This window comes from Microcebus murinus, chromosome 8 (genome assembly GCF_040939455.1).
Source record: "Microcebus murinus isolate Inina chromosome 8, M.murinus_Inina_mat1.0, whole genome shotgun sequence".
NCBI lineage: Eukaryota > Metazoa > Chordata > Mammalia > Primates > Cheirogaleidae > Microcebus > Microcebus murinus.
The window spans coordinates 44195319-44474663 of NC_134111.1; the positions used below are offsets into that span (position 1 = coordinate 44195319).

At 36.8% G+C, this 279345-nt stretch overlaps 1 protein-coding gene across 4 annotated transcripts; it reads right to left on the reverse strand.

Annotated features, from left to right (window-relative positions):
* Positions 1-16331: 16331 nt before the first annotated feature.
* COBLL1 (cordon-bleu WH2 repeat protein like 1) lies at positions 16332-202553 on the reverse strand. 4 transcript variants are annotated; one of them, XM_012750024.3, is made up of 15 exons: positions 202248-202553; positions 106755-106943; positions 94096-94297; positions 92057-92285; positions 90777-90815; positions 86448-86545; positions 86102-86338; positions 72331-72484; positions 71805-71879; positions 70131-70241; positions 68280-68514; positions 67211-67305; positions 61879-63446; positions 59562-59738; positions 16332-16495 (listed from the first exon to the last, which is right to left on the reverse strand). In XM_012750024.3, the coding sequence occupies exons 1-15, from the start codon at positions 202313-202315 to the stop codon at positions 16442-16444; spliced, it is 3531 nt and encodes a 1176-aa protein (XP_012605478.2). In that variant the 5' UTR covers positions 202316-202553; the 3' UTR covers positions 16332-16441. The 4 variants fall into 4 exon arrangements, with proteins under 4 accessions (XP_012605478.2, XP_012605482.2, XP_012605480.2 ...); XM_012750028.2 differs by lacking the exon at positions 16332-16495 and adding an exon at positions 52776-54039 and having other exon boundaries at positions 202248-202552; XM_012750026.3 differs by lacking the exons at positions 16332-16495; positions 202248-202553 and adding exons at positions 52776-54039; positions 136035-136888.
* Positions 202554-279345: the final 76792 nt, after the last annotated feature.

Sequence of the window (279345 nt, forward strand, 5' to 3'; positions counted from 1 at the left end):
GCTGTCAATATTTTTATATCTCTATGCTTTTATAAATGACATATGATTAGAGCTTTTTGCTAAATTTGGTTTTTTTAATCCACTCAGACAATCATTGCTTTTAATGAACATTCACAAACATTTTGGGTTAAATCTGCTGTTCCATTAAGTATTATCTCTGTCTATCCAGTTGTGTCCCTTTACCCCTCCTTTCTTATCTTCTCTTGGATTATTTTGTTATTCCATTTTGTCACCTCTGCTCATCCATTTGTCCCATCAGAGATATCTACTTTCAGTCCTTCTCAACCCTGCCCTAAGCCCCAGGAAGATCTGCTTTACAGCTGATACCAAACTGTTTCCTCGCTCTCTGACTTCTATTTGGGTTTGTTCAATGGAAGGATCCAGAAAAAGACTGAACAGTGGGAAGAATATGAAGTTAGGATATTTATTCACTTTTCCTCCTCCCTGCATGGTTCCTTTCCTACAATGCAATCCACTACGTGTGCATGTGTTACTTGACCCTCTTCATGTAACCCCTATTGGAATTGAGGCCCAGAGAACTGCACCAATGCTGATATTCTGGCTACTACTATTGCTGTGAGCAATAAACTGTCCTTTGTCTCTGACCCAGGAGCCTGTGTCTTCTGCCACAAGAAACTAGCAGAATAATTATGAAACTAGCAGGACAATTGTCAGCTTGCAAGTTGAGTAAAATCTCAGACGCTTCATCATTCTTGACATATTTTTTGTTGTATTTTGTTTTGTTTAAACTTCCTCACATCTTTCTAAAGAGCTGCTTTATTAAACTCACCTCAAATTACTTAGCTTGAATCTATTGCCATCTATTTCTTGATTTATTAACTTGAAAGTAACATGCATTTTTACCATTCTTTTAGTTTATACCAGAGATTACAACCTATATTCTTGGCTTATCAACATTTGTTTATTAGTAATTTTACTGTCTTTCCAGATGATGCAAGGATCTTAAACACTTTATCTCTATTTACCCTCCTCTCAATTTCCATGCCACTGTTGTGTACATTAATCTCTGCCCGCATGCATGTGTATTATATCTTCATATGATATTATTAATATTGTTTCACACAATCAATACTCATTTGGTTTTACTCATATTTACCTTTGTGTTGGTCTTCATTCTTTCTGAAGTCATTAACTCTACAGTTATCTTTCTTCTATTGGTGAGTCTGCTGATGACTAATCATCTATTTTGTCTGAAAATGTCTATATTTCATCTTCATTTTTTCTATATTTTACAACTACATGGAAATATAGTTCATATACCATTCAATTCACCATTTAAAATGTGCAATTCGATGCTTGTGTAACCAACATCACAATCAATTTTAGAACATTTTCATCAAACCAAAATGAAACCCATTCCCATTAGCAATCACTCTCCATTTTACTCCAAACTATCCAGCCTTAGGTAACCACTAATCTATTTCCTATCTCTATAGATTTGCTTGTTCTGGACATTTAATATGGAACGAATCATATAATATGTGGGTTTTTTTATGACTGGCTTATTTAACTTTGCAAAAGTTTTTAAGTCTATACATGTAGCATGTATCAGGACTTTATTATATTTTTAGTGCAGAATAATGTTCTATTATTTGAACATACATTTTGCTTACACATTCATCACTTGATGGACATTTGGATTGTTTGCACTTTTTGACTATTGTGAATAGGGCCACAATGAACATTTGTATACAAGTTTTTGTGTGGACATATGTTTTCATTTCTCTTTGGAATTGCTGGGTCATGTGATATCTCTACATTTCATCAGTTGAGGAACTGCCAGAATGTTTTTCAAAGTGTCTGTACCACTTTAATTTTCCATTAGCAATATATGAGGGTTCCAATTTCTCCAAGTCCTGACTAACACTTGTTATTGTCTGTATTTCTGATTATAGCCATTTGTGTGGGTGCCAAGTGGTATATCGTTATGGTTTTGTTTGCATTTCCCAGATGGCTAATGATGTTGAGCATCTTTTCATGTGCCTGTTGGCCATTTTTATATCTTCTTTAGTGAAATGTCTATTCAGATCCTTTGCCCATTTTTAAATTGAGTTATTTGTCTTTTTATTATTGATTTTAATTGTTCTCTATGTATTTTAATATAAGTTCTTACCAGATTTATGGTTTGCAAATATTTTCTTTCATTTGGTGAGTTGTCTTTTCGCTTTCTTGATATTTTTAAATCACAAAACCTTTTAATTTTGATAAAGTACAATTTATATTTTTCTTTTGACACTTGGTATTTTGTTGTCATATCTATGGCTTTTCCTAAAACACTATCACAAAGATTTACTCTTATACTTTTTCTTCTAAGAGTTTCATAGTTTTAGCCCTTACATTTATATTATATTATGAAAAACTTTGAGTTAATATTTGTGTATAATGTGAGGAAGGAGTCCAAATTTTTTCTTTTAATGAGTATATCCAGTTGTCCCAGCATTATTTATTGAAAACACTATTTTTTTTCCATTGAATTGCCTTGGCACCTTTGTCAAAAATCAATTGACCATAAATATGAGGACTTATTTCTGGCTCTCAATTCTAGTTCATCAATCTGTCTATTCTTATGCCATACCATACAATTTTTATTATTGTAGCTTTGTAGTAAGTTTTAAAATTTTGAGATCAGGAATTGTGAGCCCTCCAACTTTGTTTTTCTATTTTAAGATTATTGAAGCTATTCTGAGTCCCTTGAATTTTGTCATGAATTTTCAGATTAGCTTGTCAGTTAATTCAAAGAGCAAGGATTTTGGTAGTAATTACATTGAATCTGCAGCTCAATTTAGGGAGTTTTGTCCTCTTAACAACAGTAAATCTTCCAATCCACAAGCATGGGATATCTTTTCATTCACTTATGTCTTCTTTAGTTTCTTTCAACAATGTTTTGTAATTTTCAGATTATAAATGTATTTCTTTTCTTAAATTTATTCCTAAGTATTTTGTTCTTTTTGATGTAAATGGAATTGTTTTCATTTCATATTCAGATTGTTCATTCTTAGTTTTTATAGAAATAAAATTGATTTTTAGAAATAAATTTTATTTGAGAAAGAAATCTTAGAAATTGTTTAGAAATAAAATTTACTATATAGAAATAAATTGATCTTGTGTCCTGTAACCTTGCCTAACTCATTTATTCATTTTAATAGTTCATTTTAGTTGTTGTTGCTTTATAGTGGATTCCTTAGATTTTCTATGCATAAGATTATGTTGTATGCAAACAGAGACAATTTTAGTTCTTCATTTCACTCCTGATGCTCTTTCTTTCTTTCTTCTTTCTTTTTCTAATTGCCCTGACTATAATCTCTGGTACAATGTTCAATGCGGTGTTGAATAGAATTGTCAAGAACTGATATTCTTGTCTTTTTTCTGATTTTATGGGGAAACTATTCAATCTTTCAGCATAAGTATTATATTCACTGTTTGGTTTGGCATAAACGCCCTTTGTCAAGTTGAAAAAGTTCACTTCTAATCCTAGTTTCTTGAGTGTTTTTATTATGAAGAAGTATTGGACTTTGTCAAAAATTTTTTTACTAACTTTTATATTTAAAGGAAGTTTTCATTGGGTATAGAATTACTGGTTGGCACTACTTTCTATCAACACTTTGAATACATTTCTTTCATTGCTCTGGCTCCATTGTTTGTATTGAGAAATCAAATGTCAGCCTAATTTGTTTTGAAAGTAATCTGCCTTCCCCATTACTCTTAAGGTTTCCTTTTTCTTGGTTTTCAGCAGCTTTACTGCTCCTTACCTAGGTAAGGATTTCTTTTTATTTATTCTTCTTGAAGTTTATAAGTGCTCTGGAATCTGTGACATATTTTTTTTTTCAATTTACAAATATTTTTACCCATTATCTCTTAAAATAGTGCTTCCTCCCCTTCCTCTCTCTTCTTTTTGGGATTCCAATTATACATATTTTAGACCTTATCACTGTGCTCCTCTTGTCCTCTATTTTTTCTCATGTAGCACTAACTTTTATATTTTGCATGCCTTATTCTAGGTACTTTTCCTGGCTTATCTTTCTTCAGGTGAGTCCAGGATGTTAATAAACCCATCCATTGGTACACAATTATTGGTTAATCTATTTTTCATTTCTGACTATCCACTGAAATTTTCAATTTTGTGTCTTATCTCCTTGAAAAACAATCAGGTGTTATTTAGGTGTTATGTGTCTCATAACTCCTATATTTGAAGCCCCTGTGGGTCATTTCCCACAGGTCTGCCATTTCTGCTAGACTTTTATCATGCCATATTATCTCTTTGGGCACCTGGTTATTAATGTTTATTGCTTGCCTGACAATGATTCACAAAATAATTTTTAGAAATAATTGGAGGCCTAGGATGATGCTAGCCTCCTATAAGGAAGGATTATATTTTCTTCCCTCTGCTTCCTAGAAGCACTAGCAGTCTAGAGTTACCTCATCTGGAGATAACTCAAAGCTAAGTTCTAGGTCCTCTAAAGACTTATCTCCTTCCTGTTCACTGTTAGTCCTAGAGTACAGCCTTTGGTGACCTAACCGAAATCAAGAGGTGTTAACCAGTACTCCTTCCTCCTACCCTCAGAGTCCCTACAAGTGTTTAAAAATGGTTGCTCAGCCTTCAGCCATCCCCTAAAATTAACAAATGCTCCAGAGAGAGCATTTTCATCAAATCTTATCCTATTCTCTATATTATTCCTTTAAAACAGGATTTCTTTTGCACCTTAGCTTATGGCTAGGTATCCTAGCAAAGCAATTTTTTTTTTTTTTTGAGACAGAGTCTCACTTTGTTGCCCAGGCTAGAGTGAGTGCCATGGCATCAGCTTAGCTCACAGCAACCTCAAACTCCTGGGCTCAAGCAATCCTCCTGCCTCAGCCTCCCGAGTAGCTGGGACTACAGGCATGCGCCACCATGCCCGGCTGATTTTTTCTATATATATTAGTTGGCCAATTAATTTCATTCTATTTATAGTAGAGACAGGGTCTCATTCTTGCTCAGGCTGGTTTCGAACTCCTGACCTCGAGCAATCCACCAGCCTCGGCCTCCCAGAGTGCTGGGATTACAGGCGTGAGCCACCACACCTGGCCGCAAAGCAATTTTTAATTGTAGAAAAGCCTTAAAAGCATATTCTGACTTACTTAGGGGCCATACATTTTTTTAGTGGCTTTCAGAAAATAAAGTCCACAAAGCATAGGGGAATAATGATAACAATTTTAGTTCCTCTAAGATAGGAGGGTAGTGTTGTGGCCAACTGGTAAAGGCCCTATTTTATAGGAGCACAATCTACTGGAGATCCCATTATCTTCTGATAAGTGGCCCTCTCCTATAAATGGCCATTTCAAATCTTTGAGCCTAATTAAAAATGAATCTTCTAGGAGAGATATGTTTTCATTAACAGGCAAAGCTACCTACACTTCTTATGAATTTATTCATTTACCTCCTACACAACCTCTAGATGCTCAACTTGATTCATGTAAAAATGTCAGCATCCTTATAAATTCTCATAATGTCCAATTAAGTCCCTTAATTCTTGCTAATACTAATTTTTCAACAAGTTTGTACTATTCCCGACTGTGCTGCTATTGCTTTGTTTGACAAAAAAGTTTGGGGCTCTAAAACTGTCAGTCTGACACTTTTCGGAGTACATTCAGTAGAATATCATTTATTTTAAAGAGGAAAAGTAAACCACAACAGTAGCCCAGGGAGTGTGCTTTATTCTCCAACCCTGGGAGCACAACTTTTAGTGAGTGCCTCTCAATGCACCTGCACATGCTTGCCTTTATTAGATCAAACTGTGCATGCTTTTAGATGTCTGAACTCTGGATGGCTCCTAGTGATCCTACCACCAACTTTTAATAGGAAAGTGTAAAGTATAGATAGCTCATATCTCAACTTTTATTACATTCAGTGGCTGGGTTTAATTCCCTTCTCATTGACTTTTTTTTGAAATATGAACAAATTAGGTATCTCTTATTTTAAACAGCAATGCCAGTAGATGCAAGGACTAGCCTTTGAATGAATGCCTTAAAGAAACACCAGGATTAGGTTTTAAAAAGATAAAATGAAGCAAAAGCAAAAAGATTGGGATGTTGGGATAGTGGCAAGATAAAATGAAAATGAAAATTCCCTAAGGAACATTCTACTGGAATTGAAAAATCTCAGGTAACAATTTTTAAACTAGCAATGCACCATAGTGTTAGACCTAAGGAAATAGAACAGTATACCTAAAAATGTTAATGTATTCCTCCTTCCCTACAGATTCTCTTTTGGCTTCATGTTCTAAGGAATTTGGATTTTCTGAGGAAATCAGAATATACCTGCAAAGATCAAATGCTTATATAAGAAAGCTCAGGCCGGGCGCTGTGGCTCACGCCTGTAATCCTAGCTCTTGGGAGGCCGAGGCGGGCGGATTGCTCAAGGTCAGGAGTTCAAAACCAGCCTGAGCAAGAGCGAGACCCCGTCTCTACTATAAATAGAAAGAAATTAATTGGCCAACTGATATATATATAAAAAATTAGCCGGGCATGGTGGCGCATGCCTGTAGTCCCAGCTACTCGGGAGGCTGAGGCAGAAGGATCACTCAAGCCCAGGAGTTTGAGGTTGCTGTGAGCGAGGCTGACGCCACGGCACTCACTCTAGCCTGGACAACAAAGTGAGACTCTGTCTCAAAAAAAAAAAAAAAAAAAAAAAAAAAAAAAAAAAAAAAATACTAAAAAAAAAAAAAAAAAAAAGAAAGCTCAGTGTCACTATTGTACCCCATTTACAGCAAATACACAGATCTCTAAATCCTGTGTTCTGTGGATGAATAATACCCTTGGCTTTAGTTTATTTTCCTTTCCTTATTCTCAGCATTGACCTTGACTTCCTTCTGTATATTTTTATTGTTTCTGTTATTTTTATTGTTATCTTGCTGTATGTGTGCAAGCCACCTCAAATCCTTTTTGGAATAAACCTAGTTAGTGATGGATATATGGACATATAATAATAAAAGTTAACAGCTTATAATTATTAGTAAATACTATACAGTTTTTGAGTGGCTAAATGGCCTGCAGAATGAAGGTGGACAAAACCAGAGAAAAACTATTTTTGTAAGGCTATTTTGACTCTATATTTTCCTTTCCACTCATGCCCAGCCAATAGGTCTTAGGGATTTCTCTTTTATTGGACACTTAAATATCAAAGGGATAGAAGGAAGATAGAAATAAAATTTCAACCTCCCTTCTGATGCCAACCTAGTACTACTTAAGCCTCGTGCTATCTAAGGCCTTCATTTCTCATGTCCTCTTCCAACCCCTAAACATCTCTCTCAAAAGGGAGATGGGTCATTCGTTTCTTTCTTATGTGCTAATTCAGAATATATTTTCTATACGGTATGGGGTTCTAATAGAAAACCTTGCCTCATACTATAAGAAATTTAGATTATATATTAACAAACACATAACTTTATAGGAGGATAATCCACAACTTAAAACAGATATGGAAATAATGGCACTTCTTTTGGCTTACCACTGAAATCTAGTGTTTGACTCTGAGCTGCTACTTTGCCTAATGGCAGATACTCAGTGGAGTTCATTCTCTCTTATCCAGTGATTTTTCTTTGCCGCACGAGGATTCATAAGTCCTGCTCAACATTTAGTTCAGAATTCTTTCTCTTCCTCTCAGCAATACTCTCAGCCTCACCATGAGATAACACTTTGTGCAGAGATCTGTAAGAAAAATTTCCATTCCATTCCTACCTTTAAGATCCACAGGAATATTTGGGAACCCCTTCTGCAAATTCTTCGGGAAATAGAGGAAAACAGGAGAGGGCCTCTCTTGGGCTTAATGTTCTAGATGTCATCTCTCTCTAAACATGTGTTAACAAAGAAAATCTATCTTTCTCTTTTGGAAATTGACCCATCTGGCTATCATAGCACAAATCCATCCAATATTTGAATCTTTTCCCTTTTTCATTCTGATTTCATATGGAAACTTGGTTAGATGAATGCTGAGGGGTCAATTTGTTTGACAGTTACATTTTCATTATAAATAAAAAAAATATGATTCTGGTTGCAAATATTAGTCTCAAGGGTTTTGTATGCAGGAGTCATACACATTAACTCAATCTCTTCTAGATCAAGTTTCTGGAGTGATCAAAGTAGAGGACGAGACTCTGGGCTGAGGTAACGAGGCTCTTAGCTTCAGGAAAGCAGGGACTGTGTTTGTCTTGCTCATTACTCTGTATGTTAAATTGTTTCATCCATAGTAGACATTTGATGTATTTGAATGAGTGAAAATTCTACTTTCTCAGACTCCTTGGGAGCCATCTTCCTGTTTCCCTCCTGGTGACATTAATCACACCACACAGGGTTTCTTTTGAACTACTTGGCAAGCTGTATTTACACCCATTTTGTAGATAAGAAAACCAAGATTTACAGTAGTTAACTAACTTTCCTATTATCACAAAGCTAACAGAACGACTTTGGAACCCAGCTGTATAGAATTCCAAAGTCTCTGCCCTTTCCATGACATCATGGTAGCCATTGGAATAAACATCATAGCTAGCTACAGCCATGAGATAAAACTTTTTGAAAAAAATATATAATTTATGTAGTATTTCGCCCTAGAGGCAGGATATACAATATCAGCAAAATGCGAAAAGGCAAGATATTGCATGCTATATTGGGGAAATACTATGTAATAAAGTTCTATTTTAACGTATATGCTGTAAGTTATAGGGTGATGGATGGGGAACCTGGAAAAGTTTGACAGATCTTTAAATTCTTGAATGCTAGATGAAGCAATCTAAACATCCTTCTATACATAATCAGAAGCAAATAAAGGTTTATAAGGAACATGTAAAACATGATCAAAGCCATGCTTTAGAATGATGACTTAAGTTGACATGTTCCTCAACTGGAAGTAAGAGATTAATTAAGAAGTTATTAAAAACAGTGTATGTGGCCGGGCGCGGTGGCTCACGCCTGTAATCCTAGCACTTTGGGAGGCCGAGGTGGGCGGATTGCTCAAGGTCAGGAGTTCGAAACCAGCCTGAGCGAGACCCCATCTCTACCAAAAATAGAAAGAAATTAATTGACCAACTAAAAAAAAATTATATATATATATATATATATATATATATATATATATACATATATACAAAAAATTAGCCGGGCATGGTGGAGCATGCCTGTAGTCCCAGCTACTCGGGAGGCTGAGGCAGAAGGATCGCTGAGCCCCGGAGATTGAGGTTGCTGTGAGCTAGGCTGACGCCACAGCACTCACTCTAGCCTGGGCAACAAAGTGAGACTCTGTCTCAAAAAAAAAAAAAAAAAAAAAAACAGTGTATGTGATATAGTGAGGGTGAGACGTCAGGGAAGGAGAGGGAGAATTCACAAAAGCTTCAAGACAAGGTAGGGGAATGGAGCATTAACAGAAATGGAGGGTTTAAACTGAGAATGTAGGAAGATCATGCTTTTGGTTTTGCATTGCTTATAATATATCTGAAAGGAGATGAGCAAAAGGAAGCTGGAATGTCAGCTTGTCAGTCTGAAAAGTCTCAGCTAGAGTCACCTATTAGGGATTCTTCTGCAGAAAGGCAGGAATTGAAATCATGGAGTAAAAGATTATCAGAGACAAGATTATGAAAAGTAAAGACTTGAACAAACCTCAGGCAGGAACATTCAGGGGGCAGAAGGAGGAAGAAGAAGCCTCAAAATAGACAGAGAAGGTGTGGTCGAAGAGGTAGGTAGTTATTACTTCCCTCAAGCGGTTATTTCTGCTAGCTTCAAGACTGAGAACTACTGTCTTAATTTAATGATAGAATATGATGAAAAAAGCTAGGAGGAACTAAGTTGGTAAATATGGTTTAGGCCAAGGCAAATTTGATGAGCTGAATAGAATTTTTTTTGTGACCATTGACTTTTAAAACCTTTCCTACAAAGGTTTGAAATATTTGTAAAATGCTACTTCAAACCTGGTTTATTTTTCCAGGCCTCCCCTGTACCCTTTTTGAGTAAAAGCAGGTTGGCAAGGCCTAGGCAATACTCATGGACAATGGATTTCTAGTAAATTATTACTATAAAACATTTAGGAATATACTTAAGCCAAATTTCAGAATTGAATTACTAGCAATTGGAGTTATAGTAGACTTTGAACTGAAAATAAAGTCAATTAATTGTTTGACCTTATCTCAACTATTAATATGCTCTTTTATCTTTCTAATACTTTGTCTCTGAAATACAAATCCCTCTTTTCCCTCTGGTTTCCAATTTTTAATATGTTAGATAATGTCATTTTACTTTTTAAAAATTCCAACTTAACATAAAGAGGCTTCTCCATCTTTTTATAAAGCTAAAGGCACAGAAATACTCTTCTATCTTTTGATATTTTTGGTTGATAAGCACACAGCATATTTCTTTTGTTTCAGTATGTGATACTTTTATTAAAAAATACAAAAAGTAAGTGAAAAAAATAACTTCATTCCTGAAAATCAAAACTTGCTTGCTTCATCTTAATGAGATTATATAATTTCATAGCTTTTGAATATTTTCTCCTAATCTAATTTGTTTATTCTGAATAATAATAGAAGCTTTGTAAACCTTCTTTTTAATTGCAGAAATATTTTTTTAACTAACTTCTATTATTAATTTCAATTGATATGAGAAACTCTCAAAATAATCTGCCTAAATGTATAGATGATTTAGAAGGTATCTATAATTTCTATGTTTATTTGGTCTTGTTATCATTTAACATTTTGTTAACATTTTGTTTGGCAAAAATAAGAAAAGGAATCAATGTCATAGTAGCTATTACACTAGGGGAAGACAACTAGAATAAAAAGTTAAAAAAAAAAAAAAGATGAGAAACACCCAATGGCAATTTAACAGAGTGGTCTCCAAAATGAAATAATTTCTTATAGCTCAAGATGAAAATATCATGCATCCTATTTGTAGTTATTTCTTGCCTAAAAAATAGAAAAGAAATTGAGCTTTACCAACCATTAATATATTAATAGATATCAACACTGACACCCCTCACTGTCTATGTATATTAGGAAACCCGTGTCACCCCAAGTGTTTACTGTATACTGAGGGCATATCATAAGAGCCAAGGCTCTTTGAGAATTATTCCATAAGTCTCGAGTATCCTTTTACTGTTTTGTCATGTATTTCAATTTCCCTGTCCCATTAAGTACATTTAAACATTTATCATTTTCATTATTGTAACCTTTAAATGCTCTGTAATGAGGAAGACAATGACTACGAAACAGTTTTATTCTACTGGTTATCTTGCCAAAGTACTTGAAGTGGTTGTAGAAATAAAAAAATGAGTTATACACTTATCTGTTTGGTTGTTTGGTAAAGAAAAAAGTAAAAGTAAATTTTAAAAAAAGATGAGTCATACATTTTTCTTTTGCTAATTAGATAAGTGCTCAAAAGTGCTGAAGGTGGCTGCAGTGACAGGTAGGTCTTCAGAGAATGCTACCTTATAGATACGTTGTTTTTTTTTAAAAGACATATTTTAATCCATACCATCAGGATAAAGCTGGTGTTTTATCAATGAATGATTCACTATTTTTTGAGAGAAACTCACAAAATTCATTTTGAAAATAAATCTTTAGAAACATTTCCATTGTTAAGTGATTTTGCTCCATTTTAGCAGCATATGTAAATATGTCACCTATAAACATTCTCTTTTTTTTTTTTTTCTTTTTTTTTTTTCCCCCTGTTTAAGAAGTTTGAGTAAACATTCTCATAACTGGTCCTTAATTTTAAAAAATGTAAAAGCTTAAGCCAGGTGCAGTGGCATACACCTGTAGTCCCAGCTACTCCTGGAGGCTAAGGCAAGAAGATCGCTTGAGCTCAGCATTTCGAGTTCAGCCTGGGCAACATTGTGAGACTCAGTCTCTAAAAACGAACAAATACAAAGCCAAAGCAACAACAAAAAACTTGGTTACATTTTTTATCTATGTAAAAATGTTTTGAATGAAAGATTTCCAGTGGATCTTGAGCTCCTTGCTAAAAATATAGCAACAATGCAACAGCTTCTCATTAGGTGTGAAAAACAAGTGATTGGTATCTAAGAAGATGCTAAATTGATGAATTTCCATAAAACATTTGCATAATTGTTAGATAGAACTGAAAAATTAGTGTCATGATTTACTAAGTACTACCCTTAATGTACCCTTTCCATTAGAATATACAGACTTTTGTAAAGTATTACTTTCAGCTATGATAGCCTTTAAATCAAGTTTAAGAAGCTGAACCTTTAAACTCTCAGATCACAAAATATTAAAGTAAGATTTTCATAAAAATTCAGCATATGCAATTAGATTGCTTTCACTAAATAAATTAGTAATTTTATTAAGCACAAAGAAGATTTCATATATCATTAATAACACTATTTAAACATATTTTTTGTTTTTAATCTAGTCTTTAAAATTTTCTATTTATATATTTATAACTATGTATATGTTATACTTCATACGATATAATTGCATAGTAGTTGAGGTATATATTTTATAAGTATATATATACCTATAAGATACACAGAAGTTTTTCTCTATTAGGAGTTTATTATTCAAAGAGTTTAGAGTCTACTAATTTAATAAACTGGAATGAACAAAATAAAATGTATTTCTATGATAGTAATAATTGTATTGAAGAGAAAATAGTACCTTAGTATCTGTCATCATATAAGCACCAACAAGGGTGGCATTCTGACTTCCCAGGCCCTAGGCACTTTTGCTTTGGTAGGGCCCCTTGCTCCATAAAAATATTTAAAATTATATTTATGACTGCATTAGTATAAAGATGAATATATTAATATTACTTGTTTTCTTCAACCTAAAAGCTCTTTTTTTTCTTATTTTAAAAGAAACTTTCTTATTTAAAAGAAATTAAAACATTTTTATGCACTGCTAAAAACATTTTGGGTGCTAGGAACCGGGCCTACTGGGCCACATGGATAAAATGGCCCAGGCACCAACATCACAAGATGTTCCATAAAGTTTGTAAAAGTCACATCACTTTACCCATCCCCATGTTTAGGTTTCAGTTTCATAACTAGTACACTATTTGTTGCAAGATAGTCACAAGTGAGAAGGACCAGGTATACTTTATAAGGAACAGCTAATGAGTCACAGAGCGTGTGTTTTCTCCAAATAATCCCTCAAAGACATTAAACCTTCCTGTTTAAAAGATGACAGATTCCTCAGGACAGCTGCCAGGACCAGAAAAGGAAGAAAACATGCATCTGAAGCTACCAAATAGGAACAGGTGAACAACAAAGGCAGAATGCGTGCAGGTACGACCAAAAACAATAAAACAGGAAGGGAGGGGTCCAATCTTTCATGAAATCAAAGCCCAAACTCCTTGCCACGGCCCTGCCCCATACCATTCTTGCCTGTGTCATCCCCTCCGCCATTACTTCTTTGTCATGCTGGTCTTCCTACCTTTCCTCAAACACAAATATGCTGAGCTCACTCCATTAAAAGCCAAAAAGCCTGTGCAGGGACACTTTTTCCCCACGTTGGGAAAAGCTGTCCCCTTTCTGTCACTTAAGCCTCTGCTCACATGTCACCTATCCAGAGAGCCTTTGCTCAACAACCCTTTCCTTGCCCCCCTGGTACCTCACCCTGTTTTATTTCCTTCATAGCATTTACATCTTCCTGAAGCTATCTTGATTATTTTTTCATTTGTTTCTTATCTGTAATATCTCCCCTAATGGAATATGTGCTCCATGGTCACAGAGAGCAAGTCTGCCTAGTTTTCCTCAGTGCCTAGAAGAGCTCCTGACAGTCAAGAAGTACTTATGCCAGGCGTGGTGGCTCACGCCTGTAATCCTAGCACTCTGGGAGGCTGAGGCGGGTGGATTGCTCAAGGTCAGGAGTTCAAAACCAGCCTGAGCAAGACCCTGTCTCTACTATAAAAATAAAAACAAATTAATTGGCCAACTAATATATATATATATATAAAAATTAGCCGGGCATAGTGGCACATGCCTGTAATCCCAGCTACTCGGGAGCCTGAGGCAGGAGGATTGCTTGAGCCCAGGAGTTTGAGGTTGCTGTGAGCTAGGCTGATGCTAGGGCACTCACTCTTGCCTGGGCAACAAAGCGAGACTCTTATCTCAAAAAAAAAAGAAGTACTTATTAAATGAATCACCTGAGCTCAATTGAATAGCTCCCTCCATACCTCTTTCTCCTCTACTTTTACCCAAGCAGCTCAGTTCATGACCCTGACTCTACCATGTGACCGTTCCTTTTTAGGAACATCAAATCTAATTCAACACTTATTTTAACATAATATATCTCAAAATAACAATCTCGATAGAATACAATATATTGTTGTACAGCTAAGCAGCTGAGAAAAACCCACCCAAACATCTTAAATCTTTTTACTCACTGGTACTAATGTACTTACGTGAGGATGTACCACAACACTAGTAACTAACTAAAACTTCATTGTTACATAAAAGCTTTTTGAGCTGCATCTATAACTTGGGTGACAGTTTGGGTGAAATGACATAAAACATACATTGTATCTGGGGATCATGTATCTGCTTCTCAAAAGTGGACCCAATAACAGAGAATGCAGTGCTTAACATTTAAATTATAAACAGTATCATTCATAAGGTCTTTTTCTTCAGCCACATGGAGCTATTTCCAAGCAGGAAAGTTTTTGAAGTGTCCCACTGCATACTTTCATTCTCTGTGGGATGGTTGTGGTAAGCCTAGTGTTAAATGGTCACTAATTGGTAAAACTCAAGCTTAAAAAAAAAAAAAACCCAAGGAAGATGATTTTTAAGCCCCCCACCCCAGAGACTGATTTGCTTCAGTTTTTAGCTAAACCCACTTCAATGTTCCACTCTCCCTGTTCACACTCCATTACCCATCCATCCCCACCTGCACTCACAAACCAATCAACCAAGAAGAATGTATTAATATTGACTGGTGGTGTGTTCAGTACTGTGCCAGAGTTTTGGGGATAAGGAGGTGAAGTGTAAAAAAAAATGATTCCTATTCTTGGAGACCATAAAAGAAACGACATGACTAGGCATAAAGAACATTTTTGAATCCTAGAGGACAAAATGCAACTACAGGAAGTAAGTAGATCCAGAGCTTGTTCTCCAAGTAATAGAGCAGGGTATTTCAGGCAAATGGATAAAAGCATAAAGAATGAATGAATATGGATTGTCTGTGGACTTTGAAGAGATAATTAAATGGAGTCTATGTTGGGAAAAAGTGGGAAATGCGGTTGGTTAGCAAATGAGAACATATCATCAAGACATTGAGTCCCAGGCAAAAGCATTTAGATTTGTTTTTAGCATAAAACTTGGAATTATATTTACTCTCATCTTCCTCCTCATTTGTGGAGAAAATCAAAGACTTCTTTTTGTTGAATGATTCCTTCCTAGAAGTCTTATATTTGTAGTAATGACAGTTAAAACACATTGAAGGTATGTTAAGAACAGTGGCTGAAACCTCAAGCTGAGATTTTTAGCATTTATATGGTGTGTTTTTTTCATAATGTCCTTCTGCTATTTTTAAACTTAAAAATTTGGTTTGGAGAAATGAGAGAAATCTCTAATGACAGGTAACATTTTTCTGACAATGGATTTTTTATTTCAGCTCATCTTAGTACACAATTACTCTCTCAGTGATCATAGCAGCTTTTGCTATGTCTCAGGATCTGGAATAAGAATATTGTAAGCAGCTGGATAATACACAGCCTATATTTTATTTTTTTAATCTAAAGCTGCGGTCCCCAACCCCGGAAAACAGGGCCGGGCATCACTGCCTGAGCTCCGCCTCCCCCCAACCACCGCCCATCCAAAGAAAAATTGTCTTCCATGAAACCAGTCCCTGATGCCAAAGAGGTCGGGTACCGCTGATATAAAGATTATTTGTAAAGGATTGTCTAAGGAAAGAAGAATATATTTGTAGAGAATATATTATGTATCAGTGCATTAGTTAAGATAGACTTAGATAGGCCGGGCGTGGTGGCTCACGCCTGTAATCCTAGCACTTTGGGAGGCCGAGGCGGGTGGATTGCTCAAGGTCAAGAGTTCGAAACCAGCCTGAGCGAGACCCCATCTCTACCAAAAATAGAAATAAATTAATTGACCAACTAAAAATATATATACAAAAAATTAGCCGGGCATGGTGTTGCATGCCTGTAGTCCCAGCTACTCGGGAGGCTGAGGCAGGAGGATTGATTGAGCCCAGGAGTTTGAGGTTGCTGTGAGCCAGGCTGACGCCATGGCACTCACTCTAGCCTGGGCAACAAAGTGAGACTCTGTCTCAAAAAAAAAAAAAAAAAAAAAAAAAAGATAGACTTAGATAAGTTACTGTAAAAAATTTAGTCTCAGATCCCAGTGGCTAAGCAAAACAAAGATTTACTTCCATCATGCATTGGCAGAGGTCCTATTCCACACAGTTGCTGGGGGATCCCAGCTGACTCAAGTATCATAGCCGGAAGCTCTACCGTCTAGAACATATGGTCTCCTTAGTTCCTGCAAGGGGACAAGAACATGAAAAATCACACACTGGCTCTTACGTACTTTGACAACATTGGCCAGAACTGGTAACATGCTCCACATAAGTGCAAGGGCAATGTGGTCTTCCATGAGTCCAGGACAGGGAGAACCAGATTCTGGTGGGCATGGAAGTAAGGTCTGTCATGACCAAACATCAAGACAATGTCTTTCAGGTGTTTTTTTTTAATCTCCACACTTTGCAGATGAATAAACCAAAGCACTGTGGTAAGGTAGGAAGAGGTTTGGGTTTTAATCTTAGTTTTGTTGTATACTAATTGTAAGACAAATCAGCTGACATTTCACTCTGTGATAATTTTGCAAATCTCTTGTTGGTGTTAGGTGCTCTTCCTCTGTCTTCTCAGAGCAATCAGTGTGACTCTTTGCCTCACTGCAGTTACTATATTAGAACTGCTGTTATAACAGTAAATTTCTTGAGGAAAAGAACTGCTCTTAATCATAATTGTGCCTAGGCTAATAACTGGCACCTGGTAATCATGTAATATTTATTGACGGAGTAAATTCCATTACTTAACTCCCTGGTCATCTCTTGGGTTAAGAGGTCAGAAGATGGTGGAGATGTTGATAATAATACTAAGTACCTTGCCATATTCCAGAAAAGCATAGCCAAAAATATGTACTTTTATACATTCTTGGGTTTTTAAAATCTGTAATAAGATTACATAATACTATACGATGGCAAACTACATATAAAACTCACAGGTATGCTTATTTACTATGGTATTATTTTCATAGGTCTGCCATAGCATAGCAAAGTACCACAAGTTAAAACAATAGAAATGTATTGTCTCATGTTCTGGGGGCCAGAAGTCTGAGATCAAGTTGTCAGTAAGGTTGGTTCCTTTGAGGAATTTGAGGGAGAATGTGTTCCATCCCACTTTTCTGGCTTCCAATGATGTTCACCACCCTTAGAGGTCCTTGGCTTATAGGTGCATTACTACAATCTCTGCCACAGTCTTCACACAGTGATCTCCCTATTTGTTTCTCCTTTTTCTTCTTCTTATAATAGTACCAGTCATATTGTATTAGGGCCGCCCTAACGACCTCATTTTAACTTGATTGTATCTGCAAAGACCCTATTTCAAAATAAGATCACAGTCACAGTTATTGGGGGTTATGTTTTCAACATATCGTTATAGCAGACACATATAATCCATAGTAACTTTGAATGGTATTCTTAAAATATTTGCACCAACTTAGGTAAGATCATATTTCAAATAAAAATCCATATTTCTGGCCGGGCGCTGTGGCTCACGCCTGTCATCCTAGCTCTTGGGAGGCCGAGGCGGGCGGATTGCTCAAGGTCAGGAGTTCAAAACCAGCCTGAGCAAGAGCGAGACCCCGTCTCTACTATAAATAGAAAGAAATCAATTGGCCAACTGATATATATATAAAAAATTAGCCGGGCATGGTGGCACATGCCTGTAGTCCCAGCTACCAGGGAGGCTGAGGCAGAAGGATCGCTCGAGCCCAGGAGTTTGAGGTTGCTGTGAGCTAGGCTGACGCCACGGCACTCACTCTAGCCTGGGCAACAAAGCGAGACTCTGTCTCAAAAAAAAAAAAAAAAAAAAAAAAATCCATATTTCTACCTCTCTTGAAAAATCAGAAGATCTTAAAGATATTGAAAGAAAGGATGTGCATTCCCACATAGCATCAAGCCCCCGAAACTAACAAAAACTACACCTTTACACGGGTCCTATGCTCTCCAGTTTGCCTCACCTCCTAGTGACCACCAGTGTCTTCCTGGCACCAAGGCCAAGCTTCAGTATTGAATGCTAATTATGAAAGCATCAAAATGCCAGAATTCTGTTAATGTGGTGTATTATATTTATTGGTTTTCTTATGTTCAACCATCTTTGCACTCCAGGAATAAATCCAACTTGATAATGATGTGTAATCCTTTTACTGTGCTCTGGATTCAGTTTGCTAGTATTTTGTTGAGGACTTTTGCATCAATGTTCATCAGGGATATTGATCTGAAGTTTTCTTTTCTTGTAGTGACTTTGTCTGATTTTGGTATTAGGGTAACATTAGCTTTGTATTAATACAATGAGTTTGAAAGCTGCAGGTTCCCCATCTTTGTGTGCCATTTGTTCATTGTTTTCTGTATGTCTTGTGGTTATTTTGTCTCTCTTTTTCTCTCTTGCTGCCTTCCTTTGTGTTTCATTGGTTTTTTGCAACGACATATTTTGACTCCTTTCTTATTTTCTTTTATGCATCCCCTATAGGTATTTTCTATGTAATTACCATGGGAATTACATAAAATATCTTATAGTTCTAATAATCTATTTTAAATTGATGACAACTTGACTTCAATCACATACAAAAATTCTACTCCTTCACATCCCCCCATTTTATGTTATTGATGTCACAAATTACGTCTTTTTATATCTTGTATCCATCAATATGATTTTCTAGTTAGTTATTTTTTTATCTTATATATTTTGTATCTGAATTAAAAAATGATTTATGTACAATCATTACAGTATTATAGGATTCTATATTTGGCTACATATTTACCTTTATCAGAGAGCTTTAAAGTTTCATATGCTTTTGTCTTGCTGTCTAGTGTCCTTTCATTTCAACTTGGACTTCCTTTAGCAATTCTTATAAGGAATGTTTAATGGTGATGAGCTCCCTCAGCTTTTGTTCACCCAAGAGGATTTTTATTTCTTACTCATTTTTCAAGGAGAGTTTTGCCAGGTATAGTATTCTTGATTGACTTTTGTGGTTTGTTTTTGTTTTTGTTTTTTTGGCCAGTTCTTTGAGTATATCATCATACTTCATTCATTCTGGCCTGTAATATTTTTGCTGAAAAAACAACTTATAATCTTATGGGAGCTCCTTTGTATGTGATAAGTTGCTTTGATCTTGCTGCTTTTAAGATTTTCTCTTTGCCTTTGATTTTTGACAGTTTATAAAGGGTCTCAGTGTGGGCTCTTTTGGATTCATGAATATTATAGTCCCTTGAGCTTCTTAAATTTAAATGTCCATGTCTTTCCTCAGATTTGGGAAGTTTTCAGCCATTATTTCTTCAGATAAGCTCTCTGTCCCATTCCTTCTCCTTTCTCCTTCTGGGACTTTCATAATGGATATATTCATCTGCTTTATGGTACCCATGAGTCCATTAGGCTTTCACTTTTCCTCAATCTTTTCTTGTTGTTGTCCCTCTTAATAATTTCAAATAATCTGTTTTTGAGTCCATTGGTTCATTCTCCTCCTTTATCAAATCTGCTGTTCATTCTTTCTAGTGAATTTTTCAATTCAGTTATTTTATTCTTCTTCTCCAGAATTTCTGTTTGGTTCCTTTTTATAGATTCTGTCTCTTTGATGATGTTCTCATTTTTTTCATCATCATTTTCCTAATTTTGTTTGGTTATCTGTCTTTTCTAGTAACATGTTGAGCTTCTTTAAGATGATTATTTTGAACTATTTGTCAGCTAATTCACAGATATCTGTTGCTTTAGGGTTGGTTTTTGGAAATTTCTTTTATTTCCTTAATTTAGCCATGTTTCCTTGATCCTTTGTGTGCCTTAATTTTTGTTTTGATTTTTGCATTTGAAACCATAGCCCCTCTTTTCAAGCTTTATGGACTGGTTTTGTACAGGGGAAGACCTATACCAATCAGCCTGGATAGAGATTTTGGTGGCCTGACAAACCTTTTATAGAGATATATCTTCTGTGGATTAGTGCAGGTAATATCCCAGTGAGAGTAGTTTGCCAGTTTCTTTTTCAAGAATCTGTCATCTCTTGCCCTCTCTGGTGTCTGTCTGGAGTACTGCAGGTTCTCTGGCACTGCCACAATCTTCTGGGCTCTCTTTTGTTCTCAGAGGTCCTCAGGAATCCAAAGTATGCTGGTTCCCTGTTAACGCTACAAGTTTGGAGAGAAAGAAATCAGGTCCTTGGGAAAATCCCCCAAAAGCTATAATGTTGGACATTCTCATCCTCTCTTCTTCCAAAAGGAGAAGCTGCACATTGGACTTTTCCTCCAGATCACTATACCAGCTTGGGGGAAGAGCAGCTTTTCTCTTTTTGTTCAATGAGGCTGTTCTTACCTTTATGGCGGCCTGTAGTTCTTCAACTTCCTAATTGATTTTTAGCATTTTCATAAAGATTTCTTTGGATGGTGTATTGTTTTTAAGTCAGTGTTTCTGTAGGAGAGCAAGATTAGGGCATTCCTTTCCATCACCTTGGTAACATTACTCCTAATATTAAAAGTCATAACAGTCAACTTTAAGGAATACACAAGGAGAATTTACAAATGAGAAAGGAAAATTCCTGAAGGGACTCATGAAATGATGCTAAAATGTTCATTCTTTCTCAACATTTTAAAAAATTTATTACTAAATGAAATTAGCAGTTCTATGCAGCATTCAAGGATACTAGTCTTACTAATAGATGATCAATTATTGTTTTAATTAAAACAATAGATCCTTAGACTTAGAATGGCCATAAAGATCTGTCCATTAGTCATTAAATTTTACATGTTTAAACTCATTTCATCTACATTTTTACCTCCCCAACCAAATCCAAAACTGTTTCTCCTGCTACATCCCTTATCTTGAATAAAAACAACACTGTTCTCCAGTCACTGAGCTATAAACATTATCCTCCTTTACCCTCAGACACATGCAATCAGGGATTTTGTCCTGTCATTTTTTTTACCTCAGAAATATATTGGGAGAAATATATATTTTCTTTTTTTTCATCCTCGCTGTCCCTTATTTCATTATGCCCTCTCCACTACATCTTTTACAAAACTCAACTATGAATAATCGTACGAACACAATTAAAGTAATGCAGGCCTTCATCATCTCCCAAGTGGACTCTTGTAATTCCTGGAAATTGGTGTCTCCCTGACACATGACTCACCCAGTGTGTGATCATTTTTCCACACCTATGCCATGACCATTCACACTTTTGTTTCCTATATAAAATGTTCCCTTTACTCAATTGCACTTAATATCTCCCTTTCACCTTCTTTAACCCCCTCTTACTTCATCTGTGGAGCCTGCCTGGTTGAGTTAGTTACTTTTCTTCCCATGCTCCGATAGCATCCCTCTGTTTATATCTTACTGCACTTGCCCCTTAAACTCTGGTCATTGATCAGCAGTATCTCAGCCTGGGAGCCTGGGAGAAATGCAGAATCCCCAGCTTCAGTCCAGGCCTACTGAATCACAATCTGCATTTTAAAAAAGTTCCCGAAGTGGTTTCTATGCACATAAAAATGTGGGAAGGGCTGCTATAGACCACATTATTGGAGATTTGGATTTCTGTCTTTTACACTAAACTCTGAATTCCTCTAGATAAGAACCACTTGTTTCATTTTTGAATCCCCTTACACAGTGCCAGTTAATGCCAAGCACTAAATGTATATTAAATGAAGAAAGAGAAAATGGAAACAGGTGGTTCAGTGGTCAACTATGTACGAGTGACAAAGACAGGACTCCAAGGACACCTGTGGGTTCGTAGCTTTTTCTACCACCATGCTGAGCCACTTATAAATGTCTTTCTTTTCCATTTCTTAATTTCAGAGATGTTGTGAGACACATTTGTAGTCATAAGGCTATCTTAAGTAGGAAAGAGGACTCTAGAACACTTGTTTTTCTCTTGACACTTAGTTGAAGATATTTTCATTGTGTCATTTGGCTTCTATCTGTCAGAAGAACAAATGGGAAATACATCGATTGAACTTCTGTCCTCACTATGCAAGTTTCAAAGAGCATCTGCCATGATGGATAAAAATATATTTGTATTTCACAGTGTGCCTCAATTCAGTAGGTACTGGATTATAGTTCAATAAACCAGGATTAGTGAACAGGTTTATTTCAAAGGTAAGGCAGAGACCCTAATTGCAAAACAAAAACAAATTATTTTTAATTTGGCAATTTACCAATTTGCTTTTTTCTGGTGCAATCTGGTGCAATAATTTGCTTGTAGCATTAAGTGTATTTTATAAGTGTAGCATTAAGTGTATTTTATAATACATTTGCTTAAATGTGTATATATACACACACATATATATATATAATGATTACAAATTTCCATTTTGAATAAGAGACATTTATACTTCAAATGCCTCATTTACTTATGTATTCCCAGTATGCTTGAGTATTTGAGGAGAAAACATATAGGATGTATAATTGCCACCACTATATCTTGCTTTGTTTTGTTTCAGTTTTGCAATAACAGTTCTATCATGCCATAAATGATCTATCTATTCATTATTCATTTATTTATTGCATGTGTGTTATGTGCCAGGCACTGTGATAATCTCTGCCATCAGGAAATTCTGCCTTGAAGAATCTTATGAACAGGCCGGGTGCAGTGGTTCACGCCTGTGATCCTAGCACTCTGGTAGACCGAGGCGGGTGTAATTGCTTGAGCTCAAGAGTTCTAGACCAGCCAGAGCAAGAGCAAGACCCCACCTCTACTAAAAATAGAAAAAAAATTAGCCAGGCAACTAAAAATAGAAACAAAATATTAGCTGGTCGTGGTGGCTCATGCCTATAGTCCCAGCTACTTGGGAGGCTGAAAGCAGAAGGATCGCTTGAGCCAGGCGTTTGAGGTTGCTATGAGCTAAGCTGATGCCACAGCACTCTAGCCCGAGTGACAAAGTGAGACTCTGTCTCAAAAAAAAAGAAAAAAGAATCTTATGGATAAATTGGGAGATAGCCAAAGAATCAAGCAGTTACAATGAACTTTACAAAGGCAGGGGTAAACACAGAGTCCTTACTATGGTCTGAATGTTTGTATACCACCAAAATTCATATGTTGAAATCCTAACCCTCAAGATGATAGTATTAGATCGTGGGGATTGGGGGAAGTGATTAGGTCACGAGGGCAAAGCTCCTATGAATTAGATTAGTGCCCTTATTATAGGTTATTAAGTATGAAATGCCCAATTTCCTTAAATACTAAATTTGACAGTTGACATTTCACTTTGACACTTCTTGTTTTATTTTTACTGTGAAGATACATCCTCAGTCTTTCAAATGCACATTTTGGCTTGTGATTATCTTTCAGATTTTTTTTAGAGCAATCTTTGTGAAACCATGGATCAGTGAAAATTTCATGTTATTTTTTAAATATGAGTTCCATCGTGGAACCAATGCAGCAAAGACAGCTCGAAGTATCAACAAAGTGTTAGGGGAGGATGTAGCTAATGAACGCACAGTACATGTGTACTATGTGCCAGGTACACAGTTTAAGAAGTTCTGTTCTGGTGATTTTAATCTTGAAAATGAAAAGCCATGTGGGCCACCTGAGACCAAGGTGGATAATGAAGAGCTGAAAGTTGTAGTGGAAGCAAATCCATCTTGACCTACACATGAATTAGCAACAAGGTTTGGCGTTACTTTTCCAACAATATTGGACCATATGAAACAAATGGGCAAGGTAAAGTAGCTGGATAGATGGGTTCTGCGTGAATTAAATGAGCGTCAGAAGAGAAATTGTCCTGAAGCTTGCCTTTCTTTTCTGTCAGGACATAAAGGTGAACCATTTCTATACTGTATTGTCACATGTGACGAAAAATGGATTCTTTTTGATAATCACAAGGGTTCGGCACAATGGTTGGATAAAGATGAAGTGCTGAAACCAAAACAGAATATTCATCAAAAAATGCTAATGGTGTCTGTTTGGTGGTCCAGCCCTGGTATTATCCACTCTAGCTTTGTGAAAACTAATCGATTATAGTGATATCTACTGCAACCAATTGGACACAATGATGAAGATATTTGTGATTAAGCAGCCAAGATTGGTCAATAGAGACAGGCCAGTCTTCTTGCAAGACAAAGTGTGACCACATGTCGCATAAACAATGCTGCTCAAACTACAGAGGCTGGACTTGGAAACTCTCTGTCATTCACCATATTCACCAGACCTTGTACCAACTGACTACCATGTCTTCCAGGCTTTGAACCACTTCTTGCAAGGAAAAATATTCATTTTACAACAACCAATGGAAACGCGGTTTTATTGCCACTGGCTCTCCTGGCTTCTTCACTGCTGGCATAAACAAGCTACTGTTGAGATGCAAAACTATGTTGATAGTTTGGGCGCATACTTTGATTAATTTGACTGCTTCTTGTTTCAGATATAATAAATTACATTTTTGATTTGAAATTGGACATTTCATATTTAATGACCTAACAAAAGAGGCCCTAGAGAGACCCTTATCCCCAGCCACAAGGCATTACCTATTAAGTAGAAAGTGGGCCTTCACCAGACAGTGAATCTACCGGCACCTTGATCTTAGACTTCCCAGCTTCAAGAACTGTGAGAAATAAATTTCTGTTGTTTGTTAGCCACCCAGTTTATGGTATTAATATTTTGTTATGGCAGCCTGAATGGATTGAAACTGTACTAAGGGGCCTCTAGCAAGAAAAGGGAGCTTGCCCAAGTTTGGAGACCAGAAATGCTTTGCAAAGAAGATGACTATGAATGAGTAGGATTTAATCTGTTTAACCTATTTAATCAAATAGCTGGGGTGGGATGCTCCTGATATAAGAAGGGAGCTGCATGTGCAAAGCCCTAAGCAAGAAGAAAGCATGGATGGTTCAAAACAACCACAAATACTTCAGTAAGGGTGGAGCAGAGCTTTGCTAGTGCCAGGGAGAGCATGGTATGTAGAGTGATGAGGGTGAACGCCAGACAGGAAAGCAGGAGCAAGATTATGAAGGGTGCTGAATGCTGTACAAAGGAATGTGCATGTCATTTGAAACAATGAGAGTAATATATAACGCATTTTCTAGTGCTTACTCTGAGCTCTGCACTGTTCTAAACTTATCTCCCTCAGCCTTCACAACCAGTATACTGTTAAAACTCTCAATTTTATAGATAATAAAACTGACTGTGAGAGCCATCACAAGTGAAATCTTCTCTGACGATCTGGGCTAGGTTTGGTTTTGGCTGCCAAAAGATAGATCCAGGGAGGTTCCCTATAAGCATTTCCCTTGGGGGACTTAATGACAGATACACTGTGAAGGGGAAAGCCAGCCAGTTCTGGAGTGCCATCCTCTTTTCCTCCAAGAGTACTTGTGAATTTTCTCAGAGGGAAGAGTAAAGATTCTGTGATGGCTTAAAAAGGCCAGATCATCCTCAGAGGTGACATCTAGGCCACTGAAGGAATGACTCAGATGAGGCAAATTAAGCAGAAGTTTCCCAAATTTCTTTATAGAGAAACTTGGCACCTACTCTTTCATGAAATGATTTCTGTATCAAGATTCCATACCTTCTTGGGAAGGGTGTCTCCCGACTTTCTAGTCTATAGGCTATCTCTAGACAATCAAGCTGTGTAGGGGTGCAGAAAGCAAAGTGAGACTATGTAAAAAAAATTTCCTAATTCTGCTTACACAATGGAACATTAGATGCCTAATCACTATAGTTAACCAATTTTTTTCAATAATCTTTAATTAGTCCTGTTTATATACACACATAAAACAATCCATTGGAACTTCAAAAAAGTTATCCAACTTGGTTCATTAGGAGTTTCATTAAACTAGTGTGGTGGGGACTGCCAAGCCCTAGGCATATGGCTCCACCATGTGGATGAGTCTCTGCAAATAACACTGACAATATTTTTTTTAAAAGTAGGAGGAAAAAAATTTTGAAAAAGTAGTAGGAAGAAGTTAAAGTTACAATGAATACCAGAGATCAGAGTTCAAGCCCTTATTTTATAAATGAGAAGAGAACTAAAGAGGTTACGTGATTTACCCAAAATCAAGCAACACCAAAGTTAGAACCTTGGGGATCATTTTATTAAAGTGGCTGCTTGAACTAACTAAATCTTACTTTTAATTCACTCATGCAACCATTTTAATTATTAAATCATCAGATTAAGCATGTTCAATGGGTATTTGCCTTACTTTTATCTACATATAATCTAAGCCCCATTTGTATTTGGGAGGAATTCCGTTGTGTAGATGTGGTTAGGCAAAGCCCCATTTCCCTCTAGGGAAACGAAGAGAATATTCATCCCCTTTCTCTCCCCAAGACTGAAGATGCAGGCATGTCACTCAGGTTTGGTCAACAGGATACTCTATGCAGGAATGTTGGATTTGTAGTAAGTGTCAGAATCAAGGGCATTTAGGTGTTGTTATGGAGGCAACAAAGCAGTTAAGTTGAGCAATAATGGTGGTGGTAGGTGTTCATGCCAGCAGCAGCAGCAGCAAGAATCCAATGGTGGCACTGCTAGTAGCAATGTCCCATCAGGCTGTTCCCGAGATAAAAGTTTAGATACATCTTCTCTTCCCAGTCTCTATTTTAGGCCCATATCCTGGGATTGGTTCTTTAGCCCTCCTATGAACTATCTGAGCCATCCTATTTCTTCCAATATAATTCTTTTCTGGTTGATAGAACCAGAATTGTTTTCTCCTGTGCAACCAAGACCCTAATGTAAACAGAAATTGTTACAAGTAGTGAGTTGCAGCACAGAACCTCAGTGAAATGCGCAGGATGTAGGGTTCTTATCTGACCTTGTTGAGGCAGAAGGAATTTAAAATCCTAATCATGTTAGTAGAATTTAGATCTGCCTGCTCCTAGCATGCAGAAATGAAACAACTAATTATGTTATTTCCTGTGGTTACCTGGAATGAAATCCTACTATCCTATGGTTGTCGTGCTGTGTGATTGCCAAGAGAGGCCACACGTAGGTGCTCCAGTCACCAGTCCTAGTCTTTGAGTCATCCCAGCCTAGGTACCAGATATGTGAATGGACAAGGTTTTAGATGGTTCCAGCCCACAATTACCGAGTCACCCCCAGGCTTCAGGACTTCCTACCTGAGATCACAGATATCATAGAGCAAAAAGCAAGCCATATCATACAGTAAAAAACAAGCCATACCCACTCCATACTACCTGAATTCCTTACCTGCAGAATATATAGTTATAATTAAATGGTTGTTTTTAAGGCACTAACTCTGGGTTAATTTTTTATGCAGCAGAGTTAATCAGAATGGAAACCTACACCAATTTGCTGCTGATGCACTGGTTAGATGGCCAGGTATTTGAAGAGGCCAATTGGAGGGCTGTGATAGAAGTTTTGTGGAAAGGGCATGTCAAAGGGGTGTGACCTCTTGTAATGAACCCAGAATGTGAATATATTTCTTGGAAGTTCTATGTTCTCCACAGGGCCTTATGTGAACAAGGTGACCCACTCAGTAGATACAGGTCAACTTTCTTCCTCAGCAATGCCAGTGGATTGTGAACCAAATGTTCCTCATGGAAGGAATGAAGATTTTTCATGTTTTCAATAACGTGGAGTTCTTATCAATGGCAATATGACTCCAACCTTGATGAACGCTCCATTTTCTGTATTAATAACCCATCATAAGCTTCCAATAAGCATTATACCTAGAAGGACCAAAGAACTATTTGGTGTCAGATTATTTAGACCAGGTAACTACCATCTTTGGGGATGGGAAGTGGGGAGCAGCAATTTTTTCTTGTTGCAATAGATATTGATTCTGGATTTTTTTCTTTTTCTTATCATTTTTCTCTAGTATTACATGACCTACAGATTAATTGGCTACCTTATGCAAGGCCATGGTATTTCACATAAAATTGTTTCAGTTTAAAGGAACTAGTTTTCTAGAGAAATAAGGCAATGGGCTAACGTTAAAAGGATTCATTGGTATTGTTACATGCTCCATTGCTCATAAGAAAGTAGTCATTGAAGACTCAGATGAGCTTTATCCAAAGGTCAACAACTTGAGAGTTTCAGGTACTGCCCTGCTGAATATGATTTCTGTTCTGAACAAATGACCACTTGGGGTTCTTTTCCCCCTCAGCTAGAATACACAGTACTGGAATTTTAGAATTGGAAATTGGGATGGAGGCTCTTGAGATTACACTGACTGACTCACTTGCCAATTGTTTGTTTTCTGTCCTTTTGATTTTGGACTCTGATAGAATAGCACCAAGAGAAGAGGAATTCACTCACCACGGTATATAACAATATTCCATTGAATTGGAAGCTAAGGCTACACCTGATGAATTCAGGTTCTTCATGCCTTATATAAGCAGGCAAAAAAAAAAAAAAAAGATTGTTCCTGTCGTTAATGTGTTATTGTTTGCTTTTTTCCCTTATGGGAAAGTAGAGTTACTGCTACACTTGAAGATAGGAAGAAAATGTCAATATAATTATATTGCAACCCACTTCAGGCAAGACCACGAGGAGCTCAGATCCCTTGCCCTACTAGATAAAGAATCCTGATCCACTGAGATTCAAACTGAAGGCAAAGGAAAGTGTAGTAGAGGCAGGAGTAATAAAATTCCATTTAGGCCTGAGATGAAGAACAAGCCCAGTAGTGCAATACATATATTTCCTTGTTGCTGCATTCTATTGGGTTGCCTTGTTGTTGTTGTTGCTTATTTGCTTGCAACCAAGAACTCACTGGTATAGTTTCCTGATTGGTTTTTGATTGACTCATTTTTCTGGAAAATGATACAAAAAAGCAAAAGCCCAATTTTAAATTTATATCTTACTGGAATTACATAAATTTGCATCTACTTTTACTAAATTATATTATTTAAAGCAATCATAGCTCTTGAAAAAAGTATTTTATTTCAAGTAAGTGGGCATATAAAAGATTTCAAAATAGTTTATTTGATTGAAACATTGCATCATGCAGTGATTTAAGTCTTAGAGAAATTCTCATTTCCTGGATTTTATGGTTGTAGAGACTGTATCTAGGAAGTTATTGATTTTTAGATAGTATTTTTATGATTAAAAATATTTATTTCTCAGCTTCCCACAAAATCTTTCCTGTGCCAACCTTAAGAATGACATTTCAACTAGTTTCTACCATGAAATTGAACTCTTTTTAAAAATATTTTTGATAATAAAGTAATCAAGTCTGGAACATTACTACTTTAGTACATTTAGAACATTTAGAACATTACTACTTTAGAATATTAAATTAAGTAGCTTATTATTGGGGAAAAGAGTGTCAAAGTTTAATTTAAGCATTTATCATTATTGGAGAGAATATAGCTAAACCTGATATCTAATACATTAACACATAAATATTTTGAGTTTTAAAAAAATGATAACCAGTTCTGAGATGGAAATAAGCACTCTATAAATGTTAGAATTATTTGCCACAGGACAGGAAAATAAATTCCTGAAAGATATAAGCTTTGGATCATACAAAGAAGAAAATATAATGATTTGGGTTTGGAGTCTTTCAAAATAAATTGGTAGTTATGTAAGAATATTACTTCAGTTTTTATAGAGGAATTTAGCACAGAAAAATGTTCAATTAAGAGTCTGAAATGATTTAGCACAGACATTTTAAGCATATCCAAACATTTCCACACAAATTAAACATGTTGTAATTGAATGTTACATTAAGCAATGAACCACTGTTGATTCATGTGGAAATCGCAGAAATTTCTCTGATTACTATTCTTTTACTGTGTATTAATGTAGATGTCATAGGTCTTTTCATGAGGGTCACACTGTAAATTAACTTCAACGTACCATTCTAAAGATTGAAACAGAGTTTTCAAAATGTCATCATCTATTTATGCATATTCAGACATTATTTGGAATTTAATTTAAAAATAAGTACTACAGTATTAGGATTTCTTCAAGTAAAACCATATATTTAACTCAAGTCCTATTTAGCTCTTTGTCAACACCCTGAGTTATTGTCTGTTAAGAAGTCGTGCTTTTTTGTGTTATTTGTTTTCTATTCTAGCATAAAAATAATTAAGGCAATAGGCTATTTCATAACTTTCATTTTTTGAGCTTTCTAATCATCACACAAACTATTTAGTCCTTATTTTAAAAAATGTATATACATACATGCACCAAAAGCAGCAATATAAGGCAGATTACTGAGGCTTTTCTCTTTTAAATATGGAAAGATTCAAATTTTTTTAAGAAATATTTTTAAATGAGGTAAAGGAAAAATAAGAATGGGAAAGTTAGATGGAGCCAGGAGTCGGGTTAACATCTAAAAAACATACACTTGCTAGTGATGAGCTGCAAATTTGGCTCCAAGCTCTCCGGCAGCCAGATATTCCTTAAATAGCTTAGGGCTGTCTTCTCACAGAAGCCAAAAGCTAGTCTGAATGACCTTGAGGCAACTCAGCCTTGCATAGCAAAGTATAAGAAGATTACAAGTAGACCATGCTTTACACAATAGATTCATTACTGAGAAACTGTGTGGAAATGGAAAATTCGCACATGGAATCATGTTATAAATGCACTAATGGAAGGATCATAAATTGGCTCCTTTTAAAGAAAACCTACAAGTGACTCCTTGTGTAACACAGAACTAATAAACATACTTCTCTTATGCATTTGGAATTTTTAATATTAGGTTTTTGAAGGAGTCAGCATAGAATTTATAGGACCATCCATTCATCTCAATATCATGGTAGGAGAAATATTAAAAGTATGCATCGAAGTTTTCAGGGCATGGTTTTAGTGTATGCTTAAAAACCTCTAACTTCTGTTTTGTTTTGGTTTATCATGTTTTATTGCCTTTGTTTAATTTTCTGAGGCCATAGGGCAACCTGCACATTTAAATTTCTTTGCTCAATGCACATATATTTGAAAACGTAAATACACATATCTATAGCTGTAATCAAACATATTCCTAACATTCACCAGTTATGGTCTACCGTGGTAAACTCTAAATGTTGAACCATAAATCACATAAAATATCTCTATTTTTAAAAAATTCTTTTTTGCTTTTACTAAAATGTATAATCTTTCATGATTCTTAAAATAAAACCAATCAGATTTATTGAAGATTTTATACCTAGAAGAGGCCTTGGAGATAAAGTAGTAGTTTCCCATTTTGGAGGGGAAGACTCTAGGATGCAGAGAGGGTAAGGTTTTTCTTCTTGTTGAATCCCATTGAGAATTGTTAAATGAAGGCCAAAATATTTGTATATTATTCTATGATGACACTGCTCAAGTGGTCATTTATGATGGCTAAATTAGGCCTTAGAAGTGCACTAACATGTTACCTATGAAAACAGAGGAATCCTCTCATGATATTACAGTTCCATTTGGAGAAGCATAAGTTTCTTTACTAATATATCTGGTGTTTTCAGATGTTAAAAGGCCAAAGTCAAAGAATAGAGTCAAAGTACAGTCCTTGCATATATTCAAGACTTCATGACAAAATGAAAAGTCCAATTTATTCTTATATTTATTAAGTTGAAAAGTGCTTTAGGGCAATGATCTACTTTTGAAAGAAAATATTTCCATATGATTACCTTAAAAAAAAAAGTGACCAGCAACACAAAATGAGAGTATATTCACTGCAGACAGAGTCAGTGGATACCTAGCTAGTTTACTTCACCATGACTGAAAAATATAAATACTATTCAACTATAAGACTAAAGTATATAAATTACATGTCAAAACATTAATAACAAGTGAAAAACAAGTTTCTCCAAAAGTCTTCTATTTATCCTGAATACATCTAAACAAATTTAAAACATTTCCTCTGTTCACAACAGAGAACTTGAATACAAGACAGGAATAATTATTATAGGAGATGTTCTTAGTGACGCAAAGCTATGGTCATTTAGATTTTCTGAGAAATAATTTAATCAAATAAAGTGCTATTTAGGAGCTGACACTGAATTAACCTTATATGTCCAGTACTAAAAATGAAAACATTGCTAATTAGCCAGGGTAACTTTAAAAGAGACACAAAACAAGATGAGAGTAAAAGGTCCAAGAGAATCAACTGTGAATAACAAATAGAACTGGAAGGTAGAATGGCCATATCAAGATGGCAGGCAAAGAACAAAAGATGAATAATTACTAACCACGGAGCCTGAAAGCCACGTTGATGACGAGAGAATATGACCAGGAACAGAAAAGAGGAATGAAGCAACCTCAGTGTCTACTGTAGTTAAAAAAATTTTAAAAAGACACAATTTAATCTAATATTTGAAGCAAAATCTTACTGTAAATTGAAGACCCTACTCCAGAAGTTTATGTTAAATCTCTTCTCACTAGCATGGTTAATTCATATGTAAGCCCTAAACATACCAGCTCTCCTTGAAGGCAAATAGCAAATCCTGTAGTTTTTGATGTGTTTAGTTAATTAGTTTTGGTCACTGAAGGTGGAATGAGGAAGATTTACTTGCTTTTCTAATGACCAAAAACCCTCTTCATCCATTTATTTATTTATCAACTCTTTTGCATTTCTCAAACAACACTGAAAGAAATTTAAGAAAAAAAATTACATAGTCTGTATTTTAACACTGTTGCTTCTGTCATACAATGCTACTTTCTGTAACTGGGAATAGTGCAATAAAGTGAGCCACATGAAAGTTTCGGTTTCCTAGAGCATATAAAATGTATGTTTATACTATACTGTAGTGTATTAAGTGTACAATAGCATTTGTCTAAAAAAATGTATATACCTTAATTAAAAAATACTGTATTGCTAAAAAATGCCAGTGATCATCTGAACCTTCATGGGGTCCTAATCTTTTTGCCGGTGGAGGGTCTTGCTTGCCCCTGTGTTTGGCTGCTGACTGATCAGGGTAGGGGTTGCTGAAGGTTGGGGTGGCTGTGGCAATTTCTTAAGGCAATAATGAAGTTTGCCACATTGATTGACTCTTTCTTTCACAAAAGATTTTTTCTATAGCACATGATGCTGTTTGATAGCATTTTACCCATTGTAGACCTTCTTTCAAAACAGTAGTCAGGCCGGGTGCAGTGGCTCACACCTGTAATCCTAGCACTCTGGGAGGCTGAGGCAGGAGGATCACTCAAGGTCAGGAGTTCGAAACCAGCCTGCACAAGAGCAAGACCCCATCTTTACTAAAAATAGAAAGAAATTAATTGGCCAACTAAAAATATATGGAAAAAATTAGCCGGGCATGGTGGCACATGCCTGTAGTCCCAGCTACTCGGGAGGCTGAGGCAGGAGGATCACTTGAGTCCAGGACTTTGAGCTTGGTATGAGCTAGGCTGACACCAGGGCACTCTAGCCCAGGCAACAGAGAGACTCTGTCTAAAAAAAAAAAAAAAACAAAAAACAAAAAACTGTAGTCAATCCTCTCAAACCCTGCTGCTGCTTTATCAACTAAGTCTGTATAATATTTTAAATCCTTTGTCATTTTAACAATGTTCATAACATCTTCACCAAAGACAGATTCCATCTTCAGAAACTTTCTTTGCTCATCCATCAGAAGCAACTCCTCATCCATTATCAAAGGTTGATCACGAGATTGCAGCAATTCAGTCACATCTTTAGTCTTCCCCTCTAAATTCTAGTTCTCTTGCTATTTCTACCACATCTGCAGTGACTTACTCCACTGAAGTCTTGAACCCCTCAGAGTCAGCCACAATGGTTGGATTCAACTTCTTCCAAACTCTTGTTTATGTTGACATTTTGATCTCTTCCTATGAACCATGAATGTTCTTAATGGTAGAATGATGAATCCTCTCCAGTAGGCTTTCCATTTACTTTGCCCAGATTTATCAGAGGAATCACAATCTATGGCAGCTACATACCTACAAAATGTATTTCTTAAATAATAAGACTTGTGAAAATTATTCCATGATCCATGGGATGCAGAATGGATGTTGTGTTAACAGGCGTGAAAACATTAATCTCCTTGTACATCTTGATCAGAGCTCTTTGGTGACTGGATACATTTTCCATGAGCCATAATATTTTAAAAAGAAATCTTTTTTTTTTTTTTTGAGCAGTTCCATAGAGCACAGACAGAGTAGATTTAACATAATTCTTAAGGACCTCAAAATTTTTGGAATAGTAAATGAGCATTGGCTACAACTTAACTTCATCAATGCATTAGTACCTAACAAGAGAGTTGGCCTGGCATTGAAGCAAGCATTGACTTCTCCTCTCTAGCTAGAAAGTCCTAGATGGCATCTTCTTCCAAGGAAGGCTGTTTTTCCTACCTTGAAAATCTGTTGCTTAGTGTAGCCACCTTCATAAGTTAGCTAGATCTTCTGGATAATTTGCTGCTTCTTCTACATTAGCACTTGCTATTTCACCTTGCACCTTTATGTTATGGAGACAGCTTCTTCCCTTAAACCCATGAAGCAACCTCTGCTAGTTTCAAACTTTTCTTCAATAGCTTACTCACCTTTCTCAGCTTTCACAGAATTGAAGAGAGCTAGGGCCTTGCTCTGGATTAGGCTTTGCCTTAAGGGAATGTTGTGGCTGGTTTGAGCTTCTATCCAGATGACCAAAACTTTCTCCCCATCAGCAATAAGGCTGCTCTGCTTTCTTATCATCCATGTGTTGGCTGGAGTAGCACTTTTAATTTCCTTTAAGACTATTCCTTTGCATTCTAACTTGGCTCCCTGGCACAAGAGTCCTAGCTTACGACCTATCTCAGCTTTCAACTTGTCTTCCTCACTAAGCTTTATTATTTCTAGATTTTGATTTAAAATGAGAGTTGTGTGACTCTTTCTTTCACTTAAAAACTTAGAGGCCATTGCAGGGTTATTTGGCCTAATTGTTGAGTCTCAGGGAATAGGGAGGCCTGAGTAGAGGGAGAGAGATAGTGGAATGGCTGATTGCTAAAGCAGGCAGAACACACACATTTCTCAGCTAAGTTTGTCATCTTATATGATTGTCTTTCATGGCGCCTCAAAACAATTGCAGTAGTAAGTAACATCAATGATCACTAATCACAAATTATCATAACAAATGTAATAATAATGAAAAAGTTTGAAATATTGTGAGAATACCAAAGTGTGAAAGAGACACAAAGTGAGCACAAGCTCTTGGAACAATGGTGCCAATCAATAGACTTATTCAATGCAGCCTTGTCACTAACCAATTTGTAAAAAATGCAGTATCTGTGAGGTGCAATGAAGCAAAGCACAATAAAATGTGGTATGCCTATACACAGATTATTTGGTTCTCTGTCTTTTAACTTTTTATTTTTTTATGTTATTATATAACTCATGTTTATAATTATGTGAGGGAGCAAAACACTCCATGGATGTCTATCTGTCTATTGTTGAATAATCAGTTTGTTCTTTTTTTTTTTTTTCTTTACAAAGGTATCACACAACTGCAGTCAGTTTGTTCTTTACATTTCATTCAATGTAAGTAATACTACATTTGAACTCTCTCTACATAGATATATGTTTGTTCTTTTTAATTATGGCCTTATGATAAATCCCCAGGAATGAGAGAACTGCATCAAATGGTATGAATGATTGCAGTACACTTTGTAAGGAGTGCCAATTTGTTTTCTAAAAGGAATGTACCAATTTATACTTTCCTCAGCAATATCTGAACATAGCAGTTTCCCCAAAAGTTGACAGCAATTATGCTTTATCATTTGTCCCCCCTTGTGTTTTTGGATGCTTTTGTTCTTTTTTTTTTTTTGCTATCCAAAAGAGAGGACTGGATGAACTCAGAGAGCATGAAACTTTTAACTTATTCAATTTGGAATGACTGAAGAATCCTGTTGTTTTCATTCAGTAGCCTTTGTTACAGTCACTCAATGAAATATTAAGCAGAAATAAATAAGGAGAAACATGAATGCTACATAGTGACATAAAAAACACATTCTGATCACTCCATGGCCTTTTGGCTAAGATCAACTGTAAAAACACATTCCAGAATTCAATTCAAAGGAAAAGGGAGACTTATAGGATTTGGCTTGCCCATTTATGTTTCCAAACCAATGCCATGTGAGAGACAACTGTGTATGCTCAGCCTTGTTTTATGCCAAAAACTTTCTTGCAACACAGTCTGCTTTCAAGAGTAATACAAATCTATTTTTCCAAGAACACTGCTTGCCACCCAACCACTTCTAGCTACCCACAAAGTTCAGAAGAAATGGACTGAATGTGAGGCCTTGTAACTTTGCTGGATGGGCATAAAGGGCCAACTGGGAACATTGCAAAACATTCTCTCTGAAAGTGTAGGCATCTATCTAATTCTCTTCTTGGTATTTATTGTGTCCTTTTCTAATTAATTGTAAATCATATGCTTTTTAGAATGTTTGACTTTTATTGTAATATGTACAAATATACCAACTAAATGTTAAACTCTTTTATCTATTTATAAAAATGAACTTCTGGACCTAGATGGATCGCATTCAAATACTAATTTTAACCTGCCTTTGACTCAGTTTACTCATCTGTAAAATGGGAATGATAATAATATAACAAGTGTCACATAGGTCTGTTTTAAAAATTAAATGAGTTATGATACTATAGTGTCTGGGATCACACAGTAAAACATTAAACAAATTGTCTATTTTTTTTTATTATTGTTATGTGAGAAATCTGACTTTCTGTACTGCACAGGCTCCAAAAGCCCAGGTTAAAATAGCTTTCTAGTGACCTTCATTTCCTCTCCTTGAATTACCATTTTTCCATTGGAAATATAATACAGATAATAAAGATCATTGTAACAGTGGCTGGCATTATTGAAAGCTTATTACGTACCACACACAGCTTTGAGTGTCTCATATGCATCACCTAATCAATTTTCACAATAGTTATATGAAATTGGTACCAGTTTTCAGATGCAGTGACAGATGCTTAGAGAAACTAGATGACTTGCCAAAGACCAACTAGTAATTGACAGAACTTGAACTTGAAAGTGGTCCTGTCAGAGTACGCGCATAAAGAGACACAATGTACCTGAATATCATCGGCGGTTGTCTCTGGATCATAAAATTAGAAATGATGTTTTTAAATATCTCTACATTTATCTCTTTTATGTATAAGAACATATTTCTCTGATAATAAGTTACTTAAACCTCTAATAGTGAAGATAAAATTAATATTTCTAGTTAACAATGAATAGTAGTTACTCTTATTGCTCGCTCCTGTGAACTGAAAAGTTGTCTGTCTTTGAATCAGTCTCTTTATCCTTTGCACAAAGAAGTTCTGTTATGGCTTTCTAAAAATGAATATGGTGTTTTTTTAGAACCTGAATTCCATCTACTTTTTCTTCTCAAGAATGTAACAAGTACGGATTTTTTTTTTTTAAATTCAAGTTAAAATGCAACATCGGTTTCGAGTTGGGATGAGGAGGGCTCCTCACTGTTGCCCCGCATGTCCCTAAGGGAAACCCCCTCGTGAGTTTGCATGGCTTTCGGCAGCAGGAAAGAGGGGCCAGCTGGAAGCAGAAACCCAGACTAGTGACAGTCTCAGAGGAGGCGGGTTGGTCCCTCACTCAATCACTCAGAACTTACAGGGAATGGAGAAGAGGAAAGAAAGGCAGTGGGTGACATGGTCAAATAAAAATCATGCCAGTGCCTGCTAGGTTCTCAATGTTTTCTTCAGTATTATTCCATTTCATCCTCCAAGACCAGTGTGGAATAAGTATTATTAGTCCCACCTTGCACGTAAGGGCAAGGAAACTCAGAGATCAAGGAATGTTCTGGAACCCATATGCACGATAAGCAGTAGGCAGGGGCTTGGTACTCTAGTCTTCAAATCTCCTCTTTTCTCCATATAATGCTGCCAACACCTTTATCATTCCCAATTCCAGGAGTAAAGGGCAGGCAGTAATCTATTATTAGAAGCATTATATCCATAAATTGGGATACCATAACAAAGAAAGAATTAGTAAATAAATATAGGTCTATTTGCACACCCGTTCTGTACGTCCTTTGCTTTTTTATGTAAGAATCTATTTTTTGATTGCATATTTCAGCTCGGGATAGTGTTTGCTAAACCTGTGGTCCTTGCTATGAAATGTAAGGCAAAATTTCATTTAGTGACTCGTGATAAATAGATCTTATTTGTAAAAATAGTTGGATTCATAATATTATTGTAACTAGAACCACAATCCACAACAGACTTGCTAATTACTCTCTCCTCTGAGGTCTCTGAAGAGGTGACGATAACCAGTTCTGTGACCTCTCAGGCTCTTGTCATCTTTGACATTTCTGTCAATTTATTATTTTATAAATCTGTCAACATGGAGATTAAACAGAGGAGAGTGTGGACTTATATTGCTTTCAGAACTTTATGAGGGTAAGGACATTTAGACAATGGAATAGGTTACTGAAGCACGTTATGAAGATTTTTTTTTTTTCCAAGAGGCTGAGCTGTCATTTGCCTGGAATGGTTCAGGACAGTTCTGCCTGGAGGCAGGACTATGGACTCATTAACCTCCTAGCCCTGCAACTCTGTCAATCTCAATTCTCACCATGGTTTCAATCAGATACAGCTGCCTCTAGTTTCATTCTGGTTGGTTTAGTGTGGCTGTGTGCTCGTGCAATTTTCGGAATTGCAGGGGGAAAAAGCATCTTCAATATGTGTGTCCATAGCGGTGCATGAGGAAGTGTGCATGGTGGATCTTTCCTTACTGAAAGGCTCAGCATAAATTGTATTGATGGACGAGTGCACCGGTATATAGAAAAGTGCCGTGTGCCAAATATAGATGATTCTTATTATTTCTCTTTGCATATAGATGAACACACAGCTGCGGCACTCTCAGGAGGCCCAGGAGTTGACTTAGTCCAAAGGAATGACTGTGCTATTTCTGCACTTTCCCTCACATTATTTCTCAAGGCTTGAGGGAATTTAAATGTGACTTACTTGGCAATGACAAGTTTCTGTCCCCTCAGTGCCTCCTGAATGAGATCATTTACACAAATCACTTCACCATAGCTCATTCAATTTCTTCATAGAGAAATGGTATCACCTAAATAGAATCTAGATTTCAAGAAAGAACAGGGTTCCCCCCCACATTAAAAATGGCTAGTTTAAAAAAATGTCACTATTAAAATTCACAGTAATGGTGTGATGATTCATTACGATATATGTTTTCTGGAGGAGATAAGGGAATCATAAAAGAATCTTAGTATTACAGATAAAGGGCTTAAGGCTCTGAGAAATGAAGTGACTTGGATGAGTTCTCCTGGTAAATTTACCAGTACTAAAACCCGGGTCTCTGGTGTCCGGGACCAGACTGTAACTCCTTCACTGTGTTACTGGAAGCTCTGTGCACTCCTGAATGAAACTAGTTCTAGCAAAAGCAAAAAAAAAAAAAGTCTCCTTAATTAAATGTTACTGAACTTTTATCATGAAATAGATTTTTGAAACAAACATATTTATAAGTACACATAATTAATATCTGTTATTCCTTATGATTCTTGTAAGAATTTTATTATTAATGAAATAGTGAAACTTGTCTGTTCCCTTATGGAAACCTATTAAAATGGAAACAAATAATAATCAAACCAAGCTTAAATATACACTGAATACAAATTCAGAGAATGTGGCCAGAGTCGTTCACCTCTATACAAAGAATAAAGGCCTGAGAGAGAAGGGGTTGGTTAGAAGCATAGAACTTTACACTGTGGGCACTCTGTTTTTAAAATCAATTAATGAACTCAATAGGAATTTCTAAATTTGTAAGCCACGTTTACAACTATCACAAAAGAATTTTGTGCTTTCTATTTATGGCAGAATGTGTTTCAATGGAAATCAAAACAACTTTGAGCAAATTAAATCTAACCAAAAAATTTTTTTTATATTTCTTCAGAACTTGAGGGAATGCTACAATAATAATATTAAGATTAAAGCTTGGCCATTGTCATATTATTATGTTATTTTTTTTTTTTTTTTGAGACAGAGTCTTGCTTTGTTGCCCAGGCTACAGTGCCGTGGCGTCAACCTAGCTCACAGCAACCTCAAATTCCTGGGCTCAAGCAATCCTACTGCCTCAACAATCCTACTGCCTATAGTCTCTCGAGTAGCTGGGACTATAGGCATGTTCCACCATGCCCTAATTTTTTTTCTCTATATATTAGTTGGCCAATTAATTTCTTTATATTTATAGTAGAGACGGGGTCTCACTCTTGCTCAGGCTGGTTTTGAACTCCTGACCTTGAGCAATCCGCCCACCTCGGCCTCCCAGAGTGCTAGGATTACAGGTGTGAGCCACTGTGCCTGGCCTATTATGTTATTATATAAATATGGACTACCACTATTTTCTTTTAAAATTTGTCAGGAGGTAGGATTGGAATTTCTAATGAGAGTATAGAAGAAAAATTCAAATAACCTATTTCTCATTTAGCCAAGATAAAAAAAAGTGGTTTACCATCTCACTTATGCATTCTTTCCACAAATATTCATTTCATGCCTAATATGACAGGCAATATAGAAAAATGAGGACTCTCATGTCAAAATGCCCAGGTTCATATTCTGGTTTTCTGTTTACTAGATACATGATCCTAGGTCATTTATTTCCCAGCTTCTTCATTTGTAAGATGGAGGTATTAATAATACCTATTATTATTATATATCCAATAATTAAATAATTAACATCTAAATGCTAAATAATTATCATTTAGAAGAGCATAGCATAAGGGCAAAATCTTCTGTTGTTATTATGATATGTTATGGTTGGAGGGTAGACAAGATAATATGGTCTCTACCCTCATGGAAAAAAGTAGATAAAAAGCTTTTCAACTACAATCATGTTAAGTGCAAAGCGAAAGTATAGTACGAATAATACAACACAGACATAACATCTCTCTAAATGTTCATGTGTAAATTTCTTCTGCTACTGCAACCAAGGGAAGTCACACTGTATATTGCTATTTCACGTCCTGGTGATTGAGTCTTGAAATCTTTGATATTTCTATGGTAAATCATCCCCTTTCAAGTGAATAACAAGTGAAATTTCATATCAGAAACCTTGTGATGGGTAGGCATCCTCAGAAAAACTTATTTTTCTGTTTTTCTTTGCATTTTTTTTTTTTTTTGAGACAGAGTCTCACTTTTGTTGCCCAGGCTAGAGTGAGTGCCATGGCGTCAGTTTAGCTCACAGCAACCTCAATCTCCTGGGCTCAAGAGATCCTTCTGCCTCAGCCTCCCAAGTAGCTGGGTCTACAGGCATGCACCACCATGCCCGGCTAATTTTTTTTTTTTGTATATATATATTTTAGTTGGTCAATTAATTTCTTTCTATTTTTAGTAGAGACGGGGTCTCGCTCAGGCTGGTTTCGAACTCCCGACCTCCAGCAATCCGCCCTCCTCGGCCTCCCGGAGTGTTAGGATTACAGGCTTGAGCCACCGTGCTGGCCTTTCTTTGCATTTCTTTATGACCACTTAAAGTTTCAAGAAAGCAATCCTAATTTCGTTTTCCTCCATCCTTTGAGGCACAAATCTCTGTGATGCTCCAGGGACCTTTGACCTGATAAAGACAAGTACTTCTGGGAAGAAATGAAAAGACCAACTGCCAGTGTTTGTTGAAGATGAGCTCAGTTGTTCCTCATATTACGCAACAGATGGCATTGACAGACTGATGGTTTAGGCAGGAGGAAACCTGCATCTCTACCACCCACCACCGTTGTCTCATTCCTCAACACCACATCGTAATTACACATTCATTTCCTTTCTTCTTCTGATCCCACTTCTCAGCCTTTTAGAAGTGAGCTGATTTGGACAATCTGCAAAAACATTAACCAGATATCACTAAACACACGTGGCATTTTCACCCCAACTCAGATATTGAAGGTATCTGAGGCACAGATTTCAAATTTACATTTGAATGAATGTAGGCTTGTTCGGCAGACAGCTCATCTAGACAAGGATTTAAAAAAGAAAAGAAAGCTGTCAAAGAATCTTCAAGAAATCAAGCACATTTCTCCGATTTTTTTTCCCTTAAAAAATAAAACAAAATGATTTTAGGATTCCCCAGATCTAGACAGGACAAAAAGGTGAGCCAAAAGTCCCAGTGTTACTAAAAATGATTTACTTTATCTTTGTATTAAATGTCTTCTCTTATTTTTAGACAAGACTTTTGAGGTCTCTTCTAAAATACAGGGGCAATCAAAATATTTTATTGCTCTTTTTTTTTACCCCTTGCAACAACATAGCTGTTCTTTATGATAGGTGAATGGAAAACTTGAGATTTACCCTTTAAGTTGGAAGACACAGATAACATAAGCACTGGCCGCCTCCAGGACTGCTGTGGTTATACAGTGAACTGTTAAAGCATTTCCATGGTGTGGTACTTGAGTGCACTAAAAATAGGCAGCCCTGAACTATACTGCAGTTGAAGGACAAGATAAAAATAGGAAATAAACTTGAAAAATATTTGTATAAATAGAGCAGTAGGATTACCAATGCAGCCCACAGGACTAAATTCACTAATAAGACTTATTATTTTGATTGAATGTAGGAAAAAGAATTCCATTTAAATATTTAAGATAAATGTTGGTTATAGGTGTGTTTTCTGAATTTAAGAATGGTTGATATTCAAGCAGTAACAATTTACACTATAATTTGAAATAGATGTTCGTTAGCCTTTCTTAGCTGGGATGTCCCTTTATATCTTTTAATGGTATTCCCTCCACTGTAAACACACACCCATACACAAAACAACTTGGATAATATCTATCAGCTATAACACACATAATTGAGTTTGCAGATGTAGCTAAAACCTGACCTTTATTTGTAGTGTCATAGCTTTGGTCTTATATTCAATTCCCAGGAATGGAGACATTCTGTACCATTTAGCATAGATTTAGCCACTATAGAGACAGTATCAAACAGTTTACCATTCATCATATGTCCTTAAAAGACAATATTTAAAATGCTAATTTCAATAATTCTGGGGTAGAAAAATCTGTCCCAGATTATTAACTTTTGGCTTTATATTCCAGTCCTTTCTAGATTTTGCCTTCTGTATTTCTACCTGAAACTCTATTAATTCCTAACTCTGCTTCTCTTTTCTTCTCTTTTTCTTCCAACACACTACCATGAGCCTAGGGCCAGAACCCCATCAGTTCACACTTGAATTTTGGCAATTTTGGCATCCTTAACTTCCAAATTTCTGCTTCTGTCCAGTTCTGGCAGATTAATATCAGTTTATCATTATGTCACCTTTCTGCTCAACACTTTGGAGTATTAATTAGAGAAATTTTAGACTCTCTAAACCTGCTTCTCATTTTTAACAGTAATAAATTATGCATTTATGTTTATTTAACCAATTTATTATATAATATATAATAAACATCCACTATGCAATTCATAACACAGACTAATAAAACATCACTAATAACTTGCCTATGTGCTCCTTGCCTATCCTAATCCCATCTCTTCTCCCTCTCAGATATAACAGAGATAACAACACTCCTAAATATGGTACTTATCATGCCTCACTTTTTAAAACTTGTAGCACATATATGTACACATAAATAATAATTTAATTTTATAAAAATATATTCTCTTTCTGCAGCTTGCTTCAAAATTTTTTCTTTGACATTTACTTACTAAGATTTCTCTATGTTGTTGCATGTGGCTATAGTTGATTTTTACTTTTATGTAAGGTTATGTTGAGCAAAAATACTACAATATCCAAATATCCATTTATTTGTCAGCTGCCATTTGGGTTGTTTCTTTTCCTTCCTTTTTTTTTTTTTTTTTTTTTGTTGTTGTTGTTGTTGTTGCTATTTCCAAAGTGTACTGCAAACATTTTTGAACATGTCTCTTGGAAAATTTACCTGCTTTTGTTTCTCTTGGGTATATGCCTAAGAGTGAAACCGTTGAGTTTTCGGTTGTATCAACAGTGGTACTGGCAGAAACAAGATCAAATTGTGTAATTGAAAAAGGCTTAATAAAAGAACTACTCCAGGACAATGAAACATGCTAGGACTAGCAAGGGTAGGGAGCCTTATCCATCCATAGCTCTGAAGAGGCAAGAAGAGGGAGTGATTACTGAATCTCCAGGGGGTAGCTGCAGCTGCGGGAGAGGATTACCCAACAGAGTTCTAGCTTTCAGTAGAACTCTGCTAACTAACAGCCTGGCAGAGAGGGAGCTGATCTCACTAAGAACCTTGACCTGACTCGCTCTCCTTCTCTCTAATGTCTTGCCACACTCTTTCATTGGCTGCACCTCATCAGAAGCTAAAATGCAAGGAAACCACTGATGATCAGCTTCCAGGAACACAGAGCAGGGTAGAGAAGACTGAGAACAAGACCCAGAAAGGTCAATGGATATATGCAAATGTTAAATATTACACAATTTTATCTTGTTTTCCAAAGTGTTTATAACAACTGATACTCCCACCAGTAGTGGATAAGAGATTATATTGATCCATATCCTTTTCAACTCTTACTATTGGATTTCCACATTTTTGTCAATAGATTCAAATCGTATCTCTTTGTGGTCTTGATTTGTATTCCCTCAATTAACTGATAATGCTGAGCTAGTCTTCATGTTTACTAGCCAGATACCTTACTGTAAAATTCCCAGTAATTCATAGTGAAGTTAACTTTATACTAAAATTTATATAGAAGTAAGTGCAAAGAGCCAAGAATAGCCAAGAAATTTCTGAAGGAGAAGAAAAAGGAGCAACTTTCTTTCAAGATATAAAGGCTTATTATAAAGCTACTGTAATTAAGACAGTAGTATAATATTGGTACAGGTGTACACATCTTGATCAATGGAACAGAAAAAAGAGCCCCAAACAGACAAATCCAGGGATCATCAAAAATGATAAAGATAATATGTTATGTTACTAAGGAAAGGCATGGTTATTTAACTAACAGAGCTAAAATAATTGACTTTTTAGGGAGCAAAAAGAAAAATGGATTGCTATCTCACGCCATGGAAAAATCAACTTCAGAAAAATTCAGACCTTTTATTTAGGAAACAAACATTAAAACTTTCAGGATAAAATACCAATGAATATTCCTTTCTGATCTCTGGAAAGGAAAAAATTTCTTAAACACGATACAAAAAGTCTTAACCATAGAGGAAAATATTGATGTATTCAATTACTTTAATAAGGATTTTTCCTTAAAAGACAATTTAGGCCGGGCGCAGTGGCTCACTCCTGTAATCCTAGCTCTCTGGGAGCTGAGGCGGGTGAATCGCTCAAGGTCAGGAGTTGGAAACCAGCCTGAGCTAGAGTGAGACCTCATCTCTACTAAAAATAGAAATAAATTATTTGGCCAACTAAAAATATCTAGAAAAAATTAGCCAGACATGGTGGTGCATGCCTGTAGTTCCAGCTACTTGGGAGGCTGAGGCAGAAGGATCACTTGAGTCCAGGACTTTGAGCTTGGTATGAGCTAGGCTGATGCCACCGCACTCTAGCCTGGGCAACAGAGTGAGACTCTGTCTCAAAAAAAAAAAAAAAAAAAAAAATTAAAATAGGAAACAACAAGCTACAAACATGAAGGAGATATTTGCAATTCATGTAACTAACAATGTGCTAGTAGCAAATATATATAAAAGATTCCACCCCCCATGAAAAAAAGGACAAATCACCCAGCAGTAAAAAAGGGTAACTTACATTTTTTTCAGCATACTTTTCTTTTATGACCATATTTCATGAATCATCACTAACCTATTAATTCTTGGAGGACTAGAATTGTGTCTTAGTTATGTTTCCTTATCACCCAGAACACTGCCTAGGGGAACGAAAGTGGTTGACACGTTTATCAAACAAACAAACTTGCCACTCCAGAATTATGTGCACTATGTTAACAATACTCACCATATGCATAGCACTCGCAAAGTCTTTGCTTACATTTTCAACTTAAACATCTTTCCTCTTATATTCACACTATTAATTCCTATCCATCCATTTTTGGAAGCCCAGATCACCAGTTCCTTTACATCATAAAATCTTCACGGCCTCTAACATTTACCAGATGTTTCTTTGGGACATCTCATGCACTAATTGAATTGTGTTACTCCATACTTCTATATCTGTGTCTCCCCTCTCTGACTTTGATTCTAAACTTCTTGAGGGAAGGACCATATTCTTCCAAAAAATGTAGGGACTAGCAAAATTCTAGGAGGTGCTCAATTAATATTAGGTCATTAAATATGAAATATCCAATTTCAAATCAAAAGTGGTTTATTACATCCCAAACAAGAAGCAGTACAATTAATCAAAGTATTCATCAAAGTAAACTATCAACACAGTTTTGCCATCTTTTTTTTTTGTTTTTTGAGACAAAGTCTCACTTTGTTGCCCAGGCTAGAGTGAGTGCCGTGGCATCAGCCTAGCTCACAGCAACTTCAAACTCCTGGGCTTCAGCAATCCTCCTGCCTCAGCCTCCCAAGTAGCTGGGACTACAGGCATGTGCCACCATGCCTGGCTAATTTTTTCTATATATATATTAGTTGGCCAATTAATTTCTATTTATAGTAGAGACAGGGTGTCACTCTTGCTCAGGCTGGTTTTGAACTCCTGATCTTGAGCAGTCCACCTGCCTCGGCCTCCCAGAGTGCTTGGATTATAGGTGTGAGCCACCTCGCCCGCCCAGTTTTGCCATCTTAATGGTAGCTTGTTTATGCAGCAGCAACGAAGCCTGGAAAGCCGGTGGAAATGAAATCGTGAAAGACGTTTTTCACAGCTTGTTGAGAATTGAATATTTTTTCTTGCAAGAAGTAGTCCAAAGCCTGGAAGAACTGGTAGTCAGTTGGTGCAAGGTCTGGTGAATAGGGTGGATGACAGAGAGTTTCCAAGTCCAGCTTCTGTAGTTTGAGCAGCATTGTTTGTGTGACATGTGGTCGAGTGTTGTTTTGAAAGGGGACTGGCCTGTCTGTATTGACCAATCTCGGCTGCTTAATCACAAGTATCCTCATCATTGTGTCCACTTGGTTGCACTATAATCGACTGACCAGGTTTCATGGACATGGAGTAGATAATACCAGCACTGGACCACCAAACAGATGCCATTAGTTTTTTTTGATGAATATTCATTTGGTTTTGGACTGTGTTTTGGCACTTCATCTTTATTCAACTATTGTGCTGAACACTTGAGATTGTCAAAAAGAATCCATTTTCATCACACGTTAATGTGGTGTAGAAATGGTTCACCTTTATGTTGTGACAGCAAAGCTTCGAGATGATTTCTCTTCTGACACACGTTTAATTTATGCGGAATCCATCTATCCAGCTACTTTACCTTGCCCATTTGTTTTAAATGGTCCAATATTGTTGGAATAGTAACATCAAACCTTTCAGCTAATTCATGCATAGGTTGAGATGGATTCGCTTCCACTATAGCTTTCAGCTCATCATTATCCACCTTGGTCGCATGTTGCCCACGTGGCTCATTTTCAAAATTAAAATTACCAGAAAGAAACTTCTCAAACCATCAACATACTGTGCACTCATTGCCTCATTACCCTCCCAAACACTTCATTCACGAGCTGTCTGCACTGCATTGGTTCCACGATGGAACTCATATTCAAAAATACCACGAATTTTTGAGTTATCCATGGTTTCACAAAAATTGCTCCAAAAGAAAGTTTGAAAGATAATCACAAGCCAAACCATGTGTTTGAAAGAATGAGGATATATCTTCCCAGTAAAAATAAAGCAAGAAGTGTCAAAGTCTAATGTCAGAGATATCAACTGTCAAACTTCGTACTTAAGGAAATTGGACATTTCATACTTAATAACCTAATCTTTATAATATTAGGGATATGGCACAATACCTTGTACAAATTACCAGCCATCTATCAAATCATGTTTCAAAATGGCAGAATAACAGGTCTCAGAGAAATATTGGTCAACTCATTTTGATTTTTTCCGAGGTTTAGGCAATTGAGATAAGGTTACAAAGGTTAGGAACGTGATCTGTAAGAGGTACTCATTGCAAAGGAAAAAAAAAAACTTTTGTAAGATTGTCATGTACACACTTGTGACTGGAATAAGGCAGCAGAGTATAGTGGGCACAAGTGGTGCTGTCTTCAACCCCAGCACCACCCTAGCAGTTACTTAGCTGCTCTGAACTTCATATGTAAAATGGGGTGATAAAACCTGTCCCAAAAGTCACCTAGCAAAGGGTGCATAGTTGCTACTTAACAAATTTTAGCTTTATTACTTCTACCTTATATATATATATAAATTAGCTGAGCATGGTGGCACATGCCTGTAGTCCTAGCTTCTTGGGAAGCTGAGGCAGGAGGGTCGCTTGAGCCCAGGAGTTTGAGGTTGCTGTGAGCTAGGCTGACACCACAGCACTCTAGCCTGGACAACAGAGTGAGACTCTTGTTTCAAAAAAATATGTATATTATTTTCTGATGGCTTGAAGTTATCTAAAATCCACCAACAGAAGTCATCCAAAGGATTTATTCACTATGAGCTCTTCAGTGAACCTTTCCCCATTCATAACATCAGGGTCTCTCTGATGATGAAATATCTCAAAGAGCATAAAAGGTAAGCTACTCATGAGGCCACCTCTTGGTTTCTTGACTTAGCTAGCCTGGGCCTTCTCTCCTTTCTCTTTTCCTCACATAACAGATGCTTCTTTTTACACCTTCCAGATTTTCAATGACATAGTAGTGTTGCCAGATTTAGCAAAGAAAAATACAGGATGCTCAAACTTGAATTTCAGATAAACAATTTTTAAAATAAAAGTATGCCCCAAATATTGCATGGGACATATTCTGAAAAAGTAATTCATCATTTTACCTGAAATTCAAATTTAACTGGAAATCCATATTTTATCTCACAACACTATGAAATAGACAAGTCCAAAGAGTTTCTGAGGGGACTGTAGATGCCTTTGATACTTGGGCTCTCATACTTCCAGGTCTAAAGACATGAGAAAGAGAAAAGGAGAGAAAATACTTCTGCACCACAAGAAAAGAATATTATTTAGAATTGCTTTTAACCAGTTGGGAACTAGACAGAGAGTCTGAGGTATATTTGTGTTGGATTTAGCAAATAGTATGTAGGACTCTGGGGGAAACAGGGTGTGTGAACTTGAACAGATTGAATGAATTTATGATTAGGGTTAGAGTCATGTGTGTATGTTTTGTTTCACAGAGTATATTGCACCTATAGCCACATTAATGCTCTATGACAACCAACCACAAAACCTTGGAGGTATACATTTACTGCTTACACCTCAGAATAAGCTGAGGGTCTAGCTATTGAATGATTTGGGCTGACCTCATTTGAGGGGTCTGCTGCCTGCATCTCTCATCCTTTTCTTAGGACTATTCAGCTAGCCCAGAGATGTCTTTCTCACAGTAACATTTTTTAAGTACCACAAAAGCAAGCAGAAACATGCAAATCTTCGACGCCTGGTCTCAGAACTGGCGAGACGTCATTTTTCACTTCATTCTATTACTCACAGAACCTGCTTCTACGGGTGGGGAACCGGGCTCTGCCTCTTTAGCAAGAGGAGCTGCAAAGTCACATGGCAGGAGGTGTGGATGCAGGAGAGGAAAAGAATTGGGGCCATCACTGTACTACAAAGGGTGGGGAGGACACTTCTGTACCAATTACCAGAATGTTCCACAATTCTTCTCAAAGTACCTGTCAAAAGAGTTCTTTTGAGTGAGCACTTGGTGGGATTTTTTCTTGTCATAAACAAAATATATCTATATGAGGTGCCTGAAGTATTAAGGATGAAAGTTTGAAGGAAAGCGGTAACATTTAAGAGAAAAGGGAGACCAAGTGAAGATCCAGAACAAGTAGGTTACTATTCTGGTGTCCCTTGAAATCTAGCACCATTTTCTCCACCATCATTTGCTAAGTTTAGTCATTGGAAGAGCAAACTAGAAATCAGATGTGGGATTGTGAGACTTGTCTGGTTGTGTGACCTTTGTAAAGTAGCAATCTCTTTGTGCATTTTGTTTCACATGCGGGTCAAGCAACAAAAATCCTGTTGTAAATGCTAAAGTAGCAAATACATATGAGCTATTTTTACATCAAAAGTCATCTCTGAGAAACCACTCTGACCCTGGAAATCTTCACTGTGACCCCCCCCTAGTCGCAAGTTCTCTTTTCTTTCAAGTCGTTTATCAAAATCAACAAATAGCAAAAAGAATGAGTTTGATTCTTAGCTCTTGTGTATTTTCTCTACTGTAGTGGTTAGAAAATAAACCGGCATTAGACAAATAATTGCATCAACTGAAACTCTTTCAGTTTCAAGGATGTCTAAGCAACTTTAGGTCTCAGGGAAAAGGTCTCATTTCAAGGACTTGGATTAAGGTGGCAGAGTGAGGACTGTGCTGCCAATGCCTGGCGGCCAAGGCCAGACCCGGCAGTATTTAAAGAGGTGAAACGGGAGGGAGGGTCCCTCCTCAGAAGAATGGGGAGTACATTAGATAAATAAAACCTGTTCACCAATAGTAGCATTAAAAATAGGTAACTCTTAAAAATGAATTTTGTGTGCCACTTAAAACTCATTTAATCCTTACAACCACCCCCATGAGGTATTACTAATTCATGTTTTATTCATATTAAATTTTTCACAGGAGAAAATGAGGAACAGAGAAAACAGTCATTTTCTCAAGATTCCGTGACTTATAGGAGTGGCAGACTTGTGATTTGAACCCAAGTGTCTGGACTTTAGCCAACACTGTGTCCCACAGCAAGAAACAAATAAAAGGAGACCAGCTAACTGAAATATGATAGACCTATATGTGCAAAGGCAAAGCTATTCCAGAACACTGCTGGTGTAAAAGGCAAGTTACTAAATAGCATTACAGTGTGACTCTTATGTTAAGGGAAAAACTCCCACAAAAATGCAAAAATATAAAACCCTAAAACAAACCTGTAGGTATGTATTGGATATAAATACATCTATACAGGGAATCTATCACAATACTAACAGTGGTTATCTCTGGAGAGGGGAGTAGAATGCTGGAGACAAAAAAGGTATTTCATAATCTATGTATCAAATCTGAATTTTAAAATGCTATAAAGAAATAATTTGAGCGGGGAAAAAAGCAAAATGCCTAAATGCCAAAAATTAAGTATGAAAATCAAAATTGGTTCTAGATCATTCCTGTATCTTACTTTTGCTTTTATTTGAGAATACGATGGGTGAAAACTACTTGCCACAAATTTCTTTTCCCAGCTGAGAGGGTAGGTTTTCCTAAAATGCTGTGGATAGGGTGACTCTTTATGTATTAATGGCACCTATACATGCCCCCCCCCAAGTCCTATGTCACCCTTAAATATAAACTATTTCAACTATTTCTAGAACCAAGTATAATGAGCTGTTTTCAAAAGGCAGCTTATAAAACACTATAAACAGAATTGATGTCTTCTGTAAATCTCAATCCACTCTTTCTTGGTTCCCACAGGTAACCACCAGAAAACATTTTTCTATATGTAATTAGCCATAATTTATATCATTTGCATACTTTATATAACTGGTATCATAAAAAACGCTTTGTTCCACAGCTTGCTTTTATCACTCGAGATGTACCCATGCTGACATACATAACCCTAACTTATTCCTGTTGACTGTTGTAAAGAAGTCTATCATATATGTATTACCAGTATCGAGCCGTGGTTAGGACCCCTTTCTGCTGTTATACACAAGGCTGCCATAACATTTTACAAGTGTCTCCTTATGCATGTGCTAAGCTCTTTCAGGTGACATGGTAAGGGATCTTTAATACTAGATATAGCAAAATTGATGGTTGCACCAGTATACTTTCCCACTGCTTGATGTTTTTAACAAAACTTGCTATTTTGAAACTTATATTTTTTTGCTAATTTGAGGTGGTACCTCCCTGTGTTTTTGACTCATACTTCCCTGGTTAGTGAAGAATATTTTTTCCAGGTTAGTTGGCCTTTTGGATTTCACACTTCCAGTGTGCTCCTATTTCTACTGAGTAGTCCTTTTATGAGTTATAGGAATTTTTATATTTTCATAAATTAAACCTTTCATATTTATTGAAAATATCTTCTGGCTTACTGTTTAGCTTTTATAGTACTTAATGTACATATGCTTTAAATTTTAATGTATGTAAATGTATCAAACATGACTGTGTCTTTGTGTCTTAACTTTTCATATGCTGAGGTCTGAAAATATTGACTATATTCTTCTAAGTTTTAAAATAGTACTTTTAAAAGATATTCTTTAATACAAATAAAATATATTTAAGGTTTGATATTTATTTTTTCCCAAGTGGATAATCAATTGTACAAACAAAACTTTTTAAAAATTCACTCCTTTTTCTACTGGCTTATAATGATATAATCTAAGTATCTATATATGAGGGTCTCTCCAACTCTGATTCAAGGAAAATGGCAGCAACATTTAGCATTTAAGATGCCCTTAACCAAGTATCAGGAACTATACAAAGCATTTCACATGCTTAGACCATGGATTTTGGAGTCAGAATGTCAGAGCTTAAATGTGCACTGGGAAGCCCTGATAAATGGCCTTACTATTGTTTGTAGTACTATTGTTTGTTCACTGGCTGATAGAAATGTGTGTATCAGGTGAGGTACAAAAATATCCTGGTTGACACAAAAACTACATTTTTAAAAAAAGCACCCCAAATATACAACTTGCTTTTATTTAACAGGAAAAAAAAAAAATCAACACATCTTCCAAAGAGGCAGATATATCCCAGTAGTTTTAATAGAAACAAATGTAGTATCAGCTTGTTTGAACAAAGCCTTTAGAATAAGTGAACAATTAAATTCTTATTGTAGGGACAGAACCCCAACAAACCCTAGATCCCAGAGTAGTTATTAGCCAACAAATTAGGCATTGTTTTGCTTAACAGTTTTAGCTTTAATGTAAATATATATTATTTAGAATATTAGCATATGAACTACATAATGACAATTTTATCATTTACTTGAATTAAAACCAGGATTTCTGACTTCCAAATAGTTTTTAAAGTTTTCCAATATGGACATAAACTAACCCCTATTCCTCTCTACATATCAAATGTGAAATAACTGTCACAATACATCAACATTTTCACAGATTTTTAAGGCTTCTGGCACATAAAATGTGTAATATCTGTGTGACAATGTCATAATTATATACAGAAAATATTTAAAATTATCCTTGTGCAATTTAAGGTCTAAAGATTAAAAAACCAAGTGTTCCATGTTAATAAAATATTAAAATACTATGAGCTTCTTATAAGTTTGACACTGACTTATAAGTACATAAAGAATACACAACTTTTTCACACTAAGTGATTCATTACGGAAAATAATTTTTGAACTGAATATACTTATTTGATGTCACTAGTTTTATGACTCCTTTCTGCACAAAACAGGCTTTAACTTATGTTTCCAATTAAACTGTAACATTGAGGCAGCAAATGTCAGATCTGTGTTTGCCTAGCTATTTATGTGTCATACAAATATACATCTATGCATCTTAATTTATACTTTTATCTAAGTCACTGCTGTAGAGAATGTGTCAGTAAGTGAAGTCAGTAAAAAGTGATTATTTCTCATTTGAAAAAAAATGAAAGTCATTTACACTTCGTTTTAAAGTTCTAAAGCAGCATATTTAGCTCTTAAGGCAAAAAAAAATTATTATAAATTATAAACTCTGGTAATTCTTCTGGCATTAAAAGCCATAGCACAAATTCTTATGCTTTAACAGAAAATATATTAGTGCACATCTGAATATACATTTGCCAGCATTTTCCGTTAGTATGAAGTTGGTCTGTGAAGTGGAAATGGTGAAGTGCGGTATGCCAGGGAAACATTCAATGGCCATCCTGGGCATCAGGGGATATGGACTGGCTGAGTCTTGACCTTCCATTCACAGATATTGTATTTGATGGAACGGTAACCTAAGAGAAAGAAATACACTTTGCACCCATCAATTTAAAATGGTACAGCTGTCTAATTTTCAGTTTTCAACAGTTACCACATATTAAATTCTGCTTAATAGTAAATGCTAACATTTAGTATTTATTACTCAATAAATTATAAATAATAAATGTCTACTATAAAATTAATAAAAAATAAGAGATGTTATTTTCACAACAAATGAGTTAAATAATCCATTAACACATTTTAGTCTTTAAAAAATTACCACAACAACACAAAGGACAAAAGCACAAACAGACTGCAGGCCAAGCTGTTAAAAAGCATTTTTAGCTAGATTAATTCTGGCTCCCCCAAAGTGCCTTAGAGAATGTAGAAAGAAAAAAAAAGTGAATTCCACAAAGTAATGAACTGTACCATTTTTATATTGATGGTATATAGTAACTTGAAGTTTCCCTCCCAAAGACCCCTTATTGACAAAACAAAACAAACAGCCTTTGGTTTTTAAAATGCTTTCATATGAAGCGCTTAAAAAAAAAAAAATAAAATCTATGACTGTTGTGCCAAAATAATTACAGAATGAAAAGGTTTTTCTTCCTTCAGTAACTCAACGCCTAAGTTCAAAATTCTATGGCAAGGTCTTCAATTTGCAAACTGTGGGTGAATAGAAACACTAAAACAAGGATTTCCTAAATATTGATAGTTTAAAAGTTCTAGTTTTAGAAAAAAAGAAAAATCATGTGTATTTTGAAATATTAAAGATAAAATATAATGAAGATATTTTAACTTTATCTCTAGATTATAATTTGACTAATTTAGATTCATAATTAAACACTATCATCTCGTAAGAAGAGAACTGAAATACAAATGGCCACAGATTCTGCCTATCAACCGAATACATTAGTAAAAAGGAAAATGAAATTGGCAAATGCAGCCTGGATTTAGTTTCCTTGTGCTTCATGTCTTGTTTTACTAAATGGTCATCTAAACTAATGAGTTTTCTTATCTATTTTATGAATCCAGGATGGAGTGAAGTGGCTGACACTACAACATGACATAAAATGGCTAAGAAGAGGAGTTGCCACCAGCAGAAGGGAAAACTTGTCTGCACCCTGTTCAGTATTCATGTGGGTTTTCTTTCCAAATATAGCCAACAAATGACAGGTGACGACTTTTCATTGTGTAATCATGGTCCCAAATTCTCTGTGTATAGAAGAATTACTATTGTAATTCTTGTCCAAATTGTAGTTCTCATAATTCTTTGTGCAGTGAAAGAGAAAATTTGTTTTAGGCACTTAAGAAACATACTGATGTTTAAATATTTAATCTATAATTAAAGGCACTCATTGTAGCACCATATATAGAATGTCCACCAATAAGGAGCAAATAAGCTATATTTATATAATCAAATACTATGTAGCCTTAAAACCATAGTATAGATATATATGTAATCAGATGAAAAGCCTCAAAGAGGATATGTTTATGAATGATGCACAACATTCCATTTTTGGAAATTAAATGTTTATAAATTACAAAAGTGGTCCAGAAGGTTACACAGCAATCCATCAAGAGCAGTTACTTTTGAAGAATGGCATTTCCTTTGATATTTAAAAATTTGTTTACTATACTTTTAAACATAAGATCACTAGAATACTATTCTGTAATTCTGAGGGCAAAATTCTTATCTATTTTAATGCCATTTTATACCCGCTTTACATCAATTTTTATTTTAGTGCCTGGCACATTGTAGTGCTCAATGAATATACCTTTAATAGGATATAACTTTTTACAAACATTTATAAAAGTATTGCTTGAATTTTTTGAACAAGGAACATATTACACTTATAACAGATACTTAAAAAAAATAACATTTAAGAACTTACTAATGTGAATATACTAGTTGATTGTCTGCCCTTGAAGTTTAAAGAATTTTCAGAAATTTCACATAGCTTTCTTATTTCCATAAGGAACATAACTATGACATGTTCTATCATTTATTTTTACTTTAAAAACATAGGGAAATAGCTGCCAACCTGAAACTCTTTGGTTGTTCAAATTCAAACCAAGGAAATATGAATAAGCAGCAGACCAATTAAATAAACAAAAAAAGCCAACAGGATTCTGGGTGGCACATCCAGTTGTTTCTTTCTCTCCAAGCTTCTATTGAGCCAAAGATAAATTTTAATTCTGAGAAAAACAAGTAATATATAGTGCTAAATATAATTCATTAGTCTTTTTCAGATCTTGTTTTTACAAACCTATATTTTATTTATAATAGTATAATAACTTGACTTTTAGTAATTTAGGCACCATGAAGTACTTAATGGATTAATCAGTCTTATTCTCTATAAATAATTTGCTATTTCATATATAAATCTTAACATCAATTTATAAAATACTGACTTAGATTTATTAATGCTTTATATGAAGACAAGACTAATTTTTGCGACTACATGGGGGTTGAGTGGAGGTAAGGTATGGAAAAACCCTTCAGAAACTTGAAAAAAAAATGGCATGTTCAGGACTACATTTACATTAGAGCAATCAGCTAGATAATTGTTCTAATGTGAACCAACCATTATAATGAAGGTTAATTGCTCGGGTATGAACCAGAGCCATAAGGCAAGTTGGTACCTGGAGTTAAATTGAACATTTGGGTGCCAAGATACAAGCAAACACAGTGCCAACTTTCTGATGAACAATCTAAACCTACTGTCAAAATCACTGGAAATTTTATTTGGCAGTGTAATTGTTGTTTTATAAAAAAAGAGTCAGAATTTAAAAGAAACTAGAAGAAATCTTCAGTAGAGTACAGAAACACGGGACTTAAGATCACAAGAAATTAAGAACCTGCTTGTGTTCGTTTTTGCCACTTTTTCAACTTTATGAAATAGGACACATGTGTGAAAAGTATATTGAACATAAATATTCAGCCCCATGAAAGTAAACAAACATGCATATAATCCACTACCCAGGTCAAGAGAAAGAATACCTTCAGCACCCTACTAATCTGGTCTTTATTTAGAATTTATACATTTTCTTCATCATAGAGTTCTGCATTAATTTGGATATTTTAAATGTATTATATTAAATAACATTTATCTTGATTAGTTTTTTGATTCCCCTTTAAATTGTGTGCCTGTTCTACCTCAATAGGCTCTCAACAACCCTGTTTTTTCCCCTCTGTAGGTAAGCACTACCATGATTTTTATAATTACTTCCTTGTTTTTAAAACTAACTGCCATTTATGTATCACTAAATAGTTTTGTATGCTGTCAGACTTTACACATATGCGTTTTTGTGTTTCTGTTCACATTACGTTTCTTTATGTTTTGTCCATTTTATTGTGATATGATAGTCCATTCTTTGCATACACTACTATTTATTCTAATTAGATATTAAGGGTATATTTACTTGGTGTTATTACAAATAATATCCCATGAAAATTCTTACATGCTTGAGTCCTGGTACACAAAAACACAATTTTTAGGATATATAACTGGATGTAAAAATCTTGGTCATGAAGTGTGGATACTGTAAACTTTATTAGAGCTTATGCCCATTTTTTAGCGAAATGGATTATGTGTGGAATTTTCATTAAACAATTTAGGAGGTGACACTATATAGACTTAGAACTATCTCAATAACCTCCTACGGAAAGAGATGAAATTTTAGACTCAACAGAACCTAAAGTAATGAGTTTTAAACAGGATACAATTATAGGATCATCATTTAGGGCCTGATTTCTCTGTTGATTCATATCCAGCTCATTCTGGAGGCAATGAACATTTTCAATGTGAAAGGACTGCCAAGTCAGGGCCCATAACACATCAAGTACACAGCCTGCTGGCCTGTACAATTCTGTTGGCCCAAAAGAAATTTTCAATTTAATGCACAGTTTTCTACAATTAGTTCATTGAAATTGATTAATATCTTCATTAAGTACAAAGGCATCGCAATCAGTTTCTGTACAGTTACTTGGTTCTCCCATGGTCCTGATACACCAATGTATCTCAGACCCAGTCTGTGAATACCTATATAGAAGGCACAGGCTTCATTTTATTCATTTTTGTATTCCCAGTATCCAGTATGATGTTTGGTATTTATGTGGTTAAAAAATGCTGGTCAGATTTACTGAACTGAGAAACCAGTGCTCAGTGAGTGGTTTGAAGCTCATCCTTAATTTATTAATACAAGATCAGAAATAGGAAAATTTTTATAAGTGAGAATGTGTAATTTATTAACATGAGAATATATCACCCCCCAAAAATATAAATTTGCCATGACCTGTGAAATACCAATTTCAATATTCAAAGCTAATCCAAATTTTTATGCAGCCCGGCTCTTAAATGCAGACTTTACAAATAATCTACAAAATTCAAACCTAATCCCCTGAATTATTCCTTCCTGGTTCCTCCACTTTGACAGCACCCATTATTTTGCCTTGTCTCTGTGTTTGCCCAGACGGGAGTGCCAAGTCCTCTGGGAGGGAATGGCTCCACACAAACACACTAAAGGAAACTGGCTCGAGCACTCAAGTCCAGCCAATGGGATGTGGTTTGAAAGGCCCGGAAAGCCTTTCGCCATTGTTTTCTATCTGTATAGCATCCCTGGTTCCTTTGCAGATTTAATGTCTGTTAATACAATGCTTTTTTGCTCAACAAGTCTCTTACTCTTCTCTAAACAGCTTCTAAAATGATCAGAGAAAGAATTCGCAAAATGAACTGTCTAGAGAGTCAGTGGTGTAAGAAGTACTTTTCTTGTCTTGGATGTTGGGTGCTTCCAACCAGGAGGACTAAGGGAAGAAGAGGTTTAGGGAGATGACTGCCTCTAGGGAGTCTAAGTGATGATGCCTTCCTTACTCAAAGCTTCAGCACATCCTCTGTCAGTGGGTGACAGGAACAGAGATTTTCCTATAAAGAATTCCCTGTGACACTTGTTCAGTGTTTGCCCTGCAAAGAGATATACCTCCTCTCCTGATGCTCTCCTACACGCCTTAGCAAGGAGGTGCTAGGCAACTTTGGAGGGACATTACTAAGACTTGAATTTCTGCATTAGCTCTCATCTAAATTCTCTAGATTTTCTTTTTTGTTTGTTTAACTTATAAGACTCTCCCTCAAACCCCATGCATGGTAGTAACTTTAATCACTGCAGGAGCTATGACTGAAAACTTGCAGGTTCCTATCGCTTAGTCCATACCTTATTCTAAAACAGGGAGGTATTTTCAAAAGACTCTTTCTTACTGTGTTAACATAATTTCTCAAAATAAGAGTCCAGGGTTCTTTCTCTACCTATTTATGTAAGAATGAACAGAACCCATTTTCTACACCTGGCCCACGTTGTGGAAAATAGACGCGACATATTTTTAACTATGTGTAAGACTCTGGACTCTTTCAGCTTATACTTCAAAAATGACCCCTGACATAAAAGAGTAAATTTTGGATCCCCATTTAGATTTCAATGCTAGACAAAAATTTTTCCCGAAGTCTTAGTTTGACAATGTTGAAAATAAACCCAATGTCACCATATGATAAAGAAAACTTACCCTTTTCAATTTGGCAGCAGCCTCTCCAGAACGGATCGCAGTCAGCAAACTCTGTCGGATCTGTTCTGGGTCAGAGCTTTGGAATGTTAAAGAACTTTGTCTCGTAAGGGTGAATGATGGGCAGTCAGTTGGAGTTGGTATTTGAGAATTCTGTTCATTATATGCAGAGTTATTGTCCTACAAAATTAAATGCAAAACTTTTATATGAATACCAAGAGAATAGGCCAATTTTGCCAAAAAAAAAAAAATCATCATCATCTTTAAGCATCACCATTTGCTATACTAGTGCTTTAAGCAGAAATCTGTTACTTCAACCACTGAATTATCTCTAACTTGGAAGATGAAGGCCTTATCTCCTCTTCTCTTGAACTCAGAGGCTAAGGAAGAAAAGTGGTCCCTCTCTTTGTTTCATAAGTACAGTGGTAATTTTACTGTGCTTGAGTCAAAAAATGCTGGTTTTGCCAATACATGAAGTTGGCTAGAAGAACCAAATAAAAAATTTTCACAAACAAAATAACCCATTTTATGGTTCCAACATACTAGGCTGTAAAATTATTATTTTTAAATGTACAAAACAGTCAAATACTGGCAATTTCTTATTGGTCAAATCTAATATATCTCATAAAAAGGAATACTAATTACTATGCTACACTTCAATAGCTTATGTTGTGTTTCTGGAAGTCACAGGGCTTAAGTGCTGACCACGTTTTATTTCTTCCATGAGACTAAAAATAAAAATTAGGAACTTCCAAATTGAAGAATTTAATTAAACTCTTAGGAAGGAATATTTAGTAAATGATAAAACTGGTATATGCTATCAAGTAATCTTTAAAAATGTCTTTTTCACACTGCCAAATAAATATCTTTACAAAAAAAAAGAGCTAAACAGGGCTCAGGCAATGACTTAAATAAACTGTATTATCTAAATCAGGCTCCTGTTGTTTAGGAACGGTATTCCATTCCAAGAAAAAACACAGGCTTTGTTTCCAAGAATTAATCTCTGTATCACACATCTTGTCCTGATGCTATATCAAAGTAATAGACATGAATGTAAAATATATGAAGAAATATTCTTCAAGATAAATATTGCTTTAGAATTATGGAAAAATCTTTACTTGGCAATATGGTTAATGTTCTCTTACTCTAGGAATGTTTGAAAAAGTAGTATTAAATACTTTTGGAACTGTCACATAAATATGAAGGTATTCTTTAAACACTATCAGAGTAAAAAGTACACAAAGTATTTCTTAAAAATTGCATGAGGATTATCATGATTCATGTTGTTAATTTCATCCTTTCCTTTGACTATATTATCTGAACCTAGCAAAATACAACATTCAGTTGACCAAACACTAAGTTACATAGTGGTTAAATGATATTTTGGTCAACATACATATTATAATTGGAAAAGTTGACACTGAATTGACAAAAAGGGGAATTAAAAAAATTACATTTTATTATTTATTTATTTATATATTTTTTTAGACAGCCTCGCTCTATTGCTGGGGCTAGAGTGCCATGGCATCAGCCTAGCTCACAGCAACCTCAAACTCCTGGGCTCAGGCAATCCTCCTGCCTCAGACTCCCAAGTAGCTGGGACTACAGGCATGTGCCACCACGTCTGGCTAATTTTTTTCTATTTTTCCTAGAGAGGGGGTCTCACTCTTGCTTAGGCTGGTCTCAAATTCCTGACCTCAACTCATCCTCCCACCTCAGCCTCCCACAGTGCTAGGATTACAGGTATGAGCCACTATGCCTGGCCAAGAAAATTACATTTTAAAACTTTCAATTTATTTATATATAAAAATGTTTGATACGTTGAGGTTGAATGTGTATGCATGATGGAAAACTGAGAGATACCCAATTATTTTATTTAGTCTCTGATACCATTTGTTTCTATATAATCAAAACTATTTATTTTGCTATTATATAGTATTGTAAAATTGGTGAAGAAAATAAACTAAGCCAGAGCATCCAGAAAAGGTGAAAACAAATTAAGATAAAACATAGGAAAACAGAGCCATAAACTAGTGCATCATACAAATATATGAGCAAAGTAATTTTAAAACATTTGCTAATTATATAAGATGAGCTTATAGTAATAATACCCAAACAAGTTACATGTATTATAATAATTGTTAGAGTAAATAATCAGATTCTATGTATTGTCTCTCTCTTTTCCCTGTAATAGCTTGATAATAAGATTAATATGGATTCTGAGTGGAGTAGCATACAAACATACCAACATGCTCCTTAACCCCCATTTTTACCATGTTGTTAAATCTGAATCCTTAATTTTTAAAAAGGCGGCATTTACCTTATCAATCCCACCGAATTGTGGAATGTCCACAAACTCATTTAGCGAATGAGTCTTCCCTTCCTCTGTGTTGGCTGCAGGTTGGGCAGATGCACCATCGCTGGGTGATTCGGTGCGTGTTTTGCTGAAAGACTGTGACCTTTTCACTACAGCGAGGGCAAACGGCGAAGGTGCAGAGCTTGAGTATGGTCGCGGGGCACCAAAAGTTTTCAAAGTCTTCAGATTTAGTGCTGCTACCTGACTAGAGGGAAGAGTCGCAGGTTTGGGAGCTATGGGAGGAGGAGAGCTTTCAGCAGGCTTCTGATTGACGATGTCATCATCAGTTTTTTTAACATGGGGTGGTGGACCAGAGTGAGTTGTTTTACTTAAGGGAGAAAGAGTCTGCTCCGAAGGAGGCAGCGTATCCCTTTCTGCCTCTTTATTCGTCAGTTCTTTTGGTGTAGGATTAGGGGCAGCATGGACACTTTTGGCAGCTGCAGATGTCACATAGTGACCTGATACTCTCTTCTGCATCTGCAGGAAAAAAGAACTTGGTTTGGCTTGGGGATTTGAAACCCGAGATTTAAATTTTGATTCCAAAATATTGTTTATATCTTCCAAATTTGGCGCAAAAGGAGCTGTTGCGGCGTGTCTTGTCACTTTGGGAGCAGGTTTCAGAGGATTAACTGTGGCATCCTCAGTTGGGCTCACAGCACTGCGTACCTGATGCTCGGTTCTCAAATTAGGTTTAGGTTTAAGGTCCGGCGGTGGTTCCTTTGGAACTTCAGAAATAGCAGGATCTTCTGTTTGGATGGCAGTTTCTTTCACATTCTCTTGAGTGTGCTTTCCTACAGTATGTATCTCCTGATCATTTTTATACCCTATGGTTTCTGATTCACAGTCCTTCAATATTTCCAAGGATTTGGGAGGCACTATTTTATAAGTAGTCATTCCAATTTTGGGTATATACTCTCTTGTAATTTCATTTGAAGGTTTTGGTTTGGGATTGTAGTCCTGTCTATAAAATGGATAATTCTTTAGGTAAGAAACAGTTGAATTTTTGTCAATCCCATCTGTAGGAGGCAAAAGATCTTCATTACCACGTGCACAAATGGGATCTTTTATGGTGGGTTGACCTCCTGATTGTATAATTAGGGTGCCCTGGCTCCTCAATTCCCTTGAGGTAGCCAAAGAATCTTGTGGACATAAGGACGAGTGTTGAGTTGATTTGTTATTATTTGAAATTTGTACACTTTCATCAACTTTGAGGTCAGACAAATTCTGATCTTGGTGATTCCTGTGAAAACTGTTATAGGAAGGAGTTGTCTGAATTGCTGCATCTTGCATTTTTGTCTTCTCTGCACTGGGTTGTTTCAGTTTTTGATCTGGTACTGATGAAGCTGCTACGTGGTTTTCCTTGTGATTTATAATGGTATCCGTTTCACATGCCTGGGAGTTTGACAGTCTGTCAACTTCCCTGTCCATGTTGTTACTTTTGGTAACACCTCTTACATTGATATCTGTCGTCCTCACTCCATTTTTCACATTATCTTCTGTATTCTTTGGAAGGACAATTATTTCATTTTGAACTATTGAGAGAAAAAATATCAGGTTAAGTGTAGGAAAAAAAAAAGTAGAAAACCTCAAATTTTCTTTTTTTTTTTTTTTTTTTTTTTTAGAGACGGGGTCTCGCTCAGGTTGGTTTCGAACTCCTGACCTTGAGCGATCCGCCCGCCTCGGCCTCCCAAAGTGCTAGGATTACAGGCGTGAGCCACCGCGCCCGGCCTTCAAATTTTCAATAACAACTTCCCCCAATCTGAAATAGGTTGAATTCTACAGATAATTTTCAACTAACTGTACAAAGGGAAGTAGTGGCATACGACATGCTAATTAACCCCTCTGAGCCTTAGCTTGCTCAGATATAAATAGGTGAAATATGTGTTTATATTATTTATACTTTATATTATTATATATATTTTATGTGCCATTTATATAGCATGCTCATTAGGATAGCGTACTGATCACAGCAATCACTCCACAGAAGCTATGTTTCTTCTTAGAAGCGAAAACATCATATTTTCAGTCATTGTTAATAATGGCAAAGGAAAAAAATTGAAAAAAAAAACCCACTATTTTTTTCCATTTTGACTCTTTTATAGCCCTAATATATTTATATTTCATTAAATATAACATTAAAAGGGGGAAAAAAAGCCCAGCAAAGGTTGTCAGGTTAAATTAAGTAAGGCATCTAAGAGAAAAAATTACCTTTAAGATTTGAAGTAAAAACAATCTAAGTTGATTGTTTTGTTAATTAAGTGCCCTTGCTAAAAACTTTAAGAGAACTCTATTTTTACTCATAACATGAGTGATTTCAACTACATAAAAACAGTCATGCTGGTTTAGATTTTTCTCTGTGGGAAAATGGTATCCTTGTTCTAGAGTCAGAATCAAAGTAGAGAAAGCAACCTCCCTCTCCCCTGCACTACTTTTCTTCTTGATTCTAATTCAAACCTCCTAAAAATGAAAATCCCTTTGCCAATATCTAGATTAACAAAGCAACAGCTTCCAGTCAACAACATGATGGCGAAGCACTGGCATGAGGCATATGGAAGAAAACACAGGCTTATGAGTCTAAACCATGTGCCTTGTACTGAACTAATCATTTGTGTGCTGTGCTCCTCTATTCAAATGCCCTGAAGAATCATGCCTCCTACGTGACCACTACACCCTTATCTTGAAAACCTTAGTGACCTTTTCAGATATGGCAGTAGTTTGTACAGTACAAGAGAAATGTGGATCTTGGGTGTCAAATCATGAAATGATGTCAAGTATTTCTCTGTAGTTTTATCATCAACCACTATTACCTATAAGAAGTTAAGATCAATGCACTGCCTAAAATGTAATGAACTATATAATATAGTTGCTCTGTTAAAGAGAGAGAGAAAAAAGATACATGCATGCCAAAAAAAATCATGTTGTCAGGGAAATTTGTATATGAATCATTTTTTAAAATACCTTTACACTTTTAAACTCTGGCTAATTGCACAGATTTGTGGTCATGGCAGTTAATATTCTACATTATGTTGTAAAATTCATTAAATATAAAATCTGAAAATGGAATTCATTTTTATTCTTTCCTGATTATCAGAATATGTGTCATCTACTTTGGTGACTTCTTTTGTCAATGACCAATAATTACTGACTTCTATGATTTACAAAATTAAGGACACTTCTGATTAGGAACCATAGAAGCAGCACACTCTGTCTCTTAATTTACTTGGTTCATAAGTACCTTTTAATTATTTATATGAAAAGCACTATTCTGAACCCTGTTATGAGCATAAAAGTATTTAATTAATGGTCCCTGGCAGAAGGAAATGAGCCTAAATGTATTTTCTTCTCTCTTGCTTATTTCTCATTTTTCACTGAACATAGGTATTTCCCAGTTCACACAATAGAAACATTTCCCAAAAGAAAGCATATCAATGTAAAAATATATTTTAAAATAAAATCCCTATAATAAAACCTAATTTATTGGTTTTAGAACTCTACATTTCTTTTTTTTCATATTTTTGGCGGGTTACACCTACTTTACCATTGTCTAATTCTGAATGTCTCATCAATATTTCACAATTATTCCCAATGATTGTCAGGATGGACACTTAGAATCCATCCTCATACATATTTGACAATGATACATATCTGACAAGTGTCTATGGACGGCTAGGCCACTTTCCAAGGATGACCAGTAGAGGGAGAAGGTAGCTTTTCTGTATTATCCCACCCCCTACTCAAAACTGACACTGACATCTGCCACCTTATGAAAGGATTTAGATTAAGTGTAGGTGATTTAGATTTAGCTTAGTGATTTAGATAAGGGTACGCAAAAAAGAAAACAGAATAAAACTAATTTAAGAATAATAGAAATTATTTTTAAAAACACCTACAGTGGACAAAGGTCATTGCAATTCCTGCACAAATTAAAATATTACATAAGTGTTCTTGTGACTGTAGCCCTAACCTGATGTCAAAATCGTAGATAAAAATGACTCAATTTCACTATTATTTTAATAAGCAGCAGCTTTTAAATCATGATTTCTCAATAGGAAATCAATAAATCATGATTTCTATGATTCTACTGCCATAATAGTATATGCTGTGAAAAACTGGATAAAGAGGAAAAGAATGGGGAAATTACTTTTAGACCTTCTTCAGTATGGTATCTCACAATGGTATTGAAGGTATGGGAAAATGAATCAGAGGCATACATAGTCAAGTTAACACACACATAGCAGACATTTAAAATTATATATATATATAACATTGGGATTATCCATGTCTTATCTAAATATGAATAGTATATTCCCATGTTTTCTAGGAATCTTAACCTAGTATTTTATATTAACATAGTAGATTGGACTATGAGAATTCATAAGCCATTTGCTTCTTATCCCCTTAAAATATCACTGAGTATTCCTTGAATTTTCTATTTGCATAGAATTATTTTCCTGAAATTCCATCCTTGGTATATATTTTAAGAGTGTCTCAGTATTCTACTAGATGCTATGAGGAATTTTTAAAAAGTATTAAAATTTCTCTGATCCCAAACTCTCCAATTCAGTTGAAGGAGTCAGGAATACAGAATTACATGGCTTCTAATAATCGAGTAAAATAATAAATAAATGAAATGTTAGGATTTGAATAGAAACTGAATAAGTAAAGCAGATAGAAAATCATTTTCCATGCAAAGACAGCATGAATATAGGTCTAATGGTACATGTGAACAAATTATATCATGAGAAAAAGAAGAAATTATCTTGATTTGGATATGAGAATTGGTAAATGGTGGTGAATAAGGTTATATAATTAGATAGTTTGGACCTTAAAAATCACACAGGTAAGTTTCATCCAAGGTGTTGCAACTTGAGTATGAAGTAAAACAGGCTTGAACTAGAGGGCTAGACAGAAAAAAGAGAAATAGACCACAAATAGATAAATAGAGGATAATCTTTAAGATCTAAAATCGTAATTAGATAATCTCTAAGACATAATTTTTAAAAAAGTACTACATAAGTTAGAGCACACTTTAGAGTAATACTGACTGAGTTTAAATCCTAGGTCCAACAGTTACTAGTTGTGGGACCTCAAGCTCAGTTACTTAATATTTCTTCAATGCAATCCTCTGTAAATTGGGACTAAAAATAATAGTATTCATAATACCCACAAATGAGATAGGTATTAAATGAGTTAACATATGAGATTATATAACTTAATACATATGAAGTACTAAGAATCATGCGTGTCATATAATAGTATTATGAAAGTGTTGGCTGTTCGTGTTTACATAACTCACCATTCTCTTGGTTTGGGCCCAAAGACTTTGAGCTTCTTACACTATCAACTACCAACTCTTCGTTGCTTGTATCATATATTGTGCTGTGTGGTCCTCTGAAAGATATGATATTGTATATTATATGTTGATACTATTCAAACACACACACACACAAAGAAATCAGGCAATAATTTCCAAAGACAGATGGACTAAAATAATCATCTTTTCCTGCCAAACACTGGAAAGTTAATAGCAAAGAAAAAAATACAACTGAGAGGAAATGCTGCTATGAAACATTGGCTTTCATGTGGCGGTCCGATTACAAAGAAAAATATAAGAAGCTTGGCAAAATGGACACCTTTCCAAAAGTGTCTTTATTTTGTTATTATCAGTTATTTGTCTTTTAAAGAAAAAGGAAATAAAATGAAACATTTTAGTTTTACATCTGGCAAGATCAACTGCATAAATCAGAATGTGGATTGCCCTCACTGATTTTGTGGTGATAGAATAGTTTAATTTGGAGACAATTCCATGCAAATTATAGTAAACCTCTGATGAAGATGTTTATTTTGCTTGGTTAATTTCATCTTTATTCTTGGTGTTACATTTCAAACATAATATATGTGGACTAGACTATAGCTTTCCATTCCTAGTATCAAATGGAAAATTGACCACATCATAAAGTTGACTGCAAAATAATACTGACGATTTAACATCACACTTTATATACAGAATTGTTTTCATATACCAGTCAGTGGAAATTCTTCAGGAGTATTTGGTGAAAACTGAAAATTAAATTTATGTTACATATGTAATAGGCAAAACACACAGACTTTAGTTTTTGAGTCATACAAATGAACTACATGTTATAGTTTATCTGACACAGGGATAGAACTGTCACATTTGATTTTCTTTGAACATAATTACATGAAATGAGATACTTTATTAACATTTTTATCATGATGGTAAAAAGGGATGGCGTATAAACCAAAGGGCCAACTATATTTGTGTTTAAAATATCAGATATTTCAGAAGACTAGCATTAATTAAACAAGCCACCACCAACACCTCTGGCAAATGGACTACTTACTGTCCATTTGTGCTTCTAGTTTTGTGTTTTTCTTCCTTGGAGTTTTGTGAGGACTTTCCACTCTCATTGCCAAGGGCTGAGTCAGGATCATTTTTCAATGCATTTATTTTATCAGTAGATACAAAAGGAATATCTTGTGACTTCAGAGAAATATTTTCAGCCTCATCTTTAGGCACTTCACTCAGTTCTTCCTTTTCATCTATCTCTTCAAGGCTATAATCAGAGTTTATTCCAGCTACAAAGAAAGGCAGATATAATCCTGAATATTAATTTGCCTCATTCATCATATGCAATCTTGGCGAGGAAGAAGAAATTTTTAAAATAATAATTAGCTGGACTCTTAAATAAACTTTCAAAAGACATTTTGTAAGCCAAAGACATTTTACTTGTTAAGTTATTAAAGCTTAAAGTTTCATTAGGATTTTCTGAATACCTGATTTTTCCTAAGGATCATCAAAATAGGAAAAATTGCCTAAAAACTACTAATCTTTGTTAAAAGAGAATAGCATTAAATTGAATCTATGAAATTTGTATTAAATTAAATCCATTCTAGTGCACTACTTTCTCTTCTTATTCATTCATTAAAAAAAAAATTTTTGTGTCAAACACTATTATAGTTGGTGCCAGGGTTGTGGGTTTTTTGTTTGTTTGTTTTTTTCATCTTTTAAAATGAGGTACAATTTATATTCAATAAAATTCAGCATTTTTGGAACATAGTTCTTTGAGTTTTGACAGACGTATGTAGTTTTGTAACCACCACCACAATCAAGATATAGAAGAATTCTGTCAACCCTCTAAATCCTTCCATGCTTCTTGGCAATCAACCCCTGCCACTAACTCTAGCCTCTGGCAACCATTATCCCTACAGTTTTGCCTTTGCAAGAATGTCCTATGAGTGAAATCATACACCCTTTAGCCATTTGAGTCTAACCTCTTCATTTAACATAACACATTCAAGATTTAAGTCATCCTGTTGCATGGATCAGTTATTCACTTCTTTTTATGGCTAGATTAATAGTATTTCAATACATGGAAAAACCGAAAAACCAGTTTGTTTACCCATTCCCTCAGTTTAGGGACATTTGTATTATTTCCAAATTTTGGCAATTATGAATAAAAATTCTATGATAACCCACTGGGCAGCTCTTTTTGTGTGTGCAAGAGTTTTTTGTTTCTTTTTCTTGAGAAAATACCTGGGGCTATTGGGTCATATAGAAAATGAATGTTTAAATTTTATTAAAAACACAAAAACTGCCAAACTGTTTTCCAAAGTGGCCATATAATTTTGCATTCCCACAAGCAATATGTGATAGTATACTAATTTTAAACAACTGTTTTGACCTGATCAATACTCTGAGTCAATGAAAAATTGGGTAAAATGTTGATCAAATTCAAGTATTACCTAAATATAAAGCTTTGTCATCTTATAACAAAATAGTTCCAACAATTTTAAAATAAAAATATTAAAAATACTACTATATAAAATAAGCCATGCATAGATAACAAAGGAGTTCAACAAAGAATATATAAATATTCTTTTATATATATTATATATAGTTATACGTCAAAAATAATAAAGATCGGTTTTCCCAAAAAAGCAGAAAGCCAAATAGAAGCTGAAATTCTTCAGAACCACTGATTTTATTAATCTCACACTTTGTCACAGTCATCTATATGGTTGGGGAAAATAGCAAACTCCAAACCTGAATAAAATTTCAAGTGAAAATGTTAAACTCTTATTTCTTTATGAGACATTTTACACAAGGGCTCAGATCAGTAACCAAAATCAATAGTTGATAACATCTTAATCTGCATTACACAAAGCACCAGCCAAGAAAGCGAACCACCTACATGGTGATGCTACTGCTGCCTCAGGTGTTCCAGGGCACTCAGGGGTTTCCTCCGTCAGGTTGGGGGCAGTGCACTCTTCATGACTGACGAGCCCAGGACCAAGGGAGGCTTCTGTCAAAGAAGTAGAATCTGTGGAAATGGCACTTAAACAACAGAGTTAAGGCCAGAAGAGAGCAAGAAGTACTTTGGAAGAAATCGGATTTGTCAGCTCACAATTACCCATGCATTAAATGAGAGGAGGTAACATGGAAAAAAAAGAAAGGAAACAGATATCAAGCAAAGTTTGAACAGCATGCACACCTTTTCCTAATACTTCAGAATCTTCTAATTTCACTACACAGTTGTGGTTGTTAACATTATTCAGTAAATTTCCTTTGTGGATCAAAACGGTATCATTGATATTATTCTGTATAAGAGCTGAGAAAAATCATTACTAGTTATCTAGTAGTAATATTTTAAGTCACAGAGAAGGGAAGAATTCTTATACATATATGTTAAAATTCCAAATCCCTAATTATCACTTGAAGATGAAAGAGTCAAAGAGCATCTAAGTGCTCCTAAATATTTCCTATATTTATGAATATTAATTATCAAAATTAGGTAGAGTTATATTAAGCAATTTTCATACTTATCAAGTTATCCCATGTGAAAGTACTAGCATAATCATATTCTATTTTGGTATGATATTAGTGTATCACATTCATTTATATCTCACATTAACTTTAAAGATTAAGAAATTTTATACTAATAATAGCTTCTAAATAGCTATTGAAAACATTGGCCATAGTATTAGCTTTGCATTATTTTATTTGTACTGACATTTCATTTGTTTGGGGAGAATCCACAATGAGAGCCAGATTCTGCAATAGAAAACATTTTCATGGTAACAAATTTTTATCATCAAGAGTAGGATAGTTCGTATGTTGAATTCATACCTGAAATAGTTGCATAAAGAAATTGTGCTTGCACTTTTATGAAAGTTTTCTTCTGCATACACCAAGATACATTCCTAACTATGATGTGTCATTACTCTTGGGAAGGAGGTTAATAAATGTTAAACTGACAATGCATAAGGAAAAACAGGAGACCAAATAGGGAAAGTACTCAAGGTATAATTCCAGAACTGAAGTTTTTTTTTTTTTTTTTTTGAGACAGAGTCTCGCTTTGTTGCCCAGGCTACAGTGAGTGCCGTGGCGTCAGCCTAGCTCACAGCAACCTCACACTCCTGGGCTCCAGTGATCCTCCTCCTGCCTCAGCCTCCCAAGTAGCTGGGACTACAGGCATGCGCCACCATGCCCGGCTAATTTTTTATATATATATCAGTTGGCCAATTAATTTCTTTCTATTTATAGTAGAGACGGGGTCTCGCTCTTGCTCAGGCTGGTTTTGAACTCCTGACCTTGAGCAATCCGCCCGCCTCGGCCTCCCAAGAGCTAGGATTACAGGCGTGAGCCACAGCGCCCGGCCAGAACTGAAGTTTTGATCTCTGCCCGTTTCATACTCTAATCCTGGTAGGGAGGGAGGAGAGAATTCACTTCATAGTATAAAATTTGGGAAACGAGGCCAAAATATCTTATCTCTTTCATATTCAGAGCATTACAACTAGATTCATTTCTCAATTGTCAGGAAGGCTCTTTTTCAGTAATTACATAATGTGGAGTAAAAGTGTCATACCTGGGCTGGATAGCCCCTCAGGAGAGCTTGCTTCTGAAACACTGTCTGGAGGAATTCCATCTACTGACTGCAAGACTAAAAAAAAGAAGCAACACAACTTATAAAGTCCCACTGACAAATGAAACAATTCCTTAACAGTTTAACTTATTTTTATATAGTTCAGAAGGAAATGAGCCCTAACCTTGCTAGAAGCCATTTTATATAATACTATCCAGCTGTGAAACACCTTAAATCCACATGGATTCCCTTTCCCACATATAGTCAATCCTGAAATGGCAGGATCTTTCTGAATAAATTCATGAATTATACCATGCTTATTTTAGGATAATGGAGCCGTACAGTTTTGGCATTTTGTTATGTTGCAGATTTTTAAAAGGCAGCTAAGTGAGACTAAGGAATTATTTTTAAAGCCTAGGTATTATTATCATCACAAAATTAAAGACAGAACTTGTAACCTATATCATTTCTACTGTCTGTATTAAACAAAAACACAACCCAAATTTATTAACAGGAAAATTAACATTACCAGTCCCCTGACTATCTTTATCACTTTGATGCAGGGGTAATTTGGAGGGTGGGGAAGGTGCTTTTCGCTTTGTCCTTCTCAAAGATGAGTTCCCTCCGGATGTGCTCCTGAGCTGCAGTGAGCCTGTTCTCACCATGCCTGCTCCACTGGGACTCTACGGAAAACAAAATGACCAAACACAATCGTATATTTAGAAATTAATAGCAAACTTGAGGAAGACACTGAACTTTTATGTCAAACACATCATATACCAACATGGAACATGACAGTCCTGCACATTTACGGTGCATCTGCCACATGCAGAAGCTGGGCTAGGGATGGATATTTAAAGAAAAATAATACAGCTCCTCTCAAGAAATAGGTTAGGATGGGAGACTGACATGCGAACAAGCAGCTGTAATGTATAGGACTCATAAGTAATACAGTTAAAAACTAACTTTTTAAGAAAAATCTGGAGAAATTATTGGATTTAAAGTACGGGATGAAAAAGAGAAGATTATTTGCACGTTAACAGCTGGCTTGATTAATCTATCTCTTTTCAGCACCAGTGGATCAGTGAAAACCATTGCAAAAATCTATATGTCTACCCGAGGCAAGGTCCTTTGAGGTCACCGACCACACACAGCCACTGCTCACACTCATAGCACGTGACTGTCAGCAGACTCTAAGACAATCCTGCCTCAGCAGGCTGGACGGTGCCTCCTGGCCAATTGTCACGTCATCTTTGCTCTTTCTCTTTACAACAAAACTAATTAAAACTGTTGTTCACAGTTTGTGTCTCCAATTTCTTTTTTTCCACTTGAACCTTTCCAATTAGATTTTTCTCAGCCCTTGATCCATTAAGTATTCCTATCCATATCACCAATGACTTTGACCATAAATAAATCAGTGGCCCCTTCTCAGAATTCATTTATTTGACCTGTTAGCAACATTAAACACAGTTGTCCACGCTGCTAAAATGCTTTTTCTTCCATGGTACCACATTCCCTACTCTCCACAGATCAGTCCTCTCCAGCTTCTGTGTCGGCTCCTTTTTGTCTCTTGATAAACATTGCCCTGGCTCTGTCCTTAGGCGTATTCTGTTATATTTACTATCTCTGCTCATCTCTTGGTGATCTCATCTATTCTGTTATTTTTAAGTATTATTTATATGCTGATGAATTCCAAACTTATATCTCTATCCTGGACCTCGGTTCTGATCTCCCCTTAATGTCTAAGGCCACTTACATTTAGCATGTCTAAAATTGAGTTCCTGACAATCCCTCTTTACCACTCCCTTCGAAATCCCATTCTTCTCACAGTCATCCCTGTCTCAGGAAAGAGCAGGTCACCTTTCCATGTGCCCCCATCTTCTCTCTCACACCCCACAATGCGTCCACCCTTTTGCATTCTCCCTTTTAAGAGACATCCAGTATCCAGCTTGACTGCTACTACATAGTTTGCATTGTCATCAAGAAGCTTCTAGGCCAGGCGCAGTGGCTCACGCCTGTACTCCTAGCACTGTGGGAGGCCGAGGCGGGAGGATTGCTCTAGGTCAGGAGTTCGAAACCAGCCTGAGAAAGAGCGAGACCCTGTGTCTACTATAAATAGAAAGAAATTGGCCAACTAATATATAGAGAAAAAATTAGCCAGGCATGGTGGCGTATGCCTGTAGTCCCAGCTACTTGAGAGGCTGAGGCAGCAGGATCGCTTGAGTCTAGGAGTTTGAGGTTGCTGTGAGCTAGGCTGATGCCACGGCACTCTCTCTAGCCCGGGCAACAAAGCGAGACTCTGTCTTAAAAAAAAAAGCAGTTTCTAATTGGACTTTGCTTCCACATTGCTTCCCTATGATTCCTTTTCAACATAGCAGCAAAAGGATCCTGTTAAAATGTAAGTCAAATTAGGTCACATTGGTTAAACCCCACTAATGATTTCCCTTATAAGGCCGTCGATTACCTGGCCACTAGAGCTCTCTGACCACCTTCTTTGAGTATGGAGTGGCTCACTCTGTACCAGCCACACTGGCCGTTTTGTTCTCCTCAAAACTAGGCCAGGCGCGGTGGCTCACCCCTGTAATCCTAGCACTCTAGGAGGCCGAGGTGGGAGGATTCCTCAAGGAGAGGAGTTCGAGACCAGCCTGAGCAAGAGCAAGACCCCATCTTTACTAAAAATAGAAAAAAAGTAACTGAACAACTAAAAACATATACAGAAAAAATTAGCCGGGCATGGTGGTGCATGCCTGTAGTCCCAGCTACTCGGGAGGCTGAGGCAGGAGGATCGCTTGAGCCCAGGAGTTTCAGGTTGCTCTGAGCTAGGCTGGATGACGCCACAGCACTCTAGCCAGAGCAACAGAGTGAGACTCTGTCTCAAAAAAAAAACAAAACAAAAAACAGTAGCAGGAAAGCTCCCACCTCAGGGCAGTCATCCTTGCTGTTCCCTGTGCCTAGAATGCTCCTTCTTTCGATAACTCAGTCTTACTCCCTGATTTTCTTCAGGTAATTTCTCAAATGCCACCTTTTTAATGAACTTGTCCCTGACTACCAACACTTCCTATGCGCCTTCCTAGATTTATTTTTTATGATCAGCATTTAACAGTTCTCTATATACTATTCTCTACATACTATACTCTATATACAACTACATACTATGTAGTTGACTTATTTGCCTTGTTTATTGTCCGCTTCCTCTAGGGTTGGCTATAAGGGCAGGGATGTTTGTCCCTTCCTATTTTGTTCACTGCTGTATCTCCAGACCAATGTCTGGCTCCCAGCAGTTTCTCAATACATATTCGTTGAGTGAATTAAAAAAAAAAAAAAAGGATGATATACTACCCTTACCCTTATATATACTGATAATAGTGGGGGTGGGAGTCCTATTAGAACCAGTCACAGTAATAATTAACCTTAAAACTCAACAGTGCCCAGTGTTCAGGAACCTGTGCTTAGTCCACTGCATAAACATTCATTATGTGTCTCAAAATCTCCACCTTTAAGTCAACCAAGGTTGCCTCATCATACCATAAAGGACCTTAATAAAAATTAAATATTTAACACTAGTTTGTCAGATCTTGGCAACGAGTACATGGATGTGTATTATGGTGTACAAATTTGAAATATTTCATAAGCAAATTTAATGTGAAGGATCAAAGTTAAAGAACTATTTATAACTGTCTTCAGCTTCTAACCAACAGGATATATTTCCTTTGGTCAAATTATGACATTTTTAAAAACAGGTTCATATTATTTTTAAATCTAAAAGGTTTAAATCCAAAATGAGACAAGAGAGAGGTTTCTACTTACTAGGGAAAACTGCTTTGGTTAATCATTAGAGAGAGTCAATTATTTACTTTAGAGTCGCTGATAAGTCTGCCCGCCATTAATGAAAACCAAAACCGCACCTCTAACAGGAATGTGCATCACCAAATTTTATGGTCTGTGAAAAGGGAAGTATTGTAAGGAGAAACAGAATACACTAATGAAAGTGGCAAGGTCAGGATAAAAGCTATGCCAGATAGTTAATCCCCTAGAATTCACACCCAGATCAGAATTTACTGATTCAAAATGAAATTAAATTTAGCTGAAGAAAATAGAATTAAATGGCATTCAATAGATTAACTGAGCACTAGCTCTGGAGCAGTTGTCACTTAATCATAGTTGAATTATAAGATATGGATCATTGAAATAAATGTATCCTAGATAAGAGTTAAATGAGAAAATACAAATAGAAAAACTTAAAAATTGAATTAAGGGACAGAAATAATATAGCCTAACTTCAATGATGTTAAATGTTTCTAATAGAAGGTTTGGGGTTATTCCTTTATTATTTACTTATTTAGACTCACTTAAAATATAGGTTTTGGGTTATTTCTAATATGATTTTCACATATGGGGAGTCTGGTGTTAGTGGAGAGAATGTAAGCAATCCCTTAAATTTGTATTAAAATCCTTTTTCTTCCCTGCATTTCCCCTATCGTGGAATCTTTTTTTTTTTTTTTCCTTTAGGGACAGACTCACATCATACTTCTCCAACCTGGACATTTCCAGTTAGTACTATGAAACAGTATAAAATATCTTAGAATTGACATTAGGTTTATCCTACCTAATTTATTATGAATTATGTCCCAATGACTGAACTTTCCATGTATCTGAGGATCAAATTTTAACTCTTAACTCTTGATGGAAGAGTTTTAAAATAATTTTACAGCTTAAACAAGTCAATTTTTTTTCAATGTCAATATTATTATACATATAATTATACTATAATGAATGTAATAGAGAAGTACGAGGTATTATACTGAATTTGCAAAATAGGCAAAGGTGCCAAGGTCAGTTTTTTATCACAATAAAATCAGTTTTATGGTTGATTTGATCAAAAAATTAGCACACCCTCATATGAAATACAAACAATACATACATTGATGAAGAAAAAAAGAAAAATCACTGTAAATCCCAACAAATATAGGTTACCTTGTAGAAGTTTTGGTGTCCACTCATAACACATGTATCTTTTATACCTGTACATACACATGCTTGTGTTCATGGCTGCAAGCACACACACACACTTTGGCTTATTTTGGATGAAAGCACACAAGTCAATTTGTTATGATGGTTTTTTGAAAAATAAAATGCTATCTTTTGGTGGAATGGGACAAGTTTACTTCCAATATCCTGAATCTCCTTCTATGGGTGGCACGTCCTCCCCACTCTTGAAAATCTAGGGCTTATATATTCTATTTCTTATTCTCTATATAAACTTGTTTTAAGATTCTTCATTGACAACATGGATAGCACTGATAGCAATCTGTACTTTCATCAATTCTGAAACACTGAGATAGCATATAACAGGCCCTATCAATGGTAACTCTTTGCTTATAACATTTTTTTAAAGCCCAAAGATGGGGGCCTAGCCCAGAAGTAATCCTGGATGAAAAAAGACAGGATGAACCAGGAGAAAACATAGCCCAAGATCAAGTTTAAAAGACAGGGTACAGTGGTAACCATGCTTCTCTGTGATCATAGTGTGGATATAGAGAGAGGTTTCTAGGGAGAAGGTAGGAGAATATAAAACATATACAGGTTGGCCGTGCGTAGTGGCTCACGCCTGTAATGGTAGCACTAGGGAAGCTGAGGCGGGCGGATTGCTCAAGGTCAGGAGTTTGAAACCAGACTGAGCAAGAGCAAGACCCCGTCTCTACTATAAATAGAAAGAAATTAATTGGCCAACTAATATATATAGAAAAAATTAGCCAGGCATGGTGGCGCATGCCTGTAATCCCAGTTACTCAGGAGGCTGAGGCAGTGGGATTGCTTGAGCCCAGGGGTTTGAGGTTGCTGTGAGCTAGGCTGACGCCACGGCACTCACTCTAGGCTAGGCGACAGAGTGAGACTCTGTCTCAAAAAAAAAAAATAAAAAAAATCTACAGGTTAACTGAGTTTAGGACCTCTACCAGAGGGAAGCTGCAATCAAGGGAACAAACTGGGGCTAATCTCAGTTTCTCTAGAAAAGGAGTCAAGGCTGTATGGCAGGCATTATCCAAGTGACCCCATAAGCTTATCACTGTAACTCCAGGAAAGTGACCTGCTTTCTCTCTTCCCTGGCTGCTGTTAACACAGAGAAAAGCAAGTGTCTCCATGAGGTCCCAAATATCACAGAGGTAGAGAGGCTAAGTAAAGCTCATACTGTGTGGACTGGTAAAGGAAGCCTCCTAACACTGACTACTATTTTCAATGTTATTTTATTAACTCAGTGTGCTATTTCAGAGAGGTACAATGTTTTGTATACTAATAGATAAGCAAGAGAAATCCATATTAAATCCACAAAAGACCTACTGTTCTTTGAATAATATTTTTCTTTAAAGTCTAACAACTTTATAATGAGCATAGCTTTTTACTTTTAGGTCAGAGGTAAAACTGGCAGAAACCTGAAATGTAATGGCTCAGAGGACTTTTATGAGGATTAAATGAATAATGTTCTTAGAACCTTGTCTGGGACACTAAATAAGCATTATATAAGCATTCACCATTGCTTTTGTTATTATGATCATGACTTCTTGAAAATCTGATGAAAACTATAATGACTAAGTATGTATTATATCTGGGAAATCCTTAAAAAGGAAAGCAGATTAAATATTATACTGTGCTAATATATTCCTCTACTGAATGAAACCAGTCATATTTTTGGAAGTACAGACAGCTGTATTCCATATATCAAACTGCAAATGCCATGGTAACCACTGTTCCTAAGCAATTGTAGAAATATGTGTGTGGTCCACCCTCTGTATAATAAATGTAAGAGGAAAGTGGAGGCGAAAATAAAATGCTATGTGACAACCTGGATAAAGTCTGAAAAGAGGTGTATTTCTTAAAGATTACAAATACATAATATATTACAACAGAGAAGCACAACCTTAATTTTAATCCTACATGCTTTACACAAAGTAATTAAGTAAAATAAGAATATGTACCTGTACATTTCATAAAATATATAGCTGTACATTTCATAAACATGTGGTAATATATCATCTTATCTGCTTATAAATCATGACACATGTTAAAAGATAAAATTGAGTAAAAGGTGAATAATGTAAAATATTTTTAAAAAATTAAGTCAGTTATTTAAAAAACTAATACTCTGGGTATTAAATTTCACTTGCATAATGCTAGATGGCAGAAAGTTTCAATTTCTCAACATCTGAGTGTTTGCAGAATGCAAAATGAGGCCAAAACAAATGTCCAACAAAGATCATTTCTCACTGTGTTTCCAGTCACAACCCAATATCCCAAAGAAAATGATGTACCATACTTGTAGCCAGGGGAAAAGCTGCTCATTTTATATATACATAATTCCAAGCAGTAAAGTCATACCAAATGTGCCAAATGAAAAATTCTCCAAAAGATTCTGTGAATTCTGTAGGTCAGAATTACCCACAACTTCTTTTCAACTCTTCTTCTACTTCTTCAAATGTAAAACAGGCTTAACCCTTTGCACTCGGATGTCAAGTGTGGATAATGTCCAGTGGATAATGTCCAGTGGATAATGAGAAAAAAGCAAGCAAGTACAAAGGGTTAAGAGACTAATTTGTCAATAACATCAAGACATCCTTTGGCCATTGGCTTTCTTAAATGTGTTCTTCCTAGATACACACTTGGATCAGCAAATGTGGTGTAGAAACTAGATTTCTGAACTCATTTTATCCCAGAATCCTAAGTAGCTTTCAATTAGGCCAATGTCATTGCATTTCTGACTTACTGTTTTACAAATGACAATATTATAAATAACTATGTACATTTTATACAGTCATACATGTAATATGGCTCATGTAACTAACAGCATGAGCTATTATGTATCTTGTTCTACAAGTGGCATTTCAAATCCTTAGGCAGAATCATATTCACGAAATGCTCAAAAAGTATCAAGAAAAACTGCCAGAAAATTTCAAACAGGAAAGTTTTCTCTTCCAATAGAACATTTTCATAGATGACAACATATTCACCATTATAGGGAAAATGGCATGAGCCTTAAAATCATGTGAAAGAGAGTAGCACAGAGAAATTTAGGGACACAAAAAGGGCATTGTAGTAGTGATAGTGAAACATGTATTCTTTGTAATTTGTTTTGTAAATTGAGAAAATAATTTTAGATGTAGAAATATTCCAAGAAAGGTTATGTTAAATTGTTTTACTAATTTGGATCTTTATTGAATCCTTTTTGGAAATTGTATAATCAGTGGTCAAAATTAGCTCAGAAAATCAACAGCTTTTTATGTGAATATTTTCAGTATAAGGTCCCAAATCACTATCCAAATACCTTAATTGACAGTATTGAGAAATGTCTTAGAGGAATGAGGCAAATAACTAAATGTAGATAGCCAAGAAGTATAAAATAGATTTGGTTGACCAAGTTCTTTCCAAGCTACAGATAGATTAACTTATCACTAAACTTTGACTAAAGCAAACATAGTATCAGTGGCTACTTAAAAGAGCACCAACATGAAATAAAATCTCAAAATGAATAAAAATCCTAATTATAAATCACTTTGCCCTGTATTATTATTTTCTGTTTCTTCACTCACATGCAATAAGCATTTTCTATTTCTAATATAATGTAACTATTTCTAGTATTTTCTATCTGGTTTATTAAAGGATGCTTTGGGGGAAGAAATGGAAAAATCAGAATGCTGTACTTCTGTTAAACAGCGCACCCTTGTGGTTTATTTTGCATTCCAAACAAAAATTATTACATAAAAGTACATCCAAAATTTCTTCATGAACTTAGAACTCATTTGGTCATATATTTTTCTCTTCCATTTATGTCTTTCCCAACATGATGGTACCTTCAATCACTAAAGGTAGTGACTTTTTAAAATTCAAAACTAAATTATTAAAATAGATGTGTTTATAGTTATATAATGGCTATCATTGATTTTAAATTTAAAATAAGTAAAATTCACCCATAAATTCACATATTTGGCTGAATTTCCTGAATATCTGCATCTGGCTTTATAAGCAATTTTAATTCATGGTTCAATTATATTTATATGCATTATGTATTTATATAAATATATATATATATAAAAATATGTAGTATGTTTTACTTGTTAATCCTTAAGTTTTCAATATAACCTTACCAAAATTCTGGCTTTTCTGTAAAAGCTTAAGAAAAATATATCTAAAATCATGTGGTTTGATAACTAAGAAAGTAAATATAAGCAATTTTTAAGTTATCCAAGTACTTCTGAAAATTAACTTGATATACAAATGAAATACAAAAATTTTGTGATAAAAGTATGACAGACATTCTCATTATATATACTGTATGTACCTGGCTATGTGAAAGCTAGGTAACTATTGGAAGAATTGATAATAGTTACTTATTAATTCTCTTGAACACCTACTATGTTACAGAATTTTGCTGGAAAACATAATTTCTGCCCTCTGAGTGAGATGATGAAAAACGTAAAATTTAATAATGCTACAAGCTTTAAACAACAATAATATGACCCTAACGTTTATCTTTAGCGGATGAGGCAAGTAAATCATGTTATATTCATCAATGCAATTTATGCAACCTTTAAAAAGAGGAAGCCTTTTACATACTGATAAGGATATCCAAATTAAGTCATTCACTACCAAAAAGTGAAGTATAACATAGTACATGAATACTGGCTAAAACATGCATACTTTATCTCTGGAAAAATACACAGGAAACTTAATAGTGGTTGCCTCTGGGCAGGGAAGAAGCATTTTTCACTACGTTCTTCTTTTTATCTTTAGAATTATATATCATGTAATATACTACCTATACATTTATATAAATTAAACCAAAAAGGCACAAGAGAGATTCAGAGAAAGTAAAGATTATTCTGTGCCGGCCAGGCGCGGTGGCTCACCCCTGTAATCCTAGCATTCTGGGAGGCCAAGGTGGGCAGATCACTCAAGGTCAGGAGTTCGAAACCACCCCGAGCAAGAGCGAGACCCCGTCTCTACTAAAAATAGAAAGAAATTAATTGGCCAACTGATATATATAGAAAAACTTAGCCGGGCATGGTGGTGCATGCCTGTAGTCCCAGCTACTCGGGAGGCTGAGGGAGAAGGATTGCTTGAGCCCAGGAATTTGAGGTTGCTGTGAGCTAGGCTGACGCCACGGCACTCACTCTTGCCTGGGCAACAAAGGGAGGCTCTGTCTCAAAAAATAAATAAATAATAAAATAAAAAATTTTAAAAAATATTATTCTGTGCTGGAATCTTTAGAGAATTCTCCATGAAGCAGGTAAAAGAAGGAGAATCATTTGAATGGGTAAGCAGGAATGGAGAAGATGGAGGTGGGCTCATTCCATTCTGAAAAGATAGGAAACAGGATATTGCATGAGCCTTGACGAGTCAAATCTTCTGGTTAGAGTTAGAAGCATCCTAAAAATGATGAGGAATTAAATTTCAAAAGTAAAATTGTGATTGGTTTGTAGAGTATCTTGAAGATCCAGAAAAATCACAGCCAGCTATCCAAAGTTTCTGAACTGGGAAGTGATAACTAAGAAATATATATGTGGCAGCTTGCCACATTAAGAGTATTTTGAAGACAAGTATACTGGTTCTCTGCTTACACTCTGCCCTGGATTTCTCTAGGCATAACTTTAGCATAAGGAGTGGAAGACATTACAAAGAGAGACTGAATGAAGGATTGGTCTCTAATTAGAAACGGAAAAGATAAAAAAGAAAAAAAAACATCAAAGATGATCTTTAGCTTTTTAGTCTGGGAGAGAAAAAAAGTTTGGTTTTAAATATGCTGATGTCTAGTAGTGATGAATCAATAAACAATCCAAACTACAACTGGAAGAATATAGAGATTGGAATTACAAAGTTGATATATTAGTGTCCTGGGGCTGCCCACAATGACTGCGTGGCTTAAAACAACAGAAATTTATTCTTCCACAATTTTGAAGGCCAGAAGTCTGAATCAAGGTGTTGGCAGGACCATGCTCCTTCTGAAAGCATTAGGGGCGGAAATCTTCCTTTATCTCTTCAAGCTTCTGGTGGCTCTTGTCATTCCTGGGCTGTGGCATAAGGTCAATCTCAGACTTCATCTTCACATGACCATCTTACCTCTATGTCTCTATGCCTATGTGTCTCCTCTTCTTATAAGGATACCAGTCACTGGATTTGGGCCCAACTTAGATTGAAGATGATATCATCTCATCTATAGATTCTTAACTTGATTACATCTGTAAAAACTCTAGTTCTAAATAAGGTCACAATCACAGGTCTTGTAGGGTTAGGACTAGGACATATCTTTCGGGGTAGGAGGATATTATTCAAACCACTACAGCTAAGAACCATCAGTCCACAAACTCAAAAAATGATAGATGTCTTCTCTGAAAAAGTGCAGTAAATGTAAGCTAAGACCAGCGATTCAGTACCTTCAAGTTTAGAAAAAAATTAGTGGCAAGAAAAAAAAAAATAGAAGGGAGTTGAGATACAAAAAGAGTAACAAGACCAAGGAGAGAAAAATCAAGATTAAGGGGTGATTAGTCACATCCAATATGGCCAAGAAGTTAAGGAAATAAGTGCTGAGATGCCTAGGAAGGTATGCATTCACAAATATGCACGCATGCACGCGAGCGGGAACAAACACACAGTTTAATCATTAAGAATTTTTGTAATGAATAAATTAAAAAATGCTTCTTCAGTTTCTCTAGGGAAAAACAAATAATTCTGGATCCTACTGAACAATACATCAAAGAACTAACCAGATGTCCAGATCAAAAGAAAAAATAATTAGAAAATTGTATAAAGATGTGTAGTTTGCCAAAGGCAACATACTCTTAAAAAAGGATTACTTAACACAGGGGCACCGACTGGTCATAGAGCAGAGGGTGAGAAATCAAAAGAAATAGCTTTGGTGAGGTCACTGGTAGCACAGACCAGAATTTTAAGAAACACTATTAGAAAGACAACATAGACCTCTTGGGGATCCAAGCACAGAGGAAGTTTACTGGAAAAGATTGGATGGGGACAGCTGGTCTAAAGAATTGTGAGCAGAGGCTAAGATTAATTTCTACATTAAAAAAAGAGACAGACTTTGGGAGCTACTTGAGAGCATAATAATTACATTCTTATGATGTATTTTTATGATAATTAAACATATGAAACAATCCTGAAAATGCCACTTTTGACTATGAAGATATGTAAAGAGGCTACAGGCACAAAATGAAGTCTTAGGGACTCTGACTTGGTCCCTGCTCACCTTACTTAGTTTCAATCTATTTCTTGCTCATGTCACATTCCAACAACTCTGAACAGGGTTCTTTTGCCTGACTAATGCTCTCCCCTACACAGTTTAAGACTGAACTTAATCACCTCTCCTGTGATGCTTCAGCCAACTACCAAGCAGTTACCCTGGAAAACTTTGTAAGTGATTTTGTCATGTAAAAAAATAACTATCCTCCTGACTGGTAAGATGAGATTTTATAGCACAAACATTTGACATGAAAATCTTTTTTTTTTTTTTGAGACAGAGACTCGCTTTGTTGCCCAGGCTAGAGTGAGTGCCGTGGCATCAGCCTAGCTCACAGCAACCTCAAACCCCTGGGCTCAAGTGATCCTTCTGCCTCAGCCTCCCAAGGAGCTGGGACTACAGGCATGTGCCACCATGCCCGGCTAATTTTTTTCTATGTATTTTTAGTTGTCCACCTAATTTCTTCCTATTTTTATTTTTTTTTTATTTTTTTTTTTCCTTTTAAAATTAAATGGGTCTGTGGAATCTTCCTATTTTTAGTAGAGATGGGATGTTGATCTTGCTCAGGCTGGTTTCAAACTCCTGACCTCGAGCGATCCACCTGCCTCGGCCTCCCAGAGTGCTAGGATTACAGGCATGACACCCGGCCACATGAAAATCTGAACAACAAGAAGACAGCTTAATAGATGATTTTCCAAATAACTACTGAGGTTAATAAAGTATTTTAAAAAGTCATTTCTATATAGCACTTGAGTTGCTATTTACTTTCTAAAGACACACAATTGTTTATAAATTATATTTAAAAATTATTATTAACTTTTTTTAAAGTTTAAGAAGCACGGAAATGCTTATTATGTATTTGAGAAGAGTAAATTTACTTAAGCATTGAATTCACTAAGTTTCCAAGGTGAGGGAAATCCTTCAACTAGATATAGAAACACTACCAGTTTCTCAAATATTTCAAAATAAAATTGGCTCTTAAAGTTAGAACATTCTGCCTGGTTACAAGAAACAAGATATATGGTCTCATGTTCAATCATATTTACCTAAAAATTCATTTATATTTCACATAAATAAAGCAGGGAATATACAGATTGTTTAATCTTGAGAAGTAGTTTGCAAATGGATCTCCACAAAATGGCATATTTAGGAAAAATTTGGGATTAAAGGTGAGTAATAAGAAATTCTGATGAAAAGGTACACCTAAGAACAGTGCTTTGAAGATAGGAGTATATAAAGTTAACTGTAACATATTCTATTAAAAAAAGGCTAATTTTATTTTCTCATTATAGAGTATATATGGACCAAGAAGAAACCAGGATTTCTCCTGGAGAATCTCAGAGTCAGGTCAAGAAGATACATATAGTTAGAAACCCATGAACACAACACAAAGATTGTTTTTTTTTGGTTTTTTTTTTAATTAGTCAAAAATAAGCACTGTATTTTCATTTCTACTATATGTATCAAGAAAGCGTTGGGTCTTAGTAAACCAAAACATTAGGTTTATGGATAATTTATTTAGTTGAATATGAAAACTATTTAAAATTGACATTTATTCTTTACTACATTATGGAACTGTACATATATAGAGGACCTATTCCCAGCACCAATCTTATTAGTAACTATTCGTCTTATTACATATTAGTAACTGTAAGAAATTACTCTCTCTTTGTTACTAGGACTACTTTTAGTATCCTATGTGGAAAAGACAAGTGAGAGGAAAAATAGATGGTTCCCTGCCTCATCCAGAAAATACAGTCAGAGAATGAAGAAGACTGAGCATCTGGGAGCACAATAGGGTGACTATAGTTAACAATTATTGTATCTTTTAAAAATAACTAAAAGAGTGGAATTGGAATGTTCCTAACACACAGGAGTGATACATGCTTGAGGTGATGGATATCCCAATTACCCTGACTTGATCATCACGCCTTGCATGCCTATATCGGAACATCACAGGCACCCCATAAATACATACAACTATTAGGCATGCATCCATAATAACTAAAAATGAAATAAAATTTAAATGACAAAACACAAAAAGAAACAAAACTATACGCACCTTATCTGTTTCTTCCACGCTCATGGATTTCACTACGCAAGAGGCTGGCCTTTCCTGGATGTGTGCCAGGTCCTGGGGTACGCTCTGGGACGCTGGCATTGGAGGCAACGGAGCCCGCCTCTTCTTGGGTGCATCCGACGGCAGGGTGTTTGAAACATACGGTTTAGAAACGGTATTGGACCTCACAAAAGTCGGGCGGTGCTTATTTATTAGAGGGGTTGCAGGGGCACTTGCAGTCTAATAAAGAATTAAAGGCAAAATCTATATGTAATTTCAAGATAAAAAGCACTTATAATTTAAACAGAAAAGATTAGAAGAATCTTATAAAAAAATGTTAAATGCTTACTTGCTCTCGCCTTTTCTTACTGCGTTGAAAAAAGCTGAAAAACCCTTTATTTTCTTTCTCCTTCATAATGTCTAGGTTTGGAGATATTTGGCAGGACTCTAAAACAGAAGAAAAACATCTTACTTTTATACCTGAATGTTAACTTCCAAGATTTACTCCTCTTACTTTCCCCCTTTAAAAACTTATCTAACGATAGAAGCTGCTAGTTATAGTCTATGAGCCAGGCACTCTGCTAAGGACCTTATATCCTATTACATTCTTAAAGCTGGTTCTTAAATATGGTTCCTATTTCACAGCAGAGGAAACTGAAGCTTAAAGAAACTAAGATCAGGGCCCCAATAATGAGGAAGTGACAGAGCTAGGACATATACTCAATTCTTTGAGTCAGAGTCCGTGTTCTGTACATAATAAACAACATTTCAGAAGTAAAAAGTACACTTCAAATTAAATGAGATATGATGTTGCTATCATACACTTTGTCCCTTTAATGATGATTCTGTCTGATAGCTAAAGTACCACGAAATATTTCATTCTCCAAAACACGTCATTATAATTACTTAGTACATTGTTAAATGTTTCATAGTTGTTACTTCTTTATTCTGGCGGGTCTTAGTTGGGGGCAAATTTTGCCCTCTAAAGGACATCTGATAATTTCTGGAGATAATGTTGGCTGTCACAACCGGGAATGGGCTTGGGAGAATGTGCTAACTGCATTTACTGGGTAGAGGGCAATGATGACATTAAACACAGTGCAATACACAAGGTAGCCGCCAACAATAAGGAATTATCTGATCTCAAATGTTAACAGAGGAAAATCTAAGAAACCCTACTTTAATTAGAAAGGTGAATGTCAAACCTCAGGGTTGCATACATAATATTCCTTTAAAATTTTTCCAAAAGGTATTTCTTGGCATCAATTAAAAGGGGCTACAAACAATGACAAATCTAGTACTACTGAGCCACCCTGGCCCACACTGTCTCTAAATTCCATTTCCCAATTAAAAGGAACCATGATTGTTTGACAATGGTTGATCGTTTGTTAATATCAAGAAATGTATAATTATGAGCTTAGAATATTTAGTCACAGAAAGCAAGCTATCAAAGTCTACCAGGATCATGTTAAAAGGACTCAGGAAGCTGAGATGGTTTCCATTGGCAAAAATCAGGACAATTTTGGCATCATAAGAGTAACTAATTGAAACATGTCACATTTGCTCAATTCTATGCATTCATAATGATACAACAAAAATGATTCATCCTTATTGTCAACCTTTGTGTAATGGTAGATAACTAGTCCATTATTTTAAAAACAGAGGAAGGAAAAGAATCAGATTTTTAGCCTACCTTTTCTGACTGAATTTTACCTTCACAAATGGCTGACATAGGAAAGTTTGCTGTTTTAGAAATATCTGAGCTAATAATTAAAGAAATGTTTGCAATAGACTATCACCATTTCTCAACTCCTAATTAAGATACAGGCAATGATCATCAGAGAAATAACTTGTCATCATGTGTTTGCTAATGGAAGTACAAAATACCACCTATGAAGTATTCTTGCCCAAAGTGTCTCACCAAAATCTTATCAAATTTCTAGATTTAACAATTTATAGGAAATGGGGACAAAGAAATGTCAAGTGACACAATAGGATATAATCAGCAAAATTTTCAATGTGGGAAACTCTGTAAGACAAATGACCTGGTTGCTTCAACTAAGGAATAGAAAATTTTAAAAATTAATTTATAATGACAAGGAATGGAAATATATAAAATTCAAACAAAATTTCTTATATAAGAAACATATGGATTTTATGTAAATCCATATAATTCGTAGAATTTCAATGACATGTAAAACAAAGTACTGTGTATTGAAATTTGTGAGATATAGCTAAACCAGAACTTAGGGGTAAATGTACAGTCTTAAATACTTTAAGCTAAATGTTTAAAATTAAAATGAAATAAATTATGACACAAAAGGGGCTACTCCAGGAAAACAAAGCCACTTAACATCAATAAACATATTAATGCAATATGCCTCAATAACATATTAAAGGCAAATTATGTTTTAATAATTAAAACTTTTATATCTGATGATTCAAATATTAAACAAGCAGCATGCATTCTGCACAATGAGCTTGACAATGCTAACAACTAATGTTAACAAACATGTGGATAATGCTTTATAGTTAAACATTGTTTCATGTGCCTAATTTATTTCTTAGAACAACCCTGTGAGAGTGGTATCATAAAGTTAACACTCTGAGCCTTTTTTTCTCATTGGAGGATGTTAGCATTGACCCTGCCAGAAGTAAGAAATGAAAGCAGTGGTATCACACCATCACACATCTGAGGAACTAAGTGACTAGAGAGTTTGAATAACGTGCATGAAGGCATTAAATGACAGAACTAAAACTAGTGTCCATTTAAAGATGATTTATGATATCTGTAATTTTTCTAGAAGTGTCACTTTTTCATTTTAAGATAGAATTCACCACGTATTGGCTGTAGATATACAATTAAATTTCATTACAACAGTAGATGGAAAATTCACATAGCCACACAATAAATATAACCAGAATGTTGCATATAGTTATTTTGGGTAAGGCGATTTCCAGGCACCTGCTCATCCTCCATACTAGCTATTGTGTAAGTCTTCACGTAAAGCTCTATGTCAGAGATCACGGCAAATCAGAGTTAAACACTAAGACAAGCAAAGGCTCGAGCTTACCGAGAAAAGCAACTCAAAGACTAGTTTCCTGTTTCTAGAAGAGGGGCTAAGAGTAGTTGCATCCAAAGTTCTAAGCCTTCTGATAATATCAGACAAAATAAGGAGGCAAGGGCATTTATGGCATTTGGATTGACCTTGTAGATCCTGACACTGTAAACGAGATTTCTTAATTTTATTCTTCCAATTTCTTATGGTTCTGCAACATTTAATATCCTAATAAACCACATAGTTATGTGATTATAAAGAATATTAAAAATCTATACATTTGATACCCTCAAAATGAAGCCTAAAAGATTATGAAATTTTCTTAGGGTTATATATGTAGAGAACTGCAAAGTCAGTATCAAGAGCCAAGTAAAGTAACAAAATGTTGATGCTGTAAAGAACTACAGATAACACTTTTTTTCCAATTGTTATTATTGTTATAGCAGTAGAAGGTTGAGATCCAGACAGATAAAGCTATTTCCTCTATCAGCTTGCTAAATTAGCTTGATAACTAACATAGTGTCAAAATTTCAAAATGTATTTTCTCATTCTGAGGCAGTATACATTTTAAGATCATAAGAATTTTCAGCACCTTTGATTAAGCTAGTCTTCATGATATGTACCAGCAAAAAATAATCACACTATTACTTATGTGGGCTCAATTCTTAGAATTGAGAGAATCAGTGTGCTTTGGGAAAACTGTGATAAAGACAGAAAATTCCAGTAACACATAATGTGTACAGTGTAAGGTTCTCTCTCTCTCTTTTTTTTTTTGGTATGGTGGTAATTATTGCAGTAATCAATTATTTGAGCCTATCTTTTTTTAATAGGAGAAAAAAGACTTCCAGAGTTTATTATTATGGGAAGATTTTAATAAAGTTTTTCTCTATGAAAATAATACATGCCTTACACATCTTAGAGTAATTCAATAAAAAAAAAAAAAAAAAAAAAAAAAAAAAAAAAAAAAAAAAAGAAAATAATACATGCCTATTCTAAAATTCTGTAATATAAAGAAAAGAAATATGAAAAAAGTAACCTACAATAACCCTACCACCCAAAGTTAACCACTATTAAAATTATGTATTTCCTTTCAGAAATTTCATGTAAAACTATATTTTACATATTGTATTAAACACATATCATTTAAAAGTTAATTTTAGTACAAGCATTTTCCATGTTATTACAAAATATTCACAATTTAATGGCTGCAAAATTTCATATGATGAACATATTTTTATTATTCAGAATTATGTTCAGTGGAAATAACCAAAGATCCTTCCATGGTAGCATCAAAAATCATTAGTATTTGTACCCAACAAAGATCCTAGCAAAATCATTTTTTCTTGTGTGAGAGTAAGGAATATGCTTTCTCACACCATTAGAATGGTATCATTTTTAAACATTTATTGAAATGAAATTATTGTAATTAAATTCAGAAATTAAGGGGGAGGGGGATCTATACTTATATTTTTTAGGAAATAAAAGCCAAAGATTTTCTAAGTTAAAATCTTTTTAGAATGTACATGTTAGTAATGTTAAGAAAACAGGTAAAATTAGAAGCTTATTTTCAATTTACCCAATTTCATGTTATAATCTGTTTCTATTGATTCATGTCTTACCTTGTAAAGTTGACTTATTGAAGGCAGTAACAGAAGTGGCTACAGAAGGAGGGGGTATAAAAGAGGGTAAATTGACTGTAAAAATGATGTTTATTTAAGTATAAAACATCACTGAGTTGAAAAAGTAATCTATAGATTACATGAAGCCACAACCTCAGGATAGAGTTTGAGGTTCTCTTTGCATATAGTATGTAAATAATTGCCTCCTTCATTAAACATTTATTTCTCCTAGATTTATGGTGAATAAAGTTGGCATGTGTCTATTAGACATCATACATATGGACAGATATATGATGTCCAAATTTTAATATATTACATAACTTCAATAGATTAAAACTGGAAGCTATTTCAAAAGTTTTTGGAATTAGATTGATTTGTTTTATAAGCCAGCTTATTTTGAATGCTAACCTTAGGAAAAAAATTGGCAAGAAATTTCCAGATTTGAATAATTAAGACTCACATAAAACCATAGTGAGTACACACTTTCTAGCAAGTCCTGCAGAGAGAAAATAAATAAATAAATAAAAATAAAGTGAAAATATTAAATTTAAAAAAATAAAACCATAGTGAGTCTACAGTAGTTCACACTTAATTAGAATAATGAATTTTCATGTAAATTTTTATTTTCTGTTTAAGTCTCAAATCCACAAAGAATTGAGTTAAATTCTTGCTAAACAAAATTCATAGGTAGATAGAAAAATATAAAATGTGGACGACAGCTGAAAAAGTTTTTCATTCCTATTTCAATAACGGAATATAAAGCAAGTTAAATATAAAATTTATTTACATTTAGTTTTCTCTTTTTTTTTGAGAGAGAGACTCACTCTGTTGCCCGGGCTAGAGTGCCATGGCGTCAGCCTAGCTCATAGCAGTCTGAAACTCCTGGGCTCAAGCAATCCTTCTGTCTCAGCCTCCCAAGTTGCTGGGACTACAAGCATGCGCCACCACGCATGGCTAATTTTTTCTCTATATATTTTCAGTTGGCCAATTAATTTCTTTCTATTTTTAGTAGAAATGGGGTCCCGCTCTTGTTTAGGCTGGTTTCGAACTCCTGACCTTGAGCAATCCGCCCGCCTCGGCCTCCCAGAGAGGTAGGATTACAGGCGTGAGCAGCCACGCCCGCCAGTTTTCTCTTCTTATTCCTGAAGATGTGAAATTAAACTTATAGGATCCATTAACTTCCCACTATGAACTTGAGAACACCTAAATACAAACATGATGCATACACATATACACATATATACATCTTGTTAAATGAATAAAACAAAAGCTTTATTTACCTCTGCTGACATCCATGGCATATAATTCTCTTAATCCCAGGTCATTAAGAGATTTTGTCAAGTCCAGGGGCTCCTGAGATTGATACTCTTTTAACAACAGTGTATGTAATGGATCAAACTCACATTTGCTACATATAATAGGAATAAGTTCTTCAAGTGATGCATGTGGACTAACTCTCACTATGGTCTTCTGTGTTTTCTTAAAATTGATCACTACTCTCACAGTTTTCTGAAACATAGAATAAAGCCATAGTTATATCATTATTTATTGAAACAAACTTTATACTATAGTGTCTAGAATGAGATAATCTATAGTTGCATATTCATACAATAAACAGTACTTTTCTATTTTGATGTAAAATTTTCCTTTTTGATTAACATTTTCTAAATCCAAAGCGAAATCTTAGAAATTATCATTAGCTTGTCTATTAAGTCTGGATTAAAGTCATAACCCCCGTATAGTAAAATATTAAATAGATTTATACCTAAAAAGAAAATAGCCTCATATCTAGTACTACTGATATTTTTATTTTGTTCCTTAATATACTTACATTAAAATTAGCTAATATACATAATACAAAATTATATACATTTTATCCTATCATTCGAGGAATATTTATCTTTTAAATGATTTGTCTTTTGTCTTAATGAAAAAGGGGTATTTTGGTTAAATCATGGACATTTTTCTCTGTTGGAAACATGATGAATGAGATAACCCATATAAAGAGCTTAGCACACTGTCTGGCACATAGTCAATTATCAATAAATAAACATTAGCTATTGTGATTAGCTTTTGTTGTTGTTACTATTACTACTTTGGCTAATTTTAATATTTTAGGAGATATTAAAATCTCCCTTGTTTAGATATCTAATGGTAATAATTCAAAATTACTGGAAAGATTTTAAGCATCTCATTATTTTGATGTAATTGAATTAAATTCCATATATAGAATTAAATGAGTTAAATTCTATATATAATGGACTTAGCAACATGTGACCATACTAAGTGAAATGTACAGTTTGCAGAACTTCAAAGACATTTATTCATAAAACTAAAACCCCATGAATAATCCTATCAATAGGCATAACTTCTTCCATCTAGATAAATATGGATAAACACAATTTTTCACTGCACGAAATATATCAATTTTTTGTATATTAAATTGATAGTTCATTTACATATGAATTGAATACATATAGGCTTGTATTTTCTTCATATTGTTATGAAGCTTTTTATAAAAAATTTGACAAATTTTTAGACAGAAAGCAGCCCAATATCCTATTTAATACTTCATATTCAATTGCATAGTATAGAAAGCAAATGTTTTAATATCATTAAAAAACTTGTCAACTGTTTTATAAAAAGCTTCATAACAATATGAAAATACAAGCCTATATGTATTCAATTCATATGTAAATGAACTATCATTTCATATACAAAAAATGATATATTTTGTGCAGTGAAAAATGGTTGATGCTCATGAGTATTTCTTGAAACCAATAAACATTTATCCCATTACTTATAGCAACAGAATTTTGTAGATAAGAACTAATGATATTAGAATCACTGTGGTTAAAAATTTTAGCTTAAAATTCATAAAGAAAACAATTATTGTATAGCAAAAATTAACAGCTTAGATATAAGTTACAACTGCTGCTTACCAAGTATAGAAAAGCCAAAAAATTATTTTAATAATTAGATGAATTTTCATTAAGATGCTAAAACCTTCCTTTAAATATAAAATACTTTTATAAAAAGTAGCCTAACATACAAATCATTCATAATTGTCAGATTCTTATACAATCATATTGGTCACTTTGAGTACTTAAAATCTAAAGTATTCCCCAAATTCTAGTTAATCCAAGGATCACTAACCAACAATCCTAAACAAAGTGGCCTAGGAAAATATGATAGCCATGTTCACATCAAATTTGAAAAGTCTATTTTTATTTCATTTATAATGAACTACCAATAATGACTGAAAAATCAGTTTAATGTTTTAGTTACAAGACATCAAAATCTATAATGGAATTCTTACCTCTGGTATTATAGGTGTAGGTTTTTTCTTATCCAAAATTTTTGGCTTTAAAATCACCTTTTCTACCTCCAACATTCCTATTGGTGTATTTGGCTTAAATTTAATGTGGTTCTTTTCGGCTGACAGCAGATCAATTGTGTAACTTGATGGATTTAAGTGATATTGTGCACAGAGGAATATCAATAAGTCCATCATAGGTTTACTGCAAAACAAGAGTAATGTTGATCATAAAGGTCCATGAAACAATACCATTAACTATTAAAGTCATTGTTTTGAGGATTCTTTTTAGAATGCTGTTACCTCCACAATTGAAAAAGCAAGGCTACAAATAGTATTTGTGAAAGCAGCTTAAAATTCTAACTACAGTACTATCTGGATGATGGGCACACTTATGACATTGACTCAAACTGTGCAAAAGCAATACATATAACCAAAACGTTTATACCCCCATAATATTCTGAAAAACAAAATAAAATATAAAGATAAATTAAAAAAAAAATCTAAAAAATATTTCAGCAGACAAAAAATGTAATCATTAAAAAGTCCTGGGTAGTATTCAAGAGAGCTTTGGATCCTACTGTTGGTCCAAAAATTACCTGTATGTTTTTATTTGCCACGTTGTTTTCACATTATAAATTTCAAGAGGAGGAATTCTTTCCTTACCTAAGAGCAGTCATTTAGTTTAGCAGATGCTCCTTTGCAATATTATTTAGACTACAGTACTGGTAGCCTTTAGCTTATGGATTGGTTATATTCCCACAAAATCCTAAAGCCCACAAAATTGTGAAGAGTGTAGTACAGATTTCTTAAATCAAAGATTATTTAATATTTTCTAGGTACCAGAGTCACAGTACAAGTATTATGGTGGTGTACCTGTTCTCTCAGATCCAAAACTCTGTTAGATAGAATAGATCAAGTGTCAGCAAATTACATCCTGCAGATCAAACTTGGCCCACAGACTGTTTTTGTAAATAAAGTTTTGTTGGAACATAGTCATGTCCATTTGTTTACACAGTATGTCTCAGGATGCTTTTGTGTTACAATGGCAAACTGAAGTAGTTGTGACTGAGATTGTATGCCTGTCCTTAAGATACATTCCATATGTCTTTATTAGATGCTTGCACAATAATATTTAGGAGTTTTACATCCTTCTCTTGAGCTACACATTATACCCATATGTAATTTGCCTATAATCATCCACATTTTGTCTTTGGACAGTACATTTTAAATTTCACCCAGACTGGCATAATGGTCTTACGGAAGTTTATTTTTTGGTAATATAGTACTCTATGAGAGCAATTTGATGCCACATACCAAATTTGAGATTTGGAAATGGTACTTACTTTTGATAGTAAATAAAGTTAAGGATTAGGTAATGTCTAGTTAAATAAAATATAATTATAAATGCAGTTAAGCTGGAAGAGGAGAGAACTTTCAATGCCAACCAAATGGATAGCTGTCTGCTGTTTTCTATGAGTAAATATGTGAAGATTATATTTCTATTTCTCTATAAACGTGTCAATAAATATGAAAACATTAACATTTATACTTCAAACATCTTTTATTTCTTAAATGTATAGATCTTTAGAATCTGCCAGAATCACACAATAAGACAAAAATATTTATTAAAGTTTTATTTTGTTTTTTAATTCCTATTTTTGTACCACTATTTTTTTTTTTATGTACAAACATTTAAGGAAAAACGTATTTTCCATTTTTAAAGGTAAGAACAATTTAATACTCCATGTAGCCTTTAGATATGCCTTTCTGGTATATCTGTGATATATTAATTTTCTAATTTAACAAATGGGATGAATAATTGGTTAAGAATATTAACATAATGGCCTATTGCCTCAGTCATTTTGGATATCTAAAAACCTTATAAATTATACCAGATTTTATACCAAAAAGATTACATGCTAACTAGAGTTAATGTCATGACTTTTTTTTTTTTTCCTGAGAGTCTCACTTTGTTGCCTGGGCTAGAGTGCTGTGGCGTCAGCCTAACTTACAGTAACCTCAAACTCCTGGGCTCAAGCAATCTTTCTGCCTCAGCCTCCCGAGTAGCTGGGACTACAGGCATGCGCCACCATACTTGGCTAATTTTTTCTATGTATTTTTAGTTGGCCAATTAATTTCTTTCTGTTTTTAGTAGAGACGGGGTCTCCCTCTTGCTCAGACTGCTTTTGAACTCCTGACCTTGAGTGATCCTCCCGCCTTGGCCTCCCAGAGAGCTAGGATTACAGGCCTGAGGCACAGCTCTCAGCCTACGTCATGACTTTTGAACTCAATGCAGCCTAAATGTTCTCTAATAAAAATGCCTCTTTGAAAGGCAACTGAAAACCAGGGAACTTCTTCATGACTTTAACCCTTAATTCTGTAACTTCAGGTTCAATTCTTTATTTGATAATTTCAAAAGCCAATTTGGTCTTAAAAAATATTCCTACTCCCAAACAGATAATTGCAACAGATCAGAGAATTCTGCAATAGACACAAATACATATGCAAATTTAATACTACATGATAGTGGTATTTCAAATTTCTGGAGAAAGAATTGAATTTTCAATAAATAGTACTGGAAAAACTAATGCAAAAGAAAAGTTATGTACCTAACCTGAGTCCTTACACTAAATTAGGTTCCAGGTGGACCAGATATATAAGGTTATAACTCTGAGTAGAAAAAGGAAAAAGCCACTAAAACAGAAATCCATTTTTATATGGTTTATGTTCTAGAGTAATACATCCAATAGAACTTTCTGCAATGATGGAAATGTTCTATCCCTGTGCTGTTCAATATAGTGGCCATTGAACTAATGAACTAAAGAACTGAATTTTTAATTTCATTTAACTTGAATTTAAGTTCAATTTAAATAGATAAATGTGGTGAGTGGCTACCATACTGGACAGAGTAATTCTAGCATGTCGGTTCTCAAAGAGTGATGCATGGACCAACAGTATCACCATCTGCTGGGAACTTGTCAACTGTCAAGCCCTGGACAATTGAATCAGAAATGCCGAGGGTGAGGAACAGCAATCTGTGCTTCAACAGGCACTCCAGCCCATTCTGATGAATGCTGTAGTTTGTGAAATCCTGATCTAGAGAGAAGGGAATACAGAAACAAGCAAAATATATAGAATATCAGATAGTGATAAATGCTATGATAAAAAATAAGGAAAGAGGCCAGGCATGGTGGCTCACGCCTGTAATCCTAGCACTCTGGGAGGCTGAGGCGGGCTGATCGCTCAAGGTCAGCAGTTTGAAACCAGCCTGAGCAAGAGCGAGACCCGTGTCTACTAAAAAAATAGAAAGAAATTAATTGGCCAACTAAAAATATATAGAAAAAATTAGCCGGGCATGGTGGCACATGCCTTTAGTCCTGGCTACTTGGGAGGCTGAGGCAGGAGGATCGTTTGAGCCCAGGAGTTTGAGGCTGCTATTGAGCTAGGCTGACACCACGGCACTTTAGCCCGGGCAACAGAGTGAGACTCTGTCTCAAAAATAAATAAATAAATAAATAAATAAATAAATAAATAAATAAGGAAAGGGTTAGGGAATGTCCTAAATGAAAATGACATTAGAATAAATAGGAGACCTGAAGGGAATGAGATATCTGGGGAAAGAGCATACCAGGCAGAGTACAAGTACAAAGGCCCTGAGGCGGGAGCATGTTCTACCTGTTTAAGAAAAAAACAAACTAGTCCACTACTATGAAAACAGTAGGCAAGAAAACAGAGTAATAGTTTTGTAGTACTTAAAAGACTTTCAAAAGAAAAAGAGGTGGCTCACACCTGTAATCCTAGCATTCTGGGAGGCCGAGGTAGGAGGATCATTTGAGCTCAGGAGTTTGAGACCAGCCTGAGCAAGAGCAAGATCCTGTCTATACTAAAAGTAGAAATTAACTGACAACCAAAAATACATAGAAAAATTAGCTGGGCATGGTGATGCATGCCTGTAGCCCCAGCTACTCAAGATGCTGAGGCAGAAGGATCGCTTGAGCCCAGGAGTTTGAGGTTGCTGTGAGCTAGGCTGATGCCATGGCACTCACTCTTGCCTGGGCAACAGAGTGAGACTCCGTCTCAAAAAAGAAAGAAAAAGATAAAGAGTTTTTACTGAGATATTAATAGAAAGCCACTCAAGAGTTCTAAGGAATGTTGTGATCTACTTTACATTTTAAAAGGATTATGTTCTGACTACTGTATTCAACATAGCCTGGGGGACCAGTTACAACAAGTCTGTTGCAAAATTTAGGTGGGAGATGGTGGTGGCTCGGATTAATCAGATTCCAGATACATTTTGTATAGAGCTGATAGGATTAAAGCCAATTCAGGAAAAAGACACAAGAGAGAGAAAGGGAGCTAGCCAATGAAAGGGGGCCAGGATTACATGGACACTAAACAGTGCCAGGGTTGCTGGGAGGACCCAACAGGAGGCTTAAAACGCAAATTTAAATGACTTCTTACATGATGTGTTTACCAACCTCTCTCTGGTAACTCACAAACCCTAAGGTCCTGGTAGCTTTGGGAGGAATCGAATCAAGAAAAGAAGGAAATTTCAAAAGGTAGAAACTGAAAAATAATAATCTAGAGCTCGTAAGCTATAGTCAGAGTCAGAACTAGCCCAAGAACATAAAACTCTTGGGAATTTACAACAATAAGATTACTAAGAGGATTGAACTTTCCACAGAAAGTAGAATAGGGGTTCTGGCCCCTGTTATCTAGATCTTTAGGAGTACACAGTGACCTCAAGATGTTATCTGGGTTCCACTTATACCTAGATGTGAACTTCTCTCTAACAGGAGCACGTTTTAGTAGTCTTAATTCCCAGGACCTCATACAATGTCATGCACATAGTGAAGTCAATGTTACTGAATGAGGAATTCTGCTTTAATGCCAATGAGCTCAAACACACAGCAGACAGCGTATGACAATATACAACTAAGATCTCTGCATGGCACCTGACACCTGAGAAAGCATAGCTGTTTAAAGGAGATTCATGTGCTTTAAGGAGAGAAAAAAAAAAACAACATTTTCTGAAAGCTGTGTTGGTTTTTTTTAATTAACAAACTTGTTATATCTAAAGGCATGCCATCTTTACCCAAAGGTGGGACATATGTACAGGGATAAGACTTCTTCCAAAAACAGCCTTAGACCAGTTTGAATAACTTTAAGTATTTAATTGAAGCCTCAGTATTAAAACACAGAAGAGATGACCCTGACCAGAAGATTTTGAGGGTGGAAATTACAGTCTAGCTCCACCACAGAGCAGCTATAATAATGCTATAAAAGTAAGATATTAAATTTTAAGCAGGTCTTGCATCCAAGGGGCTGTTGCTGGGATTGACTACACACACAGTACACCCATGGAAAGCAAAATCACCTGTTGCATGTAATCATAGCATTATCCACCTGGATGCCAAACTACTACTGCCAAAGACAACAGTTTTGGTTTGGGATAATCATCCCCGAGCTGATGCACCTGACAGCAGTTGGCTAACAGGTATGACCACAGGATCACCACAGAAAAGATACCTGTCTTCCTAGTTCCTAAGGCAGGACCACAGGTGAGCAATCCACCTGAAACCTGAGGCAAATTATTAATAGTGGAAAAGGACTGGGTGAACTTGATCACCACTTCCTCATTTAAATGAGAATTAGCCTCTTCTCTATATTACCACACCACTTTGAATTTTGGTTTGGTATATTACTTAACAGAGTCTGCTTTGCATTAATATTACTTACAGATTTTTTTTCTCTTGTAATATAAAATAATAATTTCCAGGAGGGCAGAATTCTTTAAGACTCTTTACAAACTCTTTTTTGAAATGTATTAATCCTGATGAGATTTCCCACTTCTTTTCAGAAATAATTCCTTGTATTAATTTCATATCTATTATCTAATTTAAGCCCACCATGACCACAAAAGCCTCTTTCTACTTTAGGGGAAAAAACCTAGGTTAGAGAGGTTACGTGGTCAGATTATATAGAGCACATACAGAATGTGGGGAGCAGTCAGGATCAAGAATCTGCTGACTCCCCAGTCTAGCATTCTTTCAGCTACATTTTAGCATCATGATACCTGACATACTGACAATCAGGATGGGGCACATGGTTTGGAACAGGCCATCTGCTGCAGGTTTACTTGATAGATTGATGACTTCATTAAACCCTCCCTAAATCCTCTGGTGGCCTTTTCTGCATTCATGACATAGTAGGTGTAATCCTGCCCTTGTTTTACTACCTGCTAAGAAAGATTACATTTCTTATGTTTTAAAGATTCAACTGGTATCAAAAATGATGATCACTAAAGAGCTTTCAGGTCAGCAAGGTGCCGAAAACTGCATTTTGGTGAACTTCCAAGCCATGCAACTGTTTAAACAAAGTCACTTACCAATAGGGTGGCTATGTAATTTATCATGCAATCTGGGACACCTGGGAGTGAAAGGGGCGTTATTAGTAATGAATCTGGGATAATAGGTGCCAACAGGGACTGTTCTAGGGAAATGGGGATACAAAGTGATAAGGGTTTATTATGAATAGATGTATTTCAAGCATCTGATAAGGGTGCTAAGATTCTTCTTCCTAAGATTCTTCTTTAGTATGATTCTTTAAATGTGCCATACTATCTAACAAAATATTTTACACATTTTCAATAAATTCTAAAAACTGAGTCGATTTGAATTGTTTCTCTCAGTACCTTATATAATAAATGCATACCAACAACCTAATTAAACTTACTAATCATTGTATAAAAACTTTATTACATTCTCTGCTGTTACTGATGTTTATCCCTCTTATATTAACCCATCTACCTCAGTAATGAGTTCAGGAATGAAGCAATGCTTTCCAACTATGTGTATGTTGAAGAAATGAAGTACATCAGGTACATGAAAGAAACCTAATCTCAAAGTTGAGAATGCTTATTGAATTATGCTACAAGAAACATTTTGAAGAAAGTAACACACAGAATTAAGACTTGAAAATAAGGCGGACTACGGCCCATGGGTCACATGCGGGTGTTTTTGCCTGTTTGTTTTTTTACTTCAAAATAAGATATGTGCAGTGTGCATAGGAATTTGTTCATAGTTTTTTTTAAACTATAGTCTGGCCTTCCAATGGTCTGAGGGACAGTGAATTGGCCTCCTGTTTAAAAGTTTGAAGACCCCTGGATTAGAAACTGATAAAAATTCTTTTTTTTTGAGACAGAGTCTTGCTCTGTTTCCTGGACTAGACTGTCATGGTATCAACCTAGCTCACAGCAACCTTCAACTCCTGGGCTCAAGCAATCCTTCTGCCTCAGCCTCCTGAGAAGCTGGGACTACAAGCATGCACCATACCATGCCTGGCTAATTTTTTCTATATATTTTTAGTTGTCCAGCTAGTTTCTATTTTTTAGTAGAGACGGGGGTCTTGCTCTTGCTCAGGCTGGTCTCAAACTCCTGACCTTGAATGATCCTCCTGCCTTGGCCTCCCAGAGTGCTAGGATTACAGTCGTGGGCCATCACGCCTGGCCTAAAAATTCTTATATACTAAAAACTATTCAAAGTAAAAAAAAATTTTTTTTTTTTAGAAAGTTGCCACTTTACACTGAGCTCTATCTGGTCACTTAACTTGGATGTTATATTCAAAGCTAATTGTCATAATTTCCTTCATAAAAACTGTGATTTAAGAATATAGCTACTAAAAAAAAAAAAGAATATAGCTACTAAACAAACATACAGATTCCTTATGAAAACAAAACTACAAATATATCTCACTATAATTGGGGCAATTTGAATATGGACAAAGGATTAAATTTTATTGACATGAAAGTTGGAAATAACTAAAAAAAAGCAGATTACAAAACAGCATGTACAATATAATGCCATATTGGTGTAAAAGAACAGCGTATATATAAAGGATATGTGTACATATATGTGCATGTATGTGAATAGAAGGTTAAATACCACAATCTTAAAAGTTATAATCTGCCTGCTTAATAATGACATCATGTTTAAATTTTTTGGCTTATCTGTATTTTTCAACTTGCTAATATGCCCAATTGTTGCATTCGTAATCAGAAAAAATTTAAAATTAAAAGGGTCATTGTTACAAAATGTAGCTGCCAGGAAAGCAAGGGAAGAGCATTCCTGAACTCCCAGGAACAACGTTTTCAAAGGTTCAAAGAACATTTGTGAGTTCTCTGTCACCCTTTTCTAAACCAGGAGAGCAGTTAGCCACCACAGGTTGTAGGGGACAGAGGGCAGTACCAGAACCTAGAGTACAGGATTTTCTAGTCCCACAATTAAACACTCAAGCAGTACTGTTACACTTAAATACTTTAACCGTTAAAATTCCAACTTTCGTTTGAAGCAGCTACAGCTGAATAGGATTTAAACCAAAATTTAAGTTTTGTAGAGTTTAAACATAATTTGTGTCATGCTATAGATTTTTAGCAGCGTTGCTTTTGGAAATTAAAGAGCCGATTATGCATGTACATACCACATTTGGCGTCACTTGACACCTTTCAATAAATGTAAATATGTGAACTTCAGAAATGCTTCGGAGATTTATACTATTGTGTTACTGTCTTATTTTGGGTTTTTTTGTTTGTTTTTATTTAACAAAAATGACGCCCTTTGATCCAGCTTTATCTGGTCATTTTTCATAGTCTACTTTTTCCAATAGGTGGTGCTGTACTCCATGTAAAATGTTTCCGAGTTTCATAGCTGACCCACCCCGCACCAATCAAAACCATGGGTTTACTCTCAACTCTGCTATAAACTGGTGCTACCAGAGAGCAAATCAGCCCACAAATCACATGCAACATGTCTTTGGGTCATTTTACAGGAAAAGCCCAGAGAGGTGAGATGACTTGCTTGAGATCACACAGCAAGTTTGGAACAAACTGTAACTTCTAATTGAGACTTCTAGCTTCAAGTCCTGTGCCTTTTTTGTGTTTTCATTCACAGCACCCTCAGATTTGCTCAAATCAGAACAAATTCCTATTTATAATAAGGATATAAAAGAGAAATATCCTCTTCTTCTTTTAGTGATTATTCCTTCCTCCCTCTTGTAGGAGAGAAAAATGTGGTAGTATAGCCATAAATCACTGTCCCTATTCACTAACAATTAATGTCAATCTTTTATCAAATTTCCCAAATTGAACATTGTGCTTTGAAAAAAAGTATATTCTAGAGAAAAGAGGAGAAAAGAACTAAAACTTTAGTACAAATAATTACCTACTAAACAGACACCTGACTGTAAGATAAGGACCTAGAATGTGGGTACACAAATGTACCCACATAGTTCCTTACTTTATGAGGTTGTGTATTACAGTTTAGGCTATAAGCTCATTTTTATTAAAAATTAACTTTTCCTAGCTGTGCACAGTGGCTCATGCCTGTAATCCTAGCACTCTGGGAGACCGAGGAGGGAGGATTGCTCAAGGTCAGGAGTTGGAAACCAGCCTGATCAAGAGTGAGACCCCAACTCTACTAAAAATAGAAAGAAATTAATTGGCCAACTAAAAATATATAGAAAAAATTAGCCAGGCATGGTGGTGCATGCCTGTAGTCCCAGCTACACGGGAGGCTGAGGCAGAAGGATCGCTTGAACCCAGAAGTTTGAGGTTGCTGTGAGCTAGGCTGATGCCACAGCACTCTAGCCCAGGCAACAGAGTGAGACTCTGTCTCAAAAAAAAAAAAAAGATAGATAAGAATGAGCCACATAAGCTAACTGAAGAAAATGAGGGTGATAAGTTATGAGGGGGTTGAGAGGAATGTTTATAAAGGTATGGCAGTCAGTGAAGGAAGTAGAATATCTGTAGAAGAAGTCATTCATGTAGTGAGGTAGGATATCTGTAGAAGTCGTCACACAGTGAAGCTTAAGATACATAAAAGAGAGTAGTGACAGAAATGCCTACTTAATTTCAGTTGAGAAGAAAATAGGTGTCCCAATCTCCAGGATTGGTAATTTGGACATCTTTAATTTGGTATTAAATTGCTGTCCCTGCAGTCTTTTCTCAAAGGTAGTGGAACAAATGGAGAAGTATTTTAGCCAGACTAATCTGAAGGAGTAAGGCAAATGGAGAGAGCCCAAGGTTAAGAAAAGCAGTTCCCAGTAAAAAATGGATGAAGTCAGTATGTGCCAGGCACTGATAGTATTTAATCCTAGCAATATATGATATCTTATTTAATCTCAATGATTCAGCTATAATACATTTTCATAGATAAGAAAATTGCAGCAATTCAGCAACAACTGGGGCCCAGAAACAAAAAGCTGATTGAAGGGAAATTACTCAGGTTTAGGGACCTGTCAAGTAAACATGCTGGAAGGTCAGGAGGGTAAGAAAAATCTAGGGTCCTTATAAATAAAATGTAGGAGAAATGTCTAATGTAGAATCCCTCATTTAGGTATAAAGAAAAATTAGAGGTGAAGAAAATTTAGACATGAAGAAAAATGCAGTAACCTAAATAGCAGTCATAAATTAGACTTAATAAGGAAGATGAAGAACAAATTCACTTAAGAAAGAAAAAGTGGGTAAGCTAGATGTATGTGTAAAAGGTTTTATTCAAAGAAGGAACCCTAAGATCTGAGAAATGGAACAATTTTGAATGATGAGATCTCACAATTCCCTGGTGGACAGAGGAAAGTGACTATGGATCTAGGTTTCCAGAGTTAAAAGAAACAGAAGAAAAGTTAACTCAGGGTGGCACATGGAAAAGTCGAAAATAATTATGATGGGTGACAGGATAGTGAAAAACCATGATTCTGATACTGAAGTCATTAGAGGTACAAAAATAAAATCTAAAGAACCCAGAGGCTGACTGATGGGAAATAGAGAAGACAGCAATAGGAAGAGATGACTGGTACATCTGAGAAGAAATTTTGAGGAGTATTTGTGATGAAATCAGTGTCAACCATGAAGAACTAAGAAAAATGCTGATTCTTGGTATTTTTTTTTAACTGACTTTAAATTCAGGGAAAATAAGAAGAATTGCCTTTACTACCCTCAGCCACATCCATTATCATTTTAAAACAAGAGTAATGATATTATTTTAAGAACTTATTTTGAACTTTAAGATATTATTTAAGATGATGCCACTGTCTCTAACTTTCAAAATATCTTCCCTTCCCCTTTAAAAATACAAGATGATGGAAGGGGGGAATAAAAACAACAACAAAAAAAACGCCTTCCTCACCCAGGAGAGGCAAAACACAGGTGCAGGTAGGAACCCACCATGGACAGCCACAGGGTTCTCAATCTCATAAACAGGGTTCAATGTGTGCTCTTCTAAACCACTTTCAGTAAAAAATAAATGGCAAAATGCAGCTTACTCAAATTTAATGAGGAGAATTTAATGCATAATATGTATTATTTGCAAGAGATGAACTATTTTCATCTTTCAATAATTTGTAAAGTTACATGATTTTGATGATAAATCTCAAAATTAAGGTTATCTTGAATAAGTTTTTCTAGACTAAAACGGATTATAAGAATGCGATACCCAATATATTGCTTACTTATTCCTTTGTTTTCCTTACACACACACACACACACACACACAAAACTGAGGTCAGAACAGCTTAAATTTCTAAAACAGGACTCCTGATAACAAATGGGCAGTTGAAGGTGAAAGGTGGAACAAAACCCAGTATACAGTTCATGTAACTTTCCACTTCAGAATGAATGGAAAATTACACTTGGCTTTGTTCCATTTTCCAATTTTAATGAATGTATTTAAAAATATCAGTGTCCTAAAGCATATCTTCCCTTCTTGCTGGATTAAAGTTTAATTTTATTCTCCCACCCTGGCTGGTAAAAATTAAAAAAAAAGAAGTTTGATTTTACATTTCTATTTAACTCATCTACAGTTTTCATCAACTAAATCTTTCAACAAAGTAAAATATTCTGTCAATTTTATAGAGTTAACTGTTTTGATAAATAAGAAAGTATTCTATTTTAAGAGTAGTTTATAAGTTCTGCAAAATCAAATTCAAAGCTGCAGCTTAAACTGGGAAAAACAATTTGGGGAGGAGGGGAAAGGATTTTCTTGTGGGTAACTGGCTTGCTTTGTAAACTTGGCTCACAAAATCAATACAACTGATGACCATTCCTCTGGGAAATTTATTTTTTTAAAACTGATTAAAGGCCAGGTGTGGTGGATCATGCCAGTAATCCTAGCACTCTGGGAGGCCAAGGCAGGAGGATCACTTGAGGCCTTGAGTTTGAGACCAGCCTGAGCAAGAGGGAGACCCCGGCTCTACAAAGAATAGAAAAATTAGCCGGGCGATGCACACCTATAGTCCCAGCTATTCAGGAGCCTGAGGCAGGAGAATGGTTTGTACCCAGGAGTTTGAGGTTGCAGTGAGCTATGATGATGCCACCGCACTCTAGCTTGGCAATAGAATGAGACGCTGTCTCAAAAAAAAAAACAACTAACAAGACATGAAATCATTGCAAATTTCAAGAGTCAATTAGGTTTGTGGAATTCACAGCGGTGATATTAATCCATTAGCAGAAAAATTTTAACACTTTAGCATTGTTTTAAAAACAGGTAACTGAACTGAGTGATGGATAAAGTATTTTATCAAAGAAAAATATCAAGAGATAAACCACAGAGGGTTTCAATGGTACAATAAGAAAGGGAAGTGCTGGTATTTCATTTCCTCCAGCGTACCTGCCATGAACAGTAGTAGATTTGATAACATCCCCAGGTAGAATCACTGAGAGTTCAATGTCTTTGTCTATCATGTTTTCTTTCTGTTCCATGATAAAAGCAGCAGAGTCTACAGAATCAGCAACTGAAGAGACATCAACATTTTTGCTCTCAGCCGGAGGAGGTGGTGCCTTGGCTTTTGGTTTTCTCCTAAAATAAAAACAAAACACAGAAAATAAGGCACATATATTTTTAAAGTAACTTTCTAATATGATCTAATTCATAAAATTCCAAATGTGTAGATAGCTGTTTTTTATATCTAGAAAACATGCACCAAAATATTAACTGTTAGTGTTGGATGGTAGAATTAAGGGAAGTTTTTTTGTTCCTTTTCCAATCAGCATTTTGTTTTAAGTATTCTACCTACTTGGTAATAAAAAGAAATATGATAATGAGATTTGATATTTTCCTTCATTAAATTTAATTAGTATGTCTTCACTGTACCAAATCAAGAAGATAATTTGTTTTCTTTGATAAATTGTAAAAATTCTTAATGTCTCAAGATGGAGATCAATACCTCACTCTCATACCTCATAATGGCACTTACCTTTGGGCCTTTCAATGCATGTTTCCAATTTAATATGTTCTGCCTCTGTACCAATCCTTCAAAGTCTAGCTAAATCTACACTCTCACCTCACATCCCCACCTCACCATACAGAATTTCTTCCTTCATTGAGTTGATACAGCACATTGAATGGATTCCAAAAATGCAACATTTTTTTTTGGTATTTTCCCTGAGTACCACTTTCATCTCTCTTCCTACTTTTATAACTCCCTGCAAAAAAAAAAAAAAAAAAAAAAGCATGCTATATAGATGTTTTTCCCACTTCACCTAGCAATGAACAATGCAGTGTGTATAGCAACCAAAGTGATCTTTTTAAAATACAAGTCAGATTACTACACCCCTTCTCACATCCTCCAGTGGTTTCTAATGTCACCCAGAATAAGAGCTAGATTCCTGTATAGATTCTCCTCTACTTACAATGGGGTTACATTCCAGTAAATCCATCCTAGATCAAAAATAATGTAAGTCAAAAATGCATTTAATGGCCTTTATCAAAAAGTCCCCAAACAATAAATGTTGGTGTGGATGCAGAGAGATAGGAACAGTCCTACATTGCTGGTGGCACTGCAAACTAGTTCAACCTCCGTGGAAAGCAATATGGAAATACCTTAAAGGGATACAAGTAGATCTACCATTTGATCCAGCAATTCCACTACTGGACATCTACCCAAAAGATCAAAAGTCACTTTATGAAAAAGACACCTGCACTTGAATGTTTATAGCAGCACAATTCACAATTGCAAAGTTGTGGAAACAACCCGAGTGCCCATCAATACATGAGTGGATTAATAAAATGTGGTATATGTATACCATGGAGTACTACTCAGCTGTAAGAAACAATGGTGATATAGCACTTCTTGTATTTACCTGGATAGAGCTGGAACCCATTCTACTAAGCAAAGTATCTCAAGAATGGAAAAACAAGCACCACATGTACTCCCCAGCAAATTGGTATTAATAGATCAACACCTAAGTGGACATACAGGAATAACATTTATCGGGTGTCAGGCAGATGGGAGGGGGAAGGAGGGGATGGGTATATACATACATAATGAGCAAGATGTGCAACGTTTGGGGGATGATCGCACTTGAAGCTCTGACTCGAGGGGGGAGGGGGGCATGGGCAATATACGTAACCTTAACATTTGTATCCCCATAACATGCTGAAACAAAAAAAATGCATTTAATATCCCAATAAACGTAGAGTAAAAAATATCCTAATCATAGAGTAAAAAATTGTAAATCAACCACTGTAAATCCAGATATTCCTCGATTTTACGATGGGGTTGCAATCCTGGTAAGCCCACAGTGAAGTTGGAAAATTGTAAATGAACCATCATAAATTGAGGAGTCTGTAATCTGTCCTCCCTTACCTATATATAGCTTGTCCACTCCCCTTCTCTTCCATTTTCTCCTTAGGCTCAACCGCTCCAGTCCTAGGACTCTTACCTTTTCTTTAAACACACCTAGAATACAAGACCCTGTACAGAGCGCTGCTGATGTTAAACACACACCTCTCTTTCTCTGCTTTATTTTTTGACATAGGGTTAATCAGCAACATAGTTATGTCTCCCCCTCCATTATAGGGTAAGTAATTCCACGAGAGTAGGGACTTGTCTCCACCACCATGCTCACATGTTTACAAATGCACAGCATCTCTGGAACAATGCCAGTACTCATACTTACTTAAAAAGTAAATTCAATGAATACTTTGCATAAAAGGTGAGCTGCCTAAGCATATAATTAGGAAGGAAAAAAGTTCTTACCACCAAAAAATGGGTTTTTATATAAAGATTATCTATGGATTTTGAAAATATTCATTACATTTTATTCTTAAAAAGTTGAATATTGGGCTGGGTGCGGTGGCTCACACCTGTAATCCTAGCACTCTGGGAGGCCGAGGTGGGCGGATTGCTCAAGGTCAGGAGTTCGAAACCAGCCTGAGCGAGACCCCCATCTCTACTATAAAAATAGAAATTAATTGGCCAACTAATATATATAGAGAAAAAAATTAGCCGGGCATGGTGGCGCATGCCTGTAGTCCCAGCTACTTGGGAGGCTGAGGCAGGAGGATTGCTTGAGCCCAGGAGTTTGAGGTTGCTGTGAGCGAGGCTGACGCCATGGCACTCACTCTAGCCTGGGCAACAAAGCAAGATTCTGTCTCAAAAAAATAAAAAGTTGAATATTGAAAAATACACACTGGATTTATTAGTAAGAGATAACTCAGAACTTTAGGGTCTTTAAAAGTGTTTCATCAGGAAAGCCAAAAGAGAAGCCAAACTGCCACTGGCAGGGCAGTAAAGCAGTAGAAGCAATTTGTCCACAGTGGACTTGGCTTTCAGGAAGAGAGCCTATGAAGAAAGGTATGGCTGGCACCGTCTGCCACGGTGATCTCCCCACTTGCCTCATTCTAGGTCCTTTGCATCTCCATGAGCTGCTCTCCCTGGTCTCCATTTGAAATGCCCTCCCCATCCTCTCCATCTTTATATACTGTATTATTTGTTATCCTCAAGGTCCAGGTGAGTTGCAATTCTGGGGAAGTCTTCCCTATCTACATCATACTGCAATGAAGAACTCCTGTGACTCATAGTTTTGATGTTTGTGTATGTGTGATTGCCTTCCTACAGTAGTTTGATTCTGTGATGAAAACCCACCTCTATTTAAAGCCTATTTAAAAAGAAAAAAAAAGGAAAGCAGGACAAAGCACTAGTTGAAAAATTATTTACATACAACTTTTTTTTTTTTTTTTTTTTTTTTGAGATAGAGTCTCGCTCTGTTGCCCAGGCTAGAGTGAGTGCTGTGGCGTCAGCTTAGCTCACAGCAACCTCAAACTCCTGGGCTCAAGCAATCCTGCTGCCTCAGCCTCCCGAGTAGCTGGGACTACAGGCATGCACCACCATGCTCGGCTAATTTTTTCTATATATAAAAGTTGGCCAATTAATTTCTTTCTATTTATAGTAGAGACGGGGTCTCGCTCTTGCTCAGGCTGGTTTTGAACTCCTGACCTCGAGCAATCCGCCCACCTCAGCCTCCCAGAGTGCTAGGATTATAGGCGTGAGCCACCCTGTCTGGCCTATTTACATATAACTTTAATGTTCCCAATTATTGCTTCAATTAATAAAGTATTTGTCACCTTTCTTCCTGAGAAATGGAGAGCACATGTGAATGAGAGCAAGATCCTTCCACAATGAAATAGCAATCCAAAAGGAAAGATGTAATGTGTAGTTAAATAACAAATACAAAGTAAAAAAGAATGGTCATAAAACAAATGGGTGACTTTGAAAAGTCAGGACAACGAGAGCCAGTTGAGACCAGCTGTGTGGAGCAGGGAAGCAGTGATCAAGGCATGCTCCAAATAGAAGAGACAAGGTTCTCACCGGACTCGGTTATTGAAAGAATAGAATTTAGATAGGCAGAGCCTATAGGATCACTCCTGTGTTGGTTCCCAGTTGTGATCCATTCATGTTAGATTTAAAAATGTATGTTTACTACACAGTCCAGTCTAGTGACAAGAATACCAGGAGGAGTCTTGGATTTGGCCTGAATCCTAAGTGGCTTGAAGACCTTTTTAACCTTTTTCAGCTTTCGTTCATCAGCAAAATTTTAAAAATATCTCTTATCTACACACGACTCTCTTAATGTTTGTAAGTTTTTGGTTAGATGCTTTGAAGCACTGACAAAATTAACTTAAATGTTACCCAGAGTCAAAGGTATAATCAAAGGTTATATCATAATCTAAATGTAGGAAATCCAGGTGATGCCAAAGGGGGGGGGGGTGGAAAAGAAATGAAAAAAACAAGTGACATCAACATCCAATAAAAAGTAAAATTTACTGCTTAAGAATACTAGTTTTCATTAACATTTTAAAATCACAGTCACTGCGACTGAAGTCTCCTAATCCCTTTTTAAACAGGAATCATGGTTTAAACAGATTTAACAGATTTTCACATAAGCTCTTCTTTGTCATCGGCCTAGTTTAACTATCAGTGTCCACTCCTTAGAGGCTGCTACTCTTAACAATAAACAATACCAAATTTCACACAAGGGTAAGGTGGAAGGGAAGTTATAATAAAAAGATATTTGAGACAGAAAACTTCCCCAGGTCAGGGCAAACATTCATTAATCAAGCCTTAAAAATAACAAGCTATAGTAAGTTATTACTTACATAAATTGATTTATTAAAATAATCTCAATATTAGACTCAATTTTCATAATGAGAATTAAAGTATAAATTAGTATTTAATAACCTTTTTGAAAATATCAGGACTTCATTTTAACACAGAATTCAATGGGCAACCTACTATTACTACTGATTGGTCTTTTTATCATTTTGATTGACAAGGCACTTCAATATTGTATGTCCATTGTAATCATTATTCCATTACTGTCAGTATTAAAATCCTTAAAATAGAAAGAGGGAATAAAAGAGAAACTCAGCAAAACAGCAGAATTCTAATCAAATATCACTTCTTGGTTTGAAAGAAAAAAGCTTTAAAATATTATATGAGATATACTCATAGCCTCGAACTTCTGGCCTCAAGCAATCCTCCCACCTTGGCCTCCCCAAGCACTAGGATTACAGGAGTGAGCCACTGCTGGGCCAAGATATACTTACATTCCTAATATGTTAGTCAAGTCCAGTGAGATCTTAAATCAGTTTGCTATATTTAACATATTTATATAGTATTCTTACAGATGCAGAGAAATACTATCCAAAAATTTAGCTTCAATATTAAAGATAAAAATATAAAAATAGAATTATAAGTTTTAAAATAGGCTATTCTAGTGGATATGGGGTTCATAAAACAAAACACAATAGGCTTTGAAAACATTACAGTCGAAGGACCAAAAAGAATTTACCAGCAAGCCGCTTTCAATATAAAGGGCTTTCAAACGTAAGATTCATCATGGTAAGTGATAATGAGGCAGTCCTTTTCAATAACTGGCGAAATTTGGATGGCCCCTAAACTATGCATCCAATCATAAAGTAGAGACCCATTTCTCAACACAATTTCTCAGTTTATCTGGGTTTACTAAAACAAAAGATTTTGTTAAATACAATTTGTTCAGAAGTAGGATTAACATTGTGCTATATTCTTGAGGGAATCCAATTAAGAACGACAATGGTGAGACTAATTCCAAATCAATGTGACTATGTCAAAGTGTCTTCAAAACATAAGCATAATGAAAATTCACCAAGGAGAAACCCAAGACTATGACTCTTGACTGAGTAGACAACCTTGAGGAGAGAAATGTGGAGTCCAAACTGAATGGACAATTATGTCTCATTTTGGTCTCGGTGACCATGTTTCACAGGTGCCCAAGGCCCCTGGATGGGATTCTCTGCCCTTGGCTTCTTTGACTACACAATCTATTGTTTCCTTCCTTCTTCACTACAACTTCTCAGTCTCCACACTACCTTCATTTCCCCTGCCTGATTTCTAAATGTTGGAGCACTCCAGGGCCACATTCTCTGCTCTTTTCTCTTGTCCTTCCACAACTGCCAAACCCAGGTGATTTCAGCAAACTCCATGGCTTTCAAGGCCATCTATGTGTTGATGGCTTTCAAATTCACATCTCCAACCTGGACCTGTTTATTGGGTTCTGATTTATATGCCCAATAATCTCCGGCTCATCTCCATTTGAGATACTTAAGTGTTCCATAAGTGTTTCAAACTTTATATAACCTAAATTTTTTTTTTTTTTTTTTGAGACAGCGTCTCACCCTGTTGCCCATGCTAGAGTGTTGTGGCGTCAGCCTAGCTCACAGCAACCTCAAACTCCTGGTCTCAAGCAATCCTCCTGCCTCAGCCTCCCCAGTAACTGGGACTACAGGCATTTGCCACCATGCCCGGCTAATTTTATATATATATACATATTTTTTTTAATTGGCCAATTAATTTCTTTCTATTTTTAGTAGAGATGGGCTCTCACTGGCTCTTGATCAGACTGGTCTCGAACTGCTGAGCTCAAATAATCTGCCCACCTCGGGCTCCCAGAGTGGTAGGATTATAGGCGTGAGCCTAACCTAAATTCTTGATTCTCTTCTCCACTCTCACTCCCCATTCTCACCCAAACCCCACCCCCCATTATGTCCCATGTCTACAAATGGCACCAGTGACCACCCAGTTTACTCAAGCAAAAAACCTAGGCATATCTTGGTTCCTCTCTTTCCTTTATCTCCTAGTTCCAAGCTATTCTAAGTCCCATCATCTCTTAACTCTAAAACACATCCTGAGCCTGGGTACTTTTCAACCAGCTCCTGTGCCACCACCCTGGTAATTAACCCAACATCTCTTGCCTGAACTGCTCCGAGCGCCTCCTCCCTGGTCTTTCCTGTTTCTCCTCTTGTCCCTTAAAATCCTTTCTTTTCTGTAGTAGAGTGATCTCTTAAACATGTAAAGCAAATCACATAACATCTCTGATCCTCCACTGGCCTTCCAGTGCATTGATAAAATCCAAAATTCTTTTCCTGGGCTTATAAGGCCCCAGATGAGCAAGGCTGATGGTTCTCCAAGAATGGTTTCACAGCAGTAGCAGCACCTGGGACATTCTCAGAAATGCTAATTCTAAGGCTTCAGGGATCTACATGATCACAAATGCTGGGGAAAGGGCCTTGCGATGCACATTTGACAACCCTCCAAGTGACTGTGATACATGCTGAACTCAGAACCACTGAGCTAGCCTCTGCCAATCTCTGAGCTCCCCTCTTATTCCTAGTTGCAATTCCATGTAGTAATTCACACTGGCATTCCTTCCTTTACTCAAATAGGCCCAGTCTCTTCAAATCTGAGGGCTTTACACAGATTTTTTTCCTCTGCCCCAAATGCTTTCCCCATGGAACCTCAAATTGCCTGCTCCTTGAGTTCATTTAGAATCCAGATAAAATATACAGAGCGCCTGTAATCCTAGCACTCTGGGAGGCTGAGGCGGGCAGATCACTCAAGGTCAGGAGTTCAAAACCAGCTTGAGCAAGAGCGAGACCCCGTCTCTACTAAAAATAGAAATAAATTGGCCAACTAAAAATATATATAGAAAAAATTAGCCGGGCATGGTGCCTGTAGTCCCAGCTACTTGGGAGGCTGAGGCAGTAGGATTGCTTGAGTCCAGGAGTTTGAGGTTGCTGTGAGCTAGGCTGATGCCACGGCACTCTAGCCCAGGCAACAAAGTGAGACTCTGTCTCAAAAAAAAAAAAATTCCTTCTTCAAAGAGGCATTATTCTCTAACCACTCAAAAGTGCCAATGTCCTTCACATAACCCTGTTTTGTCCTCATCATATCTATTACTATCAGAAATCATCCTGTTCATTTATTTACTTGTTTATTATTTGATCTTAGAATGAATATTCCTGGAGAGCTAGGACCTGGCCTGTCGCATTCTCTGGAAGCATCTAAAACATCTAAAACTGGCACACATAGGGTGCTCTAATTGAGGAAGGGCAGGCAGGCATGTTGCATTAATGTTCCATGTGTTCAAAGGAGAGGAAAAACTTAGTGGGTTGCTGAGAGTCAACCTATTCTATTAATATAACACACTGTGACCAGACAGAGGTGTCAGAAGTCATTCAAGGCCCAAACAGATCCACGTAGATAAAAGTACTTAATGCTCAGAAAGTTTCTAAATCCTTGGTCTATTTAAGGAAAAAGGGGAAGGGGGGAGGGTTGGGATTCAATTGGGACTGAAGAATTCTAGAGCGGAAAGAAACCTCCCTCATTTTGCCTAGAATAATGCCTGAGGCCACATTACCTATGCTGAGGCTATATAATCTATCTGTGGGTCAGAACTCAAACGTCCTGACTGTAGCTTCCCTTAATCAATAACGATCATGATTAACATCAGGAAAGAATAACTAATTTTGTGTTACCTTTTCAAGAATGGGACTCATCTTTCCATTACATTTAGCATAATGTATCAAATAAAGAGGCAGTGGGTATTCTTCACAACAAAGCAAGCACTTAACGCTAGCATCTTCAGGTCACAACAGTAAGTTTCAATAAGGACATAAAGAAAAATAATTTTTATCTAATATCATCAGTAAGAGCTAACCCTTGAGTGTTGACTATTGTGCTAGAAATTGTCCTGTTTTGACATGTACTAACTCAAATCTTCACATCATATAAGGTAAGTGCTGCCATCTCCACATTCCACATGAGGGTGATGTGCAGAGGTTAGGAACTTGCCTAAGGACACTTAGCTAGTGAGTGGTAGAGTGCAGATTTAAACCCAAGCTGTCAGATTCTAAAGCCAGCACTCTTTACTACTATACTATACACATTACCCCTTGGGAGCTGAAACATTCATACAAAATACACAAAGAGTGAATGCGCAAAAGCCAAATGGCAGAGAAAAAAAAAACTACTCTTAAGAGAATATCTAGGGCTAAACCCTGTGCAGGTGCTTTCCTGTCTACATTTAATCTCATGAGGCATTTGTCATTGCCACTTAAATGGGGTTTACAGAGGTTAAGAAATTTGCCCCAAAGCACACAGAAAACCGTGTGACCACAAATGAAAACCCACCAAATACCAATGACCTTAATAAGGGCCACCTAAATAAGCCTTTTATTCAAATAGGAATGCAAATACCAGATGTGCACATACACCAGCCACACCAGTAGAGGTTACTACTTCCTTGGACAAGATTGGGGAAACCATGTACTGGGAATCAAAAGGCCTGGAGTGTCCTAAATTGCCACTTGTGTTACGTTAAGTAAATCACTTAATTTCTCTAGTCTCCATTTCCTCATTTTCAAAATGTAGTATTGGACTAGCTGATCCCGGGTCCCCTCATCTCTAACACAGAAAGATTAGAGCATAATAGTTTTGCTCAGAGACTGCAAATGGAGAAAGTTAGAACTGGGGTGAGGGCACAGTGGCTGAGCTAATTTACAAGTAACATTTAGATGACAGTGTCACATGGCCAAGATGCCCATTCCCTTCCTGGGGAGCTCTTCCTATCCTGAGAACACCTCTGGTCGTGGGCAGGAAAGGGTCTCCTCTGAGACTCACAGGAAAGGAAAGCCTGGAAAACAGGTTCCATTTCCAAGTACTTTTCTCTCTCTTGGCATCTACACTAGGAAAAAATGATGAACAGAGTGAACCCAAAGGAAAATTTTGAAAATCTCTGGTTTCAGTCTCCCACACTCAATTCTTTTATGTTTCAGCACCTGAAATACCACAAGCCATTCATCACTTCAGGATTTTTGGCCCCTGTGGCACCTCCACGCAAGTCTGACCAACAAGTCAAAGACATTAATTATATCCTATGTTTCCAGCATCTTAAATCTCTTTCTTTCTCCCCAGGACACACCCCCACAAAAGCACAGATTTCTATTATCTTAATTTCTACTTCCCTCCTCCTCCCAAGTGCCATTTTATTTTCCTTTCTTTTGCAGCCAAATTTCTAGAACTCTGTCCAATATGGTAGCCATGTGGCTGTCGAACACTTGAAACATGACTAGGTGTGACTCAGGGACTACATTTTTAGTTTATTTAATTCTAATTTGTATTTATAAACTGACACTTAATTCCATTATTGGAGAATATTTAAGTACATTTGGAATAACAAGAGTATGGAAATCTATTTTTTAACTGTAAATTTTGTGACATCTAAATATAGATCAAATATTTTTAATAAAAATATAGCATCTCAATTGAGATGTATAAGTATAAAATACACACTATATCTTATAAGCTTAATACGAAATATTAAATTCTATTAGTGATGTTTGTATGTTGATTACATATTGAAATACTGTTTTTGATCTACTGAGTTAAATGAAGTATATTACTGTGGTAGGCAGCCTCTAAGATGGCCCTCCATGACCCTGCCTGTTCATGGAAACTCCTTTGAGCAGCGACTGGATTTAGTGACTCACTTCTAGTGAACAGAATGCAGCAAGAGTGATGGGATGTCGCTTCTGAGTTAGGTTGCCACAAAAGTTTGGGGCACTCTGCCTTGCTCTGAGAGAAGCCAGTGGTCCTCTGGAAAGGCCCACGTGGCAACTGATGTCTTTAGTCAACAGCCAGAAGAGTGAACTTGGAAGCAGATCCCATTCCGGTATAGACTTGAGCCCCAGCCTATATCTTGATTGCAGCCTCAGCACTCAATTAGCAAGCTGGAAAATGACAGTTCTACACCTCAGTTTCACATCTTAAGTGATATGAAATACTTGCCATGCTCTACGCACTGCTCCTGGCACGACCTGCATTTAGAGGACATCTTCTCTGCAATCTACCAGTGAAAATCCTCTCTCTCTCAACCCTTCAAGAACCTTTCTTTTTTTGAGACAGAGTCTCACTCTGCCGCCCGGGCTAGAGTGCTGTGGCGTCAGCCTAGCTCACAGCAACCTCAAACTCCTGGACTCAAGCAATCCTGCCTCAGCCTCCCAGGTAGCTGGGACTACAGGCATGCGCCACCATGCCCAGCTAAACTTTTCTATATATTTTTAGTTGGCCAATTAACTTCTTTCTCTTTTTAGTAGAGACGGGGTCTCGCTCTTGCTCAGCCTGGTCTTGAACTCCTGAGCTCAAACAATCTGCCCGCCTCGGCCTCCTAGAGTACTAGAATTACAGGTGTGAGTCACCGTGCCAGGCCAGACCTTTCTTGTTTTACACATAGAAGTTCTTCTACTTTAAATTTTTAGTATCTTGTTTATATTTATAGGACATGTGTAGATCCGTTTGTTCAATAGCTAGCTAGGATGATCTATCACACCCATCACACTGTGTAGATAAAGTAAACCAAATCCATAAACAAGGCACAGGTCTTCCATTCTAGCATTTATAGAGTGACAAAAAGATGAAAGGTAGCTGCCACATGACTAACACAATGCAGGAATAAAGTATTCACCACTACCTTGTGTCTTATAGCATAGTTTTTCCAAAGCATATCACCTTATCTGCCAGAGAAAAAAATTTTAAGGCAGAAAAATTAACATAATTTTTGGTATTTTTGATTAGTACATTACCTTTTGCAGAGTATGCTCAATTCTTAAAGAATGAATAAACTTAAATGCAGTTTCACTAGTTTGATTCATTTTTTGTTACATTAATCTCTCTCAAATCTTCCCTTTTTACTACTTTTAGGAACATAGCAATTATGTAAAATGGGGCACAGGAACACAAAAGAATGTCTTTGTACCAGTAGGCCTTTGAGGATAAGGTTAGCATGAGTAGATAAAGCTTTTGTTGTAATTTAGTTGTCATATACCCAGGAAGACAACCTGCTCTATATTCTAATTCATGTAATAAATGGGTCATGTAGATAATGACAGGATTCTTTAAACTTAATTTAGGTCCCAACTCAAAAGCTAGTATTGCTTAAATCAAATTAGATATTTCAGTTCCTTTTAAATGCCCTGTCTTTTTAAGTCTTGTAAACAAATAGACAGTATTTATTATTCTGCTGTACTTTTCATGTATACATAAAAAAAAAAATCACTATGCAGTACAAAGGTAGTTTCCAAATACACTTTAGAAGTTTTTCTGACTCATGCTTAATTACAATTTCATATTTCTATTGTACATATGACCACTTTTTGTTCACTTTACCCTAAATATATTCGATACATATACAAGCATGTGGGTATCTATACATATGTACATGCACATACACATAAATACACATACATATATACACAGAGAGAGTGAGCTAGTGAACACCATAATTAGCACTTATTTTTCTTTGGCTTTAGCCTAGACGTATATTCCAAATTAACTTGCCAAGAAACTTTTCATGAAGAAATTCTTAGTCTATTTTAAACAGATATGTATTCCAATAGAAAAAATATCTTAAAAATAATTCCCATGAGGAAAAGTTTAATATTCATTATGGTAGCCAGCTAATGAGATGCTAAATAAAATAATCCTCCCTCTCCACCCCCCTGCTACTCATCACAGATCATTTCTAGGGTAATTTCTTCAACATTTAGTGATATCCTAATAACATTCTCAATACCAAAACCTGGGTTTCTAGTTTTCATTTTGTTTACATATCAGAAATAGCTTAAAAACTGCACGATATATCACCTTTTATGAAAGTTGATAGGCTAATAGTTTATTCCTGAGCATTTGTCAATAAACTCTTATTCCAATACCTATGTCTATCTATATTTTTTAAATAACTACTTAATAAATGTATAATTTAGAGTTCACTTTTTTTTTTTAGTGGGAGCACATAAGTGGTATTGCAGGGGGAAAACAAAAATATCTAGCTCACTAAATATATACATCATATAATTTTCCAGTGATAACCTTAAGGCATTCAAGAAAGGCACAGGGTAAGAGAAAAAAGATATGCATTTACAATTAAAAAGAAAAAAATTTACACATTAATCACCAAAAGCTATTGATAGACCTCAAGATATCAAGTCAGGGATCTTGGTTTGTGCATTATCTGCACTAATTAGTTATCAGGTTATTTCATCTCACTAGAACTTCAATTGCAAAACTGGATAATATATCCTGCCTCACAGGATTGCTGATCAGGTTAAAAGGGTAATATAACCTGTCTAGCACAATGGTTCTAGTTCATTGTCTAGCATAATGGTTCTCAAACTTGGCTGCACAATGGACTTACCTGAGACATTTAAGAAAATGCTGAGACCTAGGTCCTACTCTCAGAAATAGTGATTTAATTGGCCTGTGGGGATTTTTTCAAATCTCCCCAAGTGATTCTAAAGTAAAGTTTGAGAACATTATGCTAGAACAAGGTCTAGCATAATGACTGACACATAGTAAACATTCAGTTAAAGTTAATGATACACCCTCATAGGAACTTGGTAAACCCTGATACACTGCCTGAAGGTCACTACTTAGGTCAAACAAGTTCATGTCAATGCAAGGAGGTCTCAGAATCAATGACTATAACAAATCTAAAAGCGGTCCAAAATTTTAGTAGTAATGCTTCTAAAATTAAATTCATATTTTTGCTCTCTTTTATTAAAGAAAGAAATCCCATATGAAAGAAAAATTTCCCTTTATACATTTTACTGAGATATAATTTATATATAGAAAATGCACAAATATAAGTGAATAGAATTTTACATATACACACACATACCTCTCTCTCAAGGAACCAACACACAGATCAACATATACAATAGGGAAATGTTATCTATAAATTAAAAATTAAATTTCTCATATCTGTCCCATAATTGTTGCCACAATTTCAGATTGTCTCTGAGTTTTCCTAAATATCTTCTATGGGATGTCTATTTTTTACAAAAGTAAAAGTCAAACATCAATGAGAAGAAAAATGAAGAAAACTTCCAGTAGAAATGACCATATCAAAGGAGTAGATATAAAATATAAATAACTGAGCAAGTTGAAAAAACATACTTGAAAAGATTATCTACAATGAGTCACAAGATAATCAACATTTACTGGGCACCCAATGTGTGTTCAGTGCTACATAAAGAAACAGAGTGTAAATTAAAGCAATGCCATATGAGGTCTTCAGATACCAATAACTTAAAAGTGAGTCTATTTAAAAATTGGCAAAGATATCCTAAGTGGACCCTACCAAAAAAGTCTACATTAACTGAATGCTTGTCTAGTTGTAGGAACTGCACCAAGTGTCCTACATATGTAATCCCCTAACAAATATTATGCTCTTTTGAATAGTACCCTAAAGTAATTCATAAACATTTATAGAAATTACCAAATAATTTTTCTCAATAACAAACTGAAACCCTGAAACCATGTTCCAGTGCTCACTGTGACTCCATGCATTCTGTGCACAGATTTCTGCCTGTAACTAACAAGTGTCAGTAGCAACTGGGCTCAACATTATCTACTAAAAACTTTCTTTTTGCATTTTGTGTTTATTGCCTTGTAGGCACTGTATATGGGAGAGTCACTGTGGTTTAAAAAAAACGAGTCTTAAAAAGATAATAAAAATGTGACTGACACTATAATTTAAAAACTTTTAAATGATTAACAAAAACATTGGGAGAGAGAACTATGCAAAATTTGGACCTTCCTTTGGCACATAAAATTAAGTATAAAAGCGCTTATAAATATATATTGCTACTTTTTCAAAAAAGGTTGAGCTGGCCAGGCATGGTGACTCGTGCCTGTGATCCTAGCATTCTTGGAGGCTCAGATGGGAGGCCCACTTAAACTCAGGAGCTCGAGATCAGTCTGAGCAAGAGCAAGACCCCATCTCTACCAAAAAGAGACAAATTAGCTGGGTGTCATGGCACTCGCCTGTAGTCCCCGCTACTTGGGAGGCTGAGGCAAGAGGATCACTTGAGCCTAGGAGTTTGAGGTTACAGTGAGCTATGACAACGCCACTGAACTTTAGCCTGGGTGATAGAATGAGACTCTGTCTCAAAAAACAAACATAAAAAAGGTTGAATTATTCATAAAAATTCAAAGAAACGTTTACTAATTAAAGACAAAAAATTAGCCATGGATTGTTTTATCTCATATTCTCTGAAACAATAACATAATGAATGTAAAGAAAGAAATTTTCACCCCCAAGTAACAAAATTTTTAGTTGAAATTTTTTTTTCAATTTTCAAAAGCATTCTAGGTAATGAACTGAAAAAACATTAAATATGGGAATTATTAAAATGTATGTACAGGCCGGGCGCGGTGGCTCACGCCTGTAATCCTAGCTCTCTGGGAGGCCAAGGCGAGCGGATTGCTCAAGGTCAGGAGTTCAAAACCAGCCTGAGCAAGAGCGAGACCCTGTCTCTACTATAAATAGAAAGAAGTTAATTGGCCAACTGATATGTATATAAAAAAAAATTAGTCGGGCATGGTGGCACATGCCTGTAGTCCCAGCTACTCGGGAGGCTGAGGCAGAAGGATCGCTCTAGCCCAGGAGTGTGAGGTTGCTGTGAGCTAGGCTGACGCCACGGCACTCACTCTAGCCTGGACAACAAAGCGAGACTCTGTCTCAAAAAAAAAAAAAAAAAAAAATGTATGTACATATGCATATCAAATAGCAGGAATGCACAGTGTCAAATAAGCACACTAGATTAGCCAACCAGAGAATGAAAGCAACAACTGCTGTCAAGTCACAATTTCAATCATCTACTCTCAAATATAAACTTTGGTAAATATTAAACATCACCGAGTCATTAGTCTCTGTTAAAGTTTTAAAACTGTGTTGGGAAATAGTATGTGTTGGAGTAAACCATACTCAAGCATAACATTCACTGTGTACTGAAAAAGAAAACTCCTTGAAATGAATTTTCCAAAATAATTTTCCTAGCTATAGGTTTTGAAGATAGATGTATATATTAAATCTTTTACAGATTGTGCCTTTGGTGTCATATCTAAGAAACTTTTGTCTAACCCTTGGTCGCAAAAATTTCTCGTGTTTTCATCTATATATTTTATAAGTTTATTTTACACTTAGACCAACTTTAAGTTGATATTTTTATAAGGTGCTACTTTAGATTTTGGTGTTTCTAAATTCTGTTGCAGACACTATGTTCAAGTCTAGCTAGAAGAACCATTTGAACATAGTGTTTAATATATATGTATCTCAAAAAATTGGACTTCATCAAAAATTAAAAAGTTTTATTCCATCAAAGACCCTGTTAAGACTTAAGATGAAAAGACAAGCCATAGACTAGGAGAAAATATTTGCAAGTCACATACACAACAAAAAGACTTATATCTAACATACACAGAGAACACGCTATACTCAATGTGCAGAAAAAAATAATCAAATTATAAAATGGAAAAAGGGTTTGAACACATTACCAAAAAGGATATACAAATGGCAAATAAGCACACAAAAATATGTTTAACATCATTATTCATTATGAAAATGCAAATTAAAGCTATGATGAGATAGTACCACACACCTAAATTTTGAAATATTGATTTCAACTGTAGATAAGAATGTGGAGAAACTAGCTCTTTCATATGTGGCTTGTATAAAGTGAATGCAAATTGGTGAGTGCCACTCTGGAAAATAGTTTGGCAGCGTCATATGAAGCTAAACATACACATACCATATAACTTAGCAATATACTCTTAGGTATTTACACAAGAGAAACAAAAACTTATATTCTCACAAAATCTGTACATCAATGTTAATGGCAGTTTTCTTCATACAGACCCAAAACTGGAAACAACCCAAATGTGCTCTAATGGGAGAATGAATAAAAAACTGTGATGCAACCATACAATAGAACAGTACTCAGCAATAAAAAGCAAAAGTCCCCACACACTCAGCTTGGAGGAATCTCAAGGGCATTATGCTGATTGAAAAACATTAGTCTCAAAGGATTACATACTGTATGGTTCTATTTATATAAGAGTCTCAAAGCGATAAACTTAAGGTCAGAGAAAACAGATCAATGGCTGCCAGAGCTGGAGGCAGGGTGAGATTATTAAGGGGTAACATGCGGGAGTTTCTCTCTGGTGGTAGAAAGGTTCTGTATTCAGATTATGGTGTGGTTACACAAACCTATGCATCTGGTAAAATTTCACAGGACTACAAAATAAAAAAAGACATACATACAAACATACAGTGATATTAAAGAATGCATGTAAAAGCTGGTGAAATCTGCATAAGGTCTGTACCTGAGTTAATAGTATTAGTACCAATGTCACCTCACTGGTTTTAACAATGTACTATGGTTATACATTATTACTGGGGAGAATACGCAAAGGGCACAAAGAAACTCTCTGCACTATATTTACAAACTTCTTCTGAAGCAAACTATTAAAAAGTAAAAAGTTACTGGAAAAATACATCTAAGGCAGTGATTCTCAAAATTTGATGGACCTTCATCTCCTATGGAACTTGTTTATAATACAAGTTTGCTTGGGTAGCCCTACTTCGTACATATTTAAATAGAATCTGCATATGGGGCCCAGGTGATGGTCCAGAACATTATAGTTTGAGAACCACAGGACTAAAATAAAGGCAAAGGTATTATAAAAGAAAAAACTAATGATCCCCATCAATAACTTCTGTTCTATTTAATGGCTAATTACTAAAGTACTACCCACACAGAACCTCATTCATAGACTATGTAACTGAGCCAAGAGGCTCTCATTTATAGATACAGCAGGAGACATGCAAATGACATTATTCATCTATTAAAAAATGCAAGTACTGTTATTCATAACACAAATCTGACATATCAATACAGAAGCAAAAATTTTGACATAAGAAAAAACCCCATGCTATTAAAACAGTGTATAGGAAAACATACCCTCAATAAGACATAAGGGTTACATATTTAAATGTCAATTAAAGGTCCTTATTTATGCTTTTATATGAAATTATTGTTGGCAAGTCACAGACACATATATAGGCATCGAGGTGTTCGATTTAAAAGCTTTTGTTAGCTATAACTCATTAAAAGATCAAACTAAACATTATCCTATATACAACATAGTAAGAGTTAAAACCCAGGAAGTCTCTGCCAAATCTTCATTCACTTATTCCTTCCTAAGAGAGGAATAATCCACAGGAATGGGTAAGGGTGATACATTTTCAAACTCCAGACCCATAGTTTTCACATTTACATTAGGGGTTTCTATGCCAAACACCTACTCGGCCCCTTTCCACCTTTTCTCGGGATGGAATAAATCATAGTTTTTCTACTATCTCCCAGTCATCTTATTATTAAAAGAAATCAAATCTTAGAACATCACTTCTGAAAGGCTATTAATCTCTAACTTAAGCAGTTGCTACAAGCTTTTAAATGCTAGCTCACTTGCTCTCAGCTCTGTGAAAAAATAAATCCATATTGATGAAAAATTATGGTCATTTTCTGATTGTGCTCAAGTAGTTCAGCTGATTAATACTGGCTTCAAGTGAATCCTTAATTATAGGCTTAATCCTTCCTTATAGGGCTATTTAACCTGACAACACTCCTTGGCCACAGGTGAAAATGCCAAATACTGAACCGACAAAAAGTGAACATTACTAAATGAAATAAAAGCCACTGAGCATGTGTATTTGAAAGAGGAAAAGTTTGTGACAACTCAAAAAGTACTTTCTATGTAAGGTTGGCTAGCAGTGGCAACTCCTACGCTGCAGATGAAACACAACAATCCAACATACAGTGTCCTGAACCGACCAGGAGGGCAGTGGGCAACCAGGAAAGAGTGTGGTATTTCAAGATAGTAGACTTCAGTTCTAGTATTGAGATAGGAAACTAGCAAGCCCTGTTTGATAAAGAGTCATAAGCCCCTAACCAAGGTCTCTGATGAAACAACAGACGGCATAGAAACCAGCCAAAACCAGTTAAAACCCAGATGGGCATGAAAAATAACCTCAGGTTACCTTCACTGTTCATTATACCCTGCTTATAATGTATTAGCATAATATTAAAAGAAACTCCTACTAGCCCCATGACAGTTTACAAATGCCATGGCAACTCCTGGAAATTACTCCACACTGCTTAAAAGACAAGGAACCCTCAATTCAAGGAGCTTCCCATCCCTTTCCCAGAAATCTTATGAATGCTCCCCTCCCTCTGCTTAACATAAAATTAAATAGAAGGTATAAGAGGAGACCCCAGAAACTCACAAGGGGCTAATCTCTGTAGCCGCTGCCCTGTCTAGGGAGCAGCATCTTTTTTTTTTTACTTTAATAAACTTGCTTTTGCTTTACTCTGTTCACTCTTGAGCACTTTCCTGCACAAAGCCAAGAACCCACTTGGCCTTCAAACGTTCCCCAGTTTGGAGGTGCACTTTCCTCTATCAGTATCAATCTAACACATACTGAGTCTCAGCTGTCTCATTAATATAGTAAATGTACAGTCTATTATACAAGAACACACTAGCCTGGTAAAAGTATCTGATTGTTTTTAACTACATTTTTAGAGATGACATACAGCAGGGGTCAGCTACTATGGCTTTCAGGCCAAATCCAATCTGTGATCTATTTTTTTAAATAAAGTTTTATTAGAACACATGCATGCTAGCTTGTTTGCATGTTGTCTATGGCTGCTCTCACACAACAGCAGAGTTGAGTGGTTGTGATGGAGACATTAGAGCCTGCAACATCTAAAATGTTTATCATCTAGTCTTTTAGAGGAAAAGCTTACTGATCCATGCTATAAAGGGTCACATTTCTGATAAAGTTACTATACAATTTAAAAATCCTCGATTTTATGCAAAGATATACTTTTCACATATTATATTTGAAAAAGATATCAAAAGTGTAATAGCATACACTGTTGGTGTGACTAGGAAAACAAGCACTCTCATATATTGCTGGTGGAATGGGGTGGGCAAGAACTGACACAGAATAAAAGATTTAAGTGACATAACCACCAAATATTAGATACAATGCCACAGAAAAGTATTCTTTTAAAAAAGTCCTTATGAGTTACATATATATATAAAAAAATATTTGAGTAAAATGGCTATGTGTAGCATTTTCTTAAGAAAAAAAGGGAAGAGTGAAGAGGGGATGGCTAGCAAAATCGACAAAGGGTTAGTGATTTTTGAAGCTGAGGTAGAAGTGAGCAATGACTACTCCCTCCTTTTGTGTTTAACAATTACTAATGTAAAACAAAAAAGTTTTAATCTATGGTACGGATGAACACCAATTTAAACATGTAGAAACAATGAAGTTACTAACCAAAAATACATTTAGAAGTACTGATCTCCTAAATGAAGGTCACTTCTGCCTTTTCATCTTGTAAAATGCGGGCTGTGCTGGAAGATCTTCGAAGCTCCTTCCACTCTCATATAAATGCGTTACATAAGCCAAGATCATCATTTTTTTTTCTTTCTAATATCTTTGCTCTAACATCTAACCCTAACAGTCCCCAGCTCCATGTAATCACAAATGTACTTTCTATCTCTATATATTTGCTTTTTTGGACATTTCACATAAATGGAATCATACGCTATGTATTATTTTGTGTCTGGCAACTTCCCCTGAGCGTAATGCTTTTGATGTTCATCCATGTTGTAGCACATATCCATGCTTTGTTACTTTATACTGCCTAACAGTGTACCATCATATGAATATACATTTTATTTATCCATTCACCAACTGATGGACATTTGGGTGGTTTCTGCTATTTGGCCATTCTGAATAATGCTGCTGTGAATATTTACATGTAAGTCTTTGCACATACCCTTCTCTGGTATGCCATTCTTTTTTTTTTTTTCTTATTTGTTAAAAAAATTTTTCTTATTTATATTTTTTTACTTTATTTCTTTTTTTCTCTTTTTTTTATCTTTTTAAGAACGTGTTCTGTAATGTTACTTTATTTCTTGACTGCCTTGACTAATGGTTTGACATTCTTAAAGACTTCACAGCATAGCTAAGGTATGTTCCTAGTATTCTGTAATTCCTCCCACTTTCCTCCATGCACATAGAAATAGTTTAAAGCCATGGTTCTCCAAACTTATTTGAAGTCACTGGCATTTGAAATTACAACATACTCGTGAAAGACTAACAGATATTCAAGAACTATAACCCACACCTATACAAAACACAGCCTCAGACACAAATTATTCAAGAAACATTTTGATTATAACAATTTAAAAACCATAATATTCTGCTTTCCTATTAAGCCATTGTTTATTCAAATACAGATCAATGGGTTAGTATAAATGGTAAATATATGATAATATAGTGAATAACCTAACATATCTATAAAGAAAAAGGTAGCTGGTACAATGAAGACACAGCACAACTATGTTTAACTTATGTACTGGTTTCACTACCTAAATTCAGAGAAGGATGGGTGGCAAAAATGTGCAGTTCAAATGTGTACTTTCAAACTCAAACACAAACAACATACTTTTTTTAGTATTTTTCTTACATATTTAAATAAGTTCAATTTTGGAAAATAATCACTAGGTTTGTAAAACATACAGAATAGATATCAGCATTCTTATCTTATGGAAAACAGTTTGGGAACAATGATTTAGAAATAGGATCAAAAAGGAAGGCAAATATTACAAAACCCTCTGATATGTCAAATATTACAAAACCGTCTGATATGTCTAATCAGTAGGTTATAAAAAGGTCAAGTGGGAAATCAAAAGTTCATGTAACCTCAAACATTTTAACTTAAAATGCACAGACGTAAATTCATTCACTGGTCTTTGATGTAGAGTAAAACTTTTTTTTTTGCAAATGATAGGATTTTCATGCTGTCCGTCTTGTATATGTAGCATGCAAAGGCTTGCCTTTGATGTCCCCCCAATATTGTTTTTTAAGTAGGCTAAAGACTTCAAGATACCTGTAAAGCAATGTGAGTGCAAATTTCTTAATTTTTATAATTTTATTTTATTCCTTCGCATTTAATTGAGCAGCACGTTATTTTTGGTGAGGGTAGGTGGCTCACCAAAGATTTCTTTCTCAAGTAGTTAACTTTGCTTTACAAAAACAACTCTCTTTTTTTTCCACATTGTATGTTTAGAATATCCAGAAAATTGCATTATTAAAATAATTACAAAAACAGACCTTACCAGCTTAAAAAAAGAGTCAAACAAAAATTCTGATAAAATTTAACAGGTATGAACAGGCAAACTAGAAAGTTGCCTACTGGCTGTGGGGTTGCCTACATTGTGCCAAGGATGGCCATTTAGCATGTATCCCCAAGGAACTGGAATTCTTATTTGACAAAGTTAGTTGATCATGTTAGTTGACTGAAGTTTAAGAGCTTCTACATGTTTTCTTTTTCTTTTTTTTTTTTTTTTTGAGACACAGTCTCACTTTGTTGCCCAGGCTAAAGTGAGTGCCATGGCGTCAGCCTAGCTCACAGCAACCTCAAACTCCTGGGCTCAAGCGATCCTTCTGCCTCAGCCTCCCAAGTAGCTGGGACTACAGGCATGCGCCACCATGCTCGGCTGATTTTTTTCTATACTAGTTTTTTCTATATTAGTTGTCCAATTAATTTCTTTCTATTTATAGTAGAGACAGGGTCTCACTCTTGCTCAGTCTGGTTTCGAACTCCTGACCTTGAGCAATCCGCCCACCTGGGGCTCCCAGAGTGAAGAGCTTCTACATATTACTAGACAAAGGATTGCTGGAGACTTTTGATCCATACACTGTTAAATCTTCAAGAAATTATGACCCAAAACTTGATTTTTTTTTTCAGTTTATTCAAACACTTGCAAGCCAAGCAAAAAATAAAAACAAAAACAAAAAACCCCCAACAGCTATCTCTTAAGTTATTACTCAATTTGTGAGAAAGGCAGCAGAAAATGAGAACATGACAGAAATAATACAAATTGTTCTCTCAATAGAATAATGTAAGTAGTCTTAAGATAAAAATACATAGGTATAGCTCTCCAGAAACCATCATTTTTATTCCTGTGCAGAAACAATCCCTTATATTTGAGGAGGAAATGATTATTATATCCCATTTCTATTAATTAGTCTCATAACTACATCCATCCCACAGTAAATAACTTAATAAAAAAAAAAAACCCTGAAAAATCTCAATGAAATTTAAAAAGGAATAATATGTATTGGCAAAGAGTATTATCTAAAGATCTCTGTGAAAATGTTGGCCTTCCTATTTCCTTATTTTTAGATATTTTATTTATTGCAAGCACGCAATGGCACACTACGCAAAGAAATCTGTTCACATACTATGTATTTTTCATATAAGCAACAATCAAATAGCTTATTGTAAATGTTGACAATTCTGAATAGTGATTAATTCAGATTAGTGAATTCACATTAGTGAATGGAAGCTCATTGAGCCCAGGTCATTTTAACTCTCTGGTTTAATGCTATGTCTTGCAGCATCTATAATATTTATTAACACAAACAAGATGCTAAATAAAATATTGTTGAATGAATTCTCTTTCTTTCAGGTACATAAAACTCTATGGATGGGGTGTTCAAATGTTTTCCTAACTCTGAAAAAAATAATTTCTTAAAAGCATGCTGGGGTAGGATTTTTGATGTATTTAGTGTGAAATAAGTTTTCCTTCATCATTTGACCCTGATTCTCAGAAAACAAGAAGAAACTACACAAAGAATAGATTATTCTCAGCCATATAACAATCTGATTGTCTTTCAGCAATGTATAAAAATAACCAACCAATCTTTAAAAGGATTCCTCATTGGCCGGGCACAGTGGCTCATGCCTGTAATCCTAGCACTCTGAGAGGCCGAGGCAGGCGGATTGCTGGAGGTCAGGAGTTTGAAACCAGCCTGAGCAAGATGGAGACCCTGTCTCTAGTATAAATAGAAAGAAATTAATTGGCCAACTAATGTATATATAGAGAAAAAATTAGCCGGGCATGGTGGCTCATGCCTGTAGTCCCAGCTACTTGGGAGGCTGAGGCAGTAGGATCGCTTGAGCCCAGGAGTTGGAGGTTGCTGTGAGCTAGGCTGATGCCACAGCACTCACTCTTGCCACAGCACTCACTCGGGCAACAAAGTGAGACTCTGTCTCAAAAAAAAAAAAAAAGAATTCCTCATATCTATATCCCATGGAAATAGTTTTCTCTTCTTCCTCACATCTATTGTAGAATCATTTACTACTTCTTTTTTTTTTTTTTTGAGACAGAGTCTCATTCTGTTGCCTGGGCTAGAGTGCCATGGTGTTAGCCAAGCTCACAGCAACCTCCAACTCCTGGGCTCAAGTGATCCTCCTGCCTCAGCCTCCCGAGTAGTTGGGACTACAGGCGTATACCACCACACCTGGCTGATTTTTTCTGTTTTTAGTAGAGATGGGGTCTCACTCCCGCCTCAGCCTCCCAGCGTGCTAGCGTTACAGGCATGAACCACCATGCCCAGCTGAATCATTTACTTCTTACTAATATTTTCACACTGCTGGTTTGACAACTCTCCCAAAGGAATTATTTTATATTTATTATGTTCTTCCCCCAGTCATCAGCAAATAAGATTTTATCTTACCCATTTGTGGAAAAGGTCAAATTCATTTAAGAGTAATTCTACAGAGTTAAGAGTAGTGATACATGGGAAAAAACTCTGAACCAGGAGGTAAAGAAACACAGGTTTTGCCACACACCACCCTCCAACACACACAACAAACGTTTATTAAGTACCTATTCTGGCTTTGGGTAGAGACATGAATACAACAGTTCCTGCATTCAAAGAACCAACAGCTTATTATTTTACAATAATCAACTACCCATAAAAAAAATCCCAAATGTTACCTTGTTCTCCCTTTCACTTTGGGTGTGTTTAGTTTAGTCAATGAGCACTGACAAAGCACCCATAACATAAATAATGGAATTTATTAAGCTGCAATGATCAGAAGACTATGTATGCATTAAGCTAATTATTACAACAACACTGAGTTGTGGTGTCTGTATGCTGTAGGATAAGGAACAAATTCCCAAGAAGGGAGTGAACTTGTCCAGTCACAGTGAGCTGCAGATCTAGATTTAAAACCCAGGGAAGTTCATTTCAAAGGCCCATTTCCTTTCTCCCATGCCATTCTGTTACTATATCCCCTGCTCTGTATGCCCAGCACTAGTGAAACACCAATCTGAGCTCTTAAAATTCTATATAGAATGACAGATTGACACAAAAAGCACATTTATATGAACCTATCCAGTAAATACAATTTATTATTTTCTCTGGAATGACATCTAAAAGAAACACTAACTCAGCAAAAGAAAACCATTAGATATGTGCATGTTAAATACTAATTCATTACAATCATCCTTTCATAATCTGTAAAGCTATGTTAAATCTTTTCAAATAAAGAAAAACACCCATACTCTGAAAAGTAAACTGTTTCATCTGCCTAGTTCAAACAACCTAAAATATTAACTGCTGGCGCTCCAAACCACCATGTCTTTCAGTTCCATAGAAAGGTAGCTAATTTCATGTATAAACACTGTAAAATCTATTGCAATTCTTCCTCCCTAGAAACAAGAAAAGGAAATGACAAAGAAATATACAGTAGACTCATTTATACAAACTTTCCCTGAGGAAATAGGTGGATCTAGAAACAAAGGCATATATAACAACATGCCAAATAGCAGTGGTGGTCAATATAGCTCAAACTTTTAGCAAAGATTTGTTCAAAAATAGCTCTTAGATATCAAAGCCATTTTAAAAAATTTTCTTTAGCACAAGAATTCTGGCATAATAGATGTGGCGCAGTTTTTATGAAATGCCAAGATATAAGAGCTAAAATCCACATTCACTTTTTGATCCCAAAATAAAAACAAATCAAGTATGTTCATTGTAATGATCTCACAAAAAGATCATTACATTCTACACATTTTATCCTCAAAAATTCATAAATACCATTCACCTTACTCTTACAGTATTTTCTTAATTTCTTCTACCACTTATGGGAAAAAATCTAGAATGAAAAATGATATCTCAAAAGCAAAACTAACATTTTATTCTATTTCTCTTTGATTTTGCTTCTTTTCATGAATTGGATGAGGCGCCTGTAATTTTTGTGAACTTCAAGAAATTATATCTAGAAGCAGACTGTGACAGAAAAAAAAAAAAAAAAGAAATTATAGATAACTTTGACTTACAACCTTTTTCCAACTCAGTATGAAAATCAGAAAAGCATTTTTAATAACTCTAAACAAAACAAAAACACACATGTAACAGGTAATCAATTTCATATTCCATCCACATTTTTGTTGTTTAAACAATAGGATTACAATGTTATCTAGAGCTTTCTGGAAAAAAATATGTACTTTGTTTCAACTCAGGCACAGCAGCAGTGGTGAGGAGAACATTTCTCGGAGACAAAACATTAAAATAAACTAGATATGTACATTTCAATAAAAAGTGAAAATCTTTAACAAACAAGTTACTTTAACAATCACAAGTTGACATATCCATATTACTTAGAACTTCTATGGCATAAATCACAATAGTCTGAAGATAAACAAAAATGGGTCAAGTACTGGGCACAGCATAGTGAGAAGGCTGAGACAGGTTTAGAAAGAATGAGTTTCTAACTGTACATCACCATATACATGGTTTATGGAGCAATCACAACATGTGTCTTTGTAGGAATTACTACCCACTTTCCTTTAACAATGTTAAATAGTGATAGGAGGGTATCTAAACACACCACTTAAAGTGATAGCAGTGAAATAAAATAAATTTTAAAAAGAAAAAGAACAGGATGGCGCGGTGGCCCACGCCTGTAATCCTAGTACTCTGGGAGTCCAAGGCAGGAGGATCGCTCTAGGTCAGGAGTTCAAGACCAGCCTGAGCAAGAGCCAGACCCTGTTCTCTACTAAAAATAGAAAGAAATTAATTGGCCAACTAAAAATATATAAAAAAATTAGCTGGGCATGGTGGCGCATGCCTGTAGTCCCAGCTACGTGGGAGGCTGAGGCGGAAGGATCACTTCAGCCCATGAGTTTGAGATTGCCGTGAGCTAGGCTGATGCCACGGCACTCTAGCTTGGGCAACAGAGTGAGACTCTGACTCAAAAAAAAAGTCACCCAAATTTAATTTCAAAGATTAATGCATAATTATTTCAAACATGGAAATGGAATATAATTATACTCTTAATATTAAATGTATAATTGAGTTTGTGTTAAACAATTCTATTACTCACCTTAGTTTTTTTCCTTATTCCATATGGTTTAGTAATTTGCTTTCTAAAGAACATATGCTTAGTGGGAGTAAACAAGACACCCCAGAGGTACATTCTCCTCTTCCTTATTAATGACATCATTAAGTTTGCCTATTTATAGTCTGGACCATCTAACCTCATGGCCTACATGAATTAAGTGGATTTGTTTAGTTGTTAATCCTCACAGTGTGTGCTTAGCAGCAATTAACCAGTGACAGATAGTAACTGGATCACTGTATTTAAAATAAAACATGTTGAGATTGCAGTTTGTGCTGTTTTGATTTATGTGAACCTTAAATATGATCAAATGATTGAGCAAAATTTGAAAAATATAAATCTGATGTATTTTGATGGGAAATTGGAATTGTACAAGTCATATTTCTACAAGGCATTTAGAAAAATGGCCCTTATTTAAAAAAATACAACCAAATAATTCTACTATTTTCAAGTTTTAGATATATTTTATAATGGCAAACATTTATAATTTGAACATTTGAAATCTCTCCTAGGTAGAAAGGATTATTATATTACTTCACCTTCATTCTATAAGGTTTTTTTTTTTTTTTTTTTTTTTTTGAGACAGAGTCTCACTTTGTTGCCCAGGCTAGAGTGAGTGCCGTGGCATTAGCCTAGCTCACAGCAACCTCAATCTCCTGGGCTCAAGCGATCCTACTGCCTCAGCCTCCCGAGTAGCTGGGACTATAGGCATGTGCCACCATGCCCGGCTAATTTTTTGTATATATATTTTTAGTTGGTCAATTAATTTTTTTCTATTTTTAGTAGAGACCGGGTCTCGCTCTTGCTCAGGCTGGTTTTGAACTCCTGACCTCGCACAATCCGCCTGTTTCAGCCTCCCAGAGTGCTAGGATTACAGGCGTGAGCCACCATGCCCGGCCCATTCTATAAGTTTTTTATAATCTTATCACTTCTCAGAGACTTGTTTAAATACCAATCAGCTATAAGAAATACTTTATACCACAAGACAATGTTACCTCGCTTTTTTAAGTTTCTAAACATTTACCACTAACCATTTGGAGTTTCAATTAAAGGGAGCATTTGGACTATTCACAAATATTCTACACAAAAATTGTAGCATACATAAAAGAATCATTTTCATATTTCATCTAATATTACATAATATCCTCCATCTATTTAAGGGATGGACCTAATGTGGTCCTTAAAAAGAGAACGAAGTTTTAACACACACATTGCACAAAAAGTACAGTGCTATAAGCAAGGAGATGAGTCAGGCTGTACTCTTCAGTTAGTTTAGCAAAGTCATATGTAATCCTATACTAGCTAAGTCAGAGTTTCTAGGAGCAACCTTCTTATTCAAGGGTCACACTGACAGTTAATATCAAACTCAAGGTTTGCTCTTAGAGTCATGTGCTAAGGGCTTGTTTGGTTTTTGACTTAATTCAGGTAAATTTGACTAAGTGCAACTTTTACTTACTGCCTGGAGGGTTGTTGATACAATGGCTCATGTCACGGCAGCATGGGGGAAAGAGGGCCAAGCTAGGGATCAAAATGCTTAATTCTAGTTTGAATTTCTCTGTCAAGTAACTTAACACCTCTAAATCTCGGTTTAGTTATTTATTGATGTTGAACGAAGAAATTATCCAAAGTCTGCTTTATAGCGTTTTTGCATTTAAAAAAAAAAAAACAGCGATTATTCCTTGTACAATTTAAAGCCCTACTAAAGTGCAATTTTTCATTGTTTACTGAAATGTCCACCATAATTTGAAAGGAACTTCACCAAGGCTTGAAAGTGTTTCAAATAAGAATACAATGAACAGCAGCAATTAATTTTACATCCACAAAGTTGACTGGATTAAGTGTTACATGTAAAATAATTTTTCTTCCCCAACAAATATAAATTACATAATTGCATATACATTTAATGTGTCAAGAAAAATAATTATGTCATTTACTCTCCAAAGCATCGATTCATAAAACGCATAAGTTCTTTAGCTTTTTCTACAAAAATGCTGAGAAAAAGAGTCTTCACTGAGACATTTGAATAAGCAGGAAAAAAAAGAGTCCTCAGACATATTAAAATGTTTAAGAGTAATCATAGTTCAAAGGAAAATATTAGACACTTTAGACACTTAAAATACTAGAAAATGTTAAATTATTTTACAAGTTTTACAAATCATATATATTTATACTTACAACTCTTCCAGAAAGCCTCCATGAAACAGCACCGTTCCTTCAGCTATTTACTTTTAGAGAATGCTAAACCAACTGTCCTGTTCTATTACTAACTCTACTGTTTATCATGTGTGTGTAAGCGCCAGGCACTTCTTACCTCTGGCAAATATGTAAAAGAAGGAATTCACTGGTCTTACAAAATCATTCCGGGAATCATCATGTAACATTTTCACAGGCCCTTTTTCTAGAATGTGTTTTATACAGTGATTTTACAAAGCAGTTCCTTATCAAATAATTTAAAAACTGGAGCATTCAATGTTTTTTTTCCTCCTTTAGAAAGTTATATATGCTTGAAAAATTCTCAACATACACAAAATATTTTTAATTTGAGATCATTTTAATTAATCATTTGATTTTAATGTTAAGAAGGACATCTGTGTAGTAGTAAAGAAAAACCTTAAAATTAATTGTAGCATGATAGTCTGATGAAAGGTGAGCATATGAAAATAAAATCCAGAGAAAAAAGTAGGCATTTAATTTTGTAAAAAGAAAAAGGAAGGCCGGGCGCAGTGGCTCACGCCTGTAATCCTGGCACTCTGGGAGGCCAAAGCGGGAGGATCGTTTGAGCTCAGGAGTTCGAGGCCAGCCTAAGCAAGAGCAAGACCCCATCTCTACTACAAATAGAAAGAAATTAATTGGCCAAATAAAAATATATAGAAAAATTTAGCCGGACATGGTGGCACATGCCTGTAGTCCCAGCTACTCAGGAGGCTGAGGCAGAAGGATGGCTTGAGCCCAGGAGTTTGAGGTTGCTGTGAGCTAGGCTGATGCCACAGCACTCTAGCTTGGGCAACAAAGTGAGACTCTGTCTCAAAAAAAAAAAAAAAAAAAGAAAAAGAAAAAAGAAACAGTTAGAATTCCTGGCAAATGCCCTAAGATTTCTCCTAATCAGTCCAGAGCAAACAACATTTTCTACCATAGTTACCTCAATGCAGCCGACAAAGCCAGTACTTGAGCTTTGTGGCTTCACCCCTATTGTACAGGCTCAAATGGGAATGGAATGGAATCTGAAAGGCTAGATTTTATCGTCAGTCCTTTTATAAATCAAAGTGCATCTTTGTAACAATTCAGATTTTTCCAGGATGTTCAAAATCAAATGCAAGCTATGCAAATAGGAGCAACAGAAACTTGAATGCAAAATTACATGTTCCATTACTTCCACATGTCCAACATTGACTGCCACAGCTATAGCCTAAAATAAAACAAGAATTTCTACTGGTACTTCCTTTCCAGCCTAATGAGACTTGATTGTCTTTTATGCAGCTGTACTCACTTATACCTACATCTCTCTCCACAACAAAACCTCTTTAAGATGTTCATAAGAATAAGTCTAGAACTCTAATATACAGCATGAAAACTATGGTTAATAAAATTGCACTGTATACTGGAAATTTGCTAAGAGAATAGATTTCAAGTATCCTTACCATTAAAAAAAAAAGTTAATTATGTGAGGAGGTATGTTAATTTGCTTGACTGTAATAGTCATTTCACTATTTCACCTATATAAAATAATTTTTTTAAAAAAAAGGTGATCATAGTTTCTATTTTTCTACTTTTCTCCTTTCTTACTTCATATCCTCCCATGAGCCCACCCCATCTGCTTGCCACCCCCATCCTCACAAAGGCTGTCTTATATCTTCATTATCACCAATAACCCTCATGTTGCTCTAGATATTGAACAGGAGTCTTCTCTGTTATTATCTCACTTGACTTCTTCACAGCACTCTAAACATTTGATATTGCCAATCCTAAAATCTTTCTCCAGAACCAGACTCCTACATTAGCACATTCTGGTATGCCTGAGACAGTCTCAATTAGCCTCTGTTGTCCCTTCGGTAGTTTAATATTTAGTGTCCCAATGCTCCCTCCCCTTTTACTGCCAAAGGTACCCCAGGTTGCCTACTCAATGATATCAGGTCACCCTACCTAGAGTGTTACTACCAATTTTTTATATCTCCTCTTGACTGCTTCATTAGGCATCTCAAACTTGGTAACACCAAAAGCAAACTCTTCCCCTGTCTTCCCTTAGTCTTCCCCATCTCAATAACAGCTCCAATAAAAGCCAAAAATCTAAGAATTTACCTTGATTCAGTCCTCTCTTTCCCTGATTTCCCACATTTAATCCAAAATTGTTGCCAAATCCATGCACTTCATCTCCACTACAACCACCACAGTCCAATTAAATACACCATCCCCTCCCATTGCACCACCCTACCAGTCTCCCAGCCTCTGCTCTCACACTTCAATCCATTCTCTTCCACAAAGCTTCCATGGTCACCACTTTAAAATGTAAACTGTCAGTTCATCCCCTGCTTTAACTCTTCCAAAGCTTCCCCATGGCTCTTAGAATAAATCCCAAACTCCTCATCCTGGTGAGTGAAGCCCAACAAGATTGAAGCACTATCTTGTCCTCACATCCCTTTTCTTGGCCCACTGTGCTCTAGCAAAACTGGCTTTTTTACTGGTCTCTTATCCATAAGCTCTCCCAGTCTTATAGGCTTTGCTTTTGCTGTTCTCTGGACCTGGAATGCTTTTCCTATCACTCAGATCTCAGCTGAAATGTTACCTTTTGAAAGACTCTCATGGATCTTGTCTAAGGTAGCACTCTAGTTGCTGTCTCATCACCCTATTTTAATTCTCTTCAAAGCATTTATCACTGTTCTTTTCCTTTTTAAAATTTATTTTGTTTGTATGGTTGTCCCTGCAAAACTCTGTCCTGATTGGAATCTAAATTCTGAGAAAAAAAACTTTGTCAGTCTTTTCCTGATGCCTGTAACAGGATTGGCACTTCACAAGCTATCAAGTCTTTGTCAAAATAAATGATTTGGTTATGAGAAATATATATTTTTTTGTTAATTGTACAACTTAAATACTTATACTACACTTAACTGTAGTTAAGTGTCTCTGGAAAAGCCTGATGATTAATTTATATATAAAAGGGGCAATACTATTAACCCTTGGAAAAAACACAGGAAATTAATAATTATATTACATGTTTAATTTTTAAGAACTTATTGTTCTGGAATAATTTACTACAGAAAAGTAGTAAAGTTAGTAAAGACAGCGCTTACATACACTTTACCCAGTTTTTCCTAATGTAAGCATCTTATATAACAAAGTACCTTTGTCAAAACTGAAATTAAAATTGGCATATTATTAACTAAACTTTAGACTATATTTGGATTTCATCAGTTTGTCCACTAACGCCCTTTATGTGCTCCATGATGCAATCCAAAATATCACATGACATTTAGTACCAATTTAATTTTGAACTGTAACTTGAATTTTTTATTTTGAAAATGTCTTTTTGTTTCTACTTCTGGCATATAAAAATTTTACTATTGGTCTTAACAACTTAATTAAAAAGAAGTCATCTGGCCCAGTATAAAAGAAATAATATGTCAGTAAAAAGAAAAAGTTACGAAATTGTTAATTATTCTACATACACATATGGGCACTATTAAAGAAAGACCACTATGGTATAACTCAAGATTGTTTTTAAAGTTTTCTTTGTATGGTTCCTAAGGAAGGTGCACCAGGCTCCTCCTGAAACATTTTGTACATGCACCTGGGGATTCTGGGTAGCCTCAAGGAGGAGGGATATAGGAATGCTGCCATATACCTGAATTTAGGTACCAGCAAGAGTGCTCACAAAGCACTCTTGGAAAAATAGGAACATACTCTTCCTCTTCTAAACCAAGATGGATATTATTCATGAATAATGAGCTTAATATAGGCTTGAGTTCCTAAAGAAACTTATAAAAAAAGAGTATAAAACAACTTCCTTAACATAAGGGTCAGTGAGGCACCACAACAGAAACGAAATGAGTCAAGCTTAAAAGACACAGTAAAGGGTACTTGTAGGTAAGTGGAGAGGAAGCCAGTGACATAGACGCTCTTCACACCTAGGTAACCCACACTCTGGGAAATAAGAATCAGTGTTACTAAATTTTTCAGTTTTTCCAAAAGAAATAAGAACTCTGGATCTTTATGTAAAATTTTTCTAAATTTTCAATGCTGCCAAATAACTCACCCTGCTAGACAAACACTGCATTGTGTGGCCCTGGGAGATCAGCACTGAAAACTTTAAGCCGATGACTGGATCCCACCCACCACTGTTGTTATCTGCTCCCATGCACAGTGGCCAAGAGTTGCCAATAACCACAGAAATACAATTCTGATGCTTCTGATAGGATGCCTGTCACAAGAATAGCCCCAGATACATGAGGAGAGCCCCTTCAGCTCCTGCAACAGAGGCCACAAAGCCGAGGGCCTTCCGTTAGAGAAAACTTATCCAACATTAATTGAGCCCCTACCACGTGGGAGATTGCTAGCCACTGAAGGAACAAAATGGCAGCTCCCAGGATGCGGAAAGCTATCTGCTTCCCTCTTGGGCGTGTCAGAGAAGGTTATACCTGGTAGGAATAGCAAATACAAGGAGACAAAAGAGGTCTTAAAATTCCAAAGATAAGAGCTTTCCAAGGAAGGCCACGTAGGCCATGCCGAGGAATTCAGGCAATTTGGACTCAGTAAAACAGGACAGTAATATGATATTTGCATATGGAAATATTATGATGAAAATGAAAGGGATTGTTAAAGCTGTAAGGGACCAGGGACAAGCAGACCAATTAAACTATCAATAATCCAGGTAAAAAAAAATGCCAAGACCTGGTAGCACTGGGAAGAGAGAGAGAAAGAAATGGGTTGAAGAGACATTGAAATGCCATCACAAGATTTAGAGACAAAATTTCGGGTTAGCAAAAGAGGAGAGGGGAAAACCAGGAGAAATCCCAGTGTATGACTATGATAATTCAGTAAATGATGAGACCGCTAACCAGGATAGAAATTATAGAAGGAGAAGATTTCATAGGAAATGAATTCATTCTGGACTTCTGAATGTTAAAGTCATACTGGAAACATGGTCTCAAAACTGCATACTCTTCAATTGAGATGAATTACCATTAGTTTTTTTCTATTCAAATTACTTTCCTATCCCTAAGTATGGTAGAGAAATTTGGTTTTCATTACAGTCTACATGGAAAAGCGATCTAAACATATAACTCCATTACCCCAGATCGGAGATTTTCTAACAAGACAGGATAAACAGAGCAAATCATGACCAAGTCACCATCTTTGCCTGGGACACTTTTCTTAAGAACTATCATTTCTGCTCATAACCTGAAGGACTCACAGTTATGCCAGCCTTCTCTTTTCCTGACAGGATAAGCCAAGCAGGTCCCTTGCTCCCTTCAGCCTTAACAGCAGTATTAAAGAGCAACTACCGACACTGATAAAGTCTTATCCCTCAGAGAATTCCATGCAGGCTAACAGGAGATAAAGGGTTCTGCAGCCTCCTTTTTAATGAACTGCCCCACCTTGGCCTACCCGTACCACTTCCCCAGCAGGGAACCCATTTCTGCCCAAGTTCTCAAGGGCACTCAGGCCCAGGCAGGGCAGTCTCTTGAGAGCAGGAGCATATCTGAGTCCCTCTGGCAAAAGGCCCCCTTCAGCCCCTCTAACAGAGAGCACACAAGCCTAGGGCCCTCCTTCGTCTTTCTTCACCAGCCTCTGTCCCAGTAATTCAGTCTGGAAGGAAAGAGAAGAGTTAAGGTGATAGAGCTCCACAAGTTTAGAAGCAAAATTAAAGGGAGCGTAAGGAATGTGCAAGCATGAAAGGTGGGTTGGGCCGCAATGTGTAGGAAAGTCCTCCTATTGCACTAATGGTTACGATGAGGCCTAATGAGAACAGGTTTGCCTCATTAATTTTAAATATTTTTAAAAAACGGTATGTGTGGCAGTCTAGCAAGATGGAACTGATTATCTGGGCTTGATTCCTGTTATGGCCTTTAGCTGACTATGTGACCTAGAGCAAGTTACTTAACCTCCCTCTATCTTAGATCCTCATCTGTAAAATGGGGTAGTAATAATACCTATTTAGGGGACTACTGAAAAATGTATTAAGTTCATATGAAGTCCTCAGCATAGTTCCCACAGCACAGAAATAGCTAACACTAATTGAATGTTCTAATACTCCAAAAGAGAACATAAGCAAGCCTTTATAGCAAACATTTTTAAAATGAAATTCCACACAATTCCTCTCTTTAAAAAAACAGTTTAAAAATTTGCAAAAGTTATTAGTCAACTCAAAGATATATGTTCATTTTTATTTTTGTTAAGGCTTCTGAGTCAGTCATGTGGAAAAGTTTTGAGATTTTTCATGAGGGCTTTTTTCAAGACCAATTTTTTAGTGTGGTTTCCTCTTGGAAAATAATGAATAATTAAACAAATTGATTAACTGACTTCATTATTGTTTTCCTTGGCTCTCAGGACATTGGGTCATGAGCTCTATAAAGACACAGCTACCATCATCACAAAGTACAAATAAGAGCTGCAGTACTCCTATTTATTCACAAACCACTCCACTTTGTATTTTCAGCTTTGTGCCTTATTTAGACACCAAATGATGTTTGCCCTGGGCGGTGCTGCCAGTGTATCTGCTGGGCTCAATGGAAATCTAAAAGGCAGGGAAAGCAACAGAGTGAAGATGCTGTGTTTTCATGGAGACATGCTGTCGCCTTGTGAGGTCTCTGGGCAAGGAGTAAATATAATTCTCAGTCAATAATTGCTCTTCCACTAAGTCAAACTTTAGAACAGACACCCTTTAAGAATACCTTGCCTGTGCTGTGCATATTTTCCCCTGGGCGTTTCCTTAATCACAGGAGAACTGTAAATACACACACACATCCCTCCAGAATTTTACTAGCAGTGAGTAATGTGTTTTCCTCTGTAATATCCTGAATTTCATAATCTCACATTTTAATTGTAAAAGTAATTTTTTTACTACTTTAAAATCAAAAGCACAAAAATAAGATTCAACACCTTTTACATAGAATGTAACAAATACCACATAAAAAGATTTATCTTTTGTACACTGAGTTATTAGACTTTTTCTTAATCAAAAAGGATTTTTCAGGTGCCTCGTACTCACATGCAAAACAGCACAATAACTGTCTGTGCCCAAGAAAAAAATTATGTGAATAGTTACAGATAGAGGTTAGAACAGTTTTGTGAAATGAAAAGTAAAATCGTTACTAACAAAATCATTACTAACAAGTTGTAGAGGCACTGGGCTAACATTTAATTTTCAGGTAAAGAATGCTCTGATGTCATTATTAACCAAGCAGCAGCTAACATTCATGTGCACTTACCACAGGCCAGGCAATTTATGAAGTGTTTCTCAGTCACTCTTCTGACAACAAGCCCACAAACAGGCACTCTGCTTATTTGCAGGATACTTAAGGATAAAAACTATCTAGACAATCAGTCAAAGCCCTACTATACCTGGGAGGCAGGATTTGAACCTAAGCAGTAAGCCTCTGGAAGCTACAATCTTACCCACTAACCTCAAATTTAATTCCAAATGTGCTGCAAATTAAAACATCCACCATGATTTTGTTTCAAAAGCCTTATCTATAAAATGCACAAAACAAAACAAGCATAACAACCATATTCACAAAGAAAAATCAATGAAGTAGATTTTCCACCTATCTCAAGAGAACAACAAAGTTCTCAAACCTCACCACTGCTTTTTAGAGAAATTATACTTCCCTAATAACATTATGAATATTTAATTTTTAAAACTGAACAAAGTTGTGCATTTTTATGATTTTTTTCTTTAGCCTCAGAGAAGACTATCCAGCAGAAAAAAATAAAACTTTTATCTTTGTAATTTAAGACATTTTTCATTTATATACTTTTCATTCCCTTATTACTTTGAGTTGCCTTTTACTTTTATGTTTTGCAATTTTAGATTTCCACAGATTACAAAAGTGTGAAAAATACTGATGGCTAACTTGCTTCTTGCAGTTAATTCTCAGTATTACAAAAGTTTTTTTGTTTTTTTTTTTAAAGCCTGACCTTTGTTCTATCACTTCTTTTTAATTTTGTGAGTTTCATTTGCTCCTTTAATAAAATTAACTAATGTTTTAATATTACATAAAAATGTCTAAAGTAGAACCATTCATTCCTAAAATAACCCTCTATGTTGGGGAACTATTTTAAAGAAATATTCACCTGCTAGAAAATTAATCTAACAAACAGAACACACAATAGACATATATTAAGCAATAAAGTTTAACTTTATAAACTGAACATGAAAGATCAAACCAGTTTATTTCCATTATTTTGTAAGCTATGACATCAAATTATTCACATTAAAAAAAAAAAAATAAACAGAAAGCAGACTAATAGTTGCCAGGGGCTGGGGAAGGAAGGAATGGGGAGGGATTGATTAATGGATAGGGTTTCCTCTTGGGATGAAGAAAATGTTCTGGGACTGAATAGTGGTGTTGGTTGCACAACACTGTACATGCACTAAAAGCTACTGTGTCGTACACATTAAAATGGTCAAAATGGTAAATTTTATGTTCTGTATTTTATGATTTTAACAAAAACAGCCAGCTATTTTAAGACCATGATTAATATAACAAGTAGATTTCTGGTCAAAGATTTATAATTTATAATGGCAATTAGAATATAAAATAACGTTATATTAATGTATCGCTTATTAAATAATGTTTGACAAAAGTTTAAGAAAATCCAGTGCAAGTACCATTTTATCTCCTAAAAAATTAGAACTTCTAAGATATTTAAAATGATTCTCTATAAAATATTATATTAATAATCTTCAGTAGGTTGCCTAACTTTCCAATACTTTTTTATAATTTTATTATGCAAAACGAAAATTATGCCTTCAGTATGTGATTATGATGACCACATATTTTTGGATTTCCTCAGCAATAATCCAAGAATAAATGCCCAAATCACATAGGCCTTTTAGAAAGGTAGGATGCATGCCTGTCAAATGTGGGCTGACGAAAGTGGCCCAGGGAGTCAGTGCTGTCTGGAGCACATGCCCAAACTAGGCTGGTAGAACCAAACATTAAAAAGTTCCTCTTCCATCTCAGACACTGAATCACATACAAGACTTAGCAGTAACAGCTTTAGAAAATTTTTTATACTGTAAGCAAGAGGCAAGAATGAAGTTAAAACCATCAAACACTCCTGATGAGAGTGAGTGTTGTCAGACTCTTTCTAGAAGTGCTGAACGAGGCTATGAGAAGGAGGTGGCAAGCCCTGAGTCCAGCAGAAGCAGCAGGTCCAAGTGGACCACCATCATCTTCTCAGTTTTCCTTTCTCTCTTCAACTCCTGGTAATTTCTCTCATTTCGCAGTGTTCACAGCACTTACCTCTAAGTTCATTCACATTAATTTTATAAACTGAATAAAATGCTAAGTTTTCATTTATGCATGTTTTATGTTCTCAAATAGACTAAGATTCTCTAAGAGAATAATGTTACCACAGTGTGCAGCACACAGAAGTCGCTTAATAAATATCTGCTTCATACATAATCTTATATCATCTTATTCTTCTATTTTTGTATCTGCATTTTGTATGTCTAAATTTTAAGTTTCTTTCTTTCAGGAATAAGTCATAGTTATTTCTTTAGTCCTTCAATTTCCTTATACACTGTGAAAACATATAGAAAGTGCTGGATCAACATACATAATTATTTTGCACGGCTGCTTCCATAAATCCCATAATGACATGAACATACCAACTCACTGTCCAGAGCACTATGTTCTTGCTGCAAGGGACAGTTCTAATGTTAATTCCTCTAAGAGGACATCCCTAATCTCTTCCCTTTTTTTCATTTGCATACTTTGTTTCCCCGGCCTCTGTTCACTAAGTACTTAGAGGAGGAGACCATTCATGGGTAATCAGAGTGCAAGAGCTCTATTTGATACTTACTTACCCATTTATCTATTGCCCCTCTTATATTGTTGATTCCCTTAGGGAAGAAAATTTATTTCTACTTTTGGATTCCATTAGTACTACAGTCAATACATGACTTTTTAAATGATGGCTATGCATATAAAATAAATGTGCTATGGTTTGAATGTGTACCCCCAAAATTTATATATTGGAAACAAACCCCAATGCAACAGTGTTGGAAGGTGAGGCCTAATGGGAGGTGAGTAGGTCATGAGGGCTCCACCCTCATAAATTAATGCCATTAAAAAAGAGCTTGAGGCTGCAAGTTTGCTCTCTTGCCCTCTCACCTTCTGCCACGTGAGGACACAGCAAGAAGGCTCTTGCCCGATAGCAACACCTTGATCTTGGACTTCTCAGCTCCCCAAACTGTGAGAAAGTAAATTTCAATTATTTATAAATTATCTAGTTTGTAAAATTCTCTTATAGCAGCATAAATAACTAAGAAAAAAGGGTACTCTGGACATTCACAACAAATGTCTAGATAACCCCATAAACAAACAGTAGTCACAATTTTTTTTTTTTTTTTGAGACAGAGTCTCACTCTGTTGCCCGATCTAGAGTGAGTGCCATGGCGTCAGCCTAGCTCACAGCAACCTCAAACTCTTGGGCTCAAGCGATCCTCCTGCCTCAGCCTCCCAAGTAGCTGGGACTACAGGCATGCACCACCATGCCCGGCTAATTTTTTTTTTGTATATATATTATTAGTTGGTCAATTAATTTCTTTCTATTTTTAGTAGAGACGGGGTCTCGCTCAGGCTAGTTTCGAACTCTCGACCTCGAGCAATCCACCCGCCTCGGCCTCCCAGAGTGCTAGGATTACAGGCGTGAGCCACCACGCCTGGCAAGTAGTCACAAATTTAAAGAGTTGCATTTTGTTTGTTTTTGGTTTTCTTACAAGAAAAACAATAGGCACAACCCTTCAGGATGAGCCTTGGGACAGTGGCATAACTTCCAACAGGGGTAAATTCAGAAAGTACATCAAACATTTTTATATGAGCTAGGAGTTCCAAAAATGAAAGACAATGTAACTATGTAGTTGCTATGGCAACATAAATAAACCTTGTGCAGATATTCCAGTCATCATCTAACTATTCTTTCTGCTTGCTGGGGGTTTTCAGTGGTGTTTGAGTCCAAAAAAGGAAAAAAAAAATAAAAGATGTCTGAGGCTTATTGTTAAGGAAGAAAATAGGAAGCTGATTCTGGGATATATAAGTGATGTCTCCTTTGACACACAAGGAATAGCTAGAGGAAATCCTCCCCACAAAAAGGGGATTTTTCTCCCTACCAGACAGGTACAAAACAGGCAGCCAAAGGCTATTAAGGAATTGAAATGAAGCAGTGACATTAAAAAAGGATAGTAAATCTAATTTTTCAGATGAATATAATGTCTTAGTTTATAGTTTTTCTAAGTATAAAAATAATTTTAGTTAACAAAGTTGACTTTACTACACAGAAAAATGAATTAAGAACATTATTATACATAGATTAACCAAAACTCCATAAATCTAGAGGGTTTTTCCTATACTGTGTTTGGAGTCCCTTTTGGTTGCTCATATTCCACAAGGTATTTTTATACACAGAAAGGACAAGGCACCTTACCAGATAGCACTACAAACTAAAATATGCAGTCTTGCCACAAATACGCACAGAACAAGAGTATATAACCAGGCAGAAAGATGGAGACACACAACCTGGAGGAGGTGAGGGCTGAGACAGTCTTATGGGAAGTGTACTTTAGATGCTGAGATGGACTGAGAGATATTTCTAGAAAACTAGGTGTATGAGCAGAAGCAAGTGAAAAAGGACACAGTTTGGAGAACAGCAATCTCAATTTCAAGGGTAGTCCAGGAGGAGGAACTCAAGCAACAGTCAGTGATAACACTAAAAAAATAAATGAATAAATAAAACAAAGTCTGGAATAACACCATAGAGAGTCTAAATGTAGTCTTCACTTGCAACTCTGTTCCCTCCAGGCCCCAGATCCATAATCACTGCCCAGAGTGGCTTACATATCACTTTCCCATTCTTTTGCACCAATCCCTACCCACAACCCTTTCTAACAATTTACATTGTACTTCTGGAACTGCTATATAATTCCCAAAAAGCACGGTACAACATTTTTAATGTTGTCTATAAAGACTCCCTCTATTTCCTTGCCTTAATATATCTTTCCTTTTCCTTGATCATGCCACCTCCATCATGCACATCTGAAATGGAATCTGTTCATTCTCCCCTTGCCTCTGCAGGTCAGGGAAAGAAGGGGAGCAGAGTCAGCATCTTCCTGAATGCCTCCTGCAACTTCTACACTAATGTATGACTCTAGTTCATTAACAACCACTCCTCCTCCTCCAAGGGTCTTGGCATCCAAGTATATTGCCACTTCATCCATGTTAAATCACTTAACTCTAAGTTGCCTTCTACAAATATTAAGGAATTTGACAGTTTGCTCATAGTATATATATCCTTCCTTGCTGCTGTACCTGCTGTCAACTTCAGTGCTTCAACTTCATTGACAGTCCATTCAATAACCCTACCTAGTTCACTGGCTTCTTCACCCCTGTACTCCATTAGCATGAGGACCTTGCCATTGCCTGAAACATCTCCACATCAAAAGTATCAAACTGATCAAATGTAATGATAATATAACTTATCAAATATAAGTTCTGGATATCTATTGGATGTCATGGTGACTGTAGTCAATACTGCAGGCAATACTTGAAATTCGCTAAGAGAGTAGATCTTAAATGTTCTCATCACACACACACACACACACACACAAATGGTAACTAGGTGAGATGATGGATATGGTAATTAACTTGATAGTGGTAATCATTTCACAATGTAAACATATATCAAAACATGTCATAGATCTTAAATATATACATTTTTGTCAATTATACCTCAATAAGGCTGAAGAAAAGAAAAATCAAACTTTAATATCCATCCTCTGAATACAACTTCTTATACCTTTTCCACTTCTGCATCTACTGCATGTGCCCTTGAGCCCTCATATAAATCTATTAGCTTCATTTACATGCCATCCACCACTGACTATTTGGTGAATCACCAGAGCTACTCTTTCACTTATATCCTCGATTACTTTTCATCCTTGATCTTCCAGCTTATATGGCTCATAAAACCCCAACATATAATTACTATAATAATACCTTTCCTAACCTCATAGAAGGCTTCTGAAGAAAGAGATTTCTGAAAAACTGTTTCATTATTGATTTCCTACTGTCTTCTGAGTTGGTTTTCTAAAATTCTACAAGCAAACCTGAAATAAACTATTAGAATTTAAGGCTAGGCAAGGTGGCTCATGCCTGTAATCTTAGCACTTTGAGAGGCCAAGATGGGAGGATCACTCTAGGTCAGGAATTTGACACTAGCATCAGCAGAGCAAGACCCTATCTCTGCAAAAAAAATACAAAGCGTTGCCAGGCATCGTGGTGGATACCTGTAGTCCCAGCTACCTGGGAAGCTGAAGCAGGAGGATTGTTTGAGCCCAGGACTTTGAGGTTGAAGTGAGCTATGATGAGGCTGCAGCACTCTAGCCAGGGTGACAGAGCAAGACTTTGTCTCAAAACAAAACAAAACAAAAAACCCTATTAGAACTTAAAAATGTGAGAAGCTTTTCATAGTAAGTAAAACTATCAGTCAGTGTAACAGACACTTGTCCATTGCTTCCCTGGCATCTATTTCATATTTCTTGTACAGTTTAGCAGTCCTGGTGACTAGATGGAATTCATCCCCATAACTACCCACATAGGTTAAACCTGGTAGCAAAATCTTACAACCTTACTATTATAACTTTCAATAACACAAGCCTAAACCAACTAGAGGCTGGCATTACTCTGGTCATAGAAATTGCTTTGGCTACTGGCTTAAAGCTGGTCCAGAGAGAGCCCAGAAATCTTGTTTGACAATCAGAGGAAGAGAGATTTTCTTCTCTAAGGAAGACTGATGTGCACATGTGATACCTAAAACTGCTATATCCATTGTGCTACCAAACATCAGAAGGCCTGTGTTCAAACCCAACTTTTCATCTTTTGTTAAATCTAGAAGGTGGTGATAAAAATAACTTCCACAGAGGTTAAAAATTACATGGCAAAGGCAGACTATCTCCCTCCAGAAATAACAATCAGCTGAAGGTGACCCTGGAATTTAGACAGAACACAGAAATGCATGAAAAGCCAGTTAACTAGAAAAAAAGAGTTCCACAGATGTACCAGGTTGAACAAAAGGTTTAGTAGGAAATTAAAAATTTGTAAACTGAGTGAAATTCCTGAATTTATTTCAGAGGCACAGTAATCCTAGTTAGAGATTACCATTATAGGATAATCCCAATAAGGAAGATGGTTTGCAGGATTAGAGGTTTAAAAAAAAAAAAAACCACCACATTAAGCTGGGCATGGTGAGGTGACACATGCCTATAGTACCAGTTACTCAAGAGGATCACTTGAGGCCAGGAGTTCGAGTATAGCTTGGGCAACATATCAAGATCCTATCTTAAAATAGCAAACAAATGAAACAAAACAAAATACATTAAGATACAGTATTAGGCATATACCCCTATAACAGGGATCATAATGACAGAGATTAGAAGGACTGAGATAAAGCTGGTAGAGGATGGGGGACTTAGGAGCAGGCTGGTACATGACAGCTAAGAGAGTGGTCAAGAGTGCTTGGCCAAATGGTATCAACCTCCAAGACAGTCAGAATTTTTGCTTGTACATATCCTGTCTCACAAGGCTAATAGAACATGAAGCAAAAACATGGCATGAGAAAAGCCAGTATTACCTCAGTGTTAAGGAGAATGAATGTCTTCTAAATGAAATACAATGTTCTCAAAGAACAAGAATAACATGGCGAAGTAGAGGGAATGTGCAGTTGAAGTTATGCTTGGCATAGAGTAGTGGATCAGAGGGTACAGTTGAATACTTAACTAATCCATTCATTCTCAAAAGTATATTTTTAGCATTGGTTTTATTCTATCAAATTTAGAATAGGTGAGAATATAAGATTTAATGACTACTTCTCTACCTAGAAACCTATAATCAGCAAGCTATTTCTCATATCAAAATCTTGATTATAATTGCAGATATTCTCCATGCAACTATCCCTTTTATAGGACATTTTCAAAATGAAGTAATAATCGAGTACAACTGGGTAATTCTCAGCTGAGGCTATGGCTACTTTTCTGCCCTTAAGTTGATGGATGTTTTACACATACTGGGCAGATTACATAACTGTGAACACATCCAAAACAGCCAGCTGGTTTTCCTAGCTACCATTTGTTTTTTTTCTCCCTACACTCAAATGCATTGAGAAGAAACAAAAGGAGAAAAAAATACAAATACAGTGAGTCCTCAAACAATGCTGTTTCATTCACTATGAGTTTGTTATACTGATGAGAGAAGAAATCAATTCCTGGCTGGGGCCACTGTCTGTGTGGAGTATGCATTCTCCCCACGTCTGCATGGGTTTTCTCTGGGGACTCTAGCTTCCTCCCACATCCCAAAGATGTTCATGTTTGGTTCACTGGTGTGTCTACATGGTTCCGGTCTGAGTGAGTGTGGGTGTGTGAGCGTGCCCTGCAATGGAATGGTGTCCTGTCTAGGACTGGTTCCTGTCTTGCACCTTGAGCTTCCAGGATAGCCTCCTGCTAGCTACCTGAGTCCCTGAACTGGAATAAGTGGGTAAATAACTATCTTACTTGTTTTTATTAATCTTTCCTAAATGTATGTATAGCTCACATGTATTTCAATGTTTAATATTAGAAGCATTTTGGTCTTTATTTAGAAGTTTGGCGATTTTTATTTGTGACCAGAAATATGCTATAGGAACTTAACTCTTGTTTATTTCAATTAGCCTATAGAAAACCTTGTTTTGTTAACATCATTTTGCTTGAAGTCACAGCTGCTATGAATCTATTGGTGAAGTTAAGCAAGGACTTACTGAGTCAAGAAAAAACCTGAAGGACAAATATTCTTTGAAATTAAATAGCAACAAAGAGCCTCCTTATTCAATTGTTTCCCTTAAGTTATCCACTGGTATCCAATACTTCCCCACTAAATAGAAAAGCTTTTAAGAAGATAAGAAAGAAAATGGAAAGACTATACGAGGGACTCCAGAAAAGAAAACATGGTTTACATAATACATCATTGATCACTGAAGGGAAAAATGCTCTGGAGAACTCTTCACCTCTCTCCAGAAACCAATTAAACTTTTGAGAGTTTTAGGCACCTGACCTAAAAACAATGCCAAAAGACACAACTCCGGCTTAGAAATAACTTCCTTCCTTTGCACACTTTTGCAAAACTTGAAATATCTTATAACATGCTCTCTAAAGGACAACGCCCAACAGAAAGCGCCAGTAAAACCTACATCCAAGTTACTTTCCACTCTGAAAAATTATATATGTATAAATATATACATATAACTGTGTATTCTATAAACAAACTTGATTCTCTGAAGCCTATCTTTGGAAAAGTACTCTGTGGAGTACTCTCCCCTAGACATAATAGAACACTCTCCTAGTGTTATATCTGCTAACTATTTTTTGCTGGTATTATGGGATTGACAGCTAGCTCACCCCCCCACCTTACTAAATAATATGCAATTTCTCAAGAAAAATTTTTTTTAATTTAACTGCATATATTAACCAAACGTTTATTGTAAAAGTATTTATTCACTGAGAAAGTCTCTAACAGCATGGTTTAAAAAAAATGTTATCACCTATATATCTATTTACACAGAACACACTAAAAAAGAAAAGCTGAAAATTGTCTACATGAAGCATGACTAGAAAGACCAAAGGTGACATTTTAATGAGGGCCAGGAGTAAGGGAGGTCAGGAAATGTGGCCATAGAAGCAAAAAGCAAGGTCTCATCCCATTGTTATGATTTTTTTTTTTTTTTTAGAATATTATGGGGTTACAAACATTTTCTTCATTTCTATTCAACATAGTGCTGGAAGTCTTTGCCAGACAAGAGAAGAGAATTAAGGTTGTCTAAATAGGGCAGAAGAGGTCAAACTCTCACTCTTTGCTGACAATATGATATCATATCTTGAAAATCCCAAGGATTCAACCACAAGACTTGTGGAAGTGATAAATGAATTCAGTAATGTCTCAGGATACAAAACTAATGCACACAAATCAATGGCATTCGTATACACCAGTAACACTAAAGCCGAAAAATCAAAGACACAACACCTTTCACGATAGCATCAAAAATAATTAAATATTCAGGAAGATACATACATATATATATATATATATATTTTTTTTTTTTTTTTTTTTTTTTTAAACAGCATGGTGGGTAACCTCCATACCAACTTCCATCCTGTGTGCCTGCCTGAATGACAGAGGCCAAAACCCTAAACACTTCTCTTCCCAGGCTGCCTTAAACATAAGGGTCTGCTAATTAGATATGCAAGCATGAGACTGAAGGAGAAAGTGGGTTAAGCAGAGTCATTGGGAATCCATTGTCTAGTCACTAATTTCATGGCTGTAAGAAAGCAAAGCATGGGATACTCTTTTTTTTTTTTTCTTTTGCTGAGATAAATCCAACATGCACAAGGTGGATTCTGAGCCACCACTTGTGGTGATGTCTCTGTGATTCCTGGATCACAGCTATGCTCTAGAGGCAGCTTCTTCACCTTCCTGATGGACGGTAGCAGAGGCAGCAGTGCTTCTGTCAGGCCAGATAAATGGTGTCACCAGACATGAAGTCCTAGACCCCGTCCTGCTGCTCCAATATGCCAACCTTCTTATAAGCATCAAATTCCCTGCATTATTTTCTATTTAAAACAGTTAGCTTCTTATATAGATGTCTCTCTCTCTATAGATAGATAGATGTAAAACAGCTGGCTTTTCTCTTGTTTTTAGAAACCAAAAACTTACTAATACATATTTAGTAAGTTGCTGTGAGCTAGGCTGAGTCACAGCACTCACTCTAGCCTGGGCAAGAGAGTGAGATTCTGTCTAAAAAAAAAAAAAAAAAAAATTTTTTTTTTTAAACCCACAGCCTCTTTTGATAAACACACAAAAGATGCTGCTTTAAGTAATGACTAGATATGCTTCCGAAACCAATCCGCATTGGCTTCTGAAAAAAAAACAAAAAAAAAACAAAGTTAGGGCTTTGGCCAGCTTTTCTAAATAAGATCATGATAAAGAAATAACCAAAGTTTGAGAGACTTAAGGCCAAATTTAGACTCCATTACTATGTAACCTTGAGCAAATTACTTAACCTCCCCCAAGCCTCAATTTCTTCAACTTTCAAATTGAGTAGTAGTACCAATGAAATAGTGTTTATATTAAATTACATATGTAAAGTATCTTAAGCATTATATGTCATGAGGGAAAAAAAAAATCACTATTCTTTCCTCTTCGAGTCACTTAAAAGTTTTTTGGCTCAATAAAACATCTAACATTATTTAAATATTTATAATATCAATTGTTACTTCTGCTTGGCATCTAGGGAGAGCATTTTTGAGAATATACCCTTCTCCCCACCACAGAGACATTGCCCCTCAAACATGCCTGTCCTAAAATCAATATGTAGGATGGTTAAGTGGCCTACCCTGCTCCACCCTAGCATTAATTCCATTCCTTGGCCCACTATATCCTGGAATCTCTCCGTAGAGTGAACATTCCGATGGAAGACACACCCTACAGTTCCCACCCATAAACATTCCTACCCCAAAACTCCATTCAACTTCCAATCTGGGATCATTACCCAGCCTGGGAAAGAAAGAACCACAAGCTTATCTTCTGCTTCTTAACTTTCAAAAAACAGTCCTGAGATAATCAGCCCCTAGAATTCTACTGAGAGGCAGAAACTCTTATATTTACCCTTATGGGCCAAACCTCCTCAATAGAATACGACGCAGACCTTCGAAATACCCAATTCATTCCTGGAAGTGGTGGAGGGGGAATGACTTCTATACTATTTAAATTGTAAAAATAAACGGGAACTTTTTTTTTTAGCTGGAACAAAACTCTGCTACATGACAGTAGGTTATAAGCATTAAAGGAAGGTTTTAGCCCTATTTTTTTAAAAGTCAGTCAAATTTAGCAGCGGGTGGTTGTATACAAGTTCTGATAACCCACTACCATGGAACCAGCCTGTTTATAAGAAAAGTTTTTTTAAAGAGGGGAATTCATATCATCTTAGATTTGCAGCACTGTCAAAACCAAATTTTTTATATATTTGATAAATTTAGTTCTTGAACAAAACTTAATTTCAAATATTTTTACATCATTTTGACATCTTATTTTGCTGAAAAATATTAGAGGAAAACAAATGAGAGATTATCATAATGTTTTGCTCTAACTTATCTAATGTTCTTACATTAGATCCTTATTGCTATCTTCAAAAAGCCAAATGATAAAAATCACCAGTGAACTGAAATCATGTTCTACTTTGAGAAACTTTTGTTATAGCTTCCACGTTAAGTTCTATGTGAAATTCCTTTTAACACATCTACATGGGACAAGGAATAAAATGAGAAAAAAACATAGTCTTTGTCTGTCATAGAATAAGAAAGACATTAGTATGAGGAACCATAAACAATTCAAAACCAAGCATAAGTGCCTAATTTACAGCAGGCTGATGAGACCATATTCGTTTGTAAAGTGTTAATAAGTATGGAAATCATGAGGGTCATTTACTAGAAAAACAACTTTTAATTACAGATTAGAGGTATGCGTTTTAAAATTCATATTATGGAAAGTTTTGCCAGATGGTTAAAATAGTTTTACATAAATTCTTTTTTTTTTTTTTTTTTTTTGAGACAGAGTCTCACTTTGTTGCCCAGGCTAGAGTGAGTGCCATGGCGTCAGCCTAGCTCACAGCAACCTCAAACTCCTGGGCTCAGGCGATCTTCCTGCTTCAGCCTCCCGAGTAGCTGGGACTACAGGCATGTGCCACCATGCCTGGCTAATTTTTTCTATATATATATTAGTTGACCAATTAATTTGTTTCTATTTATAGTAGAGATGGGGTCTCACTCTTACTCAGGGTGGTTTAGAACTCCCGACCTTGAGCAATCCGCCTGCCTCGGCCTCCCAGAGTGCTAGGATTACAGGCATGAGCCACCGCGCCTGGCCCATAACTTCTTTATTTAATCATAATTAGGACACTCCCAAATCATATAGTTTTCCACTTACAAGCAGAAGATCAGACATACTTAGAAAAGGCAGAATGAAGTTGACCACAGACCTCTCTTTGTTGAAAGAATTGTCCAGACCTCAAAACCGAAGGGGTGGGAGTTGAGCCGCAGCTCTCTCATGTGTATCCTGGTGATAGCCCCTACTCTCACAGTGTTATGGGAAGGCTGAAATTATGCATACCATAAATCACTCCATAGATGTAAAATAAAACCACATTTGTCTAAATGCTACATATACATTGTTAAAAGAATGTCCTGGAGTTTGAGAGCTATCTTATACCTGGGGAAGGTCCTCGTAAACATTTTCAGAAGCATACAAATAAAAGTTCATTTCCAGTTACAGCAGGGGGCGAGGTGGTAGAATGGAGCCAAGAGGGCAGTGAAAAAAAAAAAAAAAAAGCCAGGTAAGGAAAAAGGCAGACACACCCCTGAAGAATTATGCAATACCATAGAATTAGATTTCTGATATGTCGGTGACCCTTTACTAGGCACAGTGATGGCCCAGCAAATTCCACCACTTGGCGAATTCCACTGTTCAGTCAGGTGCACGCTCTAGATCAACACGGGACAGGGAAGGGAAAGAGAAAGGACAGGACTGATTGGGGCTCAGTACATAGGCAGCATGAGTACTTGAACTCCCTAGGAATCACAAGGCAATTTCATGCACCCCCACATAAAGGCTGATGGCTCACAGACATACACTCCCTCGCCTGGGATGTCTAGTGTTCTCCTATTAGCACCATTTATGCGTAAGAGCAAAAGACATTGTTAAATTCACAAATCCTCTCTCCTCCCAACAAGTACTAGTGTTTAAGACCTAGTATTGTTAAGAGAAGCAAAGAACGTGGATTTTTAAACCACCTACATCAATGCCAACAGCAGGAGCCAATAAAAACAAAAGTGAATTGTGAGAAACACTTATCACAAGGACCAGTCTTCAATAAGCCCACTTCCTTTGAGGGCTCTTCTCATCTTCGTCTCTAGGGAAAGTTGCTTCCACAGATCAAGTAATCAAATATGCTTATTTTGAAAGGGAAACTATCCTAAACGTCTCTTTTAAAGGGGATTCTAGGAGATCCTTTAGAATTATTCTTTTAAAAAAAAAATAAAGCGACAGTGTTTTGAAGCACCTCACAGAGCTAAAAGGATATAAACTAAAAATTCTTTGACAGAGAGAAATATTATACATATACATGAGGTGAGCAGGAGAAAGAAAAGATGTTACTTGGCAAAGTAGTATTTTTAGTTTTGATAAAACAAGCAGTTTCCTCAAATTTCAGTAAATTAAAATTGAATGTCAACTTAAAATATTTTTCATGGCATTACTACTAATCCTTTCCATTTATTCATTATATTTTATTAAACTTACCATTGCAAATATCTTCTAAACCTTTCTTACCCACTCCCAGGAGCTAGAATAACCAATTAATTAACTGCCCAGTTAAATTAATTCTCTCCAGCTACACCTTCATCATAGCCTCTTAGGGGCTTTAAGTTCTTGTCTTTTTTTAAAAAAAAAAAAATCATACAGAATATATATCTACAATATCTAAGATATTTTACTATTTTCTTAAGACCAAGGACCCTACATTAAGAAGCCTAAAATAATAGATGACTAGTCTTAAAGAAAGCCCTGATAAGGAGAGTGTACTGACAACCTTAAAATGTATTAATATATTTTCTTTAAAAATAGAGTTATTTCAAAGTTACACTTAAAAAACCAACTTTTAAAAGAAGTGTGTAAGTTTTCATCAGACCGAAAAACGATGATTCTTCAATACAGAACAATAAGAACATAGGAAACAAAAGTTTGTCAGACTTAGAAAGCAGCACAGACATTGTGGTCTGCAGAGTGTACCCCAAGAATGGTGGCCCCTTGGACACTGTGCCACCTAATGGAACATTCTGTGGCTCACATGATACCACCTACAACAGTAGTCCCCAACCTTTTGGCACGAGGGACTGGTTTCATGGACGACAAAATTTTTCTACAGACCAGGTTGGGGGTGGGAGATGGTTTCAGGATAATTCAAGCGCATTACATCTATTGTTCAGTCAAACCTCTTTGTTAATGATAATCTGTATTTGCAGCCACTCCGTAGCCTCAGCTCCACCTCAAATCATTGGGCATTAGATTCTCAAAAGGAGTATGCATGGTTTACAGTAGGGTGCGCACTCCTTGGAGAATCTAATGCTTCACTGATCTGACAGGAGACGGAGCTTATGCAGTGATGCCAGTGATGAGGAGCGGCTATAAATATAGAAGAAACTTCACTCACCTGCCGCTCGCCTCCTGCTGTGCAGCCTGGTTCCTAACAGGCCATGCACTGGTATCAGTCTGTGGCCCAGGGTTTGGGGACCACAGACCTATAATGTGTTCTAGTAGAAAACTATTTAACTTGAATCTATGTTGCCTAGATCCCATTTTTCCATATACAAAATTTAAGAACAAGCTAATACCTTCACAAAGAAGCAACCAGAAAAATCCAAAAGGTACAATATTTTGTAGGGCAACTGGCATGGTCTCTTCAAAAAGAGTCACGGTAGACATGACTTGAAGTTTCTAGGACATAACCAGATGCAAAACAAAGTCTCAGATTAGATCCTAATTAGGACAACATACCTGTAAATGTTTTGGGGGCAACTGAGTCAATTGAGGATGGAATTAAGAAAGGTGAAAATGAATCAACACGGAAAGGTGAAGAGCATTAACAGAAAAATTCAACTGATAAACCAGCATGACCAAAACAGCATTTTTGTTTTGATAAAAACAAATGCATGTAGAAATAAGCAGATCTAGAATCTTCTACATTGAGGTGTAAATGGGAATGATCTCTGGATAAGAGAATGAGGCTTTATCTTACTTATGCTTATTAATATCTTCTAACTTGCTACAATGGATGCTGTTTATAATAAAGTATTACTAATATAAATTTACTATAATTAATAGAAACTTTAAAAACCTATTCAGGCAAACAATCTATTATAAAATTTTATGGTACATAACAAATGGAGTTGCTGGCCTTCCAAAAAAAGGGAAAGGGGTTTAGTGTTAATAAAATTGTCTGATGGAAAAAAATTAATTAAAACCATTTCACATTTGGTATTGCCCATAAACTTTAAAAAGTCAATGCTTGGCCAGGCGTGGTGGCTCATGCCTATAATCCTAGCACTCTGGGAGGCTGAGATGGGAGGATTGCTCGAGGTCAGGAGTTCGAGACTAGCCTGAGCAAGAGCGAGACCCCGACTCTACTAAAAAATACAAAGAAATAAGCAGGATAACTAAAAATATATATAAAAAATTAGCCGGGCATGGTGGTGCGTGCTTGTAGTCCCAGCTACTTGGGAGGCTGAGGCAGCAGGGTTACTTAAACCCAGGAGTTTCAGGTTGCTGTGAGTTAGGCTGATACCACAGTACTCTAGCACAGGCAACAGAGTGAGATTCTGTCTCCAAAAAAAAAGTCAATGCTATTTGCACGGATAGAAAGAAAATGAGACATTACTCGTGGGAACTTTGTCAATGATGTCATCAGTTACGGGTAAAATGTCAATGTAACTGAAAGTTACATTGCAGGCATTAAACATGCAGGCATTACACCAAGCCAGGCAATGTTGGGCTGCCCTGCTGGCTCAAATCTGCCAGGTAAGGTGGGAGAGGGGGTAATAAGAGGTAAGGGAGAGGGAAAGAGAGCTGCAGGCTCCTTCCCTTATACAACCCAAAATACCACTTGAAAACCATCAAAAACTTAGAACCAGCTGCTTTAAACGTAAACAGCTTCTAGCAGATTTAAGGGATGGTATGGTCAAAGTTCAGAAAATCTTTTATCCATATGATTTAAATTCTCACAAGTTTTACAAAGCAGAAGTTGCATGCAATGCAAAATGAGCATCAAGTTCACACTTTATATAGTTTCCAAAATCAATATGCTAGCATAACCCCTAGCTTTTTTAAAAGAAGCCTGTGTTATCAATATATTGCCTCTTCGTTCCAAATGTACCCTTCAATGTATAACCTGTGATAAAATGAATTTCTTTGAGCATCTCTCCTTTAAATTGGCATGATATTAAGCTCTCTTATGGCCTCATCCCTAGAATACCATATAATGTTTCCTTAGATATAGCTACTCTTTAAGCACAGTTAATAATTCTTTATATTGAGCTTCCCATTTAACCTGTAATGATTTCTATCTCGTTATTGAACCCATACTCCTACAGATGCCAAATAACATGGTCCATTTTTTCAGGCACATGTAATGAGTAATCCACATAAACATCACTTGGCCTATTACTATTTATTCTGCCACTTCTCTTATAAGTCGAATACCTTCACAAGCTTACCCTATGAATTAGAACGTCCAAATAAACCCTTTATGGACCTCTAATGATACCACCATGTGATACAGATGAGCTGGAGCTTAAAACATTTGTGTCACTCTGACATGGTATTCATGTACATCAAAACAAATGTTAAAGGTAGATGAAAAAAGAGCCTGCTAAACCACAAGTGCAAGGCTACTGCCCTGCCAAAACCTTTGCCTAAACACATTACTTGGTGTCTCAGCTTTAAGGACATGTAAGCAAACCTGGGTACTTTGGCCAAAAACTATGTACCATATTAAATAATCATTTTCCTTGCTTCTCATCAAGGTTGAACATTAGCAAGTGATTTTGCAGAAAGCTCTGAGCCATTAAACTACCTACTCTTTTGCTCTAACTACTGTACAATGAAGGTATTATTTCTTAATTATGCAACTATATGCCAAGCAGTTTTGGGTCCCTTTACAAATATTCTTGTTGAATTCACCAAACAAGCCTATGAATTAAGTAGGTAAATCAACTGTACATAAGAAAAGACAGAAGAAACTTAGAGTCATTAAGCAACCTATCCATCATTTTTTAGATTCAGACTCAGATCTTTCTGACCTTAAAGTATGTGTTCTTTCATTTTATCATGGCCATATACCCATTCCTCCTGTCAGACACCCAGTCTTCACCAATATGAAGCATAACTGAAATATTCACCAGCTAGTTTTTTCACGAAGTTCTGATTATTTTTGGACTACTATATATTTTTCTTCCAAGAAAAGAGGAGATATAGGGGATAAACAGCACTTTTTACCCACTTTTGATAAAGCAAGTTGAATACCTACTTACTCTTTCACAAACACAAAACCTTATCTTTGCTTTCTCTTCCTCCCCCCCACAAGAATATGTAATAGCAGATACAAATATTACTAAATATTTCCAGTTTCAGGGAAAACCAGATTGAAACTGAACCTATCTCTACATTACTATGCTGGGGTAGAACATAATTAAAACTTACATTGAAATGATCAATTATTATGGGAGATTAGGTCAGAAATCCATGGTTGTACTGACTTGTGATTGACATACCTAAAAAACAAACCTGAAACACAAAAGTGGCCAACAAATTCAAAAGAAAAATACATTTGCCCCAAATTCAACACAAAAGCTTTCAGTTCTCTCACTGCAGAATCTGTGGCTAGATAAATCAGCAGTTTTTAAAGCAAGGCATTTAAAAAACAATCGGAGACTCTCACATAAATTAAGGGAGTTTATTCTTTCTTTAAAATATCTGCCTTTCCATCTCATTGTTTATTATATAAAATTTTAAAATTGTGCAACATCACATTTCTCACACACACAAAAATTTGTTTCTTAAATATCAATCCTCCACTCCTCTCTGCAGTGTGCCCAGGCTGTCAGCAGAAGCAGTCTTCAATAGCTCAAACCTAGTTATTCAGATACAACACCAGGACTTTTTTAAGAAAAAAAAACCAAGCCGGGCGCGGTGGCTCACGCCTGTAATCCTAGCACTCTGGGAGGCTGAGGCGGGCGGATTGCTCGAGGTCAGGAGTTCGAAACCAGCCTGAGCAAGAGTGAGACCCTGTCTCTACTATAAATAGAAAGAAATTAATTGGCCAACTAATATATATATTTAAAATTAGCTGGGCATGGTGGCGCATGCCTGTAGTCCCAGCTACTCGGGAGGCTGAGGCAGAAGGATTGCTTGAGCCCAGGAGATTGAGGTTGCTGTGAGCTAGGCTGACGCCACAGCACTTACTCTAGCCTGGTCAACAAGCGAGACTCTGTCTCAAAAAAAAAAAAAAAAAAAACCAAAAAACATTACTTTAATATCACATACTTAATTACAACTAATCAAGCCAAAAATGTTACATTTTTTCCCTAATAAATACTTTAAGACTATAAATAAGAGCTGGATATTCAGAGCTGGGAAAAGAATTATACCGTAATTTTCCTGACAGAACGGATAAGGGAAGAATGCTGCAAGATATCCATACATAGGTGGACTGCCTGCTAATAGCAAACCAAATTTTAAATGTTTTAAAAATTACTCAGTTTCAGTCACAGCAAAAGAGACTGGTCTCAGTTCCAGTTTCAGGTAAGAGGGGTAAGCACACTCTACTTTCTCTCCCCAACAGAATGTAGCTGTAAAACCCAGAAAGCATACATGAAGCAACAATTTGAGGAATCGGAAAAGTAAATTGCAGCACCTAAGTTGGAGTAGCTTACTTAACCAATTTTTCCCTCCAGTATACCCTAGCCTGAACTCATGGCAGCCCAAAACTCAGACATAGAATGAGAGAGAGATGAACCCTCAGTTCAGGGTCAAGAAAAGGAAAAGGATTTCCTAATACACAGAAAGATGATACCCTTTTTCTTAAGTAAAAATTAAAAGTATTTCCATATAAGAATGAACAATTTAAAAGTATAAAAAAACATGAAATACTTGATTACAACTCCATCAAAATGTATAGAGGATCTATACTCTGAAACCTATATAACATGGATGGAAGAAATGAAACACAACCTAAGTAAATGGAGAGGCATATCAAGCTCATGGATTGGAAGACCCAAGACAGTAAAAAATTCTTTTCAAATTGATCTATACATTTAACAAAATTCTAGTCAAAACCCCAGTAGGATTGTTGTAGAAATAGACAAGGTGATACTAAAACATGTAGCAAGACAAAGGAGCTACAATAAAAATTATGAAAATGACGAGCAAGCTGGAGAACTGATACCACTTGATTTCAAGACTCACTGTAAAGCTACAATAATCAAGACAGTGTGGTACTGATAAATGGATAGATCGATGGAACAAAATGGAGTGTACAAACGAAGCCACATAAGTATGACAACTAATTTTTGACAAAAGTTCAAAGGCAATTCATTAGATAATAGTATTTTCAACAAATAATATTAGAATTGGACATCTGTAGGCTAAAAATGAATCTAGACCTAAGCTTTATACCTATGGCAAAAATTATCTCAAAATTAATAATGCAGGCCAGGCGCAGTGGCTCACGCCTGTAATCCTAGCAGTCTGGGAGGCTAAGGCGGGCGGACTGTTCAAGGTCAGGAGTTTGAAACTAGCCTGAGCAAGAGCGAGACCCCGTCTCTACTATAAATAGAAAGAAATTGGCCAACTAACATATATAGAAAAAATTAGCCAGGCATGGTGGTACATGCCTATAGTCCCAGCTACTCGGGAGGCTGAGGTAGCAGGATTGCCTGAGCCCAGGAGTTTGAGGTTGCTGTGAGCTAGGCTGATGCCGCAGCATTTACTCTAGCCTGGGCAACAAAGCGGGACTCTGTCTTAAAAAAAAAAATAAATAAAAAATTAATAATGCATCTAAATACAAAATGAAAACCTGTAAAATGTTTTTAAAAATTGAAAAATTTCATGATTTGAGTTTAGGCAACATGTTCTTAAACAAGACACCAAAGCATAATACATTAAAAAATGTTGATAAATTGGATTTTATCAAAATTAAAACCTTTTGCTCTTTAAATACACAATTAAGAGAATAAAAAGACAAGCCAAAGTCTAGGAGAAAATATTTGCAAATCATGTATCAGACAAAAAATCTGTATCCAGAGTATATAAAGAATTCTGATATTCGACATCACGAAAACAATCCAATTTAAAAAATCAGCCAAGGACTTAAACAGTTCTATACAAATGGCTATACAAATGGCAAATAAGCACACTTTTCAACAAGTGCCATTAGGGGAATGTAGATTAAGAACAAAATGAGATACCATGACACATATTAGAATGGCTAACACAGGCTGGGTGCAGTGGCTCATGCTTATAATCCTAGCACTCTGGTAGGCCGAGGCGGGTGGATTGCTTGAGCTCAGGAGTTTGAAACCAGCCTGAGCAAGAGTGAGACCCCATCTCTACTATAAATAGAAAGAAATTAATTGGCCAACTAATATACATAGAAAAAATTAGCCGGGCATGGTGGTGCATGCCTGTAATCCCAGCTACTTGGGAGGCTGAGGCAGCAGGATTGCTTTGAGCCCAGGAGTTTGAGGTTTCTGTGAGCTAGGCTGATGCCACGGCACTCACTCTAGCCTGGGCAACAAAGCAGGACTCTGTCTCAAAAAAAAAATAAAAAGAATGGCTAACATAAATATCAACAATACAGTCTGGTGAGCATAGAGAGCAAATAAAACTCTTACGCACTGCTCGTGGAATGCGAGATGGTAAAAACACTCTAAAAAATGGTCTGAAAGTTTCTTACTAAATATATGCTTACCATGACTCAACAATCTTTCCTCTGGGTAGACACAAAACAAATGAAAACCCAGTGTTCACAGAAAAACCTGTACTTGAATGTTCTATTCATAATGACCCCAAACTAGAAGCCAATTAAATGGTATTAAATGAGTGAATGGAAAAACAAATTATAGTACATTCACGCCATAGAATACTAAACTACAAAAAATGGCTGATACACAAAATTTAGATAAATCTCAAAGGCATTATGCTGAGTGAAAGAAAACAGTCTCAAAAGGTTACATACTGTATTATTTCATTTTTAAGACATTCTTAAAAAGTCAAACTACAATAACAGAATAGATCAATGGTCACTAAGTGTTATTGATGGGGGAGGGTCTGATTATAAATTAACAACAGGAATTTTTCTGGAAGGATGAACTGCTCTGTGTCCTGATGATGGTGGAATTCTCATGGATCTGTGCATGGGTTAAAATTCCTAGAACTGTACGCCCAACAAAAATCAACATTATTGCATGTTAATTTAACTAAAAAATATTAATAGCATTTTTGGATAACCAGATTGCCACATAATTTTCTATTTGTTTCTGCTTTCATTCCATTTTAAAGTAAAAATATCCATGACAGGAGAAGGGAACTGCACAAGTAAATAATTTATATTATTTGTGAATATGTTATATATTTCTAGCAGAATTATAGTATCCAGAAGCTGAAAGAAGATTGGGCTGTAGCATAAATTCCTACAGACAAACCTAGTTTCACAGACTCTAGATCTGTGAAATATGATGTTGGTATTTTGATGGGGATTGCCTTAAATCTGTAAAACACTTTGGGAAGTATGAACATATTAAAATGTTGACTCTATCAATCCATGAGCATGATATTTTTCTCCATTTGTGTGATCTACAATTTCTTTTCTCAGTGTTTCGTAGTTCTCCTTGTACAGATGGTTCCCCTCCTTAGTTAAGTATATTCCTAGGTATTTCTTCATAGCTATTGTGAATATTATTGAGTCTTGTTTTTGTTTGTTTGTTTGTTTTGAGACAGAGTCTCATTCTGTTGCTCAGGCTAGAGTGCCATGATGACAGCCTAGCTCACAGCAACCTCAAACTCCTGGGCTCAGGCAATCCTCTTGCCTCAGCCTCCCAGGTAGCTGGGACTACAGGCATACACCACCATGCCCAGCTAATTTTTTCTATTTTTAGTTGTTTGGCTAATTTCCTTCTATTTTTAGTAAGACAGGGTCTCACTCTTGCTCAGGCTGGTCTCAAACTCCTGAGCTCAAGCAATCCTCCCATCTTGGTCTCCCAGAGTGCAAGGATTATAGGCATGAGCCACGGCACCCCACTCGTATTGAGTCTTTGACTCTAAGCTTGACTATTATTAGTAATATAGAAGTGCTACTGATTTGTGTACATTGACTTTGGAACTTGAGGCTGCTGAATTTATCAATTCTAGGAGACTTTTGGTGAAGTCTTTGAGATTCTCTAGATACAAGAGCATATTGCCAGTGAAAATGAATAGTTTGGCCTCTTTTTTCCTAATCTGGATTCCCTTTCTTTCCTTCTCTTGCCTGGGACTTCTCTTTCTAGAACTTCCAGTACTATGTTGAACAGAAGTGGTGACAAGTAGGCACCATTGTCCTGTTTCGGTTCTTAGGGGGAATGCTTTCAAGTTTTCCCATTCAGTTTGATATTGGTGTTTGTCATATATGGCTTTTAAAATTTTGAGATGTATTCCTTCTATGCCTAGTTTGTTGAGGGTTTTTAATCGAGAAATGGTACTAGATTTTGTCACATGCTTTTTATTCATCTATTGAGATGATATGATCTTTGTTTTCGCTTCTATGTAGTGAATCACGTTTACTGGTTTACATATGTTGAACCATCCTTGCAACGCTAGGATGAAGCCCACTTGGTTATGGTGAATTATCTTTTTGATGTGCTGTTAAATTCAGTTTGCTATAATAGTATTTTGTTGAGGATTTTTACATCAATATTCATAAAGAACACTGGTCTATAGTGTTCTTTTTTTGTTGTGTCCTTTCCTGGCTTTGGTATTGAGGTGATACTGGCTTCACAGAATGAGTAAGGGAGGATTCCCTCCTTCTCAATGTTACAGAATAATTTCTGTAGGACGGGTACCAGCTCTCCTCTTTGTAGGTCTGGTATAATTGGCTGTAAATCCATCTGATCCATGATTGTTTTTTTCCCTTGGGAGATTTTTTATTACTGCTTTGATCTTACTACTTGTTATTGGTCTGTTCAGGGGTTCTATTTCTTCTCAACTGAATCTTGGGAGGTTGTATGTTTCCAGGAATTTGCCCATTTCCTGTACATTTTTTTTTTTTAAGACAGAGTCTCACTTTGTTGCCCAGGCTAGAGTGAGTGCCATGGTGTCAGCCTAACTCACAACAATTTTAAACTCCTGGGCTCAAGTAATCCTTATGCCTCAGCCTCCCAAGTAGGTGGGACTACAAGCATGTGCCACCATACCCAGCTAAATTTTTCTATACATTTTTAGTTGGCCAATTAAATTCTTTCTATTTTTAGTAGAGAAGGGGGTTCTTGCTCAGGCTGGTTTCGAACTCCTGACCTCGAGCAATCCATCTGCCTCAGCCTCCCAGAGTGCTAGGATTACAGGCATGAGCCACCGCACCTGGCCCTCCTTTTTAATTTCTGATTGAGCTTATTTGGATCCTTTCTCTTCTACTCCTGGTTAATCTAACATGAGGTCTATCCATTTTGTTTATCTGTTCAAAGATCCAACTTTTTGTTCCTTTGTCTTTTGTATTGTTTTCTGGATCCTGTTTTGTTTAGTTCTGCTCTGAGCTTTATTTTTTTTCTTCTGCTGGATTTGGGTCTGGTTTGCTCTTTCTTTTCTAGTTCCTTGAGATGTGAACTTAGGCTGTTAATTTGTAATCTGTCTTTTTGATGCATTTAAGGCTATGAATTTTCCCCTTAGGAATGCTTTTGCTGAATCCCATAGATTTAGATAGTTTGTGTCCTCTCATTCAGTTCAAGGAATCTTTTGATTTCCATCTTAGTTTGTCATTGACCCAATAATCATTCAGCAGCATGTTAATTTCCAAGACTTTATGTAGACTTGAGTGTTTCTCTTGGAATTGATTTCTAGTTTTATTCTACTGTGGTCTGAGAAGATACACGGTATGGTTTCAATTTTTTTAATTTGTTAAGACATATTTTCTGGCCTAAGATATGATCAATCTTGGAAAATGTTCCATGTGCTGATTAGAAGAATGTACATCCAGTAGTTTTGGGTAGAATGTTCTGTAAATGTCTGTTCGTTCCATTTGTTCTAGAGTCCCATTTACATCTAGTGTTTATTTTCTGCTTTGATGATTTGTCCAGCTCTGTCAGTGGAGTGTTGAACTCCCCAACAATTAAGATGCTACTATTTATCTCTTTGCTTAGATCTAGTAGAATTTGTTTTATGAATCTGGGAGCTTCTGCATTAGGTACATATATATTCAGGACATTATGTCTTCTTGTTGACTTGCTCCCTTTACCATTATATAATGACTATCTTTGTCTTTCTTTATCATTGTTGATTTAAAGTCAATTTTATCTGATGTGAGAATTGGTATACCTCCTCTCTTTTGGTTTCTATTTGTGTGGAATTTTTTTTTCCATCCCTTCACCTTCAGTCTGTGAGAGTCCTTGTGGGTTAGATGTGTTTCCTGAAGATAGCAGATACTTGGGTAGTGTTTTTTCATCCATTCAGCCAGCCTATATCTTTTGAATAGAGCATTGAGTGATAGTATTGGTATGTGGGATGCTGCTGTTCATCATATTGGATAATACCTCATTGAGTAATAGTATTGGTATGTGGGATGCTGTTCTGTTCATCATTCCTTTGTTTTACTTACTGTGCTACTATTTCATACAAGCTGTGAGCAGTAGCTGTTTTAACAGGTATGTGCACATTAACTTTTATACCCAGGCATTGGTTTTAAGTGTTTTCCTTTGATTCTCTTCAGTATTTTTCAGTAACTTACAAAAAAAGAAGGAAAAGGAAAAAAGATAGTCCAAAGATAACCCTTTGTAATTTGTGTTGCTATTTCTTACCTTATAGAAGTAACCAGAACTTTCATCATGTTATATAGTAATGATGGTGGCAGGCATTTTTAACTTACACCTGATTTCAATGATAAAACTGCTAATATTTCATCATTCACTATAACGTTTCCTGGAACCAATATATTGTTTAATCATTTACTCAATATCCCTGTTTCTAGGTATCTAAATTTTTAATCTTCCATCATCTTTTGAGGAGAGGTATCAATCTTTTGAGAAAAGCTATTCAGTGGCCGAAAGACCACACTTTGCTTTGTCTCTCTAGAGGACAAAATTATATATATTAATAACTACATGTCTATAACTATAGACCAGAAGTTATGAGGACACATCAGTTTCATAAAGAATAGTGTTGTCACTGTCTGAACTGTCTTATTATACCATATGATCTTTCTCAATGTTTGTTTCAAGGTTTTTGCCATATTAATATATTTATATATTTTAATCAACTTCATTAAGCAGTCATATATCAAACCCATGAATTGATCAATATTATTGTCTTCTAACATAATAAAATTAAGATGGCCATTAAAAGGAAAGAATTATATCCTCTCCAGTGTAGTTTATTACAGTATTGAAAAGTACAGAAAGACAAAGAAATTTTCCAGGCAGGAGCCCCCTCTTTGGCCTTTGTTTCCTCAGATACTATCAGTGGCTGGTCTTGAGCAATTTGTCTAATTCATCTTGTGAACATTCACCAAACACTAGTTCAAGGACCTAAATTGCCTCAGAAGATTTTAAGCCCCTTGCCTTGAGGTCATTTCAGCATGAATGAGATAAGTACTTGATAAAACTGGAAGAAACAGCAGAGTAGGTGACCTCAGAAAAGCCTAGGGCAAGTCTTTGTCTTTGTGAGGGGAAGTAACAGTGACTTCCCAGGGATGCACTGTGACGTTTTGTAAACCACAAAACTGAGCTTGACACCTAACTGGTTCTGCCACTTACAAACTATGTAAACTTGTACATGATTTTCCCTTGACTAATTAATGATATATGAATGGTATTCTTGAATTCTTGCAATAATCCCACTTAGCCACAGAGTAATTTTATTTTAAATTTTTACCACTTATCAGAGACAATGCTTTTCATTTCATCCAATTTCATTGTAAAATGTTAGCAGAAATACGCTTACTATGTAAAATAAACTCAAAGCTCCTAGTTTCCTCTATGTTCTGCAAAGCTATAAAGAATGTGTAATGTATTCCTTAGGAGACTGAATAAGCTTGCCTCTATGACTGACCCCCAAACCTTCTGAGGGTAACACTTCGATAACTGTTATCACAATTTTTCCCTATAATTGATAGATTCAATAGTTCTAATTCTTGATTCAATTTTTTAAGTTATATGTTTTTCTAAAAAGTCATCCATTTCAACTGGAATTTCTAACCTATTACAAGTTATATCTAGTATTCTTATAGCTTAAAAACTCTTAGAATCTATTATTTTTGTTCTCCTTTCCATTAAATTTTTGAGGTCTGCTTGCTGTTCCCCCCAAAAGATGACATTTTTCAATTCTGTATTTGTTAATCATTAATTTCTACTTATACATGTATTTATTTCTTCTTCCTTTCCCTGTATTTTGTTTTAGCATGAGTTGAATTTCTTAGTTCATGTTCTCTCATTTTCTACTTTAATAATGAAAATATAGTATATATACTTATTAATTTGCTTCTGAGTATAGTCTATTTCATAATGTTAGCATTATTTTCTTTATAGTTTATAACTGTTATTTTGATTTCTTCTTTGCTACTCTGAGCACTTAGGAGAATTTAATTATTATTTCAAGTGGTTGAGTTTTTGTTTTAACTTTATTTTAAATAATGTCTTTGGGTCAAAGAACATCTCTGTACAGTTTATATTTGTGGAAATGAAAAAAGTTCTTCTTGCCTGGTCTGTAATTAGTATTAAAACCTTCTTAAATAGACAAAGCACATTTTCCCTTAGTTTGATGCTTTATAGTCTCTCTAAATTTGTTAAATATTATTTTTAATGCTATGTCCCTGCTGGATTCTACAACAGCTTAGGTACTTACTGATATGAACAGGCCTTCATGGTAGATTTATGGAGGTTTTCAGTCTAGTTCTAATAGATTTTTCTGTCTCCTCTCCTTCTTTCAACTATCACTGCTTGTTAATGCTTCACAGTTGTAGCAATCTATCTCCACTATTCAAAATCACTATTTCTAACATCTGCCTTTTGAAACCAAAAAACTACATATTAGGATTAAATGTTAAATAATATTGATAAGGCTTAAACAGAAAATCTGTTAGTGTCCTTTAAGAAAAAATGCTTGAACTTTGTAATGTCTCTTTTAGTTACTTTGACATTATTCATTTACTTCCTTGTTTCCAGTTCGGTTTTCCATCTTAAAGTACTTTAACTTGATTTTAAAAGTACTTAAGCACATTAAGCATTTTAAAAAAATAAAAATACCATAGTATTGTTTTAAATTTTTTTAAATTTTGTTTTAAATAAATAACACAAAAGCCCACAGTATTTTATAATCTTTTCTATATCTTGCATTTTAAAGAGACTGTCACTAAATAAAATGAAGTTGTTTCAACCAGAAATAGCTGGTTTGTTGCCCCACTCACATATTCTTAAAAAGAACAATGTTTCTTTTTATAGCTAAACAATGCAGTACTTTCTACAACATTCATTAAATAGTCTCAATGCACATTAGAGAGCAGCACTAGACCAATACTTGGAATTCGTTAATCAAACTGTCATCCTAAAAAAAAAAAATACCAATACATGAAGCAGCTGAAATATTCCCATTCTTGTCTACAACAGTATTTTATTGACTTAGAAGATAAATTCTATCATTTAAATTAGATATGAATAAAATTTATACTTGAATTTTTTGAAAAGAATTTACCTTCAACAACCTGTTCTCACATTTATATAGAAATCAGAGTTGAAAGGTTTATATATTATATATATTTTTTATATAAAAATATATATTTATATAATATTCTGGTAAGTATGTTTAATAATATTCATATAAGCCATTTTTAAAATATCCAACTACAAAGGAAATATTAAGTATCAAAACTGATGAATTTTTATTTCTACATTATGCAATAAAGTGTCCCAAGACAGCAAAATCCCTGTTTCTGAGGTCATTCTGGGGGTTGCTATTTCTCACCCATAATATCAAGAGATAATACAAAAAATATTTTGGGAGCCTAAAATTCTATAGGACTATTAGCTATTACCTAAGCTAAATGACAAATACCTCAAAATTACAGAATTGGCCTTTCAGGAACTAACAACCAAGTCTCAGAGTATTAAGACAATCCAAGACAACAATGACAAGAAGATATCTAACTTCTAAATAACTGACTTTATCACATAGTATATTTCAGATTTTTGGTTCCAAAGAATATAAACAGTAACAAAACAAACTTGTAATTCTTTCATCTAGAAGCCTGTCATTTATTATCAATTTAAGACAGAAACATACAGATATATCTGCAGAAAGGGACATAGCATATTCTTGAACTGTTATGTAATTGTACTTTGCTATATATACTTTTTTCTGACGTATAAATTGTCCAATTTAAGTGATTGTAATATTCATTTTCATTAACTATATCACAAAATTATTTCTTTTGAAACACTTTGAGTTGTCCTGATGACAATTTTCCAAATACACATACCTTACACACTTAAGCTCAAAATTTTATGCAATAAATATATTATGCTATTAATATCATATAATAGAACTAGAATTTTATATTTAAAAAGCCATACAATTCAAGTTAGTTATTCGCTTAAACTGTTTTGTAATTCTGACAAAAAAAAAAAAAAAGACTTCTTTAAGGAAATATCAAATAGCTCATTTTTTTTTTTTTTTTTGAGACAGGGTCTCCCTTTGTTGCCCAGGCTAGCGTGAGTGCCCTGGCGTCAGCCTAGTTCACAGCAACCTCAAACTCCTGGGCTCAAGCAATCCTCCTGACTCAGCCTCCCGAGTAGCTGGGACTACAGGCATGCACCACCATGCCCGGCTAATTTTTTCTATATATATTAGTTGCCCAATTAATTTCTTTCTATTTATAGTAGAGACGGGGCCTCGCTCTTGCTCAGGTTGGTTTCGTACTCCTGACCTCAAGCAATCCGCCTGCCTCAGCCTCCTAGAGTGCTAGGATTACAGGTGTGAGCCATCGCGCCTGGCCCAAATAGCTCATTAATAAAAATCATCTATCTTGTTTTACATTGGGATGTTCAGAAAATTTAACTTATCATAGAAAAAGGTAAAATTGATATCACTAGTTATATTTTCATATGTATGAGAAAAATATTTTGATGAAGAAAACAACAAACATTCACTTTTATAGAACTTGACCATAATGGGTATCATATTATAATCATAAGATTTTTCACTACCTATACTTCTAGTGAAAAGAAAGATATCTTTGGATTCTTGCCTATGAAGGGCTTTCCTTTCTGAAAATATATTCAAGATTACTTTTTCTAAAACATGGGATTTGAAAATTATATTTGGAGTATGGAATATGTTCTAAAAACATGTCTTATATACCATGTTTCAGAGTAAATGTTATTAGGAAACTTGTTTTAAAAAGTTTGATTTCTAAAACTCCAAGTTATAAAATAATCTATAATTATATAATTTAATCATGTGCCATATAAGAGCTAAATAATGGCACATCAATGCAATTGAATATAATGTAGTTATTAAAATTTTGATTATAGCAATATAGAAATATTTATCATAAAATAAAATTAGAGTATCCAAAATTTTTAAACAATTAAAAGAAATATCCTAAAATCAAAATAGTTGATTCTTTTGGGATAACACTGAAGTTAATTGTTTGATATTTATGTCATAAATATATTCTTAAAATTTATAATTCTCCAAATCACCAAATTCTTACTGTTGAATTTTATTCAAGTTTTCTAAAGGGAGTTTAGATGTCACAGATCTGGTTCACAGTCACAGCCTTAAAAAGAAAATCATATCCTAAATGAAAATTGTTAGAAAAGAAATATAAAGGAAAATAAAGAAATATATAAAAACCATGTATACCTTGCTTCAATCATCAATTTTTTAGAAAGTTCCTACTGACTTTGAACAGAAGCTGCTTACCTTGCAAGTGACATATTACTCAATTGGGGGTGGGGAACCCTCAAGTTCGTCAAATTAGAAAATGGTAGCCAAAATTTGCATAAAAGAGAACCCACTGGAAAGAAAATCCAGGGACAACAGAACACTTCTGATTAAAGAAATGTATCACCCATGCTCTTGATAGCATAAAGGACAAGACTGAAGAAAAACAGTAGTCGTTAACAACTGGGAATTCAAAAGAAGAGCTAGATTCTAAATATGAAGTAGTTTAAGAAATACCTTAAAACCATTTATTTTGTTTATATGTTCCTTTTACGACTGCAAAGGATGATATGATGAAAATGGGACAAATTTAAATCTTTCCATTTCATTAAATGTAATATAAAAACTAAGTGATAGTGTACTGTGCATGGATTGCTCTATATCTCAATTGTGATGGTGATACTGTGAGTGTATGTGTTCATCAAAACCTGCAGAACTATATTAGGTAAATTTTACTATATGTGAATTATCTATTAATAAAAAAATTTAAAAGCACTATCAGTTTAATTGGTAGTAATTTTCTTTTAATGGTATATAAAAGTGATGGCATCTTAGATTCAAAGAAATACAGTATATCTAAATATTGACTCTATTTAAGAGGGATAAAATTCCATCATCTGTGACCAGTGTTCTATATTGGGTCAGACTTTCCATATCCAAATGCAAACATGAGCACCAGTTTCTCTCTCAATGTTACTGGCTCTAAGACTACTGATTTTAAAATGGTATTCTGACTTCCAGAAAAATCAAACTTACATTTAAAAAAAAAACCAAAAAACCCTATCTGAAAGACATTAAGGATGACATCAAGAAGAGCTAAGTGGAAAAAAAATGGTATACCCAAAAGGTATATTCAGGTGTCTGTCATTAAATTAAGACTAGGACTAAATCAAGAACCTGAGAAACAGCCTGCAAAAGTACGTACACATACGCGCACACAGTTTTCATTTATATCCTTGAAGTTAAATTCTAGGAGCATCTAGGTAGAACTACCAATATAAATTCACAATCCTCTGTGATAGAATTTTTGCTGAGGTTCAGCAGTTCACATAGACTGAAATGTCAAGACATGTTTGGTTTCATTCTTGTACTAAAATATCTGTAGTATGTTCTTGATTTCTCATGACATCTGTCTTAATTAGATTCAAATTTGTAGTAACTGTGGACAACCCATTTCAAACTAAGGCTCTGAAAAAAAAATTTTTTTCTGACATCACAAGTAGCTAAAGGTATTTTGAGACTTAAAGTATTTTCACCAACACCTAAGCATCACAAAAGAGAATAAAACCATTTTAATTTCTGACACTCCTTGTATTATTAGGTAAGAAACTAGTTCAGTCAAGAACATTTGAATGCCTGTTTTACACATAAAATTGAAATCATAATGTATATAGAATTTTTTCAATACCATTATTCTGCAGAAACATTTTAATTGATTCAATTTACAAAATTAACTTGCCTACTGTATGCTACGTATTTGTGATCTATGTAGTGAAGTAGGTGGGACATACATTGCCCCTGTCTTTAAGATTTTTGTAATCTACTTTGTTAATGACTGTTATTGATCAATTTATATTCTGGAATAAAACATTAAGGATAAACTTCATTTACACAGTAAAAATCTCCATAAAAAGGTGAACCGTATTTTTGTGACACCACAGAGGCAATGCCAGACTAGTGATTAAGTGAAAACAAATGGTTTCAGACTGCTCCTTCCACCACCTTCCAAATCTGTAACTCTGGCAAGATCTCACCTTTCTCTGCCTAGATTTTTCCAGTTGTAAAACAAATATCTTAACACCCATCTAAGTTGTCATAAAAATAAAATACATGTTAAGCTCTTGGTATAATGCCTAGCATACAGTAAACACCTGATAACTGTTAGCTTATTCTTACATTAAAAATTAGTCCTGATTCACTTTGGTATAGAATGGACTCTGTTAAAAAAAGGGGGGGGGGTGGTCTACACCTGTAATCCTAGCACTCAGGGAGGCTGAGGAGGGAGGGCAGTTTGAGCTCAGGAGTTTGAGACCAGCCTAAGTAAGAGCGAGATTCTGTCTCTACTAAATATTAAAAAAAAAAAAAATTAGCCAGACATGATGGTGCATGCCTAGTCCCAGCTACTAGAGAGGCTGAGGCAGAAGAATTGCTTGACAGATCCCGGGAGTTTGAGGTTGCTGTGAGCTAGGCTGACAACACAGCACTTGCCCAGGGGGAACAGAGTGAGACTCTGTCACAAAAAAAAAAAAAAATGGCATTGTTTAAATAAGTATTATTATGTAGTTGTTGCACCCCACTGTATACTAAAATAGAAATAATTTCATCTTTTTTATATTTTCTCCATAGGTATGAGATAACCAAAGTTCATTTATGCAAACTCAAATAAGTTAGGGGTTGATTATTCACTTAAAAGATTTCACCATTGATTCTTTTAAATAACTTCTTTTAGCACATGTAAGACCAAAAATTAAATTTCAAAATTAAATTCAAACTTGTCCAGAATTAGATTTTATAAAGTAACATATACTTCTAATTATGATTCCTATCAAATGGATTGATATATATGGAAAACATAAATCTTCGTTGTATTTAATTGCTACTTTAAATATAGTTTTTTTTTAACTACAGATAATATATGAAAGAAAATTCACACTGTCATATGACATCTTTATGAAAGATTTCTGTCAGGTATTCACTTTATCCATTAGACAAAACCATGTACCCATCAAAAGACCTGGGGGGGGGACCAAATTGTACAAAGTTATAAAGTGGAACTGGCCACTCAAAAAGCTTATCAGTAAGGAAAGATTTTGTCTTGAATGATACTTGCTTAGTTTAGCTACAGAGATAGAAACAACATTATTCCTATTATTTAACTGACTACCATCATCCAAATGGAACTCAAAGGTGTTAGTTATTTCTCTTTGTCTGACTGCAGAGTTGGTAGCCCTTTCAAGCATCAACAAGTAGTAAAAAGTCATAAGTTACTTATTAAATGAAAGCACCTCTCTATCCCTCTTAAAATAAGAAATGAACAAACTAGCCCAGTAAACACAAGGCTTCCAATTTCAACTCCAATGTTTACTCTCCAACATCACAACTGAACTTATTTGGGCTGCTGGACTGCCTCGTGGAGTTTACAAGAAAACTGTGGTCCAGCTGACAAGTTCAGTAATAACCTTTTTATATGATCACATGATTGTTATGAGACATTTTATGAAAATGCAAAGGAGGAAAAGGAATGGGAAATAAAATTTTAGGGTCCTACCACCATGTGCTTTACACATATATGCAATACATGTTTCAATCCTCATTTCATGGGCAAGGGAACAGAGGCTCTGAAAATTTAAGTATTAATACCTTGCCTGAGGTAACCCAATAAGAAAATGTCACATTCTTGATATTGGGACCCATGTCTGTGTGACAAAGTCAGAACAGGCACAGGAATGCTACTTTTTATAAAGTTTTGGAAAATTAAACTCAGTCTTTCATGCGGTATATACTAAAATAATGTATAATTTGAATAGATGGATCCCAATACTAAGGTACCAAGAATGAATTACTTTGAAGAAGTTGTTTCGTCTCTTTTTCGTTCCATCTGATAAATAAGGAAAAAAGATAATATCTCTCACATAAAGTTGTTATAAGAACAAAATGCCATAACATTTAACATACATAAGACCTAGCAACTAATAAGGTCTAAATAAATGGTCAATTTTTATACTATTTTCTTGTTCTCATATGCAAAATTAACTTTACTCTCTGCTAGGTCATCAATTGAGAGCTCTCTGAATGCCTGAGGAAGGCAATGAGTCTGTCTTTTGTCCTAATGGAGTCTAGCACATAGTAAATGCTCAATAAATATCAACAGTCACTGAATTAAATCATCTAAGAATTTTTACATTCACACTTATCTCAATACATACATATTGATGGAAAGTAAAACAACAAGGTATCCCTTTTTTTAAAGTTCTCTGAGGACACAAGATCTCCATAGGAAATCCTACTCAGTTAAAGAAAAAGAGGGAAACAGAATTTCTATACATCATGTAAATAAAAACCAGGCCAACATATATATAAAAAAATACATCAATTCAGTTTTTTCTTCATTTTAAAATGAACTGTCCCCAACTCTAGGAAAACATATAAATCTTCATTTTCCTCTGAAATCTTCCACCACCCTCCAGTTAATTACCTATCTTCTTATGCAACAAAGGAGGAAGAGCTGAAATCAATTCTTTGTGGGTTGATTGACTATACTTGACATAAATGTCTCGGAGCCAATATTTACATTTTTAGACTCTCATTTATTTTTTTAATTTGATAGGTTAATTGACCTTGTGAATTGACCTTAATCGTCTACAAGCTAATAAGCTAGTTTGGAGATGGACACACACAGAAATCACTTTTTTTTTTTTTTTTTTTTTTACTGTGAGCTGATCTTAAAGCTGAAAAACTTGATTTGACTTCTGTAGCAGGAAGGTGGAGTCAGAAATGCATCCTTTCCAAATGCCTAAGCAAAGCAGGAGAACACAGTGATGAAGAACATAGGCTCTGAAATCAGATCTGACTTGAAAACCTGGTTCCATCTCTTACTTAATCTTAGTTAAGAAAACCGTGTGAGCCTCAGTTTCCTCCTGTATAAAAAGGGATAAAACATAAACCCCACAGGATTGTTGGGAGGATTAGATGAGCCAGTGCATGTGAAAGTGCTTTCCTAGTTACTTGATATTAAAAATTACAATAAAAAATAAGAATTATGATCTATTTTCAAATAATTTTCAAACAAAGCATTACACATACTCTAACTGATTAAAGATCCATGGAGATTTTTTCTCCTCAAACCATACCATTCCTTTTCACACAGCCTCAAGCACTCATCCAATTCCTCTGCCGGACATGTACAAGATAAAGAAAAGGAAACGAAGAGGCTAGAAGAAACAGGCAACTACTTGAAAGACAAACTCCTCCACTATACCCTTCTTTGCAAGAAGTAAAATTTCTGATTATGAACAAAGCAATTATTAAAAACCCATTATGGACAAAACAATGTAAGCAAGTGCTACTGTACATTTTTAAAAAATGAATAAATCTTACTCTCAGGAAATTTACAATTTTGTGAAAAAACAAGCTTGCAAACAAAACAAAAATAGAAAACAGAAGGTAATACAGGCTCTGAGAGAGTTAGAGGCAAAGTGCCATGAGAGAAAAAGGGAAGAGGAAATACATCTGGCTTGAGGATCTGTGAAAGCTTCAAGGAGAAGGTGGAATTTGGAACTGGGCCTTGAAAAATTGTGTGGATTCCTCTGGGCAGTGAGTTGGGCCAGTAGAATTCCACACTGAATTTGCAGAGGCAAAGAGGTGCGAAACTCCCCCAGCACTCAAGAGAAGCTACAGCTGGATCCTCAAGTGTGAAAAGAATAAAAGAATGTGCCTGGAAAGAGACTGTGGGAGACAAGGCCAGAAAGGAAAGTTAGGACCAGGCATCTACGCCTTCTTGATGCCTAAGGCTGGCCTTTATTGAACAGGCAGCAATGACTTTTTTGGGAAGGGGAGGGGGGCTTGATATGAATTAACTTGTGGTTTGGAAATATCCATATGTATTAAGTCTTTAAAAAAAAAAGATGACGACGATGACCTAGCACAATAGAGATAAAAATACTGTTTTTCTCAAAAGAAAAGGACAAATATTAAACAAAAAAAGTCAGTCAATCATAATCTCTGCAGAACTTGCACAATTGGGCCCAGTTTCACTTGTAACCACACCTGCCCTTGCCAAACCCAGATGTTTTACTCACACTGGACAACGACACATTCTCCAACATTAATGCCTCCATGTAGAGTGCCTCTCTTCCTTTTCTGTCTTGGCAAATGCCATTACATCCTTCACCTCCACTGAAGACCGCTAGTGCCCTCAAGCAGAACTAATCACTGAATGAGTTTCTGCAGCATTTTCTACATACCTCTCCTGGGGTAGGATCTACCTGTCTGTCAAGATCAATACAAGAGTTTCCTCCTACAGGAAGCCTCATGGCTTCCACAGCCATGCATGTGTGCCTTTATTAACTGGCCCTACCATAGGTTATCCCATCACTTGGCTATTTTTACCTATCAGTTATGAACTACTCACAAGCCTCATCTAAATCATATTAATCATTTTATGTCTACTACTTAGCTCGGTTTCTGGCATAAAGTAATCCAACAATATATTAACTAAATTAATCAACATTTTCCCAGTTTCCCAATAACTGATAAGGTTTTTATGTACTTGTTTTCTTTTTTATATTAATCTTTACCATATGAATTAAGATATCAATTCTTATTTCACTTGCATAGTCTAGTCATTTATGACACATTTTTTGAAACTGGAGAACTATGACAGAAGTGTTTTATTTCACTCAATATAACAGTGGAGCTCTAATAATTTAACCCTACACATACATATATCCTTAACATGGAATTCTTAATTTTCCATTATAGGAAGCTATTGAGTGCCTGCTCACTTAAAAGGTGCAAACTCTGAACAAGACTGAAAGTATTTATTATCACCATTCCCTACCAGGAGTTTTTATGCCCTTCTTGGCATCACCAATTATCTAGAACATATCAAAACCTGCAACACCCCTTACTTTCTAGACTTTTTTCTCCATTCCCCAGGCACCATCACTCTAACCCTCATTATACACTACTTCAGCTCTTATTAGAAAGTACTCTGATAATAATAAGCGCTACTGAGTATCTATACCCTTTGGTTATGATAGATTATTCTTTTAATGGCCCATATGACAGATAAGGATACTGAGACTTAAATATATAAAAATAACATTCAAAATTACACTGCTATAAAGGGGTAAAGTGGGATTTTAACTTACTCCAAAGCCTATGCTCTATCCACTACACCAGTTGTTCTTGACTTTTCCCTAGATTAGAATCACCTGGGGGGCTTATTAAGACAGACGGCTGAAATCCACCCTCAGACTTTCTGATGAAGTAGATCTGGAGTGGGTCTGAAAACCTGCATTTCTCACAGGTTCCTAGTTGACACTGACACTGCTTGATCAGGGACCACAGTTTAAGAACCACTCCACAATATCATAATGATAAACTTATTTAGTTGAAGACATCTGCTTAATTCAGTTGCCCCCAAAATGATTTTTTCTTAACAGAGGTCACCCATGAAGGAATACCTTCCTAATGAAAAAATTTGGTGTTCTGTGACAGAGAGGTGAAACATAGGGGGAAAAAATAGTGCTGTGGACATGTTCCTGACTGGGAAAATCCAATACGATAGAAATACCAACTCCCTAAAATTTATATGAAAATTGAAAGCAACTAAGCAATTTTCATTCCCAAATTCTAAATGCTACTTGAAAAAATAATGCCTGAGAACAGCCAAGAGAATGTTGCAAAAGAATGTTGACCATATAATCATTAAAACGTACTATAAACACACCTCAAGTAAAATATTTTGATAGAAATGCAGGGGAAAAAAGTCAATGGAGCTGAATGGAAAGCCTGGTAACAATCACATGAATAAAAATAAATTTAAAATATTATAAAGTTGCTATTTTGAATCAGTAGGAAAAGATCAATGTTCAATAGATAATGTTGAGGTAATTATTTTTAAATTCAGGAACTATCTCCTGTGAAAAAATATACTTCAGTTTGTTTCTGTCAAATATTTATCATAAATTTAAGGGAATATTTTAAAGACTTATAAAGTGTGGGCATTTCCCTCCCAAGATAAGGGAAAATAAGTGGACTTGTCTCTAATAATGAAACTAGAAGGCTAAAAATGCTTCCATAAACAAAGCTACATGATAAAACTGGGTAAATATTTAGAACATAGGACGGAAGGCATCAGTAAGTTTTACATATTAAGAGCTTTCACAGAATGAGAAATGAATAAACATAAAAGATAAAGCATATGAAGTAAAGTTACAAGAGAAAAACTATTTTTAAAATTTCTCAAAGATTATGAATATTTCAAGAGTTTCTCAAAAACCTAAGAAACACAAATTTAAAAATAATCAGAAACTCCCTGTTTCACATTGGAAACTATCAAGTTTTGACAATTTAGAATTTTTTCATTTTTCCGTTTGGTTAAAAACAAAAATTCAATGAAGGCTCAGTGATGCAGGGAATGTGTCAAACACAAAGAGAATTTGAAGTAGAGAAGGAAACAACTGTTGAGAAACTTGATATGTTTCTACTGTTTATAATCCTGAAGACAGGTTTTCACTGACTTTCATTTACAGTGTGTCCTTGACTTAAAAGCTGGAAGATTTCTTAAAGGATTTTTTTTCCCAAGAGGGGAAAGGAACAGCTAGTTTTGTCACTAGATTTTTTTTTTTAACTTCATAAACTCAAATTTTTTCCTCTTGAATTCAGAAAAGTTTATTGTAATGAGCAAAATGCTATCATTTTCATAAAATATACAAGTACTATCAGGAAACCCAATGACAGTAGACAAATCTTTAAAATTACCTAGTTCTCTAAAATCACAAAATAGTAATGTATGAAAAGCATTCATACTGTTCAAAATAACAGTGAGTTTCAGTAAGAATACCTGCATTTATTAGAAAACATACCAGTTCAAAATGTGAACGCACTCTAGTGGGCTACCCTCTTGCAGGATTGTATCTCTGCGACTTTGAGGCGCTCACCAACTTTCAATAGTTTATGAGCAGTGGTAACCTAGTTAGGATGACTTACATCAGAAAAAGTGCAGCTGTCTACTTTATGATTAAAATCATAATCTGCCTTGCTTCAGAAATATTGACAATTTTTAATTAGATGAGTGTCCATGTGGAAATGAATCTGACCTGACATTAAGATGGCACCACAAAGCTCAAGGAGAAAGAACACCTTCTTACGCATGTCATCCCACTCTCTATACCCAAGGGAATATGCTATCAAGAGAACCTCATCAAAAAATCAGAAAGGAAATGCATAACCTACTCAAACTTCAAACTGAATCATCATTTCAAGACTTATATTATCAGTAATCAGTAAGTAGTTCTCATCTGACATATTATTTGTAATATAAAGGGACTATCGCTCGTTTACAGATGTAAAATTATGAGACTGCTAGAAGACTATGTAGTGAGTAGTTCCCAGTCTGTGTACAAGGGATGGAACCAAGTCATGGATATGGGAGACACAAAATGAAATCTGTCTTTTTACACAAGGGAACCTGTCTTGTAGGCTCAGAGATAAGGTCTTTTCATTGGGAACCACTGCCAACAATCAAGTCCAAGGAAAGAACATGTTTGGTTAGTTATTTTCTTTCCTAGAGGAAAAGGGAATAAAGTTTCATAATATGCACATTGTGTGCTTACTATCTCTACATCTTACCAAGTAGAGCCTTTTCTAATGATTCTTAAGGCCTAGAAAACCTGCTTACAGAGAATTAAATTCCATGAGTTAATGAATTACAAAACCACCTAGTTTATATTTGGGAAACAATGATCCTAAATCAACTATCAACTACTAATTTACTAAACAGAAACTAACAGTGGGCAGCTTAAACCAATCTTGTGAACTTTTCATATGACTGATGTTCAAAAACTTTAGTAATTTAGCTCCATTTAATTGTTAAATGAAAATCATGGTCAATGAGTTTTATTACTTTGCCAGTATTTCATGGCTTTTTTTTTTTTTTTTTTTTTTTTGCGACAGAGTCTCACTTTGTTGTCCAGGCTAGAGTGAGTGCCGTGGCGTCAGCCTAGCTCACAGCAACCTCAAACTCCTGGGCTTGAGTGATCCTTCTGCCTCAGCCTCTCGAGTAGCTGGGACTACAGGCATGCGCCACCATGCCCGGCTAATTTTTTATATATATATCAGTTGGCCAATTAATTTCTTTCTATTTATAGTAGAGACGGGGTCTCGCTCTTGCTCAGGCTGGTTTTGAACTCCTGACCTTGAGCAATCCGCCCGCCTCGGCCTCCCAAGAGCTAGGATTACAGGCGTGAGCCACAGCGCCCGGCATATTTCATGGCTTTATATATAACTTCCCATTGATACCCATAAACCCATGGGATGGGTAGGTTATCCTCATTTTCAGCTGGAAGAAAAAAAAAAAAAAAACACAGATGCAAAGAGGTTAATTTGTCCAAAGTCTCATAACTGTTCAATGGCTGAGTCACAATTCAACAACAGGTCTCCCTAAAATGCCACACCTATGTCCCTTAGACTATTCATAGTGTCTCCTGATTGTCCTTTCACGTAAATAAGCCACAAGTTTAGGGCAACAAAGGTGACTACTGGAGTCTGGCCAAATGAAGAATAACCTCCACTGTTGCCTAATGTCAAACCAGCAGCCCTGCCCCTCTGCCTGCTGACCTAGGCACCTTGGGATCCTCAGGCAGGGAAGGAATAGGCCAAAGCCAACCATCTCTTAAAGCCGTAGCAATGATCCTCATGCCCTCTGGGTTGCTGGATATTCCCCTCTAGGACTTTTCCCTTTGGCATCTCACTGGCCCTTGCAATCTACTGCCCCTGATGAGGGTAGTATTCTCCAATCTTGCCATTAATTATCTCAGGCTGGGCAAGGCAGTTTTGATACATGGTTCTGACCAAGAGAAGTCAATGCTAACTTCCCAGAGTCCACTGAGAACTAATCTCAGGGAAAACTTGCATGGGGGCAGGAGGAAGGCATATGGACATTTACATGCTCTTTGTTCACATAAAGTTTCTGAAAAAGTTCATTATGCCATCTTAAGAACCAGACATGATTTATTTCATCCAAGGTGAAAAAGAAAAAAAAAAAAAAAAAAAGGTCCTTGAAACTGCATAGTAATTGGCATTTCAGAGATTTGGATTTCCCTTATTGTAAAACAATTGTTTACACTGTCTTGGAGATTGTTCAAAGATGTATTTTTAATACTACTGACACATGTTTTCTTTCCAGACAAAGTGATTTTATTCCATCAGTATAATTTCCACATATTGTATAGTAATATTTTCAATACAAATTGGCTGCTAATGCTCAGCCCAGTATATGACACAGTTGACTCTCAGTAAGTATTTGTTGATTAAAAAAAATATATCAATGAACTGTTGATTCAAACAGGAAGATTTCTTGTTCTGTTTGTTACAATGGGTTACCATTAAATACTAATTAGCTTCAAATCCGATCCTCTCCAACTAACCTAAGTTTAAGGGCCCCTCTCAAATATATTCCTACCCACAAGCCGTTTCTTCAACCTTGGAAGGAAACTGAGAACTCCCAAATCTCTTACCCTCCTTCACCAGACTCCTCGTGTATCCAGGCTTCTACAGCACAGCCCGGGGACCACACAGGCTGCACTTGAACAGATGCACACCTCTGAACCAAGTAGATAATTACACAGACAGACACCTCCCTTCCCAAGTCATTCTAACAGCTGACTACTCCTATTTCCCCCTAAGAACGTCCCTTCTTTGGCATGGCTCTTTCCTGACGACAACAAATCAGACAACAAATCACAGAGTCATCCCACACAGACTTTGGAAACTTGTGATGGCTTTTGCAGTCTCTAGCTGTGTAACAAACCACGGGGCTCATTTCCTCACTGCTGCAGGCTTTGCAGTCTTTCAGTTCTGGGATCACTTCACCCAAACCTCAAACTCATACCCTTTCACATTTAACAATTTCATTGGAAACAGCCCAAATCCTCAACAGGTGAAAGGCTAAAAATAATGCAAACACAACAAACACACAAACACACACACACACACACACACACACACACACACACACACACACACGGTTTGCTATGCAACTATTTCAAAAAAACCTTTTGAAAAGAGTTTAAAATAACTGAAACAACCCACAATATAATCCTGGAGAAAATGAATATAAAAATAATATATGTAGTTAAATATCTAAATGCTTATTAAAAAGTCTAGAAGGATGCAATCTATCCACAGCATTACTACATCTGAAAGAACACTTATTTCAAGATATAAATCAGTTTCTTTTGATAAATAAATTGGAAACAAGTTAGTCATTAAATTTCCATTTCGGAAGCCTTTTATGCATATTCACATATTAAAATCTCTGGGAAGACAGAAAAAAAAAAGTTTAACTTTATTTAACCTTCACTTTTCCAAAGTTATTTGACTATGGAAGTTGTTTTTACAGAAAACGTGTTAACTTGTATCTTAATCATAACACACCTTGGGAAATGCTAAAATGTACTTTGGTTGCATTATTTTCTATAGAAAATATTTCTATAGAAAATATTTCTATAGAAAATATTTCTATAGAAAATATTTCTATAGAAAATATTGGGCTTTTTTACATGTTCCTATTGATTTCAAATATTATGTGATAAACATGTTAATTTTGTAATCAGAAAAAACAAAATAAAAAAACAGCAAGAAAAAGTGTTTAATCCCATTTAAGATCACTCCTACTATTATTAATCACATCGACTTTGTCACTCCTGGCATTCTGCCTCTCGGAGGCAGAATGCAAAGTGGTCAAGCAAACATATTTCAAATGACATCTGGGTTCCAGACTCAGATCTGCCACTGCCTGGCCATATGACCCTGGACAAGTTATACTTCCAGCCTCAGTTTTCTCTTCTGTATGATCTGGATAACAACTACATCTACTGATGTAGGTTGCATGTGACCATTAAATGAAGCAGCACATCATGCATTTAGCATAGTACCACATGAATTATCATTTAATAAGTGCCTATTACTTGTATAACCAGAGCCATGCAAGACACAAGCCACAGTTCTTAAATTACTGTGACCCTGATCCTTTTAATTAGTGAAAATGTAAACAAATTTGCAAATATTCATCCAATCTCTGAAGCAATTAAGGCTCCATATTATTGTACATACTATCCTGTGAAACACATTTATTTAAAGGTAAATTTAAAGGAGCACCTTACTCCTTAAGAAATTTTCCCAGTGCAGAATTTATGCATGGGTATAATTCATTCTATCTGAAAATTTTCATTATTATTTACTTAGAAAATAGCTCTTAACCATGTTGAAGTTTTGATTGTGTCTTTATTCTTTGACCTCCAAACTTACCTGCAAGAAGTTGAAAAATATTCCTATATTACAACAAAAAGTGAATCCAGAAAAAATAAAAATCAATAAATAAACCTCCCTAAGGTATTTACTCTATTAAAGGCTTTTAGTCAAGGGTGTGTAAGTTTCATTTTCAGACTATACCATCATGCTGCCACCAAAGGTGAAAGAATTACAGCTTTAAACACCCTGAGATAAATGCTGCCCACTCTTATCCCTGTATTAAATGATGCAGTCAGTCATCCTAAAAGATAGAGAAGCCAGAACAGATTCCTCTGAAGTCAGCTTTTAGATCGACAGTTTTGCAACATTTGTGGTAAACTATAATGCCTCAATTTCTTATTTACAAAAGGTAGAAGATCTGATTTTAATCTATGTGTAAAAAAGTTCTCTTCAATATATGATGACCTATGATTAGAATGGTGTCTAAAGTTCCCATTCTCTCTTTTGAATAATGATGCTGTTGTGTATGACTTTATAATAGAAAATTTTCAGTCTCTGCATATCAGTAGTAACAAAATCAAAGAAAAGCAGTTAGAGTTACTTTCATCTTACATAGGAGAAAAGTGAAGTATTAAAAGGGAAGACAATTCCCACAATGATGAAGTGAGCAAACAATGAGAATTACAATCACCTTGGTAGCATATTCCTAATCGCAGAGAGGACATTTTTGTCCTCTAAAAGGGAATGTGATTTTCATTAAGATTAGTACACATTTTGTATTCAGCATGCCAAGAACAAGTTCCTTGAATCTGGCACAGGGACTTTCACAGTGGACTTATGAACCTTCTAGCCAAACCCATCCTCCACTTCCTGGGAGAGGCAAATGACAACAGGGCATGTCCTGTCCCTTTTTCATTTCAAATTAATGCAATAACGATTATATTATATTAGGATGTTTTCTGACAATGGAGATAGTATTTAAGATTTAGCAAACATAAGCCAAATTCCTGATAGATATTGGTGTTATTTCCACACTTTCATTCTGCATTATTATCCTCTTCCACCATGGAGGAAACTGTGGCTCAGGAAAGGAAACAAAGTGCCTAAACCAGCAAGTGGTAGAGCAGAGATTGAGATCCAGGTCTTCTGTCTCCAAACCCACTCTACAACAGCTGCTTGCCAAGTGCTATCTGACTTCTGGCTGGACCAGTTTTATTTGAAACCAAAACCAATGCTATTAAATGCCAGAGAGCCAAGTACACTAGTTCATTGCATCAGGCAGCTGTCAGGCAGCCTGCAGAGTTAAATGGAGAGCATTAGGCTTACTTAAAGGGCTTTATGGAATACTGGATCGTGTTAAATTATCATTTAAGATTTTTTAATGATAAATTCTGGCTTAGAATTTCACCTTATTTGGGGGCAAGGTAAAATGCCGATTTGTTGCTAAGAAACATTCATGGGGAAAAAAAGTAGACAAACTTGTTTTCCACTATAATATTTGCAGTTCTGTAAACATTTTGAAGTGTAACACCCAAAAACGCCAGGACAAAGTAACGTGCATACTGATTTTTCTTTCCTGTGCGCCTATTTGACAATTCAATTTCTTGCATTTATGATACCTCTAAATTTTCACCTCTTCTTTCAAGAGCTAGAAAAAAAACACCCATTGTTATTTGGTCGTATTCTTCAGCCCATTACTATTCACATTAAAAGGCTAATGTCCTCTACTAACATTTCGGGGTATAAACACAAATGAGTAAGGGTTTTTTGCACTAAACAATCACACAATTAATGATTAATCATTTCACTCTCAAAAACTATAACCTGTTCTATAAATCAAATGTAACTCTGCTATCATTATTCAAATAGGAATACTTAGGTTGTAAACAATAATATAGCCCTTACGTCCTGTTAAATAACCCTAGCTGTGACAGCCAAAGTTTTAGTTTTCTCTAGATATAAAATGGAAACATTACTTTTCTCTTAATGAAATGCACATTTTTTTCATAAATACCACAGCAAAGACTGTTAAAGAATCTCAAACTGATGATGGAATTTTATAATAGAGTCCTAAGAAATTCAAAAGAGTACATTTAATGATGTGGCATTTAATGGTGTCTTAGCAACAATTCATTGGTTAATGGCTATAAAAATGCGTATTAAATACTTAGTCCAATACTTTGCATAACTGAGCTTCTACCACTCCAACGGACCAGGCTTGTCTCCATCTCCAACACTGACCTCTTGCTTGAGTTCACACAAATTCAAATAATACCTATCTAATAACTGATCATTATGTGTCTAGGTATATTCAGGAAATTAAATTAAACCCTGCAATTTAGACAAAAGAAGTAATCAAGATTTTGGCCTCTCTCTTTTAGGATTTCAAAATAGATTATAAACTGCATAAAGGATGCTAAAATGATCAATTAATAGCAAAGGCTGGGAGGAGAGAAAAACCTAAGTGTCCATCAATAGGGGGCTAGTTATATAAATTATGGTTCATCACTACAAAGATATAATGCACTGCTAGAAAAAGAAATAAAGTCCTTTATGTAATGAAATGGAATAACTAATGGAGCTCCAGCAGCACAATCTATTAGTGCGTGGTACTTACATGAAATGGAGTAACTACTAAGATAAAGTTGTATAAGGTATAAAAGGTATAAAGCAGCAACAATGGTGTATAAAAGGGGAATTGTACATCTGCTTAGAAAAAAGAGAAAAAAGGAGGAGGAAACTATATACAAACACACATTCATTTACTCATGAGTATATAAAAAACTTACTACCCATATAGTGGCCACATGAGGCTCCTCAGCACTTGAGATGGTGCTAGTCTAAGAAATCAACATTTAAATTAACTTACATTTCAAATCTCACTTAGTGTAAAATAATTTTCTGTTAAAATCAACTTAATTGTTTTGGAAGAATTAGAATCATGTTAACCAGGGTGTTATGTAATTTATTATTTAAACTGTTTTTAATATGGCTCCTAAAAAATTTTAAATTTCATTTATGGCTCACATTATATTTCCACTGGACAATGCTATTATAGAGTACCCTACTAGGATTCCAAAGAACTGGTAACACTGATTGCCTCTGGGGAGAAAACTTAGATGACAAGAAACAATGCGCTGGAATGAGATGTCTCACTGTTTTGTCATTTTTCTCTTTCGATTTCTGAGCCATTTGAACATGCTGCCTATTAGAAAAATCATGAATGAAAAAATAATGTGACTCCATAAACACCACTGTAAAGAATTGTCTTTGGCATAGCTATCAATTTTGGATAACATCTTTCCTCTCAAAATCATAAATGGTACTTTTGAAGGAGTTATATATAGTCTTAGGCAGAAAACACTTCCTAATAACCTAAGATCATGGAAGTGTTCCACAAATAGAGCAAGAGTCACATACTGAACATAAGAGATCAAAGCACTCGAGCCTCAAGCTGCTTGCCAGTCTAGCATTAGCACAGCTGCCTTTTCTTCCACTACCAGAAACTGTTCCTGTTTTTCATTTTTCCATTTGCTGAATATATTTTGCTTATTTTCTGGTTCCATTCTTCATCTACATCTCCAAAAGAAAATTTAATTATCCTCACATTTCCATTTAGCAAAGCATGCTAACCAAAGGAGGGAAAAACCTGAGAAAATTCTCCTCTTGACAACCCTATGAAATTTAACTTTTTCCACGAAGCGGCAGTATAAGAATAAGAAGCAGATCACAAAGAGCTCAAGGATAGAGAGGAAATAAGTATTATATGCACAACTAAAATATACTCTATGGATTTAAATATAAAATGAAAATTCAGATTGTAATGAACAGGGTATTACCCAAAACCTCCCATTTTAGTTTGAAAATAAACACTTAAAAATTTTGTTTGAGATAGCCAATTTCAGAGCTTTAAATGTACATATTAATGAAAACTACTTCTCATTAACAGTGTTAAATTTAAGAAGCTGGTTGGTTCTCTAAGCTTAAGGAAGAAAAATGCCTCTCTTTCCAAACTCCTAAGTGCTCTCCTCCTCTCTCTCCTCCTCTCTCTCTCTCCTCCCCTCTCTCTCTCCTCCCCTCTCTCTCTCCTCCCCTCTCTCTCTCCTCCCCTCTCTCTCTCCTCCCCTCTCTCTCTCCTCCCCTCTCTCTCTCCTCCCCTCTCTCTCTCCTCCCCTCTCTCTCTCTCTCTCTCTCTCTCTCTCTCTCTCTCTCCTATTATAAGAACGTTTGACATAGGTCCATATTGGTGTGTATCATTCTGAGGAAAGAGTCCTAGATCCACAGAAATAACACGTGCAAAGCTATTCACAATGGCTCAGCACCCGAGTGGTAACTCAGTTGGGATGGGTTCCTCAGTCTATAAAAAGTAGTACAAGATGTTAATGATGGAATTAAATTGTTTTCACTGTACTGCTTACTTTCCTGCCTCCTAAACTGTGCAAGCTTTTAGTACAGCGTATCATTTTTTGGTGTCCTCATGCCTATTCCTTTTTTTTTGAGACAGAGTTTCACTTTGTTGCCCAGGCTAGAGTGAGTGCCATGGCGTCAGCCTAGCTCACAGCAACCTCAAACTCCTGGGCTCAAGCGATCCTTCTGCCTCAGCTTCCCAAGTAGCTGGGACTACAGGCATGCGCCACCATGCCCAGCTAATTTTTTCTGTATATATTAGTTGGCCAATTAATTTCTTTCTATTTATAGTAGAGACGGCATCTCGCTCTTGCTCAGGCTGGTTTTGAACTCCTGACCTTGAGTGAGCCTCCTGCCTAGGCCTCCCAGAGTGCTATGATTACGGGCTTGAGCCACCGCCCCTGCCCCCCACTGACTATTAACAGTACAATAAAGTTGTCATTGCTCACGCATGCGCATTGCAGTCCACTCACCTTGGCTGCCAGGTTACATTAATGTGACACAAACCATTCTGGTTATATCAACAATGACTGGATATTTTCCAGACATTATTAAATTTTATATATTAAATTAAATTTTGAATTGATTAGAAACTCTAAAACTTCCCTAAATAAATTCAAAGCTATACTACCTATAACTGCAGAACTGAAGTCATTTGGAAACATAATCCTAGATTTCACAAGGTTACTCGCACAAACTTCAGAACTGCATTTCCTTAGCACCATCTAAGAATAAATTTCACATATATTTCTACATACATACAGGATCACAAACACAAGGTATTACTCTTAAATACTGTTCCTTTCAAACCAGATTGTATTTCAGAAATGATGCCTGGTAAACTGGAGTAAACTAGAAGTTAGAATAGGTTCTAGATATAAAATTTGTCTCAATTAAAGTGTGGATGGCAAAATGAGTATATTTTCCCCTTTGGAACCCTGGTGTTAAATATTTTTCATTCAAATGAAGTCCCATCTCATTCTCCTAGAGAGGAAAAAAGTTCATAGGTAATAAACTAATCACAATAAAACTTGCCCTTTTTAGAGAAAGAAAACTAAAGATAAAAAACTAGTAGGCCAGGCACAGTGGCTCACACCTGTAATCCTAGCACTCTTGGAGCCCACGGCAGGCGGATCACTCAAGGTCAGTAATTTCAAACCAGCCTGAGCAAGCGGAAGACCCCATCACTACTAAAAATAGAAAGAAATTTTATTTAGCCCAACATGGTGGTGCATGCCTGTAGTCCCAGCTACTCTGGAGGCTGAGGCAGAAGGATTGCTTAAGCCCAGGAGTTGGAGGTTGCTGTGAGCTAGGCTGATGCCACAGCACTCACTCTAGCCTGGGCAACAGGGTGAGACTCTGTCTCAAAAAAAAAAAAAAAAAAGACGTAGTATAGGATCATAACACAGGACTTAAAAATTCACTTATTTTCACCTGTTGATGTTCTTCTCTGCCACTTTTAGCTTTCCTTTTCTGAGGCATAGCACAAATGATTGTTTGCTTTAAATTAATGTATCTCTAGCTACTCGCTGGAAATGGGGAACACCACACCTTATGTAGCAGCAAGAGGCAGGAAGAACCCCCTCCTACAGTCTGGTAGGACACTTTGCTCAGGAGTTTTGCCACCAAAAATAACTGAATCATGGATACCTGAGAATAATGGCAACTGCTATAGATCAAGAAATACAAATGCCATCCTACAAGACAATGACTCTCTCTCTCTGTCAATTCTATTATAAAGCAGTAATACAACAAGTGATATCAAGCATTAAAGGAAAAGAGAGAAACAAAGGGTTGCTTTTCTGACATTTCCACTTTGTATATAACTTACATCCACTTTAGCATACAGGCGAAAATAAATTCAATGACTCCTATAATTATCTTGACTACTGTTGACTCAATTGGCCTAGAAACCATGGCACATCCATCAGGCCTGGGAATGGTAGCATAGTAGTCATTTTCACATTTAGCAACTCAATTTCCTGTTTTTCCAGCACATGTGAACCAATACACAACCGTAGCAGCTGTTAAAACTTTGGCTTCTGCCACTACTACTCCCCTTGGGCCCATCTAATACTTCCTCACTTCCATTTTTCCAGAAGCAATAGCATGAGTGCATATGATAAAGGCAAATTAGAGAGACGAAAGTCCTCAAGGACTGGTGATCAATGTCTCACCTAGGTTTGAGCATTTTAACTCTATTTCCTTACAAATATATCTTGTGAGTATATAAGCTGTGATACTAGACTGTAAGACGAAATGGTATATTTAATTTTAACAAATTTACCAGCATGCCTACCAATTACTTGATCTTAACCCCTCAAATTAATCATACTGTAAAACAATGTACTTTTTCCAACAATTACTATCATTTTAACATATGATAGTAATTTAACATATGATAGTAATAGACATATTCTTTTTTTTTTTTTTTTTTTTTTTTGAGACAGAGTCTCACTTTGTTGCCCAGGGTAGAGTGAGTGCCGTGGCATCAGCCTAGCTCACAGCAACCTCAAACTCCTGGACGCAAGCGATCCTCCTGCCTCAGCCTCCCGAGTAGCTGGGACTACAGGTATGCACCACCATGCCTGGCTAACTTTTTCTATATATATTAGTTGGCCAATTAATTTATTTCTACTTATAGTAGAGACGGGGTCTCACTCTTGCTCAAGCTGGTTTCGAACTCCTGACCTTGAGCAATCCGCCCGCCTCGGCCTTCCAGAGTGCTAGGATTACAGGCATGAGCCACCACACCGGGCAAAAGACATATTCTGATGCTTTTGTCATTCAGTCCTATTTAAAGCCAATGTATACAATTATACAAAAAAATCAGAATCATTATTTTATAAATACAACCAAACATATTTTAAACCCAAACTATTATAACTCAGGTTCTTATTCAATCACATTTCAAAGGCTTGCATCTGAAATACATATTTCTTTGGCTTCATAAATATATACATACACTTCAGGCTAGGCGAGGTGGCTCACGACTGTAATCCTAGCACCCTGAGAGGCCGAGGAGGGCGGATTGCTCAAGGTCAGGAGTTCGAAACCATCCTGAGCAAGAGCGAGACCCTGTCTCTTCTAAAAATAGAAAGAAATTAATTGGTCAACTAAAAATATATAGAAAAAATTAGCCAGGCATGGTGGCGCATGCCTGTAGTCCCAGCTACTCGGGAGGCTGAGGCAGGAGGATCACTTCAGCCCAGGAGTTTGAGGTTGCTGTGAGCTAGGCTGACAACAAGGCACTCCAGACTGGGCAACAATGTGAGACTCTAAAAATAAATAAATAAATATACATACACCTCAGCTATTTTCAAAAATCAAATCTTCCCGAATATATCATTTTAAACCATTAAATATGTCCACAGGAATTTTCTACAAGTCTGAGATCATTATAAGTGAAAACGTCTGTCCTATTAACCCATAATTTCTTTAAAAAAAAATTGTTTATATTATTCCTAAAGTTCTGACTTCAACTAGGGAATCGGAACAGAGAAGAAGGGTAACTGGAGGAAATGACAGGGAGCGGATTCAGGAGGTAATCTTCCCTGCTCACCCAGCACCTCCGTGCTCATGTCCTCAGCCACAGGCTGGAAAACCTGAAGGCAACTACAGTTTTTTCTAGAGATTAAAAGGAACTTACCCAATTCTGTAGGGTCCCGGGCTATCCTCCCACCCCATTCCCGAGGGCCTGCCTCTGCGGTATGTCCCTGAGCATATATGAGCATGGAAAAGCAGGTATATAATCAGGATATTCCCAACATAGGGCACCGTAAGTATTAGGGACCCAAATATTAATAGCTTAATTTATTGCCTATGAAATTTAGCAATTTCAATCTTTGTAAAGCTTTAACATTGTTTTTTTCTTGAGACAGAGTCTCGGCTCCGTTGCCCCAGGTAGAGTGCACTGGCACCATCATAGCTCACAACAACCTCCAACTCCTGGGCTCATGTGATTCTCCTGCCTCAGCCTCCTATGCAGCTGGGATGACAGGCACGTGCCACAACACCGGCTAATTTTTCTATTTTGAGTAGAGACAGGGTCTTGCTCTTGCTCGGGCTGGTCTTAAACTCCTGAGCAATCCTTCTGCCTGGCCTACCAGAGTGCTAGGATTACAGGTGTGAGCCACCACACCCAGCCTAACTATTTAAATGTAATAAAACCTACAAATAGAACTAAAATTGCAACTTTTCTATGAGTTGTACTTAGCAGACTGTTTCTCCTACCTTTACATTCTTTGCTGCCTTAATACTGAGACTGCCATCCCAATTAAAGCACTTTGTCAAAATACTCCAAAATTCAATTCCACAGATTTCTTATGTTTAAAGTGAATAGTTTCAAAATATTTAACTTTGTAAAACAGCACTTTGAACTTAAACTGTATGAAAAAAAATAATTCAAGCTCACTCTAGCATTTTTCTAAAGACAAGCCAGTCTTTTCCAAGGAATTCATTCCTCTCATATGAAGTTTGTAAGCAAAACTGAAGACATTTGGCCCTTTATAAATAGTCATGGGAAAGTTCTTTCTCCCATACTTTTAGTTTGTTTTTACTGTAACAGATGAGAAAAAAATTTAGCAAAGCAAAGTCATTAAAAAAAAGTCTCATAACTATCATACTCATGTTAGAACACTAAAAGCTTGAGGATATGAAATATCTTTAACAACAACAATGAAAACACCTGCTGGAAATTAGAAAGACAGTTTGACTTGTAAAGTAGGTTTAGATTCAAATAACTAGATAGGAACTCCTTCCACTTTTGGTTCATTACCTCCTGGGCACATTTGTTTCTAAACATATTATCAGTCATTTTTCATGAAAGTTTCTCCAGCCCAGAAGTCTAGACTTCTCTTTAAAATAAATTCCAATCTCTTATGTTAAAATTCTGAAATATTTGCCAAGGGGACAAGCCTAGTCTTCACTTGAAAAAGAAATCACCAATCACCATTCTGCAAAATCCTTTATTACAAGATGTGTTTTACTTCATGCAAACAGAATATAAATCATTTTGTTCCAACTGACATTTAAGTTCAATACTCAGCAATCTCTCATACTAAATTTTCAATTAAATAATCACTAATTTACTGATTTCATAAGTTAGGCTAGGGGGGGAGGTCAATGAACTTTTTTTCTGTGTAGAGCCAGAGGGCAAATATTTTTAGCTTTATAGATCATATGGTTTTTATCTGGACTACTCAACTATAATGTGAAAGCAGCTATGGATAGCATGCAAATAAGTATGGTTACTTGCCAATAAAACTCTTTAGAAACACAGGTGTAGGATAAGAGATTAATATCCAAAATATAAAGAGAACTAAAACTCAACCAAAAAAAAAAAAAAAACCACACACACACAAACCAGATCCAAAAATGGGCAAGGACTTGAACAGACATTTCATCAAAGAAGATATACAAATAGCCAATGAAAAGATGCTCAAAATCACTAATTAGGGAAATACAAATCAAACCCTCAATGAGATATCGCATCACACCCATTAGGATGGCTACTACAGGTGAAAGGGGGTTACACTAGAAAATAACACTTAGTGAGAAAAATCGGAACCTTGTGTACTGTTTGTTGGTGGGAATGCAAAATGGTACAACCACTGTGGAAAACAGTATGGCATTTCCTCAGAATACTAAAAATAAAACTACTATGATTCTTCAATTCTACTTCTAATTATATACCCAAAAGAATTGAAAGCATAGTCTTCAGGAGGTATTTGTACACCCATGTTCATAGCCACACTACACACAGTAACTAAAATGTGAAAGCAACTGAAATAGCCATTGATGGATGAATGGATAAATAAAATGTGGTCAATATAAATAGAAAATTTTACCTTTCTAAGATTTGATTATAGTACATTTTTAATTTTTGCTACTTTTTGAGGAAGTATATTAACTTCATTTACAATGGAACTGAGGCTCAGCTACGAAAAGAAATGAAGTACTGATACACACATGCTTCAAGATGTTTGAACCTTCAGCATATCATGCTATGTGAAATTATGCCAGTCAAAAAAAGACAGACTGTATGATTTCACTTATAAGAGGTACCTCGAGGAGTCAAAATCGTAGAGACAAAGTAGAATGGTGGTTGCCAGAGGCTGAAGAAAGAGGGAGAAGGGGAAGTTATTGTTTAGTGGGTATAGAGTTTCACTTATGCCAGGTGAAAGAAGTAATAAATATATGGATGGTGTTGATGGCTCAAGGCAAATGTGCTTAATACCACTGAACTGTATACTTAAAAATGGTTCAAATGGTAAATTTTATTTTATGCATATTTTATCACCATAAAAAAAGAATTGGAAAAAAAGGGGGTGCATGGAAACAGGTAAAGGGCCATTTTGACCTTCAGGACATAGTTTGCTGACTCATGAGTTAGGCTATTGCATTTTAAGTTCTAAGCACCACCACAATTTCTTAAGCAAACATCAAAGTATCATTACTATACTAACATGTTCCTTTTTTTCCTGCACTTATAGGTAATTTAAGTAAAGCTCTTATGATTAAAAGCCAATTTTCCAGTGCCCTGATAAACATGTTTTATATAAAATAAGGGCTCATGAGTTTTTGACAAATGAAAGCAGTCGTCTTAACACAAAGCTTGCCATTTATTATATAAATACACCTGGCATTTTAGTAAAAATGTTAGGTCATAATACTGTTATTCAATATCCTCTAACTCATTTAGAAGAAATTAGACTTTGAAGGAGAAGTCTAGCATTTTTTTAATAAACGACTTTATTTTTCTTATTTGATAATTAAAAAGTCCTACTTTTGAAATTTTGCTATAATTGCTGCCCAATCGCTAAACTATGTAGACTTTGTCATATGACAAAAGAAGCCTGTCGGTTTACTAAGAGTTAAATTGTACCAAACACATAAAAATGTTAAATCTGACTTTGAAGACATAACCCAAATATTTAGCCTCCTCTTCAATGCTAGACATTGTTTTTTAATATACATCGGAATTTGTACTTTTCTAAAAATATAATATAAACATGATTTTTAAAAGAATCAAGACAATGCATCTATAATGCCACTTTCAATAAAAATCTTTAGCTATTCAGTATAATCCACTCTAATAAGCATACTGGGTGTCACAGGCCTAGTGATGAAAACCACAGGTTTGGTCTAAGAGCTTGTTTCTAATACTCTTCCATTCCTTACATCTGTGCATCCTTGACTGTGTTAATTACACTCCCTGAGCCTCAGTTCCATTAATTAATTAATATATTTCCTCAAAAAGTAGCAAAAATTTTAAAAATACTGTAAAGCACTTAAATAAAATCTTCAGAGAGGCAAAATAACACTGAAAATTTCAATCCTTAGTTCCCTACAATCAACAGCAGCATCCATTTCATTTCTGGCATTATCTCCATCTCAGCTGTTAATATATACTTAATGATTCTCAGATCTGGTTGCCCTTAGAATGCCCCTGAGCAGCATTTTAAAACTATCCATGCCCTAGTCCCAGTCGAAGCCAATTAAAATCAGAATGGGTATGGGTGTGAAAGCATGCCTATTAAAGAACCCCAGGTAACTCTAAGCCATTCACCTTCAAAGTATTCAGTGTTTCAAAGCATTCGGTGTTTGCTAACAAGAACTCAGTTCATACAATCACTAAAACTTTAGAACCAATAATGCACCCAAACAAAAGCTTAAGAAAGCAGCTGCTAAATCATAACTTAGTTTTTCCTACGTCTCCAATTAACTCTATAGTGCCAAAGTTGCAAATATAAAGTGAGCTTGCCTTTCCTGTCCATTCCTGAAATTGTTTTTAGATTTAAAACATTAAGATCCCTCAGAACAAGGACAATTAAGCTTTTGATATTTAAATTTCAAAATAAAAGAAAAAAGGCATATCTGCATATTAAGAAAGGGATCTAAAGCAGGGCAGGGTGGCATGGGTCTATAGTCCCAGCTACTAAGACAGGAGGATCACGTGAGACCAAGAGTTCAAGGCCAGCCTAGGCAACATAACAAGACCCCCACCTCTTAAAAAAAAGTGGGGGGTGGGGGGTTGGAGGGGTGATATACTCTAGAAATCTATAATGTTAAGGGATTAGGGCAATGCATTGGAGGCCAAGATGAAAGACTCAAGATGATCACTGGATCAGACCCCTTAAGGGCAGGGACTTTGCCAGCACAGGATCCTAAGGCAGCCACAATTGTATACCTTTGCCTCCACTGAAATGTAGAGAATGCCAACTATCCCAGGTAATTTATAATCTGTATCATGCTAAAATCGAGTTAAATGTGTGAAAGCACTGAAAAACTTTTAAACCGTTGCAATAATACAATTAGTATTTAGGGTACTTAGACAAGCAGCAGCTCAACAGCCATAAAACAATTACTTTTCCTAAAGGAATCAGTCATTCCCTGAATATGCTAATTTATCATAGAAATAATGTCCGTGGGGAGGAGGATATCAACCACATTTTACTTGAAATGTATAAAAAGAAAGGACTGAGTTAATGATTAAACACAAAATATTTGTTAAAATGTAGATTATTATACAGTAGTCAAGAAAAGATTAAAAGTAATTAACACAATGAACTAGGCAACTAAAGCCCTGGGTTCTCTTTCTGGTTTTGCTACTAATTTGCTGTGGGACTTCAACAAAGTCACTCAGTGTCTATAGGGTTCAGAGTCTCACTTGTACAATATGGAGAATGAGACTTGTTACAATGTTAAAATGACTTGTTACAACAATGTAAAACTAGGAAAATTACAGAGGAATTATTTCAAACAGTAATATCCAAAAATAAGGACTAAACTGGGCCTCATCAGCTATTACAGTAATGAGTAATGGTATCATTAGTCAGTTTTACAGTAAAAAATTTACTTCCAAAACCTAACAATTAATTTAAGATTGTTCCCTGACACCTCTCAAATACTCTTATCTCAGTTATTTTTTCCCACAATTTAAATCTTTTTAATGTTCTGGGTTTTTGAGAAAGAACAAAAGCAATACTTAATACCATTCAACAAATACTATATAACAGGCACTTGGGATAGGCCAAAGGACAAGATAGACAAGTGGAAGAAGAAAGATGAATTATAGAAGTAATTTTTTGTTTATATTTCTCAGGTAGTAATAACTTCTCTGAATAGAATAACATAAGGTAAAATGATACAGTGGTGGTGTTATTTCAGGTAAGATGTTGAAGCATCTTCCTAGAATAGTCCTCCTTAAATTTGGAGTGGGGAGGGCAAAGGTCCTTAAAAAATATTTGAGAAATTAGATAAAGCATGTTTGCACATTCTCTTACAGCAAAGAACTTACCAGTTAAACCTTTAAATACTCAAAAGTAAAATCTAAAGTCTCTTACTATAGTCATGCTTGTCACTAAAAATCTCTTTCCATTTTTTTTTTTTCCATCACAGAGCCATGTGCCCTCGCTTCATATCATTTGATTTCTGAACATCCATGGGTGTATTTTGGGTATGTGGGCATATTGGTTTTTTTCCCCAAATAATACATTAATCTATTTCCAAATCCAGTTTAATCCCATCTTTTTTGGTACCTGAATACATTTCAGTATTCTGAAAACCATCCCACCATCAAGGTCTCTGCATAGACCTTGATTTTCTACGCTACATATCTTTCTACAAATGTATTTTTTTACTCATACCACCTAATGTGAGAACATATGGAAGTATACATGAGAATATCTAAACAATTAAAAACCTGGGGAAAGAAGAACAGGGCAACAGCAATAAGGCTATTTGCAGGGGACAGAAAGCTAATTGGAGCAAAATGAAAGAATTCATACACTACATGTTTCCTCTACGTAAGCATTATACTAAATATCTTTTAGATTAGTCATGTTGCTTTGAGACTTTTCCATGTTTCCTCTAGACAACTGCCAATGTTCGCATGGTCTCTGATGAATAAACATGCTGTGACTTGCTTCTAAGGAAACGCCTGTCATGTTCCAGGGAAAAATGACTTCTCCACTCTCAAATCAGAAAAACTGTACAAGTCTCATTCATTACTTACAACGATTTTTCCTTAACATTTCTATTTCTGAAATATTCGTGTTCTTGTTAGGGCATTTCTGCATTCAGATTAACTAAGAAAAGAAACTTAGTTGGGGGAACACTTGTAAGAAGAAGTTATACCACATCAAACAACATCTGAAGAGCTTCCCACTTCCAAGTTATCCCTGCACTATTTATCAAGACCAACGTTATTTTCAGGTTCTCCTCATCTCTCGCAGAAATACCTGTTCTCATTACTGTTTACCCAAAAGCTTAGGAGGGTGGTTATTAGCATATCAGGCAGGAAGACACGCTTCATTTAATATTAACTCACCATGTGACAGCCCCTTCCCCTCCAATCTCTCCTCAAACACGTGAGGATAAAAAGAAAAGTACAGTTGTTTGCTATCTAACTTTGCGCTGGGTTTTGGCACCAGCAATTGGTCACAGGCACACACACCCCCAATCCGAGGCGCGCACCCCGCCCGCTCCCGGAACTGTCATGCGTGCTGACAGCTGGCACACCCTCCTGTCGCCCTCCACCCGCTTGCAGAAAGCCCCTTCCTTAGAGTCACCTTGACGTAGCTCACCTGCCTAGGCCTCGGCTCTTGGCCAAGGAAACTTTTTCCCTCCCTCGCCAGGAGCTCATTTGCAGGTACCGTCCACTGCTCCTCCGGAGCCCCAACAAGGGGCCCTTTGTTAGAATTTTTGCTCCCGGACTCCTCACCCAATTCCTGGCATTCGGCTGGCCTTTGGCAACCCAGGGCAGCCCCAGTGGGAAAGCAATCAAAAACTCCCCCAGTCCCCACCTCTGGCGGCCTCCGAGAAGGCCGGGAGGAAGCAGCCTCCCGGGCCGCGTGCAGGACGGCCAGGGAGTCAGGTCGTTGGCTGGGCAGCGAGTTGCCAGCCAGGTAGACCGGCTGAGGCCTCGCCGCCCTCGCCCTCCCCCGGGAGCGGCGGCGCGGCGCTCTGGGCTTACCCTGCGGGGGCGGCGAGCGGCGTGGGCGCCGCCGGGGCGTCCTGCGGGAGCGGGGCTCGGTCGTCCATCGCCCTGCGGGGCGCTGCGCGGGCTCCAGCTCTGAGGCGGCGCGTCACTGCTGGGGTGGGAGAGGCGGCGGGTCAGGGCGGGACGCGCGCCTTCCCGGGGCCGGAGCAGGGCTGGCCGCGCGTCAAGAGCCCGCCCGAGCCACCCAGCCCCGGCCGGCCCGCCTCCCGGGTGCGCTTCCACCTGCGGGCCCCGGCTCCCAGCCCGAGGGCGCCGCCGTCGCCGCAGGTCCTAGCGGACGCCCGCGGCCGCGGCGGCAGGAGGCGGCGCTGCAGCCCCCGCCCCGTGGGTGTACTGGGTAGCCATTTGGCGCCTCTCGGGGAGGGAGCGGAGCTGCCCGGGCTGGAAGAGGAGGAGGAGCGGGGCCAGGCGCACCGGCACCGCCGCCACGCCGGCAGCGCACTCCCCGGCTCCTCCGGCCGAGTTCGCACAAACAAAACGCCCCGGGAAAACTCTGCCCGAAGAAAAGTTGGGAAGGCTAATCTCCCTTTTCCCACCCAGGGCTCCCACTTTCTTTTCAAAAGGAGACAGTGGCTCGCCTGTTCTCTCGCGGCTTCCTGTCCTACTCCTCCCTCCCCCGGCCCGCGCGCCTGCAGCGGCTCTCCAGCCGGGCTCCAGCGGAGGAGCAGGCGGCAGCCGCGGCGGGGCGCAGCGCAGCGCCGGCCGGGCCTGCCCCGCGGGCGGGCGGGCGGGCGGGCGGGGTGCCGGGCGCTGCGGGGCCTCTCCTCAAGCCCGCTCGCACTCACCCTGCCCCATTTCCCTGCCCAGAGCCCGGGAGCTCGCCGCCACCTCCGCCACACGGCCGCCCGCGAGTGGGGACGAACGCGGCGGCATCGGAGCGAGCGAGGCAGCGAGCCGGAGCGAGGGACGGGGCGGGCCGGGAGCGAGCCGGAACGTCCTTCCCCTTGGGCTTCGGCCCTTTGGGGTCCGGCCGGGGAAGCCGAAGGGGAAGGAAGCTCCAGAGGCGAAGTGTTCCCCTTCCCACCGCTAGGGCGTCGTTTCGGGAAGGCGGGCGCGCCCGGGCCCGACAGGTGGGGAGAGACGGAGGGAGGTTACCTGCCCTGGGAGAACCCGAGGGAACGACCGGCGGCCGCCGCAGAAGTGAGGAGAGAAACTCGCGGAACGGGGCCTGCGGCGGGTCCTCCCTGCAATCTGACCTTCGACATCTCGGGTTGTTTTCTCAAATTTGTGTTTTTAACTTGACCTCCACGATTGCTGTTCTGTTAACAGCGCACCTGTGACACTGTGAGCTTTCTAATCGGTTGCAGGTTTAAGCTTGCCCTGTCTTCAGAGGCATAGTTCTTTCTTTTTAAGCTTATAACAGCTGTGACATGAGGACTGGGCAACATCGTGTCTGATGACAATCTAAGAATTGAATGATAGGTTTTATTCACCTCTTGAAAGTTTTACTGGAGTAAAGGAATCACGGAGACACAGCTGCGTGCTTGTTTGTACGTTTTAGTTCCCACCCCACGTGCATGCTGTTTAGATGATTCTTTACACCTGACAAACAAGTATATTTGCATATCTCATATATAGGTTCTCAAGCTCCATTTGTTTTAAGGTGCAAGTCATTTTGATGGCTCCAAAAGCGTGCATTCAGAAAATTATGTGAAATTAAGGAATTAACTTAAAACTACAATTTAAAAATAATATTTGGTGGCTGTGCGCGGTGGCTCAGGCCTTTAATTCTAGCACTCTGGGAGGCTGATGTGGTAGGATAGCTCGAGGCCAGGCATTGGAGACCAGCCTGACCAATAGTGAGACCTCTTCTCTACAAAAAATAGAAAAATTAGCCCTGGTGGTGGCACGCGCCTGTAGTCCCAGCTACTCTGAAGACTGGGGCAGGAGGACCACGTGAGCCCAGGAGTTTGAAGTTGCTATGAACTGTGATGACACCATGCTACTCTAGCCCAAGCAACAGAAAGAGACCCTATATCAAAAAAAAAAAAAAAAAAAAAAGAAAATGTTACATGGAGCAGCACCCTAAAGGGGACCTCTACTGTAGTACTAATGTCAACCAACAGATCTGTGTTAGCCACTTCACCCTGATAGAATAACACTTATGAGATATTAAAATTAAATTGATATTCATAAACAATGCTTGGCTGAATGCTCCTTTAGCTATTTATCCACTGTAGCAACCAAAAAGTTTGCTGAACTAAATGCCTAGTAATATGCCATTTGTCTGTTATGGTCAGGGATTAAGTATTCTTTTTGCAATGCATAATATCCTTTCAGTGCATCTTTACATATGAAAAAAAAGGCTTATTTGTATTACAATATTGGAACCATATCAGAAAGAGCTGCTTTAAGATGTTGTAACTAATATTAATCAAAGCAATTTATTTCAATGTCTCTGGATTTTAGTCTTCAAACAATAACTCAAGTTAAACAATTTCATGAATCATTTATGCCTCTAAATGACTAGTTTTTACAGTTGCTTGCACAGACAATGATGCAAATATTGAGTAACAGTGAAACTAAAAGTCTATAACTTTCAATCACAAGATCAAGATTAAAACCTTAATTAGTTTCAACCTTAATTTATGACATACTAGTAATATTATGGACCTCATTAGGCTAATCTTAAATATAAAAAATATTCAAAACATTTCATAACTGCTGAAGGCATTTTCAGTGCTCACCAATGTTTCCTGTCCTGGTCCTAGGCATAAGGAATTATATGCTCCACCTCACTGGAATTAGGTAAGACCATGTGACTTTGTTCAGTGAACTGTAAGCAGACATGAAATGTTTTATTTCCTGGTGGAATCACTTAAGCCAGTGTTTGTGTCTCAGTGCTCTTTTCCCTTGCTGCTGCAGTAATAAAAGCATGTATTAAAATGGAGGTGGCACAATATTGAAGGACTCAGGAATGCTAAAACCAGTACCCTGAGCACAGCTGCCCCGGGGAGTCCCAGGACTCACAACAGAATGTGCATTAGCAAGAAATAAGATTTTTTTTTTTTGAGACAGAGTCTAGCTTTGTTGCGCAGGCTAGAGTGAGTGTGTTGGCGTCAGCCTAGCTCACAGCAACCTCAAACTCCTGGGCTCAAGCAATCCTGCTGCCTCAGCCTCCCAAGTAGCTGGGACTACAGGCATGTGCCACCATGCCTGGCTAATTTTTATATATATATATATTAGTTGGCTAATTAATTTCTTTTTATTTATAGTAGAGACCAGGGTCTCGTTCTTGCTCTGGCTAGTTTCGAACTCCTGACCTTGAGCAATCCACCCGCCTTGGCCTCCCAGAGAGCTAGGATTACAGGCGTGAGCCACCGCACCTGGCCAAGAAATCAGATTATGTTGACCCATACCACTGAAATATTGGAGTGGTTTGTTGCCCAGCATTACTTAGCTTGCCTTAGGTATAGTCATGTTTGACAACTTTCAGAACCAAGACTAGACTTGACATTTTTCTCTTTTTATACTAACTATCCTCATTGTAGTCTGCTGGTTACAGAGTTCATTAGCAAAATAAGAATCACAGTTGTTATAAATCTTTTCACGTAATGGTAGAAAACTGCTTTCCAGTCTTTCCCTCTAGTTATGCAGAACTGTTTCACACTTGTCCAAGTGTCCAAGATTTTGCTCAATTTCCCTGTTTGGAAATCTCCCCTCTCCTCCTGCTGTCCAATTATTTTAATGCATATGCTCAGATATTATCCCCTCAGGAAGACTTGTGACTGAGTAGGTAGAAGTAGCTTTTCCCTTTCTTGAGCAACCCCTGTGTGGTGGAACAAGGCCCCATGACACTTTGTTTCAGTTATTCATTTATACAGTAGCAGAGTTAGAGGAATTTGTGCTTAAAAGACAATGTCTTATCCTTCCTCTCCTGAAAGCATAGCCCAGAACACAGAAGGCTCTCCTTTGTGGACTGAATAAAGTAATAAAGAAAACCCTAAGGACTTTATACTTCAGAAGAATCCTAAGAGGACCTTGAATCAGGGAAAGACTTTTCAACCCAAAGGGGCTGGTAGACCATTCTAAATGGAACAGATGGAAGATGAGTTTGTCCTACTAGGGAGAGAAGACTGATTCTCCACATGGTCACCTGATGGCGTTGGTGCCAAAATCAACAGGTAGAATGAAGGCCCATATAGCTATATATCTCTTTGAATGATAATCTAGGTTTCAGAGTCCTTTTGGAGAGTAATAAAAGGAAAAGAGGTTTACAAGCTTAATAAATAAGTATGTGTTCATATAAAAAGAAGCAGACAAACACTAAAGTGGACCATGCAAAAATTGTTGGAAAAATAGAATTGGGCTTTGTCTAAATACTTCTGTAAACTATTTGGAACAATGAAAAAAATATTAAATGTTTAAGTATGTATTTATTCAACTATAAGGGCCACTGAAAAGATTTATTTAAAACTGAGAAGTCAGACTTCGTTGGGAGTTAATATTTCTCTATCCATTCCACCTTTGCACATTACAACCTAAAGGAAGTGTTCATTTTATATCTTCCTAGATAGTGTGTGCATGTATAGCTTTATATAGCAAGATCAGAGTTGTTGCATTTTAGTTTTAATGAAAGTTTTCAGGCTTTGTGTCTCAAAGAAGCTACCTAATCACAAGCAAAACATTTTTTTTAAGGTCTTCATGTATAAGAGTTAATTGATGAAAACAGGGAGCTGAAAGTCAGGATTATGGCTTTATTCCCAACTAGTTTGCTATAATTTCATCTTTATATAGTGTTTTCATAATTCAGAGACTACTCCTACATGTGCTAAAACATAGAAAGTGGTGTTAGAATTCAGTGTTCCTGAAATAAATGTTCAATCAGAGAGATTTATCCCAAAATACAAAAAATCTTTTCCATTGGCAGGAATCCTGGGCCAGACTTTATACTTAATCACGACTATCTTTATCTTTATCATTGATATATCTGCTTTTCCCTGCCTTTTTATTCCTATTTATCATCTTATTTTAATGCCTTTTTTCATACTGCCCAACAATTGTTTAATAGGTGAGAATAAATTCAATAGCTATGTTTGTTGAAATATAGTTTCTTTAACACAAAAATAGCTACTAATGAAAAATTCTCTTTGATTTTGTTTCATTGGAAAACTTTCTTCCTCTTTGCATTCAAGACCAGAAATATGCAAAGAAAAATATGAAAAATCATTAACAGCTTTTAAATGATTGAATGTTTAAAATAATGTTCAATGATGAAATTATAATAAAAAATTAGTTTTGTCCATGGAAATTACTTCAAGAACAATTGTTAATTAAAAATTTTAAAGGCAAATATAATAACTAAAGGCTACATTGTGTATGTAGTTTTTGATAGCCATGGTAATCATAGCCATTTCTACTCTCATGAGATCTATTATATAATATGTGAAATAAATTACATACTCAAATCAAGCGCTGATATAGCTATTAACATTATCAAGTGTTTATTTAATGTGTGCTCTTCTTTAAGAATTGCTCATAAGTATTTTTTGAAGGGCAAATGAGCATGGAGGTTATGTTTTATACAGTTATTATTATATTATTTAACAGAAGAAAGTCATTTGACTAATACATTCCTAAAATATAAGTAAATCCCTATTTTTCCTCTATGAAATTTAACATCTACTTATATCAAAGTTTGAAGAGAATAAGAACAATACTATTTTTTTTTTTTTTTGATACAGAGTCTCACTTTCTTGCCCAGGCTAGAGTGAGTGCCGTGGCATCAGCATGACTCACAGCAACCTCAATCTCCTGGGCTCAAGCGATTCTACTGCCTCAGCCTCCCAAGTAGCTGGGACTACAGGCATGCACCACCATGCCCGGCTAATTATATATATATATGTATATATATATATATTTTAGTTGGTCAATTAATTTCTTTCTATTTTTGGTAGAGACGGGGTCTCGCTCAGGCTGGTTTCAAACTCCTGACCTCGAGCAATCCGCCTGCCTGGACCTCCCAGAGTGCTAGGATTACAGGCGTGAGCCACCACGCCCAGCCTTAGAACAATACTATTTTTAAAGGAAATTTTAAATATCACTTTTTATGGTCCTCTGGAATTAAAAATGTTTTATACCTTTTCTCTTTTGGGGGGTCATTTTCAACTAAGCATTTTAGAGATTAAAAGTATAAAATAGATGTGCTTTATTGTCAATTTCAATGAGTTTTTAACTAATCAGGTTTACCTTTTGAAACATGGAAAATCACTGTACATTTTCTTAAAATTTCCAAGATTATATATATTCATGAATTAAATTTTATTTCAATAAAAGGAGCATTTATTCAATACCTGCTATACCAAGCATTGGAGCAACAAAGATTGCAAAGATATTACCTCTGCCCTTAAGGGGCTCACAGATCACTGTGCTCATCAGTACTATTTTGTGGCTCTCAGTCAAGTTACAAGCTAAAGAAAATTGGCTAATAATAATTAGGGTAGAGTTCTGTATCTCTCTTTCAAAGGATAATCATTTTTGCAATCAGTGTCAAAAGAAGAAATGTGGCCAGGTGCAGTGGCTCACGCTTGTAATCCTAGTACTTTGGAAGGCCGAGGCGGGAAGATCGATCAAGGTCAGAAGTTTGAAACCAGCCTGAGCAAGAGCGAGACCTCATCTCTACTAAAAAATAGAAAGAAATTAATTGGCCAACTAAAAATATATAGAAAAAAATTAGCCGGGCATGGTGGCGCATGCCTATAGTCCCAGCTACTAGGGAGGCTGAGGCAGAAGAATTGCTTGAGCCCAGAAGTTGGAGGTTGCTGTGAGCTAGGCTGACGCCATGGCACTCTAGCCCGGAGCAACACAGTGAGACTCTCTCTCAAAAAAAAAAGGAAGAAAAAAAAGGAGAAATGCCTGCATTTAGCATGCTATGTCTCTTAAATATGGTGCTATACGTCAATATTATCATATGGAGTTTTAGGCAAAGATTCTTTTTTTTTTTTTTTTTTTTTTTGGAGACAGAGTCTCACTGTGTTGCCCAGCCTAGAGTGAGTGCCATGGCATCAGCCTAGCTCACAACAACCTCAAACTCCTGGGCTCAAGCGATCCTCCTGCCTCAGCCTCCCGAGTAGCTGGGACTACAAGCATGTGCCACCATGCCCGGCTCATTTTTTCTGTATATATTAGTTGGCCAATTAATTTCTTTCTATTTTTAGTAGAGACGGGGTCTCGCTCTTGCTCAGGCTGGTTTCGAACTCCTGACCTCGAGCAATCTACCCGCCTCGGCCTCCCAGAGAGCTAGGATTACAGGCGTGAGCCACCGCGCCCGGCTAGGCAAAGATTCTTTATCAACATGCACACATTCCAGAGTAGAGGTGAGGCTTGGAGAAACATGCATAGGCATGCAGACATGTAAAATATTTAGTAGTGTGGGTATGCAGAGGGCAGAGTTTTCAGTGCTCATTCACATTTCAAGCTCAGATTCTGATACATCAACACCAAAATCTACTTGCTTTCTCATTCCCTCTTTAGGATGTCCTTTTGTCAAAATGAATTTCTGTTTCTGGATTCTATAATTCTGTTGGCAAAAATTTTCTTACTCATTGGAAGTGAATAAACCCTTTTATCACATTAAGGTATCAGTTTTGTTAAAAAGTATCCTGGTGATTTAAAATTTAAACACCATTCAAATGTGGTTGTTTCTTCTCTTTTATAAAAAAAAACGGGCTGAGGACAAAAAAAATTAAATCAAATTTTATCTACTTAATATGACAAAATTAACCAAATCTTGATGGTTAGGATTTTGGCATTGCTTATTAAATTCCAACTATAATGGGTAACTATTTCTCCCTTTATAAGCTTAAAGAGGTTCTTAAAGTCTTAACTGCTTGTCAGCATCCATGTATCTCAAAATGTACAACTGAGCCAGGTGGCCACTGATTTGCCTTTCCATGCATAAAACCTAACAAGTCTCAGCATATTTCAACCTGGCAGGGTTCCCCACCTGCTCCCATGCCTTTTCTCCTGGGAAGCTGAGCATGTGTGTGGTTAACTAGGTACCACAGTGGTTAAGAGCTCAGGCTGTGGAGCCAGACAGATTTGGGTTCACATTCCCGGATTTGACTGTTACTATTTGGGTTCCATTAAGAACGTTACTGATCCTGGCAAAGAGCTAAGTGTTTAGTGGGGTAGAATAAGTGTCCAGTCAGGGTAATAGAGGCCCTTCTTATTAAACAAATGTTACAGAGGGCAGCCAGCTGTGTCTTGGTTAAGGCTTCATCTGTAGAGCAGAAATCTTCCTGCTCCAAATTGAGAGCTCTAGCTTCTTGCTCTTTGATGACCTTGGGCAAATCACTCAAGTGTGGGATCTTCAATTTCCTTCTCTCTATAATAAATCTGTAAACATTCTATCATCTCTGAGTTCTTTTTCTCACTATGTTGAATAATCGAGTGCATTGTGTTCGTTTTTATTGAATTCACATATATGGACTATTGGTAACATGATGTCATATGTACCCTTTACAAAGCACTTTTACTTAGTCCAGTTTGAGCTCTTTAAGAACTTGCAGGCTGGGCGTGGTGGCTCATGCCTGTAATCCTAGCACTCTGGGAGGCTGAAGCAGGCAGATTGCTCAAGGTCAGGAGTTCAAAACCAGCCTGAGCAAGAGCGAGACCCCGCCAACCAAAATTAATTGGCCAACCAAAATATATATATAGAAAAAAATTAGCCGGGCATGGTGGCACATGCCTGTAGTCCCAGCTACTTGCGAGGCTGAGGCAGCAGGATTGCTTGAGCCCAGGAGTTTGAGGTTGCTGTGAGCTAGGCTGATGCCATGGCACTCACTCTAGCCTGGGCAACAAAGCAAGACTCTGTCTCAAAAAAAAAAAAAAAAAGACAAAGAACTTGCAGAAGTAGACATTCACATCCTTATTTTATGGTTTTGGAAATTGATGCAAATGACTTGCCCAAAGCGTTAATACTAGTAAAGTAGCACAACTAGGATCAAAAGTTATTTCTTAGCCAGGCGCGGTGGCTCACACCTGTAATCCTAGCACTCTGGGAGGCTGAGGCGGGCGGATTGCTCGAGGTCAGGAGTTCGAAACCAGCCTGAGCAAGACCCCGTCTCTACTATAAATAGAAAAAAATTAATTGGCCAACTAATATATATATAAAATTAGCCAGGCATGGTGGCGCATGCCTGTAGTCCCAGCTACTCGGGAGGCTGAGGCAGCAGGATCGCTTGAGCCCAGGAGTTTGAGGTTGCTGTGAGCTAGGCTGACGCCACGGCACTCACTCTAGCCTGGTCAACAAGCGAGACTCTGTCTCAAAAAAAAAAAAAAAAAAAAAAAGTTATTTCTTCTGGTTTTTACTTTTTATTTTGCAGTAACATTACAGTTACCTTGCTATAATCATAACACATTAAAAAAAAGTTATCCCATGGCAAATAAATATTATTGTGTAAGCAGAATGCTAAATATCTTTTCCTATCTCTGAATTCTAGGTCAGCTTTAAATGTACTGTCTTCCTGAACCTGCCTTGCCCCAAATGACCCACTTCAGTCTGGGGAGACTTTAAGGTTGTAGATGTATCTAGTTTCATATAAGGCAGGGGTCCCCAACCTATGGTGAGTTGTATAATTATGTCATTATATATTACAATGTGAGAATAATAAAGTGCACAATAAATGTAATGCGCTTGAATCATCCAGAAACCATCCCCACACTCCCCGCCTCAGGTCCATGGAAAAATCGTCTTCCATTAAAATGGTCCCTTGTGCCAAAAAGGTTGGGGACCGCTAATTTAACCACTTCGGTACTGTGCTCACCAGCTGCGAAACCTTGCCCACAGCCGGCACTCAGTCCTCACGATAGTTTGTGCTGTGTGTGCTTTGATGACGAACCTGTTTTGCTCTCCTGTGATGAGGAAAGCTTTAAAGCACCGAAAGCTTGTTTTACTTTACAGGCAGCTTTACTTGTAATGTAAATCAGAATAGGGAACATATATACATATGTTTTCATTATGTGATTTTTAAATGTTCACAATTTTATTTTGATAAATGAAAAATTAGAAAAGTCATATCACGGCTGTTAGCTAAAGTCACTGTGCGCGTTCATCTGTGGCTGTCATGCTGGTACCCAAGTGGTTAAGGAATATGAAGATAGAGGAGGCAAAACAGAGGAGAAAAATGCAGGGATGATCAGAAAATCAGTTGCATTCTGAAGTGATCAGTTAGGTCCCCAGGAGCTACCCTTGACCATATTATGAACAAAGGATAGTTATAAAGTGTGAACTCTTGTTATTAACAACCATAATCTACTATGGGACCACAAAACCACCCAAGACACTCTGAAAACAGAGAATGGGTTAAGTTGAATCAGATCCCTCTGTACTCTTAACAAGGTCCACCCCATGAGTGGAATTAACTATGTTGCATATTTCTCTCTATTAACAAGAAAAGAAAATCTATCTAGGACTATCAAAAACAGCCAGACAAGAAAAATAACTCACAAAAATGTATATTTGAATTACTAATAACATGATGGAAAGAGCACACTGCCAAAAGTTTACCTAGTATGTTGAAACTACTGTTTCCAACATATATAAAATGATTTTGAAGTTTTTAAAAACTTCAAAATTAGTTAGCTATTTTGCCCTGATGACTGTGGTAGAAGTGGAAAGATGTGATAGAAAAGCAGAAAAGAATGGCATTATAAACTTACTGCATATATATGTAAGTGTGTGAATTTTGGGTCTTTTTGTTAAGCTCATCTAGTAAGTGGAAAAAATAGTACCTATTTTATAAGGTAGTTTAGAAAATTTAATAACATATTAACAAACTTAGCAGAATATCTAACACATAGAGGGCACTCAGGCAGCTCTGGCATGTGGGTCTAAGTCTGCAATTAACAAGGTACTAGAAAGACCTATGCCAATCACTGTTGACTGAAGTATTGATATTTTTCTCCTGGGCTTATAGTATTTATCACCTATCATAGGACAAGTAGATAGCAAGATAAGGTTACCTGAGTAAGGTGATATTCCTGTTTAATGTGTTTTTATATGATTGCATATTTATGGGAGCTACTGTGTATATTTCAGGGATAGTAATATGCATTTTTTAGATCTGTATAATTTTCTGTTGTAGTAAATGCATGATTTTGATCAGCAAAGAACAAATATTTTCATACAGAGATCTGGGAATGTACTAAGTAAATAAATGATTACTTTTTAAAATGAAAACATGAAAATGGGATTCAGATATTTTTTCCTGAGGATGTTAAAGGAAACCATGTCAGTTTTAACTTCTGAATTCCCTGACTATATAGGGACTATTCATGATAATCAGTGACCTTTAATTGGGAACAGTGCTAAAATATCGTTTTACTCTGGCAAATGTAAGGCTTCTTTCTTCTCTATATATTTTTACTTGGATTAAGTACTGCCTCATCACTTCAGGCATGATTCTTAGGCATATTATAAATTTTACAATCCGTCAATACCACAGAACAAGCTGAGCTATGGCTAACACTATTCCAACATCCAAGAGCTTTCTTCCAATTCTTTTTAAAATATCTCACTTTTTTTTTAAACAATGTTAGAGGAAGTTGGCAATGTAAGAAGATGATGGAACATGCTAATGGAGTATTTTGGAATACAGTCTTTCCATTTGTGAGTTCTGTGCTTCAATTGACAGATTATAGAAGTCTAGCAAAAACCAATAAATTAACCAAATTATTTCCACATTGACATGTCTTTTAAATTTCAAAATTAAGTCAATTCAGTGAAGGTAGGCATTCTGCAAGTATGGTTTTATTAGTGGGAATTCATAATTTCATATCTGAAAAAAATTTAGAAAATAATTTTTCAAATTTTAGTTTATTCATCATTAAGATAGTGATACAATAGTATGGTATTTTGTGTTGGAAAATTTTAATTAAGAATGTATAGCATGACCATCTCCCAGAAGGTGCATATCTCACTCATTATGTATGTATATCATCCCCTCCTCTGACTTGGGGGGGGGGAAGAAATACGCAATATACATAACCTTAACCTTTATACTCTCATAATGCGCTGAAATAAAAAAAAATTCATCTTTAAAAAAAAATGTATAGCAAATGATTATGCTTTATTAAAAATCTGACTATAACAGAGATCATACAATGTTAAATCTCAGAAAGAGTTTAGATATGTGCTCAAGCCATCCATTGTATATATTATAATAGAAAACTGAAGCTTATAAATAGGATAGCCAGATTTAGTAAATAAAAATACAGGATAGGCAGTTAAATTGGAATTTCAAATGAATAATGAATAATTTTGGCATATAAGTATATCCCCTGCAATATTTGCTTATCCTAAATAATTATTTGTTGTCTATATGAAATTTAAATGTAACTGGGTGGGCCGGGCGCTGTGGCTCACGCCTGTAATCCTAGCTCTTGGGAGGCCGAGGCGGGCGGATTGCTCGAGGTCGGGAGTTCGAAACCAGCCTGAGCAAGAGCGAGACCCCATCTCTACTATAAATAGAAAGAAATTAATTGGCCAACTGATATATATATAAAAAATTAGCCGGGCATGGTGGCGCATGCCTGTAGTCCCAGCTACCCGGGAGGCTGAGGCAGAAGGATCGCTCGAGCCCAGGAGTTTGAGGTTGCTGTGAGCTAGGCTGACGCCACGGCACTCACTCTAGCCTGGGCAACAAAGCGAGACTCTGTCTCAAAAAAAAAAAAAAAAAAAAAATGTAACTGGGTGCCTTATATCTGTCAACCCTACTTATAGAGGTATCATAATTCTTTTTGTTTCTTTGTTTTGCATCTTAATGTTATACATCAAATCTCTAGATTTATTCATCCCATATAACTATAACTTTGTACCTTTTCACCCATTCCCTACTCCCACTCTCCAACCCTGGTAACCATCATTCTACTCTCTGTTTCTATGTATTATATATATTTTTTAATGATTCAACATCTAAGTGAAATTATGCAGTAATTTTCATTCTGTGTCTGGCTTATTTCACTTCCTTTTGAAAGCTGAATAATATTCCATTATGTATATATGCCACATTTCCTTTATCTATGCATCTGTTGACAAACACTTTGGTTGCTTCTCTATCTTGGCTATTGTGAATAATGCTGCAATGACTGTGGGAGTGCAGATAGCCTTACGAGATGGTGATTTCATTTCCTTGGGGCCATACCCAGAAGAGGGATTGCTGGGTCATATAGTAGTACTATTTTTAATTTCTTTAGGAACTGCCATACTGTTTTCCACAGTGGCTGCAGCAATCTACATTCCCATCAACAGTGTACAAGAATTCCCTTTTCTACTCATCCTTGCCAATGCTTATAATTTCTTTTCTCTAACTATGAAAGCCCTACACGTGGCATCTTCTTCCAATAGAAGGCTGCTTTGCCTACATTGAAAATCCATTGTTCAGTGTTGGCTATCTTCATCAATGATAGTATGGCTATCTTCATAATGATCTTAGCTAGATCTTCTGGATAACTTGCTGCAGCTTCTACGTCAGCACTCGTTGCTTTACCTTGCACCTTTATGTTATAGAGATGGCTTATTTCCTTAAACCTCATAAACCAACTTCTGCTAGCTTCCAACTTTTTTTCTCAAGTTTCCTTACCTCTGTTAGCCTTCACAGAAGTGAAGAGAGTTAGGGCCTTGCTCTGAACTAGGCTTTGGCTGAAGGGAATGCTGTGGCTGGTTTGGTATTCTATCCAGACCACTAAAACTTTCTCCATTTCAACAACAAGGCTGCTTCATTTATTTTTTTCTTTTTAAAATCATTTGTATATTCACTAGAGTAGCACTTTTAATCCCCTTCAAGATCTTTTCCTTTGCATTCACAACTTGGCTAACTGGTGCAAGGGACCTAGCTTTTAGCCTGTCTTGGCTTTTTGGCATGCCTTTCTCAGTAAGCTTAATCATTTCTAGCCTTTGATTTAAAGGGAGAAGCATGAGACTCTCCCTTTCACTTGAACACTTGAGGCCATTGTAGGCTTATTAATTGGCCTAATTCTCATACTCTTGTGTCTCAGGGAATAAGGAGGCCTAACGAGAGGGAGAAAGATGGGGGAAGGCTGGCAGGTGGAAGAGTTAGAGCACACACAATATTGATTACTTAAGTTTGTTGTATATGAGGGTGGTTTATGATGCCTCAAAACAATTACAAATCAAAGATCACTGATCACAATGATCATAATAGATATAATAATAATGAAAAGTTTGAAATATTGTGATAATTAGCAAAATGTGACACAGAGACATAAAGTGAGCCCATGCTATTGGGAAAATGGTGCCAATGAATTTGCTCTATTCAGGGTTGTCACAAACCTTTAATTTGTAAAAAAAAAAAAAAAAGATGCAATATTTGTGAAGCACAATAAAATGAGGTATGCTTATACTTCTAGTCAATAATTAATTTTAAGTGTAAAAAAAAATCTTAGCTAAGAGAAATGAATTAGAATCATTTAGAATCAGGGCTCTTATTCTGATGTAACTTTGAAGTTTTAAATTAACACACATTTTATAATGTATTTTCATCTATTACCACAAATTAGTGGTATATTAACCAGTATATATTAGTGGTATATTAACCTTTATATATATTAGTGGTATATTAACCAGTATATATTAGTATATATATTAGTCGTATATTAACCAGTACATATAACTAGTATATTAACCAGCCTCAGTTACAGAGATGGAAATGGAGATGTCCCTGAGGGGGCTTTCCTTCCTGGAAACTGAGGTGGAGGCTTTTGGGTCTGCCTGACCTGGCGAGCTCACTATGGCCCAAAGCTCTTTAACGTCTCCATTTCTCCTTGAATAAATTTATCTTTTTTTAACCATTTTATGTTTCTAAAATTATTCACATAAGGTTGATAATAATATCCTCTTTTTTAGTTTCTGAAAAAGCTGTAATAACGGTGCATTTTTCATTCCAAATGCATGTATTTCTTTCTTTTTTATTCTTGTTAATCTTGCCAGAGATTTGTCAATTTAATACGGACCTTTTTAATAACTGACTTTTGGCTTTGTTTATCACCATTGCATGTTTACTTTTAAATTTTTAAAATGTAATGCATTGCTTTTTCAGTAGTCCCTGAGGAAAAGTAGGATTTAGAAGGCACTTTATCAGGCAGGTGATGAAGATGAGGGCTGCCCTGAGTGGGAAGTTGGACCAATAGATACTCCAAATCTAAAAATCTTTGTTTTGAGAGTTGTGTTATTTAGCAAGAGTAGGAGATGTAGTTAATTCCAATTTATAACTTTATCTTATAAAATTGTTCCTTAAAACTATGAAATAAGAATATACAATCAAATAAGATCAAATAAAAGATCTTAAAATTTTATAAAAGGGATTTTGTTAAGAATGCAAAGCATAACACATGGTACCTTCCAGTAAGCCATAAAGAGAAAGTCTCTCACCAATGTTATAGTAATAATACATGTGGTACTTGTTATATTTACTTGTAAGGTGCTAAAGAGCTCTATATATTTTAAGCATGTAATTAATTCTTGCTCCATGCTTATAAGATGAGGATGCGTATTATTCTTATTTTAAAGATGAACAAAATGCAGCTCAAATTTATTATATTATTGAACCAAGGACACACATATTAGTGGAAGAGTAGTGCTGAAGTCTCTGCATTTTTTTTTTTTTGAGACAGAGTCTCACTTTGTTGTCCAGGCTAGAGTGAGTGCCGTGGCATCAGCCTAGCTCACAGCAACCTCCAACTCTTGGGCTCAAGTGATCCTACTGCCTCAGCCTCCGGAGTAGCTGGGACTACAGGCATGCACCACCCATGCCCGGCTAATTTTTTCTATATATATTAGTTGGCCAATTAATTTCTTTTTATTTATAGTAGAGACGGGGTCTCGCTCTTGCTCATTTTGGTTTTGAACTCTTGACCTCGAGCAATCTACCCGCCTCGGCCTCCCAGAGAGCTAGGATTACAGGTGTGAGCCACCGCGCCCGGCCAAGTCTCCACATTTTTAATAAAGAACACAGTACACTAGGTAAACTTGATATCCAGAACTATTTTTAAATTACTAAAAGAATATAATATTTTCAAGTTTTTATAATACATTAATGTTATTCTAATTAATAATGATTAATGAATATATTAGAATCAATATAATGAGTAGAAATGGGTAGAAAGTTCTTCAAACTTTCCAATCATGAAATTTGATTAATCATGCCAAGATGACATTACCCTAAAGTGCTATTTTATAAGAAAAGTAAAATATACTGATAATGTAAAGACTAAGACTTGAAAATAAATTTTAAAATCAACTATATATTTTGAAACTTTTTAAGAAAGTTTGAGTAATCAGTTTTTAAAGAACATATCAAAATGCTGTTCAATTTTGTCATATTATTTGTCTTAATATGTAGGTGGCACATTTAGACAAACGATATTTATCTTAACTCAAGTTTACTAAAAGTATCTTTATTGTGAAAAGCTCACAGGAGACCATATTAAGTACCCAGGACTTTATGGAGATTTTGGTTACTAAATGTAGTAACCAAATTGAGAAGCTGTTGTTTTGGTGGAAGAACATAGGGTCTGGTAACTATTTTTAGGTTGTTAGAATATGTTATAACATGTAACATAGTATTAAGGCATTTAACACTTAACTATTTATTTACCTACATTTATTTACACTTACTATTTATTATAGTTACTATTTAGGTATTTAATTAAAATGTATACATATATAATTAATATTCAGACCTAAACAAAACATATTATTTGGTATTTGATAAGTGCCGGCAATGATGACTTATACCAATAAGTAATGTCAAGATTAAAATACAATCTTGACAAATATCTAGAAGGGTCACTATTCTAAACCCCGTTTTGAATCTCAGATAAATAATGTATCATACCCAAACTCCAGAATAAGGGGCAGAAACAATAATTAAATATAAATTCAAAATGTTTTGATTTACCATTGGCCATTAATTACATTAAGAGATTCTTGGTTAAAGCAATAGCTAAAAGAAGCATAAAGATGAGACCATAATTATGAAGTGTAATAATTCTATGAAATTTCTCATATTTGATCTTTATCAATGGCAGAGGATTTTATACCTGGCTAAGCAACAGAGTCATTTGGTGTACATGTTAAAAATATTAATTCCTAATCATCACATACTTCTAGCCCTGGCCCTCCGGCCCAAAATATGAGCTAAGCTTTATTTTTATTTTTTTTTTTTTATTTATTTATTTTTTTTTTGAGACAGTCTCGCTTTGTTGCCTAGGCTAGAGTGAGTGCCATGGCGTCAGCCTAGCTCACAGCAACCTCAAACTCCTGGGCTCAAGCGATCCTTCTGTCTCAGCCTCCCAAGTAGCTGGGACTACAGGCATGAGCCACCATGCCCGGCTAATTTTTTTTTTTATATATATTAGTTGGCCAATTAGTTTCTTTCTATTTATAGTAGAGACGGGGTCTCGCTCTTGCTCAGGCTGGTTTCGAACTCCCGACCTTGAGCAATCCACCCGCCTCAGCCTCCCAGAGAGCTAGGATTACAGGCGTGAGCCACCGCGCCCGGCATTGAGCTAAGCTTTAGTCAAAAAATTTTTGTATTGCTCTTCATTTGTCTCTATTGGAAACAGAAATTGGAGACTATACCAGATGATTTTGAGATTCCTGTCTGTGGCTAGAACTTCTTAAGGATGTCAATATCCCAAATGCCTAACACAGAGTTAAATATGCATCAGATCCATCATACATTTATTAAAATGACAATGTAAAAATAAGGATAAACCTTCAAGTAGATTGCTCCCTTTTATGAGGGTGGGGAGACATAGACATGATATGAGAGCAGGACAAAAATAGTAAGTACAACAGGTGTCTCAGAAAGCAAGTACTCAAGAAGTTCTGAGAAAAAAATCTGTGGAAGTCTTTGTTAAGGAGAGAGACCTGGATAAATGTAAATTTAGAAAGATAAAACACAGATTTAAAAAAACACTGCTTACTATGGAAACAGTATGAACTAATGCATAATAGTTGAAGGAGCTCTCAGTTGCAGAGATTACAAGGCACCCTGTCTCAAGGGGCATTTGTTGTTAGAAAATTGAATGAAATATTTTCAAAGCTCCAGGAATATCTTGATTTCAAGGGTGTGATATGTATTAAATATATCATGTAAAAAGTCAACTTCATGTCATAGGTGATAATTTTTTTTTTTTTTTTTTTTTTTTTTGAGACAGAGTCTCACTTTGTTGTCCTAGCTAGCTAGAGTGCCACGGCATCAGCCTAGCTCACAGGAACCTCAAAGCCCTGGACTCAAGCAATCCTGCTGCTTCAGCCTCCTGAGTAGCTGGGACTACAGGTGCACCACCATGCCTGGCTAATTTTTTCTCTATATATTAGTTGGCCAATTAATTTCTTTCTATTTATAGTAGAGACAGGGTCTCGCTCTTGCTCAGGCTGGTTTTGAACTCCTGACATTGAGCTATCCTCCCGCCTCGGCCTCTCAGAGTGCTAGGATTACAGGTGTGAGCCACTGCTCCCGGCCTAGTGATAATTTTTTAAATGTGTAACTGAGTGGGTATTCAAGATACAGCCTTGAGAGTTTCATATATACCCAAGAGAGGGAAAAGGGAAATTGCTATCTTCCCAAAGCAGGTTGTTGAGAGAAAGTGAAATGATGCTGTCCTTTTTGCTCATGTGCACTAATGTTTACCAATGGTTAAAGTTCAGAATCATGTAATTTCTAGTGAATTTTCATCGTTATCTATTTCTTGGTTGAAATGAAAATAAAGTACTCTTCAACATGCCTTAAAATAGAAATTGATTTGTTGTGTAATATTTTTGAATGTCACATTCTTTGGGTCTACAGTTTTATCTCAGCGCCTCTTCCAGTTATAACATTTCCTGTTTTACCTCTGTTTTCTGGACCTATGCAAACTACTCTGAAAATGAGTCTCAGAAGGCACAAATTCACATTTGCTTTACCGCAGGATATTAGAAACTAGCCATGTAAAGGCTGCAAAGAATTTTTTTCTAGAAATTGTAATGAGCTTGAGGCTAAGACAGGCAGTAGCATGCATATATTAGTTTCAGACTCAAGTTATTTATTCAGTTATGATTCCTGGGGGAAAATTAGGAGGGGGGAAGTGGGGGAAGCAAATCTATTTTCATAAAAGCCTTATTTCTTGGATATCACTGCCTTATCATATTTGAAAACCTGGCAAAATAATTAAAAATTTCCATTTAAGAATTTTCCACTTAGTTCAACTAATTTTGCAAGCTGTTATTCCTTTAAAGAACCCAGACTTATCCTCCTTGAGTGGCTCTCTGCTGGCAGATCGTGGGTGCACTCAGAGAACTCTGATCCAGGCGAAACTCTGGTTCGGCAATTGAAAGAGGAGCGTGTAGGGACAGAAAGCTCTGATGCAACCATGAATAGTACAAATGCATGATGAATTGTAATAGATGATGCCAGCCAGCCCTGGGGAGGGCAAGATTCAAAGGAGAATATTTAAATCTTCTAAGTTGCCTTCTTTGCAATTCACTTTTTAAGCAGTCTTTAAGATTTCTTCAAAAAATCTCAAGTCATCTCTGTCTTTGGTAAAGAAGCCAATAAAACAATCACAATAACTATCATATATTGAAGACTAACTAGGTTCTGGGCACTGTTTTAAGTACTTTATGGATATTGTCTCATGTCATAGTTACAACCACAGTATGTCTAACATTATTACCTTAATTTGACTGATGAAAAAATTTACAATCACCATTACAAAAAGCACTTCAGTCCTGTTTCTGAATACTCTCAAAAAAAAAGAAAAAAAAAAAAAAAAAAAAAAAAGCACTTCAGAATATTATAATACAATAAGGATGAGCCGCTGGTATCTTTTTCACAAGTGTGAGGTGGGGTAGCACAACACTATGATAGACTCTTATTAGAAAATGTTACTGATTTTCTATACAAATAGTAATAGTCAAATCAGAGCATTTCACATCCAAGAAAAGAAGGCCACAGCCCAGGATAGACAAATGAAGGACTGAGCTTTTACTACTTTTCATTTCTGTCTCAACCTCATTCCAAGTACATTTTAATAAAATATGCATGATTGCCTTTGTATAAGACATTTAAATAAAGGAAGCATTGGCCAGACAAAATGGAAAGGAATGACATTTATCCTTTTCCAACTTTTTATTAAGTTAACTATGTAATTAAACATTTATTGCATAATTCTGGGCTTAGTACCATCAGATGAGTTCTATAGTTGTTCATTTCTTTATTGGACAAACCTTCATTTTTACACTGGGGTAAATTTAAAGGTTGTCCAAAGAAAAATTTCAAAGTGATCTCTATTTGCATATATTTATTACCAAAATTATTAATCTTTATTGAACAGAGGCCTAGTCCTTTTCAATTATCCTTAAGGTTGGGGTTTGTTGGACTTTTGTTACCAAGATTTGTCTCAAATTCCATCTACTTCTCTCAATACTGGCCTCATACAATTATAGGAAATTATTTTATTTTATAGCTATACTTAAAAATTTCTTCCCAACACACACACAAAAATGTAGATATCTTTTTGCTCCTTTAATTATATTTTCATATTAAGAAAATGTCTAATATCAATCATTCTTCTCATTTAAAAAACATTCATTAAAACAATGAATGCACAACCATTTTATATACATATAATGGAGGCACTTCCTTCTCGGAGAGAGATGATGATAACTATTTAGTACTATAGCATATGAGTATTTATGTACTTGAGAGAGCAAAGTTGTGTCAATATTACTTTATTGTTTTACCCTTAATAAATAAGCAACATCAAGGATTCACGATATAATTAAAAATAAAGTCAAGTCAATGATAAATTCAGGTAGTTATTTCTGCCAACTTGAACATTTTCCTCCACCAAAAGATTTTTGCTGTATGCAAGGCACATGTGAAAATGAATCATAGTCACGCCACCACAGATCTGTACCTGCCAATTTATGATTACTGGTATTTAACATAATTATGAATAATCATGATTCAGAATGTGAAAATCACTCAGGAAGAGCAGGCCAGTTCTGATATGCATCATGTATAATCAAGACAACTAATCTTTTGTTTGCCTACTGGTTATGTAAATGTTTACTCCATAAATGACTCTAATGCAACCAAAGCCTAACCCTGCTCCAACTTTAGCTGTAGTTTGGAATAATAATCTCCCCCATAATAACTATTTATGTTGTTTAGTTATTAACTTCTTGCAGGAATGAAACTGGAATTGAATTCAGCCAAAACCAGGTGCCTATTCCATATATATTTATATATAGGCTATATATGGCATATATAGATGCTTTACCCTGGTTTAAACTCAATTATTTATTTTATCTTGTAACCACAGCAACATCAGCAAGATGAGGTGACTTGCGGTTTAGATAACTTCTCTTCTATCTCAGGACCAGTTGACCATGTAATTTTGCTGTGGTGTATAAAGATAAAATAATCAACAAATCAATGAAACAAAAACAGCCAGTGGCACTGAGAAATTGTCTCTCAGACCAGATGGCTTAAAGCTCCTCACATGTCTCAGCTTTTTTAAATGTTAATATTGCAATTTATATAAACATAGGTATAAAATAAGCCTAACAGCAGTACGAGTTAGTGACTTTCTCACAAACTTAAAGCTCCCTGAAGTCTCTGTTCCTTCTCTATGATCCCAGCCCAGTGTGGTAGAAGTAATCATATTCTAGAACACAGAACAAATAAATCAACTCCGTATCCTCAGAAGTCACTCCTTTCCACCTTCCCTCTCTTTTGTCTCCCTCCATTAGCCTCAAACCAATCTCCTCCTGCCATGGGGCAGGGAGGTGGAGATGGTGGAGGCCTGGAATTTATTCTCTTTTAGGCTATAAGGGAGTCAGCATATGCTCAGTGCAATTTATGAAATTTTTCAATGTAGATTTGATTTGCATATTTCCTCTTTTTATGACATTATGCAATGGTCTTTGATGAGTTTCTTTCCAGTCATTTTCCTCTCATTTTTATCTCCTTGCTTCAGGGCTTGCAATCATAGGTTAGATCTGAAAGATTTGTAGTTCTTGAGTGTACAAGATACAAATGATATGTTGGTCAAAGTTTAGAATCTTATTTAAAAAGTGAACTTTTGGCTGGGTGCGGTGGCTCACGCCTGTAATCCTAGTACTCTGGGAGGCTGAGGTGGGCAGATCGCTCAAGGTCAGGAGTTCAAAACCAGCCTGAGCAAGAGCGAGACCCCGTCTCTACTATAAATAGAAACAAATTAATTGGCCAACTTAAATATATATAGAAAAAAATTAGCCGGGCATGGTGGCGCGTAATCACTTGAGCCCAGGAGTTTGAGGTTGCTGTGAGCTAGGCTGATGCCATGGCACTCTAGCCCGGGCAACAGAGTGAGACTCTGTCTCAAAAAAAAAAAAAAAAGTAAACTTTTTACCTGATTATCACATATCCCCTTAAATAGCATGGTGTGATTTAGAACAGGTGACTTCTCTTTGTGCTTGTGCTCTTAGTTGCCTCATGTTTCAAAATTACAAAGAGCAGGTACAGTCACAAGAAAAATTTCTTATCTCTTTGGCTTCTAACATTTTTGTACACAAGAAGACTATAGGGTGAGTAGGCTGGAAAAAGCAGATTCCTTTCTAAACTTAGCAATGGCCATTGTCCAATGGCCATCATTTTTGGTGTTTGATGTTTTTCCTTTTCCTAAGCATGCCATTCTTCATTTGTATCCTGTCCTTAGTATTTATCATACCATACTTGTCTAGAATATACTTGTCCAGACACCATACTTGTATGAGGGCAGAGATTGCGTTTGAGTTCACTTTGTGCAATTTATATGAATTGCAAATAAAAAGGTACATTTCTTTAATTTTTATGAATCAAATAAAATCTTTCCCAACTTTCTGCAGCCAACATTGGGAGAAATCTACCCCCAGTCAATTGTTGACTTATCCTAGTGCATCTTGCAGCAGAACACATGGACTTAAGCAACCCAAGAAAATTAGAGAAGGGCTTGTCTTTTGCACGTTTTGGTCAAGGATGTGACTGTAGCTTCTTTCTACTCAGGCTCCTTTTGCTTTTGAGGACAGTGGTTCCTCGTTGCCAGCCAGGGGACAGACTCACAGGTTCTTTCTGCTGTCAACAAGCTGATGCAGTATCTGTTCCCAAAGGCCATGCATCCTCTGGCATCACATTCTTGAGTGACCCCCTACCCCTAGGCTCCTGCCACCTGAATAAATCTCACAATCTGAGCCCCTCTCTCAGTTTAGGGGCCAATGAGCCTGGGCCGCTCACCCACTTCAACTCAAATTGTCAGCATCCATCCCCTTCCCTTTGTTGAACAACACTATTTAATTATCCATGGGCATAACCTACCAGAGCAAAATAACAGTATCTCCTCCCTGCATACTTCAGGAAGATCATAACTGAGAGCCAAAGAGCCTAAAAATCTTCCTTATAAGAGAAAGAAGGTGAAAATAAATACATGTTCTTTTTGCTGATGAGCCCTTGTCAGATAAAAACATAAATTAATGCATTAATAATTTACCCTGCTATATTTTATATTTCACCTCTACCAGTGCTTGGCAGGCAAAGAATTACTTCTAAATGAATAGAAAGATCTTTGCTGACTTCATTTTTCCCATTTATGAGTTCAATCCTAATACTTCAGTATTTTTCAGTTTCATATACTTTAGATGCTTTTTGAGAAAGCTCATCCACTTTCATAGCTTCACTAACATCTGTTTTTAATAGCTTCAAAATCTATACCAATATTTTCACAAATTTTATATCTCCATCTACAATGAGACCTCTTTTGGATATTCAAATTGTGAAAGTTCACAAGTCGAAATCTGAGTTTGTTACGATTTTTCTACTTCTCCCATTACCAATAAATCATTGTCTTTTGAATAACTTAGACCTCCAGCTTTTGAAACCAATGTTTTCATTTCTCCTTCCAATCTCTTATCAATTTTTCTGACTCTTTCCTACCCTCAGGAATACTTCAAGGTTTCAGTCCTTAAATCTATTAATGTTTGGTTCACACTACCTTATATGTGATATTGAACAAATAGTTAAAATTAATATTTAGCAAGCATTTATTATTGCATTAATAATAGGTCATGCACCACCAATGTTTTATAAAAATTAATTTTAGCAAAAAAATATTGTCAGCCTCTTCACCTTGAGACAAGAAATGATTTTACAGTCATTGCAGTGGTCAGAAAAGACATTTTAGCAGCTTCATTTCCTGACTATAAAACAGATCGAAAAATAATTTTTGATCGCAACTTCACTAAAAGGATCACTATGTCTCCTAGAAGACAAATATAATAATATTACCTTGGAAAGCATCTCTACGTGGTTCCTATAGTAGCACAATGAAGTTCTAAAGATATCAAATTTTATACCTATATCCTTGTTTAGGGGACATCCCGCTGGCTCAAATGAAAGCTCCATAAAGGCAGAGGCTCTAAATGCTTTTTACATTTCTCTATCTCCAGCACTTTGAACAATGCCTGGAGGGAGCATAATAGGTGTTCAATAGGTGTCTGTTAAATGAATGAATGAATGTGAATGAGTGTGATTTTCTAACGTATATAATTTAACTATTTGAGACATGTTGCTACATATGTTCTCATTTTCATACAATCTATAACCTCATTCATGTTTTTAGAGAAAAAAAATCAAGTGCATAGTATCCCTCACAAATATTTTTGCCCTGCTTTAAAAAGAAAATGTGGGGAAAAGTGTGTTCCCAGGTGTTAGAAACTTCTAAACATCTGCAACAGCAGTACTATATTTGGCAGACACTAATACATTAATGTATCTTCATGCTTAGTCATCTCCAGATCCTGCTAATGCGGCAGCTTGCATTTTGAGCACATGCCTGAGATCCCCAGATCACAGAGTATCCTCCACTGAGCCGCCTACCCTTAAGGCTAAGCTAGCAGGCTAAGTGTTCCTTGAAGAAAGAGGCTGTGATTAAATACGTGGAAGTGTTTGCCAGAGAGGGAGAGGAAGAAGAACTAGAATGTTTTCTTTTCTTTTTTTTTCTGAGACAGAGTCTCACTCTGCCACCTGGGCTAGAGTGGCCCGTGGTGTCAGCCTAGCTCACAGCAACATCAAACTCCTGGGCTCAAGTGATCCTCCTGCCTCAGCCTCCCAAGTAGCTGGGACTACAGGTGTGCACCACCATGCCCGGTTAATTTTTTCTATTTTTGGTAGAGACAGGGTCTCACTCTTCTTGCTCAGGTTGGTCTCCAACTCCTAACATCAAGGGATCCTCCTGCCTCAGCCTCCCACAGTGCTAGGATTACAGGCGTGAGCTACCACGTCTGGACAGGAAATAGAATATTGATCTCCCCCAGCCTAGGGGAGTGGGTAAAGAAAACTAATAGAGGCAAAGGGAGAAGGTCATATACATGTGTGTCCTCTTCTCCCCTGTTCAAAGGTGGAAATTCCAGAAAGGGGGAACGTGTTAGAAACACTCAGAGAAGTATAAGCTAGCCTTAGAATGCTGAATCATGTGGCCTGAATCCTTAGGCCTCTAGTAGGAGGCAGCTTGGTGACATACAAATGTCAGACAGTGGCGTGGCCTTGGTGAGATAGTGAGCTCAGCACAGTATCCCTACCTTCATGCAGTCTTCTTGGTCAGAAGCTCCCAGAAGGTGCTGAGTGAGCCAGAAGGCTGATACAGGCTGCCCTGGGGTCAGGATTCAGAGGTCTGGTACATGACATACACTAAGCTGGTACCCAATCCTCTGATTCCATGCAACTGTCTCCATCCTCACTCTACTTTTTTCTGGGTTATCTTCCAGCTCATCTTGTCTCTGAACTTGACATGGTTTGGCTGGTTGTAAAATGGGATAGGTTTGGCTAAGATTGCAAGAGTAGCTTTCTTTGATGTCTTTGGTTGTTAACTTTTTTTTTAAGAAACACCCTAGCAGCTGCCTGTTTCTTACCAAAAAACCAAACCACAAAACCAGAATGCCATTTTTCAGTTGTATGAATCACTCCTTTTCTCTTTTTATTCTGAACTTGTAAAGCTAGTTATGGTTCTCTAACATTGCTTCTTCCCTCCTTTTTTTTTTCTTCTTAAACATGGCACTTATAAGTACTTGCCTAGTTCAAAAAGAGGGAGATGTATTACACTTAGTACTAATTAACCAGACAGAAAAAAATCACTAAAGAAATAGATAGGCCGGGCGCTGTGGCTCACGCCTGTAATCCTAGCTCTTGGGAGGCCGAGGCGGGCAGATTGCTCAAGGTCAGGAGTTCAAAACCAGCCTGAGCAAGAGCGAGACCCCGTCTCTACTATAAATAGAAAGAAATTAATTGGCCAACTGATATATATATAAAAAATTAGCCGGGCATGGTGGCGCATGCCTGTAGTCCCAGCTACCCGGGAGGCTGAGGCAGAAGGATCGCTCGAGCCCAGGAGTTTGAGGTTGCTGTGAGCTAGGCTGACGCCACGGCACTCACTCTAGCCTGGACAACAAAGTGAGACTCTGTCTCAAAAAAAAAAAAAAAAAAGAAATAGATGATGTGTGTAGCACTGTAAACCACTGTGACCTAATCGACATTTGTGGCACAGTATACCCAACAAACGCAGAATACACGTCTTCAAGTGCACAGTATAGACCACAGGCTGAGCTATGAAACAATCCTCAACATATTTAAAAGATTTGAAATCATAAAATATATTCCCTAACCATACTGGAATAAAACTAGAAATTAGTAATAAATAAGATATTTAGAGAAAGTCTTAAATATGTGGGAATTAAACAACACAGTTCTAAATAGTCCGTAGGTGAAAAAGAAATTACAAGGGAAATTAAAAAATATTTCAATCCTTACCTTAATAAAAATACATCATAAGAAAAATCTATGACTGTCATTAAAGCAGAACAGGAAATAAACATTGTTACCAACTGTTCCACAATGTAGGGTGATTGGTTTTAATCAGATTGTTAAAGGTTAGCTACTCTTTCTAATTTAGAGGAAAGTATTCGTGCAAATGTAGATAAATCTTGAGAATGCATGTAATATGCCTGCCAAGAGTGAACTGTTATGTAAATGCTAGGATTAAATGTGCTGTAGTAATATTTTTGGATAAATTTTCTTAACTGTTGAAATATCTCTCTTAGGTCAATGAAAAAAAAATGTGACACCATACCTAGATAGTTGGTTTTTGTGAGCATTTAATGTAATATGTAAACAAAGTCAAATATACAAAATAAAAATGAAAAATCTTATCTATTTACACAGCACCTATATTGTTATTGTTGTATATTGTTATTGTTTGGTATTAACATCCCCACAGAGCTACTACTATTTACATACTAAATCCATAGCACAAATTGAAACACTGTGCAAGTACAGTTGTCCCTCAGTATCCTCAGGGGATTGGTCCCAGGAACCTCATGGATACCAAAATCCAATCCCTTATATAAAATTGTATAGTATTTGCATATAACCTATGCATATCCTCCTGTGTATTTTAAATCATCTCTAGATTACTTCTACTACCTAATACAATGTGAATGATGTGTAAATAGTTGTTATATTGTATTTATTATTTGTATTGTTTTTTATTGTTGTATTGTTATGTGTGGTTGGTTGAATCCATGGTTGTGGAATTGTAGATAGCGGGGACGACAGTATTATGCAGACAGACACAAAATGGGAATTCATTGGTTTAGACACTGTTGAATACAGAAGGAAATGAATTTTTCTCTGTTTGACAATTAGTAAACATCTATAATTTTTGTGAATATACAGAGGCTTTTCAGGGCTTTGAGGGGGTCACCTAGAGTATTGCTCTTTGTACTTTCTGAAATTTGTTAGTGGATAAATATCACTTACTAAGAAGAGGAGAATTGAACATGTACAGAGTGCTTTTTATGCTGCTTTATTAGCCAAATTATAACTAGAATGTCCTTTTTAACCATTTATCATTGATATTGTACCTCCCCTATAAATCCATATCAACTCCTACCTACTTTTTTAGGCAGGCTTCCGTAAAATCCACACCCCATCCCCAAACAGATGAGCTCTTGCCTTCCTATTAGCTGTGTAGTCTCTCAGTCCATTCTGTCTTCTATTGTCTTTATTTGTACTTTTCTTATTCCTTTGCAACATATTCCTAGGTGTCAAGCACTTACAGTACATATTGATTGTAGTGATTTGTACATATTAAATGCCAATAATATTTGAGAATGAATGACAATGTAATAATAGCAATTACTAATGTGAAAAGAAAAACTTTAGACATGTTAAATTTAACAGAGTTTAATTTAGCAAAGAATCATTTGCAGTTACAAAACCAGTAGCCCTCACACAGCCACAGGAGGTTCAGAGAGCTCCACTCTGCAAGGTAGGCAGGCAGCATTTCTAGACAGAAAAGAGAAATGAGGTACAGAAACAGCTTGATTGGTTACAATGCAGTGTTTGCCTTATTTGGACAGGGTCTGATCAGTTGGCAGCCTGTGATTGGCTAAAGCTCAGCTGCTGTGATTGGCTGAGACTCAGCTGTTACAAAAGATATAGGTACTTCTAAATTGAATTTTCAATTTGTTTATGTACCATGTTAGGTTGCAGTTCCCTACATAGGGGCTTAAGATACAGAGACAGGCAAAATTTAGTTTAATTTAACATTAACATTTACTGACCTTTTCCTATAAGAAAAGCACCCAAGAATAGTATGATTGACTTACTACAGTTTACTCTTATTAACCCCAAGGAGAGGTTGAGGTTTGTGGCTGCAATGTCCCATGAGAACATCCTTTGTCCCTGTGGCTGCTAGGTGCTAGCTTGAGAAGCACTCTTAGAATGCTTAGAGTTTGCCTATTATATGGTATAGTGGAGGGCTCAACAAGCTAAGAATGATTTTTATATTAATGTTTTCAAAAGGCTAAAAAATATCAAAGAAAAAAATAATACTGTGTGATGTGTGGAAATTATATGAAATTAAAATTTTTTTTGTCCACACAGAAAGGTTTTTGGAACACATCCACACTCATTTGTTTGCATATTGCCTATGGCTGATTTCATGCTACAAGAGAATCAAGTAGTTGCTGTAATGAAAACTGGAGGGCTCTCAAGGCCTAAAATATTCACTAACTGGCCCTTTATAGAAAAAATTTGCTACTTCCTGGTAGAGTGAATTATCATGTCATTATGCCATATCAAATTTTCTCTCTTAAAATGTCTATTGTGTAAAACTGATAAAATTTCTGTAGCAAGGAATACTCTTCTAGACATTGGCCTAGGCAAAGAACTTATGAAAGACCCCAAAGGCAATCATAGCAGCAACAGAAATAAAAAATGGGACCTGATCAAATTAAAAAGCTTCTGCATAGCCAAAGAAACTGTCAAGAGAGCAAATAGACAACCCATAGAATGGGAGAAAATTTTCACAAACTACACATCCAATAAAGGGCTGATAACTAGAATTTATTTAGAATTCAGGAAAATAGGCAAGGAAAAATCAAACAACTCTATCAAAAAATGGGCAAAGGACATGAACAGAAATTTTTCAAAAGAAGACAGAATAATGCCCAACAAACATATGAAAAAATGTTCAACATCTCTAATCATCAGGGAAATGCAAATCAAAACTGCAATGAGATATCACTTATCTCCAGTGAGAATGGCCTTTATCAAAAAGTCCCCAAACAATAAATGTTGGCGTGGATACAGAGAGATAGGAGCACTCCTACACTGGCGGGTGGGACTGCAAACTAGTTCAACCTCTGTGGAAAGCAATATGGAGATACCTTAAAGTGATACAAGTAAATCTACCATTTGATCCAGCAATTACACTACTGGGCATCTACCCAAAAGATCAAAAGTCACTTTATGAAAAAGACACCTGCACTCGAATGTTTATAGCAGCACAATTCACAATTGCACAGTTGTGGAAACAACCCGAGTGCCCATCAATTCATGAGTGGATTAAAAAGAATGTGGTAGGCCGGGCGCGGTGGCTCATGCCTGTAATCCTAGCACTTTGGGAGGCCGAGGCGGGCGAATTGCTCAAGGTCAGGAGTTCGAAACCAGCCTGAGCGAGACCCCGTCTCTACCAAAAATAGAAAGAAATTAATTGACCAACTAAAAATATATATACAAAAAATTACCCGGGCATGGTGGCACATGCCTGTAGTCCCAGCTACTCTGGAGGCTGAGGCAGTAGGATCGCTGAGCCCAGGAGATTGAGGTTGCTGTGAGCCAGGCTGACGCCATGGCACTCACTCTAGCCTGGGCAACAAAGTGAGACTCTGTCTCAAAAATAAATAAATAAATAAATAAATAAATAAATAAATAAATAAAAAGAATGTGGTATATGTATACCATGGAGTACAATTCAGCTATAAGAAACAATAGTGATATAGCACCTCTTGTATTTTCCTGGATAGAGCTGGAACCCATTCTACTAAGTGAAGTATCTCAAGAATGGAAAAACAAGCACCACATGTACTCACCAGCAAATTGGTATTAACGGATCAACACCTAAGTGGACATATAGTAGTAACATTTATTGGGTGTCGGGCAGATGGGAGGGGGAGGAGGGAATGGGCATATACAAACATAATGAGTGAGATGTGCAATATTTAGAGGATGGTCACGCTTGAAGCTCTGACTTGAAGGGGGGGGCACGGGCAATATATGTAACCTTAACATTTGTACCCTCATAATATGCTGAAATAAAAAATTAAAATTAAAAATTAAAAAAAAAAAGGCCGGGCCGGTGGCTCACGCTTGTAATTCTAGCACTCTGGGAGGCCAAGGGGGACGGATTGCTCAAGGTCAGGAGTTCAAAACCAGCCTGAGCGAAACCCTGTCTCTACTATAAAAATAGAAAGAAATTAATTGGCCAACTAATATATATATATACACGTATATATATATATATATAAAATTGGCTGGGCATGGTGGCGCGTGCCTGTAGTCCCAGCTACTCAGGAGGCTGAGGCAGCAGGATTGCTTGAGCCCAGGAGTTTGAGATTGCTGTGAGCTAGGCTGACACCATGGCACTCCTAGCCTGGGCAAGAAAGCGAGACTCTGTCTCAAAAAAAAAAAAAAAAGTATATATATATATATATATATATACATATATATATATATATATATACATACATTTCTGGGGGAAAGGCAACACAAGGAACAAATCCCATGTCACATATTCTTTTACTAGGCTACAGATTCTTACATGCATCACTTTGTTCGCAATCTGTACCTTGACAGTGAATTCTTCGTTTGAACACCCACCAACCTGGCATGTGCAATATAATGGCAGTATATATAATAAAAATATAGGGTATAAAACTGTAAGTGTGTTTGTGTAATTCTGTCAGCACTGTTTAAGTAATAACGTATTGTTGAATGTACTACTCAGAGTTATTAATAGCATCATCTTCGTAAACAAAGATGACATCATTTTTCGTGATACCTTTTGGCTCTCAATAAACATCAGCATTTCAACTATTTTTAAATGTCCTTTAAAAATAATATAATAGTATATATTCTACTCTACTGTATGGTGTTTTTTGCTCTATGGATGATGTCGAGGGATAAATACAATTATGAATTAAACATGAGAGACACAGACAAGAAATGAAGAGAACAAAGAATAACAAAATAGGAGTTAAAGGTGGGCAACATCTCTTTCTTTTAATAAAAAAGCTATTCCAGAACACAAATTGTTATGACCTGGTTGGTTTTACAAAAGAAGACAATGATTTGGTGTAACTGTAATAGCAAGAACTCAAAGAAAAAATAAATAGAGTGTAGCTAAATCTTTAACTGGTTTGTTGCTCTTAAAAAACTTTTGTGGGGCCGGGTGCGGTGGCTCACACCTGTAATCCTAGTGCTCTGGGAGGCCGAGGCGAGAGGATTGCTTCAGCCCAGGAGTTCGATATGAGCCTGAGCAAGAGCGAGACCCTGTCTCTACTATAAATAGAAAGAAATTAATTGGCCAACTAAAAATATATAGAAAAAATTAGCCGGGCATGGTGGTGCATGCCTGTAGTCCCAACTACTCGGAAGGCTGACGCAGTAGGATCGCCTGAGCCCAGGAGTTTGAGGTTGCTGTGAGCTAGGCTGATGCCATGGCGCTCACTCTAGATCGGGCAACAGAGTGAGACTCTGTCTCAAAAAAAAACTTTTGTGGGAGTAGGAGAAGTGAGTCCGGATCAGGGAAGCTGTGAAATGGGAAAGAGGTTGATATTCAAACCCAACATCCTCTTTGTTGTTTGAGAGGCTTTAAAGACAATATGGAACATGTAAGAATCTCCCACACTAATGTTTTAATGACTCCAGCTGGACTGAAAATGTCATTTATGGATAAGGAGTCTTGAGTATGAAATTATGAAGTAGTAATTTATTTGTAACAGAGTATTTACATGCATAAATTGTACACGTACATGTGTGTTAGAGATTGAATTGGTTGCCAGAGGAAATGATAACACTAGGATATCTGTAAAACCAGACAACCCAGAGCACAGAGAACATTGTGGTGAGGCCCCAAGGACAAATGAGTAGAAGAGGACTCCCATCTTTTATGGCAAGCCCAATGCCTGACAACAGTAATATCCCAGGAATTAATTTTTAAAATAATAGGATTAAAAGTTTGAAGAATACTCCAAATTGGACCATCTTCACATCTTCACTGCTTTTATCCCAGATATTTTTGAGGAACATCTTTTCCATCCACTCACCTAACTGTGAACACAGAAAGAACAACAATAACACTCTAACCTATTTTATCATCTAGGTAACTCCAAATATGATTTCCTTTCTTGTTCTTATTCCCATTTTTTTTTAATGTTCTAGGCAGAGGTGAGAAAAGGAGATATAATAAATGCTTTCTGAAAGCTACCAACATTTGTTAACAGTTTTAAAAATATCCTCCAACACAAAACACAAAACCCCATCAATTTACCAATAAGACCTACTTCTCTTAGGTCACAAGTTAAAAGAGAAAGCTTAGATTTTCCAAAACACATACCAAAGTAAATATGCCTTTTCATTAAGTGTAAAATCTTAGAAATGGCCCATCCTGTTTTTTTTTCTCTCAATGACTCTTTCTTTCCCTAGATTCTCCATCCTTGGGTATAAATGGTCATATTATTGTTAAAAACTCATATTTTACTGCTTCATGTCTATTTTTGCTAATGCATTAGCTCTAGCCCCTCAAATTGTTGCTCATATTTTTCTTGGAGTTCTTGAGATTAGAGGTGTAACTGTTCAATCTGAGCTCCTGAATAGTCTTCTTATATTACTCAGTTCTAGTTTTCTTTCATAACTTCTTGTAGCCCTCAGAGTACTTGAGGGCAAGATCTCTCCACTATTACTGCTGCAGGGCTCCACCACAAGCACACACCTCCTTGGATCACAGAAGTTGATCACTGGTGCTGTCAACACAGTAAATTCTCAAGATGCTGGGGAGGTGCCCGTTCCTGGAGTCCTTAATGCCCTGAGGTCAAGCTATGTACTATACCAATAGGCTACAGTGCCTCTTTTAAGCCCTGTATTTCTCAAACTCCTTCAGCTTCTGTTCAGAATTCCTCCCACTCCAAGACTCACAGAGGTCAACTGTGGTCTGCCTAATTACTTCTCAGACATGTCTGGGTATCCCTGAGTTCCATCTTGGACTCAGATTGGTACCCTATATTACTGTTTGAAAAAAAAAATCTTTAAATCCTGATTTTTAAAATGCTCTTTCTGTCCTTTGAAACCCAATATTATTCATATCAGTTTGATCCCTCTCTAATCTTATGGTCGGATTTCTCATCTTGACCTCTAAGAGTCTAAGGAACTCCATGTGGGCATCATCTGACAACAGCTGAAGTTCAGCTAAAGTATGAAATTTTGCTAAAAAATTGTCAATTTTGTCTCAAAGAAACATCTAATTAAGTTTTAACATTTGGGTTATTTGAAGACACAAGAATTCTTAACATTATCAAAAAAAATTATTCAAACTTTGGAAATGAAGCAAAAAGGATTACATATCCTTTCACTATCTTACTGGAGCTTTGTTTAACAGGTCCTCTTAAAAGTAATTTAACTCTGTAGGAGAATGTCCCTTTGTTTGATATACTATTTACTATTGATTAGAACCAGGACTGCCATGTTACATGTTAACTTGTGGGTTTTTGTTGGGTAGCGATGCAAAGGATTTGTCTAGTAGAAGAGGGAGCTCTAAGATTATTGTTTGATTGCCTTATAGGACATTAACTCATTTTGTGTCTAACCTAGCAATCTTATTCTAACATTCTTTCTTTATTGTCTCCTCATGTGCTCTTGAAATCACATTAATCATCCTGCTAGTGTCATTAATGAGTTACCTAAAATTTTAATACAAGTTTATTCTACTTTTATATGAAACCCATGTTTGGTTGTATTTTGAAAACTATACTTTGACAATTTTGGAAGTTGTCACATTGAGTTGCCCAAAGGGCAACTGGTCAGGACCATTTATACAATATTGCACAGAAGTGAAGCTCCTAAACTGTTTAAGCCCAGGCATTTCTTTCCTTGGCTCTTGTGTAAATCCCAAGCAGCAATAGAACTTTACCTTTGCTACTTCTCTGGTTTTTTTGTTTGTTTATTTACTTTGTTTTCTAATTCTGTGCTTTTGCTTTTGTTTCTCATTCTTGGCAAATCTGTTGGTCTATCCATGACTTTTCTTTTCTTTTTTTTTTTTTTTTGAGACAGAGTCTCGCTTTGTTGCCCAGGCTAGAGTGAGTGCTGTGGCGTCAGCCTAGCTCACAGCAACCTCAATCTCCTGGGCTCAAGCAATCCTCCTGCCTCAGCCTCCCAAGTAGCTGGGACTACAGGCATGCGCCACCATGCCCGGCTAATTTTTTGTATATATTAGTTGGCCAATTAATTTCTTTCTATTTATAGTAGAGACGGGGTCTCGCTCTTGCTCAGGCTGGTTTCGAACTCCTGACCTTGAGCAATCCGCCCGCCTCGGCCTCCCAGAGAGCTAGGATTACAGGCGTGAGCCACCGCGCCCGGCCTCATGACTTTTCTTATTCATGGTTTGGGCCATTTACCTTTCCGAAGACAGATGCAGAAATGATTGGATATCAAATCATGAGGCTATTTTCAACTAGTTGAGAAAGCATCCTGTGTGTCTGTATATGGTTTGTGCACAGCCAGTAAGGTATTGCCCATTGGTGGCTGCAATACTTGAGAATCTCATTATGGTCTGATGATCTCTGTCAAGTGGATGATGGTGATGTGTTCTCTATCAGGTTAGAGATGATGAAAAATTCTTTTTAAGACTTTTTGTTTATGGTCAGCTTGTCTATTCGTAAGCTCAAATCAATCACAAAACTATTTCATTTCTTCTGGAAAAGAGAATAGTCCTTTGAGATCAGGGCTAATGAGATTCTTTGTGTGTTTATTTTGATCTGCAGCAGAAATTGCAGAACTGGAACTGCTAGCTTTCTGTGTGTGTATAGTAGTGAAAAGATTTTACCTCTCATTGACTGAGTGTAGAATATTTTCATAGCTCTGAAAGGTATTAAAATATTTGTTACAATGTCTCTTAAAATAGCAGGATTCTGTTTTTAATTATTAAAGATAAGCACTTAAATAAATCTAAAATTCCCAGAATTCCCAGGAAATAAAGAAACTAAAGTTCTAAAACTTTAAGGGAACTAAATTCTGAAGGAAAAAAGTACTTCTCATGGAAACTGGCGAATCAGAAATCTTTCTACATAAAAATCATATTTGCATAATCAAGGTGAATCTATGAACAAATTAGACTGACTTAAAATTTTTAGTTTTAAAAAACATTAATATATCTTTCCCCTGTGTGAAGTATAATATTAGCATACCATTTATTTGTTTGTTTATTTAAGATTTGGGTTTGTTTTCTTATGAAGAGACGAGTTCATGTAGATGTCCTACACATCTTGTACTGTTTATTAATTAGATAAGCTAACATATTTCTACATAATTTAAGAAAAAAGTTTAAGAAATTTCAATATAAGAAAAAAAAATCATGTATTCAACTAAACTGAATTATTATTCTGACAAACTTTTTAAAAAAGTAATTACTTTTTGTAATGTATTGGTTTAAACATGATTTCTAAGATCCTTCGTTAACTTTAAGATCTAGAATTAATATTAAATGGAATTAATTAGTGGATGTTAGATACTTGGATAATTTCTGAGTAACATAGAATACTGAAACATTGGCTAACAATTTTTGTTTTAAGAGAATTAATTAAAGAGAAACTATGCTTTTGGGTCATGCTGACAGCCTTGTTAATTTCTGTTACTTTAAGAAAATACAAAAGGAATGTGTGTAGGAAGTCAAATTTGATTGTGTTTTTGATGATCTGCTAAAATGCTTGGGTACAGAAATTTCTCAATTACCTATCTCTTAGGTACCTCTGTGTGATGGAAATTGGTTACTTTGGTTAAGGCTATAATTAACATTGGTGACTGAAACTGTACTAGGAGGGATTTTGTAGCCGAGAACTATGTACATCAAGATAATGGAGCATGCTTTAGTTGATAAAAGGAGAGGGAATGTAGTATTATCCTGAGGTAAAATGTCTGGTTGTTCCAAAGTATAAAAAGATAGTGAAAAATAAATGTGAATAGATCTAGACAATTGTAGAAGGTTTGTAGAAAGTGAATTTTAGTTGCTTTGGTTTATAATTATCTACAAACGGTAAGTCTGAAAAGATAATGTGTTAAATTTTCTCACTTTTTTTTTTTTTGAGACAGAGTCTCACTCTGTTGCCTAGGCTAGAGTGCCATGGCATCAGCCTAGCTCACAGCAACCTCAAACTCCTGGGCTCAAGCAATCCTTCTGCCTCAGCCTCCTGAGTAGCCAGGACTACAGGCATGCGCCACCATGCCCGGCTAATTTTTTCTATATATATTTTTAGTTGTCCAATTAATTTCTTTCTATTTTTAGTAGAGACAGGGTCTTGCTCTTGCTCAGGCTGGTTTCGAACTCCTGACCTTGAGCAATCCTCCCGCCTCTGCCTCCCAGAGTGCTAGGATTACAAACTTGAGCCAGCCACTGCACCTGGCCAAATTTGCTCAGTTTTGGTGGATTTATGCATAAGATACTTTTAAAAATAGGAGCTTGTGAATGAGTTGCTGCAAAATACTACATTTATGCAAAATTATAATAGAATTTGGTTTACTCCCTCTTAAAATTGCAAATAAGTCCCAGAAAATTCCATCTGCTCTTAACAAGGTTAATAAACAGTTAACCTTAAAATAGGAAGCATATCCAGGTGGGCCTAATCTAATCACAAGAGCTCTTTGAAAGCAGGAAAGTTTTCTCTAGCTAGTACCTGCAGGGAAAATCAGGGATAGTTGAAGCATGAGAAGGAGTTGGCTCACTGTTGTTGCTTTAAAGGAGGAGGGGAGGGGGCTAGTTTGAGGTTGCTGTGATGCTAGGGCACTCTAGTCCTGGTGACCCAAGACTCTGTCTCCAAAAAACCTGTAAATGTCATCACTACTTGGCAGGCCAGACACCTTGTTGTAGTCTAAGGACTTTGAGGAGAGAAGTTTATACCCAAATTTAAAGATACTACAGATGAACTTTGTTGAGATAATTTCTTGGGTCTGGTATCTTAGCCTCAGACTAAAACAGCCAACAAGAGCAATTTTTAAAAATCTGGAGTAATAAATGCTATTAAAAATGCAATTTGAGTTTTTTTGAGGCAGAGTCTCATTCTGTTGCCCAGGTTGGAGTGCGGCAGCATCAGCCTAGCTCACAGCAACCTCAAATTCCTGGGCTCTAGGGATCCTCCTGCCTCAGCCTTCCAAGTAGCTGGGACTACAAGTACGTGCTACCATGCCCGGCTAATTTTTTCTATTTTTTGTAGAGAGAGGGCCTCGTTCTTTCTCAGGCCGGTCTTGAACTCCTAACCTCAAGCGACCTCAAGCCTCGGCCTCCCAGAGTGCTAGGATTACAGGTGTGAGCCACCATGCCTAGCCAATTTGAGATTCTTTATGAAATTCGCACATAAGTTAATTTTCTGGGCTGAATAATTGTTCAACACTGTATGGCTCTATATGCGCTGACCTTGGCAAGGAGATTAATTAACACCTTGTGCTACACTCACATGTCAAGATAAAATGAGACCAGCCTTATCTTGTTTTTGAGAATAATCTTTGAGGATATGTTGCTGTTGTTAGTATTTTTGTGAGCTTAAAGTGAATTGGAAAATACTTTATGCCCACTGAAAAGAACAAGACTTTGATATCTAGAATGGCAGGTTTTGGTATTTCTGATCCTGGAACCAGGTTTAGCATCCTGTTTTCCTCATTCATGAGCTAAGTAAAGCTTTGACACATTTATTCTATGTATTAGTCATGTTTTCAGTTTTTTGAAAATGATACATTATGAAAAAATATGAAATTCAGTGTAGATTTCACATCTAACTTTTTATAATTTTATTTTGATTACTAATTTTTAACTTTGAGACTTTATTCCAACATTGTTTAACTTTCCTTTTTAAACCATTAATTTTTAAAATCTTAAAGGAAATGCTCTTATACTTTGTTTATTACCTTGCTCTTGGTCTTAAAAATTTCTGAAATGTTAAATGAGAGGAAAAGATATTTCTCTAAATCAACCAGTTAATTATTACTCTATCTGAACATAAAAATCACCAGATCTGTTTCTTGACCATTTATTATTTCCTTATTTGTCTTAAACTTGCAACAGTATTTTCCAATTAGTGAATAATTTGCCAACTCTGATATCTGCATTCACTTCTAGTCATTTTTACATTAAAGAAACTTTAGTGAGAATGCTTTTGGAGTGTGGTGTACTACTATTTAGGAACAACTGTAATTGGGCTAGTGACAACTGTAATTGGTCAGTGAGGAAAACGAGCAAGTATTAATGACTAAGTGTAGAATTTGGTCAGTAGGAGCAATAGGTAGGAAGTATTAGCGATAAGAAAATATTTATCTTAAAAATATTTTACATGTGGCAAATTAACCATTTTTAGTAAATTGCACATAAAAATGAAATGTGTATGTATTTCATTTTTCCTTTGTATTTCTTTTATTTTTTATTTTTATTTTTTTGAGACAGAGTCTCACTTTGTTGCCCAGGGTAGAGTGAGTGCCGTGGCATCAGCCTAGCTCACAGCAACCTCAAACTCCTGGGCTCAAGCAATCCTGCTGCCTCAGCCTCCCGAGTAGCTGGGACTACAGGAACGTGCCACCGTGCCCAGCTAATTTTTTCTATATATATTAGTTAGCCAATTAGTTTCTTTCTATTTATAGTAGAGACGGGATCTTGCTCTTGCTCAGGCTGGTTTTGAACTCCTGACCTCGAGCAATCTGCCCGCCTCGGCCTCCCAGAGTGCTAGGATTATAGGCGTGAGCCACCGCGCCCTGCCTGTATTTCTTTTAGAATATCTTGACTTTAGATATATATTAAAGCCAGTTACAGTATTTTAAATGACTTGAGTACCTAGACCAACTTATATTTTTCAAGTGATATTTCAATTATTCTTGCTTGTCTTATTGTGTAGAGGGCTTTTATAAGATGGATTGAATAGTTGGTCTTGGTTAGTCAATAGGTCTTCAGGACCATCAATTTTCCCTAGTGAGTCTTATACTCCAACCTATAATTTAAAAAATTGCTATGGCATTAGCCTAATCACTTAGCCAGGAAACTCCTTATTCAGTTACTGACAAACAAAAACAACAACAGGATGTGACTCCTTTTTATTTCAAAAATAGCAATTACTAGGAGTTCGAAACTAGCCTGAGCAAGAGAAAGACCCCGTCTCTACTAAATATAGAAAGAAATTAATTGGTCAACTAATATATGTAGAAAAAATTAGCTGGGCATGGTGGTGCATGCCTGTAGTCCCAGCTACTCGGGAGGCTGAGGCAGTAGGATTGTTTGAGCCCAGGAGTTTGAGGTTGCTGTGAGCTAGGCTGACGCCATGGCACTCACTCTAACCTGGGCAAAAAAGTGAGACTCTGTCTCAAAAAAAAAAAAAAAAAAAAAAAATAGCACCAAAGGACAGATTCAATTCCTTTATTACATGGTCAATGGGAAAACTGAGATCCTGTTACAGATTACATTGAACTAGTCTTTCCCAGATAAACATAGAGTTAAAGGAACAAACTACCACCAAATTAAAGCAAGATTTTTTTTTTCCGTTCAGTACTGTTATATTTATTAAGGGATATCTTGATTCATTCTTTTTACCTGAAGTCACCCGACAATATATTTGGTTGGTGTTTCATTTGGAAAAGCTTTAGGGTGTCAGTTCCTGCTTTGGATATTGGTTGACTGAATGATTAGTATGGAGAAAGTCTGGTCTGAATTTCCTTGGAACCATGGAAAAAGAAAGTAGACTATATATGTTTTTCTACATATATATTTTCATATTTAATATACTGCTGATTATGCTGAAAGCAAACACTTCCATCATTAGAAAAGCTTATTTTTCCTGTCTATATGTCTTTTCTGGATTAGTAGACTCTAAGATCCAGGATATGGTGAAAATTCTGTTCTGTTCCTATGGGATGGTAGGAATTCGCAACTGTTGACAACCTTTGTGGTCAGTCTGGTTTGGTCCTTGAGTGTTTTGCTGGTGTTTATGAATGAAATCTATGGCTAGGAAATTGTGGTCTGGTTTTCTTAAGTCAGAACCTAATTGTTTTTCCATAACCACATCCTGTCTTGATCCTAGTTGGCACTACAGATCCCACATTTGTCCTGGTTGTGTCTCCCACCTGCTTCCAGGTCTGGGAAATCCTTGGCTGTAGGAGGACTTTGACCTCCCCATTGTAACTACATTAGGTGAGCATCCAACTAATCTTTGAAATACTGGTAGTGCCTTCTTGAAATAGACAGGAATTTCTGGATCACTTTCACGCTGTGTGCAGGCTTTAGGGAGCAATGAATCCTGCCTAAGGAGTAACTGTTTAGCCACTTCCTCCACTGCCTCCCCACTGTTAAAATCCTCCTCTCCCATCTTTATCACTGCAAGGCTTGTCTCAAGGCAGCCTACTCCTTGGGTAACAAGTGGGAGATAGGCTAACAGTTTTCAGTTTGGGCTCTCCCCTCAACCTAAATGATATTCCACCCTCCCATATGTCCCGACCCGCGGGACCTTCTGTTACTCGCGGGGGCGAGGGGGACCGTGCCTGAAAGAGATGGGCGAGAGAAAGAAAGGAGACCAAGCGAATGATTGTCAAGGTCTACTTTACTTGGATTTTTAGTAGGTTTTATATACAGAAAACAAGGAAGTAGAAACAGAAAAATAGAATGGGGGAATAATGAGGCTTTCCTGTGGGCTAATCAGCCCCAATCAGCATCCCAATGGCACCGGAAGCTCTTTGTGATGGATCACTCAACCCCAACCTGGCAGGGGGTTGGGAACAATTGCAGGTGGCATGCCCTGGAGCAAGCATGGCATGGAATGCATTCTTCTTGGAACTATAGCTGGGGGGCTGGGTGCTATTTTCCTCTTAGGCTATTTTCCGGGGCGAGGCCCATGCGTAGGACAAGTCGTTGGAATGTGAAGGGTCTTAGTCTCCAACACCCATACTTTTAACCCTGAGGGGTGTAGGCAGAACCTAACATACATCTGGAAGGCTCTTTTCTTTTCCTCTTTTCCTTCCCACCATCACCTCTCGTGGAAGGGAAAGACTCTCTGCTCCTTATTTCTCTCTGAAAAAGCTTGCTGAGTCAGATCACAGGTTTCTTCTTCCCTGTGGTCTACAATAAAAGCCCTGACATCCAATTTGCTTGACATTTTTCTTAATTTATCAATGAGAGATAAAGAAATTTGGAAAAAGTTTTGTTTCAAAACAGATTTTGATATTGAAGGCTACTGACTACCCGTGTACTTAAAAATTACATTCGGTGGTTAAAAGCTGAATGTTTTTCTTTCTGTGGATTTCTGCTGTAATCATCTCAACTATCTTGGAGGCAAATGGATGCCTCTGAAACCATTTGTTTATTCTTTCATTCAGCAAAAATTTACTGAGCATGTTTTATGTGCTCAGCACAGTTTCAGAGGCTTGTGGGCTAGTGGCAGAGGCAAACAATAAACCAGAGAGATAAGGAGTGTATTTGAAAGTAATAAATGCCAAGGAGAAGAAAGAAGGAGGGAAGGGCAATTGGAAGTGTTGGGGTAGTTGTACTATTCTTAGGGGGAAGGCCTCACTTTCAAGAAAAATCTTAAGGACTTGAAGGAGTTAGTCATCCAATATCTGGGGGATGATCATTTCAGGCAGAGGAAAATAGCAAGTTCAAAGGCTTACATGCAGGAAGTATGTTTAGGGAAGTATGTGTTGAATTGAATTGAAAGTAATCTGGTTTTCTAATTCAAAGTTAAGGATTAGGATTTTTGAACTTCAACACCAAAGCACAGATATAAAAATGGTAATTGCCTCAGAGGTCATTGAACTAGACTATAGGGAGTTCAAAATATATGGCCAAAGAGAATAAGGGTTAAAGGAACTGTATTCAGGAGGCAGACTAGTTGCGTTGTGTGTCACTTGCTAGATGTGTAAATTTGAAAAGTTTCTTAAACACTCTGCACTACAATTTCCTCAGCTCTAAAATGGGAATAATAATAATCTGTAATTCAAAGAGTTGTTGTGAGGATTAAATGAGTTAATATATAGGGTATCTATAGCATGTAGTAAGTACAATATATCCACCATAGCATCAGGGAGACTCCACATCAAATTAAAATAAGTGGATATTGACAGATTTTAAAGAAATCTAATTAAAGTTTTCTCTCCATTTGCTTATAATTTAATTATTTTTAGTTACAACTTACTGGTAGTATTTACTCTATAATAAACAGTTAAACAATATATAACTACATAAAGTTCCGCAATCTATTCTGTTGCCACAGCCCAGCCAAAGTTCCATTTTATTTCAGTATAAGTTCACGTATTTGCTAATAATGTCAGCCTAATTTATAAATGAATTAACGAACCCCATGATAAAAATTAAAATTTCATCATATATCAGCTTATCCTTGGGCCTCAGTGCAAGATACTGACAACATTATTTTGCTACTGTTAAGCTAATGAACAAAACATAAAACTAAGTCTCAGAATCCTGAATTTTGATCATTTGTGAAGTTGGGATTGCCAAGCCTGCCCCATCATGTCTGGGGAACAATTCAATGTCATAATGTTCATGAAGGGACCTAGCACAGGCTCTGGCATGTAGCCAAAAATCAACAGCACTAAATGAAATCAGTGCTAATTGGAATCACACTAATTAGAATACCATCCATATCCCACAATTCTCTCCGAGTTTGGTGCTGTGACATTCTTCAGAAGAACTCAAACACAAAGTTTTAGCCTTACAAATGTCTCATTAGTACTTGGCAAATGGAACTCACTTTCATGAAAATAAATGTTCCAGAGATGGGTGTTAGACATTGAAAGCTTTTCATCAGCCATAACAACACTAGTTACAGAGTTATTTCAGCTGCATTTCAATTTGTAATTTAATTTAGTAGGTCATAATGAGAACTACTAAAAGCAACCTAATCCGAGTTCTTTGAATTCTTTTAACTTGGCATTAGGTTCTGAGCAAATGCCAGGTTTATTAAGCAAGCCGCTTGGAAGGCATGATATCTTGATTCAGATACTAACCTGTGTTTTACAAACTTTAAACTTATAATACATGCTGAGTGTGACTTTCTAAGTTAATAAAGATAAGGTAATGAATGGAACACTAGACTTAGTGTTAAAAAATTAATCTCTAACTGGATGACCTTGACTTAACCCATACTTTTTAAGTCTATAAAATATGTAGTTATGGAAATGTGGAAGAAGATCATAACAGATATATCCTATTTCCTTCATGGTATTTATGGCCACGAACTCTACAAGGAAGGTCCTATATACATTCAAGATATGGCTGGGCGCAGTGGCTCACGCCTGTAATCCTAGCACTCTAGGAGGCTGAGGCGGGAGGATTGCTCAAGGTCAGGAGTTCAAAACCAGCCTGAGTAAGAGTGAGACCCCCGTCTCTACTAATAGAAAGAAATTAATTGGCTGACTAGAACTATATAGAAAAAATTAGCCGGGCATGGTGACGTGTGCCTGTAGTCCCAGCTACTCGGAAGGCTGAGGCAGGAGGATCGTTTGAGCCCAGGAGTTTGAGGTTGCTGTGAGTTAGGTTGATGTCACAGCACTCTAGCCCGGGCAACAGAGCGAGACTCTGACTCAAAAAAAAAAAAAAAAAACAAAAATTATTATTTCAGCAGTTGGGAACTTCAGAGTGAGGATCAAAGACCAGAATACTTCATGAATTTGAACGAGGAAAGAAAATGTGTTAGTGTTCTTTTAGACAGCTACCAGCTTAAGGATGTACCATAAAGTCCTTTGCTATTATAAGGCTATATATGGATATCAGTATATACCCACCTTAGCACTTTTACTGCTTCTAAGTTGTGTCCTATGCTCATGGGATCTTGTAAACTCACAGGTTATAAAATTCAAAGAGATGAGAAAAACATGATTTCCATTCATTCAGCCCTCTAATATGAATTTATTTACAAATACTTTGACCCTGAAACTAGTCCTAATCACATATTACATGTGATATAATTCAGTATAATAAAATTGTTCTTTTTTTTCATCAGTGCTAATTAAGTGCCTTAGAGCAAGTACCAAATTCAATACTGTAGTAAATCCCTGTGACTTCACTTAGGGTAGAAAGGATTACCTGTAAGGAAAACCAAAATACTGGAAGAAAACATAACATTTTAAAATGGGGCTTCTGAGGCTTAAGATGAACTAACATTTAACTGAAATATTGTACTGCATAATTACTGAAAAGAATTGTACTGCATAATTACTGAAAAGAACTGTATCTGTATAAAAACCTTTCACTAAAAACATTCAAAAAATAATTCTTCAAAAATTCTAGAATCTAATTTTTCCTTTCTGCCACCTTGAAAACGCATTTAGATAATTTGAGCCTATATAAAATGCCAAAATCTGAATGACCAAAAATCCCAGAAATGGAGATGAAAGAACTCTATTAATTCTAGACTGTTTGGGATTATCATTTTTCAAAGGTGTTTCCTGCCCAGTTTTAAATGTCTGGTGCTGAAAATGATAAGCAAACAACCTTATCAATAGGCCGCTTATGTTCCTTACTCTGTTCTTCTCAAAGTGACAAAGGGCCTTGATCCCAGAAGTGATTCCCCAGTCTGCTTTAGTGTTGGGTTTCCATCGTGACCGTTAACTGCTGAAACTGAGCCGGGACTTGTTGGTCTCAAGATCTGAACGTTGCAAGAGACACCAAGAGGTAAATTAACTCATCCCTCTGTCTCTAGGGAGAGTAAACTGTGCCCAAATGTTTCGAGCTGACTAATTTTGCATCCAAATCAGAGCAGAAGCACTAAGGAGTGGGAATTTCCTTCAGAAATCCTTTTGCATATTTTTGAACTATTTCTATGCTAATGCAGTTGCAAAAGCAAAAAATGTCTTAAAGTGTACGTGGGTGGTGCCTCCCACACAGCCAGATTAGTACACGCCTAGGATTAGGCATCTAGGTGTTACAGATCTGTTAATTTCCCTGAGAAAATTCCCTTTATGGAATGAGCATTGCCATAAAATATAACCATTTTTGTACATTTTATTTCACATTAATAAACATATGTATTCTCAGTATTTTTCCATCTCTCCCCTTCTGTCAACTTCCCTCTCCATTCTTTCCTTTCCTTTTTTTTTTTTTTTTTTTTACAAGGTCTTTTGTCTCCTTGGCCTGTTCTCTATCCTCCACCCTAAGAAATATCACCACTAAATTTAAAGTTTAGCTCACTACCTTGGCACCCTCTTTTCCCTGACCTTTTATATTCTATTGGATGCCAAATTTTGTAATTAATGCTGAAAAAATGACTCCTGAGTCCGTCTCTCTTTTCAGTTCTGTTGTTACCATTGTGCTTCAGCCTTTTATTGTTTTACTTGGATATAAATTAGCCCCCTACTCCTCTCCTAGCTTGGGTTTCTGTCCAGCTCCCAAGTGTATCTCATGCACTCTGCCAGAGCGGCTGTGCAGTAAAGCACAGCTTGGACTTTGTCCTACATGGAAACCTTCCCTGCTTCCCCGCCGTCTGCTGAATGGCATCCCAACTCCTGGACATGGCTCTCTACCCCTCTGCCAATACACATCTTATCCCCCAGTTCCAACCTAACCTTCTAGCTTTACCATCTATTTGTTTTTTTCTCTTTCATGTCTTGTCAAACTATACAAAATTTCCTCACCACACAATAAAATGTTCTGATGTAGATTTTCCTAATTCCTTGTCTTTGCAATATTATTCCCTTCATCTAAAACTTTATTCTTTTGCTATTTACCTATTGAAATCCAACTCTTTCAATTCCTAATCAACCAAGCAACCAAATAATTAAAACAGCTATACTTTATTATGCATTCCTAACATGTTGGGGCCATATTGAACATTCTAAGTACATAATCTCTCATCCTCACCCAAGTGTACCTATTAGGAAGACATTATTATCACCATTCCACAGGTGAAGAAAGTGACATTTGGGAATGTTAGTGATTTTTTTACCTTAGGCTGAACACCTAATAAGTGGTACACCTAATATGTGGCACATCCTGGTAGTTATTATACCAACTCTTTTTTCATTTTTCTCTATCATATAACCCTGATTTGTTTTTCTTGGGGTGGGAAGTAAAAGTCGTGACCAGCTATAATAAAATATTATTAAAACAGAAATAAAAGAAAACAAACAAAAAAACTACATATCTAGCCTCCCTTATGGCAACGAGCCATTGTGACATAGTGGCCTTGTGACATAGTTTTAGCCAAAGAGACTTAAATGGCACTCTTCTGGGGATTCAGGCAATATTGTACTGTCCTGGCTATCAGTACTGCCCCGTTTGCTTTGTCTCTTCCTTCCTTCCATTCTTTAGGAAGCTGGGCTGAGATGCCTGGTGAAGCGGAAATCATCCAGAGACTATTAGGTTGAGAGGCAAACACTAAGGGAAGGTAGAGCAAAAAGATTAAGAGAGCCTGAGATGTCCATGCTGCTGGGAGCTGCAGCACTCTCATCATTCCAGAAATTCTTTTTGGGTGAAAAGGCTGTAAATATCAATTTGGTTTACCTAGTCCTACACCTGACCACAATTCCCACCTGGCCCATGGTGGAAATGGCTTGCACGCTTAGGCCTGTGTCTCCCGATGCTTCTTTGACTACAGCATTAATGCTTCTTCATGAAGCAAATTCAACCTTGCCTGAATCCCCACTTCAGAAACACATCTGTCTTTCAACTGCATGCCCATATAATTCTGGGCTACTTATTAAGGCTCTTATGATTTCTTATTTTCATTTGAAATTTTTAGTGTAGATTATAAATTCCTTAAGAATATAGTCTATAGCTTGTTTTCTTCCACATACATAAAAGACATTGAATGAATGCTCACTGTGTTGAACTGAAATCAATAAAATTCACTGTATAGTTTTTAATTATCTGAGTGTTCAGTGAATTATTTTTAATGGCCTTTAAATCTGATGTAGATATAATGTAACCTAAACCACAATGATTCGAGTCCTCATAGACTGTGCTAGAAGCCAGCTTCCTCGACTCTTTGGGAGAGTTTCTCAGTTTATTGCTGCAGGGGTACTTACATCAAAGCTCTTTGTGCTCTGTCTCATTTTTTTTTTTTCTCATTTTTCCCCCTGAGCTGTTATTGCTGATGCAGCTGAGACTGCCATTCTGCAGGTGTCTATTCCAAATGCCAGAGAGGACACGCTTCTCTCACTACCTCTTCATTCCATACTGAAGCACAGATATTTTTCTAATTATTCATTGCACAATGGAGACCAGATTATATCTTTACAGAAAACAATAAAAGAGTAGAAAATGATGCAATAGAAAGTAAACACACAGAACATTTACAACTATTACAGGCCCAGACCCACTGGCTTCCAGTTTTTTCTTTACTGGCTCTACGTGACCAGGACAGTTCACCTTCACCACAAGACTTTGGAGGTCTTGATAAACCAGTGAATCCAAACAGATTATGGGCTCCAGAAAAAGACCAGTTATTTTTTTTCCTCAACCCATTATAAAGCCTTCTTCTCTTAGGCTTCGTGTCCTCATTTCCCATGATTGACAGTGGAAATATGAATTTCTATTAGGGAAATCCCAAGCCTTACTTGCCCATAGTGAGCCTGTGTCCCTGACTGGTCTACCAAACATAACAGACTTTGTTACATGAATGCAAACCTGGTTACCGTCTGAATATAGTGGATAGATTACATTTTGAGTATTTGACCTTGGCTTCCAATGCTGATAAATTTTCTTTTTTTTTTTTTTTTTTTTTTTTTTTTTTGAGACAGAGTCTCACTTTGTTGTCCAGGCTAGAGTGAGTGCCGTGGCGTCAGCCTAGCTCACAGCAACCTCAAACTCCCGGGCTCGAGTGATCCTTCTGCCTCAGCCTCCCAGGTAGCTGGGACTACAGGCATGTGCCACCATGCCCGGCTAATTTTATATATATATATCAGTTGGCCAATTAATTTCTTTCTATTTATAGTAGAGACGGGGTCTCGCTCTTGTTCAGGCTGGTTTTGAACTCCTGACCTTGAGCAATCCGCCCGCCTCGGCCTCCCAAGAGCTAGGATTACAGGCGTGAGCCACAGCGCCCGGCCAATTTTCTTAACAGTATTATAACGTTGCTATTTTCAATTTTGTCAGTTGCAGGTGACAAAGGTATTGTCACTAGTTTTCACAAATAATTGAAATTTAAAAATGGTGATGAAGTCTAAATTTCATTTGGTTTAAAGAGCTAGGAAGTGGATGTAGACAAATTTTTAAGGTATTTTGTAGAGAAAGAAAGGAGTTGGTATCAGTACTGGAGCAGGAACTTGATGGAGTTTTAGGGATCAGGTTTAGGATAAATAAAGAAATGTGAAGACTGGGTGCAGTCGCTTGTGCCTGTAGTTCCATCTACTCGGGAGGCTGAGGCAGAAGAATTACTTGAGCCCAGGAGTGTGAGGTTGCAGTGAGCTATGATGATACCATTGCACTCTAGCCCAGGCAGAGAATGGGATGAAAGAGAGAAATGAGAAGAGGAGAAAGAGAAGGGGAGAAGACAGACATAAAAAGAGAAAAACCGACCGGGCACAGTGGCTCACGCCTGTAATCCTAGCACTCTGGGAGGCCAAGGCAGGCAGATTGCTCAAGGTCAGGAATTCAAAACCAGCCTGAGCAAGAGTGAGACCCCATCTTTACTATAAATAGAAAGAAATTAATTGGCCAACTAATATATATAGAAAAAATTAGCCGGGCATGGTGGTGCATGCCTGTAGTCCCAGCTACTCGGGAGGCTGAGGCAGAGGATTGCTTGAGCCCAGGAATCCAGGAGTTTGAGGTTACTGTGAGCTAGGCTGATGCCAGGGCACTCACTCTAGCCTGGGCAACAAAGTGAGACTCTGTCTCAAAAAAAAAAAAGAGAAAAACCTTTCTAGTAGAGATTATTATTTGATATACAGTTGACCCTTGAGGAATGGGGGGGGGGGTAAAAGGTGCTGACCTCCCATTCAGTTGAAAATTGGTGTTTAAATAACTTTTGACTCCCCAGAAGCTTAATTACTAATAGCCTACTGTTGACTGGAAGCCTTACCAATAATATGAACAGTCAATGAACACACATTTTGTATGTTATATGTTTATATATTATATTCTTACAATAAAGTAATCTAGAGTAAAGAAAACATTATTAAGAAAATGATAAGAAAGAGAAAATATACTTACTATTCATTAAGTAGAAGTAGATCATCATAAGAGTTTTCATCCTTGCCTTCTTCACGAGTAGGTCTAAGGAGGAGGAGAAAGAGGAGGGTCGGTCTTTCTGTCTCAGCAGTGGCAGAAGCAGAATAAAATTTGCATTTAAATGGACCTGTACAGTTCCAGCCCATGTTGTTCAAGGGTCAATTATAATTTATTTTTGACAGAATTTAAAGTCATGTGAATAACATCCCGATATTCTCATACACAGTGTACAAATTGATCTATGCTCATGGGTAGGAAGAGAACTCAAGAGATACATCTTTGAAGAGAAATTGTTTAAGAATTAAGGTGGAAAGCATTTAAAATCAAATATTTTTTCAGACATGTGGGAAATATTAATAAACCAGGTTCTTTCACACATTGTTAATATTCTATACTGTATGTCTGTGCATAGTCTCTCAACTTTCTGTCAGTTGGTTTGTGGATTTTGTGACACTTTTTGATGATTTATCATTATTATTACTTATATATTAATTTTGAGACAGAGTCTCATTCTGTCGCCCTGGATAGAGTGCAGTGGCGTCATCATAGCTCACTGCAACCTCAAACTCCTGGGCTCAGGCGATCCTCCCACCTCGGCCTCCCAGAGTGCTAGGATTACAGGCCTGAGTCGCCACACCCAGCCTTGATGCTTTGTTATTAATCTCAAACTGAGATGGCCTTTTATAAAATATTCTGATTTGAAACAACTTACAATGGAAATTTGTAAAATATACTGTTAATTTAAAGCTTTTTAAAAGCGGGACTCTCCAAATGTGCTCCACAGGAGTGAGGCTGATGCAATTGGAAGCTGCGGAACTATTTGGCCTTGGAATTTGGTCACAAAGAAGAAAGCAGCCAACTCTCCCTTAAGGACAGGGGAGTGAGTTTGCTTCACTTTTCTTCAGTACAAAAGGCGGGGCTGTCTGTAGTCTTTGTAAAACTTAGCACAGTTCTCTCCTTTGAGGACAAGACCATCATTTGATCCCTTCCTGGAATCCTGAGGTGATACTGACTAACAAGAAAGCAAGTAATAAAGAGAAATTGAGGAATACATTTTAATGATGATTTTTATAGATGAATTCATGATGATTGTTGGTTGACATAGAGACTGTTTTGGTTGGAAAAATGATAGATATGATAAATTCTTTGAATCCTTTCAAATTCTAGAATATTTTATATTTTTTTTGAGACAAGTTATTTCAAATTGGGTGATTCTTTAATTTTCAGTTTAAATATTTTGAGGTCTTTGGAATGCATCAACTACCAGGAAGAGTATAATTGTTTTTCTAAAATTTAGTTAGTCATATGAGCAACAATTTGGTTTTGTCACAGGCAGAGTATAAGCAGAGCTCTGTGCTCCTGAATAAGAAGAGATAACTCAAGAGATATGTCTTTGAAGAGAAATTATTTAGGAATTAAGGTGGAATGATAAAGTTGGATGCCTCCATGTATTTCAGAGAAATACATCAATTCTGCCTCTGGGAGAAACCATCTTCTCTCTCTCTCTTTCTCCCTCTGTCTTTTTTTGTTCCATGCTAGGAGAACGCCCCAAATTACAAACCCTACCTGTTCCTCTTTAGCAACTGTCTCTGTCTCTGTTAGTAGGAGAGGGGTATTAAATGACTCTTGATTAATAGATTTTCCTTTCCCTTTTCCACCTCTCTCAAGTGCTGCTATTATAGAATTAATGTTAAATTGGTGTTTATATGGCTTTCAATGGTTCAACTCTAACAATGTGAAATTTAGTTTACCTGTAAATACTGCGTCTTCCCCCCAATCCCAACACTACCGTGAAGTACACAAGTACATATAAAAAAGGTATATTAATAATAAATAGTAGAAAAATCTTATGTTTGACATTTGTCTTTTAAAAATAAGCAGCTATTACCTTTATAACAAAAGTTTAGTCTGGGCGTGGTGGCTCATGCCTGTAATCCTAGCACTCTGGGAGGCCAAGGTGGGCGGATTGCTCGGGAGGCTGAGGCAGGAGGATCGCTTGAGCCCAGGAGTTTGAGGTTGCTGTGAGCTAGGCTGACACCATGGCACTCTAGTCTGGGCAACAGAGTGAGACTCTGTCTCAAAAAAAAAGGAAAGAAAGAAAAAAGTGGCCGGGCGCGGTGGCTCACGCTGTAATCCTAGCTCTCTGGGAGGCCAAGGCAGGTGGATTGCTCAAGGTCAGGAGTTGGAAACTAGCCTGAACAAGAGCAAGACCCCGTCTGTCTCTACTATAAATAGAAAGAAATTAATTAGCCAACTAATATATATAGAAAAAATTAGCCTAGCATGGTGGCGCATGCCTGTAGTCCCAGCTACTTGGGAGGCTGAGGCAGAAGGATCGCTTGAGCCCAGTAGTTTGAGGTTGCTGTGAGCTAGGCTGATGCCACAGCACTCACTCTAGCCTAGGCAACAAAGCAAGACTCTGTCTCAAAAAAAGAAAAAAGAAAAGAAAAGAAAAGAAAAAGTTTAAGCATTATTTAATATTATTTTGAAATCTCATGGTAGATAAAGCACTCAAAACAGACTTCCTGCCTCCATGTGTTTCTATAATTCTATGGATGGCGGGCTCTGATCTTTGCCAGTGTGTCCCGCTCTGTGATCAAATATTATCAACAATACTAATATGACTCTACAAATGTCATTAACATCCAGCCAGGAAAATGGCAACCAACCTCCTCAATCTTTCAAAGAGCAGGAATTAAATATGGGAAACTGATCACTCAGGTGATGGAAAACAGAGAAGCTAAATAGGGGACCACCTAGACATTATATATCAGGACCCCAGAGATTCCACATGGATGAGGCAACCCAGAGATCATACATCAGGAAGCTGTGATTCTCCTTGGATTAGAACAATATCAGAAGAATGTGTGGTTACCAGAAACCAGAAACTAGACTCAGATGGGAAGTAGGACCATGATGGGGTGGCCTCATGATTGTTGGGGACAAGTGGTTGGGGTGGGAGCTTGCTACCTAGCAGGAGCTGGAGCCATGGAGGGAACATGGGCACCATCAGAGATCCCTCAGGACACAAGGAGAGAAGGGAAGAAACACCGTAACTTCTCCCTGTTAGGAAAAAAATTCCTGCTTCTGTGCTTTAAAGACTCTTTCTGTATTTTGACACTGTGGGCAGAAATCAACCATAAACTAAACTGAATTATGTTGAATAGAGACATTTATAGTGCTGTAAGACCAAAGTCAGTAAGTAGAAGGACTGGCTCATCATCATAATATTTACTGGAGAGATTAAACAAGGATGTCTTTTTATCCTTCTTTTTAAGTTATACCATAATGTTTTAATGTAAATCATCAGAGACTTTTTATTTGTGCCCTCCCATCTGTCACTCTGTAATGTAGAAAATAGAAAGTTAATACTAATACTCATATTTACTTATACATAGGTACAAAACTCTATTCTAAGAGCTTTATGTATATTAATGCTTTCAATTCTCAAAACAACCCTTTGTACTACCATTAGCCCATTTTATGGAAGAGAAAGTTGAGGAACAGAGAGGTTAGCTAAGAGACACACTGTTGTATACAGATGACATAGTTGTATTTTTGGTACTAGAAGTGGCCTTAGTAAACAGCTTTGTTCTGTAACTATTGTCACAAAGAAAGTCTTCAAATAAACTCTTCTAAAATGAAACATTGTTTCTTATAGACACAATCTACTGGCCAGCGCGCTAAACCAAGCCACCATCTTGTTTTCCCTATGCCAGCTGGACTCTCATTCATCTCCTCAATCCCATTGTTGTCTTCTTCAGTTTATATTCCTCAGAGCAGCCAGAATAACTTTTTTAAAACACAGTTCTTCTTCTCAAAGTCCTTCGATGATTTCCCATTTTGACTTAATAATGTATTATAATACTTAAAAATACTGAATAGCGGGTTTTTAGTGGGCAGGAATAGCCCAGTGTGTTTTGAGTGCTTTTGGTTTCCTGACATGGCTGGGCAGCCATTCACTTACCTCCCCATCTCTTCTTGGAGGGACATTGTCTTTACCTTTCTTATACTTGGGCCATGGGCAAGCTCTGTAAATAAGTCAGGTAAGTCAACCTGAAATTATCCTACACCTTCTGCTTATGAGAAAGCATTGATCCCCAGACAGCAGAGAGCTCCAGAAAGTCTGCAGGCTTGTAAGTTACACTCAACTCACCCCTGGAGACCTCCTGAGGGTTTTCGAGAGTCTACTGGAGCTCCTGGCAGAGGGACAGCCATTTTGTAACGTCTGTCAATGGTGCTGTTTCTTTTGGCCTTTCCTGGGTACGTTTGGTGGGTTAGCCAGGAGAACAAAAGGCATTCCCTCAAGCTAGAGCTGGAAGAGGCAGCCAGGGTGAATCTCTAAGTAGCTGAGAGGGGTATAGGACAAAGGAAACTGGCCAAGGACTCGTATGAGCTAAATTTCACAACTTGCTTATATTTGAACAAACAGCAAAAGCTAAAAGGCCTCAACATGCTGGGAGAAATGCTTGGTCCCTGGGGTGCACTACATTTCTTCCCTGTGGCAATGAGTCAGGCCGCCGGGATTTCAACCTAATGGCTGTATTTAACTAGGAAAAATATCTTAGGGGTTTCATATGTGTGATTAATAAATAGGAGTGTGAAAAGCCTGGCACTGTCTTTGGCTCATCTAGTTGCACTCATATTTCTGAGAAATAAAAGAAAAGGTTAATTGGTATAAAAATGTAAGGAGTATGTACCAGCTGTTAAATAAAGAGCATAATAAATAAAAACCATAATAAATAAAGAGCATAATATTTCTTCCTAGACTAGGTTTACCCTATCAAAATTACTAGAATAACTCAAGAATTTTTTGCTTCTTAATGGGTTCATGAAGTTGACAAAGGTGGGCTAAACATGAGGACCACAATATTGTAAATTTTCATGTTTTAATATAAATAATTTTCCATAATTCTTTCCAAGACTTCATCGAATACAAATTATATTTGAGTCCTATGGGTTCTGTAAAAGAACTTTGGGACCTCTTTCATTGCTTCAGACTTTATGCAGCCAAAACAATTACTGAAGACAGTTCAGCTTGCCTTTTTTTCAATTCAGAGGTCATTCACACTGATTCTTCTTGCTTTGTGAGCTATTTAAATGTTAACTTGCCATTCCAATAGCTCATTAATTTACGTGTGTATTTAACTATGTGTTTTCTATTTGAACCAATTAAAAATACCTCTTAGGTAAAGAAAAAACTCATTCATTTTATTGCACCTTGCATTGCAAGACATCACAATCTAGTACCTCATAAATATTTTTCCTTCTTAAATCATTGCCTGGAAAATAAGTATGTCTAACTTTTTCCATAAAGCTAACGTTACAGAGGTCAAATTTTGTAGATGATACAAAAACCTTTCCTCCATGAATAATCACAAGCTCATGCAATTGGAAAGATCTTCAAGCAATGACAAAGTTCAGCCTGAATCCAGATGAGTCCACCACATCCTGACAGTTATTCTATCGTTCAGACCCCCTGAGGCAGACTATTCATAGTATCTTGCCATGGTAGCCTGTCTCATATTAAATCATCCTTTTTTTTCTATAAAGCTTATCTGATGTCTTTTATGTTGCTGAAAGTTATGCCCATTCTTGGTATGGTTTTGCTCTTAGAAGACAGAGAACAGCTGGTCAAAAGAAATGCTATGACAGTGATTACCAAATGAGAAGTAAATGGGAGCTGAGACTTGGTGATATTTTGCTATTTTAGATGTTTTAATGTTTTTTAAGTGTTACTATGCAGATGTCACATATCTAATTTATTTGAAAAAATTTAAGGGTAGAATAATTGTGGTACACTCTTCTACAAATGACTGAAATTTTTATGTCAACACTAAGTTCATTTTTTATCTGGTGTTGTTCTGTGGACACAACTCTTTTCCCAGTAGAAGTCCTCTATTTGTTAAATTAGCTCCCTAAATCTCTGTATTCCTTCCAGTAGATTAAGACAAGTCTTCCTTTGAAGTATGAAGTGTCTGAAAATGAAGTCCAATGTACTAAAGAGTGTGTAAAGTACCTTCTAGACTAAAGGTTCTCCTTAGAACTGTGATATTGTAAGCGGTGACTAAATACATAAAATGTTAGCCAGATCATGACAATAAATGGAAATCTCAAACACAAATCACTGATGTATTGATGTTTACATTTAAGGATGGCAAATGTTAAATTCTTGTATCTTCTGTTTCATGTTAGTCTGCTTATATAAATAGATGTTCTTGTTTGCTTAGAGGTTTTTACATGTGACTAAGAATTTTGAATTTCTACATGTAATGTAAGAACCAGAAAACCTGCCTTATATTCTATTAATGTTTATTGTGAAATATCTTGCTTAATCAGTTAATGAACACAAAGCTAAATAAAAGCTTTTTAAAAACTTTTACAGTCTTTTAAACCATGAAATATAATTTGTTTAGCAAATACAAATTGTGCTTCAGTTTTAGACAATTACTAGGTAGAGGAAACATAGCTTGTGATTTTTCAATATAATCATCCAGAATCCAGAATATTTTCTTTATGAGCTAGTACAAGAGACATTAAAAAATCTATAAAAATTATATGAGCTTACATATTTTAGAATGTTTTACTTTTTAAACATTTCTATTAGCTCTGATTGTATCATCTATATTGTATTTAAAAGTTATTATAAAAAATAGCATATTTTCATAATAATCTTAAAAATACAGACAAGTAGAAAAAAAGAATAGCTCCACAAATATAATATTTTGGTGTATTTCCTTCTAGATTTTAATAGACAGTATAAAAAGTGTTTATAATTGTATTACATTTGTACTTGAGAAAAATTAGTAATAATAAAATTAAGGTGAATTTTCACATAAAAAATATGCCCTTTAATATGATTTTGATGTATCTGAAAATATGTGCTTATAACATTAAAAAAACTTTAAGGATATAATATGTGAATTCACAATATGAAATGTCATATTTCATATGATATTCACAATATGAAATGTCATATACGTAGTTATATTTAAATCTTATATAATAAACTTGGGAACTTGTTAGAGTTTGCTTTATAAACCAAAGCCAATTGTTTACAATAGCTTCTGGGACTGATCATATATCTGATCTATGTAGTATAAAAGAAAATAATCCAGAATATTTGGGAGCAAAAATAGAGGTCAATAGATTGTATTTACGCTACTATATGGATAAGTTAAATCCTTTCTTTTTCTTGAAATTTTTACTAAAAAATACATGCATGTAAACCTTGACTCTTTAAAAATGTGAAAATTGAACACAAGTTTTTAAAAAAGCTATCACCAAAGAAAATAATACAATATAAAAAATTACCAAAGGATAATTTTATCTCTAGATTTATTTGTTTGGAATGGAGGTACAAACGTCCTCCTCCACAATTTTGGCAAATCTAGAATGATCCGCTTTGCAGATTTCAGAGATTGACTGTAATTAAATGTTGGCATTTTGACAGCATGGACTCTCAGGCTGAGTTACCCGGAAGCTGACCCTGAGATAAGAATTCATGTGTTAATATCCTTGATTTATTCAGGAAGTGCTCTTAGGGAGTCAAGGAAGTGGGACTGAGAAGGCAGAAGAAGACAAGCAAGAGACATTTCAGGTAGATTCTCAGCCTCACACTGACACCACAGGGAATGTATGTTACATCTCAGTTTTGTCCCACTTTGAGGCAAAGGCTGGGCTATCAAACTCCCAAACGAGTCAGTACTTGGCTGTGGGCTTTCCCAGGAACATAGTGCCTCCCTGGCATTTTCTGGTCCTCTATACACGGGAGGCAGGCCGAAGGCGCTCTGGCAGATCGAGGTCAGTCTCTGAAGAGGGGACCCCAAGGGGATCAGGGTGGACAGCAGGAATGTCCCCACACATGGCGTTTGGAAATGTTATTCTCCATATTTTGCTGGGCCAAAGGGTCTATGGTAAGGGTTCAACTTTCAGACAGAGTTTACAAGCCTAAGAGTGCATTTAGAACTTGGGTATTTTCAAAGATTGGAGGCTGGTGGTGGGGAATCCTCAGGTGTGTTTGATCAGAAGCATAAACAAGAGGACACTGCAAGTTCAGTAAAATTCTGAAGCACGAGGAAGGAGAAGGAAAAAATGAAACAAGTAAGAAAAACCCCAAACATACTCATCATGGGAGGATGCCCTAACTCAGGTAAACTGCGTGCTACTCAGGCTCTAGAGGAAAGTTGGTCAGAAAACTCTCAGTTCACATTTGGAGCTACTAGAGTAGTTCTCATTTGAGTGAAGTGAACTTGACTTGGGGCCCTGGCTAGAAAGGACACCAGCTCTCAAAAGGCCTAGGAAATCTGTGCAAGTGAAACTGAGCGGAGGCCTGGGATTGTGGTAGGCCTAGCAAGAAAGGACAATGACCGTAGTGTCAAGGCCAAAGGAGGGGCCAGCTGCCTCCAAGGGTAATAAAAGTGAAGCTGTCCAAGAACAAGACGGTTTAGGACTTTAAACCTGTGCCAAGTTTATTGAAGAATTTGACTATGTGCTTGCAAATTACCTCAACACTATGAACTTTGTATCCCGAAAATTCTCTCACTGTAATAGAGATTCAGAGCCTTTTCAAATCTTTCAGTCTGTGAGTCTGAGATCCTAAATGAGTTGTGTATGTTAATGTATCTTGAAGATACTGTGTTGTGAACAGCACCAGGGTTGGGTACTTCTGGGAAGAAAAATGAAAACCAAACAACAAAAAAAACACTGATTCTCCCTGTGTGATCTTGAGGAAGAGCTTTCTAGCCACTGTGATTACACAGAAACTTGTCCAAAGTGTCGGAGGAAACCCATCAAGGAGAGACTTCTGTGAGTGCCTTGCAGTTGGGTGCCCCATTTGGACACTAAGTCTTTTACTTGAATTTGTATGTTGGCAAACTATATTTACCAAAAAAAAAAAAAAAAAAAAAAAAAATCCCAGTAGATAATAAGTTTTCAAAATGGCTAGATAAGTTTGCTTCATCTATATTCTAGAAAACTTCATTTTTAATACTAAAAAATAAATAATAGAAAGCTAACGAAGGAGAATATTTGATGATAGTATTTTCATTTTTGTTTCATTTTCTTAAGAGTATATTTAGATCAATTTTGGGGTTATAGCAAAATTAAGAGGACAGTGAAGAGATTTCCCATATATCCTCCTGACCCCACACATGCATAGCCTCCCCTGTTTTCAACATTCCCCGCCACAGTAGTATATTTGTTACAAGTGATGAACCAATACTGACATATCTCAATTACCCACAGACCATAGGAACATAGTTCACATTAGGGTTCACTCTATTTTTTTCTTTTTAAGACAGAGTCTCACTCTGTTGCCCAGGCTAGAGTGGTGTGGCGTCAGCCTAGCTCACAGCAACCTCAAACTCCTAGGCTCAAGCCATCCTCCTGCCTCAGCCTCCCAAGTAGCCGGGACTACAGGCACGGGTTACTATGCCTGGCTAATTTTTTTCTATATATTTTTAGTTGTCCAGCTAATTTCTTTCTATTTTTAGTAGAGACAGGATCTTGCTCTTGCTCAGGCTGGTCTTGAACTCCTGAGCTCAAGCTATCCTCCTGTCTAGGCCTTCCAGAGTGCTAGGATTACAGGCATGAGCCACCATGCCCGGCCCGTACTCTGTTTTTAAAATACATTTGTATTTCATTTTTGGACCCAAGAAAATAAGTATCATTTGAGTTCTAAGAACTGCAGCCATCCTTTTATACTACACTGTTTTACATTAAGTTGGGTGCAGATGTTGGTTCAAGGAGAACATTGCTTTCACAATGGCCAGAAGATTATCAGCTCACACATTTTTTTAATGCTTTAGAAAGGGTCTGACTATGTAATTTCTTTCCTGTAGGCCTGGAAGATTGTGATTAGATTCAATCTCTCTTCTCCCCTTCAAAAATGTTTTGTACTTTAAAATAAAAAATTATTCTGGAAAACTTTAAATACATACAAAAGGAAAGAGAATAGATTAATAATAAACCTCTGTGTCCCTGTCACCCAGTTCCAACAATTATTACCTTATGGAAAATCTTGTTTAGTTTATACCCTTATCTATTTCCCTATTTATTTATTTTTGAGGCAGAGTCTCACTCTGCTGTCTGGGCTAGAGTGCCGTGGCGTTAGCCTAGCTCACAGCAACCTCAAACTCCTGGGCTCAAGTGATTTTTCTGCCTCAGCCTCCCAAGTAGCTGGGACTACAGGCATGTGCCTCCATGCCCGGCTAATTTTTTCTATATATTTTTAGTTGGTCAATTAATTTCTTTCCATTTTTAGTAGCGACGGGATCTCGCTCTTGCTCAGGCTAGTTTCAAACTCCTGACCTTGAGCAATTCACGCCCCCCCTCAGCTTCCCACAGTGCTAGGATTATAGGCGTGACCCACCACACTGGCCCAAAATATTAATTTTTAAGGACAACATCATAATTACTCATTTGCTTTGAACTATATTCCCACATTGTAGCCTTGGAATAACGATGCCTACACCATTACAAGTACTATCAATAAGATTACAGAAAATGGTTTTTTTTTTTAAAAGGTTCTTTTGCCCTTAAAGTGTCTCTCTCTAGAGATACATAGTCAAAATGTTATGCTTTATGCCCATCTAGAACAGATCCTGTCTGATGGTTAATACTTTTAAATGGTAATATACAGAGTTAATACGTGGCAAAATGGACCTTCATGTATATTTGTGAAATTTTAAATTAGCTTTCAATTTTGCAGTAACATAAAAGCAAGAGCCTTAAACAATTCATATTCTTCAATTCCATAATTCCATTCTTAAAATTTTATCTTAAGAATATAGGCCGGGTGCGGTGGCTCATGCCTATAATCCTAGCACTCTGGGAGGCCAAGGCAGGCAGATCCTTTGAGCTCAGGAGTTCGAGACCAGTCTGAGCAAGAGCGAGACCCCATCTCTATTAAAAATACAAAGAAATTAATTGGCCAACTAAAAATATATAGACAGAAAATTAGCCAGGCATGGTGGCACATGTCTATAGTCCCAGCTACTTGGGAGGCTGAGACAGAAGGATCACTTGAGCCCACGTGTTAGAGGTTGCTGTGAGCTAGGCTGACGCCACAGCACTCTAGCCAGGGCAACCTGGTGAGACTCTGTCTCAAAAAAAAAAAAAAATGTATTTTAAGCTGTTCTTCGGTCTTATTGAAGAGTATGTCTTATTGAATATTTTATACTTAACTAACCACTTAATCTAGAAGAATCATAGAGTACTTTTTATGACTTTCATACATTGAACTATTAAGTTGTCCTTATAAATATGATGTCCAAGCTTTAAACTTAAATATTTATTGCAGTGACAGTATCCTCCACTGTCCATCCCTAATTTGCTTGTTGACAGATATGACCATAAATTCAAAGCACATTCCCAGGCTGAAAACTTTCTGACTTATTCATTAGGGCTTTTTATGTACAAACTAGAAATCAACAGGATATCTTTAAAAAGTTTTCTTCATTTGTAGCATTGTTTTTACCACAGTTAAAAAGAAATCGTTAATGTGACCTAAAGAAAAGATGTGGCCGGTGTGTTTCAATTTTAGATAATGATGGGGAAAAAAAAATGTTTTTGACGCATGATTATAGGTAGAACAGACAGAAATGGGCTTAAGTGTTATAACCGGGAATCAATGATTTACAAACCTTTTCCTCCCAAAGTCTCAGAAAAGTTATCACACATTGTCCTCAGTAACAGAAGCCCTAGTGCGGGCAAAATAGCCTCTCCAGGAGGTGACTGCTTATTTAACTGTTTCCTAGCTGACTTAGAATAAGCCTTCCTCCCAAGGGACAAGGCCCACTGTTTATCAGTGCTTCTCAAACTTGAACGTATAAGTAAGCAACCTGTGGCTCTTGTTACAAGGCGGATTCTGGTTCAGTAAGTTTGGAGTGGAGTCTGGGATTCTGCATTTTTCAAGAGCTGCAATGCTGCTGGTCCATGGACCATACTTTGCCAGTAAAGGAGCTCAGGAAATTTCACCCCAAAATATGACTCCGTGGTATAAAGAGTATTTTGAATGAAAGGCCCTTCAAGATAAAAAGGCACTTGAAGAGGCTTTCCCTTTATCTGCATAAACTGGACTGATCCATCAAAAAGAACAATTGACTTCCTTTCCCCTCTCCGTTACCTCAATATATTGGAGGAAAGAAAATCAAGAATGCAATCAGACCTGGCCCAAATCATTTTAAACATAATACCTGTCTCTCAGGTTAATTTACAAGTCAATCTATGTCCCCCAATTTATCCTCCCAAGTATCTATTCATCCTCCCTAGCAACCATTTATTGCCCTTAAACAGGATTAACCTATACTCATCTCCACCCACCTCCTCTAAAAGGTGTGTATAAACATATCTGGATTCCGGCCGGGCACGGGTGGCTCACGCCTGTAATCCTAGCACTCTGGGAGGCCGAGGCAGGCGGATTACTTGAGGTCAGGAGTTAGAAACCAGTCTGAGCAAGAGCAAGACCAGTCTCTACTATAAATAGAAAGAAATTAATTAGCCAACTAATATATATAGAAAAAATGAGCTGGGCATGGTGGCACATGCCTGTAGTCCCAGCCACTCGGGAGGCTGAGGCAGGAGGATTGCTTGAGCCCAGGAGTTTGAGGTTGCTGTGAGCTAGGCTGACGCCCCGGCACTCACTCTAGCCTGGGCAACAAAGCGAGACTCTGTCTTAAAAAATAATAATAAAAAAATAAATATATGGATTCCATTAAGATATTGAGTAATCACTCCTTGATTCTCCCCATCCACATGGTAAATAAACCTATTTCTCTTGTTACTCTGCCTCAATTGTGAGTTGATCTTTCAGCTAAGGGGGAGTGGGCCACCAGGGGAGGAGTGTGACAGGGGAAGGAGGTGGGGGAGGGGAAGTTTCCCCTAACCCCATACCCAGGCAAAATATTATAGTCACCTCCCAGTCCTTAATCACCAATAGATGCTGTACATTTGTGTACCCAATTATGGGTTTGATGCATTTGCTTTATTTTGTCTGTGGTTAGGTTCTCTTCTGCTTTTAGGTAATTTCCTCCAATCAAATGGGACAATTACAGAATTTGTGGATCTATTTGCCACGATTATTAAACAGTTGTTTATTATTTCCTGAAAATGATCTTCCCCTTAAGTAGAAAAGCAGAAATGATGACAAGAGGGAAGAGAATGAGAGCCGGTGTTGCATATTGGTCAGCAGTGGTAGTGATAATTCCTGTGCATGGGCCCAATGGTAGAATAAGAGTGAAGTTATTGAAGGGTCCCCCCCTGGTTCTGTGTGAACTCTCATCCTTTCTTGCATCCTAAACCCTGGAAATCTGGTGCTTCATGGTGCTGGTTTGTATCTGCTTTATTGTCTCTCCAAGTTTTCCTCCCTTCCATTTTTTTTTTTTTTTTTTTTTTGCAGGTGGGTAGTTTGGAGGCAGGGTCTTGCTCTGGGCTAGAGTACATGGCATCATCATAGCTCATTGCAACCTCAAACTCTTGGGATCCAGGGATCCTCCTACCTCAGCCTCCCCAGCAGCTGGGACTACAAGCATGCACCACCATGCCAAGCTAATCTTTCTTTTTTTTTTTGTAGAGACAGGGTATCGCTCTTGCTCAAGGTGGTCTCGAAATTCTGGCCTCAAGCAATCCTCCCTTGAGCAATCCTGCTGCTTTAGCCTCCCAAAGTGCTAGGATTACAGGTGTGAACCACTGTACCTGGGCACCTGGCCTTCCCTTTCTTAACCCCCTTTCAAAGTGATCTGTCCTAGTCTAATCCATACATTTTCTTGAACGCTTATTTTGCACAGGGTGGTCTAAATACTTGAAAGGAATGAATGGCCAATGTTTTTGAGCTATTTGTATCTATCTGTCAATCTATCTATTGAGAGAGAAACATGCAAAAGTACATAACAAAGGCATTCTTTAACAGCTGTATTTTACTTCAATGGAAAACACAAGGCAGTAACTAGAAGCTCAACATTTGGGGAGACCTTAAAGATCATCGAGTTCAATTCTTATCCAGAACATTGTGGGAAATTGTTTGTCAAACCTCTCTATTTAAGTTGTTCTGCACAGAGGGTTTACTAAGTCCACAGTAGCCCATGCTAACATTGGTCAATTCAAATGTTGGAAAGTTCTTATTCCTACTGGATTGTTTCTTCTATTAATTGTCAGATACATACTCATAGGTCACAGAAGAAGAAAAGTTATTGTCTGCAGAAGACTTCTGGAAGATCTCTAGGACTGTGACAGAGTAATCACTCCTCCTCTCATAGACATGGAAGGGAAATATTGACAGTGATGAATATGTAATAGAAGGAACTGCCTGGAAAAAAAGGCAAAAATATTTTGTCTCTTTAATGCATCTTCCACTCCTTTTTGGGAACTAAAACCTGCATCCCGGCCTCAGGACAGTGGTTGGGAGGAGCAGGGGAATGTCTTTTGTTCTTTGTGTTACTGGAGATGGCTCAGCCCCGCCCTGACCAGCAGGTGAAGCCCTACAAGTCCAGCTGGGCCTCCCAGGTGGGTGGAGGTCACAGGATTGTCTTAGGCGGAGATGGGACCATCAGAATCCTCAACTGTAGTTAAACAGCAATTGTCAGAAGCTGAATGGCCTCTCTTTAAAAGATCTGTGTTTCTGCTTATTATTAGGATGATGGCATTTCAGACAGGAGTCTCCATCGTCCTCATTTGCCAGCAAATTAATAAATTTCTCTTTCCTTCTCCTGAAATCACTTGTGCTTATTCTTCTGATGTGGCCCCAAGGACAAGTGCCAAGCTTTTAGTAACAGGAGAAGGAGGAGGTGTTGGGACAGAATCTTCAATTCTGGTGGAATTTAGAGAGGTGGGAGAAGTGGGGAGGGCAGGTTCTGATTCAGTAGTTCTTTTACTTAGAATCACACTTCCTAATTATTAATCTATATCCTCTAATTTATGTTCTAGTGTTAATAGAGACAAATGCATTTGTCTATATTTTAAATACAGAAGAGCAATCAACAATGTGTCAGATACTGTAGTATCATTTCATGGATGATATTTAAGAAAAGGAGTAAACTTTTCAAATGCCCCTCACTCATAAAGCAGATGATTATCCACCCACTGCAGCTGGGCTTGCTCTAATCTAATCCTGAAAGGGCAGACTTATCCAGAGGGCAAATGAAGTAGGCAGACACACAGTAGTTTAAAGAACAGTACAATGGCTGAAGATGAGCTATGGAGGCCTGTGGGAACACAGCTTTAAGTCACGTGGCTTCACTCTGTGGGAACCACAGTGGGAGCTGGTCGAAACCCCCCCCCCTTACCCATCAGGATGGGACAGCTCTTATTTAAAGAGAGGGACACAAGTTTTAGTTTTATGTAAGGGAGAAGTCTTCTGGGCTTCTCCTGTGAAGCCTCAGGCTAATTGCTTTCTTTTAGTTTATGTATATTGCTTGTTTTTAGGAAGTTGGGTTGAGCTGGCCAACTATTGCAGTAAATTTTTGGGATTAAACAAAAGAGCAAGTACATAAGGAGCCAACCAATCAATGTAAAAGGCAAGTGCATGGGCGCAAGGGGCCAACCAATCAAAGTAAAGGTCAAGTGCGTGGACAGGTTATGCACCTAGGGCATAAAGAGCTCTGTCCCACAGTGCACGGGGTCTTTGTCCCAATAGAGGCCGCCATATCGGTGCTCTGGGACTTAGACCCTAGCTCGAGCTAGTCAATAAAACTCCTTTTGATGATTTCAGCCTCAGTGACCCTGTCTCTTTGTTCTGTGGTCCTACGGTTTCCCGCTCTAACACTCCTTTCATGGAGAACAAAGTGACCAGAAATGCAACTCAAAATATAAAGGACATACCATGTTTCCCCGAAAATAAGACCTACCCATAAAATAAGCATTTGCGAAATATAAGCCCTACCCTGAAAATAAGACCTAGTGATGGGCGTGGCTACGCAGCGCATCTGCACAACCCATGCATTGCGTCTGCGGAGCGGTAAAGAAGACGAGCAGCCCTTCTCATCTGCCCCGTCGTGACAGCTACTATCCAAGAGGTGACTGGAAAGGTGCGGGCAGCCCCACCAACAAGGTCCACTCCCCCTGTCAGGTCCTGGTCATCCTGAGCGTACTGCATGCTGAGGATTTGAGGGGAAAATAACACATCCCCTGAAAATAAGCCCTAGGATGTCTCCTTGAGGAAAAATAAATGTAAGACCCTGTCTTATTTTCAGGGAAACACGGTAGTACATACATGTGTTACCGAAAGTTTGGCACTCATTCTCAAGGCTGCATCAGAAGTCAAGAACAAGTGATTTGAGGAGGAAGGAAAGAGTTTTATTACTTTGGCAGCAAAGGAGGAGGATGGAGACTCCCGTCTGACATGCCATTGTGCCCCTAATAAGCAGAAATACAGAGCTTTTAAAGGACAGGTCTTCAGCTTTAGGCAATTACTATTCAACTACAGTTGCTGATTCTGACCCTCCCTTCAAAAACAGTGCCCTGCCCTCCACCCAGGACCTCCCTTTACCAGGTCTGGGCTGAGCCATCTCCTTTAGTACAAAGACAAAAGACCTACCCTGCCCCTCCCAACCACTGGCCTAAGGCAGGGATGCAGGTTCCCAAAAAGAGTGGAGGATGTTTTAAAGAGACAGAAAATATTTTTGCCCTTTTTTTTCCTCAGGCCATTCCTTCTGTGACACATGTAAGGAAATGGAAAAACATAGGTGTAGACAGCTTCACTGTGAATTTTTCTTAGGAAGAGAAGAGCATTTGTGTTGGAAAAATATGCCAAGGTTTGGACTAAAGGGTGTGTGTGTGTGTGTGTGTGTGTGTGTGTGTGTGTGTCCTAGAGGCCCAGAGGTGCTGGGACCACCTGAAGAAGTTCAGAGGGAAATATTCACTCTTTAATTTGGAGAAAGAGATAAAAAATGAGAGATGGAGGAGTTTGGGCAGTGAAGCCTACAGACTGGCGAGAGCCCATGCTGCAAGCCTTCTTTGCAACCACTCTAAACAAACCTTCAAACAATGCAACAACAATAACACTTTTTTTTTTTTTGAGACAGAGTCTCGCTTTGTTGCCCAGGCTAGAGTGAGTGCCATGGCGTCAGCCTAGCTCACAGCAACCTCAAACTCCTGGGCTCAAGCAATCCTCCTGCCTCAGCCTCCCGAGTAGCTGGGACTACAGGCATGTGCCACCATGCCCGGCTAATATTTTCTATATATATTAGTTAGCCAATTAATTTCTTTCTATTTATAGTAGAGACGGGTCTCGCTCTTGCTCAGGCTGGTTTCGAACTCCTGACCTTGAGCTATCCGCCCGCCTCGGCCTCCCAGAGAGCTAGGATTACAGGCGTGAGCCACCGCGCCCAACCTATCACATTTATATACTGAGTGAGAAAAGTGGATTTTTATGGAAACTGCTCTAGTTTTTTTTTTTTTTTTTTTTTTTTTTTTTGAGACAGAGTCTCACTTTGTTGCCTAGGCTAGAGTGAGTGCCGTGGCATCAGCCTAGCTCACAGCAACCTCAAACTCCTGGACTCAAGCAATCCTGCTGCCTCAGCCTCCTGAGTAGCTGGGTCTACAGGCATGCGCCACCACGCCCGGCTAATTTTTTCTATATATATTAGTTGGCCAATTAATTTGTTTCTATTTATAGTAGAGACGGGGTCTCGCTCTTGCTCAGGCTGGTTTCGAACTCCTGACCTGCGGCAATTCGCCCTCCTCAGCTGCCCAGAGTGCTAGGATTACAGGCATGAGCCACCGTGCCTGGCCCGTTTTAGTTGTTAATGAAGTTCTCTATTTTAAATACTGAAGAGCAATCAACAGTGTGTCAGATACTGTCCTATCATTTCATAGATGATATTTCAGAAAAGTAGTAGACTTTTCAGAGAAGAGATTGTGTTTGGCATCTAGGGTATTGTGGAGTTTTACAGATAGGGAGCGAAAGAACAATGGTTATGGCAGCAAAGAAAGTGTGAGAAAGAAAGTCAGAAATTATGGAGTAGGCACTTAGAACTGTGGAATGGGGTTCAAGATCAAGTTTAACCAGATCACCTGGAGTGCAAGGGGCCCACAGCTGACATTTAGGTTACACATATAAAATGATTTGTTGCTAGGAACTTTCCACCTTGAGCTAACATTTTTTTAGTTGCTTATTTTCTTTTTTAAAATGTCTACGTTGAAAGGTCAGGCTGTCTTCTAGAACAGGGAACATCTCCCACTGTATTTGTACAATCAAGCAGCCCCTTCTACAAAGCCCTAGGGATTTCTAAGCCCTATTTTTCTAAATGTTTAAGCTTATTTTCCTTCCCTTGTAAAAAAATAAATTCATTTTGAAATTCCTTGAGACATAGAGTCCATACGACCTTAGGTCATATTAGTCAATTTCCAGTCTGTCCTACATCTTTCACATAGGGGAGCAGTAGTTAAAAGGTGTAGCTTAGAAAAAATATTTAAAGACTTTATAATAATGCAAAATTATTTAAGAAAAGTCAGAAATCACCCAAAGACTGCCTTTCTGGGATAAAATAATTTCTATTTTTTCTTAGAAGGAACTTTACTTTTTTCTCTCCCAGAAACTAAGAATAAAGGAACAGTGTTGCTCTGTGCTGAGACTTGACAATAAAAAGCCTGAATTCTTTTTTCTTGAACTGGCCTTGTTATCATCCAGCAAAACTACATTTTACAGATGGTAAATACATAGCTGCTACTGTGCCTTGGAAATGAAAGTTTGCAAAGTCTTTCAGATTTTAAATTGCAAACTGAGATGTTGCCGAAGATTTTTTTTTTTTTTTGTATTGTTGCCTGCTTTTTTCCTAAACCACCTCTTCTTTTCAGTGCTGTATCAAATTACTGAGCTGTCTGGTGAGGCTAAGCAAGGTGATAATTGTACTTAAACAATAGACACATTTTGGTTTAAAGTTTTGAGTCTTTGTTTCTTTCAAAATAATATTAAATGCAGTGGTTAATATAGGTTTTCCTTCTGATTTATAATTCAAATAAGTTAAATATATCTAAATTAGAAAAAGTCATTATATCTTTATTGAGCATCTTGCATGAGTAAGATATACAAGCATACACTGGCAAAAATAAACCTAAATATGACATGGTCTTAGGTCTCCAGGAACTTATAATTAAGAAAAATACAAGTCAGTGTTAATTTAGCAATTGAAACAAGTGAAAAGATATGTGCTGACTGGTATGTACTTGAGTTATTTTAAGAATATTCCAAGTAATTTCTCTGAAGATTCTATGCAAAGCAAGAAACTCAATTTAATTATCTAAGACAGCTTGTTGGATGAATGACCACATCACATTCAAGTGCTACTTTATTTTTTTTTTTTATTTTTTATTTTTTTTATTTTTCTTTCTTGTGGTACAGAGGGATGGAAGTGCTACTTTATTGAATGACAATCATTACAGCTAGAAAAATCCAGTAAAATCATTTGTATGTCTATTGGTATGACTAACCATTTTGTCTTTTATACCATAAATCTTACGTCAAATACCTAAGTGTTTATGACATTCCAAGGCACCCTGCCATCAGCTATGAAGGATAAAAAGCTTTACAACACAATCTCTGTCCTCCAGGAACTTTTAGTCTGATTGGCCAGACAAGGTTCCTTCATATAACATAACTACAAGAAGTACAGAATTCCAAAGGAGGAAGAGCTAACTTGCAGTTAGGGTTATCAGGACTGGCATATACAAAAGACTAAAGGATAGATAGAATTTTGATGCTGGTTTGGGGTATTTAAGATGAGAGAATGGTAAGAACTCAGGGGCAAAGACAAAGGCAAAGGTGCATGGAGCATTTTTAGAGTAAAGAATTGTTTTAGTTATGCTGGGATAAAGGTTCCTTCCTGCAGTCATGGGCAATAAGGCCCAAACTGTGTGGAGGCCATATTATGAAAGCTTTTGTAGGTAGCTAAGGTTCACTGAAAAATCACTGAATTGAGGCTGATTGATTAATAGGAGGAAAAAGATATACATTTATTTAGCATGTATACATGGGAACCCTCAGAATGAAGATTCAACTCTTCAGTGAGGTATAGAGGTTTTTAAAAACTATGAGCTTGGAAGCAGTAAAAGAAGTTTTAAGAGAGAGAAAGGGAGAAGCTTGACTAGTTAGCAAAGGTGGTCTTGTTAGATAGATGAAACCTTACAGTCAGCACCCCTCAGACAAAATAGATGGTAAATGTTTCTTTTTAGACATTTAAAGGTGTCAGACTCTCAGTTAATCTTTCCTAGATCAGGTAAGGATAGACCTGGCTATATTAATGCAGATTCTCTACAGATGTAAATTCCCCCCTACAAAAGATAGCTTTGCAGTGTTACTTCTCTCTGTGAGACTCATGTCTGCTCTCTCAAAATATGTCAAAGAAATACATTTTGGAGTAAAATATTTCTGATTTCCTTCACTTTGAATGCAGGCAATGGGGTTTGTACTTTATCTTACAAGTAAAAAGATTTCATAGAAAGCTTTTGAGTAAGCAAGTGATATCATCAAAGCATCAGTTTAATAAGATGATTCTCAAAGTGATGCACAAATGATCCTGGAAGGAGAAGAGCCTGGAGGCAGTGTAACAGAAGTAAGGGCCTAAAAAAGGGAAAAATGTTTTACAAGTTGTCTCTTTAAAACCTCTCACCCTTTTTGATGAATTAAAACCTGCATTCCTGCCTGAGACCAGTAATCAGAGGGGCAGAGGAGTGTTCTTTGTTTTAAACCACAGGAGATGGTTCAATGGAATTGTCCAGGAAAAGGGCCTGAAGTCATCTTGAATGGAGATAAGGTGGACTAAGACCATCAAGCACAGTTAAACAGCAATAGCCTGAAGCTGAAAACCCCCTTCAAAAGTTCCATATTTCTGCTTAAAAGGAGGAGGATGGTTCTTTGAGACAAGAGCCTGACATCCTCCTCATTTGCCAGCAAATGAATAAACTTCTCTTTCCTTTTCCTCAAACCACTTGTCCTCGTTCTTCATTCAGCCTCAGGGACAAGTGCTGAACTTTTGGTAGCAGAATTTGGCATGTGGGTGGGCCCATAGGTGCCCTGTTGGAGTGGTGGCCTGAAACTGCTGCTGTGGTTGGAAGAGGTAGGGAGCAGCCCCAGATCAAGCCATGGGTCTTTGCCAGTGGGAGCACCATCTTTTTAGGGTGAGGAAGGGGCCACTCCAGTGGCTGCTAGAGCCTCTTTTTTAAATTTTTATTTATTTATTTTTTTCTGAGGCAGAGTCTCACTTTGTTGCCCTGGCTAGAGTGCCGTCCCATCAGCCTAGCTCACAGCAACCTCAAACTCCTGGGCTCAAGTGATCCTCCGGCCTCAGCCTCCTGAGTAGCTGGGACTACAAGCATGCACCACCATGCCCGGCTAATTTTTCTATATAATTTTAGTTGGCCAATTTATTTCTTTCTATTTTTAGTAGAGACGGGGTCTCGCTCTTGCTCAGGCTGGTTTAGAACTCCTGACCTTGAGCTATCCTCCCGCCTCAGCCTCCCAAAGTGCTAGGATTACAGGTGTGAGCCACTGCGCCCGGCCTGCTGGAGCCTCTTTAGCTCCAGGAACTCACATCTCTCTGTCCCCGAATTAGACACAGCTCCATGCAACCTAAACCTTGTTGAGGGACAGGAAACAGATTTGGGAAGATTTGTGATGCCTTGGCCATTTCGGTAAGTTCCCCGGTGTGCACACCAAGATCTGTGATTCCACTCATTTGGGGAAGGTTTTTGAACCTTCCAGCTCTGTGGCAGGGTGTTTGTTTGTGGCACTGTTTTGTGGTGGAAGTCACAGTTGAGTGGAACTAGGGAACCTAGGGAATTCATCCCCTTTTGGGTTAGGAGAATTTGGTTCTCATTTATATGGTACCCATTTGTTTGTAGGTCTTGGCATTTGAGATTGTTTGTATTGGGAATTTCCTCTAGTGTCTAGTTGTCAACTTGTGCTTGTGGTTGTTTGTGAGTTTTGTCTTAACATGGAAGGCTCCATTTCTATTCCATCTAAAAGTCCCTTGGGGAGAATTTTGGCTGAGTGGTCAACTTACAGCTATAAGTCTATGTCTAAAATGAGAATGGTGTTATTATAATATCGTTTGGCCAATGTATGTCCTAGAGTGTGAGGAAAATTGGCTGTTGAATGGAACCTTAAATTTTTTTTTTTTTTTTTGAGACAGAGTCTCACTTTGTTGCCTGGGCTAGACTGCATGGCATCAGCCTAGCTCACAGCAACCTCCAGCTCCTGGGCTCAAACGATACTCCTGCTTCAGCCTCTCGAGTAGCTGGGACTACAGGCATATGCCATTATGTCCAGCTAATTTTTTTCTATATATTTTTTAGTTGGCCAATTAATTTATTTTCTGTTTATAGTAGAGACAGGATCTTGCTCTTGCTCAGATTGGTTTTGAACTCCTGATCTTGAGCAATCCTCCTGCCTTGGCCTCCCAGAGTGCTAGGATTACAGGCGTGAGCCACCGCACCCAGCCAGGAACCTTAAATTTTTATACTATCTTATTTTGTCAAAGGTCAGATAAGAAGAATGAGATTCCACATGTACAATGTTTCATGCAGTTGTATAATAAAGTGGCTGAAAGGCCTGGGACAAGTTAATGGTAAGGATAGTCAGACCCCAGATGATAAAACTGGGGAGGAACTAAGTAGGTGGGATCTTTTGATCCAAACCTCACAGAACCTGCTCCCCTGCCACCAGCTCCACACCTGGTGGGAAAGTGCCACGGGCTTGGCCATACTTGAGCTCTCACTGTTGGGGTCTCATTCTCCCATCCATCATGCCCCTCAATGTAGTAGTCATGGAGTGCATTAATGGAGGCAGCTTCCCCCGATGGAGCCTGAGACTAGCCTGAGAAGTGGTCCCATGTAGAGCCAGGCCTGGGGCAACTTCTGTTCCCTACAGCTGCCATCACCATCTTGGCACTGTGAGAGGGGCTGGGGAGGGCACCACTGGAACTAATTCTTTGGTCCCACACCTACTGGGTTATGACTTAGAAGCAGGAATGGTTTCTCCTTCCAAGACCCAAGAGGGAACTCAATTTGGCCAGAGAGCACCCAAAGCTGGGGCAGGGAAATTTCCATTATGGCAATATCAGATGGGGGCTTGACTGTACAAGGAAAGGCAGCAGGGTATTATTGGACTTAACACAAATTGGGATCTTAATGCAAACGCAGATGGTGTGAGAATAAATCGTTACTAAAAGTGTATTCTGGCAGGCCTCCCAGAGGGGAATGCCTAGACAGAAGAGTTTAAACAATGTCCTAGAATAACAATAAAAAGCTAATGAAGATCCCTCTGAATTTTTGGAATGCATCTATCAGGCATATTGGAAATATACAGATATAGATACAGAGGCCCTTGAAAATTTGTGCATAGATAATATGACTTTTATAGGATAGAGTGCTTCAGATATAAAGAGGAAGCTGCAGTGTGTGAAGGGGCAATTGGCAGGAATCCCTCACAGCTTGTTGATACTGCCTTTAAAGTGTATAATGCTAGAGAAGAATAGAGCCCAGGACTCAGATGACAAAGGAGGGGCTCTGGAGCTCCATGCATCACTAGTGGCTTCAATCCAAATATCCCCACAGGAGCCTTACAATTGACAGTGGGGACTCGATTAGTGGACTTTTTAATGGACACAGGAGTGCCGCCACTGCCAAGCTACATAGGCAGAATCAGTCCGGGGCCTCCTTGTGGCCACTGCCCTGGCCCCCCTGGCACCAGCCATGCATGGCACTCCATGAGCTGGGCCGGAGGTGGGGGCCAGGCAGTGGCAAGGCATCCTTCAGTGAAACGGCAGCTGAGGAACTTGTCACTGTGGGTCCAGGAGGCAGGCCCTGGAGAGCTGCCACCACCTCTGCTGCTGCCAATGAATCCGCCAACCCCAACATCCTTGGTGGCCATGTTGGACCTAGGTGAGCAGCTGAGCAGCAGGAGTGGTGGGAGCTGTTCCAGAATGGCAGAAGCTCACCTCCAAGGGCATTGCCAAGCTCCTGCTGGGCAGCTTTTGAATACAAGGGACTGGTGATGCACATGGGAGGCTGCCACTGTGGAGCAGTTCCTTGTGAAGTTTGGGCCTCGGCAGACTTGCACATCTTTGACCGCAACTACATCATTTGCAAGAAGAATCAATTCTATTCCTCCTGAGGTCTATCAAAATGTGAGGAAGGCTGTATGGTCCACTGGGACCCCGGGACATGCAGAAAAAATTTAAATTCCCCACACCAATGAGTATAGATTTGTGCAGGATCTGTGTGTCATTAATGATATTGTACAAGTGCCTATGAAGTCACAGTGAAATGGCAGGATCCTGAGACTAGGATGGCCTCACAGCACTACTGGACCGTGTTGCCTCAAGTATCTACAAAAACTCCTCCCCTCTTTAGTGAGAGCTTAGCCAGGGACTTGTGGAAGCTGCAATTGGACCAAGGGATTCTGTTATAAAGTATCACCCAAAAAGGTGCAGATTTGCAAATAGCAGGTTACTTATTTGGGATTCCAAATTAGCAAGTAACCCTGTAGCCTAATGTCAGACTGAGAGCAAGTCATCTTGAATCTTAAGGTGCCCTAAAATAAAAGACAGGTGGGCAGGTTCCTAGGAATGGCAGGGTCCTGTCGCATCTGGATCCCAATATTTGGACTAGTAGCAAAGCCCTTCTATGAGGGCCTTAAAGGGACAGATGTGGAGCCCCTGATCTGGACCACTTACTATCAAAATGCCTTTGAAAAACTAAAGCAGAGTCTTAAGACTGCCCCTGCTTTAGGATTGCCTGACTTACAGAAAGAATTTAAATTATATGTTCATGAGAAAAACAAGGAATTAGCCTTGGAGTTTTAGTACAGATGCTGGGAGACATCCCATTGCTGGTGGCATACTTGTCAAAGCCACTGGACAATATTGTGAGGGATTGGCCTCCTTGCCTCCGGGCAGTAGCAGCTACTTGTGAGTTGTTTTGAGCCTTCACAGCGTGACTGTTTAGAGGCTCTCAAAGGACGGATCTGTCAGATCAGCCAATGCCAGAGCCACATTGGAATCTTTTTACCAAACGGAAGCAGTTTTATGGACAATGGACAAGGAAGGGCTGGATATGTAGTGGTCATGGAACAGCAGCAGGTACCGAAAGCAATGGCACTGTCGCCTGGTGCTGCAGCCCAGAAAGCCGAGGTGATTGCTTTAACCAGAGCTTCTCAGTTATCTGAAGGAAAAAAGGTAAACATTTCTAAACTTGCTTTTATGGTTGTGCATGCTCGTGGTGCCATTTGGAAGGAAAGGGGGGCTCCTGATGGCAGGAAGTAAGGATATTAAGTATGCCACTTAAATAATAGCCCTGTTACAGGCTGTGGCTGAGCCCAAGCAGGTGGCCATCATGCACTGACTTGGTCACCAAAAAAGGGAGACATTTATGTTGCAAAAAATTTAGGCCACCGGCAGAGCTGCTAAGGAGGCTGCTAAAGTTGATCTATTCCTCTAAGTCTTGATACCTCAGCTATATAGATATATAGATATATACACACACAAACTAAAAGCTAAAGCTTTGACACTTGGGATGACACGGCTAAGTGGAAATAGAATTTTAATAGACTCATTCCTTTACCTGAAGCCTTGGTTCAGCCCCTTTATGAGGCACCTACACGAATGCAAACATTATGGGCGTGGTATCTTAGTGGATTTTGTGGGACCTCATTTAAGAGGCCACTGTTTGCAACAAACTATCCAACAAATAACATTATTTGTTGTACTTTATGTGCTCAAAACAATCCAAAGACAGAAAAGCGACTTGCTGCACAGGGAACTCAGTATGTGGGGACCCACCCTTCTGATGACTGGCAAATTGATTTCACTCGGATGCCTAAAACAACTGGAAATGTCAAATACTTGCTTGTATTAGTAGAGACCTTTTCAGGCTGGGTAGAGGCTTATTCTACCCAAATAGCGAGAGTATCTGAAGTTACCAGGATCCTTCTGAAAGAACTTATTCTAAGATATGGGCTCCCTTTCTCCATACAGAGTGATAATGGACCCTCCTTTATGTTGGTGGTAACTCAGCAAGTAAGCAAAGCCCTGCATCTAGAAGGAAAATTGCATGCATCCAGGAGACCTCATTCTATGGGAAAAACGGGGAAAATTAATCATACTTTAAAGAAAAACTATAGCAAAATTGATACAGGAAACCCATCTCAAATGGGATAAGGTGTTGCCACTTGCCTCCTTCAGATAAGGGTAGCCCCTAGAAGCAGGCTTAAGTTAAGCCCCTACGGAATAGTTTATAGGAGACCCTTCCTAGCACTCTGAGGTAAGCATGGTAATATAACCGTAAGTGAAGAAGACAGAGTAAAGCAATATATCAAATACTAACCACTATGCATGAAGGAGGACAATGGTTCTTTAAGACGAGGGTCTGCCATCTTCCTCATTTGCTGGCAAATTAATAATCTTCTCTCTCTTTTTCCTCAAACTGCTTGTCCTTGTTCTTCATTGGGCCTGAGGGACAAGTACAGCACTTTTGGTAATAGCAGGATGATCAGGTAAGAGGCCATGGTCAGTCTGGGTGTGAGTTGGGAAGGATGGGCATTAGGTGAGAGTTAGGAATGAAGGACAGTAGATTTGGTTTTCATTTGTTTGTTTTTGTTTGAATGGAGCAATTACATATTCCTATAAATGAATAATATAATAAAAATGCCAAAGATAAATATATTGCTAATCTTCACTCTTGAGGAGTAAACATTAATAGAATGATAAAGCATCTTATACAAGAGAGCCACATGAATTCTTTATCTGCATGATATTCTCAAAAACATTATTCATAATCTAGTCTTACGTTCTCTACGCAATTTTCCAAGTAGGCTATTCTTTTGAAAGTTTAGTCCTTAGAAAACTTGGTGTACTTTTGAGGAACTGTTATATTTTCTCCCTTCTCACGTTGGGAGCTATGAAGCTCAGGCAGTTTTCCCTGAATGCCAGCAGGCTCCAATCCAGCCCGCAGCGTAACCACCACAGCTGTGTTGACTTTAGGTGGTAATCTCTGTTTTCTCCTTTGTTCTTAATTCTCCTTCCCTCTCCCTCGTCATTACTCTTCACTAATCTTACTGTTGTGGTTTCTCCTCTTCCCTCTGTGTCTCTAGATGATTTTTCAATGAGACAAAGGAAAGATCCGTTTAGTATGTGACAATTGCCCTACTCCTATGTCTCCAGCCTCAGTTTCTTCCCTGAGCTCCAGCATATTACTACATCTTACTTATATATTGCCTCGCCTTTCAAACAGATGGTCCCACCTAGCACTTTCTTATGTCCAACTACCAAACTTATTCAAATATAGTCATTAACCAACAGCA

Coding starts and splice junctions, on each gene's coding strand:
- COBLL1 (XM_012750028.2), bottom strand. CDS start 202,315: ATGGACGACCGAGCCCCGCTCCCGCAGGACGCCCCGGCGGCGCCCACG. Junction 68,515..70,130: donor GGCAGCAGTAGCATCACCAT/GTAGGTGGTTCG, acceptor CTTTCTTTGTAG/CTGGAATAAACTCTGATTAT. Junction 54,040..59,561: donor CTGCTGCCAAATTGAAAAGG/GTAAGTTTTCTT, acceptor TCTTTCTCTTAG/GTTACCGTTCCATCAAATAC.